Source organism: Hippopotamus amphibius, chromosome 3 (genome assembly GCF_030028045.1).
Source record: "Hippopotamus amphibius kiboko isolate mHipAmp2 chromosome 3, mHipAmp2.hap2, whole genome shotgun sequence".
NCBI classification, from domain to species: domain Eukaryota; kingdom Metazoa; phylum Chordata; class Mammalia; order Artiodactyla; family Hippopotamidae; genus Hippopotamus; species Hippopotamus amphibius.
Window position 1 is genome coordinate 83,742,835 of NC_080188.1, and position 230,241 is coordinate 83,973,075.

General features: G+C 44.5%; 2 protein-coding genes across 4 annotated transcripts; one reads left to right on the top strand and one right to left on the bottom strand.

Annotated features, from left to right (window-relative positions):
• Positions 1-29,328: 29,328 nt before the first annotated feature.
• LOC130850294 (ATP synthase subunit d, mitochondrial-like) lies at positions 29,329-29,805 on the bottom strand. Of its 2 annotated transcripts, XM_057729735.1 has the most exons (2): positions 29,592-29,805; positions 29,329-29,525 (listed from the first exon to the last, which is right to left on the bottom strand). In XM_057729735.1, exons 1-2 carry the CDS (start codon positions 29,803-29,805, stop codon positions 29,329-29,331), a joined length of 411 nt encoding a protein of 136 aa, XP_057585718.1. The 2 variants fall into 2 exon arrangements, with proteins under 2 accessions (XP_057585718.1, XP_057585717.1); XM_057729734.1 differs by having other exon boundaries at positions 29,329-29,805.
• Positions 29,806-45,533: 15,728 nt separating this feature from the next.
• On the top strand, positions 45,534-199,417 carry TMEM131L (transmembrane 131 like). 2 transcript variants are annotated; one of them, XM_057727266.1, is made up of 35 exons: positions 45,534-45,721; positions 46,430-46,500; positions 55,194-55,237; positions 116,151-116,219; positions 120,187-120,310; positions 121,741-121,857; positions 122,686-122,796; positions 143,182-143,259; positions 143,459-143,612; positions 144,917-144,975; positions 145,269-145,377; positions 147,062-147,152; positions 147,659-147,812; positions 148,378-148,548; positions 149,838-149,907; positions 151,018-151,135; positions 152,840-152,981; positions 154,139-154,248; positions 154,979-155,051; positions 157,537-157,664; positions 159,561-159,703; positions 161,698-161,884; positions 162,092-162,277; positions 162,984-163,133; positions 163,465-164,081; positions 173,024-173,172; positions 181,107-181,231; positions 183,731-183,897; positions 185,047-185,232; positions 188,519-188,597; positions 189,484-189,566; positions 194,786-194,906; positions 196,408-196,499; positions 197,524-197,663; positions 198,357-199,417. In XM_057727266.1, the coding sequence occupies exons 1-35, from the start codon at positions 45,598-45,600 to the stop codon at positions 198,627-198,629; spliced, it is 4,815 nt and encodes a 1,604-aa protein (XP_057583249.1). In that variant the 5' UTR covers positions 45,534-45,597; the 3' UTR covers positions 198,630-199,417. The 2 variants fall into 2 exon arrangements, with proteins under 2 accessions (XP_057583249.1, XP_057583250.1); XM_057727267.1 differs by lacking the exon at positions 162,984-163,133.
• Positions 199,418-230,241: the final 30,824 nt, after the last annotated feature.

Here is a 230,241-nt window from a genome sequence, read left to right on the forward strand (position 1 = left end):
GCCGTGACCAAAGCAGTCCCTAAGGATGAATTGGTTATGACTTTCTCTCTGATGTTTGCCACATCATTAGTCTAATAGGATTATACAGTTTTTAGCCTGTCTCAGAAATAGATGCTATTATCCTAAACTTTATCAAACATGATTCTAAGGGACTAGAAAAGGAAATGAGTACAGCTGGCAGCCAAAAAGCAAGAACCACCCTAATCATTCTTGAGCATAGAGATCTAAATTGTAAACCCAATAATACTGGGGGTTTTTTGGCTTGGTTTGGTTTGGGTTTTTTTGTTTGTTTTTTTGTTTTGTTTTGCTTTTTGAGAACATGATTGGAGTAAAATAGAAAGCATTTTCCAGCTAATATGGTATCATTTGTAAGAGCAGTTACAGTGTGACAGATGGTGGGAAGGTATCTTAAAATTATACATAAACTCCCTTTCAGGATGTGCTTCCTGAATATTGTCTATATGACAGGAGGAAAGTATGTTGCATTATGAAATGGCCCATTCAGTGAATTTATATTTATCCCAGCTTGATTTTTTTTTTTTTTTTTTTTTATTATTTTATTTTATTTTTTTTGGGGGTACACCAGGTTCAATCAATTGTTTTTTTTACACATATCCCCATATTCCCTCCCTTCCTTGACGCCCCCCCCTCGATTCCCCCCCACCCTCCCTGCCCCAGTCCTCTAAGGCATCTTCCATCCTCGAGTTGGACTCCCTTTGTTATACAACAACTTCCCACTGACTATTTTACAGTTGGTAGTATATATATGTCTGTACTACTCTCCCGCTTCTTCTCAGTTTCCCCTTCACCCCCCGCCCCCTCCCATACCTCGAGTTCTCCAGTCCATTCTCTGTATCTGCTTCCCTGTTCTTGTCACTGAGTTCATCAGTACCATTTTTATATTCCGTATATGTGAGTTAGCATACAATATTTGTCTTTCTCTTTCTGACTTACTTCACTCTGTATGACAGATTGTAGTTCTATCCACCTCATTACATATAGCTCCATCTCATCCCTTTTTATAGCTGAGTAATATTCCATTGTATATATATGCCACATCTTCTGTATCCATTCATTTGTTGATGGGCATTTAGGTTGCTTCCATGTCCTGGCTATTGTAAAGAGTGCTGCAATAAACATGATGGTACAAGTTTCTTTTGGGATTATGGTTTTCTTTGGGTATATGCCCAGGAGTGGGATGACTGGATCATATGGTAGTTCTATTTGTAGTTTTTTAAGGAACCTCCAAATTGTTTTCCATAGTGGCTGTACCAACTTACAGTCCCACCAACAGTGCAGGAGAGTTCCCTTTTCTCCACACCCTCTCCAACATTTGTTGTTTCCAGACTTTGTGATGATGGCCATTCTGATTGGTGTGAGGTGATACCTCATTGTGGCTTTGACTTGCATTTCTCTGATGATGAGTGATGTTGAGCATCTTTTCATGTGTTTGTTGGCCATCTGTATGTCTTCTTTGGAGAAATGTCTATTTAGGTCTTCTGCCCATTTGTGGATTGGGTTATTTGCTTTTTTGGTATGAAGCTGCATGAGCTGCTTGTATATTTTGGAGGTTAATCCTTTGTCCGTTGTTTCATAGGCAATTATTTTTTCCCATTCTGAGGGTTGCCTTTTAGTCTTGTTTATGGTTTCTTTTGCTGTGCAAAAGCTTTTAAGTTTCATGAGGTCCCATTCGTTTATTCTTGATTTTATTTCCATGATTCTAGGAGGTGGGTCAAAAAGGATGTTGCTTTGATGTATGTCAAAGAGTGTTCTGCCTATGTTTTCCTCTAGGAGTTTGATAGTGTCTGGCCTTACATGTAGGTCTTTAATCCATTTGGAGTTTATTTTTGTGTATGGTGTTAGGAAGTGTTCTAATTTCATTCTTTTACATGTTGCTGTCCAATTTTCCCAGCACCACTTATTGAAGAGGCTGTCTTTTTTCCATTGTATACTCGTGCCTCCTTTGTCAAAGATAAGGTGCCCATATGTGTTTGGGCTTACTTCTGAGTTCTCTATTCTGTTCCATTGATCTTCCTTTCTATTTTTGTGCCAGTACCATACTGTCTTGATCACTATGGCCTTGTAGTATAGTTTGAAGTCAGGAAGCCTGATTCCACCAACTCCATTTTTCCTTCTCAAGATTGCTTTGGCTATTCGGGGTCTTTTGCGTTTCCATACAAATCGTAAGATTTCTTGCTCTAGTTCTGTGAAAAATGCCATTGGTAATCTGATCGGGATTGCATTAAATCTGTAAATTGCTTTGGGTAGTACAGTCATTTTCACGATGTTGATTCTTCCAATCCAGGAACATGGTATATCCCTCCATCTGTTTATGTCATCTTTGATTTCTTTCATCAATGTCTTAAAGTTTTCTGCATACAGATCTTTTGCCTCCTTAGGCAGGTTTATTCCTAGGTATTTTATTCTTTTGGTTGCAATGGTGAATGGGAGAGTTTCCTTAATTTCTCTTTCTGCTCTTCCGTTGTTCGTGTATAGGAATGCAAGAGATTTCTGTGCATTAATTTTGTATCCTGCTACTTTACTAAACTCATCAATGAGTGCTAGCAGTTTTCTGGTAGAGTCTTTAGGGTTTTCTATATATAGTATCATGTCATCTGCAAAGAGTGATAATTTTACTTCTTCTTTTCCAATTTGGATTCCTTTAATTTCTTTTTCTTCTCTGATTGCTGTGGCTAACACTTCCAAAACTATGTTGAATAACAGTGGTGAGAGTGGACACCCTTGTCTTGTTCCTGTTCTTAGAGGGAATTCTTCCAGTTTTTCTCCATTGAGAACAATGTTGGCTTTTGGTTTGTCATATATGGCTTTTATGATGTTGAGGTAATTTCCTTCTATGCCCATTTTCTGGAGAGCTTTTATCATAAATGGATGTTGAACTTTGTCAAAAGCTTTTTCTGCATCTATTGAAATGATCATATGGTTTTTATCCTTCAATTTGTTGATATGATGTATCACGTTGATTGATTTGCGTATATTGAAGAATCCTTGCATCCCAGGGATAAACCCCACTTGATCGTGGTGTATGATTTTTTTAATGTGCTGTTGCAGTCTGTTAGCTAGTATTTTGTTGAGGATTTTTGCATCTATATTCATCAGTGATATTGGTCTGTAGTTTTCTTTTTTTGTGACATCTTTGCCTGGTTTTGGTATCAGGGTGATGGTAGCCTCATAGAATGAGTTTGGGAGTGCTCCGCCTTCTGCAATATTTTGGAAGAGTTTGAGAAGGATAGGTGTTAACTCTTCTCGAAATGTTTGATAGAATTCGCCTGTGAATCCATCTGGTCCTGGGCTTTTGTGTGTTGGGAGATTTTTAATCACTGCCTCAATTTCTGTACTTGTGATTGGTCTGTTCATGGTTTCTATTTCTTCCTGGTTCAGTCTTGGAAGATTGTATTTTTCTAAGAATGTATCCATTTCTTCCAGGTTATCCAATTGATTGGCATATAGTTGCTTGTAGTAGTCTCTCATGATGTTTTGTATTTCTGAGGTGTCCGTTGTGACTTCTCCTTTTTCATTTCTAATTCTGTTGATTTGCATCTTCTCCCTTTTTTTCTTGATGAGTCTGGCTAATGGTTTATCAATTTTGTTAATCTTCTCAAAGAACCAGCTTTTAGTTTTATTTATTTTTCTTATGGTTTCTTTCCTTTCTTTTTCATTTATTTCTGCTCTGATCTTTATGATTTCTTTCCTTCTGCTCATTTTGGGGTTTCTTTGTTCTTCTTTCTCTAGTTGTTTGAGGTGTAAGGTTAGGTTGTTTATTCGATCATTTTCTTGTTTCTTAAGGTAGGACTGTATTGCTATAAACTTCCCTCTTAGAACTGCTTTTGCTGCGTCCCATAGGTTTTGGGTTGTTGTGTTTTCGTTGTCATTTGTTTCTAGATACTTTTTGATTTCCTCTTTGATTTCTGTAGTGATTCCTTGGTTGTTTAATAGTGAATTGTTTAGCCTCCATGTGTTTGTATTTTTTGCAGTTTTTTTCCTGTAATTGATATCTAGTCTCATGGCATTGTGGTCTGAGAAGATGCTTGATATGATTTCAATTTTCTTGAATTTGCTGAGGTTTGATTTGTGACCCAGGATGTGATCTATCCTGGAAAATGTTCCGTGTGCACTTGAGAAGAAAGTGTAGTCTGTCGTTTTTGGATGGAATGTCCTATAAATATCAATTAAGTCGAGATGGTCTAATGTGTCATTTAAAGCTTGTGTGTCTTTATTTATTTTCTGTTTGGATGATCTGTCCATTGATGTAAGTGGGGTGTTCAAGTCTCCCACTATAATTGTGTTACTGTCGATGTCCCCTTTTATAGCTGTTAGCATTTGCCTTATGTATTGAGGTGCTCCTATATTGGGGGCATAGATATTTACCATTGTGATATGTTCTTCTTGGATGGATCCCTTGATCATTATGTAGTGCCCTTCCTTGTCTCTTTTAATAGTCTTTACTTTCAAGTCTAATTTGTCTGATATGAGTATTGCTACTCCAGCTTTCTTTTGACTTCCATTTGCATGGAATATCTTTTTCCATCCCTTCACTTTCAGTCTATATGTATCCCTTGGTCTGAAGTGGGTTTCTTGTAGGCAGCATATAGAAGGGTCTTGTTTTTGTATCCATTCAGCCAGTCTGTGTCTTTTGGTTGGAGCATTTAATCCATTTACATTTAAAGTGATTATTGACATGTGTGTTCCAATTACCATTTTCTTAATTGTTTTGGGTTTGTATTTGTAGGTGTTTTCCTTTTCTTGTGTTTCCTACTTAGAGAAGTTCCTTTAGCACTTGTTGTAAGGCTGGTTTGGTGGTGCTGAATTCTCTTAACTTTTGCTTGTCTGGAAAGCTTTTGATTTCTCCCTCAAATCTGAATGAGATTCTTGCTGGGTAAAGTATTCTTGGCTGTAGGTTTCTCTCTTTCAGGACTTTCAGTATATCCTGCCATTCCCTTCTGGCCTGCAGAGTTTCTGTAGAAAGGTCAGCTGTTATCCTGATGGGTTTTCCCTTATATGTTGTTTGTTGCTTTTCTCTTGCTGCTTTTAATATTTTTTCTTTGTGTTGAATTGTCGTTAGTTTGATTAATATGTGTCTTGGTGTATTTCTCCTTGGGTTTATTCTGTATGGGACTCTCTGTGCTTCTTGGACTTGGTGAATTATTTCCTTTCCCATGTTGGGGAAGTTTTCCACTAGAACCTCTTCAAATATTTTCACAGACCCTTTCTTGTTTTCTTCTTCTTCTGGGATGCCTATAATTCGAATGTTGGTACGTTTAAGGTTATCACTGAGGTCTCTGAGGCTGTCTTCTAGTCTTTTTATTTTTTTATCTTTTTCCTGCTCTGTGGCGTTTATTTCTTCCATTCTATCTTCCAACTCACTTATTCGTTCTTCTGCCTCAGTCATTCTGCTGGTTAGAGCATCTAGAGTATTTTTAATTTCAGTTATTTTGTTATCCATTGCTGTTTGTTTTTCTGAGTTCTTATGAACTGTTTCTTGTACTTTCTCTAATTTGTTATCGAGATTTTGTATCATTTTTACTATCATTACTCTAAATTCTTTTTCAGGCATTTTTCCTATTTCCTCCTCATTTATTTGGTCTTGTGGGTTTTTTTCCTGCTCCTTTGCCTGCATGGTGTTTCTTTGTTTCCTCATGGTTGTCCAAGCTTTTGGGGTTGCTTGTCCTGGTGATAGAGGTGTTTATAGAAGACTGTCCAAGCCTCAGACTAATGTCCAAGTATTGGATTAGACGAATATTCAGTCGGCTATGTCAGGTTCTCCGCAGCCCTTTCCGGTGTCCGAGGCCGTCTGCTGGTGTTCAGCTGGTTCTCTGTGGGAATGACTGCCTCCTTCCGTGCATTCCCAATGCATCTGTGGAGAGGGATGCACTCCACGTCTCTCTACTTCGCCGCCATCTTTTTCTCCTCCCCAGCTTGATTTTTTAAAAACGATTTGTGAGAGACAGAGGTCAGGTAATGTGGCTATCTTTAGAAGTATTCATTGAATCTCAAAGCTAATGATTTCTATTAACCAAGAATGGCAAACTACCACACTGAGAGCCAAAGCCAAGGCCTCTTTTTTACAGCCCTTGAGCTAAGAATGCCTTTTTAATGATGTAAAAATAGGAATATGCAACAGAGGCTGTATATAGCCTACAAAGCCTGAAATATTTACCATCTGACCCTTTACAGAAAAAGTTTGCCAATTTCCAAAAGATCAAAAACCGGCAGCCTGTAGTCTAGATATGACCTGTGGGGTATATTTTATTTTGCCTACCCTGTATTTTATTTTTAATTTAAATTAGTTGTCAACATATTCACATATAAAATGTCACATGCAAATTGAGATTTCCAGCTTCTTTTGGAAACTGATGATTCAGCAACCCACACGGCAGCAAACCTGCTAGAGGTGAATAGGACTGGCTCAGTGGTGGCGAGTTCATTTCTGAAAGGAATACCAAATACAGCTTTCTTCCTTAAGTCACAGTTTTGCTCCAAGTTGATAACTGACTTGAGATCAAACTTTAGTTTCAACTTTTCAAGTTCCAGAAAAAAATGCTGGTGCTATTTTTTTTTTATTGAGACTGTATTAAAATTTTGAATTAACGTAGAACTGATATCTTGATGATGAAACATTCTATTCAAGAACAAGGGATGTCTTGGGACTTCCCTGATGGTGCAATGATTAAGTATCCGCCTGCCAATGCAGAGGACACAGTCTCGATCCCTGGTCCAGGAAGATACCACATGCTGTGGAGCAACTAAGCCTGTGTGCCACAACTACGGAGCCTGCGCTCTAGAGCCCGAGAGCCACAATTACTGAAGCCCATGCGCCTAGACCCCATGCTCCACAGCAAGAGAAGCCACGGCAGTGAGAAGCCCGATCACCACAACTAGAGAAAGCGCACGCAGCAAAGAAGACCCAATGCAGCCATAAATAAATAAATAAATAAACCATAAAAAGTTACTAAAAAATTATTTTAAAAAAAGAACAAAGGATCTTTCCATTTGCTCAAACATTCTTCTGTGTTTTTCCAGTAGTTCCTATTTTAAATGGCGTTTTCTCTTCCATCTTATTTTCTAACTGGTTATTATTTATGTATCTGAAGGCTATTGGTTTTTGCATATTAGTTTTACATCCAGCTATCTTGCTAAATTCTTTTTTGTTTGAGTTTTTTATAATTAATTCTTTGAAGTTTTCCAAGATCATAGAAACATAATTCTTATGTTTCTAATTGTTTTATCTAATTGCATTGACTAATACCACTCATAAAACTGTAATGAAGATAGAGAACATCTGTCTTGGTTTTTTAATATGTATATCTTTTAAATTAATTAAGTTATTTATTGGGTCTTGGTTGCTGCATGCAGGCTTTCTCTAGTTGCAGCGAGCAGAGGGCTACTCTTCCTTGTGGTGTGCTGGCTTCCCATTGCGGTGGCTTCTCTTATTGTGGAGCACGGACTCTAGGGCACATGGGCTTCAGTAGTTGTGGCACTGGGGCTCAGTCGTTGTGACTCGTGGGCTCTAGAGCTCAGGCTCAGTAGTTGTGGTGCACAGGCTTAGTTGCTCTGCGGCATGTGGGATCTTCCCAGACCAGGGATCGAAAACCCATGTCCCCTGCATTGGCAGGTGGATTCTTAAACACTGCGCCACCAGGGAAGTCCCTCTGTCTTGTTTCTAACCTTAGTAGGAATGCCTTCATAATTCTGCATTAAGTAAAATGCTGGCCTTTTATAATATATAACTGGTAATGTTAAGGAAGTATTAATCTAGTCCTTTTTTCTCAAGAATTTGTAAAAGGAATGCTTGTTGATTTGTGAGAGTTTTCACCATCTGTGGAGATAAACATATGATCTTTCAGTGAATGATATTAAAATATTTCCCAACACTCAACTATCCATACATACATTCCTGGCATAAAACCTACTTGTCATGGTGAATTATTTTCCTAATGTGACATTAGAGATTATTAATAGTTTATTTAGAACGTTTACATCAATAATTCATAAGTGATACTGGTCTATCATTTTTTATGTGCTGTCTCTACAGATGTGTATCAGTGTTATAACTGCTTCATAAAAAAAGACTTGGAAGTTTTCTTTCATTTCATCTGTTCTGAAACTATGTATTGATAACACCAGGACCACCTGGCCTCTAAAGAACATTTCCAAACATCTGTTTGCACATTTATGAGAGTCCCGAAGATGAATTCCTTGACAAAAGAAAAAAGAAAAGAGTCCCTATTCGTGAAGAACTGATCCTCTAAAAAGAATATAAGAAACATAAGATAGAGCTGAATTTTATGTAAAAGAAGTGGAAGGGTAATGGCCTTGAGGACTTTTTAAGTTGCTCTTTCCATGGATTTTCAGAAATGAATCCTAAATAATTTTTGATTAAAAAGATTTGTAAAAAACTGAGCTGGGAATCTTTTATCAAAAACAGATTTGTAAAAATTACTGCCTTTTAGCTGGAATTTATTAATGAAAAAGAAAGTTTGTAATTAATGTGCAGGTGTCTTCAGGTTAAAGATTAGGTTTTAAAAGTTGAGTCCCAAATGCTTTCTGAAAAACGTCTCTAGAATGTTCCTTACCAGTTCGGAGACTGGATTCAGTGCAGAAAGGGCATGTTGTTGTACAGGCCGGAACTTGGAAGGCATCGTGTTTCTCATAACATTTTGAAAAGTAACTATGGGAACTTTTTACACGTTTAAATTGAACAGATGTGTGATTTTTTTCTGTCCAGTTGTGGTTGTTACCATGTTTAAGTAAACGTACTTCTTGCTTACATGTGTTTCCTGTGCTGTGTGAGCTCAAGGGACCCACACCTGACTGAGTTTAACTTGCTTCTTAGCAAGTTTCCATCCGAGCAGATTTGGTTTGATTCTGAGGTCAACTGGAACAATATTTTGCCTTAAAGGACCTAATAAAATCAGTTTGCATTTACAGGGACTGAAACGGCCTGTTTGTTTGTTTTTAACACATAAAAATATACTTCTAATGACAACAATTTCCTTAATGGGTCCGGAAAGATAACTTCCTTTTTAGAAGGGTGTCAGCATTTGACAGAGCACAGCTTGAGGGAATAAAGTACCTGGATATCGAAAGTATTTTGCATAACCATAACTGAAAGTATCTAAGAGGTTGTTTAACTTTTCTTATGTATGGATAGACTATTTAGAAGCAGTGATAGCCATATTATATTGCAATGTTAACTGTGTTATGACCATTTAAAGAGCAAGGTGGTAGTGTTGGAACTAAATACATTTTGAAGATACTCTTCTCCCTACTAAAGGCTCCTTGAGGGCACGTTGATTTTCCATCTCTGCAGGCCCAGAGCACCTCACATAGTATTTGACACAAAAGAATTGCAACTCCTGCCTCAAATAGACCCTCAGCGTTGCTTATCAACGCTTTTACTTAAAGCTATGACTGGCCTTATTCCAGAAAGGCTATAAAGCAGCTGTTGCTTTCAATCAGCTTTTCCTCTCAGTCCCTAAAACTATTTCAGACATTTGCCACCCAGGCCTCTCTACTCAACTCTACTTTCCTCAGTTTTCTCTATTAAAAAAAAAAAAAATTAAAATTTGAGCTCTTCAAGCGTAATCTCAACTCCGTAATCCCCCCCGCCCCCCAATTATTTTAACACCCATACTTCTGCTTGGACCAACATCTCCACTGTTGCCCATGACCCAACTCCCTCCCGGTTGCTCCAAGACCTTGCTTTGCTTCATTTTCCTCCTCTTTTCCTCCCCCAGTATCTTCACTCTTCCTCTCTACTGCCTGACCTTTCTTAACATGCCTCCACAGGGTTGCATCAGACCGCATTACCAGATAGGATAAAATACCATTTCTTCTCCTTATATTCTAATATCCTAGGGTTCAGCTAAATTGTTTAAGTCATTTTTTTTAAATTTATTTATTTATTTATGTATTTATTGGCTGTGTTGGGTCTTTGTTGCTGCACATGGGCTTTCTCTAGTTATGGTGAGCGGGAGCTACTCTTTGTTGTGGTGTGCAGGCTCCTCATTGCTGTGGCTTCTCTTGCTGTGGAGCACGGGCTCTAGGCGCTTGGGCTTCAGTAGTTGTGGCATGTGGGCTCAATAGTTGTGGCTCACGGGCTCCAAAGCACAGGCTCAATAGTTGTGGCACACAGGCTTAGTTGCTCTGTGGCATGTGGGATCTTCCCGGAGCAGGGATCGAACCCGTGTCACCTGCATTGGCAGGTGGATTCTTAACCACTGCGCCACCTAGGAAGCCCTGTTTAAGTCATTTTTGCAGGTTACTCAGAGTCACTTTTTCTCCATGTATGAAATCACTTGATCATTCATTTAACACTCTCATATTGGCCAGACATTATATTAGATGTTGATGATACAAAGATAAATGAGTTCTGTAGTCCTTGCATCAAAGGATCCCAATTAAGTGAATGAGGCAGAAACACAAGCAGGGAATTACCAGACTGAAGAAAGCCAAGGCGAGGAGTGTCCAGGAGTTAGGGTGATGTGGAAGAGGAGCACCGCCTCACCAGCCTACACCCACACTTCCTGGGATTTAGTTCCATAGATATAACCTTGACCCTGGTTGGGTCCATCTCTGGCAATTACTGCTCCTATTCTGGCCCCCAGTTCTTGATATCTGTTTAAGGAATCCACAGCGGGAAACACTTATATTTTAATAAGTAAACAATCATTTTAAATAGTAAAAAATATATATACAAAGGTAAATTACTGCTATCCAAAATTTCATATTGCTACAGATCATATTGCTACCTTTTAATAAAGGGGGAAAATAATACATGTAATTGCTTCTGTGTACACACACACACAAAACCCTGAAAGGATGCACAGGAAACTTAATAATGGTTATCTGTGTGAAAGCAGGGGATTTTTTTCCTCTGTTCCTTTTTATAAATTTTATTTTTGAATGTATGTTACTTGTTCCAAAAGTTGAATTACAACAAAGAAATCCTAGAGGTCTCTGTACCACCTGGCCCCAACTTTTCAATCTTATTTTCCACTTCTTTGCAACATGAAACTAATCAAGGGACTTCCCTAGTGGTCCAGTGGTTAAGAATCTGCCTTCCAATGCAGGGGATGTGGGTTCGACCCCTGGTCGGAGGACTAAGATCCCACATTCTGCGGGGCAACTAAGCCCAAGTGCCGCAACTACTGAGCCCATGCGCCACAACTAGAGAGAGACGCCCTCGAGCTGCAACGAAAAATCCCGCATGTCGCACCGAAGATCTGTTGCAGCCAAGAATAAAATTCAAAAAAGAAAAGAAAAATCAAGCTAGGGGCTTTCTAGGTGGCGCAGTGGTTAAGAATCCGCCTGCCAATGCAGGGGACACAGGTTCGATCCCTGCTCCAGGAAGATCCCACATGCCACGGAGCAACTAAGCCCATGTGCCAAAAAAACAAAAACAAAAACAAAACAAAACAAAAAAATCAAGCTAGTCTTGTCTCTTAGTCAAAATTATTAGCATGCAAGTTTCGCTCATCTGAGCCCTTCATCAGGCATGTCCTCTATCTAAACCCTATTTCTCTAAGGAGCAGCTCAAGTCCAGCATCCTTCCTGAGGCCTTCTGTGATAACGCCAGCTCACAGTAACCCCCCGTAAGCCATCACTCTATATAACAGTGTCCACCCATATGACACTGGTCATCTCTGTAATGTTACCTAAAGGAAGTTCGTGTTTGGATGTCTTATATCCCCTAGATTCCCAGCTCTTACCTCCTTGCATCATCCACATATAAATAAAGCACGTAATATTTCTTGAATCAATTAATCCAATCCATTTGCTAAGGGGGTTAGTTACTGCCTTAATGAAAACCATCGAATGAAAATAAACAATAGGCTGTTGGAAGTGTTCCCTAAGTCCCTGGAAAACAGTATGGATTTGGATCAAACAAGCTTGAGTCCAAGTGCTGGCTTTCCCTGTGAATTTAGGCAAGTTACTTAATACCCCTACACCTTCCCAGCCCTGTTTTTTTTTGTTTAAATTTTTGTATAACTTTTAAAGGTTACTTGGCATTTACAGTCATTACAAAATATTGGCTGTATCCCCCAGGTTGTACTGTAGGCTTGAGCCTATCCTCCCCCCAATAGTTTGTGCCTCCCACTCCCCCACCCGTATATCGCCCCTCCCACCCTGCCCCATTTCTTAAATCCAAGATAAAACAACCGGCTTCAAAGATCTTGAGTTTGTTTGGAGAATTAAGTGAAATGATGTAGACACAGCAATTAACACTGTGCTCGGGCTTCCTAGGTGGTGCAGTGGTGAAGAATCCGCCTGCCAATGCAGAGGACACGGGTTCCATCCCTGCTCCAGGAAGATCCCACGTGCCGCAGAGCAACTAAGCCCTTGCGCCACAGCTATTGATTGAGCCTGCGCTTTAGAGCCCGTGAGCCACAGCTATTGAGCCCATGTGCTGCAACTACTGAAGCCCACGTGCCTAGAGCCCCTGCTCCACAACAAGAGAAGCCATGGCAATGAGGAGCCTGCGCACCACAATGAAGTGTAGCCCCCACTCATCGCAACTAAAGAAAGCCCGAGCACAGCAAAAAAAAAAGACCCAATACAGCCAATAAAATAAATAAATAAATTAATTAATTAATTAATTAAAAAAAAGAAAACACTGTGCTGTAGCACAGAGCATATGCTCAGCAGAAGGCACTTATATCATCCTGAACATTTAAGAAGTTCTTGCCAGAAGAAAATAAAATATTGCACTTACAGTGCTGGAGGTTCCTTTCACAGGTGCACTGCCTTCCAGGGCCTGGGCACCACCAGACCTCACTCTCACCTTGGAGCCCTTGCTCTTGCTGTGGAAGAGCCTACTCTCCCCTGCATCGCCCCCAGCCCCAGCCCCAGCCTTCACCATCCCCACCCCACCCCCACCCCGCGGCCAGCCTCTGCGCGCAGGGCATCCTCCACTCCTGCCAGGACAAGGGAAGATGCTACAGGAATCCCAACGTAGAAGTCAGGAAACCTTTTCTTACAGAAAAGCATTGTTATACATGGTGGTCAGGGTCTTTAGTAAAATTAGGTTAATGGGCTTCTTTGGCCATATCTGGCCATCTGAACCACCACATCTAAAATTGTTTCCATGGGAAACTATGTTCCAGCCTAACAACTGACTTAGAAATGAGCTATTGGAATGCAGCTTGTTTGGGGATTGTCTGTAGGTCAACATTCATAACTCATTGTCAGTGAAAAAGGAAATGACATTTCTCCCGCTGAAACATACTGTGCATACCTTTTTACAACTGTTTCTTGGTGCCACCAAGTATCTAAAGTTATTTAAAATAGCTACATAAGCCCATCAGAGTGAATCGATTTTCTGGGTCTAATTATATTTGAGTTTCTATGTCAGCAACTCAAATGAGCTTGTTAGGTGTCTTTGAGACATTTTTAGAATTTAATGTTTTTAAACAAGGCAGAGGAAGCTTTTCCCTTTGCAGCGCTCCCCTTGCGGTTACGTAAGGCTGTGCTGCAGCGGCGCCCCTCCCCCACCCCTCCTGGAAGCCTTTCTGCCCTTGTATGGTAACTGTTCCACCACAGTTCGTGGTACTGAAGCAAGCAAGTCGAACCCTTATTAGGATCCAAGCTTAAAAGTTAAACAGCTCAGGGGCTAAGATTAAGGATCTCCTGTGTGTAGAATCTGGTAGATACTGCACGAATCAACTACATTGGGTTTGGGACCAAGCTGTTAGATATGAACATAGGTGATCTGTATGAGGCTGGTGTCCTAACACAAAAACAATCACTTGTTCTGTTTTACATTCATCCTAAGTCCCAAGAAAGCATTTTTCTAATACTTTGATGTTTCCATGTTGTGTAATTACCACAAGGAGCATCAGGAATGTCTTTTCTTTCCTTTTTCCTTCTCTTTCTTACGTCCTTGTGGATGTGGGCAAAAAGCAACCTGCACATACTCTCTGCTAGTTATTCCACATTTAAGCTTAGTCCCCTGAGTCACCCTCTCTTTTAAGTTAGTTTCTCTAAGAGGGAGAAGAAAAAAGCAGAAGCAGGCAGACTGTTGATTCTCTCGTTCCACTCCCTCAACAAAGCCAGTTCTCAAGAAGGGTAGGCTATGAGCATTTCATATATCAAAATGAGCTTATAAAGATACCCCACCCAGAATGGAAACTGGTGCAGCCATTATGCAAAACAAGATGAAGGCTCCTCAAAGAATTAAGAATAGAGTTACCATACGATCCAGCAGTCCCACTCCTGAGCATACACCCAGACAAAACTTTAATTCAAAAAGATACAGTCACCCCTGTGTTCATAGCAGCACTATTTATGATAGCTAAGGCATGGAAACAGCTTAAACGTCCAACAACAGATGAATGGATAAAGAAGATGTGGTATCTTTGTATGGTGGAATATTACTCATTTATAAAAAGGAATGAAATAATGCCATTTGCAGCGACATGGATAGACTGAGAGCTTTTACTGAGCGAAATAAATCAGAGAAAGACGAATACCATATGCTATCGCTTACATGTGGAATCTAAAATAAGACACAAATGAACATATCTACAAAACAGAAACAGACTCGTGGACCTAGAGAACAGGGTGGGTGGGGAAGGGATGGACTGGGAGTTTGGGATTAGCAGATGCAAACTATTATATACAGGGTAAATAAACAACAAGTTCCGACTGTACAACACAGGGAACTATGTTCAATACCCTGGGATAAACCATAATGGAAAAGAATATGAAAAAGAATGTATATCTATGTATAACTGAATCACTTTGTTGTACAGCTGAAATTAATAAAACGTTGTAAATCAACTCTACTTCAATAAAATTTTTTAAAAATGGAGATACCCCAACCCGTGCATTTGCCGCATTCTAAGGGATAGTTTTAACTTCTTGAGAATTCTGGAAATTAAACAACCTGAAATATGTTTTTTATAAATTTATTTATTATTTATTTATTTTATTGGCTGTGTTGGGTCTGTTTTGCTGTGCACGGGCTTTCTTTTTAGTTGCGGTGAGCGGGGGCTCCTCTTCGTGGCGGCACATGGGCTCCGCATTGCCGTGGCCTTCTCTGCTGTGGAGCACGGGCTCCAGGCGCGTGGGCTTCAGTAGTTGCAGCACGCGGGCTCAATAGCTGTGGCTCACAGGCTTTAAATCGCAGGCTCAGTAGTTGTGGCACAAGGGCCCAGCCGCTCCGTGGCATATGGGATCCTTCCGGAGCAGGGATCGAACCCGTGTCCCCTTCACTGGCAGGCGGATTCTTCACCACTGAGCCACCTAGGAAGCCCAAACATTGTTTTTTTTTAACAAAAGAACTTGCAACACCAGAAATCTCCAGTCACTTGTGAAATGCCTCCTTTACACCTCTCCCAAAGATGAACGATAAGCTCCAAGTCCTGAAGAAAATCAGTCTTGGTGCAGAAACAGAAGTGGAACGGGATACTTACATATCATTAAGTGCTGTGATAAAGCCTTTCAGAGGGTGCTGGGGAGGGATTGTTCAGGCGCCTCTCAAAAGTCCTCATAGTGGGCTTCCTAGGTGGTGCAGTGGTTGAGAAGCCGCTTGCCAATGCAGGGGACACGGGTTCAATCCCTGCTCCAGGAAGACCCCATATGCCACGGAGCAACTAAGCCCGTGCGCCACAACTGTGGAGCCTGTGCTTTAGAGCCTGTGAGCCACAACTATTGAGCCCATGTGCTGCAACTACTGAAGCCCACGCGCCTAAAGCCCATGCTCCGCAACAAGAGAAGCCACGACAATGAGGAGCCCGTGCACCACCACGAAGAGTAGCCCCCACCCACTGCAACTAAAAAGAAAGCCCACGCACAGCAACAAAGATCCAACACAGCAATAAAATTAATTAATTAATTAATTAATTTAAAAAACGTCCTCATAGAGAAACAGATGGTTCATTGGGGCCCAGTCTTAAGGTGTTCTGAAGCAGGGCAGGTGAACTCCGGAAAGGCCAGACATTCCCTGAGGTGATGCTCTGAGGACACTGCTGGGCTCCCTAACTCTTGGGAAGGGTGAGGGTGGGAGCTGGCACTTGAATTTATTCTTTTGTTCATCAAAATTTATTGTGCCCTTATTAGGTGCTGGGAGTTACAGTGGTAAACAGGTTCTCATGAAGACGATGGCCTAGTGTGGAAGGCATTGAACAAACAGCTAAACATGTGTAATAGCAACTCTGCTAAGTCCTGTGATGGAAGATGCAGGGCACTAAGAGAGTTGAACCCAGGGACCTTTTGGATTGGAGAGAGATGGTGTGAGGAGCAGGGGGTGTCAGGGAAGAAAACAACATTAACTCCGAGACCTAAAGCTTCGTGGAGGCAGAGGGAAGGGCGTGCGTGATTTCCGGTGGGGAAAAACCTGGCTTCAGAGGAGGAGCGGAGAGCCCGGGGGTCAGAGCCCCATGCCCAGGATGGGGAGGAGGTTGCGGGGCGATCCTTCAGGGTGTGTAGGAACTGTCACAGATGTTGGATTGTGGATGATGGGAAGCCATTGAATGATTTAAGCTAAAGGATTAACACGACCAGATCTGTTTTCTAAAAATCATTCTGACGCTGTATGGAGTAGTGGCCATCAAACTTTTTAAACAGTGTACCTCTATCGATAAAACATGTAAAACCCGCACGCATATTTGTATACACATCGTGTTATGTGCATTATAAAACACAGAAGAATAGTCATTTTAAAGGATGAGATAGGGCTTCCCTGGTGGCACAGTGGTTATGAATCTGCCTGCTAGTGCAGGGGACATGGGTTCAAGCCCTGGTCGGGGAAGATCCCATGTGCCGCAGAGCAACTAAGCCCGTGGGCCACAACTACTGAGCCTGTGCTCTAGAGCCCACGAGTCACAACTACTGAGCCCATGTGCCACAACTACTGAAGCCTGCGCACCTAGAGCCTGTGCTCCACAACCAGAGAAGCCACCGCAGTGAGAAGCCTGTGCACCACAATGAAGAGTCGCCCCTGCTCTCTGCAACTACAGAAAGCCCATGCGCAGCAATGAAGACCCAATGCATCCAATAAATAAATAAATTTATAAAGGATGAGGTAAGTTGAAGTGCTAAGCTTTTCCTCCCGTAGCCTATTGGCTGGTCCAGCATGCTCAGTAGAGGTAGGTCCATTTGGGAGGCTCCCGGTGTGCAGCGTGGACAGAGAGCAAGACCGGCAGAGGGGAGACAGGTTCTGTGATGATCTGGGTCAGAAGTGGTGGAGGCTTGGATTAGGGAGAGGAGGGAGAAGTCGACAGACCTTAAACATATTTTTCAGGTTGAGCAGAGAGGACTGAATGGCTGGTTGACTGGAATGGGGAGGGGCAGGTAGGATGGGGTGGGGGTGAGGGATGTTAAAGTTGACTCTCAGCTTCTGCTTGGAGTAACTTCTCAAATGATGGTGTCAACTTACTCTTGAAATACAGTCGAATAAAAGAAGTCTGCCACTTATATTTTGGAGGAAAAAAAAGAAATGAAGAACTCTTCCAGCTGTTTTTAGCAGTGTGTTGTGTGTGTGAATGTTTATTTTTGTGAGAAGGATTACCTGTAGCCTTCATGTTTTCTGTTCTTACCTTTTATGTCTCTAAGGGGAGGAAGTTCCAAAATTTAGAAATCTTAGAATGCCAAGATTTCTAAGGTCCCACCTTTCTCTCTTGCTATCTCCCTCTCCCTCTCTCTCTGGTACTGAATACCTTCTGGGTTGTAAAACTTACAGGAATACTTTTATTATTTGCAATTTTGATTGTGATAATATATTTAAAATATGTATATAAGTTACATTAAAAATTATATATATATATACATTAAAACTCTTCCTTTTTCCCACTGATTCATTTTATAACCCTTTTCTTAGTACATTTTCAGAACCGCTTGAGTATTTCGGTATGTAGTGTACTCAAAGTCATGCTATTCACAGATTTCCACAAAAATAGCAAAAATGGGAGGAGTTCTGGTTATTCTAACATGTAGAAGGCAGGCTTCTTGGGCACATCCCCAGAGAACTGGCTGGGAATCCCCTCTTTAAGTAAGCCCTTGCCTCAGTACTTATCTGTAGGCAAATGTCAGCTGCAGATGCTATTTTAAAAGTCCTTTAAAAACCCACATCTACTTATAGTGATGACAAGGGGCCAAAAGACAGTGAACACAGAGCATTCTGTAAGCTGTAGGTTCACGTGCGAAGGTCCATTATTAATATCTGAGAAGGTCCATTATTAATATCTCGAAAACAAAATTATTTTAAAGTGCTCCTGAAGTAGCTCCTTGTACGGAAACTGAATAAATCAATAAATGAAATGGGAAACACTGTCATGGCCATAGCCCTGGGCTGTAATTAAAAGTCTGCTGAATGATGCCGAGTTTGGAATGATGTTTAGGATGGAAGCAGGCTGATTCTCCTGGATGCACACTGGGAGAAAATAGATTTTCTATACCTTGTTGGATGTTTATAATTACTTTTCACTTTCTTAATTATAAAAATTAGTGAGCAAGCCAGAGGTGTGGGCCTGTTCAGTGGTCCTAATGTATAGGAGAAATATTACTCATAAACGTAGAAATGCCTTGCTAATTTTCTCCAGGGAAGAGAGTTTGAATGACTCATGAACTAATTTTTGAGAAATGCAACTTTTTACTATATACACATTTATATAAAGTCTAGACAACTTCTTTGGAGGGAAGAGTGTTCTTTAATCAGTTAGAGATCTAAAAATCTTTGATTGGGGTTAGCAGCTGTAAGCTTTTATATAGAGAATGGATAAACAACAAGGTCCTACTGTATAGCACAGAGAACTATATTCAGTATCCTGTAATAAACCATATGGAAAAGCATATTAAAAAATAATATATATATGTATATCTGAATCACTTTGCTGTACAGCAGAAATTAACACAACATTGTAAATCAACTATACTGCAATAGAAAAGATTGATACAAAAAAAATTCCTAGAAAATGGGGGTGATTATACATTTTTGTATGCCTATGAGTGTGTGCTCTTAGTAGGCCCTCAAGAAATATTTTTAATCACCCCCAAATAAATAAAGTAAAATCCTTTGTAACGATCACATTCAGTGCTTGTGTTCAAAAACTCCTGCTGAAAGTGTGACCTGAAGTGAGAGTTAGGGTCCCCTTTACTGTTCAGCTGTGGCCTCATGCTTGCTTTGTAGGGGGCTGCCCTGGAAAGCAGAAATCCCGGCTTTGTTTTTTTCTCAAAGGCTTGAGCCCTAGAGAGGGTAGTGGGTTCCTGGTTAGAGGTAAACTGTTGGTTTAAAGGCGAGGGGGATAGGATTAGAGGGCGTAGTCAAAGCATCTCGGCCAGGAACATGAAGGGAAGACTGTCCGGCTGTTAGAAATTCCTCCTGGCTGGGAGGAAGGGGAAGGAAAGGGAAAATTGGGGGCCCTGAGAGTTGAGGGGACCTGGGTGCTGCTTCTTAGGTGCACCGCTAAGGAGAAGAAGGGCAAGGAAGCCCACGTCCCTGACAGGGCACTGCAGTAGTAAAGAGCTGCCAGACTTGAGGGCACATCTTTGCGGCAGGGAACTTTTACAAGCAGAGGACCAGCTGCACGAGCTCCTGATACAAGGTGAGATCCCAGGCCTGTGGCACAATCTTGGGAAACAGGGAGGGGAGAGCCTCAGAAAGGGCTGAGGTTAAGTCTCCCATCCTGCAGGATGGGGCTTGAAGCAGGAAAGAAATTGAGGTAGAAAATAAAATTGTATTTCTTGCAAAAATGAGTTTGTGGACTGATATTTATAATCACTACAAAGGGCAAACTGTTTTTTTTTTTTTTTTTTTTTTTTTTTTTTTTTTTTTGGTATAGAGTGCAGAAATAAAGCTCCCTGAATAGTAGGATATGAATGAATGAGGCTTAACCACGCCAGCATCCTAAAATGAAAAGGTGCAGAAAGCGTTCTGAACACTTAAACAGCGTCAGCTGAGATGGAATTTAGACGCTTGTACAGGATTGGAATTTCTGACAGGTAACAAAAGCCCTGATGAGATTTTAGTCTTCAGAGGCAGCTTACCCAAGACGACATCATATCATTTCTCCTGTTCCAAAGGGCACCATTGCGGTGAAATGGGGACCTGTAGCTTCAAGAAACAGTGGGCGGTAAAGGATTCCCTAACATCTCTCTCTGACTCGCCAGGGAGCAGCAGGGAATTGCACACACGTTCTCTCCCTTTCACCCCAGATGGCTGGTGGTAGCCGGCAAGTGACAGCAGCCAGAAGGCACCCCCTGCTCCTTCCCCCAGTGTCCGCAGTGTGAAAAAACGCCAGGAAGAGGCAACTGGGATTGCACATGGGAAGGGTGCTCTTGAAAGAAGAGCGTTGTGTTTGGTATTGGTACCGCCTGCCAATACTTGAGGGAAATGGAACTCAAGATGTGAAGGCAGAGAACCAATAGCAGTAGCGGAACCATGGGGACCAGCCCGGAGGAGGGGTCAGGGAAGACACGAAAGGGAAATGACAGGGAAAGGAGAGGAGAAATCGTTACCACCGCAGGGGGTTTCTGATGGTAGGGGAAGTGAAAACTGCAGAAATAGAAAGAGGAAGTCGGGGACCAGAGGGCTTTATTTCCCAGTGTACTCCCCGCCCACCTCCCCAGAGAAGCAGCCACACGGGGGGGGAAAGACACGCAGGAAGCGTCCTTTGAACTTTAGACCCTGATTTGGTGATGGATAAGATGCCAGCTCTTTAAAAGGTGACTGCCTAGGTTGGAGAGGAATCAGAGATATTCCCGGACTGGAACGCGGGCAGTTTGCATTCTGGAAAGAATGTTCTCATCCAAGTTTGATGCTAATACTTTAAAAAGAAGGGGGGAAAAATTACAAACTGTCACTTTTTATGTGCTGTTCATGAAGGAAGGAAGGAGAGAAAGAGGATGGGAAAGTAGGAGGAAAGCAACAAATTCCAAGAAGTTATTTTATCAAGTGTTCTATCAACTCTCTCTCAAGGCGAAGTGTAAAAATAAGCTGTGCACCTCCACCGGGGGCAGGCAGCTCGAGGACGGCAGGTGTGATTTCAGAGAGTCACTGTCAAGTTCCCAGTTGTGATTCAAAAGACATTTCCTAAGAGCTAAACCGAATTTATGAGCATGAATCATTTGACCTTATGAGTTTTTAATGCAGTATTAATGTAACATTTCTATACTCATATACGGTGTTTAAACTTAATTAACAGGCTCCTTAAATACATCACAAGAATTTAACAAGCAAACCTTTTTTCCAGTTTTACTGAGATACAATGGATAGATAACATTGTATAAGTTTAGGGTGTACAACACAATGATTTGATATCTGTATATACTGTGAATTGATCACCACCATAAGACTAGGTAACATTGGTCACCTCACATGGTTAGATTTTTTTTTTCTTGTGGTGAGAACTTTTAAGATCTACTCTCTTGGCAACATTCAACTATACAAATTTTTTTTTTAAGATATTTACCAAGGGATAAACCAAATGTATGAGTCTTGCATTATGTTTTGGGGACCAGCCATAGATGACACCGTGTTAAAATAGCTAGAAAAGAGAACTGTCACAAGATGAGGGCCTACACTTAAAAAAATAAGTTTATGTTGCAGTAAATTATACATAATATCAAATTTACCATTGTAAACATTTTTAAGTGTACAGTTCTGTGCTATTAAGTTTACTTACATTGTCGTGCAACCACCACCACCAGTTATTTCCAGAATTTTTTCATCTTCCCAAACTGAGACTCCGTACTTTTTAAACAAGTCCCATCCTCCCTCCCCCAGCCCCTGGCAACCACACGATTCTACTCCCTGCATCTTTGTGTTGACTATTCTAGGTCCTTCACGTTAAGTGGAATCAGTGTTCGTTCATGCCTGGCTTATTTAATTCAGCATACTGTACATTCATGTTGCAGTGTGTATCAAAATTGCCTTCCATTTTAAAGCTGAATGGGCCTATACTTTTCCACTAGGAGGCATGGTGCAAAGTCTTCTTTTTCTTTAAAAAAAAAGGGGGGTGTATCTCCATATCACTTTTTTAAAACTGCTATAGCAGCAAATACATGTTTTAGCATTTATTTGGTTGCAAAAGAGGCTGGGGCTGGACTTCAAGGGCCTTGTTCAAGGGCCTCTTAGTTCCTGGGATGGGTTCTTTTTAATCTCACAGATTAAAAAGAGATTAGTGGATGAAACTGAGGCCCAAGCTAACCCTCATCTCCTTGATTCCTGCCCCCTCCTTCTCTCCCTGACCCCTGATCCCACATAAGAGTTTTCTGGGTAGAACATACGGGAGCAAAAAAGAAAAAAAAAAAGGAAGAGGCATGCCTCTCCTCTTTCAAGTAGAATTCCTGACACAGGAATACCTTTCCTGGATCCACATTTTGAACCCTTTGAGTTTTGAGCTGGGTTCTGGTTTTTAGATCGAATGAATTAAAGAAATTCATAATTTTCTCCTCTCAGCTCAAACCTTAATTTCAAAAATCTATGCCTTTGACTGAAATAAGACTCCCCTTATCAGCTTGAAAATGGCTTTAGGGGTGACTTTTGACCTTATTCCCCCCAAATCAAAAAGTCCTTTTCCTTTTTTTAAAATTTTATTTATGTATTTATTTTTCCAGATCTTTATCAGAGTATAATTGCTTTACACTGTTGTGCTGGTTTCCACTGTTCAACAAAGTGAATCAGCTGTGTTTATACATACAACCCCATATCCCCTCCCTCTGAGCCTCCCTCCCACCCTCCCTACCCCACCCCTCTAGGTCCTCACCACTCATCGAGTTGATCTCCCTGTGTTATGCAGTTGCTTCCCACTAGCCATAATTCAAAAAGTCCTTTTTCTTTAATTCACTGCAGGGCCCCTGCAGTAATGGTGGATGGGAAGTCACGCTGAATCTCACCTTGTGTTTTGAAATGACTGGCTGGCCCTGAAAATTAGCTCCCCAACTCAGTAGGCTCTGACGTCTGTGTTGGTAAACTCAGTACCAGGGCTTGTCAGTAACCCACTGGCCCATCTTGTCAGGTCAGGAGCCTAAGAAAACACGGGCGTTTACCTCAGACATGGTCCCCATGGAAAGAACTCCAAGGGACTACAGCAGGGGGATGGGAGACACTAGAGTTTTTAGACCTTTTAAAGATTTTTAGACATAGATATACTTACATTAATAACATTAATAATTAATCTATTTAGATGGGTTTTTAAAGATTTTTTTCTTTCGAGGGAACCCTTTCGTGTTTCTTACAAGCCATCCAGAGCTATTTTAATCTAAAATTATTCTCTGGAAGGTGATTGAAACTAGAGAAGGTCTCTAAAAGAACAGATACATGTACACATATAACTGAATCACTTCGCTGTACACCTGAAACTATCACTACATGGTTAATCAACTCTACTCCAATATAAAATTAACAGGTTAAAAAAAAAAAAGGTCTCTATTTTCAAACAGGACAAGAAAGTCTTCTCATCAAGACAACTGGGAGAGAACACTCTGTGGCCCCTGTAGTTTCAGTTTACAAGTTAGACCACTGATTGTTCCACGAACCAGGTGGAAGGAAGTTCTAACTTCGGGAGTGGAGGAAAGAGGATCTGGAAGGGGAAAATTCAAGAACGAAAAAGGCCCAAGAATTCGTATTTCTCTGCTCACTTCTTAGACATGTTTGCCTGATGTAAAAACTATTGTCCCACCCACCAACCTCATGGGTATGCCGTGGCCCAGCCTTGGCTGAAATTCTGCACACAGGCGTCTAGCAGACAACGCTTGGTCATCCGCTATACCCAATCGCTCCAGATTCAAGTCAGAAGACTATGTGCTAACTGTCTGCATTTCTCCTTTTTTAAGAGTCCTTTACTTTTGCAGGAAAACTGAGGCTATTACAAGAGTCTTAGAAAAATATGGGAGTTGGTAGATTTTGGGGGCTGTGAAATAATTTTCCTAAAAGTGACAGTGTTTAGCAATTGGGAACATGTTAGCTCTAGCCTTCGTTTGCGGATATTTGTGTGTGCATGTCTTTAAAGCATATGTAATGTAAAATTTACCATTTTGACCATTTTTCAGTGTATGTTCAGTGGCATTAGGAATATTTTATGGCTCTTTTAAAAATCCTTTACCACTCTGAATGCAGAGACTCCTTCCTACTTTTTGTATAAACCACACCCTGCGCATAGGATTCAGGGATCCTTCATTTTGCAACCTCAGTGTAACAAAATTGAGTACTTCTACCACCCCTTTCTAAACACAGAGATTCTAAAATGGAGTGGCTGGAAGACTGTGTCTTTTTCCTACTGGTCTATTGCACTTCTGCAGTCTTTTATCCACTGAAGATCGTGATTGAGTTTATCCTAAACCTGCTGTTCCCCCAAGCTAAGCGATTTCCATTTCTTTGTCTATTAATAGACACCTTTGCCCACACTTTAGCCCTGGGTGGTTCTTCTCACCGGGGTTCTTCTCTGAACCCTGTCCAAAGTTATTTATACACCTGGAGTTTTGAAATCTGGTAGCAGTGTCTATGAAATCTATTTAAAATGAAACAGAACAAAACTTAACAAGAGTTTCCCAGACTAGGTTTCTGAACTACCATCACGAGAGGGAGAAACAGCTAGCGTGCCAGTGGGGCTGTTCTCTTTCTCACTCTCATCCCCACTGTCCTGTGCCACCAGGCTCTAGTCTCACCCAAAACTCCAGTCCAGGGGAAGAAAAATGCGTCTTTCCTTAGGTCCTTACAGTGGAGACAGTATGGCCGTATGGACAGAAAGGAGGATGTTAATTACACTTTCCAGAGCAGACTGGATTTCAAATATCCTGAGCTGTCATCATACCTCATGACAGGTGTGTGACTTGCTTTTTGTTCAGAAAATACTGGCTAAGCTATTAATGAAGACTTAATGGAGGAAAAAGCATCCAAACAAGAACAAGGTTGGTGTGAAGACCAGCGTGGTGTTCACCGGTGCTCGTGGCCCCTCCCAGCCTCGTCCTGTACACATGCATCCTCTGTGAATGTTTGTTGACTGAATAAATGAATGAGGGATGAGTATGTCTTAGGTAACATTCTAGCTCCTGGTAAGCAGAAGCATCCAAAAGTGGAAGCAGGGGCAGGTGCGGCAAGTTAGAGGGAGAGTAACTTGTGACCTAGGGTGAGGATGTGGTTCAAGTGTGGAAGATGAAGGTCTGAACGGGTTTGAATTTGGCCGTATCATTCAGGCTGTGCCCACCCCAAATGATCTACACATGGTTTGCAAAGAAGGTATGTCATCAAAATCCTAAACAAAAATTAATTAATTACAAGGAAAGAAATAATTCATTCATTAATTTTCCTGCATTTTCCATGCCTGTCACCCTTCACGAGCACAATCCCAATTGTTCAGTGTCCTCTGAGTGCCCTGGCCCTACACGCCAACACAGCCACACCCACAACAAGCCCATCTTCTTCAAACTACGCTTTATCCTAAAATTATCCCTTTTAAAAATGCCCTTCAAGTAAAGCTTCCAATTCTTCATAACTGGAAAACCATCAGACCACCTTGTCATATGCATAGGTGGGCCATGGTCACCAAGCACTTAGCAGTCAATGTATTTTGAAATTACTTGGTTGAGATACTGTGCTCTAAGTCTGGACGACAGATAGACACACGTGTGTCTCAGAAGAGGCGCTCATTAACCTCAGCGAATATAATGGATGGGATGAATCGGGGCCCTTCTGTGCCAGTTCTGGGCAACATTCTTCTCTCCCCACCATCAGGGTGGACATGGCGGAATCGGCAACACGGTACCCCAGTTACAGTCCCGTTATCAGCCGTGGGAGGTCGCTGTAGCTTCTGTAGGAAACAGGTGTGATGAAAAAGTGCTAGAGATTCTAAAAGAAATGTTTTAGGAAGTTTGCTAGGGACATGGTGCTTATTCGAGACCTAGATGAGGGCTCTGGGGGCTGATGTCTACGGCTGCTGTCCCAGGTGCTCCTGGCCATTTGGACTGAATCCACTGGAGGACACGGGTGGCTCTGGGTAGTATTCCTGAGGACGCTGCCCCCTGGTTCTGAAACACGTGCAGAAGAGGTACCAGGGGCTGGGGTACAAAGACCCGTAAGATTAAGAAAGGGTGATCAAATTTACTTGAGGGAAACACAGAAGAGAGCGTGAGCAGCTCTGCCTCCACAGGCAAGAGGGGTGCCAGCCCTCCTGAGAGAGTGGAGAAGGAACCCCCAGGCGACGGCACTGATCATCTTGTGTCGTTACAAAATCCACTGTCCACCCATCTGGCTGGACCACTCTGCTGCTCCTTGAGGGCAGGGGTGCCTGTTACAGACTTTAGGGTAGATTCCTGCCCTTCTTGGCACAGGTTGACCATTGCTATAATTATTTTTGAAAGACTACATTGACCTCTTTTTGTCTTGAAAGGTGAGTAGAAATGCAAAGGAAAGAAAGGGGTCAGGTACTGTGCGTGGAGAGAGCACAGCATAGCAAAAGCATGGAACTGGGAAATTCAGTGAGACTTTTAGGAAATGCAATCAGTTCACTTCTGGAGCGTGGGGTGACTGGGGGAGGGGAGGGAGTAAAGAAATGCTGGAAGTGTGGCCAGAAGTCAGAGAGGATGGCCTCACAGTCTCCGCTAAGAACGTGGACTTTATCCCATAGGCAAGAGGAACCCATTCAAAGTTTTAAAGCAGGAAAATCATCAGATCTGTGTTTTAGACAGATCTCTGGCAGATGAAAATGGGCTGGAGTAAAGGGTCATTCGAGGTAACACCCATTTGTCCTTTTGTGAGTGAGGAGGGCCAGACATTTATGAGAAAATTCAGAGTAGCACTACTAGTATTAAGAGACTAGAGTTGAAGATGACATTGAGTTTCCAGTTTAGTTTGACACTGAGCAAGAAACCAACAGAGGTAATCAAAGAAGAGAAGCAGGCAGGGGAAGAAGAGATTATTCATTCGATTCTGAATACTAGGAGTTTGAGAGGCCTACACACTTCCAGGGAGAGCCATCTGTGGGTTTATGGTCAGTAACATGACGCCCAGAAGAGAAGTGGGGGCCAGAGACAAGACTTCGGGGGTGTGGCAGTTGGAAGCATGTGATTGGATGAGAAGCCCAGAACCTTCACTTGGAGGGAGAAGAGAAACAGTGAGCCTGAGAAATGGAGATTCCCTTCCCCCTTTTAAAGTTCACTGCCTTTCTCTCTGTTACACAAATGTCGAAACAACAGGACAAGTAGGTGGAAATGACACCAACATTTTTTCCCAGAAGTTCTTTAACTTCTGGTCCTGTGACAGGTGAGCTGGCCCTTTCCGATTCTGGGTGCTTCTCTGAGAGCGGAGTGCTGTGTGCGATTAGGCAAGACCTTCTGTGTTTGAAATGAGAGCCCTCACTTTCAAACAGCCCTGGAAACCTCTGTGCCCCGAGCACCCGGGGCAGGAGCATCAAGTCAGCAGGGCTTTCAAACTGTCTTGAAACGTCTGAAGATATCGTGATGACAAGCAGTTCCAGGGGTTTCTGGTGGTGACCAAAGGAGGAGACACCCCCAGCCAGGTTGAACGTGGTCGGGCTTGAGGGCACAGCCCAGGCCTGGAACTCGATAGTGACAGGGTCCGTGGTAACTCAGATCAGGGCCGTCCCTGTGGAGTGAACTCTCAGTGAGGAAGATGAGTGAAAGAACGAGAAGTTGAAGAATGGACAGAGGAAAATTGGTGGCTGCCAGAGGCTCGGGGGTGGGCAGTGGGTGAAATGGATGAAGAGGGTCACAAGGTAGAAACTTCCAGCCATAAGATGAATAAGTCCTGGGAATGTCATGTACAGCATGGTGACTAGAGTTAATGATACTATATTGCATATTTGAAAGTTGCTAAGAGAATAGATCTTCAAGGTTCTCATCACAAGAAAACAAAATTGTAACTATGCGAGGTGATGGATGTTAGCTAAACTTATTGTGGCAATCATTTCACAATATATACATATAGGAAATCATTATGTAATGCTCCTAAAACTAGTCCCTACAGTACAGTCCCTGGTGGCGCAGTGGTTAAGAATCCTCTTGCCAATGCAGGGGACACAGGTTCAATCTCTGGTCTGGGAAGATCCCACATGCCAGGGAGCAACTAATCCCGTGAGCCACAACTGCTGAGCCTGCGTGCTGCAACTACGGAAGCCTGCGTTCCTAGAGCCCATGCTTGGAAACAAGAGAAGCCATCGCACTGAGAAGCCTATGCACTGCAACAAAAGCTAGCCCCCACTCGCCACAACTAGAGAAAGCCCGCACACAGCAACAAAGACCCAAAGCAGCCCCAAAAAACCCTCCAAAACCCCCCCAAAACTAAAAAAAAACCCTAATACTACAGTATATGTCAATTATATCTCAATAAAACTGGAAAAAAAGAAGTAGAAGACTGTAAAAACTTAAGGAAAAATAGCTATTGAGGGAACGAACTCAACAGGGAACCCATAAATAATAATACATGATAATAAAATAAATCATTACAGATAGGACAGTGAAGACAACAGCAGAAGTATTTTGCTGGGGGTGTGGTCTGCTAGGCTTTCTCCAGGATGTGGAACTTGAACTAGCCCTTTAGTGATGGACAGAGAGAGAGGGGAGGTGGGTTATCACAGGCAGGGAGAATGGCGTGAGCAAAAGAACAAGCTTGTGTATAAATTGCAGTGATAATTGGAAAGACACAGTGGCTATTTTAGCAACCTGACTATTGTCTAAAACAAGGGATAATACAGATTTGTGGAGGAGTTCGAAGTTTCATTTTATCACCATCTCAGGTGATGGCGACTCTACCTTTTGGGTTGGTTAGAGTCATTCTTGGCTTAGTTTTTAAAATTCACACCCCACAAACAATCTAAGTCAGGAAATCTTCTTGACTCTTCTTTCAAAATAGATCTGGAATCTGACTACTTCCGAGTCTCTCCCCTGCTCACACTTGCTCCAAGTCTCTATAATCTCTAGACTAGGTGACCAGCTTAGCCCCCAAACTGGTTGTTGCATCCTTGCCCATCCTTGTCTACTCTCAACACTGCAGCCAGAGGGATCCCCCCGAAATGTCCATCAGATCAGGTCACTGTGCTGAAAGCTCTTCCTGACTTCTCATCTTTCTGAAAAGTAATAAAAGTACGTTTCAAAGCCTTGACAATGGCCCAGGGGGCGTGGCTCACTCTGCCTGACACTTTGCCCTTTGCTCTCACCTTCCAAACTCTCCCTCTCACATCGCTTCCTGCAGGCACACTCCTGCCACAGGGTGTACTCTGCCTAGAATGCTCTTCCCCTAGACAGTTGCAACGTTAATTCTTGCTCAAATGTCATCTTTTTGTTTTCCCCTACATAATTATTTTTAATGTCCAGAATTTATCATTTGAGGGCCAAAGTTTTCTCCCAGACTCAAGTTTATAAATGCTCAATTGGCTCGTGAGGCCAGTAGGGATATTTCTTGTTTAATTTGGTTTCTGGGAAGACGTCATTCAGGTCCTCAATGGTCATCTGATCAAATGGAATTACGTTCTTCACCTTCTCCAGCTCTTTCTCGTATTCCTCAATCCTGGTCTTCGAGAGAGACAAAAACTCAGCACAGCTTCTCACATCTTCTTTTTCTTCAGCATCCACCAGGGCAGTATACTTATCCTCCAGCATAGGAAGCTTCAGGGCATTAATCTCGAAGTCATCCACCAAGCCCACCTTTGCCATGCTGGCCTTAGAGTAAGCCCAGTGGATGGCAGGTGGCCTCTCAGGCAGAGCAGCCAACCTGGAGGTCAGGGTCTCATTCCAGGACTTCAGGGAGTTGGCAGTGGCATTCTGATGTTGGGGTATGATCTCCCCAAAAGCTACCCAGTCAATGGCTTTTCGAGCAAGTTTCCATCCAGCCATTTGAGATCCTTCACCAACCCCGGCGGCCCACAGTCCACAGCACTAAGGAATGGAAGTCAAATGTCATCTTTTTAAGGAGGCCTACTTGACCTCCCTATTGAAAATTTTCTGTTCCTGTTTGACACTGCACCATCATCAACCATCTCCTCTTTCCAGTTATACAGGAGAAAGTTCTCCAGCCCTTTTACAAATGGTTCTTACATATTCTCATCCCTCAACCAACTAGGGTAGATCTCCTCCCTTCCAGAGAGCTCCAACATCCTGGGTTGGGATCCAGGTCAACGAATCCAAGTACTTATAGTCAGAGGCTTTTATAGCAGAATGCTGACCATGATACCTGTTGTAAAGACATAAACATAGGAGAGCATTCCTCCAGAAGGACTTTTAATATATAGACTTACTCTTGGTACTTAAGAAGAATCCACTTTTGTTGCCGTAGACTTTTATTTTTATTTTTTTAATTTTTTTAAGTTAATTAATTTATTTGGTTGTACCAGGTCTTATTTGAGGCAGGCGGTCTCCTTATTTGAGGCAGGCGGTCTCCTTAGTTGCAGCATGCAAACTCTCAGTTTCGGCATGAACGTGGGATCTTGTTCCCTGCCCAGGGATTGAATCCGGGTCCCTTGCATTGGGAGCGTGGAGTTTTAACCACTGCACCACCAGGGAAGTCCCCTTTGCCATAGACTTTAAATCTAGTTTTATAGACATGGTTCATAATTTGACTTTTCGGGAAATGAAAACACCTATTACACTTGAACAGACTTGAATCATTCTTTCCTATTATAATCTTATATATTGCCTCTCCTAAACAGACGTAATTACACTGTTAAAAAATTGTATATTAAGGTTTGAGTTCCTTTATTTTGAGAATATACACTCCTCCAAACATTCTTGTTTTCATATCTTAAAGTTTTGAAATTAGCAAGATCAAACAAATCAACCTAGAAATGTACAGTAAAATCTTTAATCTCAGAGAAGAAAAGACTGATAAGGAAAAGGATCATTGGACTTGAGACCTAGGAGAGAGCTTCAGGGTACAACACAAGCCCAATCCCTCCATCTTGCTGTTAAAGAACCAGAGCACTCGACAAGATATGGAAGCAACCTAAATGTCCATCGACAGATGAATGGATAAAGAAGATGTGGTACATATATACAATGGAATATTGCTCAGGCATAAGAAAGAATGAAATAATACCATTTGCAGCAACATGGATGGACTTAGAGATTATCATACTAAGTGAGGTAAGTCAGAGAAAGACAAATATCATATGATATCACTTACATGTGGAATCTAAAAAAAAATGATACATATGAATTTATTTACAAAACAGAAACAGACTCACAGACTTCAAAAACAAACTTCTGGTTACCAAAAGGGAAAGGTGGGGGAGGAATAAATTAAGAGTTTGGGATTAACATATACACACAGCCATACAGATAAACAACAAGGACCTACTGTACAGCACAGGGAATTCTCTCAATATTCTGTAATAACCTACACGGGAAAAGAATCTGAAAAAAAATGGATATATGTATATGTATAACTGAATCACTTTTGAGGTACACCTGAAACTAAAACAACCTAGTAAATCAATTAACTATACTCTAATATAAAATAAAAATTAAATTAAAAAAAACTCGAGAGTGTGAGTGGAAATCACTCAGCTGGTGGACCATAAGCTGGTCCTGAAAGCCAGGCCTCCCGAAGGCTAGCGGAGAAATGTCTTCATTATGCCAGACCAACCTGAAAATCAACTGGGGTAATTATGGAGCCAGCCAGATTTTATTTATTAGTTAACGCTAGCTGATACATGTGGGGAAATACCAAGCCATGTCGCCATGACACCACTACTCTTCCATATACGATGAGATTCAATTCAAAAATATGCAGAACTCACGTCTATAAAGTTTGAGTACTTTTCTGGAAATCCATCCTCTGGCATTAACCCATTTGTCACAAAGTATTAACTCCCTGTACTCGTGTGCATGTGTGGCTGTTTCTTAGGATCTAATGAGGAAGACTTGGATCAAAGAAGAGTGGGATGAGCTACTGTTCAGGAGTGATGACACAATGGAGACCTTGTCAGGTGCAATTATGGGGTGGAATGGTATCACCATGGTAACCAAGTTGGGACTCAGAACTTCCGAGGAGATCAACCAGCCGCCCTGCTTATCCCCAGGATGTTTCCAATGCCAAGTTCCTAGGTGACACTTACTCTTTTCCCACCTCCCACTCTTCAGTCCTCAAGAGTCACACAAATGAAGAGAGGTTTTAGCGATATTTGTTTGATAATCTGCACAATTATTCTGAACAAAAAATAAATTGACAGTAGCTCAGGTCATCAATACGGGATAGCACAGGACTGAAAGGAGATGTTTATTCCTTACATTGCCATCTGGGCTAGGAGTTCATTTCCAGAGTGATTGCAGAGACTCTGCAACTGTTTATATACCATTTGAAATCCTAGACCTCTGCTCCCGGGAGACCATCACAGTCAGACTGTTTGTGTCTCTCACCAGTTGAATGAGAGTCACTTTATTATCTTAAATGTGAGCTCCCCTCCGTCTTGCCCTATTTCCTGTTAACCACCCGTCACCAAGAGATCGGAAGTGACATTAACAATTGGGGGACGGGTGGGGGGGACTGGGGACTTTCAGGAGAAAGTCTATTGTCACTAAGGTATAGAGATTTTGTGGGCTGTTCTATGTTTCCAGAAAAAAACACATGTTCTAAGAATCAAATATATTTAGCAAACTTACTCATGCTTACATCAAATTAAAGAAGGAAGCATGGCATATTTCTATTTTACAACTAGCTGTCCCTGGGCCTTAGGTATTTGGAATGCAGACTGTGCCCTGTTGGCAGGGATTCGGAATCAATTTACAGTGTGTGATATGATAACACATGTTCTGGATCAGTGGCAGGGGAATGTTTAGAGCAGTAATTCTGTCTCCCTATTAGCTGGAAGGCTTGCTAAACTCAAAGCTGGAGAAGTGCCTAAAAAGAACTAGGCTCTTTGTGTGTGTGTGTGTGTGTGTGTGTGTGTTTATAAAGGCAACACAAAACCCAGCCCCCAGGATACATGCTAAATTAAGGCCATCAAAAATAAAACGATAATTTCATCACAAGGATAAACCGGTATCAAGTCAAGATGACTACCTTTCTCAGCTAGAAGTGCTGCTCGATCCCTTCAGACAACTGGGCTTAATAACACAGGTGATGTTTAACAACAGTAGGAAAAAAAAAAACCAGCCCTAGACCCAGTAGTCCAGAGAAGAAAATCAAAAGAAAGTGTTCATTTTAATAAGGCACAGAAGGTGGGTGGGTTGGGGGGAAGTATAGAAGATGGAAACAGCGGGAGTTGAAACGTGATATCTCTGAGGCATGAAGTAGAAGCTGAGTCTTTCCCCTGGTGAGGCAAACATTAAGGAAACATGTAAGTGCATGTAAGTGCAAACACATAGCGAACGTAATTCAGCGGGCTTCGTGAAGCCACAGGATAAGCTTAGGCAAGAAAGAGCAAATGTTGTTCTTTGCAAAGATATGTTCTTTTACTCATTTCGATCAGCAAAAAGGACAATTTGTATAACGTATCCCTGCTTTCGTATTTCTCTTTTCCTTAAGTCTATAGTGTTCTGTAACTTCCTATTGCCTTATACTTTGCCCTGCTTACACAGACAGACTGACCCGGATGAATGAAGGAATGAATGAGTGGTCATGTGATTTAAAGTCTTCAGAATATAGGGACTTCCCTGGTGGTCCAGTGGTTAGAACTTCGCCTTCCACTGCAGGGGTCATGGGTTCCATCCTTGGTTGAGGAGCTAAGATCCCACATGCCTTTCGGCCGAAGAGCCAAAACAAAACAGAAGCAATATGGTAACAAATTCAATAAAGACTTTTAAAACAACTGTTCACATAAAAGATTCAGAATCCGAGCATCGTGGAGCCAATCACGGTTGATTTGGTGGTGTAGACTATTTCTCTAATTCATTATCAGTCTAATTATGGCTAGCTTAGAGATCACCAGGAATCTCTTGAAAAGAGTCAATCTGGTTAAATGGTTAAGACACAAGCATATCATTTTACCACTACTTGTTCAAAACTAGAACTGTAAGAATTTATAAAGTCACCTATTGATTTAGGATTAGAGTTAAGAACATACCAGCTAACTTTGCTGCCTTTTTCACAGAGTGAAGCCCTAGTCTTCAGAGCATGTCTTTATAAGGTATTTCTCAGTTGCCACAGTGTTTCTACACATATTATTTCATCCAATCCTCTTGACCTCTTACCTTTTTCTTTTAAGCTACCACCTAGGCTTTTTTTTTTTTTTTTTTGCAGACATGTTAGGTCTTAATAATTGAGCAACATTTTCCCAGAGTCCTGTCTTCATCACGTCAACTTCCTTTGACAACTAGAAAGACAGTCTTAGCCATTTCCTGTTCAGAGCCCTGCTGCCTCTAAGCCACGGACCTGCATACCGAGAAAAAAGTACACATGGACCTGTGTACTTTTTTCTCTGTACAGTATTTTAAAAACCTTTTATATATTTGTCATCATACTGAATGGTTTTTGACCAAATCTACCATAGTTATCCTTGCTTCCAGCTTCTGAGATGCCTTTGATTATCTGCATACTGGAGGGGCAGAGAGAGGTCTGACCACTGACCCTCTTACCCACTAAGGTAACCAACTTCACCCCTCACCCACCTCCTCTCCTACAGTCTTCCAGGTGTTTATGACCATGGTCTCCCGAGTTTTCAGGTCTTGGTTTGTGTTTAAATCCACACGCCTCGTCCTTGTTGATTCTGGCCCTCACACCTTCCAGGCAGAGCTGCATCTCTCTGCCCCCTTCACAAACCCCACATTCTGCCCAAATGAAGCACCGTCCTCCACCCTTTCCCAGCTTTATTGCCTAGAAGTCCCTTTCGCTCCAACCTCGCGTGTGTGTACCTTTTTCTCTGTACACAGCATTTTAAAAACCTTTTATATATTTGTCATCGTACTGAATGGTTTTTGACCAAATCTACCATAGTTATCCTTGCTATTTCCATGTTAGTGGATTTATTGTGAGTATTTCCAGTTTGGAGCTAGTACAAATAACATTGCCATAAATATCTTGTAAAATATTTGTCTTTTAAAGCGATTTTCTCAAAATAAATTTCCAAGAATACTACTGTGTCAAAAGACACGGTCACGTTCACAGCTCTTATTCTGTATTCAGGTTGCCTTCAAGAAAAAGCAACAACTTGTCCTGTCCTTGGCATTGTTAAGAGTGGGCTTCTTTGAAGATTTCCCAACACTGGGTTTTATACTAATTTACTTTTCTGTTGCCGTCATTAATTTAATCATTATGAAATAATACTGAAGAGTTATCTTAATTTGCACTTCTAAGTGAGGCTGATCTAACAATAAAAAAAATTCTGGACTGAAATGATCTTTAACACAGAGCAAAAATAATTTCCAAGGGAGCGGAAGGGGGGCGTTTCTTCAAATCTATTGGGCTGGCTGGGAAGAATTTGCTTACACACTAGCGGGAAAAACTCTTGATTGCCTTTAGCAAAATTGCTACTACTGCTATAGCCTAGATCCTTCTTTCCTCACACACAGGTGACTGCCAAAGTCAACCAATTCACCAACCTCCACTCTCCAAGTCATTTACCCGCAGCTCAGGGTTTAAAGCGCTCACAGAGGAAACAGGGCCGCGGGAGGGGCCAAGGGCATCAGCCCCCTGAGACTGAACCTGGCTCCCGAGTCCTAGCCGGTGTGCTTTCTCCATCGTGCGCCTCTCACTACTTGCTGGGAATCCAGACGTCTCCGAAGAGCTGCCGGCTGATGTTGGAGGCTTTTCTTGCAGCCCTTTGGCAGCAGGAGCTGCAGCTCACCCCCCCGCCCCCCGCCTCCCCCCGCTGTGTGTGATTCTGCCCTTGGCCTGGTGCTGGCCTCAGAGCTGCGCCCCAGTTAGGGATGCTCCCGGCCGGCTTGCTCAGGTTGCGTGCCCTGCCTTTTGTTTGCCTGCCCTGGTTTCTAGGGCCTGCTCCTCTGCGCTGCCAGGCGGCCAGGGTACCGCGGGGGAGGCGAGGTGCGGGGAACTGATTCTGCGCGCAGTGGAGGCCCCCGGATTGCGTGTGTGCAGCTGCTTTCCTGAAAGAGGTGTGTGGGAAGCCTGAGTTTAGCAGGATGTGGAGTCGTTGTGCCCTGTAAGCGTGTATTGTTCCATAATCCAGATCAGATCTTACTTGAGATGTTCCTTTCCCAAGGGCTGGGCAGTTTTATTTTGCAGTTGGAGGAAAAATAAGGAAGCCCTATATTGCCTTGGGCGCCTGGGAAGTGAAACACGTGTCTAAATAAAAGAACTGAAGGGGGGGCCTTTTCATAACATGAGGGCATTCAGTTCACAGGAGCCTGACTCTGTAGAAGTATCTTCTGGGCCATCACCTGAGCTTCTCTCCTGCTGTGATCCTACAAACTCTTCCGGAGGACCACCTCAAGTTCTCATTTTGTTTTTCTTAACACAGGAAACGACAACAACGAAACAACATGTGCCGGGCACCCTTCTACAGCCATATACATATGATCTCATTTTTCTGCCGCAACTTAGGTAGACGATTATTTTCTCCATTTTAGGTGAGAGAGGTTAGGTAACTTGCCCAGGCCCTCCAGACAGGACCTAGATTCTACTGACCGTCCTCTTAGCCAGTGGCCCGAGCCTGGCAGTCCAGGTCTGAAGCTATGGAAGGAACAATCCCCATTATCACATCAGAACCATCACATCTGGCTCCCTGCTGCTGACCTGGCAGCTTTTTATTTGAACTTTAAGTGCCAAACTTAACATGATTGTAATCTGAAAGCACGCAGATTCAGGAAGCTGTGAAGCTGCTCTACTCAGTGGATTTTGGAAGAGTAAGAAATGATGCATTAAAAAAATGCAGGCTTCCTGCACTCAAGCCATCAGGTCTGGACAGAGAATCATTGAACGTTGGACATGGAAAATACCTTAGAGGTCCCGTCATTTTATACTCAAGAGGAAAGGCCCAGGGAGGTGAAGTGCCTTATTCAAGGTCATGAAACACATTTTCCAAAATTGCGGTTAAATTGTTTAGATGAGTAAGTCCGATAAGTGTTGCTGAAATGCTGCTATTAGAATCCTGTCTAGTTATGGAACTAGATAGATGGTATTAGTTTGGGGAGCTTCTACAGCAACATGGTTCGTATGACTTAATTCAAGGTTACCTCACCTAGACAGACCCATTTCCAACCCTAAGCACGCCATTTTTTCTGGAACCATGACACATTCAATGGCCAGAAGTTGGTTGTACAGTACTGACATCCTCTTAAAGACAATTTGTTAGTTTTCTTGGTGCCATGATGGCCTTTGTTCAGTGTTCCCAATTCCCATGTGCTTTGTGTATGTTTCTTTCTTTTTTTTAAATTTATTTATTGGCTGTGTTGGGTCTTTATTGCTGCACACGGGCTTTCTCTAGCTGCGGCAAGCAGGGGCTACTCTTTGTTGTGGTGTGCAGGCTTCTCATTGCAGTGGCTTCTCTTGCTGCACAGCACGGGCTCTAGGCATGCAGGCTTCGGTAGTTGTGGCACACAGGCTCAATAGTTGTGGTTCATGGGCTCTAGAGTGCAGGCTCAGTAGTTGTGGCACGTGGGCTTAGTTGCTCCATGGCATGTGGGATCTTCCTGGGGCAGGGATTGAACCCTGTGTCCCCTACTTTGGCAGGCAGATTCTTAACCATTGCACCACCTAGGAAGTCCTGTGTACGTTTCTAATGATCACCATTACATCACTGGCCATTCACACGAGAGTAAAGGCGGTATTGCTCTGGTGGTGAAGAATGTCAACCCCAGAGACAGACAGCCTGGGTTTGAATTTCAGCTCTGCACCTTATTGCTTTATGACATTGGGCAGTTATACCTTACCCATCGGTGCCTCAATTTCTCCATCTGTAAATTCGGGATAATAATACTACCTACACCCCATAGGGTTGCTGGAAGGATTAAATGACTTAATGTAAGCAAAGCTCTTAGGATAGGGCTTGACATGACATAAGCAATATATGAAGGTTATCATTATTTCTAGAAGAGGAAGCTGAATTACAATGGAATCACTTTAGACTGTTAAATGGAGCTGAAAAAGTACTTACTATTTCTGCTTCCCAGACTAAGACTGGGCCTTGTTTTATAGCTTAAGTGGGACCTTAAAAAAACAGTTTTTCCAAGATCATCTACCCAGACACTGACTCAATTTACAGAACTGCAATTCTTGCCAATCTTCTGAATGAAGTCCACTTCTATATCTTTTCCAATAACAAATAAGAAAGAAAGAAATGAAGGAAGAGAAAAATAAATTCTACTCTTTGGTCTACATTTTGAATTCCCAAGTAGAACATTTTAATAGCAAGTATAAACAAATAAGTTAATGCAATCTCTATTTTAGAGGTTTACACAAATAACTTTCTCAAATAGACTGCACACTAGTATGTACAAAAGTCAGTATAGAGACAAGATCTGTATGTCCAACAGTGTGAAGACTCAAAAGAAAAATGACAGATTTTACTGAATTTCATATTGACCTTAATTTATTACCTGGGGCATATTTTGTAGCTATATGTACAATAGTAACTTATTCTTAATGACTATAGCTGGACCTTCATAGGCTTTTCTAACCTTTTAATAAGCATCCTAAAATAAACAGAATTAAAACATGGAAAAAAATAGAAGTTTCCAAGTGAGTTCTTGCTTTTTTTCTTTGGAGACAGTATGGTGCAGTAGAATTAGAGCCCAATTTTAACTCCAGATTAACAATTTACCCTGTCAGTTTCAGTTTCTAACATGTAAAATAGGGACAATAAGGCTAATCCTGTTGGGTTTTTGCCAGGTTTATGTAAGACACAAATGTAAAGTGAGTGCCCAGTGACAGTTCTCACTTCTCTTTAGACATAAGAAATATTTTGTGCTGCAGAGGGTGTGGAGAAAAGGGAACCCTCCTACACTGTTGGTGGGAATGTAAGTTGGTGTGGCCATTGTGGAGAACAGTATGGAGGTTCCTCAGAAAACTAAAAATAGAGTTACCATATGATCGAGCAATCCCACTCCTGGGTATATATCCAGACACAACTATAATTCAAAAAGATACATGCATCCCTATGTTCACAGCAGCACTATTCACAATAGCCAAGACATACAAACAACCTAAATGGCCATTGACAGATGAATGGATAAAGAAGATGTGGTACATATAGACAATGCAATACTACACAGCAATAAAAAAGGATGAAATAATGCCATTTGCAGCAACATGGATGGACCTAGAGATTAGCATACCAAGTGAAATAAATCAAAGACAAATATCACATGATATCACTTATATGTGAAATCTAAAATATGAGACAAATGAACTTAACTACGAAACAGAAACGGACTCACAAGACATAGAGAACAGACTTGTGGTTACCAAGGGGGAGGTGGGGGAAGGATGGAGTAGGAGTTTGGGATTAGCAAATGCAAATTATTATACATAGAATGGATAAACAACAAGGTCCTACTGCACAACACAGGGAACTATATTCAATATCTTGTGATAAACCATAATGGAAAAGAATATGAAAAGGAATGTAATACATGTGTATAACCGAATCACTTTGCTGTACAGCAGAAATTAACACAACATTGTAAATCAACTATATTTCAATTTCAAAAAAAAAGAAAGAATGGGACTTCCCTGGTGCCTGCCAGCGCAGAGAACACAGGTTCGAGCCCTAGGCAGGGAAGATCCCACATGCCGAGGAGCAAGTAAGTCCATGTGCCACAACTACTGAGCCCATGCACTGCATCTACTGAAGCCCACGCACCTAGAGCCCATGCTCCACAACAAGAGAAGCCACCACAACGAGAGGCCTGCGCACCACCACAAAGAGTAGCCCCTGCTTGCTGCAACTAGAGAACGTCTGAGCAATGAAGACCCAACACAGCCAATAGATAGATAGATAAAGAAAAAAAGAAAAAATAAATAAAATTAAATTTAAAAAATGAAAGAATATTTTGATTAGAAAAAGCTACCCCACGTGGGAGGACAGAGCGTCACGGGCATGTGGTTTGGCCTGTCAGTGCCCTTGCGGAATCAGGAGGCGGCTCGTCTCACCGCAGGCAGCCTGGAGCCAGGGCTGCTCTGTGCAGCAGGACTGGGTTCAGGCCCCTCTCTTCCGGTGCTCCAGGCATGAGCAGACATGGTAAGTGATGAGAAGGAGCCTGACGGGCTCATCAGAACAGAGAGCTTTCCAGGAAGAGAAAACAGCAAGTGCAACAGCCCTAAGATGGGGGTCAAGCCTGGTGAGCTTGGGAGACACAAAGGTCCCTGGGCTGAAGAGCAGTTATCAAGGGAAAAGCTGCGGAAGATGAGGTCAGAAAGGTGAGCAGGGCCAGATGGTGCAGTTCCTTGCAGGACGAGAATAGGAGTTTGGATTTTATTCTAATTGTATGGGAAACCACCGGAGGGTTTTATACAAGATATGAATTCTATGTTAAAATGACCATTTTGGCTATTGCACAGCCGACATGTAAGTGATGAGTGTGGAAGCAGAGAGGCCAGAAGAGGGCAACTGCAGGAGTCTACGTGAGCGACGGGGCGCTGGCAGGGTAGTGGTCAAGAAAGAAAAGACATGTATGGGAAATACTCTGGAGGTGAGCGTCTCAGGACTTGCTGAGAGATGTAAAGGCTGTAAAGGAAAGAAGAAGTAAATGTGACTCCTCAGCTTTTGGCTTGAGCAACTGGATAGATGGTGCTGCCAAGGATTGGAGGTTAGGGAGAGTGGGGATGTAACAGGTTTGGATGGGCGGAATCAAGAGTTTGGACATGCTAGGTGTGAGGTGCTTATTAGCCATTCAAGCAGAGATGGCAAGCAGACAGTTGGATATATAGGTGTGGAACTTTAGGTTTGGGCCACAATTCTAAACTTGAAACTCAGAAGCTTGTAGATAATATTTAAAGATATAGGGCTGGATGAATTCATCCAGAGAGAGAGAGAATCCAGGACCAAGCCCCAGGGTCCCCATACTTTCAAAGTTTGGGCATAGGAGGAAAAGCTGCAAAGCAGATTGAGGAGGTAGGGACAGTCTCATCAATGGTAGAAAGAGTTTGTCTGCCACTCGTGATGGGAATGCCAGTCACACAGACTTACAGTGATGGCCCTGGGGAGAGCAGACTGCCCTTTGGAGAATAAACTAGTTTACTAAGTGCTAAACATTGTTTCTCTGTGGCCATCTAATCAGTATTTACTTTTGGTTGCTTTTATTTTGCTAACTTAGTTGATATAAAATGATACATGATAGTTCTTTTAATTTGCACTTGTAAAACAAACCAAGTATTACTTTGCTATGCCCTCTTGTTATATGAACATTCTGTTAATATCTTTGAGCCTGGTTATTGTTAATGATTACGGTTCACTTTCATTTTTGTATTGGTTGAGTTTTTTCTTTCTCTCACTTGGGATTGTTTTTGACTGGAAGTAACAGAAAACTTGATTACAATAAGAAGGGGTTACTTTTGCTTACAAAACAAGATGTTGAAAGGTAGACAACCTAGCAATTCTATAATTCCTCTAGGATCAAGACTTTTGCCTTTCCCATGCACCATCCTCAGCAGGTAGTTTGCTTCCTCAGGCTTGTCTGAAGGCTGCCAAACCTCTGGGCATCACATCTATATTCCAGCAGGAATGAGAACATAGAGCAGAACTCTTGTACTAGCTGAGTCTATTCATCTTCATCAGAAAAACCGTAGCTTTCCTTGAAGCCATGTCAGTAGAAGTCAGCTTACATCACACTGCCCAGAAGTCAGCCAAAGAGCCACGCTAAGTTGCAAAGGAGGCTGGGAAGGTGACTATTTTTTTTTCATTCATGTATCATTCATTTCATTATAATTAAACATGCAGCAGGATGACACTCAAGACAGCCTGTGTAAATCACATTCTAGCCTCTCTTTAAAGATTTTGTCTTTAATTTTTTAAAAAGCTATCTAATAATTTAGTTTAATCAATTTAATTAACTTTTACAGAGTAAAATTTACCCTTTTTATTGTACAGTTTTATGAGTTTAAGAAAAACATGGAGAAAGATGATTATTTTTAACTGTGAATATAGCTGCTCCCCCAAATTGCTTGATATTTCCACAGTGGAAAAGAACAATTGTTTAGGACCACAACAGAATAGGACCTCCCTGGTGGTCCAGTGGTTAAGACTCCATGCTTCCACTGCAGGGGGCATGGGTTTGATCCCTGATCAGGGAACTAAGATCTAAGATTTCCCATACTGCATGGCTTGGCCGAAAAAAAAAAAAAACAAAAAAAAAAACTGTAAAAAACAAGAAAAAACCCACCAAACAAAAAAACACAAAAGAGTAGTTTGAGAAAGGTTTGAATACTTAATTGATGCTTCCTGAGATGACATAAAATGGAAGAAAAAGTAGGAAGGGTCCTCTTGAGTCAAGGGGGCGGTTTGCATCTCAAGAGTACCTGACCATAATCCCTAGGTTCTGCCAAACTCAAGAACCATCCCTTCTGGGCATTTCCTCCCAGGCGAGAATGAGGCTTGCGTCCCAGCAATGATGGTGGTGACGATTTGATAAAAGACTTCGTTTTGTTGTCTCCACTGGGGTGAGGCCTGAAACGTATGAACAGATGAGCTAGAAAACAGCTGTTAAATGTACATTTTCATGACTTATTCCCATTGCCAGCATGTCTGTGATAAGAGATGACACTGAATGGCAATGAATAGGTAATTAAAGTAACTGAACATCAGTATCAAATTTACCATATTCATGAAAGTCTGGCACGTCCCCACAACGTGGACACATGGTAATACCATTACTGGAGTTTATCCAGCCCCTACATGCTTACCCTACAGTGTCTCATTTAATCTTCACAACCACCTTGTGACCTGGTGTGTTGAATCTTCTCTGGATTAGAGATAAGTGATTTGGGCTTGACCTTTCCCTGTCAATTTTATGTAGGATGCGTCAAGATATAACTCACATTTATACACTCGTTTGGTTTTCATCTGTATTCATTAAGAAAAAAAGAACAAGGGTAAAGTAAGTCAAAAAGCATGGTCAATGTCTTTCATGTTTAAAATAAGTATGGATTTGGTTGATTTTAGGTGTGGTTTAAAAAAAACATTTAAACTTACATGGATCTAATTTAAAACTGATATACTCTAGTAAAATATCTCCTGTCTCTTCCACGCTTTAATCTTCTGTATGTAATCTGCATATTAAGTTAATTCATGTTTACATTAAATTTTTTTCCAGTTAACGTTATTTCATTCATACTTCTCCATAACTCTGCCACTATAACTTGGATATTTCACATCCTTTCTGGGCTTCTGTTTCTTCTGTAAAATGAAGCAGTTAGGCTATTATTTAAGAGCCAAAGTTTTTCCAGCTCTAATAGATTACCTATTATCCACAGGGGAATAATGTAAATATAGCACAAATGACACAGGAGTCTTCTTTGGAGAACAAGTTTACTTCAAAACATGGATGCTACTTAACGGGCCATAACTTTCCTGTTGTTCATGAATCAGCATGAAAAATACCTCCAGAGAAGGCTAAGTAGGTCAGATTTATCTAAGAAGACAGCTGTGTAATCCTGAATCCCTCACCAAGCCCATGGCATTGCAGATACATGCTTCTGGCTTTTTGAACAACAGTCAAATAGCATTACCAACTTTGGAAAGCCCACAAGACCACAACTTGAAAAATTAAGCTGGCCTTTAAAAGGTTTCAGTAGAAGGAAAAATAGAGCTGTATTTATATACGGTCCATAGCAATTTTCTTCTACCTTTTAAGCCATTTCCATTGATTCTGAGATGCTGGTTGGTGTAAGAAAAACTTTTAGTAAAAATTAAAATAATTTAAAAACTAGTAAAAAAAGTTTTGGGCTGTGACTGTTTATTAAATCTGTTTAATAAAACCTGTTAAGCTGTTGATGTTTGCTTGCTTTCCTTTCTAAGTAGTATAGTCATAAGAGGACTTAAAAATACATGCTGCAAATAAATAGGCCAATGAGAGGACTTTCATGTAAAAACACTCTCTGAAGGCGCAGTTACTGCCTAAGTGGGCTGGGCAAGTATTCTTGTCATAAGAGGCCCCCTTGACACAGTGGAAGAAAGATCTTCAGAGCCTAAGGGGCAAACGCAAATCTAGAGAAATGAAGAGAAAAGAGGGACGCATTGGGATGGGACTGGAGATCCTTGCTAAGGAAAGGTAGTTGCTGGCAGGCAACACAGAAAAAAGGCGAGGGACAGAGAAAATACTGGAGAAGGGATAATGCAAAGTGCCTTTTTTTTTTTCTTTCACATCGAGGTTTCACATTCATGCTAATCTTAAATATTAAGTTCTGGCCAAGCAATTAGGCTATTTAACCTTGTTAAGAGTTATGCCCAGACAGTGCGAGACTGGATTCACAGTACTGTACTATGTCCTTGGGAGAGAGAGGATCCATAATTGACTTAGTCCTTCTCCGCATCTGTCCTGCTATTCGACCACCACTTCGCTATTGTCTAGACTGTAAGGCACCAGAAGCAATTAAGTAGAGGATCGATGTAAGCAGACAGGTGTGCCACGGTCGCTTCCCCTCTTCATTCCGCACGGCTCATATTCTCTGAATTTCATACGCGCTACTCTGGAAGCAGCAAATTAACTAAAGCTATCTTAAGATCGCCAGTACTTCCAGGTCGTGCAAATAGATTCCTGAATAAACCCTTGCTCATGATATCGTTGGCAAAGGCATGATATTAACTTAAAATAGTTCTCAGATCCTAGACGTACTTTTCGGTCATAGGCACCAAAAAAAAAATGTGTTTCCGAGTATCACTTATATTATCACCCAGTGAATGTCAGAGAGAGCAACTGACCACGTCCCCGATCCCAACCAGGTTTCAGAAGAGGCTGGCTAAATTTTGCAGCAGGAATCCGAAGGGGAGTGTGTGCAGGGTCTTTAAAGCTATGAATCCCCTACGAAGAGGCTTCCCCACCTGTCACCAACTGGACCGTCTCCACGGAGGGTGCCGGGCGCACCACCGCCACGCGGCGCTGAGGTCAGCCTCTCGGGTCTTGGGAGAGCTTTTTTATTCTAAATTACAGACTTTGGAGCCACCGGATATCCTCGCCGCAGAAGTGGCAGTAGCCATGTGGCTGCACTCGCCTTTCCTGACAACCGCTGCATTATTTCCACTAATATCCCGTCCAGGGCCTCTCGCCGGGCGACTCCTCACTCCCGCCGCCCCCCGCCGCCCCTGCCCCCGCGGGTCAGACCCCGATCGCGGCCCGCGCGCCCGCACCAAGTGGACACCGCCGCAACGTGCTCGGCGACGGCGGCCCGGGAGCCCCTCCCGCCGGGGCTCGGCGCCCCCTGTCACGGCCGCGGAGTGCGCCGGGGCCCCGCAGCCTCGGGGAGGCCGCCGCCGGGCGCCGCGGGGCGGGCCCGCAGCCATGTGCTCCGCGCCGGGCGGGGCGGCGGCGGCCGCGGCGTTCGCATTGTCCGCGTTCCCCGCGCCCCGCTGTGTTCCGCGCCTGCCTATCTGCGGCGCACACGCGCGGGGCGGGCGGCGCGCCCGAGGCGGGCCCGCGGCGGCTGGGGGGCGGGGGCGGCGGCGGCAGGGGGGCGGGGGCGGGGCGGCGCGGGGCGGGGCGGGGCGGGCGGCGCAGGGGCGGGCCCGGGGCGAGGAGGCCCGGGCGCCAGCGAGCGAGAGGCGAGCGCGGCGAGCCGCCGAGAGGAGCGCGAGCAGCAGCATGGCGGGGCTCCGACGCCCGCAGCCGGGCTGCTACTGCCGCACCGCCGCGGCCGTGAACCTCCTGCTGGGCGTCTTCCAGGTCCTCCTGCCCTGCTGTCGCCCGGGAGGGGCTCAGGGACAAGGTCAGCCTGGCGCCGCTGCGCTGCCTTCCCTCTCCACCCCGCCCCCCACCCCCCCTTTCTCTTTCTTTTGGGGGCACTGCTGAAATCTAGCGGAGGGCTCGGGGAGGTGCGGGAAAGGAGGAAGGAAAGCGGCTGCAATTCCGGGCTGGTACCCTCCGCTCGGCGTGGCGTCCCCTCCCGCGCCCCCCGCCCCCCCCGAAGGCTGGGAAGTCGCGGGGCTCGGGGACCGCTAGCCGCGCGCGCCCCGGAGCCTTTGTGCGCCGGCCCCGGGAGCCCCGGGCGCAGCCCCCGCTTTGTGTGGCGCGCGCTGGGGCCCCGCCGCGGCCCGGCTTCCTGCAGCTTTGTTCCTCGAGCCGGGCCGCGCGGGCCGCGTCCCGCACACGCCGGTCGCGGCTGCCGCGGGATGCGGGGCGCAGGGTCCCGCGGGCTGGCCTCCCCTTCTCCGTCCCCTTCGCCCCCCACCCCAGCGCGAGAGCTCCCGGGCCCGCGCGCCCTCGCCTCTCCGTCGGAGGGGCCGGCGGCTCGCCCCCGGTCCATTGTGTTCCGACCCTCGGCTCACTCCTCGGGTGGCCTGCGCTCCTAGCAGGGAAGGGAGGCTTGTTTTGGTGAGGCGGGTGCACGGGGTGGGGGGGGGGGAACGATCGGGAAACAGGAAGCGTTTCTTTTCCGTGCATTAACAACGCGGCGTGTTTTTTGGTGTCGGTGCAGCGATCGAGCCCTTGCCGAACGTGGTGGAGCTGTGGCAGGCGGAGGAAGGGGAACTCCTGCTGCCCACTCAGGTGAGGATGGCCGGGTGACAGGGCGGCTGCGGGGCTGCTAGGGAGGAGGGGCCTGGAGGCCGCCGGCCCCCCCGGCGGCACGGGCGCGCGGGCCACTTTGCAAGGCAAATAAACGGTCGGGCCGAGCCTGAACACCTGGCCACGGTGGCCTGCCCGGCCTCCTCCCGCGCCATGTGACAGGGCGTGAGTCACGCCGGCCCCAAGTTCAGGAGGTGGAAGCCGAGGCCACCTCAGCAGGGCCCCGGGCGGCGGCGGTGCCGAGGGGAAGGGCGGGCCCCTGGGCCGCCAGTGGTCCGGGTGGGCCAGGGACCCGTGCTCTGATCGCTCCGTGAGCCGTGCTGTGTGCCTGGGGACCACAGGAGGATGGAATATTGATCTCAGAAATGTTAGTGAGTGGTCCTTGCCATTGGCGTTAAGCAGCTTAGGGATGAAGATGCGACTTTAAAGGATTGTGGTCTTGGATTTTTTCCAAGTGCCTTTAATTTGTGTTAGAGTACACCCTCTTGTTAAGAACTTGTATGTCAGGTTTATGCCCCCCCCCCCCCCCCCGTGTGATATAATGATTGCCTGCGGAAAAATCATTACTAACGATTTGTTGGGAATCTGGCAGCATCCAGGGTTTACCGCTGCAGTAGACAGAGGACTGCCAAGCCTTTGTGTCTAAGGTTTAACTTTTAGGAGAAATTCTCATTGACTGCATATGTACACATTTAAATATGATATTGTGGATTGTTTTTCAGCAGCGACCGTAGAGACCGCAAATGCATGTTTTGGGTGGGTGGGGGAGTGGCTTGAATTGTAAGGGAGCAGTCGACTTGCGTGCCGGTAATTTTAAGATGTTCATTACTTCCCGCATTGGTGGCAGCACTTAATTCTATGTTGTCTCTCGTGGCTGTTTAGAAAACAGGACGTGTAGCTATAACTTCACTGGTGAGGCTGTGCAGCTTTACATTTCAGTGTTCTTCCTCCTGTGTGAAGCATTTAGAGTGCTGGTTTTGAGATATTTGGAATACTTATTTTAACCAGGGCTAATGAATAACAGCTTCAAGGTGGAGAGGTGATTTTTTTTTAGAGGAAAAATTTACAGGACCTTCCCTGAAGGCCGGCAGGCTGAATGAGACCAGTCCTTGGAGAAAAAGCCCCATCAGGATGGGGAGCAAATAGTCTGTCCTTCTCTTAAAGGTTTATTCCTAAATGGATTTCCCCCTTGATTGTAGATGGCAGATGTGTAGTGTTAAAAAATGCAGAAAGATGAAAAGAACAAAAGAGGAATCATTCAACTCCTGCTGAGAGGACCACGCTTAACATTTGATATATTGACTTTTAACAAATACAGTATAGTCATATGTGTGTAGATCAGAGTTTTCTACAGAGGCGTTAGTGACATTTTGGGCTGGAGAATTCTTTATTGTGGGGGGCTGTCCTGGGAGCATCTCTGCCTCCACCCACTAGATGCCAGTGGCACTCACTCCTCCCTCCCACCCCCTTCAAGCCCCCCCACCTCGTGTGGCAGCTAAAAATGTCTCCAGACCTTGCCAGATGTCCCTGGGGAGCAGAATTGCCCAGGTTGAGAAGCACTGGTGTATATCTATACATATTTGCATTTCTACTCAGTTGTACGCTCTACCTCTTACTGGTTCGTGTAGGAAGCCAACCCAGACTGAAAGGAAAGTAAATTATAGACTTTCATTTGTTACAGCAGTAGTTGAAGGCTCAGTCCCTGTGCTCAGATATGGAAATGTCCAAGCTTCAGATATGATGAATGATGTTATGTATAGGCTCAAAAGTGATTTTATGTAATTCTTAATTTCTGGTTTTGTTTACGTGTACAATACAGTTTGTTTTGGTAAAAATGTTATAATTTTAGAAGCTGTTTTTCTGGAGTACTCACTATAGAAGCATTTATACCTAAGCTATTTTAATCAAAGCTATAATGAAAGTGAAACTGATATTCAAAATCATTTTCTAAATACTTCATCTCCCTCTATATGTGTATTTTTTAAAGACTGTTTTACCCTGCATGTACCTAGGTGGGGGTGAGGATAGATAGGGGTCTGTCTATATTTATCTATCTAAGCTGCCTATCTGTCTGAACTGCCCGTGTGTGTGTGTGTGTGTGTGTGTGTGTGTGTGTGTGTGTGTATAAACTGCAGAGAGTTCTGAAGAGAGTTATTTTTAGGGAATTTTTTTCAAGGTACTTTGAATTTTTCAAAAAAACTTCCCTCATGTGGGTCATGGAGTCTGTTGAAAAGAGAATATTTATGTGTTATTTAAATTTGAGGGTTTTCTGCCTAATTAATTTGTAAGTTGGATTCCTTTCAGAAACACTTAAAGATGGCTTCAGAGCTAAAATTTGTCAATGATCGGTGAAATAGGAGTGTCTGAAGATGTGGCATTAAAAAGTTGAATACTAACATTTGCCAACACTCATTGTTTATACAGTTGTCTACTTTGGAAATGTTTTATGTGGACTGGGCCTTTTTTTTTTCTTTTTTCTTTTTTTAATGGGTCTCTTAAGTGACTATGACCTTGAATAATGCATCATTAGTAAAACCAGATAAAATAATTGAATTGTTATAAACTGCCAGGCTTATAAATGCCTTGGACTGGGCTTCCAGGATTTGACTCAGGGCTCCATCCCTTTCCACCTTTCTGTTCTCAGTTTCTTCATCTGTAGAATGGGGTTAATAGTGGTGCCAATCTCAGAGGATTAAGTGCCTTGAACTTAGTAAGTGCTTAATACAGGTTACGTGTTTTTTTGGCAGTATCTCATCTGACCCCTAGATTTGGTCACTGGAATACATGGAACAGCTTTCTTGCTTTGAAAGGGCTGAACCAGTGCAGATAACTCAGTACTATCACATGCCCAACAGTTGCATAGATAAGTTGTATTTTATCTTTTTGTTCGATATTCTTTTATGTTGTAAAATATTTTGGTCTAGGAGCATTAGAATTTGATCCATGTTGATAATGAAAAGAAGGAAGAAAAAAACATGTGATTTTTATTCTTAGATTTACAGAATTTTTGTTCTCTGATTATATCATCCATGTTTCACCACATTGACTCCAGAATGGTGATGTGATGTTATAGAAGCCAAACAAATGTTTTCATCAGATGTTTTATTGTCAAGATGTGATTGCTTGTGTGCCAGATACTGTTTTGTGCACCTTCTTACTCTACCTTCAAGGTCAGAAACTTCTGTGACTGCCTGTGAGCCACTTGACCTGCTCTGGCCCTTGGAGCCTTTTGCAGTCTGACCTTGTCTGCAGCACTGCTCAGGCCTCGGGGACTCTCTCCTGCCCCTTGGCCACGCAGGCCCAACGTGGATCTGTTGAACGAAAGCATGAATGCTATCTCCTGACGTCTGTCCAAGACCAGTCTTTCCCAACCCCTAGCTTGGCAGTGGCACTGTCTCCATTTCTTTTCCCCCTTTGAGTTTCTTGAGTGTCTGGATTTTTTCCTTTGTCTCATGTGCACCGTGTTGCCCTAACTGGGTTCCGCTTAAGAGGGTTTGGGTGTCTGTGCTTGGTGGCCGCATTGTGGCCACAATCTTGTGCGTACAGGAGGCGTTTAGGCGTTCTTCCTGGCGGAGGAGAGGCAGTGCTCAGTGTCTTGTCCAGTTCCCCTGTTTCTGAGGTTAGCCTCTCCAGAGGATGGCAGGCCGAGTGCCTTAGGCGTTGAGTTCCTGTTACTGTTTAATAATCACATTTCTGTATCAGTTCTAGGAGCAAGAAGGGCAGTTTACAGTTTGTTCATTTAGTCCATCAGCTTTGCTGTGGTGAGAAGCCTCAGTCCTAAGGGCGGTGGTTGGGTTTGGGATGTGGACATTGGTGCCGAGTAGGAGCAGCTGTTACCTGATCCAGAAGCACGTTGCTCTGGGATGGGAAGGGGAGGCCACGCTCTCCTGGCCTTGTTTGTTCATCAAGCAAACAGCGGGCCCGGGCCTGGCCCAGTTAGGCCCCTGCGATGCAGTGATGAATGAGAACGTTTCTGCCTTTAAACATCCCATGTGTTGTTTATTTTGCCCACTTAAGCCTGAGCGTGTAGATAACGGAAATCGGTAGGAAGGAAACAGGAAGTGGCACAGTGAGTATCTCAGGTACTGTGTTAGGTGGTAGCCTCTTGCCCCAGGCCGGGACACATTGACTAGTATTTGGAAATCTTTTTGTCATAGAGATTTATTTTTGGTTGAATCAAATTGCACTGTTAACGTAGAAAAATAATACCATGGGATGAATACTACTGGCATTGTTTAACACTTTGTATTAACTCATGTTAAGATCCTAGAAGCTATGAAGTATTTTTTTTATAAATTTATTTATTTATTTATTTATTTATTTATTTATTTATTTATTTATTTATTTAATTGGCTGTGTTGGGTCTTCGTTGCTGCACACGGGCTTTCTCTAGTTGCGGAGAGTTGGGGCTACTTTTCGTTGTGGTGCGCAGGCTTCTCATTGTGATGGCCTCTCCTGTTGCAGAGCACAGGCTTTAGGCACGTGGGCTTCAGTAGTTGCAGCACATGGGCTCAATAGGTGTGGCTCACAGGCTCTAGAGCGCAGGCTCAGTAGTTGTGGTGCATGGGCTTAGTTGCTCCACGGCGTGTGGGATCTTCCTGGGGCAGGGATGGAACCCGTGTCCCCTGCATGGGCAGGCGGATTCTTACCCACTGTGCCACCTAGGAAGTCCAGCTGTGAAGTATTGTGAGCTGATTTCAGCTGAGGAAATCGAGGCACACAGTGGGCAAAGAACTTGCCCAAGGCGGCAAGAAGGTGGCAGTGGTGGGATTTGAACCCAGGAGGTGTTTAGTACCAGAGCCCAAGCTTTTGGCCAGTTTGCTATGTATGTGTTTTAGCGCAGTCTGACCAGAAAAGTAGTATGGGGGTGATAAAGTGCCTGTGTCTGAGAGAAATAATTGAATGGTCTGTTTTGAATTCGAAAAATGCTGCTTAATGAAGTTTTAAAAAAAGTTCTGTCTGCTGGTATTAACATTTTTGTACTGGAAAAATTTTTTAGTGAGGTATAATTGACATATAGTGTTCTATTAATTTCAGGTATACACCATTGTGATTCTATATTTGGAGATAGAGCAAAATGATCACCGCAATACCATACATAGTTACAAAATTTTTTTTTCTTGTGGTGAGAGCTTTTAAGATTTACTCCCTTGCACATTTCAGACATGCAGTATAGTGTTATTAGCTGTAGTCACCATGCTGTACATTACATCCCATGACTTACTTATTTTGTAAACAGAAGTTTGTACCTTCGTCTGCTTTGCCCATCCCCCACCCCCGGCCTCTGGGAACCACCAGTCTGTTCTCTGTATCTGTGAACTTGGTGTTCTGTTCTGTTTTGTTTAAGATTCCACAAATAAGTGAGATTATATGGTATTTGTCTTTCTCTGACTTATTTCACTCAGCACAGTGCCCTCAAATTCTGTTCATGTTGTTACACATGGCAAGATTTCATTCTTTTTTTTTATAGCTGAGTAATATTCCAGTATATATACATACCACATCTTCTTTATCCAGTCATCTCTCAGTGGACACTTAGGTTGCTTCTGTGTGTTGTCTATTATAAATAATGCTGCAATGAACATAGGCGTGTGTATATATATATACATATATATATATGTATATATATATAACTTTTCAAGGTACTATTTTAGTTTTCTTTGGATAAATACCTAGAAGTGGAATTGCTGGATCATATGGTAGTTCTATTTTTAATTTTTTTGAGGAACCTCCTTACTGTCTTCCATAGTGGCTGTACCAAATTACAATCCCACCAGCAGTGCCCGAGGGTTCCCTTTTCTCCACATCCTCACCGACCCTTGTTATCTTTGCCTTTTTGATAGTACCCATCTGACAGGTGTGGGGCGATACCCACTAGTATTTAAGAAACAGCTAGACGGTGCTTAGCCCTGCAGACATTTATGGAGCATGTACTGTGGGCTGTGCACTGTTTGAGGTGCTGGGGATGTCACAGGGAACGTAAAAAGAAAACCACTGCCCTCGTGGAGCTGGTGGTTTAATGAAGGCAGTATGGATAATAAATGAGAAATAGAGTAAATTGTAAGTTGTGTAGTGTGTCAGAAAGGTATCCGTGCTATATGGTGTCAGACTGGAGGAAGATTTGGGTGACAGGAGTTGCAGTCTTAATTCAAGAGCTCAAGGTGAGGTCTCTTTGAGGTGGCTTGTGTTTGATACTTGAGCCAGCCCCTGAAAGCTATGAGAGAGTTAGAGTAGCTAGCAAGGGCCTCGAGGCACTGCAAAGAGGGAGTGGGGAGAGATTACAGGGTTTGGTCCCTGCCCTTTGAGAGCTCCCTGTTGTTGAGGAGATAAGGCTGGATCCAAGTGCTGACATGTAGGTACGGAGAGAGGAGAGAGGAGCAGTGTGTGTTGGATGGTCTGTTAAGGCTTGGGGAGGGAGGGGCCTCTTAGAGACCTGCATTAGCCCAGAGCCTCACGAGGGTGGCGTGTCTTATGCTCATGTTTTGAATGGGAGTCAGAGCCCTACCGAAGTGTGGCTGTAGAGATTGGGATGGGTGTGTCAAGGTCAAGTGACAGTTGCTCAGTTCCAGGTTCAGCAGCTTAGGGGTAGGTTTTGAGCAGAGATTAACAACAGCTGCTGGGTCCATAAGTGATGCCTGATGTTGAGGAAGACTGGTCTCACAGTGGCACCTAGGATGGGTTGAAGGCAACAGTCTTTTTTTAATTTTTTTTATTGAGTTATAATTGATGTACAATATTAGATAAATTCGGGTGTACAACCTAGTGATTGACAATTTTTAAAGGTTGTACTCCATTTACGGTTATTATAGAATATTGGCTCTATTCCCTGTGCTGTACAATATGTCCCGGGAGCTTATTTATTTTATACACAGCAGTTTGTGTCTCACAGCCCCCTGCCCCTATCTCGCCCCTCCCCACTGGTGACTACTAGTTTGTTTTGTACATAGGTGAGTCTGTTTCTTTTTTGCTGTATACACTAGTGGTATTTTTTTAAGATTCCACATGTAAGTGATATCATAGTATTTGTCTTTCTCTGTCTGACTTATTTAGTTAAGCATAATAACCTCCAAGTCTCTCCATGTTGTTGCAAATGGCAAAATTTCATTCTTTTTATGGCTGAGTAGTATTCCATTGTGTGTGCCAGTGCACATGTGTGTGTGTGTGTGTGTGTGTGTGTATTACATCTTCTTTATCCATTCATCTGTCGATGGGTGCTTGGGCTGCGTCCATATCTTGGCTACTGGGAATAGTGCTGATATGAACATTGGGGTGGATGTATGTTTTCAAATTAGTGTTTTTTTGGTTTTTTTTTTGGATATGTACCCAGGAGGGGAGTTGCTTAGTCATATGGTAGTTTTATTGTTAGTTTTTTGAGAAACCTTCATACTGTTTTCCACAGTGCCTGCACCAGTTTACATTCCCACCAGCAGTGTATGGGGGTTCCCTTTTCTCCACGTCCTGGAGGAGCAGCAGTCTTAAACAGAGTGAAAAGCCAGTTGGCAGTGGTAGTGCAGGCCTGGGGCGCTGATGGCTTGGGCCGATTTGCTGGCAGAAGGGATGGAGAAGGACAGGTCTGAACTGTATTCCTGATGAGTGGGTAGATCTTCATGCTTGGAGGTGATGGGAGGAGACCAGCGTGTGATGACCCTCAGGTCAGCCCTTGGCAGGGACCCCTGACATTGAGAAGTCTGGTGTCATTGTTTCTGGGGGAGAAAGTGCATAGACCCTGGAGGTAGGTGTCTGGCGGTGGGGCTGCAGCCGTGAGTTAACGGGTCCTGCATGTTCTGCGGGGTCTGACCTAATCTGCCCGAGCCTTGGCTCTTGTGGGAAGGTCGGTGTTTATCTCCATGTGTGATGGAGTGAGAAGTTGGGGCTGCAGATAGGGATTTGGGCCCTGTGGCTCCAAGAGAGGGTGAACTGTCGGAGGGTGTTAGTGAAGTGGGGTTTGGACCCAGGAGAATGGGAGGCAGTGGGACCAGCGTCTCAGGCTGGGGGAGCTGGAGGAGCAGGCAGGGTGGGTGTTCGTGCAGCTAGTGGTGCAGCTTTGGGAGAGGGGAGACCCAGGCCAAGAGCACGTGTGCCAGGCGGGCACTGATGCAGCATTTATTTGGATCTGCCCCTTTGTTTCTGTTGCAAGGGCCTTCTCTTTTTACCCTCCTGGTGTGTGGCTTCTGGTCACAGTGTGGCATAGTAGGTCTCGGAGAGGATTTTGGAAGCGCGTTTGAGTGAGATATTTATGCCATTTATAACACGATCAGCCTTTTTATGTTGAAATCAAAATATATCAGGTGCTCATTTAGGGGATTCTGAGCTAAACAGTAATTTTTTTATGTTTGAGTATCTTGTGCGATTAAACTTAAACATCAAAAAAAGGCTCTTGGACAGAGGAGTATGATGTCAAACCAATTTTGAGACTGTGTTTTGGTGGCAGTTTTAAACAGGCTGTACTGACTTACAGTGAACACCCAAGGAATCACTTGGCAGTTTCTGGCTTTCAGCGGCGCCGTTCTAGTGTCATTCTTTTTTTCACTAAGTATTTATTGAGTGCTTGCTGTGTGCCAGGCACTGTTACAGACAAGTTCGTCACCCCTGTGGGATTGGAAGAACTGTTTTTGTTTTGGGGAAGATTTTGTATTTCTTTGACACAGCTGTTAAAGCATGTTCTTTCTCAATAGGGTGATTCTGAAGAAGATATGGAGGAAGAGGCTCAAGAACAGAGGTAAGGAAAAATATGGGAGCAAATCCGTGCTGAATTTCCCCGCCCACTTGGGATGCTGTCTGAAGTCTTGGGAAGTGTCTGTGTTTATTTATTTAATATTATCTGTAATATACCTCTTTCTCTTTGGCATTTGAGGTATCTGTACTCTCTAATAATTAATATGATTCTCTTTTAAAATGGGGTTGCACAGAAAGCTGTTAAAATGCCCCCACCAACTTCACTTTCCCCTCATGTGCTTACACCCTCCATATGTTTACAGACGTCTGTTGAGCATCAGGTGCTGTGCTGGGTCCTGGACGTAAAACATTGAACAAGGCCTGTTTGTGTGTGGTAGGGAAGTCAGACATCACTGTAAACAAAACAAAATAGTTATGCTTATGATAAGTACTGTCAAGAACGTGAGCTGTGGAAGAGAATAATGGGGTGGGTCGTGTAGTCGGGTGGTTGGAGGTGACATCTGAGCTGAAGTCTGGAGGATGTGTGGGAGCAGCCATGTGGCCGGCGGAGGGAATGGCAGGTGCAAAGGCCCTGGGCAGGGAGGCACTGACCGCGATCCACAGACGTGGAGAAGGCTAGTGTGGTTTTGTAGGATAATGAGTGAGATAGGATGTTAGAGACCATAGTGAGGAAGTTCGGTTTTAATTTTTTTTAAGTGCGGGATGAGTTCTTAGAAGATTTTAAGCAGGGGCCAGCGAAGCAAAAGATGGAAGTTACATTTTTAAGGCAATGCATTGGTCATGGGGCGCTCTTGGTTGTTGGGATATCTCGTCCCTTGGAGGTACCCAAGGACTCTACATGGTACCTGGGCATGAGGTAGCTTTCAGAGAACCAGCTTCTAGATCCCCAACATCCATATATTCTCCTAAAACTCATCTGTCTGAGGTCGCAAGTTATCCTTTTCCACCTCTTCTTTCACAGTCTCCCTTCTCCACTTTGCCAAAGAAAGGCAGACTTCTCACCCACCCCGATCCTGCGTTGTGCTTCATCTTGGGCAAAGGGACAATTTGAAATATTGGTGTTGGTTAGGAGAAAGTGACTTAACTCTGGATGACAAATGCATTCGTAACTCCGGTGGTTTTCAAACCTTTCTGTAAAATTTTCAAAACTTTCTATAAAACTGAAGGAGGACCAAATCAAGTTGGCAGTTGTTAGACCATCAAAAGTTCTTTGTGATAATAGATAAATCAAGTGATTTTTGGATAAAATGCTGAGGGAGTGTAGAGCATATGAGGTCAGTGCTGTAACACAGTTCCATTCACATCTATTTATGTGAACAAGCTTTTTCAGTGTTTACATTAAAAAAAGGAACAAAGAAAACAAGATTAAATTGATGCTAATTAACCCTGTTTCATTCTAGCAGTAATAGTCAAATGAACCAGTTGGCGGGGGGGGGGGGGGCATAAATTTCATTAAAGGATGCATTTTCAATATAATTTGAATTCTTATGTTTAATTACCTATCAAAATTTGTAAAATTTGTTAGTTTGATCAGTTGTGTGCTAATAAAAATTATGGTAATTCAGAAGAAAAAAAATTTAACCCTTAGACCCTATGGTCATAGGAAATTTTAAAAACCCTGAAATCGCGATTTATACTCATAGTTTCGTTGAAAAAGGCTTTGAACGCAAAGCTATATTAGGTTACAATTCTTTGAGGAAATATCCAGTGATACAGGAAAGCCTATCTGTGTATTTTAAAAAATCAATAATGATGGATATCATTGCATGGTATTTAAATTCCTTTGAATATATTTTAAAAAGCGAATTTTATTAAAAATGCCAGTATTTATATGCCAGAAACTACATTCTTTGCAAACATTCATAGTATAACCGTAAAAATTATTTTCTCCTTGACTTATGTGTATATTTTTTAAATTTATTTTTTTAATTGACGTATAGTCGATTTACAGTGCATTCATTTCTGCTGTACAGCAAAGTGATTCAGTAGTATATCATTTTAAATGTTGGGATTACTTAAATATACGGGACAGAGTTCAGAGTTTGTCACAGTCCTATTTGAGTGTCCGGGAGCAGGAAGAGCGAGAAATGCTGATGGTGATTCCTGCTGAAGGTGGTGGGGATGGAGGGATGTGGAAAGTTCTGAGATGAATTTTGGGTGACTCAGTTGTGAAGAGTGAGAGGAAGAGAAACCTCGGAGGGCTGTTTGGATTTGGTTGGAGCATCTGGGGCGGTGATGGGAAAGGTCTAGCCAGAGGGCCATGGGAACTCTGCTTGGGTTGTTCTAGGAATCTCAGGCTTGATGGGACACGCCCCGTCCCGGGGAGATGCAGGTAGGCAGTTGAGGTGAGTGTGGAGCCAGGAAGGCTGGGCTGCATCTCCAGGGCCCTTGTCCTGTGTGCCTTTGCATTGGTTTTCCTCTTTCAGAGATGTAGTTCTCTTCCTTCTTATGAATTAGAACGAGTTTCTTTTCACCAGTTTCCTGTCACACTTAAAGGTGTGAAGTAGATTTTATCTTTTGTGCTCTTTTGACAGAGGTGATCAGAGTGAGGGGTGTAGGGGTGAGGGGGATGGAATCAGTGGCTTTCAAACTTTTGGACAGTGACTCATAGTGAAAGACACATTCTACACCGTGATTACTTACTACCAGCATTCAGTATATGTGGTTGTGTGAATATGTACACGTGCTTGCTTATTTGTCTATAAAATAGCGCTTATCCTTGCTATCTGTGGTGTACCCTATCTTCTGTTTCATTTTTGAAAAATTGTGGCAAAATAGACATAACATCTACTATTTTCACCACTTTTAAGCATGCGGTTCTGTGGCACTAAGTACATTCACGTTGTTGTGCCCCTGTCGCCGCCACGGAATTTTTCTATTTCGTTTTCTTTCATTAAAAAAATACTGGCTGCCACTGTGGCATTAATTTCAAAACTCACAGTTTGGTCAACCCTGATTTATATATTTTTATCTTCTCAATGTCAAATATCCCAGGGTTTCGCTGTTATTTTATCCCTAGATGCTTTCCTTTTAGCTGGACTTCCAAGCCTTTTGGGTTTGTCGTCGTTGTTGTTGTTGTTGTTGAGTTTTTTCCCTTTTGTGTAAAGGCAAGATCATGACAAAGGTTAGATGGTGCAGCCAGAAAACCTTCTTTGTGTCCGTTTTCTGAAAATGTAGCTTCTGGTGTTCTTTCCATGAATTCTGAGTCTAATGTCCTGCGATGGGTCAGTCAGTCACCTGTGTACTTACTGTTCATTTCCCTTCTACTGTGCATTTGGGATTTTTAAAAAATGAAGATTTTCATACCTCCAAGCTCATAGAATCTCTTACTGCTTTTAAATTAGGCCTTTTGCTTTAGCATAGATTTCGATTTACGGGGAAGCTATAAAGATGGTACCGAGAATTCCCACCTCCCCGTCGCACAGTTTACCCCAGTCTTAACGCCTTATATTACTGTGGTACATTGGTCACAACTAAGAAACCAATATGGGTACATTCCCGTGACCTGAACTCCACACTGTATTGGGATTTCCCTGGTTTTCCCCTAATGTTCTCTGTCCCAGGATCCTACCTAGGAGACCACCTTTAGTTGTCACGTCTCAGGAGCCTCTTGGTTGTGACAGTTTGTCAGACTTCCCTTGTTTTTGAAACCGTGGCAGTTTTGAGGAGTTCATCCGTCAGTTTGGGGCTGTCTGAGGTTTTTCCTTGTGGTTAGATCGAGGTTACGAGTTTTGGGGAGGAAGACCACGGTTATGAGTTGCCATTCTCCTCATATATCAAGGGTATCGACGGATCCCCAGCGTGACTTATCACTTCGAGGCTGACCTTGACCACCTGGCTCAGGTACTGTTAGTGAGCTCTCGCCACTGGAAGTTGGTCTTTTCTTACCTCTTGCCGTACCGCGCTCTTTGGAGGCAAGTAACCAAGTGGGATAAGCTCCACCTACGTAAATTATTTCGAATCCCTCTGTATGGGAGATTTGTCTGTTCTCTCTCATTTGTTGATGTATTCAGTTACTTATTTGTGTCATGGATATTTCTTGTGTACGTCGGGTTATAGTCTGATACTATGCTTGCCCTGCTATTTTAATACCCTTTACTCTTAACCTGTTTATGAAGTCATTCGTATTTCCTTACACATTTTTCAAACATTTGTGCGATTTTCATTTTAATTACCACCCTGCTACGCTAACCTTAATGACGTTAAGGTGAACTTGAGGTCGGTAGAGGCAGCGCGCTTGAATTCCGCAAAATGAATGCCCTGTCTCTGAGAGAACCCAGGTAGGGAAACAGCTGCGAACTTGGGAAATGGATTTGACCATAAAACAGAGTCTCAGTACACCCTGGGAAAAGTGTTGGTGGCACTGACCTCTGTCACTGGAGAGAGTCTGGGCGGTGAAGGGGACTGTGTGTTTCCCTCCAGACAGGCCAAGGCAGGGTCCTGGCCTGACCACTGTAGATTCTGGGGCACAGGGTTCTAGAGCAGCTAGCCTGTGATCTCGGAGTTTGGGACAGCTTTTAGGGTAACTGGCCTCATTGAAGATTTTGTTTATGTTATCTCAACTTCATCTTCCGTGAATGCTTTGTAATTGCACTTGGTTGAAAGCCAGAAAAGCAATATTTGAAAAACTTTCTCCCCTCTCTCCTCTCCATCCCCATTTTTCTCCTGGGTGTTCTCAAATGTCAGCAGTAATCTGTTCCTCTGCTGAGAAAGAAAGATTGCTGGTGGGGATTCAGTGACGGGAGCAAAGGGGAGCGAGGTGACTTCAGCCCTTCCTAGAACCGACCCTCTCTGCGAAGTGGGTCGGTTCTCTGGACGCATCTCCGAAAAGCCTTTTTGGGGTGTATTTGTTAGAATGTGAGAAGTTTAAGCGTTGGCAAAGTATGACTAGTATATTAATTCCACTTTTAAAATGGTTATGTAAAAATCATAAATATTGACAGGCTGGGGGTGGCTGTGGGAGCTTTCTTTCTTTCTTTCTTTTTTTCCGTTAAATATACTTTTATCTTACTGGTAGCAGCAGCAGCAACATGTGTTCTCCTGAAACCGTTCTCATCAGTTAGAGGCCGATTCTAAGAGTCAAAACATGACGAAAATCCCATTAACCTTTCAGCAACATGCTGAAAGATGTAATTGTAGACAGAAACGACTTAATCTTCAGGGAAGCTTCCTTCTGGCAGTGAATTATCTCAGAGCCCCCATGGGTCAGGGAACTATTTTCCACTTTTGTTTTCCTTCAGAAATGGAAAGCTGTGTTTTTAGCCCAGCCCTGAAGTTCCTTACCTGTTGATAGGATCAGGCGTTTTTTACCTGACTTTGTCTCCCCAGGGCTCCTTCTTGGATGCTCCTCTCTTCCCATCTGTCATTTCCCTGGGTGGTGGCACCTGCTCTCTTGGGTTTGTAAAGAAAGAGAAGGAACTTGAACGCGACAGGACCTTCTGCCCAGGGGTGGCACCTGTGCGGCTGCCCGCAGAGTTCTCCTCTGCCTTCCGGTGCCGCCCAGTCAGTGGGCCCTGAGCTGAGCTCCTGGGCTCAGTCCCCTCGGCTTCCTGGCCTCCCCCACCTCCCCCACGGCTGCTCTCCTGGCGTAGCCCTGCCCCCTGTGCTGACCGGTGCCCTCTGCATTCATTTGCATAAGTCAGAAATCAGGATGCCCCTCTCCTCCTCTCATATTCCTCGTCCCCTGTGGGTCACCAGGTCTGGCTGCTCCCACGTCACATGGTCTTCTGCCTCAGTTTTACAGCTCCCCCAGTCTGTTCTCCACGTTCCTACCCAAGGGATGTATCTGAAGCGAGTGCATCCTTGCCTGTCATTCCTCCAACACGCAGCCTCTTGTGGACGCCTCATCTTCTGAGCAGGGCACAGCGGCCTTTTGTGATGTAGGTGCCGCTCACCTCTCCAGCCTTCCTCCCCCTGCTTCCTGCTTCCCCTCATGCACATGGCCTCTCCCTCTCTCTTTGCCCAGACGCTCTTTCTCTTCCCGGGCAAACCTCTCACCCGACTGACTCCATCCGTCCTGCTCCACAGGCACCGTGGCACTTCCGCCAGCCTGGGCATTTACTCCTGTGTTTAACGTTGCCTATCTCAGGATGCCCACCTGCCTGGCTGAGTCTCGGTCAGCGCATTCCCCGGCACCTAACCCAGTACCTAACCCCTGGGAGAGGAGCTGCTGAATGAAGGGATGCCCCCTCCTGTTTTTAAGTCTCTTAAATTGATGGCTTGCCATGCTTCGTGAGCTCTTCGTATCCAAGCACACAAACCGTATTTGCCATTGAAACTGCAGTGCTGGTATTTGTATTAGGGGCTGTGGTTTTTAAATTGGGTTCCTGCAGGTGGCCTGTTTTTCATGAGAGTAGGTTATCAGCTCTGTCTCTGTGTGCCCCGTGGAACGTTCTACAGTGCTGTGTGGTCTCAAGAGGGGTGCAGTGAATGCATTCAGTCGTGGTCTTCATGGTGCTGACAGTGTGAAGTGGATTTCCTTTGACTGTGCTAGGGCTCGTCATTTAGGTGTTGGCCTTAGAATACAAGCTTTTAAACAGGGTTCTTGGTATATATTAAATTTGTGAAGCCACAAAACCCCTTTCAGTTTTTGTTTTTTAGGTTGCGAAATTTCTAGCAAAGCTTTTGACCTTATATAATTATTTAGCCCTCAGTTGAAATCCATTAGAAAAATCGTATAATAGGATCAGAATCTTAATTCTGATTTTCACTAAAATTTTTACTTTTCCTGGATATATTTTTTTTACATGTTTGTATCTTTATATGGGAAAGTGACATTTGAACCAATTTTCAGAATTCCTGGTGTATTTTGGAGGGTTAATTGAGAACAAAAACAGGCCAAACACTTCATTAATGTTGATATTCCCGAAACGCAAATGGGGAATTGAGGTCTGCAGAGCCTGTGTGTGTGCCGTACATGTGGTGGTCCAGCGCCAGGACCTCGGGGTTGATTATGTTCGACTTAGGGACGCCTTGAGGAGAAGGGGCTAAATCAGCACTGAAGGTGCGACCCTCAGCGGGTGTCCTTACACAGGCCACTCACTCCGTGGCCTGGCTGGTTACTTAGTACCTGTCACCGCGTTTAACAACGAAGTAACTCTGGAACCCATGCAGGCAGGTGGGTGCTCCGAAGAAAGAGTGAGGCAGATTCAGCAGCCCAGGAGGTCTTGCCCGTGGAAATTACCACGTGGTTAAAAAGTATGTAAAAAACGTGGAGAAGCTTATTTCAGACAAGAGTGAAGGGAACTGCTGTGAGCAAGAGGGAGACTTGGGTGTTTTGTCGCTGGGAACCCAACTTAGGTCTTGAGAGATGGGCTGACACATTGGCCATTTGGCCCATCTTTATTGTGCTTTGGGTCGACGAGAAACAAAGGTACCCCAGGTGGAGCCCAGGGTATTGGTAGCAGTGTTGGTTAGTTCTGTAAAGGTGTTCGAGCTGTGTTGTGACACCAAGCTTCTTTTTGCTTAAGAAGGTGGCAGAGCCTGGGATTTCAAGGATCAGAGGAGAATTATAATTTCCCAAGGCAGTATTTTCTGTCTAGGAACATCAATAATGAGATAATGGGGTCTCCTGGGAGCTTGTTAGTCTCATTTTAAATGAATTGTCATCAAATTATTAGTTTGTTGTTAGAGTCTTGCACATAGGAAATAGGACTCCAGAGTAATAGTGATCCCCCCCCCAAATCTAACAAAAGAATACTATCTCTTTACAAATAATTACCTGGTAGCCTGGACAGTATTTCACAGATATTGTGCTCAGTAAAGATGTTTTTGGAACCACTGCTTTAGGGTTTGCCGTTGCATCAGCTTTGTAAATGGCGCAAGAAAAGGTCTCGTTTGCTCCTTGTAGACCTTCCCAACGTTCCCCCCAAAGTAGTGGGGATGGAGTTTTGAGGTGTCTGCTGTGAGCATGGACATTCTTTGAGATTCAAAAAAAAATAAAAAATTTATTGAGCATTTTCAGTCTTTTAAAAATTACTCGCCGCTTATTCCTTTTTTTTTTTTCCCCTTCAGAAATCTTGTAATAAAATTCATGTTTCAGGAAGATGCCCGTGTTTACCCCCTGGCATTATCTTCTCTTTTGTACACCTACTTATCCTAGTCTGAGAAACACGGATTTAGTGCCATCCCTGCTTTTTCCCTCACTCCAAGTCCTGTTGTTTCTACCCAGTTGGTTGACGTAAACATGGCTCTGAAGCACATGTGGCTGTTGGGCTGAAACTGAACTTCTCCAGTAAGAAAGGTGATTTGCCACCTGTGCTGCATCTGAAGGGAGTTCCCAGGCAACAGCTCTGTAAGAGCAAAGACACAGTGTGTGACCTCTGAGTTGACCTTTCACCTTTGTGAAAACGTGCACAGTAACTAATTCACGGTTGATGTCATGCCTTGTACAGTGGTGACTGTCAGGGTGGTGGTACCCTGTGGATGTTGGTTCCTTTAGCTGCCACTCAATTATTGATCATTGGTGAAGTCCAGTTTGAATAACATGCAACAGTGTTCCAGTTGATGGTTACGGCAGGTGTGTGTACGTACTGTGAATTTTTGACGAAGTAATTCTTCTGGGAACATGATTAATCTTTCTCTCTTAAAATCAGGCCATGTTAATTAATTAATCCATTAGAATTGGATTTAAGTCATTATCCTTGTACTTTATGGTTTACAGAGTCCTTTCACATGCACTGTCCTTAGAAAACCAGGTGCATTATGTGCTGGTATTCCCATTTTATAGATAAGGAACAAGTTCATAAAGGCAAAACAGTTTAAGATCATAGAGCTATGTGGTGGCAGGACAGGCACATAAGCGGAGGTGTCCTCTTTCTAGATATGCTTGTCTACCTTGTCTCTAAAGTGGAATAGGTTAGAGGACCATTTTCACACTTACGTGTACTGGTACTTGCTTTCCGCAGAAGGAGACTGACTGATGGGTGAAGAAATTGAATTCTCTAGTGAGCTTTAGTAGTGTGGGGTTCCTGGGAGACCCCTGAAAAAAATAAGCGTGGCTCTTCTGAGACAGACCCAGAGCTGGATCTTCAGGAACCCTTTCTGGGGTGCTAGATGGCTTCTTCAGTTTCCAGTACTTCTTGATGTTGCTCACCCGCTGACTGTCAGCTGCATAGCTTTTGGAATCGTCTGGAAGGTTCAAATCTGGAATTTTAGGGTAACTTTGTGGAACACACGCCACCGTCATGCGTGCTGAGAGGTTGCCCTCTGTCCTGGACAGACGTGCTATCCTGTTCGCTTGCTTTGCTTAGTGATTAGATATTTTCAGCTTCAAGTAACAGAAAACCCTGACTCAACCAGCTCAAACAATGACGAATGTGTTATGTCACCTAACAAGAAGCAGGGTGGTGCTGGCTCGGTTTGCTGAGCAGGTGGCAGCAGCACCGGGCAGCCGGGTCCTTCCCACCTGTCTGTGCTGCTGACTTCCTGTCCCGCCCAGCCCCACCCCCTCCCGGGGTAGCGGGGAGCCTCGCAGCCTCCGGCCTCCAGCTCGAACATCCATGAGCAGCCTAGGAGAACCTTCGTCCTGTGACTCTTTCTCAGGAGCACCCCTCAGCGACTTCCCCTTACGCCTCACATGTGAAAATGGGTCCTGAACCCCTCCCCAGCCTAGGGCGTTGGGGGGGCCGCTGGGTTTGGCAGGGTTTACCCCAGCCCCCGGGAGCGGTGCTCCCTGCGCACCGCAGGCTGTGCCGGTGGAGAGGCGGAGGTTGGGGCGGGCCGGCTGCGGCGGTGCCGCCAGCGGTCGCCTGTGCCCAGTGCAGAGTGAAAGGGCTCGGGCCGCCTTTCTCAAAGCGTAGTTCTGGAACCAGCAGGATCAGCACCACCTGGGAACCTGTTAGGCCGGTTCCCAGACCCCACCCCAGGCCCAGCTTCTGAGTCGGAAGCTGCAGGGGAGGGGCCTGTGCGCTGTTTTCGCAGGCCCTCCAGATGACTCTGACGGGCTCAGGTCGGGGAGCCGTGGAAGCACATTTTAAAATCCACTTGTGGTTGAGGGTGGAAGAGTGAGAGGCAGAAATGGTCTTGGAGGTGAAGTGGTGGGTTGCAGCTGGGGGACAGGCTGGCCCGGGCGTTGAGCCGCCCTAGGATACCTGTGTTCCTTTCATGGTACCAGCCTTCCGCGGCTGATCCCACTGTCCTGAACGAGTTCTGTCCTGGTTACGGGGCAGGGGTGAGTTGCCCCTGTCGGGGTCCCCCGTGGCCCAGCAGGCCATCGAGGTCAGCTTCCTGGGAGAACTGAGGAACTTTCTCAGGGATCATTCATTCATTATAAGGGAAGTGAGTCTGGCAGGAAACCTTGGCCTGGGAACAGAAACTCTCAGTTATGGGATGGGAGCGGCCAGTGGCAGTACAGGGTGTGTGTGTGCTCAGATCTGCCTCCTGGCCCAGCTCCCTCTGGGCACGTGGCTGTGTGTGTGTGTGTGAGAGAGAGAGAGAGTCTGTTGGGGGCTTGCTGGGGCAGGAGGAAGGATGTTACTTAAATAAAAACTGAAAGAAATGTTCTAAAAGTTCTGCGAGGAGCTGGGGTGGGTGGGAGCAGCACAGGCACCGCCCACACCGAAGGGCATTTGCACATCCTGCTTGACCTTCCCCGCCCCTTACCCCCCCCTCATCCTGGGTCAGGGGTGCTGGCCTGGCTGCAGGAGCAGGGATGGTGCCCAGGGGTGGGTGGGAACTGGAGAGAAGGGGTACAGTTGGGGCCAGGGCCTGGGGTGGCTGAGGCTGTCCTGTGGCACTTAGGGGAGGCAGGCCTCCCCAGCCAGACCACTGACCTGGATTGCCTGGGGCTCTTTCCTGGTGCAGTGGAGCAGTTGCCAGCAGAGGGGGTGGGACCGAGGAGGGCAGGAGGAAGAAGCCCAAGTTCAAGTGTGCTGCGTTAGTTTCCTAGGGCTGCCATAACAAAGTACCACAAACTGGGTGGCTTAAAACAACAGAAATTTATTCTCTGAGTTCCAGAGGCCAAGAGTGTGAAAGCAAGGTGTTGGCAGGGCCGCCCTCCCTCTGAAACCCATAGGGGATCCCTCCTGCCTCCTCTTTGCTTCTGCTGCTTTACCGGGGACCTCCATCCTCCTGGGCTTCCAGCTGCATCCCCCTGTCTCGCCTTTGCCACACACGGCGTTCTCCCTGTGTGTCTCCGTGTCTTCACGTGGCTGTCTTCTTAGAAGGACACCAGTTGTATTGTGTCAGGGGCCCGCCCTACCCTAGTATGGCCTGATCTTAACTAATGATGTCTGCAGCGTCACATTCCAAGTCAGGTCACATTCTGAGGTCCTGGGGGTTAGGACTTCAACATGTCATCTTAGAGGGACACGATTCAACCTGTTACATACAGAGACTCATTTGTGAGCCCTCTGAGGGTCCGCTCATCTGCTTCCCCTGCCCTCCCCCAAATCTGGGGCTCCTGGAAAGTAACTTTGGGTGTTGGACTGCCTGCACATTTCATTCTCAGAGCTGCACAGGGGTCATGCAGCTTTGGGTTCCCAGGGCGCCAGGGGCAGCTACAGGCCCCACGGGTTTTCTTACCAACTCACTGAACCTGGCCTTTTGGTTGAATGGGTTTTATTTCTAAGTTATTTCTTTGTGTATCTGTAAGAGCATATCCATAGGAATTCTTCATTTACACAAACTTGTGGGTGCCAGGGACAAGTTTTTTTTTTTTTTTTTTTTTTTAATATTCTTTACTAGCTTTTTTTTTTTTTTAAGATTTATTATTTTATTTATTTATTTGGCTGCATTGGGTCTTCGTTGCTTTGCATGGGGTTTTTCTAGTTGCGGAGAGCGGGGGCTACTCTTTATTGTGGTGCACAGGCTTCTCATTGTGGTGGCTTTTCTTGTTTTGGAGCACGGGCTTTAGGCGTGCAGGCTTCAGTAGTTGTGGCTCATGGACTTAGTTGCACCACGGCATGTGGGATCTTCCTGGCCCAGGGCTCGAACCTGTGTCCCCTGCATTGGCAGGCGGATTCTTAACCACTGTGCCACCAGGGAAGTCCTGGGGACAAGCATTTTTTTATTTTTTACTTGTGGGAAATAAGTGGGAAGGTTGAAGACTATTTCGGTACACACTGAAGCTTAACAGGTAGGCAAAGCCTTGAAATGAAGCAACAGTCCTTTGATTAGAATTCAGAAAAATACAACTACTGAAACCGCTGCCAGGCCGTGTGTGCTGTGTTGGGGCTGCATGTGGAAGTATCTTAAACTTGTTTCGTTCCCAGTTTAAGCCCAGCAAGCGCATCCGCGTGGGTTGACGCGCCTGCTGAAGCATATCCCTGCGAGCCATTCATCGGTTTAGGGGGAAAATCCTTTTCTTCTTCCCTGGAAGTGCTTGAATCAAGATGAGTCTGGTTCTGCCTCTGTATGTTTGGGCTGCGGTGATCTAGGTGTCTGACAGTGCCAACTGTAAGGCATAGCTGCTTACTGTGGGTTTTAATACTTCGTCTATCAGCCTCCTTTCAAGTGGATGGATGTCCCATCCAAATTGCCTGTTGGTTTGACTTCCATGTAACTTTAATTAGCAGATTCATGTTTTGGGAACATCTGATCTGTGATCTTGAACTTGGTTACGGTTGGCGTAATTCGTGGCTAATTAGGCGCCTTTGCAGCGACTCCTCCAGTCATTAGAGGGCTGGGGTAATTTGAGGTTGAAATGTGAGAGTGGGGTGGAGAAAGTCCTTGCGCTCTAGCCCTTAATCTTTTAATCCATTTAACCTGGGTTGTAAATTCAGGCTTCGTTTTAATTTGAAATGTGTTTAGGTAGTTGGGAAGGGGTTTCATTAATTCACCACATTTAGACTGTAATTAAGGGAGGAAGGTTATTCCGAATTGCCTAAACTCCTTAAAGTTACTGTGGGTACAGTAAGAATCCATTAAAAGTGTGTTGCTCCCCGTTGGAAACCGAAATTCCAGGTTGAGAAAGTGAGCTGACAACCAAAGGAACAAGCACGACAAAAACAAAACCCGGTTCAGAGGTGTGTCGTGGCATTGTTTTTGTAAGTTTGGAAGTATGTTTGTGGCCCGTGGAGTAGGTTTGTGGATGCACAGCTACCACATAACCTGCTCTCTTGCTGAGTTTAAGGGCTGTCTCTCAGTCCTTAAATGCACACTATTTACATTTTCTTTTCTTTTTATTTCTGCTTTTGAATTGGGGCTAAAAGGGGAAACTGGAGGAGAGAGATGCTTCATAAGACCTGCACTAGTAAAAGGAGAGAAGGGGAGAAGTAAGTGAAACAGGAAACTGGGACAAGAAAAAAAGACAGCTAGAGGGTCTGGATTGCGTGCATTTTTTGGTCTATTCTCCCCTCACCCCCAACTTTGGGATTTTGATCAGGTAGATGGTGATTAGAGGTGTTAATAGTATGAAATTAAACCTCCAGTCTTTTGTATTGTTTTCTCAGTGATCCTTGTCCATTTTCTATCCCTCTATGAGTAAAATCCTTCAGGTGGTTGGTAAAAATCACTTTTATTCCTGTAAGTCTGTTTAGAAACAACTTTAAATATTTTGTTGCATTTGTCATTTTATTTCAATTTGTATGGTCTGTGCTTTTTTTTTTTTTTTTTTAACATGGTAAAAGCCCTCCACACACATTTAGTGTAGTTAATCTCTGTGTTACTTTCTAGCAGTACAGATAGTCTCTGACTTACGATAATTCAACTTTTAATTTTTCAACTTTACGATGGTGCAAAAGTGGTGCTCATTCAGTAGCAATCGTACTTGAAGTTTTGAATTTGCATCTTTCCCCGAACGCGTGATGAGAGGTGTGATCCACTCTTGTGATGCTGGGCAGGGCAGCCGCAGCCCCCACCAGCCCCACCATCGCAAGGGGCGACCGTCCATACACTGACAGCCATTCTGCACCCAGACACCTGTCCTGCGCCCCACCTTCAGCACCGTATTCCATCAGTTACATGAGATACTCAATACTTTATCATAAAATAGGCTTTGTGTGAGATGGTTTTGCTCAACTGTAGGCGACGGTAAGTGTTCTGAGCACATTTAAGGTAGGCTGGGCTAGGCTGTCTGTAATAGTCTGTGAGTTAGGTGTATTAAATGCATTTTCCACTTATGATGTTTTCCACTTATGATGGTTTTGTCTGGGTGTAACCCCATGGTAAGTGGAACATCTGTACTTTTGTGGAGTACTACCTTTTTGTAGAGTACTTTCTTTTTTAAGGTTTCTTTTGGTTTCCCAAATAAGGACTTTTTGTACCTTAGAATTATTTAAGCTATTATAGTATGTGAGTTTTCTAAACTTTTTTAGCTTTTGGAGGCTGTCGTGGCCAGAGCTGTGGAGTAAGATGTGCGACTCGGGCGGAGATGGGAAGGATAACAGAGGGAGGCAGGGCATTTTCCCCATCCTCAATGTAGGTAATAGCCCAGTGGCTGAAAGATGTGCTTGGAGCCAGACCTTCTGGGTTGGAACCTGATTTCCTACTTATTAGCAAGTTCCCAAAACTCTCTGTGCCTCAGTTTCTCCTCTAAATGTGGGTATTATGAAGAGTACCTGCTGCAGTTTGTTGTAAGAATTGAGTAAATAACATGTAAGGCATTTAGAGCAGCACCGCACTTGCGAGCGCTTCAGTACTACCTGCCGCGAGATCGAGAAGGTCGTTTTCGTTGTGGATGCTCTGGCCTGCACCTGTCCCGCACCTGTCCCATCTCCAGGGGAGAATCCTATTTTTAGGACTTGTGGCATTTGAGAAGCCATCACTAGTGTGGCCAAGGCCGAGGGCTCAGAGTCTGAGCCCTGTCTGTGTGGCTTTGAATTTGCATCTCTACCAGCTGTGTGATCTTGAGCCTCAGTTTTCTCATCAGTAAAATTGGAACAATAATACTGCATCCTTCACAGTCACAGGATTGTGTGAGGATTAAAAAGGTTACATGGAAAAGAAGCTCTTCTGAGTGGAATATGCAGCACACATCGAAGTGTGTGTGTGCTTTAAAGAAGTTATACTCTGTGTCTTCCAGAAACAGCAGGCCCAGTTTACAAAGACATACTTAAAATGCTGTCCATCCATCTCTGGTGGGGAAGAATTAGAAACAACCTAATTTATAGTGGGAAAGAATTAGAAGCAGCCTATGTGTCCAACAGTACATCTGTAGAGATGATGTCTTAGTGAAATGTTTGTGAGAGAAAGAGGTTCACGGTATTGAATTTTTAATAGAAAAAAATTACAGATGTTAACTAGACGTAGTGTGGTGCTCATTTTGCAATATATACAGGTATCAAATCAGTATGTCGTACGCTTGAAACTAATGTGATGTTGTATGTCAGTTGCATGTAAATGGAGTCATTTATCGGAAAGGGTGATGTTGACTCAGTGGGTCTGTGCCAGGTCCTGTGATAGGCTGTCTTACTTTGCTTTGTTCTTGTGACAGCTCCCAGGGATCCTGTCCCAAACATTTCACTGCCTGTGTGGTGCTGCACATCACTTGTGCAGTCTGGAAGAATACACTTGAAGGTGTTCAGTGTTTTCGTTTGGTAGCGAAATGTTATTTTTATTTTTGCTTATTATGCCATAAGGGACATTAAAAAATAAGACATCTTGGCTTAGGGAAACTCACAATAAAGAGGGGAAACAGACTGAGAGTAGCTAACCAGGGTCCCTGGTGGCATCAGAGCATGGCAGCCAGCGGCAGCCAGGGAGAGCCCCTTCGCTGAGGCAGTTTGCATCCTGTGGTCCACCTGGCTTGAGGCTGTCTCACCTGGAGAGTGGGAACTTGTCTTCTTGCAAAGAAGGATTATGAGGGCTTGGGAAAGGGAAAATGGTGCAGAGCTATTTAGTTACCAGGAGCTGTGGGTCGGAGGGGCTGGGAGAGAGTTGACGGCCTCAGGCGGGTGAGGTGATGCTCTGATGGGAGCGGTGGGCGTTGGGGGCCCTGCTCTGCCCCGTGTCTGCCCTTTACTCGTTCCATCCTGGGGAGATGTGAGGGGGTCCCGGGGGAGGGGTAGCAGCTCTTTACCCAGCAAGTGTGAACTGCTTCAGCCTGTTAAAAGGATGTGGCTGTGCCTCGGTTTAGGGCGTGGATGCCAGCCTTAGCCAGAGAAGAAGGCTGAAGACAGATTTCTTGAGGGCCAGCAAGGCCTGTGTTGCCAGGCCAGCTGTGCTCCAGGAGTCAGAAAGTGGTTGGTTTGGAGTCAGGGTGTCGACATAGATCAGCTATGGATTTAATAGGCAAAAATTCTCTAGAAAGGTATCAAATAGTACTTGCCTAGAAGCTGGGCCTAAACTACAGTTTCAAAAAATAAAACATTTAAAATCACTGAATGCTCTTTTTTAAGCAGAATTTCCTGTAGACGCCTGGAATACAAATGATAACCGCAGGCTGCTCTGTTACACTGGGGATGGGGCGGCCCACTGAGGCAAAGGGATATTTGCCTTTCAAGAACCTCCCCACCCTCTTTAACAGGGAAGGCCACCCCTCCCCCAGCTCCAGAGGCTGCTCGCTGTCAGTCTGAGTCAGCCCCCCTGCACAGCCGTGTGTGTGGAGTGACCACGACAGTGTCATGGTGGTTCCCTCGCTTTTGTCCGTGACCAGTTTAGGATTGGATGCTATGAGGACAGTTTTTTGTTTTCCTGACTGTGTTGGGTGTTGGTTGCTGTGCATGGGCTTTCTCCAGTTGTGGCGAACAGGGGACTACTCTTTGTTGTCCTTTGCAGGCTTCTCAGTGCGGTGGCTTCTTTTGTTATGGAGCACGGGCTCTGGGCACGTGGACTTCAGTAGTTGTGGCATGTGGGCTCAGTAGTTGTGGCTCGCGGGCTCTGGGGCACGCAGGTTTCAGTAGTTGTGGCACGTGGGCTCTGTAGTTGTGCCTCACGGGCTCTAGAGCACAGGCTCAGTAGTTGTGGCGCATGGGCTTAGTTGCTCTGCGGCATGTGGGATCTTCCTGGACCAGGGATCGAACCCATGTCCCCTGCATTGACAGGCGGATTCTCAGCCACTGCGTCACCAGAGAAGTCCACGAGGACTGTTTTGAAGGGAATGTTGTTTGAGGACTTTGGGGAAAGCTTTCCTCCCGTCTCCGGAACAGCAGTGAGGCCGTGATGCTGGGGGATGGCAAGGTGGGAAGATTCCACGAGTTCGGCGATGTCACTGAGCTGCTGAATCAGCCTGCCTGGGGCCATCTGCTCCAGGACGTTGGGGCCTGTGAGTCATGTGAGAGAAATACTCCTGTTTACGTTGTTCCGAGTTAGGCCTCGTGCTGCTCGAAGCTGAAAACATCCTGTTACACCTGTGTTTTAGGCGCCTCTCCTGCGGCCCCTGAGATAAACCAGTCACAAATCCGTGAGTCTGTCACCCAATTTGAAACTTTTTGCTCCACAGAATCATCTACCTAGAGAGTTAATTTGTTGAAATTAGGTCTTATATTGTATGCTTTTCATATTTTCAAAGATGTATTTTTGAAGCCTGCCTCTCAGATAAAACCTTTTCCATGCTACCATTGAATCACCTCTGTTGGTGCTGCTGTAGGAAAGAAAGGTAACTTGGGCGCTGAACTCACAGCCTTGAAATTCGAACGTGGTGACAAACACTAGTGCCTGCCTCTTTATCACACACTGTGCTCTTTTCTACTTTTTACCGTTTCATCTGTGTTCGCAAAGATGCCTCTCAAAGTGCAGAAATACTTAAATATTTTTTTCTTTTTCTGATGAAACATTTCAAACATAAAGAAATCTTGAGAGCAGTGTAGAATGCACGTCCAGAGCCACGTCTCCTAGATTCAGCTTCTTTTGGCATCCTTTTCGCTTTCCATAGCGGAGGCCAGTGTTTAAGCATTTTGAAGTTTCCGGCTAGATTCAGAAAAATGCTGTGTTGCCTTCCCTGCTTTTTTACATTGCTACATTTAAGGCAGGGCTCCTCTTTCGTCCGCCTGGTCCGCCTGACGTTCTCCAAGCTTGTGTAAGTTTGAAGAGGCGGGTAGGAGAGGAGGGTGGAGGCCAGAGAGAGAGCATCTCACTTTATCCATACACACTGCTCAGTGCGTCCTGGACAGAGACAGGGGATCCCCAGGGGGCCTGTGCAGGAAGCCCTTTTCCTCTAGCCCTTTATGTGCTTTTGCCTCCCAAGAGGATGAGGAGACTGTGAGGGGCCCTCCCCGGCTAGGAACTGTTCCTCAAAGTCCACTCTGAGCAGAGAAGCAGGGTTGCAGCCGCAGAGCCAAGGGGGCGGAGGCCAGCTCTCCCGGCTCTCCCACTCATTTCCGGCTCACTGCTTAATTTGAAATCCTGGAACATGTGTTTTAGTGAATTGGTTCATAAAAATGTTTTTTGCAGGATTCTGGAATAGAGGCTGCACCTTCTTTAGTGCAGTGTACGTGGGTAATTGCACTATGTGAGAGAGAGAGAGTGCGTGTAGTGTGTATTTTTGGAGGTGGGTAGGGAGGTAGAGGGTGAATACAGTTCTTTTAAATGCTGTCTTCACAGGATGCAAATTGTTTCCTACCTTAGTATTTATGTAGAGTGCGAACAAGGACGAGTTGATCCCCTAGTCCTCTGGGACCCTGGGATCTTCTCACTCGGCCCTCTGGACAAGGCTGGGCCTCCCACTTGCCTTCATTTTTTTCTCTTTCAATCACTTTGGAAACTAGTGGTTAGAAACTGGAAGTCGAGAAGTTGCCATTTAAAAATTTATACGACACATGCAAGAGAGAGTCTTTTCCAAAGTTTGTAGTTGTGTCAGCTTGGAGCTTTTGCCAGCCCTTCTTGGAAAAAACAAAAACAAACAAACAAACCCCCCCCCAAAACCCCTCTGGGGTTCAGAGAAACCTCCACGTCCTGCACAGCAGGGCCAGTGCTGCATCGTAGTGTAGAAGTGCATAGCGTGTAAGCCCGCACTGTTTTTGTTGTCTTTCTCTTGGAACGCAGGCTTACGTAGAGAACTTGGGCTGCCTCTGATTTCCCAAAACCTTTATCTAGCTTATCCTGGGCACTTTTTCTTTCTTCTGTTCTCATTTAGGGCTGAGTCAGGCCTGAACTCACTGTTTCACGGCTCTGAGACCGCGCCTCATGCCTTGTGAGTGCTGGTCGTGGGCAGTCCCTTTCCCACAGTAAGTGATGCTGAGATCTCAGGCCCCAGGCGGTGTGGAAGCTGCCCAGCACCCGCCCGCCCAGCAGCTCGCTAGGGCCAGGCTGCGGCACGTCCTCTGGAGGCTCAGGCCTGATGGAGTTGTTTGACTCTGCCCGTGAAGAAATCAGTCCCTTTATGGTGTCCTCTGCACTTGATTGGTTAGTCAGCCTTGGCTTGAATGCGTCAGGTGACGGGGAGCTCACCTTCTGTGACACTGACTTCCATCGTTGAGCGTCTTGTAGCTGAGCTGCCCTGTGGTGGGATTCCTGCCTGCTCTCTTGGCCTCCACCAGCTGCTTCCAGTCCACTCTCTGAAGTGAGCAAGGCCACTCTCTCTGCGGGAGGACAGATAGTTCTTCACAGATTTGGAGATGGTTATCAAATCTCACCTCTTGGTTGATTTTACCTAATTATTTTTGAACATCTCCAGGCTAAATTATTCCTCATTTTTTTTCAGCTCTAACATTAACTGGTCAGAACTTTTGTTTAGCTTAAATGTGGCCCATAGTGGATGCAGGGATGCAGTTGAGATCCCAGTGGTGCCGTATGGAGTGAATTCATTTCTTTTGCTGTCTGGACTTTCCTGTGTTAATGAGAAGGCTAAGACTTCATTAGCACGTCTGCACGGTCCCTTCCCACTTAGAACATGTTGATTTCATGGCCGAATGAAAACAGGAACAAATGCAAAACAAAACAAAAAACTCTCATCCTTTTTCTTTATTTAAAAAATTTATTCGTTTATTTTTGCCTGCATTGGGTCTCTGTTGTTGCATGCGGGCTTTCTCTGGTTGCGAGGAGCGGGGGCTACGCTTCCTTGCGGTGTGTGGGCCTCTCTCTGCAGTGGCTTCTCTTGTTGCCGAGCACGAGCTCTAGGTGCGCAGGCTTCAGTACTTGTGGCAGACAGGCTTAGATGCTCTGTGGCATGTGGGATCTTCCCGGACTAGGGACTGCACCTGTGTCCCCTGTATTGGCAGGCGGATTCTTAACCACTGTGCTGCCAGGGAAGTCTCTCTTATCCTTTTTCTTATCTCTTATCCTTTTTCTTCTTTTTACCAGTTCTCTTTTTCCATATATACTTAGGTAGTTAATGGCCTTCTTTAAAAAAAAGCACTTTAAGTGTATGTACTTACATTTGGTCTTGTTAAGGTTTCATCCTGTTAATTTGGACCTGTGTTAGCCTGTTGAGCCCAAAGAAAAATACACACACACACACACACACACACACACACACACACACACAGAAGCACTTTTTCCCCCTAGTTGTTAAGATTGAACCCCAAGTGACCGTGTGACTTAGTCTCCTGTTTCTCCCAAGACCTCATTTAATATGACAGGATAGAAATTTGAAAGGTAGAAACAGCCCATAGTAAACAGGTGTTTGGGAGAGGAGTTATCAGTTGATAAGAAATTTCCAAAAAATCCTGGAAGATTGAAAATAGATGAAGATGGTAGCTAATGAGGAGACAGAGGAAGGCCTACAACATGACGATGAGGGGGTCTACCAAGCGTGCTGTGGACTTTCAGGAGAAAGGAACGGTTCTTGAAGGTTTTTCTTGGGAGGCAGTGGGGATTGGTGGGGAACAGGTCAGGTCGCTGATGAAGACACCACAGGGGGACGTCTGATTGACCACGCAGGATGCCCAATGAGGACATGGGGCTTAGAATGCCCACTTCACAAGGTTGTTGTAAGTCTTAGATAAGGTGTGCAAAGCATCCACTGTATTTCCTGGCACGTGATAAAGAGCTGTCCGAGTGTGTGTGCAGGTGTTACTGCTCTTCTTACTAGCACGGCATCTGCTGTGCTGGGGAAGCAGCGTATCAGGACCAGGATCAGCTTTATGAGACAGACAACTCATGGCGTAAACGAGATAGGATTGGGGTTAGCAAGACAGACGTTTGCCTTTAGACGGCTTATCTGCGAGTGCAGAGGACAGCCCAGGGCTGATGTGATGATTCCATGCTCACCAAGGTTGTGGCTCCTCTATCTCTTGATCTACAGTGACTGCTCACCCTGCAGGGTCACGTTCCTGTCCTCTCCAGGGAGGAGGAGGGAGCTGCAGTATCATTTGGCTACCTGCCCCCACCCCCCTCAAGGTCACTTCCTGGAGGTAGTCCCCAAATTTCAGTATACATCTCATGTCCAGAACCTCGTCACGTGATTGCATCTCCGCTGCAAGATAGGCTGGGGAAAGGAGTCTGTCCTGTAGCCACGTGCCTAGTTAAGCATTTCTTTTAAAGAGGGGGGAGAACCAGCTCTTGGGATTGGTAGCTAGCATTCTTTTTGTCACAGTAAGCTTTAATCATCAGGACGCCAGATTCCAGACTTCTGGAATATAAGATTTGTTTCAGTTCTCTGGAACTTAACCCAACGGTCCATTGACATATTAACTTATACGTTGGTTAACTTAAGAAGTATGGGTTCAACTAGGCATTAAACCACAGAGGCTTTTAATATGGCTGAACTTCATTTAAATGAGCTCCACTGAAAAAGTTCAGCGTAACATGACTTTCGAAAAGATCTGCCGATAAGGAGAGAACTGGAAATTACTGAGGCTGTCTTGTGAGGCTGGTATTAGTCATACAGTATCCTTTTGGTATGGAGACAATTTGCGCAGATTGCTTTGACTATTAGAGGACACTTAGAGCATTTGGTGTTTATAACTTCTTGTTATTTGATCTCTCTGCCCTGGGAGTGCTCTAACTCTCTATCGTCACTCCTGGGAAATCTGCATCTTAGATTTTTCACATTATTCCCGTCCGTTAGGAGGATAACCGTGGGGTCCATGACCTTGTTCCTAGAGATGAAATTTCTAGAAAGCCAGTTACTACAAAGTCTCATCTTGCAGGATGATTTTTTTTTTTAGTCTTCCTGACTATGTTTATTTCTCTTGACTCAAATACTGGAGATTTATTTTTAGTTGGAAAAACTCAGAGATGCCTAAAGGTTAATCTTAAACTCTATAAACTGTATGCTAAAACAAAGACTTCATTTCAGTTTCTCACACTTAACTTGGAGAGTACTTTTTCACTTAGGAAATTTCTCAAGAACTTAATTAACATGTAGCTAATGTTCGTGTGATGTTTTCCATTGCTGTAACTTTCTTGTTCAATTCATTTTTTCCCTTTTCCCTTTTTAGAATGCAAGGGAATTTTCACATTTCAGGGATTTGGTTATTATTCCTTCGTGCCCTTGGAGCATAACATAGCTTTTAAACATAAACCGGGACAGGATTAACCATATTAGGTAGGATAGAATGGAGTAGGCTAAGTGGCACAAAATGTACAGCTATTTAAAAATGTAGCAAAATGAGTAGATTCTGTCTCAGTGACTGTTGTTTTCATATTCAGTCATTATTTATACTAAATTCTATTTAAAGCAAGTACTAGGATAAAGCTTTGAAAGATCTGTTAGGATATATGTGGGATAAACCAAAATATTAAATAGTTAAGAAAATATGTCAGATGTATGTTAAATTCATGCCTTAATTCAGTTTCATGGCCGGAGCTAGGGCAAGGAGTCAGGGAACCTAGATCCTGCAGTTTGCTAGTGATGTGATTTGGGGCAAGTCATTTGACTGCTGAGTTTATTTCACCACAAACAAATTAAGACTAATGTCTATCTTGCCAGCCTCACTGCAAGAATTTAATCCTATACTGGTTATGGAAGTGCTTTGAAAAGGATTGAGGGTCGTGAGTGTAAAGTTATGTTATGGAAGAAAATCACAACTGAGACTAGAAGCAAATCTTTAATGAGGAAAGGAAAAACAAAACTCACCGCTTTTCAATAAATATTGTTTTCAGATATATTGAAGTCTTTGCTTTAAAATGAATAATGAAGGCTAAATGTGTTGATTCCTTGATTTTTATCTGAAACAAGAGGAAAATTGGCTTGTTAGAATGATAATTATTTTGTGGCTTGGTTAGTCTTGAGTTGTAATACAAATTTTCTTATGTGATTTTTTTTTTAAATTTATTCCATAGAACTAGCAAAACGTTGTGATTCTTTTCATGAGGTTATCAGGTTTTCTTCTACCAAACGGCTTTTGCTGTAAACTAGTGACATTTAGGGTATATGAGAAACAGAACCCCTGACTCTTTGCCGCTTTGTCCCTTTACGCTGACAGCATGCCTTTGTCAAGGATGGATGTACTCAGTTGCATCTCAGCTTGTTTTCCAGCGTGAGCAGCCTTACTGAGCAGTGACAGAGGCTAGAGTTCCAGGGGGCCTGTGGGAGGGGAGGTTAGGGCTGGCTAGGCACACACCACAGGGTGTAGAGCAAGTGTCAGGGGACCTTGTGGGGAGGATGAAGACAGCGTATATGTATTTTTGTCCGTAAATAGTTGCTGTGTAGTACGTGCCTGTAATGAACTCCAAAACTGTAAACTCATTCTTTAATTATAATGTGAGTGTACACAGGTTTGTATATCACTTGAATTGGAACTTGAGAGCACGTTATGTACTGAAGAGGAAAAGAAAATGTGAAGTTCTCAGGATTCAGGCTCTCATTCTGTTTGGAAAATGAGTTGTAAACCCATGACACATCAATGGTATGAGAGAGTACTAAAATTTTATTGCCTGGCTAATATGTCTCATACCACTGAAATGAAGTGGGTAATAAAATAATAAGGATTTGGAAAAATGGAGGTAACTTGGAGTCAGAATGGTAAGAGAGAGACTCATGAAATAAGCAGGAGAGGACTTGAGAGGAGTGAGGGGCAGCATAATGGAAGTGAGACCCAGGATTGTGCCAGGGCACTGCTGGCAAGAGCAGAGGGTTTTTTTGTTTTTGTTTGTTTATTTTGTTTTGTTTTTGGTGTGGCAAACATAAATCTCATGGATGTGTTATACCAGATTTTGATAGCTTGAACTCTGGTGTCAGGAATTAAAATTTTTCCATGAAGCAAAAGGGATCAGAGAGAAAGTGGAGTAGAAGATGATAGCAAAGAAACAACTGATGTATAATTGGACTGCAAAGAAGAAAAAGTTGTGTGGTGGTACTAGTATTTAAAGTCCAGGAAAACTTTCCGAAAATAAAAGAAGACTCAGATCTATAAATTAGAAGAGCCTGTCAAGTACCTGGGGAAATTAACCCAGAAAGATCAGTGTGGAGATATATTCTAGAAGAAGCATTAGACGTCAAAGAAAAGAAAAAAAAAATTCTTGAGGACTGCTTGCAAGAAGATCGAATAACGTACAAGGGCAACAAAGATTTGCTCCTTACCACATTTCTCAAAATGACATATAAAGCAAGGCCATAGTGGAGCAGCATTTGCAAAAGATCTTAGAGTGACAACCATGGATTTATATCCAGACAAGTTGTCTTTCAAGTATCAAAGCTAGAAAAACAGTTTTAAAGATGCACAACCTTTTCTGCACCTTTGAGCCCTTGTGCAAGCGTTTGTGAGAGAATGAACTTCATTTAACCAAGAAGTGACTGGAGAAGATTCAGCAAGATGATAGCGGGTGAGCGTTGCATATTTCATTTGCAGATCTAAGACTGAAATGGAGGAAGAGACAAGGATGGGAGAGTAAAAACCATGACCATAACTAATTGGAAGCTCTTGGAGGTGTTTTTCTGTCTCTGTGTGGGTTCCTTAGAAGCCGATGCTGAGCTGGAGTTTGGTGTGCAGGATATTTGTGAAGGATGAATGCCTGTGGGAGGGGTGGGGGCAGAGGCAGGATGGGGCAGAGGGAGGAGTCAGCTGCTGTGTGGGCCTGCAGAGCCCCCGTGGGCACCACAGGGAGCTTCTGAGTATTTGCGGCCCATCAGAGCTGTCCAGTCTTGGGCTGGAATAACTGGGCTCTTGCGCTCTGTCTTCATCAATCACTGGGTGTGAACTGCTCTTTGAAGGGCATGTTTTTGGGTGAGTGGCCAAGGCAGACTCCCAAGGAGCTGGAGGCTGTCTACCCACAGCACATCTCCATGGCCACCACACTTTTTCTTTCGTAGAAGACTATGGTCAAAGTGATAATTTAGAAAGATGAAGTTCTCATTGGCCGTAGACCTCTGTTCTTTTGTGGTTCCCCAGAATGCTTTGAACGTCCTCTCCCTATTTGGGTAGCCTCTGTTATTGTGAATCCTGACTTTCCACAGAGAACATACAACAAAACCCCAAAACATAAGAACCCGTCACACTGTGTTACCAGCCTCTCTTGCTGTTAGGGTGCAGACGTTTGACTCAAGTGCTGCCAGTTGGAGTGTGATCTCCTAGCAACACTTGGATTTGGAACTGAAATGTGAGAAAAACAGGCAAGTCTGGAAATACCCATTTTGTTGCTGGTGTGGCTTCAGAGGTGGCTTTCTAATCACAGTAGAGCTGGGAGATTCTGGCACTGGTAGCTGCTCCCTTGCAAGACCAGTTCTGTAATGTGATTCAGCCTAGATCCTAGGCCTAGGTGACAACCTAGTCCCCTGCTGCAGTACATGCCTATACAACATGCAGAAGGGGTTCTGTGACTGGCAACTAAGAACCTGACACAGGCATAGAATGGATTGTGGGGAAACCTGCCTGGGGGCAGGGAGATCAGCTAAAAGACACTGAGCATAGTCCAGGGCGGGGAGCTGGTACAAGCCTGACCTAGGATGGACTTAGTAGAACTTGAGTGGATTTAAGGGAGACTGCGAAGGAAGCAATGAATCACACGTAATGATGGTTAGAATAAAGAACCGATGGGAAAAAATCAGACAGCATTCAGCACTATCTCTGGGGAATGGATTTAGGTGTGATGGGGATGTTTGGATGTATGTGAATGACAGGGTGGCAGACATAGTTTTCAGTATTTACCCTACTGTGTGTTGTGTTGATTGTATGCTTACAGTATTTTCATGATTTTAACAAAGATAGCTCTGAGGTTTGATCCAGGAGGCTTAGAAAAATTGGAGTGTCCAAGTATCCAGTTTTGGTTGTGTATTTTACCTGTGTTTGAACATGTCATTTTTTTTTTTTAGTCTGAGAAGTCACAATAAGTCAAATGAAAGAAGGCAGTGAAGACTGGACTTGTGCAGTTAGAAAATTATATAGATGTTCCATTTGAATACTAAGTTCAGAACTTGTAAAGCACAGTTACTGAGTTTCCTCTATATACCAAATGTTGTACTAAGTTCTGTAAATGTTTTCTCATTTTACTTTCTTCTCACCTGTTTATTGTAGATAATATCCACTAAATAAATTCTCAGCACACATTGATTAAAGATATCTCATAGGTTTCCTTGAATTGAGGGATGTGATTTAATGTTTACTTTAGATGGCCTCTTTTAAATAACTTAAAAAGATGGTACATTTTTGTCTGTATAGAACTCTGTCACTATAATGCTTGTTAAGTTATTAATAAGCCATCATTAAATTAAAATAGTTTAACCTAGGGTTAATTGACAAATCAGGAATATATGCCACCTCTCTGCAATTAACCACAAATTTTAATATTTAGTTATTAATTAGTTCCGTGGCTCTTAATCCTGGCCACACTTTAGAATCACCTGGGGAGTTTAAAAACAAACAAACAAAAACAACACTGAGGGCCTCCTAGGTGGCGCAGTGGTTAAGAATTTGCCTGCCAAGGCAGGGGACACGGGTTCGATCCCTGCTGCAGGAAGATCCCACATTCCGCAGAGCAACTAAGCCCATGCGCCAAGGCTATTGACCCTGCACTTTAGAGCCCGTGAGCCACAACTATTGAGCCCATGTGCTTCAACTACTGAAGCCCACGCGCCTAGAGCCCGTGCTTTGCAATAAGAGAAGCCATGGCCATGAGGAGCCCGCGCACCACAATGAAGAGTAGCCCCCACTCACCACAAGTAAAAAGAAAGCTCGCGCACAGCAAAAAAGACCCAACACAGCCAATAAAATAAATAAATAAATTTATATAAAAAAAATAACAACACTGATGCTCCTGGCCCCACCCTAAAGTAATTGAATCAGAATATGGGCAGCCAGAGTTGAAACTGCTGCATCAGGATTGCTTTTGTAATAGGCCGGCGGCTGCTTTTATGGTGCCCTTGTTTTGATCTTGCTAACTGGAATATGATCTGTCGGGAAAGGGACGGCAGTGTTTATCTTGTGGAAGGCTAAATTTTCATTTTAAAGTGAAGGCATGTCTGATGATGTGAGAGGGTATGAAAACAGTCATTCTTACATTATAATTTTGGTACCCGACTCTCCTTTGTCAAAGAATATGTGTATGAAACAGCCCCAATTAGACTCAGATTTTGGATAGTTTTCTCTTAATCTCTATCCTGTGCATCTTTGTCATCCCTGTCTGCTTTTGAATTTGAGGTCTATCCATGCAGGCGTCTTGGAGCGTCTGCCTTCAGAGCCAAGAGGATGCACACCTGGCGGGTACTTCGAAGCCTGTTCAAGGGATATGCTGGCACCTATCATTTAAAGGGAGTCAGTTTCAGATTCTTTGATCTTGAGTGTCATCAGCCTTAAAATGGACCTGCCTGAGGGAACGCTTGTGGCCCACGTGGCCTGCCGGTTCCCCTTTCACACCTCTCTTTTCATAATTACCACTCTCACCTGCAGGCAGGCACACCTCTCACCTTGTCCCCTACCCCTCGCCATCAGGGTGCTGAGCAGAGGGGTGATTAAGAAACTGGTGTGGCTGCTGCGAGAGTGAATGACTCTGAGCACTGGGTAAACGAGCCTCTGCAAATACATTTCCCATTCTTTACTTTCAGTACAATTGAAGGAAGACTTAATTGAGTGGTCAGCCGAGAGATGCATATTATTTTTCTTTACTAGAAAAGTCTTTTACCATTTCCATCTACCTGTTTGAGCTCATTTTCTCAGTGTCTGCATCTGTAAGAACTAAACACAATCCTGCATTGCATGTGGCATCTTGTCTTATTCTAGTAATAAGTAATAATCTTCTACAAAGAATAAACTAATGGGAGGGACGGTACCATCTGTGCCATTAAGATGTACATTTCCAGTAAAATCTTACTTAGAATAATTTGTAATATTTCTTTGGTCAGTTTTGTCCTCATAATACTAATTGTATTTACTTCAATTTAGAAGATTTGTATGGTTAAACATAAATCTCAGTTTATTTACAGGGTTTTAAGGTGTGATGGACTTTCAAGCGTAAAAGTATATTAGGATGGAATAAGCTGGGGAGAGTGGATGGAAAGATGAGATCAAGGAGAAGGGGAAATTATGTACAATTTCCAACTCTTACAGGGTCAGTTCATTTTTTTTTTTTTTTTTTTGGCACACGGGCTTAGTTGCTCCGCGGCATGTGGGATCTTCCTGGAGCTGGGATCGAACCCGTGACCTCTGCATTGGCAGGCGGATTCTTAACCACTGCGCCACCTAGGAAGCCCATTTTTATTTTTTTTAAATGTATGTTGGTATGTGGGAGATGGTGTTGGAATTTAGACTGGAAGAGATACGTTTAAAAGTGATGTAGTAATAGTTTTATTTAAAACTCAGTATTTACAATCTGCCAGAAATCATCTTCCTTGCTACCATTTAAAATTACAGTGTGAGATGTTGAATGTTAAGTTCAAAATGTGTGGAGTACGTGGTTTTTCCAAATCCGTTTTGGGATTATGCAAACAAAAATGTGAAGGCCCGTCATGGGGACAAGGATGAGGAGGAAGACAGGTGTCATTTATTTATTTATTTTTCTTGAGTTAAAATACCTGGAAAGATGACATAATTCAGTATTTTTAAGCCTGTTAGCAATATGTTAACAAAAAAAGATAGTTACCAACTTTTAATATGGTGTCCATTTTATGCATGCTCTGTTTTTTGTTTTTTTTTTTTTTTAAGAAAAAAAAATGGGCCTTAACTTTTCCAGGCCCATTCTTCTCTGAGCCTTTGTTGATAACATTCCTGACATCTTGTCTTCTGCCTTCCTCCTGCTCAAAGAATGTCTTCCAGTTTAGATATGCAGGTCCTTTGCATTTATCAGTAGATGTTAGAGAGGTTTTAACTCACCAGTTTGTCACGCTCAGGTATGCCTTTATCTTTTGCTGATTTTCATTTTTATCTGTGGGTTTTAGTTACCAAGGAGTCTGGAGAGACGGAATGCCTGAAGAAGTAGTAGATGAAACCCTGGAGAAAGTCAGGATGCTCTGTGGTCTCCTGCCCCAAGCTGTTTGCATTTATAGATACTTTATGTCATGTACCCAGAGGGGGGAATTTCGTGATGCCTTTACCTGAGCACTTGTGTACTCATTAGAAAAAATTGTGAGATTTGACCATGAAAAGCTTATTTCTGTTGGTTCTGGGTCTTGAGTAGGTAGGATAGGCCCTCTATCATTTATGATAATTTTGAAAAGATATAATATACTTATCAAATGAGTAAATTGGAGGTTGAAAAAAGGGCAGAGGATGTTCAGTTTAGTTACATTTTGTGGGCAGATTAAGTATTGGGAAAACAGTATAGGTATTCTTGTTTTCTTGCTTATTCTCTTTCACGAGGTTTCATAGTATTGCAGAAACTGTCATAATATAAAAATATTTAATTATAAATGTAACATGTGTATGGGAAAAGTGGGGAGGGTTGGGGGGGAATGAATTTGGAGATTGGGATTGCCATATATACATTACTAATAAGAAAAAAAATACCAAATCGTACACTCTAAATATATGCAGTTTATTGTATGTTAAAAAAAAATCTAATACATCATTAAAAAGACATGCGAATAAAAGAAACAAATATTATTGAGAAAAAAAAAAAAAAAACATGTAACACTTGTAAACCTGGTCTCCATTCAAACATGCCTTCCTGCTTAATACGAGCTTCTATTTCACCTATTTCCCATCTGGTGGATAGCCAGTGTCTTTGTGTTGGCAACTGAAGAAGAGAAAAATGGATACAGATGATGTATTTGATGCTTCGAAAGAGGGTGGTTTAAATGTCAAAACATTGAGGCATACCTTTGTGAAAATTAATATAGCCCTTAAATATTTTAGTAAAAATTAGCTCTGTGTCATATCATGCTACTGTTTGTCGGGAATTATGCTAAAAATTCTCAACTCTTGACTCAGTTTTTGTTTCTACTGAGATTTAGGGCATGGTTGGGATTATACCAAAATTTATTAAATATAAAACACTTATTTTCGTAACTGAGTTTTATTTTTTAAGGAGTGAAGTCCCAGATAAATGTCTCTCCCTCCGTCCTCCCACACCTCTCTACCTCTCTTTGTTTTCCTTCTCTGACTACTGTGGACTTTCCCTGGATTCTTTTGAGCAGCCTTCCGCGCCCCCCACCCCCCCGCCCCCCGATACTGGTTCTCCCTTGGATGTGGCAAAGCATAGGCTTTGGAACCGTACACTTGGGTTTGAATCCTGGTTCAGCCCCTTGCTCTGGGCAGCCTTGGTCAGATAAATCCCTGCAGGCTTTGATTTCCTCCTCTGTAAAAAGGGACTAATTTGTACCTTTCCCAGAGTGTGCTGAGCAGGTTTAATGCGTAGAGTGTACACAAAGCTCTCCTAGTGTGGGGTCTGCTCAACAGCAGATGCTGCCTGAGAGGGCCAGGGGCTGTCGTTAAATAAGCGCCATGTTACTCTTGCACCTCCGTTTCTTTGCACTTGGCATGTGTCTCAGCTAACGTGAGAACTGCTTCTTAAACGATGAGAAGCAAGTCAAGACTGTGTAGTGACGTCCGCAGGAAGACATGTTTCTGTTTTCAAAATGGAAATTGTTTTTTTAGTTTTAAAGGTTATAATCGTAATAGCTAATTTTTAAGTGCTTGCTTTATGTTAGAACTTTAAAGCCCTTTACAATTGGAATCTCATTTACCTTCGGAAAAACCTATGAGCTAGATGCTGTTAAAATGGATACTACTACTACCTCTGTTTAATAATAGGAAACCACACAAAAGTTAGTGCTCTCTCAAACATGCCCAGCTGGTAAGTGGAATGCCTGTTAATTTTTTCTTGGAAAATACTATAAAATATAAAGAAAAGTAAAGCCACTGTAAAGTAAGGAAATAACTACTGTGTTTTCGAAAATAGCGGCTTTAAACATGTATATATATCTGTTATCTGTATCACTTTGCAGTACACCAGAAACTAACACAACAGCGTAAATCAACTCCAAGTGGGGAGTGAGGGGAGAGGGTTGGATTGGGAGTTTGGGATTAGCAGATGCAAACTGGTAGATATGCAAACTTGGGTAAACAACAAGCTCCAACTATACAGCACAGGGAACTATATTCAATATCCTGTGATAAAACCATAATGGAAAAGAATATGAAAAAAAATGTATGTATATGTGTAACTGAATCACTTTGCTGTACAGCAGAAGTTAACACAACATTGTAATTCGGCTATCCTTCAATACAAAATAAATTAAAAAATAAAAACATTAAAAAATAGGAGCCTTATTGAGATATAATTCATAATTGACACAATCTCACGTAAATGCACCCTGTTAAGTTGTACAGTTCAGTGGTTTTTAGAATATTAGCAGTTGTGCAGTCATGACCACTATCTAATTTTAGAACATTTTCATCACCTCAGAATGAAACCTCACAGCCTTTTGCTGTCACTTCCCATCCCTCCACTCCAGTCCTTGGCAACCGCTAATCTACTTTCTGTCTCTATAGACTTGTCTATTCTGAATATTTCTTATAAATGGAATAGGGTAATATGTGGTCAGTCTTTTGTGACTGGCTTCTTTCATTTAGCACGATGTTCTCCAGCTTTACCACATCGTAGCATACGTCAGTACGTATTTGCTTTGTGTTACCAAATAGCATGCCATTGTATGGATGTGTCACCTTTTGTCTCTTCATTCATCAGTTGATGTGCATTTGGATATTTCCAGCTTTTGACTGTTATGAATAACGCTGCTGCGAACATCGGTGCACAGGTTTTTGTGTGGACATATGTTTTTAGTTCCGTTGAGTATATATCCAAGAGTGGATTTGCTGGTTCCTATGGTAACTCTGTATGTAACATTTTGAGGAACTGCTAAGCTGTTTTCCAAAGCGTCTTTGCCATTTTACATTCCTTCCTGCAGTGAATGAGGGTTCTGATTTCTCTACATCTCTCCAGCACTTATAAGGTGACTTTTTGATTATAGCTGTGCTAGTGGGTATGAAGCCGCATCTCATTGTGGTTTGAATTTGCATTTCTTTAAAGACTAGTCATGTTGAGCATCTTTTCATGTGCTTATTGGCCATTTGTTTATATTCTTTGGAGAAATGCCTATTCAAACCCTTTGCCTGTTTTTTTAATTGGATTCATTGTATCTCTGTTGTTGAGTTGTGTACTGTAAGGTTTTAATTATCGTGCCAGGACTTTTTTCCTGTTAATAAAGTATATTATTTTCACTATATATTTTTAAATGGGATTGTTTGACACATAATTTTGTAACTTGATTCCCCCCCTTTTTCTAGTTTTATTGAGATATCATTGATATACATCACTGTATCAGTTTAAGGTGTGCCGCATAGGGCTTTGATTTACATGTATTGTGAAATGATTACTGCAGTACATTTAGTTTCATATTCATCATTTCATGTAAGTACAATAAGGAGAAAAAGCAAAAAAGAAAAAAAAATTTTTTTCTTGTGATGAGAACTCTTAGGATTTACTCTCTGGACTTGTTGCCTGAGCCTGGAGATTTCCTTGTGTACCTCTTCCAGGTCAATATGTGTCTGACATCCCATCTAGGAAGCGTTTCCTGCTCCTCCCCCCCACTGCACAAACACACTCTTTCATTCTCGATGGGAGGGAGCCTAGGAATGTGTTCCCATGGTTATGTTTTTTATTAAATTTTCAAAAGTGAAAACATATGTATTTTTTTTTTTCCCTTAAACAATACCCTTCCCGACGCCGCAAGCAGTAAGTGTCAAGCCCCACAAAAGTGGATCTGCCCCTGCCTGGGACGTGTTGGGTATTCAGTAGAAAGGGAAATTGAATGGAATCCATCCATTCACTAGCTTTTCCAGCGTTTAGGTGAGGCACCTTTTGTTCATCTGAGGCTCGGTTCTTAGTAGGCCTGTGAAAAATAAGGTAGCAGTGAAAGAAACACTCTACGAAGGTTTTTAACAGTTAAGATAATCCTTTTGCAGTATGTGCGTTTGTGCAGTTGTGTGTTCCCAAACTTTGTTAGCTGCAAGTTGAAAATCTATTTTGGTACGTTGCTGATTTCCTGTGATAACCCAGTCAAATTACTCAGTGCCCCTAGAGCCTCTTTTTTAACTCCCTCTGTGAGTCACCACTTTAAAAGTCACTTTAAAAGCCTTTGTATGGAGTAAGAGGCTTTTGGAACTCTATTTTTATGTCTTGAGATTTGCCCAACTTGAAAGTTGGGGTCTCAGAGGTGACTTGTTTATCACTGGTTTTCCATATTTCCCAAACTTACTGTGAGTGTGTGTTTCTTAACGGGGCAGAAAGAACCCACTAAGCTTTTTCTTGAGCAGAACGTTGCTGACTGGCTTTCAGTGAGTGCTGAGACCTGCCTGGAGAACGGGGTGCGCACGCAGGGCAGTCATTTGACCCCAGCCAGGTCCGGGTTTAGAACTGAGGCTGGTCAGCAGGTGTTTGGCTTCTTACCATTTCCCCCGGACACGTGCTCTGTGCTGCGATTGTGGAATTGAGCACTTAACCATAAAAATGCCTCCTCATCTCCTGAGCACCTTTGGAGAGCACTGCTGGATGCGGCTGTTTCGAAAGGCGGTGTTTTTGGTGTAAGAGAAAGCCCTGGCAGCCAGGGCCAAGGCAGGACATCACAGGGCAGATCCAGAGAGAAAATAGAATCAGAAGGGGCTGAGCCCAGTGTCCAGGTCTCTGAAAAGAAGAAGCAGACGTAATTAGCTGAGAAACTGTTAATGGCACAGAAAAGCTTGAAAACATAGTAAAGAACTTAGCTTTTGTCTCAGCATGAGCTCACCCTGGAGAGAAGGTCTGTGTATGTGTGTGATGGTACAGGGCAAGGGGATAGACTGGTGAGACTCTAGCATGACGTGTGCAAAGGGAGAATTGGGTAAGTTGTTGAGAAATTTCCTGTTGATTAAAATCATGTGCGACAGTTTCAGAAAGTAATGACAGGCTTTGGTATATGTTAGTATATGTTTACTATAAAACCCAATAGCTTAACTTGGCGCCCAGGCTCTATTTGCAGTATCCCCAGGATGTATCAGAGTTGGTTTTCAGCTTTTTGATGGAATCTGTGCCTCCGGGGGACACACGTGCCGATCGTTCAGCTGCTTACTGATGGGGCCTCTTTTCTCTTTGCCCCCACGTCAGGGCAGGCACCTGGGCATCCTGGTTGCTGGGGCCGAACAGACATTGGGAGACTTGAGCCTGTGGTTAATTTGCTGTATTTTAAACTTTTGAGCACCTTTCTTACATGTCCTGTGATCAGTGTATAGCCTTTACGTGTGATACTTTTTGCCCTCCCTCCTGGGGGGTGGGGAGGGGAGAAATGCTGTGTGTGAGGGCCTTGTTACATGGTGGTGAGATCCAGCAGCCTTGCGAGAGGTGAGAAGTAGCTGTGGGTGTCCTGAGGGTGCTTATCCTCTGGAGAGATGGGGGCAGTCGTGTGCAATACTTTTTGTTCTTTGCTTAGAGATTTGACGGAGAAAGTTCTCTGGGATTTCGACACCACCTGTTCTGACGTCATGTGTAAATATTGTCTTTTTTAGTTGCTTGCTTGGGGCCAAGCTTTCAGTGAAAGTTGCTGACGTGACAAAAGCTGTGATAGAAAATTAGGTGGTTGGCCAGCATACTTATTTTTGAAGTTGAAGACTTTGTACCCAAATCCAATCACTTTTTACTCTTGCCACAGCGACTGTGAAGTTTTACTTAAACGTCAGGTGACGTTAACACCATAGAAGGAGAAAAGCTGGGATGAAAGCAGGGAGACACTTTAAATTGCTGTGGAAGGAGTTTGGCCATCTTTCCCTGTCTATTAGCCAACACCTTTAGAATATGAAGAATGAGCAGTTTGAAACTTCAGTTCTTGGGTTTGCACAGGAGAGAAACAACAGGCAAATTTAGTTTTAAACAGATGCATGAATTTAGTGCAGATATGACTTGGCCAGTTTCAGCAGCAGGGGCAAAGGGACAGTGCAGTGGCCCTCCCAGCCGCTGGATGAGTTGGCGCCATCCTCCTTGGTCCCCATCAGAGCTGACCAGCTTGTCAGGCTTTGAGACAGAAATTCACTGAGTCTCTAGGAAGGTGGCCTGTTGGTGCTGATCATACTCTCCTTTTACACAAAGCCTCTCTGAAGAACCTGCTCTACCAAGTGTCTGTTATGTGTAGGAAACAGGATTCGATGCCTTGGATGAATAGGGAAGTTTGACAGCCCTTGACCATAGGGAGTTTACGTGGATGCCTGTGAAAACGGAAGTCCCCGCGTGCATAAAGGCCACATGAGTGATGCAGGCAGCAGCACTGGCCCAGGGGTTCCTGTCGGGCCGGGGAGGGGGGACCTCCCTGGGCTGGACAGCTGGACCTGCTTCCTCCTCTGGGCTGACTCTCTTTGGAGGCTTTGAATATCACCTGTGGTCCATCTTTCTTGGTGCCCATTTTATTTAAGATTTAGAAGGGAGATTTTTTTATCTTAAAATAAACCCCAAAGATAGAGTGCTCAGTTTGTACCCATCTTAAAAATAGACAGCTAGCCTGTAGTTATTTTTCACATTTTAGGCAGGAGACTGGGGAGGCCCCAGGTCTCTGCAGTAGTTCATTGTCCTCTGTCAGGGAGCTGAGGGGAGGCTGGAGAAGTACTGATATGAGCTGGGGAAAGGCCAGCCCCACGCAGACCTCTCCTTTCCCTTCTCTTTGGAGTTAATTGGAAGGCCTGCAGAACCTTCTAGGGGGTGGTTGTAGCTTCTGCTTTTTTCTGTTGAAGTCTTTGTATCCAGCACGTTCATGATGCCCTGAAGTTGTAGAGCAGGGGTCCAGTGTGGATGGAATGGGTGGGTGGAGAGACTTGAAATTCACCCTGGGAAGCCACTTCTGTGTGTGTGTGTGTGTGTGTGTGTGTCTTGGGGAATGAGGGGAACGGGGGTCCACACTGGGAAGCAGCCTGGCCCCAGGTAGGCGATGCCCAAGCTGTAGCCGCTTTCAGATGTGTCATCTCAGGCGTCGTTTCTTCTCATGTAGACTGGGCACCATACCTAATCTTCTAGGGTGCTGGTGGGCGTGGAGAGAAGGTGTAGCAAGTACGTATGTGTTGGGGATACAGCTAATGGTGGCGGTGGCCGTGTCGAGGGTAATGGTGTTGGTATCCTTGGAAGGGAAGGGGCTGACTGCTTCTCCGGGGAAAATTCTGGGCCGTGGCCTTCCAGGCAGGACTCTCTCGGTATGCATGTCCCTCCTCCATGATCTGGTTAGCAGTCCGGTAGTCTCTGCTGTAATTGCTAGAAACATTGTGTATTACTTGAGAAAAAGTAGATGTTAAATACAGATGGACCCTAGTTTAGATACAATAAATTCCTGAAGATTGTTCCTTTTAAAAATTTATTTATTTTAATTCAATACTACATACAGTATAAAATTTACCATTTTAATCATTAAGTGGCATGAAGTCCGTTCACATTGTTGAGCAGTCATCACCACTGTCCATCCACAGGACTCTTTTCTTCTTGCAAAACTGCAGCTCTGTGCTTTTCACACCCTAGCTCCCCATTCCCCGTCCCCCAACGCTGATAACCACCCTTCTGCTGTCTGTCGCTGTGTGTGTGACCACCTAATAGGCACCTTGTGAAAGTGGAAGCATCAATGTTTGTCCTTTAGCAACTGGCTTCCCTCAGCATCGTGTCCGCAGGGTTCCTCCGTGTGGTAGCCTGTGTGCTTTGTTTTGCTGTTGGTCTTCTTCTGTTCTTTATTTCTTATTCTTGTTACAGAAGAAATGCACGTTTATTTCACAGTCTTTCAACAATACGGAGAAGAAGAAAAGCATTCTCTAACTTTCCTGCCCAACGTGAGTCTTGCTGCGTTGGTGTCTGTGCTTCTGCTGAGGCTGCATCTCAGAGCAGAGTGGCTTAGAGTTGCAAGTGCACGCCCCGGGGTCTCCGGCCCCCTCTTCGGATGTGAGGGAGGTGAGGGAACGTGGAACGTAAGTCGTGAGGGCCGTGAGGACTCCAGTGTGTGTGTCGGCTGCGGGGAGGGTGCCGGGGGAGAGCGTGGAGCAGAGGGGTGGGAACCCTTCACCGCCTCGTGTGAAATGGGACATTCTCACCTTTGAAGCGTCAGCTTGTGGGTTTTGAGTTCCTGTTTTGTGCCCTTTAATTTCAACTTTCTAAGTTCATGAGTTGGTGGTAGATAGGTGTGCTGGCTTTCACTATGTGCAAGCGTCAGGAGGCCTCAGAAGAGGGGAGGGCTGGGAGGGAGGCCGTGTGCTGTACAGCAGGGAAGGAAGGGACCTGGGGTGAAGGAAGCAGTGGTGGATGCGGTGCCAGGCGGGCTCCTCTCTGGGTCCCCAGGGTGTCCCTTTCAGGAAGCCGGCTCCTTCCCCCCCGGCTGCCGGCTCCTTCCGCCAGAGCATTCTGCCTCCGACCTGCCTCACTCTCTAGTCTCTGCTTGTCTCCCCCCGGTGAAGCGAGATGAAGTTCTCTAAGAGCAAGATCCTTGCGTTACTTCTACATTTTCGTATCCCCAGCACTTCTCTGAGCGCCTTTAATAGATCCTTGTGGCCCGCTTCCGTTCCTCCATCCTCTACTCTCACTCTGTTCCTTACGCCCCCACCCCCGGGGCCTCCCCTCCTCCCACTCTCGCCTCCCGCGGACCACTTTCTGCTCTGGGTTTGCCTGAAGCCCTGCCTGTAGCTGCCTTTGGTGATTTAGAAAAGTCAGAGGAAATCCCCGCGGCCTCTGCCAGGGCTGCCGGGCTCCTGGGTTTTCCCTTAGCCCACTCTGATGTACTCGGTGGTTAGACTTTACAGGACTTAAGGACTGAGTAGGTTTTTGTGGCTTTATCTCTTCACTTAACTGTTGTGTAATAGTTCTATGGTACCGTGTTTTCTTTGGTCTAAAAAAAAATTGAAGACCACGTGACTGTAAGAGTACCTGTGTTTTTTGCCTTGGACAGGTGTTGTGTCTTTAGCATTTCTTGTCAGAATAAGACCTGAAACAGAGTTTCCTGTGAATGTAATTCCCAGAGATTATGTCAGGCATTGGCAAACCACGTTAATTAAAACTGCCAGAATGATGTTGCTGTTTAAGTGGAAGTATTTGTGAAATTTAGGGATTTCCTGAAGTTTATCTCCATTGCTGTCTGTTGAATGGGATTCCTTCTTTTTTTAAAATAATTATTTTTGGGGGGCTGCGATGGGTCTTCGTTGCTGCGTGCGGGCTTTCTCTAGTTGCGGTGAGCGGGGGCTCCTCTTTGTTGTGGTGTGTGGGCCTCTCAGTGTGGTGGCTTCTTGTGGCGGAGCACGGGTTCTAGGCGTGCGGGCTTCAGTAGTTGCGGCACATGGGCTCTGTAGTTGTGGCTCACAGGCTTCGTTGCTCTGAGGCATGTGGGAGTGTCCCAGACCAGGGATCAAACCCGTGTCCCTTGCACTGGCAGGTGGATTCTTTACCAGTGCACCACCAGGGAAGTCCCTGGGTTTCCTTTTATGAGACGCGAGGTTAGGCGGTTTGCCTGAGGCTGGAGGAGGGCACAGTTATCTCAAGAATGAGATGGAAAGGGGAGGGAGGCATAATGGTAAGCAAAAAATTAAAAATTTGAAGGAAAACATCTCACTGCATTGTGTAGGAGGAAACCAGACCTGATGCAAGTCGGAAGGTAAGACTTGGGGTGAAAAGAAGGGGGAAGTCTTTGAGGAAGAGGAACTGAGGTGTCGAAATGCAGAGGCTGACCTTTGCGGAGCAGGCTGGTTAGCTGTTTTGAAGGGTGCTCTGAGGAGAGCCGTCAGAAAGGAGGTGGCAGGCTTCCAGTTACCCTCAAGTTTTATAGTTGAACTGTCCCGTGATCATTAGTTGACGTATTATCATCAATAGGATTGTGGGAAAAGGTCTGCAGTTAGCTGGTGTTACAATTAAAATTTATGTCCGAGTCGGGGCCACACGCAGAGGAGAAGCTACCACCCTCACCCCGCAGTCCGCCTCGGAGATGATGTGGAAAGTTTTGTTTGTTTTTGACCCGCACTCAGGGTGATAGCCAGTCAGAAGAGGCCTGAGGCAGTCAGGAAGGAGTTCATCCTGCTGGAGTATCAGCCTCGCCCTTCCTTATGACAGAATTCCCTCACTACATTTCTCGTTACAAAAGTCACGTTTGTTGTAGCAAGATTAGGTGATTCGGTACAGAACCACGAGGATGGAGATCGTCCTTATCCCACTCTCCTGAGACTGTTGGACCAGCGCACCTCACTTTAGGAGGGAGGGGGAGCTGTCTCTCTCTACTGTGTTTCACTTCTGTCTGACGTTTTCAGTCTCTCCTCCAGGAAGTCTGGTGTGGAGTTTGGCCCCTGGCTGTGCTAGTTGCCCCTTCTCAAAGCTTCCCACCCTGAGAATTCCCTTCTGATGTGCATGGACTGGAGAAGGGCTCTGATGGACCTCACTTGGGTCACATGCAGGTCCTGGTGGCCAGAGAGGCCAGGCCTCTAACTGGAAGGAGAGGATGGCCAGAAGCCAGGGCTGCTCCAGATGGGGAATCCAGGCCTTCTTTTGTTTTTTTTTTGGCTCACGGGCTTAGTTGCTCCCGCGGCATGTGGGATCTTCCTGGAGCAGGGATCGAACCCGTGTCCCCTGCATTGGCAAGCAGATTCTTAACCACTGCGCCACCTAGGAAGCCCCCCAGGCCTTCTCCCAGTACTTTGTAACTTTTAAATACGTCGAAAAGAAAAACAGTAGCTAAAACAAGCATGTAGATATGTAATTTTTAATGGCTGACATTGTTGGCAGGTGAAATGTGTTATATGGGAGTTTTGTTTTTATTGATGTATGTCTTGTTTTGGAGAGAGCATATATGTATAATATTGTATGTTTTTTGCCTGTTTCCAGGAACTTGTGTGAAGAAGGTATGTAGTAGCACATGATTGGTTGATAGGAGGCCTGGGTTTGTTTCTCAGTTGGCTTCTAACCTGATCCCTGGCGGTGGGCAAGTGGTCTTCTGGCTTTCCATTTCCTGGCCTGGCGGAGGAGAGATTCAGACCCTGTGGTCTCTAAGGTCACTTGTAACACGAAATTTCAGTGTTTGGGCTTGATTTTTATCACTGTCTGTTAATTATTTAGAGGGTTTGTAGCTGTGTCAAAGATTTTGTGCAGTATTGTCATTGGTGTTTATTTGGTGCCTGTGACCGGGATGTAACCCTTTGATTGTACGATTTTAATGTTTAGTTCCTATGGGAAGATGTGACTGGCTTTACATTCCTCTCAGTTTCTAGGATCTGCTGTGGCGGGGAGGCGGGGACTGTCTGTGTGAGGACGGCCCCTTTTAAGACCAGCTTCTGGAAGATGCCCCGTCCTCCATGGTGCTGCGTGTGCGACTCCACCCAGGCATTGGTGGGCCTCCCGCCACTGTCCCTGTGTTAGCTTCTCCTGCCTTAGAGAACTGTCTTGCGTTTGTTTCCCTCTAGTGTCATCTCTTTGGTTCCATATTTTTGCAATTTGAGAGGCTTCTCTGATTTCTGGTCCTGTGTGTTTTGAGTGTCGGCTGTACCAGCCGTGCGAGCAGCTGCTCTGTCCTGTGGTCTGTTCTGAGTTTCCTTGGCCCGCAGAGGCCACTGCCTGCCCTGCCCCAGACAGGCCCTCACACGAGATCTGTCTGTGTGACGTGGACAGCAGTGTGGATATGTGTGGACTTTTAGAAATGGGGGTGAAATAGCATAGCCTCTGCTTACTTTCAGATTTTGGCATTAGATAATATAAAACAGGTTACAGCTTGCCTCTTCAAAGAGCAGGCTATTTAGTTGTAAAAATGGAAATTTATTGATAGGGAGAACCTAGGCTATGAAAACAGAACTGAGAGTAAGGCCATACTTGAGCTCCTAGCACTTGGCGTTGGTAGATTTGTGTGGGATGAAAAACCTAAGTTTTATATTTAGTGTATCCTTTTCCAGTGACTGAGAAAACCCTGTCACATATTTTAAAATATTGAAAAAAGAGGACTGGTTTTAAAAGTAGAATGTGCAGCCTGGTTGAGCAATGCAGAAAAACCATCCACCAGTGAAAATGTAGGGGAACCTTTAGGTTTAAAAACAATAAGACAATTAAAAACAGAACAAGTGTCAGTTTAAAAGCAGGTCGAGGAGGGAAAGCCCGACTTTAGAACTTGGGGACATACCTTTCTCGTGTCCGTTTTTCTCCGCTGTTTCACCTCTTACTTTCTCGGAAATACTGGTCTTGTCTGTTGGAGGCTCCCCTTCTAGGCCTGTCTCATAAAGTGTTTGTATCAAAGTTGCGGTGCAGTAAGCAAGGCAGTTACAACACATGCCTCAGTTGTAGAGTTTCCGAGACTCATAGAAAGAGCACTGGGAGAAAAGGGCTTGCTTGAGGTGGGGTGGCGGGGAGAGCCGGCCCCTCTCTGGGAGACTGTGGGCTCGAGACAGGCTAGACTCTGGAGAAGCAGCAGCATGGTTTCTTATCTGGCGTGGGGTCACATGAGGTGCTGCAGTTTTGCTCCCTTTCTCTGGTGAAGCTTTGTGTGTAGTGTGGTCTGGGAGGGTGGCATCCTCTGGATTAGGGAGGAAGGGTCCCAGGAGGTGAGGAAGAACCTTCCATTGCTTTTACCCGCACCGTCCACAGGACGCGGCCCACCATCGTTGTCTGTTCCGTGACCATTGGTGATTTCCAGGATATTTTGTGATTAATTTTATCTTGGTGCTTATGAGAAATTACACTGAATTCAATGTCTGTGAAGTTTGACTTTCATCTGTACAAAATGGAAATGTTCCATCCCACATAGAGGTGATTGTACTTGCAGTAGTAAAAGAAATGATTGATTACTTTGAATTTTCTATTTAAGGAAATTGCGTACAGTGATTCTAAAAGTGTGGTAGATGGGATGGAATCCTTTTGCAAAAGAAATGAACGTAAAATTTCCACTTAAAATAAATTAGCAAACGTCTGTGGGTGTGTGTCTTCCACCTCTTCAATCATACCTTGAAGACAACTCACTGGGTGTATATGTTTCCACTTACCGGAAATAAGTATGTAAAGTTAAGAGACCTGTGTGGACTCCTTATTTAGAAACAGACGCTGCTGCTTTGGAAAGAGTGGGTTGAAAGAGGTGAAAAACCAATGAGAAGAGAAGACTGAATCCTCCGGGGTGGGGGGGGGGGGATGTCTTAATGTGGGTAAAAATATGATACCAAATTAATTTTATTCGTAAGAGAAGACACATTAAGAAATTAACGCACACATGTTCTGTGGCCCGCTCCCTGGCTTAGGAGTGATTTCATTTGCTTGAAAGACCTCCCTTCCCTCCCCACCCCATCCAGGTAACTGTGGGAGAGTTTTCGAATTTGACACATGCCCATGTTTTGCAGTCACACAGCGTATTGAATTAAGTAAGATCTGATTGCAAAAATGGACTCTGTGGGCTGTTACACAAGATGTTACCATATGTTCATTTCACGAGACCATGCTTTAAGAAAAGAACCACGGTCATTTCAAATCTGAGCAGTTCAAGGTTCATACTGGTGTCAGGTGTTCTGTTTGCAGCACCTAAAATTCTTGCTGTTTCTTCTGTTCTTTTTTCTTAAGTCTCTGCTACTCCTCTGAGAATAGCAGCTTCTTGTTTGCCGTCAGGGGCATTTGTAGCATCTCATGCTGTGTCAGACGTATAGTCCAGAAAATACCGTGTAAAAAATGCTGGTTGAATATGGACACCAAGTGGGGAAAGCGGGGGTGGGTGGGTGGGTGGGATGAACTGGAAGATTGGGATTGCCATATATACATTACTAACAAGAAAAAAAAATGTTAAATTGTACACTTTAAACACATGCAGTTTATTGTATGTCAGTTGTATCTCAATAAAAGTTCTGAAAGAAAAAAATGCTGGTTGAATTTGGTCAGATCTTGATAACGGGATTATTAGAATTTTCCAGTGAAGGTGGTATTAGTATATTTTAAAAATTAATCCTATCTGTTCCGTTCAAGTATCGTTAATTTGGATTTGGGGGCAAAGAGTCAACTTATTGGATGATAAAAATCAGGATAAAATGATGATAAAAATCTACCCTAAAAGATGTAGATTGGCTGCATTATGAGCTAAATCCAAGAAGAAGAAATTCAAAAGCTATCCTTAGGTACAGTCGTGGGATCTCAGTGAGGCTTGTCCCCACAGGAAGGAGAAATGGAGAGGAGAGGGGCCTGAGGAGGCGAGGAGGTCACGTGGGGGAGGGAGACCTGAGGGCTCAGAGGCTGCTCCGAGGCCGCTGTTGCGCTGGTGTGTGTTCGAGGTGAGGGCCTCTGCTCAGCGTAGGCTGGCCCATTGGACTCAGTTCTGTTCACCACTGTTCCGTGCAGTCGCATCGAAGCGCTTGCAGCTCACGTAAGTTCAGTCTCCGGAGCATCAGAGTGAGTGATTCTTCCCACCCTCCGCTCCGCGGATACCTGGCGAAGGACAGCCGGTGGTGGCAGAGGCAGTGTTTTCAGGTCCTGGGACGATCCCGACGCATTGGTTCCAAGGCAGCCTCCCGAGGGGCTCCACCTTCCCCATGTGACGCGACAGAGGCCAGCACCCGTGGCGGGGCACTTCCCTGTTGCTCTGGGGCTCCTTCCTGAAGGCCCAACCTAGAGCCTGTTCCCTTGAACCTTTCAGTGATCTCATAAGCACTTAACTCCCTATATTAAAATCCCTTCTGCTTAGGACAGCTAGCGTGTTTCCTGCAATCTGACTCTTGCTGAGACTGAAGCGTTTTATACACGGGAATGAGCTGCAGTGGACACAGACGTATCACTGGATGGATCTCAGAATGGGCCGCAGATGGATGGATGAATGGCTCTGTGGTTCCCAAATGCACCTATTCCTGCTTTCCAAGTGGGTGCAAGGGCGGTAGGATCGCTTGGGGGCGATATTCCCAAAACAGATTGCCAGGCTATGTCCCCGGAGATTCTGATTCAGGAGGAACTGGTGGATTCCTGGATTCCATATTTTTAAAAAGCTGCTTCTGGTTATCCTGAGAGGTGGCCACATTGAATTCCAGCGGACGAAATAATTTCTAAATTGCTTATGATGATTCTTTTTAGAAGGGGGGGGATAATGTTTAGGAGCTACATGTTTTAAAATTCCACCGCAGGGGATTTACCTTTTCTTGGATTTAAAGGGATTAATTCTGTAACTACGGTCAGAATGTGGCAGTATTTCTAGTGTGGCGTATACAGGATTTCCTTGTCTGTTATTAAGAGAGGAAAGATATTTTGAAAAGAGTGTTACTGAATTCGGAGTAAAAATTGAGTTGTTTGTAATGAGAGTTAAACATTTAACTGAATACTTTATATGCAGCGTAGTTATTGGAGTAACTATGACATGTCACAGTATAATTCCCTGATTCACTGTATAAAGTACTGTCAGTGTATTTTCTTATCTCTGTTTATAGTTAAAGGAAAACCACAATGGAGGCTGTTTGAAATACGGAAATGCCTCCTCAGAAGAGAGGTCAAAGGATTATTTGGAGAACTGGCAAATTCAGAGTCATTGAGTAGCACTGGAGTTCATTGAGCTCTGGAGGCCTGGCGGTTTAAGGATCAGGGCTCACAGGTCCATGAAGATGAGTATGGGGATGGGCACGGCAGGGGGAGGACATTTCTTGCTCTAAGCACTTGTTCTGCTCTTATTTGATTTCTTCGCTGCCTCCCCTTCCCCTGCCAAGAAAACAAAAACCAAAAGAGCCAACAACAAAAAAACAAAACCCACCAAAACCAAAAAACCCCAAACCACCAGTCCTGATTTCTGCCCTTCTCCTGTCTTCTCACACTGGCATTTGGAAGGTACATGCTAACGGATGAAGTCTAAGAGTGCCTGCTTGATTGAAATTGATTAGCCCTAGACGATTGGGGTCCTTGTAGCAGCAGGGTTTATGTGTCAAATGGGCCTCCACTGAAGGGCAAGACTGTTCTTCCCCTGCAGCTGCCAGGCTGCTTGAAATTAGGCAGAATGATTTTGCACTTGGATAATAGGCAGGCATTAACCACAGCTTGTTACAAAGTGCTGCATAATAATGGGGAGCGTGGACGCAGTAATCAAATGCATCTGCATATGGCATTTTCATCATGTATAAGAGGCCTTGGTGGGTGTGCAGAGAGAGGAACTGAGCTTGTGGGGGCTTCCGCGGGTACGCGTTTGAGAAGATGCATCTGTAGAAATGGCCTCCTGGTTCCCTTCCTACGTTGAATCCTGACAGGATGATTGAGTTAGGAGGCTGGCATGTGTACTTGCTTTTTTTTTGGGAAACAGCTTTATTGAAATATAATACACATGGCATACAACTCACCCGTCCTAAAGTGTGCAGGTCAGAGTCTTTTATCATATCTGCAGGGTTGGATAGCTGTCACCACGGTCTAATTTTAGAACGTTTCTGTCCCAAGAGAAGCTGTGGTTCTTTTATAAAGAAAATATAGTTTGTACTTTTTAAGGGACACTTTTTTTTTTGATGGGGATGCAGAGTATTAGGCCTTTTTTTTTCTTTTTTTGTAGAATCACCCTGTTTCTTGGAAAGCATTTTTTTTCCCATAAATAGTCATAAAATGTATTTTAATGTTCCAGAGGTTGCCTGCATTCCTAGCTTTTGGGCCCAATTTCATGAATTAGGTTTCAGTTACTGGGTTCATCTAATGATTAGTGGGAACCTTTCCAGCCTCGTGTGACAGATACCAATTAAAAGGAATTTATTCGTTCTTATAACCTGGAAGAAGAAGGGCTGTTGGCTTCGGGAATAAGCAGAGTCAGGGACTCTCTCTCCATCCCTCAGATCTTTTGTCCCCACGTTGGCTCCCATGATAGCCAGGGGACTGCATGTGGGCGTGGGGATACATCTGCCCACGGAGGCTTGAACCCAGGATGCAGCTGAGGGAGCAGAAGTGAGGCTGAGGATCAGGTGCCGGGCCTCACCTCAGCTTGCCTCTCTTTTTGAGTGCCTGCTGTTTATAAATAACTGTAGGTTTTGATATATTTCTTCATTCTGGGATTATGAATCCATTCATTCAAGCGATGGAACCAAAACAGCCGTCTCAGGCATGTTACTGCGTCGGATGTTAGAGGATTGGAACAGGTCCAGGCCTAGGATGCTGCTTCCCAAAGATGCTCCCCGAGCCAGGGGATAACAGACAGGGTCTCTTCGTATGGTCATATCTGTAGCTTAATCTCTCTGTGGTTCAGGGCCTCATTCAAGGCCTTATTTTTCTCAGTAGACTCCATATACTCTTTGTTTTTTAATTTCTTAGTTGTCTCAGCATTTTATTAAAAATTATAGCATTTGTAACTTAGTAAGTCACTCTAATCTGTATACCCTTGGTGTGACTAGACCTGACTTTTTAAAGTGAATAAAAAATATAACTTACCTGGCATTGGTTTTGAAAACTATTCTCTCCATAGTTTGTTTCTCCTTTTTGGTCAAGGTGTATTTTGAAATTTGGGAAACCTTTTTTCATGACACTTCCTGAGGTTTCTAATGTCTTTTGGTGAGGCTAACTTTATACTGGATAATTAAGAAAGATATTCTGAGGGCTGGATTGTGATTTTAAAAATCCGTGACACCAGTTGAAAACTTTTTCTCCTGTGCAGCAAATGCTTTTGAGCAACTGTTCTCTAAATGCTTGGGACTCATTCTGCACAAAACAGACCAAAGTCCGTGTCCTGGTGGCGCTTGCAGTCTAACAGGGTGTGGGAAAGACAGCCAACCTGAGTATAAGAAACAACTGAATTGTATGGATGTTCCAAGGTGATGCGTAGTGTGGAGGATGTTGAAAAACAGGGCAAAAAAGAGAGGTTGAGGATTGCGGGATGGGGGCTGTCCATTATAAGTGGGGTGTTTGGGTTTATTAAAAGGGTGAGATATTACAAAGATTTGGAGGAGGTAAGGGAATTCACCATGAGGCTACCTGGGAAAAGAATGTTCCAGACACAGTGGCCGGTGCAGAGGCCTTTAAGGTGGGAATTTGTGCCTGGAGTTGTCACCGAGCAGCCAAAAGACCTTGAGCTACAGCACAGTGTACTGAGGAGGGAGGGAGGGTGTTGAACGTGAGTCATGGCAAGAGCGTGCAGTGCAGTTACTTCAGGAGACCCGTGAGATGGGCGGTCACTGGGGGCTTTGAGCAGAGCGGCGAGACCACCCGCATTGGGTTCAAAAAGGCTGTCCTGGCTGGTGTTGTCCTACACTGTGCGGAGGCTACTTGAGGCCACTTGATTGCCGTCCGCGCTCAAGAGATCAAGAGAGGGTGGTGTCCGGAGCAGGGTGGAGGTGGGGAAGGTGGTGAGGTTCTGGATCTGTTTTGCAAGCAGAGCTCCCTGGCTTCCCAATAGATTGATGTGAGGTGTAAGGCAGAGAGCAGTCTAGGATGATTCCAAGATTGTTGGCTGGGACAGCTGAGCCAGCCCGGCTGTCGGTGCAGAGGTGAAGAGTTTTGTTTTAGACTTTATTTTTTAAATATCTTTTAGAGATCCCAGTCGACCTGTGGGTGGGCAGCAGGAGTGCTGGGATTGGAGAGAGGGCTGGGCCCCAGATGTAAATTGCAGGTGACAGAGCCTGAAGACCAGGTCCCATCCGCCAGTGAGTGGTGGTAGGTGTGGAAGAAGGGGGTGGGCGGAACCTGGGCGGGGCTCTCTGTTGAAAGAGGTGGTGGAGGAGGAGGAGCCCAGAGAGTCAGGGAAGTGGAGTAGAATAACGAGAGGCGTTTGGGTTGAAACTTGTTAGCTTTTAAATAACCTGTAAATGTGAAAATGTGTTTCTTGAATCCATAAAAAGAAATAATTACAAGTTGTATTTAAGAAGAATGTATCTTCCTATTGCTCTTGAGTTTTCTAAAAGCACTTAACCGAAAACTGTTAATATTCTCAAAGGCATCGAACCGTGTAATAAATTTGGAAAATCGGAGGAGTGTTACCCATCCTAACATGGCCAGCTACTATTTTGGTAATTACCTTTTCATTTTCCTCTGTATGTTTTTAGTTGCAGTCATGTTGCGCAGGACAGTTTTGTTTCCTTTTATTTACTTGTTGGCAGCTGGTTTTTTGTTTTTCTTTTTTCTTTTTTTTTAAAATTAATTTATTTGTTGGGTCTTCGTTGCTGCACACAGGCTTTCTCTAGTTGCTGTGAGCGGGGGGCTACTCTTCATTGTGATGCACAGGCTCCTCATTGTAGTGGTTTCTCTTGTGGAGCACGGGCTCTAGGCGCGTGGGCTTCAAAAGTTGCGGCACATGGGCTCAGTAGTTGTGGCTCACGGGCTCTAGAGCACTGGCTCAGTAGTTGTGGCCCACAGGCTTCGTTGCTCCATGGCATGTGGAATCTTCCCAGAGCAGGGCTCGAACCCATGTCCCCTGCATTGGCAGGTGGATTCTTAACCACTGCGCCACGTAGGAAATCCTTGTTTGTTTTTCATGTTTTTACTGGAGCACTCTATTTCTTCTGTAGTTGGTGCTCATTGATAGAAGGATAGAATGGCTGAAGCTGACCCTCGCTTTCCCCCCCTGCTCCGCTGGGCTCTGGAACCCGAGCGAGATTCACACTGTGCTTTGTCTGGGCTGGAGAGTGCTGGAAGGAGAGGGGAAGGTGTTAGAGCAGAGAGCCGGGAGCAAGACGCTGCAGGCCCAGCCAGAGGGAGGGTGCCCAGCAGGCAGGGCCGCACAAAGGGAGAGGGCGGGCCCGTGCCCAGGGGCTTCTCTCCCGGGCCCAGTGACCTCAGGGCTGTTCTTTCTTCTGTAACGTCTCCAGCAGGAACACTTCAGTGCCTCAAGGGTTTGAAAGAAAAATTACAATTTCAAAGGAAAACCCTTCACGCACTATTTGCATGTGAGTGGCGTCTGTATAATTAAGAACAAAGAAGTCCCCTGGGCTGAATGGAAAGGGAGGCTCCTGCTTCTTTGCCGTGGGCCCGGCGGAGAGCAGCCGGGAGCTGTCAGCTCCTTGGAACTGTTGGAGGCGGTTCAGCAACCCCCCCTCCCCCAGCTCACGTCGCCCCCCTCCTCAGTACATGAAATTCTGGAACAGTTTTTGATCTTGTCCTGATTTGCTTCTGAAGAGTCCATGAAAATCAGAACGTGAATCTTTGCCATTTTGCTTTTCTGCTGCCCTTGGAGCTGACACCCCCCCTCCCCCACCATCCTAGGCACTTCGCAAAGCTCTCTACATACAGATTTCATTTAATCTTCACAGAGGGTCTAGGGGTGTTATATTAATTTTATAGTAGTGGAAACTGAAATTCTGGTCACACGAATGTTAGATGATCTCTTGTACTCATCTCGCCGGTTGATTCCACCTTTGTGGGTCGGTCTCTGCTGGGGAGCCAGTGACTCTAGGCCCTGGGAATTCAGCAGATTTCTTTCTTTCACCGCTGTAACCTTTTTTGGACTCCTTTCTCTCAAGACTGACTAGTAAACAGGACACAGTCTGGCCCCGATGTTCCAGTTCTGGTTTTGCAAGAGCTCTCCACGTTGTCACAGTGGTGAAGGACTTTGGGTAGGGCAGAAAGGTGTTTCTTTCCCATTGTGGGGTTCCTGCAGCCACCCCGGGGAAGGAAGTCACGTGTATGAATGACTGAGGGAGTTGCAAGCAGTCTTTCAAGAGCAGAGTAATTTGAATTGCCTGCCCTCCCTGCAGTGTGTTTGGTGTTGGGCTCTGATTGGCGGGGCCTCTTCCTGTGCTTTATTCCTGGAAGGCCAGGTGGGGACATCACCTGTGTGTTCCTTCCAGCACCTCTTTTATTTCTGCTGTGGTCACATGGGTCTGGGTTCCCTGAAGTGTCTGACAGAGGTCCTGACAGGTCCCTGTGTGGGACTTATCCCTACATGTGCAGTTACGAGGCAGAATGGTAGGTTCTAAACTGGAAGGTCGTTTCAGTGTTCCCGGTCTTGAGGGCGGTTCCTAGTACAGGCGTTTCTCGGTTGGCACCCGTGTGTGACCAAAGCCACCATAGGCCACCACCATAGTCAGTGGCTTTTCCCAGTGTGGGGCAGCAGGAGCTATCCTTTCTTTGCTTAGAATTTTCTTTGTTTTGCTGTCATGTTTCTTTTATTGCTGTAGCGTTTAGCCTTCTGATGTATCGGGGAGCTCTGGTTCTGGACCCCATGAAAGGCTGGCACTGCTGGCCCCACCTCCCCAGGGCAAGCAGAGGCTGGGAGGATGCCGTGGCTGGGAAGATGCAGAGGCTGGGAGGATGCCGTGGCTGGGAAGATGCAGAGGCTGGGAGGATGCCGTGGCTGGGAAGATGCAGAGGCTGGGAGGATGGGGCTCTTGGATGGAGTTAGTTCTGTCAAGCAGTGGGCATTGGCAGTTCTGGTGTTTGGCAAGGGTGAGAGCTGTTTCAATTAGACGTAAGTTTTGAGGTGACAGAGTTACAATACCAGGGGTTTAAAATATGCTTTACCCTACTTCTGCCTACAGCCGTCTTCAGGGACCCCCACCCCCTCCAGATCCCTGAATTCCTCCCCCTAGGGTACCAGCCTGGTACTCGGTGCGAGGTGGTGGCATCGTGTTCATGGCAGCAGATGGGAGGAAGGAAGGGTGGAGGGAGGCCAGAGGGTTCCTGGCAGCCACCATAGGAACCTACATCCCGTTTTCTGGAACCTGGTCCTGTGGCCATTCCCAGCTGCAAAGGAGCCTGGGAAATGTACCCAGCCAAAAATGATGTGAAAGAAGGAGAGGGGATACTGAGAGCCAAAGAACAGTCTTTGTCACAGAACCCTGGGGAAGAAACCATGAAACCATGACCATTATTTCTCAAGGGCAAAATGCTTTTGACATTTTTAAGTTACCAGCCCCAGAGAAAACGCCAGTCTCTCAGGCTTGTGTTAAGGAGTCCTTGTTTTTCTGGGCGCACGCGGGATGGTGTCTGCAGGGTCAGTAAGTCTTGGCGTTCACATGAGAACAGTCAGGGTTTAAGCCATTCTGACGGTGGGATTCTATCGTAGAAGCTGTGAGCTTCGTCGCAGTGAGTTGTGCTCTGTGGGCACATGTGGGGTCTGTGTTCGTGTGTTAAGTGGACAGCCTGGTAGGCCTATCAAAAGAATGTAAGTTTTCAAAAAAAAAAACGCTTACATTCAGAGGGTAGATTTTGTTTTTCTCTTTCAGCGGGAGGGGACTTGAGCTTGTTGAATGGTGATATGTTGTGCAGCACGCACGAATCCTTGCTCTTCTCAGTGCCCTGATGGGCTGTGGCCAAGAGGGCTGGCCCTTCCAGGGACAGTTAAAATGCTTAGGCATTTTTCATTAGATTTTTTTCTGGCACTATTGCTAATATTCTTTGTCATTGCCTGGAATTGTTTTGATATATTTGCTCACATTGGGATTTGAGAAGATCAATCAGTTCATGGTATTTGATTTAAGATGTTGTTCTGGACGGTGAAGTTATATAGGATTATTCTTTCATCCCACCAAGAGACTGTAAGAAAACACCTTAGGTACTTCCGCTTTTGTGTTACCCACCTTCCTGAGGTCTGTGTGCCTTCATTGGTGTCTTTCCCCATGTTGGAACTCCTTCCTCCATGTTCACGTGAACACAGCATACCCAGCCTTCTCGGCCCTGCTCAGACGCCGCCTCTTCCAGAAAGCTTTTCCGAACCTGCTGCAGAGCACCTTTCCCTCTTGTGGACTGTGCTCCATCCAGCTTGTGTGATACGTGAGGTGGTAAGCGCGTGAAGTTAGGCAGCCTCTTATTCTTCTTTGGATTCTTGGGTCAAACTGCCTTGGCTGCAGCAGGGTCTAATGCAGGTAGATTGAAGGAGTTAGTGTTGGTGGATTTTGATGTTGCTGCTTTTTTTTCTGGGGATGGTGGTTCCATCACTAGAAAAATGAAGGAAATTCCTCTGCAGTACAAGCTGGTATTGCTGCATCCTATTCGTCTGAAAGCATTAGATGCAAAAGTAGTAGCTTTTCCAAGCGTTCAATTTATAGAACTAATCTAATTAATCAAATTCTACTGTGACCAATCCAGTACATTCCTACCGTTATCCACCCAAAGGCATTTTTCATATCAACTGAGATTACATTTAGTTCTCACTTAAATATCAAGGCGGTTGTAGTTTGGCAGTCGTCTATGAATAAATGTGCAAGATAAATACATCTTGGATATATATGTTTGCCATGTGTTAGGAAATAAAATTATTGTGTTGAGAAAAAGTCATGTTTATGCACCGAGTTCTGTAAAGGGTCATAGATGAGCCTTAAAAAATAGCTCATTCTCTATGTCTGTGAATCTGTTTCTGTTACCAAAGGGGAAAGGACAGGGGATAATTTAGGAGTATGGGATTAACAGATACACACTACTATATATAAAATAGATAAACAATAAGGATTTACTGTATAGCACAGGGAACTATATTCAATATCTTGTAATAACCTATTACGGAAAAGAATCTGAAGAAGAATGTATATATGAGAATCACGTCACTGTACACCTAAAGCTAACAATATAGTAAGTCAACAATAGTTCAGTTTAAAAAAAAAACAGCTTGTTCATGTTCAGAGAACTAATATCTAAATTTATGATGGGCATGTTGAGAACTCAGAGTTGGTTTTCTAAAAATAACTACAGTATTGCACAAGCATGCATTGTTTACCTATGATTGAGGAGGAGGAAAAGGCCTGCCTTCTCAGTCTACCCATTCACTCATCATCTGTGTGAATTTCTGTGTGGCTTCCTCTTCACCATGTGTAGCATCTGGCCAAGACTGTTACTGCTGGAGACGCGTAGTACTGAATTACTTTTTCACGCTAACTTGTCTTAGCGCTCTAAGGTAGTTTTGTGTTTTGCAGGTTTAAAAATCATATTTAATTATTTTAACATATAGTAGCGTCTAGGAAAACATGTTAAGTCTTTAAACCATAGATGAGAAGCCATGCTTGCAGGGAAGAGAAAGTTGGACTGGGAGTAGGAAACATGAGCTTAATTACTGGCCTTTTCTTTTATAGGTTTTTGCAAAGTTATTTAACCACTTACCTAAAGGAGTTCTTTATAGCATGTGGACTGTGGTGTGATTAAATGTGTAAATGCAATAATATATTTAAAAATTCTTTAACGTGCTGATGTAACGCCTTCTGAATGTAAGGTCCTGCGAGTGAAACTAGAAGGAGGGGATGGCTTTGTGTAGAGGTAGTGTGTCAGTCCCAGAACAGCCCTTCGCGTTGGCTGCATGTGGAGTTAAGAAAGGTAGAGGAGTCTCGGCAGGGCTTCTGTCTGGGCAGTCACTCACCAGGAGGGGCAGACAGTGCTGTGAACCACTGGAGAGACCAAGGAACATGCCAAGCTCCATCTTGGATTGCGGTGGGGGAGGGGAGAGCGGCGTGGGCGGGGAGCCATCTGCGGGACAGCGTCCGCTTCGGGTGGAAACACAAGTCAGAAGCTCAGCGGAGGAGTCCAGGGCGCAGATGCACAGGCTTGGGAAGTGAATCAGTCCAGCCACAGAAACCGACTCTGGCTGATTTAAGCAGAGAAGGAATTTATTGAAAAGAGGTTGGACAGCTTACAGAATCTCGAGGAAGACTTAAGCACCAGCCTCAGAACACAAACAAGCAAAAAGGAGACTTAACAGCTAGAACCACAGCCGAAGCGTTGCTGGAAGGAGACTGCTGAGGACACCCCCACCCCTGCTGCTCACCTGCGGTGGTTATTACCCCAGAACCGCCCCCACCGCCTGCCTCCCTGGTGGCATCAGCTCCTGCAGCCCTGCCACGGGCAGGTGAATCCGGCCAAGTCTAGGTCATATGCTAGCCCCGCTGGATGCAAGCAGGGCCACTAAAACTGGGACTTTTGACCCTTGAACAAGTCGGATCTGAGCTATGCAGGTGAACTTAAACGTGCTTTCTTTCTCTAAATACAGACTACACGATCCGCGGTTGATTGAATCCGTGGATGCAGAACCACACATATGGGGTGGATCCCAAGGGCTAACCGTAGTAAAGTCATGCAGACTTTCGACTTTGTGGGGGCGGAGCCCCTGAACCCCAGTGTTTTTCAAGGGTCACCTTGTAATTGGCCCTTTCACAACCCAGAAAGAGTGACAGTGGGAAATCTGTGACTGTGGTAAGGAAGCTTAGATGCTGGACAGCCAGAAAAATCCAGATGTCTATATAGGAAGCATCACCGTCTTGGTGATGGGTGAATCTAGGGGGTGAGTGTGATTGGCCAGAAAGAGTGAGAATTGAGGAACGGCCGAGGAAACGGTGACCTGGGAGAGGTGAGCAGGGGGAGAGGACCTGGAGTGGGGCTGAGCAGGAGCAGCTCCCGGGGTGAGAGGAAGACTGGGTGAGACTTCCTAGAAACCAAGGGAGGGCGCTTCAGGAGAGGGTAGCCAGCGAGAGAGTAAGTCCGCTCATCACAGCTTGTTATCCGTGGAGAGCTCAGCAAGAGCTGTGTCCGTGAGGGAGGGGCAGGATGCCAGAGAGAAGTGGGGTGGGAGGCATTGGGAGGAGGGGCTCAGAGCACGCGTTCACGGTCCCCTTCAGCCACCAGCCACTACGTGGGCTTAGTGGACTTTGGCAAGTCCTTTAAACACTCAACGCATCTATTTCCCTGTGTGTGGAAATGGGATAATAATAGTACCCACAGGGCATGTGGGATCACACGGGATAATCAGGTGCTTGGCACAGCATCCTGTGTATTGTAAGTGCTCAATAAATGTGCTTGCTGTCATTGTTCTTTCACCCGCAGCTTGGCTGCGGAGGGCAGAGGAGGGCTTGGAGCAGGTGGGGAGCACCAGGGCATCGTCTCACGTGAAGGGGTGTGAGTTTCATGTGTGTAAGTAGAGGAGGAAGACGATGCGGGTAAGGAGATGGTGAAGATCCTGGGCAGGGCAGGATGGGGCTGGGATGCCCTGGGCTCAGCCCAGGACCCATGCAGAAAGGCGAGGTAGGGGTTGTCTTTGAGAGAAGGAACACCCCTCTGTGGATGGAGAAGGTCATCAGCCGCTCAGGGGACAGACTGGTGTGGACGACTTCTGTCCTGGCCTTGGAGGGCTTGGCCATCAATGCATCAGGTGGCTTGAAATCCCAGATCTCTTGTCAGTGAGAGCGCCCTCCAACAGACCACTGTTGGCATTGCTCCAAGGACTTTCCTCAGCTGTGATCTTGAAGCCCAGGCCTTCTACAGCGGAAGAAACTAGGAAAACCATGTCCCTACCAAATGACTTTTCCCCCATTCTGGGAATTTAATGGGGAAGAATACAGGTTTCTGCCTACATCTCCCCCGCCCCTGCCTTGGTGCTTGCAGGATCTTAGTTCCCTGACCAGGGACTGAATCTGCTCGCTCGGCCGTGGAAGCGTGCAGTGCTAACCCCTGAACCACCAGGGAACTCCCTCTGCTCCATTTTTAAACGGTTCTTTGCAAGTAGTTAATTTACCAGGAAGAATGACATTTCTAACTTAAGTAGACAAGCCTGTGTATTTCTTATTTTTTCCTTTCAGTAAACTTCTGGGGAGAAGTATTTTTTAATTAAAAGTAAAGCAGAACACAACTTGTACGACCAAAATTATGATGTAGAATTTTATAACTCATGTAGTTACAGAACTCATTTCATAAATCATGTGACCAGGCCATTTGTTTTTTTTTTTTTAATTGGAATAGAATTGCTTTACATTCTTGTACCAGTTTTTGAGGTACACCAAAGTCAATCAGCTGTATTTATACACATATCCCCGTATCGGGCCATTTGTTTTTCAGCTGAAGGCCCTAGAGCTGCATCCGAGGAGGGCTCAGGGCAACTTCAGTGCCACTGGTGGGAGCTGTGCAGGCCTTGCCCTGCGGTGGCCAGCCTCACCGTGGGCAAGATTCACAGGGCTGCTCCAGGCCGGGGCTTCTTGTATCTGTACAGGGGTGGGTTCCAGGTCCACTGCATAAGGGGAAAGTACTGAATTTCTCCGAGGTCCCTGGAATAGCAGCTGAGTCCTAGAAATACCTGTTTCCTCCTGAAGGTCCCAGGGCATTAACATTGCAGTGGCCTTGTCATTGGCCGTGTGGTCTCGGGGCTGCCCTCCTGTCTGTGCTCTCCTTCCTCCCTGCTCACTCCCCCTCCTTGGTTTTGTGCTCCCCGCGCTGCCTCCGGGAGCCACCGGGTGCTCAGACGGTGCTCCCCAAAGTGGCGTGTGGTTCCCCAAGCCGTTCGCTTGGCAGGAGGTGCCTGGGTTCGGCTTCCATCCAGGTAGCTGTCTGTGGAGCCTCAGTCCTCAAAGCCTCTCCTGACTCTTTCAGTAAGTGTCTCTTCCCCCCCTCTTTGAACTCTCTTGATCTTTGAGTTTTGCCTTGTTGACACTCACGTGTGGCCCGGCCTCCTGGGTCACGATCTCGAGGGGAGACTCTTCTGAGCTGGCCACCGGCCCCCCTGCAGCCGGGCCACACCGAATTCAGACAAGGGCTGTGAGGCTGGGCCTGAGCTCCTGGGCCCTGGTGCTCACTCCCCAAGAAGGGGAGCGTTGCGTCTGAAATGATGTGTTTGAGTCGAATAACATTTATGAATGGCCAGAACTGTTGGTTATACTTAAGTTCACTTTTATATCTAAGTTCCTGGGCTGAATTTTTTTGAAGGGTGTGCCTGATATTGGCAGATTGATTTAATCTTCCTAGGAAGGAGGACTGGGCAACCGAGCGCTTTTCTCAGGATCTCAGACGTCATCCAGCCCAGCCGCCTCCATTTGCCGAAGAGGAGACCAAGCCTTGTGTCACGTGGGAGCTCCTGGCTGGGACCTGAACCAGGTCTTCTAATTTCCAGTGAAATTTCTTTCCTCTTGTACTAGCCACTTTTTTGAACTGCATTTCTTTGTTTTATATACAGAGAAAAAGATGGCCAAAGTTAAAAAAAAAAAAGTGAGAGAGAGAGGGAGAGAAAAGATAAAGTCAGGTAATATTAGGCAAAGATATTCTTTCAGAAAAGCATGTGTGGAATTCCTTGTCCACATGTCACGCAGCTGGGGGAAGGAGAAGGGGGCATCTTCAGAACCAGTGGGCGTTGGACGGCGTCCGTGTAACAGGAGTGCCTCACCTCAGTTTGCCGTCACTTTTATGTTTTATCCCTGTGCCTCGTTCCTGCTGTAGAAGCAGAATGGCCTCTCTCTTATTTTTCTCTTTCAATAAAGGGCTTTTCCTTATAAGTATCTTGCAGATGGGGAAAGGGTGGGTGTTAGAAATATGTGGCATGAATTTACAATTTATTGTTAGAAGATGCATGCATTTATTTTATGGCAGATGTGGGCACTCCTGAGTGCAAGAGGCCAGGTGGACCTCGACATGAAAGAATCATCCGTATTGTTAAGGGTACACAAATGTGAAGAGCTTCATACTGACTTTTGAGAGGAAGAGGAAAGGGAAGACAGTGTATCTTTTCTTTCTGTAGCTCTTGGGGCTTAAGTTATTTCTTTGATGTTTGGAGGCGTAAGTTATTTCTTTGACGTTCTCGATTTAGAAATGAAATCTCTGGCATCTTTAAACACAGGATAATTTCCTAGCTAGCACTGATATTTGAGGATAATTGTTGAGGTCCATAGTTGACTCAGTTTTGGCAATTGGCGGCTTTTTTCCCCCTTCAGTCTATAACAAATACTTGAGTTCATGTGTCTGTGCGTGAGATCTCTCCGATCAGTACCTGTGTCTAAAATGGTTTTATCTATGGGAACTAACTTTTTAACTCATATAGTGATGTTAAGTCTCCTTATATAACTTGATCTGGTTTCCAGATTGTAAAGTCAAGTGAGCTGGAACTGACCAAATGAGAAAGATGAATCTGTTCTGTGACTTTTAGGAAAAAATACTGATATGGTTTTATTTCTCCATTGTGAGGTCCAAAAACAGTTTCTTTGAAGTTTCTACCATATTGCTTTAGGTTGAAACTTAAAATTCATTGGGTATGAAAAACTTCCTGATTGTGGGATTTAGAAAACTCTGTTATGGTATGAGACAGCCCAGGTTTATATTTCACTTGTTCTATTCAGAGATAATTACTACTACCCCATTTGGGACTTTTAAATCCCAAGGTCAGCTCTGACTCCAGGCTGCATTGACCTCTCCATCTGTTCTCATTGTTTTTCCTGTTAGGTGAGAGTCATCCTCTTAGTAACACGATCTAATATTTATTGCACTTAACTATGTGCCAGGCATGAAGCAAAGGCATTATTATTTCATTTCAACCTCTTGATAAATGTAAGGTGGATGCTGTTGTTATTTTCATGTTACAGGTACGAAGGCTGGGGAAGTTAAGTGATGGCTTTGGGCCTCAGCTCTGAAGCCCTGTCCCTCTCCTGGCAGGCGAGACTGCCTTGGTTCTTTGGGTAGGTCATGTGAACTTGGATGGACTTGAACTCCATGCAGGGTTCAGGTTTCTGACCTGGACAGATCTGCATCGGAAGTTTGGTTCTGCCTCTCAGTAGCTAGGTGATCTTGGGTGAATTACTTAAATCCTCCAAACCTCATCTTCACTCAGAAGTTGCGTGTGAAATCTGACAATAAATCCATTTTCAGTACACAAGGCAGGAAAAAGACTGTCATTAATTATTTTACTTTTTACTAATACAGTAGGCTGACTTTTCTAAGATAATTTTTGGCATGTGAAGTTGCCTGTTTTCTTTTCCTTCTGGAATGCTGAGCCCTGGCCAGCTCGGTCTGGAGTGGGGGTGACTGTGATACGTCTGATGTTGGCAACTCTTTATGTTGCCTCCTGCGGCTCTTCAAAACATTTCTGGAGGCAGCTGGGAGTGTTAGTGACCTTTTTTGCAAGCAAGTCATGGAGTTAGTCCTGGCCTTTAGGGGTTTGACACCAGAGCCCAGTAAATAGCATCCCTCTTACCTGCCCGAGCTGGACAGGAGGGAGGAGGTTGGCAGATGGAGACTGAGATGTCACCTTTATTATTAATACAGTTGATGCTGAAAGCATAAAGTAGAATAAAGGAGATATAGATAACAGAGAAAGGATTCTTAGGAGAGGGGTTGGAAGAAGGGAAGCTTAGAAAGAGGCAGAAAAGTGGAGGGAGGAAGAAGAGATTGCAGCCAGGATTCTTCCTATGAGATGAGGATTTTGGAAGGGGTTCTCTGTACCGTTTGCACCTTCAAGAAAAATGGGAGAGGGGCTTGCTGAAGGTCACAGCACTTCTATGGGCTGGCAGGTTTGAAGCTCAGATGTCTGATCCTGGACTAGCCTCCGGACTGCGCTCAGAGGGGCTACTTTGTGGGAGGAGAAAATGGAAAGATTGTATTTTGGAAAACTTACTTGAGTCTTTGGAAACAGTTATGCATGCTACATTTAGGAGCTTCTCCTGTTAAGTATTTTTGGAGTGCATGGCTTTTATTTTATGTATGTGTGTATGTATTGGCTGCGTTGGGTCTTCGTTTCTGCTTGTGGACTTTGTCTAATTGCGGCGAGCAGGGGCTACTCCTCATTGCGGTTCTTGGGCTTCCCAGTGCGATGGCTTCTGTTGCGGAGCACGGGCTTTAGGCGCGCGGGCTTCAGTAGTTGCAGCACACGGGCTGAATAGTTGTGGCTTGCAGGCTTAGTTGCTCTGCGGCATGTAGGGTCTGCCCCGACCAAGGCTCAAACCCGTGTCCCCTGCATTGGCAAGCGGATTCTTAACCACTGCGCCACCAGGGAAGTCCCGTACATGGCCTTTAAAATGTATGACACTAAGTGAAGTAAGTCAGACAGAGAAAGACAAATATGATATGGGGAATGTTAAAAAAAATTGATGCAAATGAACTTATTTACAAAACAGAAACAGACTCATAGACTTAAAGAATGAACTTACAGTTACCAGGAGGGAAGGGTGGGGAGGGAGGGTTAGACTGGGAGTTTGGGATTGACATATAAGCACTACTGTATTTAAAATAGATTACCAACAAGGACCGACTGCTAAAAAAAAAAAAAAAGAATTCCTTAAAAAAAGGCATATGCCAGTTAATACTTTCTTGATACACACATGAATATATATTTTATATATATTAAATATTTACATATATTTGGTATTTTATGTCTTTAAGTATGTATATATATTGTTATAGCTTATTTTTTAACGTCTCTTTATGTGTTTTTGGTGTATTAATTTCTGGGTTTTGGTTCTGAAGGAAAATGAAATCATAATAATGATTAACAACTGCTGAAAATATGACCTGCCGTGTCAGATTTTATTTGATTGTTAATCTTAGAAATACAGACCTGGTGATGGTTTCTACCTTTGGGAGCCTGGCTCCCAACCCTGGCTGTGTGCCCGATCCTTTCCCTGTTAGAGCTTGTTTAACGAATGTAGAAGCCGAAGCTCCCTCCCTCTCCAACCCCCTACCCTCAACCCCTGTCCTTGTGTGTCTTTTCTTGATTTGGGGTTTGTGAAAATAGGTATGATTCCTGACTTCATCCAGAAATGAAGCCTATGAAAAATTAAATCTGATTTGAATCTGAGATAACTTACTTATTGTGTATCTTGTAACCTTAGACAATTGACTTAGCTTTACTTAACCTTTCTAAATCTTAGTTTTCTCATCTGTTTAGTGGAGATAATAATGTCTGCTTTGTAGAGTTATTGTGAAAATTATAATAAAATAATTTGTGCTTTCTAAAAAAAAACTAAACCTATCTCCATTTTTTATCTGAATGTTTATAGAATCTATATATTTGGTATGAAGTTACATATTACTAACCATAATCTGAGTATCTTAAAGTTTTGCAGCTGTAGAATTATATTAGACTTTGAATAATTCAACTTTACCATTTAAAATCTAGTTCAGACTCATCTATAAGGGAGTAAAATTATATCTCATGAGAGCTGTCAGTCTAAGTATATCCTTTGAACTCAGCATTCAGATTTTAAAAGTACAACAAAAATTGATGTCTTTTTTTTTTTTTTTTTTTTTTTTAGCTTCTCAGACAAACTATTTAGTGGAAAAGGTTTACATTTTCAGCCGTCAGTTCTAGATTTTGGAGTTCAGTAAGTATTTTGTCTTCATAATTTTTAATACTTTATTATTTACAATATTTGCTTTCAGGATATCTTTTAATATGTATGTATGATGTTAAATATATTTTAAATATTTAGATAATATCAAGAGAGATTGATCCTAGAACTTGTTAAAGGGAACATTTTTGTGAAAAGAAGAGTGTAAGAATTGTTTTAGCCATTTCTTTAATTTTTAATAAATGTACCTTATAATTTAAGTGAGTAGTAAGTCCTCGTTTTTCTGAAACGAAGCAGGTTATTTTATAATGAAAAACTCTACATATCGATGTTTCCGAATTTTTGATATTAGATTCACTTATTCACATGGTTTTTACTGCTCCCCATGCTTTGGGATTCAAAATTGTACATACATTAGTGACTATGATTGAGGCTTTGGAAACAAATTAAGTGGAGAAGACAGCATGGAGCTGTAATTCCTTACAGTACATCTTGTTGAGAACCACGAGATGAAGGGGATGTGATCTGAGTGTCGGTTGAAGGACTGATCTGGGAACTCAGAGAAGTTAAGGAAGAGAAGGCTGAAGCTGTGCTCAGGAGGGAGCTTCAGGACTCATGTTGGCTGTGATGAAGTTTAAGAAGTGAAGTGGTAACTCCCTGGATGCAGAATTTTGTTGCACTGAATAGATATAATATCATGTTAGTAGAGTTTCACAGTGGAAGTAAAAGAGTGTTCCAGGATTAAAAACTCTGCTTGTTTTAGCAGCCTGGAACATCACTTCAATTTTATGAAGAACTTTTTTGAGTTACAAGAAAAGTTATGTGAGTGCAATAACCACGGTGCTAGGAGAGCATCTGGGGTGAGTTAGTGGTGGTCTCCTGGTGTGCTCGCCTTTATTCATCTGGTTTCCTTCTTTCCATTTCTTTCTGATCATCAGAAGATCAGAGCTGCCGTGAAGAATGATGAATTCTAAATCTAAAAGTACATTGTTTTTTAAGCTTTTTAAGGAGCGTCTGTAAAAGGAAGAAGTGATAAAAGTGTGAAGGGAGCTTGCTGATTTTACAAGAGTCAAGGTGTCTACTTCTCTGTTTTTAAATTTTTATATTTTTATTCTTAGGTAGAGAATGAGGTTTTATAATCACACCTCATTGATTTCAAATTCTAAGAGATCACTTTGCTTTTGTCAAAAGTATTGTAAAAAGAAATTTTAATGCAGGACCTACTTTAAAGTCTTTGTTACAGATTGGTAGATAGAATATGATGGATGGTTGTACATACAATTAGATTAGGATAACAGTTCCAGTTCATGGGACACTGGCTGTCTATAGCATATTTACTTTTCAGTAATATAAAAATCCTGCAATAAGTGCACATGATTGGATATGTGTATTTCCTGTGTATGTTAATTAGCTCTGCACATCAGTTTCTGGTTCTCATAGCTGGAAGCATGTTGAAAAGAAGTGTTTAAAGTCCTTAATTTGAAAAGGTTACTAAGTTTTAGACTTGAATCACCTCTGGTTAATTCAGTTCTGTTTATGTAGTAGTTTACAGTTCTTAAAGTACAATCTTGTCTCTTGTGCGTTGAATCTTACAGCAATCCTGAAAGGATAGTGGAGGTAGGTGTTATCTGAGAGAGAGAGAGTCATTTCCAGATATCTCTGTATTTGAGCGTGTACTGCAGATGCTCATATATTTGTTGCTGAGAAGTAATGCATTTTTCCCAAGGTCATTTTGCTGAAGCGAGAGAGTAAATCTTTTGATTTCTAAGCTAGCACACACCATGCTATTTTTCTCATAATTGAGATCCAGGATATGGTTATGGGAATAAATTATTTTTGCTGATGTTAAGAAAAAAATCTCAATAATAAAACATAACCTAAATCAGAACACTTTTTAAAACTTGGCCAAGTTTTACCTTGCATCTAACCTATGGTGTAATCTACAGGCATTAGATACACACTTTAACCAGAGAGTTCTCCTCATCTCTTCACCGCCCTATGTCAGATTTTGCTATTGTTTATTTTGGCGTTGCCCTTGAGCAAACTTCATCCCTTCTCATAGCTCCGGTTTCCCTCTAGGATGCGGAATCAGCATCATGTTATTCAGTTGCCCTCTGCCTACTTCTTAGGGTTTATTTTAAGGGTTAATGTTCTGCTGGTCCTGAGATTAAAAGTGCTAATCACTCATAAGAAATTTTAATCATTCTTTTGTATTAAATTAATAGAGTAAAAAAATTAATTAATTAATTGAGTATCTTCCAGTTGTCACTCGTGAGGAAATTCTTATCCTCATAACGCTTTTAAAAATAGAATTAAAAAAAAAAAGGATAAAAATAGTCCTGGGGTAACTAGGTTTCAGCCAGCATTCTCTGTTAGGTCTGGTGAGGTTTCTGGTGGATGCAGCCACTGGGCTCTGTAACATTGCAGTTTTGTGGTCTTATTTTTTAAGGTGTTTCTCAGGGAGACATGTGTATCCTTTGAAGCTCAAAATCTTGTATTCCAACTATGCGACTGAGATAAAAACTTTGAGGATAAGTATTAATATACTTTGCTGACTGATTCATGTTATTCAGTTAAAACCTAAAATCATGGAAGTTCTTATTTATTTAAGTGAGGGAAGAGACAGATGTGAGCCTAGTACTCCTGAGAGTAGGGCTTTCTGAGGTGACCCTTTATGCTTATGATAGTATAAAAGTTTTATAGTTGTTTTATTTAAGAACACGCTAAAAAAATCAAAGTTATAATCACACTTATTGTATTTTATTTGTAACCGGCTGTTAAGGGCTTTTAAAATACATATTGGATATATTAAGCCTTCAGTTAAGACTTGTGATTAAAAGTAGGAGGAAAAGCTGAAAAAAAAATTCCAAGGATTTGATGGCACTGATACAGTATTTTGGAAATCCCATCGTATGTAAGAGAAACAGCATGCATTTAATTTTTCCTGAAGCACACATTTTTAATATGAGAAATTGGAACAAAATCAGAGAGACACAAACATAATGTAGATGATTTTTTTTCCTGTATTTAGAATATAGTTGTAATTCTAGGCCATACTGAAGAGAACTGTTTATTTCGGTCTCTGCCACTGAGGGTAAGACTGGAGAGATGACTTCAGTGAACGTTTCACTGGCTCTCTATTTATCACAACACGGTTGAACTAGAGCGGATTTGTTATTGGGTGGTAGCAATCGGAATCAATTCAAGGGAACATTCCTCTTGCAGTTCATTTGTTAGAGCCCACCTTGTAGATGGAGAGCCCTGCTGAACAGATTCAACATCAGGGTTTGCATCAGTTAGGGCATTGGCTGAAGAGCAGAGATTCTTAACTCTGAGAGTCATGGAAAGTTTTGAAAGTATGTATAAAACTTTTGTGTGCATATTTGTGGACGGAGGAGCCAAAGCTTTCATTAGAGTTTTCTGAAAGACTCATGATTTAAATGGATAAGAGCCAAAGCTAGAAAGAGCTGTAGAGTTTTCATTTTTCTCAGAAGAATGGTGTTTAGCAGTAAAGTTTCTTTTTATAAGACTTAATAAAGTCTCTTTGCCAGCTGAAATACATTCTCCCCAAAAGTCTCTTTAAATTTATTACTCAGAAAACAAACCCTAAGCAGATTGGATTTTTCTATGAGTACAGTGTCTTACCTAAATGTATTTTCATTTGAATTAGAGACCCACATCAGACAGGTACCCAGTTCCCATTAGGTGTTTTTCTGCAAGCACTAAATGGCCTAGATGGGTTGAATTCTTCTAATTCAAAAATCAGTGGGGTGCTTCTGTGGGTTGGCTGAGTGTCTTGTAAAAGAAAGGATTAAAAGAGTTTTTTTGACTGTCATGGATAGAATGTTTTATTAACAATAGGATTGTTGCTTTTAACTCCATAATGGAGATCAACAGCTTTCTGGGTTTAGAGTGTATATAGGTAGGTATGTGTGGATGGCTGGATGATTTTATTTATAACCATACAATCCCTTGCCTTTTCTCCTTGTTCCCCTCCTAGGTTTCTGGGACACCCTGCAGCAAAGATTCTCTATGCATATAACCCTAGCAGGGAGAGTGAGGTCGTGGTGAATTCCGTGTTTACAGCTGCGGGACATTTCCATGTGCCTCCCGTTCACTGCAGGGTGAGTGTGGACGGGCTTTTGGAAGCTGCGCTGTGGCAGGCTGCCAGCTTTTCTTGCTTTCTTTGGCCTGCAGTTTTTTCACTTTCTGCTCCCTGTCTCCCCTTTTTCTGCTACCCAGACTCTTTCCTTCTGTGTGTTTGCTTTAACATTTATTTTTTTCAGCTGTTCAGATTCATAATTTTGGTAGCTCTTGATTATCTACATGGAAAAAAAAGTTCAAAGAATTTAAACTGGGTATTAATGCATGCATATTCAATATGACTTTTTCATAGTTAAAGAAACTTAATATTGCTTGTCTCATACTTGCTGCCAATGCTGAAACATGTAGTAACTAGTACAAGTTTATAGTGGTGATGTTGTCACCTGTGAGCCTACTAGGATGGTTAGGACTCTTCTTTTTCTTTCTTTTTTTTTCCCAATAAATAAATAAATAAATTTATTTATTTATTAATTGGCTGCATTGGGTCTTTGTTGCTGCTTATGGGCTTTCTCTAGTTGCGGGAGCGGGGGCTACTCTTCCTTGTGGTGTATGGCCTTCTCATTGCGGTGGCTTCTCTTGTTGCGCAGCACAGGCTCTAGGTGTGCAGGCTTCAGTAGTTGTGGCCCATGGGCTCAGTAGTTGTGGCCCACGGGCTTAGTTGCTGTGCGGCATGTGGGATCTTCCCAGACCAGGGCTCAAACCTGTGTCCTGTGCATTGGCAGGCAGATTCTTAACCACTGCACCACCAGGGAAGTCCCAGGACTCTTTTCTAAATATAGGACTAAGGGGGGGGTGAGTGGTTCCTTATGAAGCTAGTTTGCACCATAAGGCAACGCTCAAAACCCTGATCTTCTAATAGTTTTAGTAATTCAATTTAGCTTTAACTTTAAACTTTTAAAAGGGCTTTAACTTTTAAGGAAGATCCAAATTACTAGTAGAATTTATTATTTTCCTTACTCTGTCTACCTGATACCCCCCCCCCTTTTTTTTTAAATACTGGGACTCAGGAAGTGGTTGTAAGGGGGAGCCCACTATTTTGTTCGTGACAGTCTGTCCAGATAAACGCTGTCCCTGACTTTCATGAAGTAGCAACTTGTCTGTACCTCGCTGGTTCTCTTTAGTCAAGTGGAGGTGGAACCGTGTCAGACACAGGCCCTTGAACACATGGGGGAGGAAGAGCAGGGAAAATGCAGAGACACCAGGCATGTGACTCCAATCTGGGATGAAAGCTGTCTTGCCCCAAGTCCACGGTGTGCTCTCTGATATTTCCCCTTAGATTATTGGATGTTGATCTGCTTGCACATTCTCAGGGATTCACCATCTGCGTGCATCAAGGGTGCAAGATTACGGCAGATATCTCTTAGCAGGAATTGTTAAGAAGAAAGTCTGTGAAAGACAGTTTGTCAGAGAGGGGCCATTGCCAGTGGCTAATGAGGTGGCTTGCTTTCAGGTAATCCCAGCAATGGGGAAGACGTCCTTCAGAGTTATTTTCTTACCCACGGAGGAAGGAAGCGTTGAAAGTTCCTTCTTTATTAACACCTCCACACACGGAATCCTTTCTTATCATGTAAGTAGCTTTTTCCTTTGGTCGTATAATTTGGCCGTTGACTTAATGAAGGAGGTTGGGTGTTAGAGAAAAGCCTTTTGGAAATGTTGCCACCTGGCTTATGTCATTCAGATATAAGGCCGCTTAGCTGATATTCAGCTCACCAGTCTTCCTTCTGCCTCTGCCTCTCGGGCCAGGTGGCCGTCTTCCGTGCAGAGCGCAGGGCTGGAACGCACCTTGGATCTTGAAAGGGCGTTGGAACAACACAGAGAGATCTATCGTATAGGTTCCTAGGATAAAATACAGTAGGGTTTCAAAACTCACGACCCTCACCTCAAGCAGTCCAGGGGTAGGGAGCTTGTGAGGGCAGCCTGTGGGGATTTTGCTTCCTCCTCTCCCAGGCTCAGGACTGTTTCTGCTCTGGGGACACGGACTGCGTGCTTGGGGGCCAGTCCTCAGGGAGCTCCCTATCCTAGCAGAGCACTGAGGAGTCTTCTTGTTGTTGCTCGCAGAAATAGTCAGGAATCTGTGTCTTAAGTGATGTCTGTGACATCTTTCATTGAAGTGCCAAGATCTATCATTTTTGTGGCTAATTCTTACTGGATTCCATTAAACTCATGGTCCCATATTAGAAAAGTTGTCTATTTCTGAAAAGATTTGCTGCCGCGAGGAACATTCAGCTTAAATACAGTGACTTTTGTTGCATATTTTTGGAGGACAAAGAGAAATACAATAACTGGATTAACAATCTTGACGGCCAAGTTGATGAACACAGATTTCCTTTGGAAAGGTATTTCAGCGCTCTATCACATGTGTTTCAAAACTAACAGATTTTTTTTTTCCCTGCAGGTATCTGGAATCGGCACTCGCAGAATCTCTGCAGAAGGGTCTGTCAAGCAGCTTCCGAATGCTTACTTTCTGCTTCCGCAAGTCCAGAGCGTTCAGCTTCCACAAACACAGGTGATTTTAGTAGGACATTTATTTTGAATGCTGATAAACACCAAACTGTGTAGCCTCTACATTTATGTGTCTTATGCAGAGTACAGCCAGACCTTTTTACACAGTCAGCCCTGGGATTGTTAACATGTTCCGCTTTTGGAAAAAATCCTGGTACATATGGAAATAAGACAGGCATGTAACGTGTCAGTGGACTCCATGTACTTCTTTTCAATGGCTGCGTAGTCCACAGTGTTGATGTTTCATAGTTTGCTTAGTGCTGCTGTTGTTGGTCATTTACAGTGTGTCCGGTTTTTCATTATTATTACTCTTAAGCTGTGTACATATTCTACACGTTTCTTTATTTCTCTTTTGGACTGCCGGTTTCCTTGGGGTGTATTGCTTAAAGAGGATTCTGTAGTTAAAGACTATGAGCTGTTTTATAGGGCTTGTTAATCTTGCCAGGGTGCTTTTCTAGAAGCCAGACCCTCCCTAGTCACTGGTAATGACATTCCTGCAAGTGTCTCTTTCCTCCGTGCCCCCCCCCCCCCCCCCCCCGGCCTGGGTGTGGCTCAGGGGAAAGAAATGTTTTTGATGTCTCAGTGGGTATATAATGGTACCTTAAAATTCTTTTGATGCGTATTTCATTACTAGCTTATAGGGTGGGCCGTTTTTCGCCTTTGATTATTTCTGTTTCCTTGCAACTGTGGGTAACTGTTGAAATTCTAAAAGCTCTTGACTCAGCATATTATGAAGCTTACCACCTTAGTACATCCCCTTTCTTTCTGATGAGTAACTAAAGCCCACTGCTCGGACTTCCTGTCGGTTGTGGTACCCGGGCTTTCCTTCACCATCAGTCTCACTGCGCCTCTGCTGTGGGCCAGGCACGGGTCCTGCACCTCTGTCTCCATGGAGCTCTCATTCCAGTGGGGAGAGAGACAAGCAGAATCAATTTACCTGTAATGTAATGTCTGGGTGCTTTGCCATCAAGTAGGTCGTTCTTAGGGATTTAACATACTATTGCCATTTTTTTAAAATAAAATGGAATAGCCCTTCCTCAGGTTTTAAAGGAAGATTTCTTTTAATTGGCAAATTTGGATTTGGTGTAAGTCCTAAAACCAGTGGGCCTGTATTGAAAGGTTTTAGGCCGGAGACTGCTGTGATCTGACTTGCATTTGGTAAGGGCTCGGAAGGCCTAGAGAGAGTTTAATTTGCAGGTGCCGACAGCGAGGGCTTTTCCTTTGAGTACTTTCAGCCTTATCTCAGGGGTCCTTGGGCGTGGGGGCAGCTGGGAATGGCCAGGTTCCTCTGGTGACTGAGAGCTTTGAGTGCCTGGTGCCATGTTAGTGGTGATAAAAGCACTGAAACCGAGGCAGGTGCTCAGATTACCTTAGTTATTTAATGCGGTTAATTTAAGGATACGTGGAATTAAGGGCCTCAGAGAGAGGCCTTGGTGTGATGAGAGCGTGCCTGTCATCCACTCTGCCTGGCAGGACCTGTCCTTGCCGTGGTGCCTTCTGCCTTGTCCCACATCCAGGCCATCCTCCTCCGGGCCACTGTAGCAGTCCCTTACCTGGTCTGCCAGTGTCTGCTATGGCCCTTTCAGGTCCTCGTACCAAAAATGCAAGTTGGACTGCGTTGGTCACCTGCTTGCTACCTTCCTGTGTGTTCCTGTAGGTTTTAGGACTTAAATGGAACCCTTCGTGTGGCTGGAAGGCCTTGCGTGGTCTGGCGCTGTCCCTCCTCTGGCTGCCATGAGCCACCCTCCTCCCTCTGCTCGCACTGCCTCTCCGCCTCCTGCCCCAGGTTCCCTGTGCCTGCCCTTTCCCCAGACGCCCCTCCCCCAGCTTTTCTCGTGGTGAACCCTCGCTTCATCCAGCCTTCTCACCTGGAATTCTCCAGGGCTCTTGCTGTCTCTCCCATTCTAGTTCAGACCTCGGTTGGACCGCAGTACAACCGTCTTCCTTCCCCCTTAGGACTCGTATCCCGTGAGATAATCCCACACCCACGTAATGTGGTTACTTAGCCACTCTCTCCATCACTCTGTGGAATTTAGGACCCGTGAAAGCGGGGACCACCCGACTGGCTTTCCACATTTTCCCAGCCCAGCCCAGGGCCTGCCACTGGAGGGGCCCATGAACTTGGGCTGGGGGAAGTTTTGGCTGGAGGAGTCTGCAGCTCCCCCAACCATGGCGGTGACTTGGCTTTTCGTGATCTTTGTTTCTGCTTTAGCTGGTACGAGACTCTGTTTTGTTTCTTTTTTCCTTTTGCATTTTTATTTGTATTTAACAGCTTTATTGAGATATAATTCACATACCACAAAATTCCCCCACTTGAAGTGTACCCCCAGTGGTGGTTAGTATACTCACAGAGCTGTGCAGCCATCACCACCATCTCACAATCTAATTGTAGAACATTTTTTTTTGCCTTAGTCCCTGGCAACCACTACGCTATCTTCCATCTCTATAGATTTGCCTGTTTTGCACGTTTCATGTAAGTGATTTGTGTGGTCTTTTGTGATTGGCTTCTTACACTTAGCATAAAGTTTTCAAGTTTCATCCATGTTATCAGTCTTTCCTTTCTTTTTATTGCCAAATGACATATTGTATAGACATATACCACATTCCGTTTAAGCATTTATCAGTTGGTTTTTTTTTTTTAATTTGTTTTTGGTTTTTTGGCTATTATGAATAATGTCGTTGTGAACATTCATGGACATGTTTCTATTCTCTTGGGTGTATATGTAAGGGTAGAATTTTGCTGACTCATATGGTAATTCTGTGTCTAATTTTGAGGAATTGTCAAAATGTTTTCTAAAGTGGTTGCATCATTTTACAGTGTCACCAGCAGTGAGTGAGGATTCCAGTTTCTCTACAACTTTGCCAAGGCTTGTTTTTTGTTGTTTTTTATAGCCATCCTTGTGAGTGTGAAGTGATATCTAATGTGGTTTTTATTTGCATTTCCTTAATGACTAATGATGTTGAGCATCTTTTCGTGTGCTTTTTGGTAATTTGTATATCTTCTTTGAAGAAATGTCTATTCAGATCCTTTGCCCATTTTTTAATTGGGTTATTTGTCTTTTTATTGTTGAGATGTAAGAGTTCTTTATATACTCTAGACACTAGACTTTCATGAGGTGTGTAATTTGTATCTGTCTTCTCCCATTCTGTAGGTTGTCTTTTTATTTTTAATTTTGATGAAGTCCAGTTTCCCTATTTTTTATTTGATCACTTATGTGTTTAGTGTCATATCTAAGTCCCAAGGTTGTGAAGATTTACTCCTGTGTTTTCTCATAAGAGGTTTATAGTTCATCTCTTGCAGTGAGGTCTGTGACCCATTTTGACTTCTTTTTAGTGTATAGTGTGAGCTCGGGGTCAAGTTCATTCTTCTCATGTGCATCTCCAGTGGTCCCAGCACCATTTGTTGAAAAGACAGTTCCTCCCCCATCAGGTTGTCTTGGCATCCTTCTTGACTTTCTCAGCTTCGACTCCATTCCCGATGGTAGATTCTCTCTGTTTTCATTTATACTGGGATCTATGCGTTTAGTCAGGTCACTGTCGAGTTAGCAGTTAGTTATGAGATATCATTTCTCGAACGTTCCAGGAAATGACAAGGGCGGTGAACACAGCACAGTGTTCCTGCTCTTGTGTTGTGACAGTGTAGAAGACATTTCAGTGTGCAGATAAAACTCACTTTTTTTGGCTGATCTTTTGTTAGAACCCAGTGTCGAGAGCTCTAAATATCAAAAAATATTTCTTAAAAGATAGTTATTTAAATTTCTCTCGTTTTTACAGTGATTCAGAAAAAGAAACCTTTAAAGTCTTTTTTCAAGGCTTACTACACCGAGAAACAAAACCAAAAACCCAGAAAATTTAGATTTAAGAAATAATTATGGCATTCGTTAGAGAAAATCCTGACTATAATATTTTCGCATTTAAACTGCGTACATAAAATGTGTTCGTGTTGTGTTTTAAGTGGCTGTAAGGTTGCCAGCTGTCCTTTCTCAGAAAGGAGTGTCTTTATTTTGATATTGTTTCTGTCCCGTGTGTCTGTCTACTTTCTGCCTGTGGTCCAGAGCCCATCATCTGGGGTAGGTGCCGAGTTCAGGAGGTCACTTCTCTCAAAGGGGAGGGAGGGTGCGGGAGGGAGTGCTCGTGGCAGAATCTTCTCCAGAACAGATCTGGAAAGCGCATCTGGTGGAAAGCTACAGAGCGAGAGGTTTAGGCAGAAATGAATGTCATCAGTCTTTCGGATACAGAGATCGTACTGGCCTCTGCTCACACTTGCTTAAAGTTACTTCCTAAGGTAGCAACTAGAAATTTATGTAATCAGAACACTTCTGGTCACTTATCCTTGCAGCTTACCACACGTCACCTCACGTAGAGGGACTGTGACAGCACTTGGTCTTGTCTCCCATGCTGCTGAAAGATTGAGTTAACTGTGACAAAATCAAGTTTAAATAATGCTTTTCAAAAAATCATGGATTTATTTTCGGCATACAGCCTGGAGGAAAAATTGACTACTTCCATGACGTCAAAAGCCGATTTCCTCCCTTAGTCTGTCTGTTTCCAAGCCTGTGCTCTTTCCATGGAGCTCACTGCCTCTCGTTGGTTCATTACATGACCACCTGTAAAGTCCCAGGACAGAGCCCAACCCCAGATCACAGAGTATAACCTTTACTAAAGCACCCTGAAAAGGGCGTTTTGATATTTTGTCCTCCTTTTCTAGAAGAGCGTAATATTTAGGGAAGATGGTCAGATGAAATATGTCCATTTTATTTGATCTTATTTCTATGAATGGGGGAAAACGGTGTGAATATTTATAATGTCATATAGATTGTAATTGGTTCTGCCCTCCTACTATGAATCCTGGGTTTAAGATCTCCATTTGTTTTTGTAAATTTATTTATTTATTTGTTGACTGTGTTGGGTCTTCGTTGCTGCACGCGGGCTTTCTCTAGTTGTGGCAAGTGGGGGCTACTCTTCATTGTGGTGCACGGCCTCCTCATTGTGGTGGCTTCTCTTGTTGTGGAGCATGGGCTCTAGGTGTGCGGGCTTCAGTAGTTGCGGCACATGGGCTCAGTCGTTGTGGCTCACAGGCTCTATAGCGCGGGCTCAGTAGTTGTGGTGCATGGGCTTAGTTGCTCCATGGCATGTGGGATCTTTCTGGGGCAGGGATTGAACCCATGTCCCCTGCATTGGCAGGTGGGTTCTTAACCACTGCGCCACCTAGGAAGTCCCTCTCCATTTGTTTTTTGGAGTAAGAAAAAAAAGGTGTCCATCTTGTGAAAGAAACTAGAGTGCCCGTGAAAAATTGTTAGGTTATCTCAGTTTTTTTGGTAGGATGAGCTCATTCCAATCTTTTTTGTGTGTCCATTCATATCTGACTTTTGCATTTTTCCTGCTCTGTCGAATTGGATTAAATGGCTCACTCTGTTCTGCTGAAGCCAAGACTGTTTGTGTGATTCGTCTTCTGTCTGAATTCGTGCTGGCCAGCTGTTCTCTAGCAGTGGCTGAGTTCAGTGAGAGGAGGGGGTGCATTGCATCCTCTCTGCGCACATGCGTGTCTGCTCTGGGGAAGAAAGTAGGTAGACACGAGGAATTAAGTTGCCTTGTCATCTAGTCCTTCCTTTTTATTTGTTTGACATTATGGAGAGAGCGTTCCTAGCAGACAAGACATCACCATGACAGTGGGTTTAAGTGAGAATCCGAGGTCCTCTGCTTTTGTTGCAGTCCTGTCATCATTTGGCACCTGGGTTACTCCTCAGTCAGGCTTTCTCCCCTCCTGTGCACCTGCCGCACGTGCTGGTGATGTCTTCTTAAACAAAATGAGTCCACATTTCCCTGGTCACTGCACTGCTGGGTCCCCGTTGTTTGCAAGATCCAGCCCAAGTGCCTTAGCTTGATCTACAAGGTCCTTCATCACGTGGGGCCAACTTCTTCTCCAGCATTGGGGGTACCACCCCGCTCTTCTCAGTTCTGGCCTCACAGACCTGTTCTCACTGCCAGCCCATGCCATCCCTTTTTACAGACTGTCTCCCATTCATAAGCTTCCCCCATTCTGACTCTAATTCTCCTTCTAATTCCATCCTTTGAGACCCAGTTCAGATATCCCCTCCTCTGCAGGTTCCCGGGCCAGTCTCTGTTCTGATCCCAAGGCACTCGGTTCAAACCTGCTTTAACATTTAGTGTCCCGGACTGTCTCCCTCTCTTGCTCTTCTGCGAGGCTCTCTGGGCCCGGGCCTGTTTCTTTTTCATTTTCGTAGTCTCAGCATCAACTTAGTGTTTAGTACATTAAGGGCAGCCCCCAGAGTTTTTAATAGGTAGATGAGTCAGTGGGCATCTGAGCTAAGAGCCCCAAATAGCATATCTCCCCGTCGTAATATCTAAGATTTGTGTAACTTCACCTTTTCACCACATCAACCAGATGACCTTCAACAGATTTACTACCAGGGCAGGTGGTATCATTCTTATTTTAGAAGTTGTAGAATGGTCTTAGAGTTTAGGTTACTTGGTGGAGGTTGAGGACAGAGCCAGGATTGGACGTCCCGGCTCAGTATGGTTTAAATATTTCCCCAGGTAATGATTTTCATATTGTTAACTTTGTAATTCATGTTGCAGGAAAGATAAATGCAAAATTTTTTTTTTTTGCAGCATGTTTATAATGGCAAAAACAGAAGAAAGAGCTTAAAGGCTCAACAGTGGAAAAAGGATTTGATAAATTTAAGCATATCAACACAGCAGAATATTAAGTAGTTCTTCCAAGTTACAGTTATGATGCTTATGTAGAAATGTCTGACAAACGAATAGTAGAATATAAGCTAGACCGTACTCTATGATTGTAACTGTAAAGTATATGGTGGGATGTAATATGTAAATAGAGTTGTGTTAGGCTCATGAAAAAGCCGATTTCATTTTTTCACGTTTTCTGTAGTGTTGTTTTGGATCCAAGCCATTGAGATTTGAGGAATGCTTCAGTGATTTATTTGGGTAAAACAGAATATTTAAAATTGGCATTCTCTCAGAATCTGGCATATAGGGTCATATAGAGTAACCTTGTCTCTGAGAGTTAAAATTGTTATTATTGGAATCACTGTAAAATAATATTTATTGTGAAAAGTGGAGCTTGTAAGGCAATATGGGAGACACAGAGAAGCTCTAAGTGAGAGGAAAGTCGATGACACACAGTTCCCACCAAGTACCAGTGGGTTTGTGTATGTGTCCCAGCGTGGTCTCATAGTACTGAATTCTCTCAAAAGGAGGTGGTGGTAAGAAATTACAATGTAATTATAAGAAAACACAGGAAACCAGAGACGTGAAAAATTAGAAATAAGCCTCAAGACCATAGTCACACTCAGCAAAGGTGACCAGGAAGACTACTTTGTCACCTCCTTTCTGAACTTTTCTGAGTGTGTGTGTGAGCGGTTCTCCTCCCTGCCACGGTGTCCTGTTACTGGATTGTGTAAAGGAGAGATTATTTCTGGGTATTCTGTGTGACATCTAATCCACTTCGGACCAGGAGTTCCTACCCTTTTAAGACTGGCACAGCCTGGCTTTGGCGTGCTGCTGTCAGGCCCTGTGCCCGCCCGCCTGGGACAGGTGCTGGGGAGGGGCCGCGGTGCCAGCCTGCGTGGAGCCCTTGCTCTCCTGCGACGCGCCACCTAGGTGCTGATCCCTGTCGAGTAAGTGTGGCGGTCTGGAAGGCAAGCTGTCAAATCAGTGTGGGGAGGAGGACAAGGCACGTTTCCAGTCGCAGTTCAGCAGAGGAGAGATGGAAAGGGGCAGGTTTCTCACTAGCAGAGAAGTTGCAAAAGTCTGAACGAGGATCTGGAGATGGAACGGGAAAACAGGGCAAGGTTAAAGGCCACTGCAGCTGCCCTGTTTTCCTGATGTCTTACATAATAAGGTACATGAAATACACAGAGTTTCTGGGTGGGATAGCTACGGATTCCTACAAGTCTGGGTGGACTTACAATGCAGTTAATAGCATTTATTTGCCTGATAAAAGTTACATTTTTTTACATAAAAATGTTAGGCTGTCAGACCCTGAGAGTTATTACTGTATATTAGGAAAATAAATGCCGTTACCTACCTGCCTACCTCTGAATAGAGCTTTTAAAGCAAGGAAATTGCTTAAATTTAAAAATTGTTCCTTTTTTCATTGGCGCCTCCAGTGAGAATGGTTCTGTGGAATGGGAATTTGGGAAGAGGTGGAGGGTTGGTGAGCGGGAGACGGGAAGGAAGCCTGGGGAAGCCTGGAGGAGGACCCCCGCCCCCCGCCCCCGCCGCCGAGGTGTGGGTGTCGCTGGGATGTTTCCCTTTCCGCAGCTTCCCCAGCCCTCCAGCCCCCCAGCCCGCGGAGTCTCCTCCCCCCGTCAGCCTCCTCTGCTTCTCTGAACTCTCTGCTCTCGGCAGGACAGAACAGTGTTCTTGGAGAGAACAGTTTCCTCATCCCTCTTTTGAACTCAGCACTTGCCTAATCCCTTTGCCTCCTGGAGAACCGACTCGTTCTTGACTGAAAACCCTGAGCGACCCCCATCTTAACACAAATAATATGCAAAAGCTTTTGTTTTGGTGTATGTGTTTTCCTCTACCAAGATTATAAGCTCCTTAAGAGAAGGAATCCTGTCCTAACTGGTATTTGTTTTCTTATCACCTGTCGCCACATAACACGTAGTAAATAAATGCTAGAGAATGGAATAAATGACCTTAAAAAGCAAGAAATGATCATTTCAGCTATTTACGAAGTTGAGACATGACTTTTTTTTGATGACCTGCCAACATTCACTATGTTAGAATATTCTAGAAACTTTTGTTAGAAGACTTGAATATGCCCAGTAAATAAATAGCACCTCTCTTCCTCAGATTCTGAACGGGTGGATGTATACGAATCAGAAGCTAGAAAACTAAAATGCCTTCTTTATATTACTGACGAGCCACTGTCTCCTGTGTCAGCTGGTGTGAGAGAGGCAGAGCTGCTGACTCCCTATCCCCTGGGTAGACTGTGGTGTGGTCCCACTGGAAGCGACTGTTTTTCTAGTCGAAGTATAGTTGATGTACAATATCATGTAAGTTACAGGTGTACAATATAGTGATTGACAATTTTCAAAGGTTATACTCCATTTATAGTTATTATATAATATTGGCTATATCCCCTGTGTTGTGTAGTATATCCTTGTGGCTTTTTTTTTATACCTGATAGTTTATGCCTCTGTCTTGCCCCTCCCCTCTCCCCTCTCCCCTCTCCCCACTGGTAACCACCAGCTTGTTCTCTTAATCTGTGAGTCTGCTTCTTTTTTGTTTTATTCACTAGCTTTGTTTTTCAGATTCTACATGTAAGTGAAATCATACAGGATTTGTCTTTCTCTGTCTGACTTGCTTCACTTAGCAGAACACTCTCTAAGTCCATCCATATTGTTGCAGATGGCAAAATTTCATCCTTTTTCATGGCTGAGTAGTATTCCATTGTATGTATATACACACACCACATCTTCTTTATCTCTTCATCTGTTGTCGGACACACAGGTCACTTCCATATCTTGACAATTGTAAATAATGCTGCTATGAACATTGGCGTGCACGTATCTATTCGAATTAGTGTTTTTGTGTTCTTCAGATATATACCCAGGAGGGGAATTGCTGGGTCATATGGTAGTTCTATTTTTAGTTTTTTGAGAAACCTCCATACTGTTTTCCACAGTGGCTGCACCAGTTTACAGTCCCACCAACAGTGTACGAGGGTTCCCTTTTCTCCACATCCTCACCGTTTGTTAATGTGGTCTTTTTGAGGATAGCCGTTCTGACAGGTGTGAGGTGATAGCTCATTGTGGTTTTGCTTTGCATTTCCCTGACGATTAGTAATCATCTTTTCATGTGTCTGTTGACCGTCTGCATTTCCTCTTATGGAAGGAATGTTTGAATCAAGGACAAAACACCCTTACCCAGGGTGTAGAGAGAAGGAGAAAAGAAACCAACTCCCTCCAATAGCCGCTGGCCTGTCACCCTGCCTACAGTACAGGGTCATTGTCTGTGTCCCACTAATAGGCAACTGCCTCTACCTTGAAGGGAGAGGAAGGCTTGGGGCAAAGCGGCCGGAGTATCAGGAGTATTGTAGTGTTTAGTGTTTGCTTTCCTTTTGCCATTGCTCGGTTTTGTATTTCTGACCCTTTGGACTTACCTGTTGTTAAGCCCACGGCCCTCCCTCTCTGCACGGAGATGAGCAGATGGAAGTCTGCTGTGCTCCTGCCTGCCTGAGCCTGTTCCTTCTCCCGCTGTACCCACCCCACCCCCCACTTTGTTGATCCTCTGTGGACCGCTGGGGTGCATGGCTGAGTTTGCCCCTGGAAAGCTCTGAGATTCATTATGATAATTCATTGATAATCTTCTCCAAAGCCACACTGTGTCCCAGGTCTGAAGTTCATGTCCTCATCTGTTTCCCATCCCAGATTCTTTTCAAGTATCCAATAAAGCTTACCAGAGCTTTGAAAGGGCATCAAATAACAGAATTAAGATGCTCAAAAAAACAAAACAACAACAAAAAACCCCAAAACCCCAGCCTTCTAATGATGCCCCATCATATAACTGTATAGTGAAGTGAATAAGAAAGTGAATTCTAAAACCAGGCCACCTGGGTAAAAGTCTTGGGCCTGAGTGATCTTGGCCAGGTTACCTAACCTTTTTATGTCTCAGTTTATCTATAAAACAGACACTGGTGCTACCTCGTAGGAGTGCTATAGCTGTTGAATAAATTAACATATGTAAAAAGCTTAGAACCTAGTATCTGGCACATAGCTAAAATGCATTTGTCACTTAACTTAAAAAAGTTTTTGTATGTAAACCCTCTTCTATTATGAAACTCTCAGGGAGAAATTTAAAATTCAGATATGTAATCCCTGGCAAGACATGAAAGTTCAAGGCTCTAGTCCATATCAAATTTTGTTGGCCTGTGAGTTAACATGCAGAGAATTTGAAGTCCTTTCTAATTCCTTATTATTTTTTTTTTGTCTTAGCCAGAGAGGTTCTCCATGCCTGTGTGCAGCTGGGGAAGCGCCAACAGCCGCAGCCGGGCCCTCCCCCCCGCCCCCCATCCCCCACTAGGATGTGGGTGGCTTCCCCAGGGCTTCAGAAGTTACAGTAGTTCAATACTGAGTTTCTCTGAAGTCTAGAATCTCAACAAGACACATAGGAATATTAGATTATCAACCTTACATCCACTAGATTTGGAAAACATGTCCCCCAGCCCTCAAGGCACTAATTCTGAGAATTGTTCCCAGTATTTTGTCTTTGCCAAAGAGAGGGTTGGAGGGCTGAAACCATCACCTTGGTTTCAGCTTCAGCCCATGCCAGTTGTTCTGAGGCCAAGATCTGAGCCCTTAAACTCGATGGGCAGAGGTTGCCTGTCTGGAGGTGAATTTGGGGAGAAGAGAGCTGTGCCTGCCACCTCCTCTCTTGGGAAGGGACACCGAGATGCCCAGATGCTCGGGTCTGTGTTCAGAGTCAGAGCCGTGCAGTTTCGGCAGTCCAGTCACCAGGTGTGTCTGTCCTCTGCTTTCTGCAGGGAGCCCTTGTTCGGGCACTGCTGTGCTGAGAGGTGTCCCTGCTCTGTGCAGGGATAGAACATCTGTGGGTGGAGACTTCGAAACCTGCCTGCAGTGTGGTTTCCGTTGCCTCTTACCAGGAGCTCACGGAGGCTTCTGGAACCCGCTTCTTCGGCAAGGTTTTTCCCTTTTCATCCTGCTTGTTTCAAGTGGAGCTTGTTTGCAGCAGATTCCTGGGGGGGAGCTGAACGCTGTTGACACTCAGGGAGCTTGGGGCTCAGCGGGAAGTAGCACCTGGGCCCCGAGCCCCGCGCTGTCTCCTCCAGCTTGTGCGTGGGCCTTTCTTTGTCTGCAGGCTGTGCTCTGCCTCCAGATGTGCTGGTCTCTTCCTGTCCCTTCTTCCTGTCAGGGAGGCTCAGATGAGTTTCTAGCTATTTAACCAGCTGCTTTTGCTGGTCTCTTTTTCCCTAACACTTGTAAGCTACTGCTGTTTGCTGAAATTGGTGCATTCTTTTTCTTTCTTTCCTTCCTTCCTTCCTTCCTTCCTTCCTTCCTTCCTTTCTTTCTCTTTCTTCCTTCCTTCCTTTCTTTCTCTTTCTTTCTTTCTTTCTTTCTTCCTTCCTTCCTTCCTTCCTTCCTTCCTTCCTTTTTCTCTTCCTTCCTTCCTTCCTTTTCTTTCTTTCTCTTTCTATCTTTCTTTCTTTCTTTTTCTTTCTTTCTTTCTCTCTCTCTTCCTTCCTTCCTTCCTTTCTTCCTTTCTTTCTTTCTTTCTTTCTTTCTTTCTTTCTTTCTTTCTTTCTTTTTCTTTTTCTTTCTTTTCTTTTTCTTCCTTCCTTCCTTCCTTCCTTCCTTCCTTCCTTCCTTCCTTTCTTTCTTTCCTTTCTTTCTTTCTCTCCCTTCCTTCCTTCCTTCCTTCCTTCCTTTCTTTCTTCCTTCTTTCCTTCCTTCCTTCCTTCCTTCCTTCCTTCCTTCCTTCCTTCCACCTTTTTCTTTCCTTTTTGGTCTAGATCTGTTTTTTCCTCTAGGTGTTCCTCTAGATATTTTCTTGTGAGTTCTCCCAAAGCAGGAGAGGTACAGTGGCTAAGTTCTGGGTCTGGTGAATCTTCTCTTCCCTGAGTTGGGTGCTCTTACGTCAGAGACACTCTCCCAGTAGACCAGAATCCAGTTTAGGGCTGGGGTCAGTCTGTCTTGTTCTCCCTGGTTCCCCTTTAATGGGTTTCCTTGCTGCTGTGCCTTCTCTTAGACTGAGTCCTAATTCCATAAACTTTGCAAGTGTGTTCCCTCCAGCCACAGGCAGTGAGCGTACCTCTACCTGCTGTACTCCAAGTATCTTCCTCCGATCTCTCCCCCACTCCACCCCAGGCTGTCCAGAGTTTGTGTAACCCTTGGTAGAGCTGTGTCAATCTTTGGAGATGCAGGCAGGTCCTCAGTTGCTCTCACTGTGGGTTCTGTACCTGGCTTTTAGAAGTGTATTTCTCCATAGTTCCTAGAACTAAATCCTGGTTCCTTTTGGAGAAGCAACTCCAGTCCTCTGAGATCTTGCTTGTCTTGCTTTATTACAGTTTTTTTTTTTTCTTTTTAAAATCTCCAACAAGCACAAAGACATCTCTCCCTCACTTGAGTTAGACTCCAGGCTGTCTGTGTCTGTTGAGCTGGGTGTCAAGGTCTCTTTTTCTGTTGCACTTCTTATTCCCCAAGATGTCAGCCTTTCTCCAAAGGGTGGCCCTCTCTCCCTCCTGCTTCATCAATCTGCCTTCCTTTTTTTGTTTGTTTTGTTTTTGTACCTCATGTCCTGATAGGAAGACGAGAGAGTGTTTCTCTAAGCTTCTAGCACCTCTCCGATTTCCGGAACGAGCCTGATTGTTCCAAGGACAGCCCTTAGTGGTTGCCTTATTCGTGCAGGCAGTAATTCTGTCAAATTGCTTCTCTGACTCAACCCAAGATGACAGTGTATCTCTTTAATACGATTCCCCTTGTTGCTTCTTTATTTATAAACTCTGCCACCGTGTATGTCTCTTCCTCTTTGGATCTTAAAAATATGAAGCGGCGGTTAGCACTTAGGTGATTGATAGCTGCAGGGCCAGTGAGTTGGAGAGGAGCTCTTGAGTCTGTGGACCAGCCACGTGAATTTGGACCAAACCCTTTCACAGATCCTCCCAGCTGTAAAGATAATGCATAAAAAGGAGCAGAATTTGGAACAGCCTGTCTATACCACCTGCCTGCAGTTGGGCCCAACACAATTTCTTCAAGATTTGACCGTAGAAGCCGCAGATAACATTCTGGAAGCTCTCTGTATTTTGAGGAGAGCCCTGACTGGGACACCTTTTTGTTTTTGTTTTGTTTCCCCCCACCCCCCCCCCCCACTCCCCCACTTTCCTTTTCTTTTCTTGTGGTAAAATATGAGTAACACAAAATTTACCATTTTAACCATTTTAAAGCGTGCAGTTCAGTGGCATTAATTACACTCACGCTGCCATGCAGCCGTCACCACCATCCACTTCCAGAACTTTGTCGTCTGCCCAGACTGAAACTCTGTCCCCATTAAGCGATGACTCCTCGTGACCCCCTCCTCTCAGCCGCTAGTAAACCGTATTCTACTTTCTGCCCTTGAATTTGGCTATTCGCGATCCCCTCCTACGTGGACTCACACAGGATTTGTCCTTTTGTGACTGACGTATTTCACTTCGCACAGTGTCTTCAGGGTGCATCGGTGTTGTAGCAGGTGCCAGAATTCCCTTCCCTCTTAAGGCGGAAGCAATATTCCACTGTATGTATATCCCGTGTTTTGTTTATTCTTTCATCCATCAGTGGATTTTGCGTTGTTTCGATTTGGCTGCTGTGATTATAGGTGTGCAGATACCTATTCGAGCTCCTCCTATCCCTTTTGGGTGTAAACCCAGAAGCAGAACTGCTGGATCTTCGAGGAACCACCGTCCTGTTTTCCACCGCGACACCCTTTCTTTCATAGCGTCCTCCGGGCCATGCCTGCTTAGGTCAAAGCCGTGCTGTGCTGCTCAAGGACAAGCCTGAGCAGCCTGCATCACAGCGCCTGAACTTGTGCCGAGACTGGGCCCAGGCTCAAGAGCTGAGCCAGGCCTTCAGGACTCGCTTGCCATTTGCTTAAGGCCCGGCACCAGCCAGTTGTATGAAAATAGCTGCTTGCCTTTGGATCGAGCCTCCGTACGCTGCGTGACCTACCAGGGTGGAAATCCTACATGGCTGTCCTGGAGCTGCCAGCCCAGGTTGTGGCAGTTAAGAGCCGGCTGCCCAAGTGTGAAAGCCAGGGAATTGCACAGCGCAGGCCACTGCCACTTGGTCTGACCAGACGTCTTCATATCTCAGTGGTACCTTGTTCTCCACATTGCGTTTTGAAGGGGAAGATGGTGTGTAGTGAAGCGACCCTTCTCTCTTTTCTTGGGTTCTGAACCAATTATGAAATAAGGACAAGAAAAATTTGAAGCGTTTAAGGAAAAAAAAAATCTCTTCTCTTGGAAACTAGAGGATTGGGGAAGAGGAGTTTCCATTCAAACAGCTTTATGTGGGGAAAATGCTTCCTAGAAGCATTTAAATGATTTGTTGTGGAATTTTACTAATTGAATGCCTGAGTTGTGAACGAATAAGCAAATGCTCCCTTTTGAGGGCCTGCTTCTGCACTGTGATTGGCATAAGTATCTTATTTAATGCTGCTAACATGGCTGTGAGTCCATCACCTCTGTTTTACACAAGAGGAAGCTGAGTCTTGGAAAAGGTAGGGATTATCCCCAAGGTTTCCTCTTGAGTCTGTGTTGACTGCAAAGTCACTTGGCCACACTGCCTTTTCTAAAAAGATGTGGATAAGGAAAAATGTGATACATGTGTGTGCTTTAACCCTTTTTCCCTTAAAACAAATAAAAACAACCTATTTCAGCCACTTCTTTGGGTTTTACAAATATTTGAGTGAGTGGGTCTCTCAACATAGGTAGATTTTGTTTCAGTGGTTACATGTCTGAGAACCAGAAGTTTAGTGGACTGAAACACAATTGCTGGTTAATATTAGGGTGAAGTAACTGAACGCAGCTGAGCCTGTGTGTTACGCAGGAGACACTAATTTAGCAGTTTGGTTAAAGAGTGTGAGTGTTGTATAGACGGGACCCAGGAAAGCACTCATTTTATACAAAATTATTTGTTATATAGAATGTATTGTACGTAGCACCGTATGTGTGGGCCGCTGGCTGGAGTGGTCACATATCTTATGTGGACTCTGTGTGTTCCTGAGACACACGTGGGCATAAGAGACTTACCTTTTGTAAGGACCTCTACAATGTAGCATTCACTGTTGTGTAAGGAAAGGAAAATGTCTGAGAAGGCGAAATCTCAGGTTGGGATATATCTAAGAAATTCTTTAGTATTTCATATGTTGTGTTCCTGAAGTGAAAGGTTTTCATATGTGGTCAGTACTGGAAACATCATAATTTCAAGTCTGTTATTCATTCTGTCTGCATGAATGTGTTATAGACTCTCATATACTCTTGTCAGAGAATATGGTTTTCTCTTGTTAATGAAAATCATCTCAAATGACCTAGAACTTTTAAGTCTATCATTTTCCTTCCTGTTTAATTGCACTCAGCCCCTCAGAATCCCACTCTGCCCCTGGCCTGGAACACAAAGACCAGTTTTTTTAGCAAGTGGGGGAAGGTGATTTTTTTTCTCTTTTATCCCATTCCCTAAATTCATTCCCCTTCTCCACAAAACCATGGAAATGCATGCCATACAAAAGGAGTCTTAACAGGGCTGTTTTCTTGACTGTTACTTTCTCTTGGTATGGTTTTCTAAGACATGTTTTCATGTTGAAGAATTTTTAGGTTTTTAAGTACCTGGGAGAAATAGACCTGGCCTGTTCAGATTCACTTGGAGAAAGTACTGATGACTTATGGTAAAAGACCTGCTATTTTTTTTTTTTTTTTTTTCTGTTTTTCCGCTGAGTGACCTTCGGACCTTTGATAAGTCATTTAACCCTTCCAAACCACATCTTTCCCCATTTTCTGAAAGGGAATAGTATCATACACTTACGTGAAAACTACCAAGGGGACTTCGCGGGTGCTCCAGTGGTTGAGACTTGTGCCTTCCAATGCAGGGGGTGTGGGTTCCTTCCCTGGTTGGGAAGCCAGGATCCCACATGCCTCTCGGTCAAAGGACCAAAACGTGGAACAGAAGCAATATTGTAACAAATTCAGTAAAGACTTTAAAAATGGTTTGCACCAAAAAAAAAAAAAATCTTTAAAAAAAAAACTACTGATGAATTTCTTTTAGCTTTCAAATTTATGAACTAATTTGTTAAAATAATGGCGGAGGTTTCAAAACTAAAGAAGTAGGTTTTTGTTTTGTTGTTTTATAATCTGCCCAGGCGCACTTCTGGGTAAGGGGTCAAAACAAATGTGCTCAGCTGGGGTCCTTTCAGAGAGAATTTCTAATCCCAGTGTGCCTGTGGTTGCCCCAAGAGGCTCTTATTTTGGTTATGGTTTCTCTTTTTAAGTCAAGATTGCAATACGTTTGTTCTTTTGGGAGAGAAAGACATGAACATTAAAATTTCTCTTGGAGGCAAATCAGCAAGCTTCAAGGGCATTTTGAGGATGCTGGAACTCCCCCTTGTGGGGTTCTGAAATATGTCCTACAGCAAATGAAACAATGTGGCAGTTTATTTTTGTTATGTTTCCAGCTAATAGAAGAATCTTACTTAACAAGGTAAATTATAAATTCATGCATCCCGAAATCTACCAAGAATAACAAAATATTGGGCTTTAAGTCACATCAGATCACTGGGCAGATAGGATTTTTAATCATGTTCAAAGTAATAATTTTGAACTTTTAACGTTATTTCAACATGTGAAGAAATACTTTAGGCAAGAAAATTGCCTTGTCAGGTTAAGACCTATAGTTAAATTGTTGTAGATTAGTTAAGCAAAACCCAACTTAATTATAAACGTGTATGTTGAAAGTGTGTTGACATGGGTTTTGCTTTAAGCTTTTTTGGGGGAGCGTTTCAGATCAGAAGCACATGCCAGATACCAGGTGTTGATACCTGCTTTTATTTTAGAGCCATTGTTTATGTTTAGCTTCTTGCCCCTTTCAGGCTTGCACCTTTCAAGCGAGCCTCTGTGACCCAGTGCCCACTTCTCTTCTGTCATCAGCTGTCTGTTGAGTGCCAGTTAAATGGTAGGCATCGTGGTGAGAGCATGAGACAGGGCGCTTGCAGTCTGCTGGGGCAGGCAGGCAGGCCTTGAACAAGTCGCTGCAGCGTGATGAGGGGTGTCATGGAAGGTCAGGTAGAAGGTGGTGTGGGTGTGAGTAACGGCACTTACCCCGTGGCGGTGTGAAGGTCGCCCTCCCTGGGGGTTGTATTTAAGCTGGGACATGAAGGATGAATCAGGTTGAGTTAGGTGGAGGGGAGGGGGGGTTGGGGATGTACGTTCAAGGCAAAGGAGCAGCACCCTTAGAGGTTGAAGGCAAAATGGAACAGAAGGTAGACCAGCGAGGCTGAGCGTAAACAGGGAGGTAGAGACGAGGCAGGTGCCCGAGGTTTACGGCTGTAGGAAAGGACCTGGGACTTGGGCCGAGCAGGAAGTCTGTGAAGGGTTCTGAGCAGGCAGTGGCATGATGTGATTTGCTTATTTGTAAAGTCATTCCCGATGCGGTGTAGACAGTGGAGAGGAGAGGGCAGAGGTAGACACGGGGAGACTAGGAGGAGTGACTGTGCCAGCCTCCCTGCCTTCCTCGCCCTCCCTCCCACTAGGGCAGGGCTCCATCGGCTTCTTCTGTAAAGGCCCCGAGAGTGGTTAGTTCTGGTTTCACAGGCCATCCTCAGCTCTGCTGTCCTAGCATGAGGGCAGCCATAGGCAGTTTGTGGAAAAAAAGAGCGTGTCTGTGTTCCAGCAAGACTTTATATCTACCAACACAGGCCGCGGGCTGGACGTGGCCCACAGGCAGGCGTAGTGAGCTGACCCCTGATCCTTATGGTGTTTATTAGGAATGAAGGGAAGTGAGCGGATCGAGGGGCTGCTAAGGAGGTCCAGTCAGTGTGCCTGGGGTCTGGGTTTGTTTGAAGAGGCCGAGCGAGAAGGCCAAGTGAAGTTGGTTTCCCGGTTTCTGGCTTAAGCCGCTTGATGAGTAAAGGCACTAAGACGAGGCCCGCAGCAGGGTGGGTGTCTCGGCGTGTGAGGATTCACAGGGCCGCCCAGTCACTGGGTGCACACGTGGGTGTGCAGAGAGGCCTGCGCTGCTGAGATAAACGTGGGCAGCTTCAGCGTGTCACAGCCCCACCCCGGGAGAGAGGGAAGGGGGCAGAGACGGAATCTGGAGCAGCTAACATCTGGTGCCCGAGGAGGGAGAGCCAGCAAAGGAGGAGCCAAAGAGGACAGAGAGACACCGAGAGAAGGCGAAGTGCGGGAGGAGGGTCGGCAAAAGAGAGCTTGCTCTTGGGTTTGGATGTGAGGGGGTCACTTATAACTTTGATTAACGCAGTTTCAGGGAGTAGTGGGCTTTTCTTTGTTTATGTCTTTGATGTGGAACTTGCTCACAGAAAGACAGCTTCAGGAATCTAGCTTTCCCTGAAGATCTGAGGTTCAGTTTACAGATGGTGTTACTCTGTTTAAGTCTAGCTGATACTAGACTAGCGATTACTTTTTAAAAGAGCTTTTGGTTAATGTTTGGTCCCATTTACAAGCTTGGTTCAACCCCCTAACTATGTTTACTGCACTTTAAAATGTAACATGCTGTGGTCCCTAGGCATCTGTGGGGGAATGGGATCCAGGACCCCCCTCGGATACCACACTCCAAGGATGCTCAGGTTCCTTCCAGTCTGCATCCACAGAACTGAGGATCACCTGTATTTTATTCGTTCCGTACATTAATCGCTGAATGACAATTGAAGTGGTTAAAAATGTGTTTTTATATAATGTACTTAGGTAGTTCTTATACATCTAACAAATTAAACTTAATTGTGGTGACTCTACTTAAAATGAAAGTCAGTCCAGGGTTTGGGGAATGCCTTCTTACCTTGCTGAGATTTTCTGGTGTTCCAACTTTGAGTGCCAAACCAAGTGCCTTTTTTTTTTATCATCGCTATGCCAGACACGTCACGCTGAACAAAAGAAGAAATCTCTCAGCCTAGATCCTTTAGATTCTGCACTGCCTGACTTTTCTGTGTATTTGCCGTCTGCTGCCCCCACTCTCGCACCCAAACGGCTGTATTCCTGGATTGACGTTGCATTTCTTTGTCTTCAGAATATGTTGATATCGTCCCATGTGGCTGTTAAGATCTTTGAGCTTTATGAAACTCTGCAGATTTTCATACACTTTTGTCTCTTGCATCCACATCCCTTCCACATATTAAAGATGATAGCCAGTTGAATGTTGGATGTCTTCTACGGTTTTGTCATAGTGTCTAAGCTTACTCTGCTGATGGGAGGCAGACATGACAGCTGTTAATTGGTTCTTACTGGGTGAACCTACTTTAAAAGAAAAGCAGACTCCTGTGTTGGAACACAGTGTTCAAAAAGTATAAGAAATACCAAACTTCAGTGTTCCTGTGTATATTTAGAACATATTTATCTGCTGATTGCCATAACAGGAATTTTCATGTTGCCCAAGGGAGAGCTTATGATTTCCATTCGATGTAAGCTCAGTGACAGAGGAGATTTTTCTCTGTTGATTATTGTATTTCCAGTAAATAGAATTTTACTTGGCATCTAGCGGACACTCAAATATGTGTTGAATGAATAAAATTGAAGCACTGAAGAAATGTCATTTCTGAATAAATGATAGATTGTTTACTATTGGTAGTAGGTGGAGCCTTTTGCTTCCTTTTAATTTCTTTCCCCCCTTTTTTCTTCTTTTAGGCAGAAACCACTAATACTAGCCTCTTGCAGGTGCAACTGGAATGCAGTTTACATAATAAAGTGTGTCAGCAACTAAAGGTAAAATTGAAAATTGAGTGTTTTCTTCCCATCTTCTTTCTTGCCGCTCTGCTTAGGAATAAAAAATAAAATAGCATGTTCTGTTCTCAGAAATGCACATCCCTTGACCTTATGTGCTTTTTACCCCTAAAATTCAAAATAGAAAAATTCAGATGACTTTTTTGAGGTCTTCCCTTTTTTCCCATCCGTCTGATCTCAGAGATGTTATGTGGAATCGGATGCCGTCTTACGGCTGCAGATGAGCATAATTGTAGCAATGGAAAACTCCTCGAAAGAATCGGAAGAAAATACGCAAGATTTGTTAGATCATCTCTCTATTATTTATGTAGCTACGGATAAATCTGAGGCCTCAGGTAAGGTGGAATCCTTAAACTTTTCTGTTACAATGTATTTTGATTAAGCTGCCTCATCATTCTGTGTCACTTGCTTAGAGCTTGTATCATTGCGACCCAAGACAAAGAGCCTTTGCTTTCCTTGTTAACTCAGTGCAGTAGTAATTGCTTCTCAGTCTGCGTCTCCCAGTAAGGCTGTGTTATTTTGGAGTAAACTAAGTGGCAACGGCAAACCATTCTGCATTTCCCGGGAATAATTTTTCTTGGCGTTCTGAAGATAGTAAACAAACTAAAGGGGCCTGACAATCTAATATAAATATTCACGAAGTATTTGAAGTCTCGTGTCTCTTGTTTCTGTTTTACTGATTGGTAGAAGCTCAGTTGACCAAATCATGCCGTTGGTATTTTTAATAGTTGGTTGTATGCTGCTTATTCCTAGATGCCTGACAAATTAGAGTAGTGTGAGTTTGTGTTCATTTGTATGAATTTTATCTTTGAAATTGTGTGTCCTGCTTACCAAAAGGAACCTAGTTTATCAGTTTGTTTCTAAGAGATTTTGTAGGAGACACATATCATATGATCCACAAGATTTATCCTGTAGGGTTTGCTCCTATCCATTGGTTATCAAGACTGTTCTGGTAAGTGAGAGAGAGTGTGTGTGTGTACACACATATACACAATTCAGTGAAAGAAATGGTACCAAAGAATAATTTTGAATTGGCGGTCTTAATTGTTGGCCAAACACTGTTTACTTTCCAGTCCTCAGAACTGGTTATAGTAGTCATGAGTCAGCAGGAGAGCTTTCCTGTCCTTGGGTTCATAGTTTCTGGTGATGCCCAGAATGGCCAGGTGGACATCAGTGTAGAGAAGGCTCCTGTTGCATGGGGAGCACTTCTGTTGGTGAGAATTAAAGGGAGGCCTGCGTTTTGAGATCCTGAGTTTTATTTTTCCCAAGTGTGGTTGTCAGATAAGGAAAGGAGGGGCTGTTCAATCATCAGGAGACCTTAGCTTTATTTGAAGCTGTCCAGTTGGTTCATTTCATCCAGGGCGGTAGTAGTATGACCCTAAACTCGGACTTTTTCTGTTGGTGGTTCATCATTGAGAGAGCCTGTGTTGATGGATCAGTCTTTTTGCCAGGGTCCTTTTTGTTGTGACTTAAAAGAATACCCAACAGAAAATAGCTCCTCATTTCACTTTTCGTGTTGAACCGTGACTTACATTTTTTATAGAAATGTGTAATGTTATGATATTTTAACTACTATATTAAGGTTTGAGAGTGAGATGGCCCCTTCTTCTAATCTCACTGCTCTGATTCTTTTGGACAGATGACTCAGCAGTGAATATGTATATATTGCATTCAGGAAACAGCCCTATATGGATACAGGTAATTGGAAATACTCACGCAAAGTACCGTTTAAACTTGCAAGTGTGTATGTAATTGTCGAACATGAGGACTGTCTCTGTTATCTTCTGCTGTCATGTAAACCCATTTTCCCGTGCTTGAGCCCATGTTTGGATGGAGGTTGTCAGCACCCCTTCGTACTGTTCCAGACACACCTGCTCAGCAGTTGTTCTGTATGCCAGTCTGAGCTGCTTAGTCCTTTTAACAGGGTTGATTCAAACCGGATCCGTCTGCGCCCAGCTAAGAGCAGTACTGTGGATTGTTTTCTGTTACAGGATGTACATCATTTCTCACAGAGAGATGCTCTGTCTCTGCAGTTTGAACCAGTACTCCTACCTACTTCCACAACAAACTTTACAAAAATTGCCTCTTTTACTTGCAAAGGTACAGATTTTTAACATATTGGAGATTGTCTTTTTATTTTCGTTATCTAGTTGTTAACGCTGGCAGTTCTTTCTGTGAAATGACTCACGACTACAACGTAGGCAAGCCTTTAGAAAGTGAATGGGCTCGGTTTCAATTCCACAGCCTTAATAGTTACAAGAGGTAGCACAATGGAAGAAGTGATGGCAGTGCTGCTTTTATTCTGCTACATGTGTAGGATTTTGAGTTCATAGATTGTAATTCAGTTGGTGATTTGAAGGACCAGGTTGTAAATGTGTCTGATGGACGTACTGCTTTCACAGAGAGGTTGAGCTGCCCTAGGTTTGTTTCTTTGTGTAGAAATCAGTGCAGAATGTCTGGTGAGTATAAGCCCAATCCAATCTTCAGGATCTTACTTATAGTTCAAAAGATTTCTGTAAAGAACTGCAAACAGATTTTAAACATATGAAAACAAGCCCCACCTCACTTATGTTGAAAGGAATGTTCATTTAAAGCAATAAGTGAGATGTAATTTATGACTTAGATCTATGAAGATCAAACAAATGGTTAATATTCTGTGTTGGTAATGATTAGGAAGAAAAAAAACACTCATATTTTTGCATGGGTGTAAAATGACACAGGCTTTTTGGGAGGGAAAATTGGCAATCTCTGTGAAAATTTAAGATGTACATATATACTCTCTGATCCTTAACATTACTTCTAGGAGGTTATCTAGAGACACACTCGCATATATTCAAAACTAATACAGAAACATGCATCGTTTGTGGCAGCAGAGCAGTGTAAGCCTCCACTGACCGGAGACTTGTAGTCCATCTCCCGGGGCAGGGGGCGGGCGGGGGGCTGTGCTCTGCAGGTACGCTCTGCGCACACAGGGGGGCAGTGTCTGCGGTGTGGCTCTCCTAAGGGTGTCTGTGTACTTGTGTATGCTAGAACACCTGGAAGGCTGCTCGGGAGTCTGCGGGTAGTGGTTTCCTTTGTCTAAGGTAATGGGGACGTCAGGGGAAAGGTAGACTTATTTTCACATCTTTTTGTTAGCGTTTGAATTTGGGGGGAAACATATATATACATAGCTTAAAAAAAAAAAGAGTGGGGTATTAGTATCAGAGTTAGGAATTCAGTACAGTGTTTTGATGTTCTGATGTAGCTCAAGGAGTGCTTACAAGTGATTTAATACGTCACAGGGGTTTGCAGCGTCGTGTCACTTTGGCCGTGAGGCTCCTCTGTGCTCTCAGATTGAACTGTTCCTTTCTTTCTCACACCTCCACATGCACCTCTTCACCGTTCCTCGGTGGGCTTGCCTGTTCACTGTTGTCATCTCTACAGACCTGAGGACTTGCCTCTTACTTAAGATCTGTGTAAAAGGAGAGCCACAAAGCTTTGCCTCTCTCTGCCTCCCCCCTCACTGCACACAGAGAAGAAATGAGAGGTTGGTTTAGAAAAGAGGGGTGAGTAGGTAGACACCATTTTCTGGGTAACTTCCTGGGCAACTTGCCAGGAAGGCCCAAGGATAGGGTGCAAGAAAGGATTTTAGCATTTGTTTATCTCTCAAGTATGATTTTAATGGAGATGGAAGTAGTGAAGTAATTAAAACATTATAAATGAAACATGTGTCTGGTTTTCGTTTGGGCGTAATGAAAGAAAAGATACTGATACTTCACATTTATTTCCTTCTACCTCAAAACAGCTCCATCCTGTGACAGTGGGATGAGAGAAGACAGGAAGAAAAAAAACACTCCGACACTAAAAGCATGCCTTTCCTCTCCTGTGGCTCAAGGGTGGGTGAATTCTGCATTCCCTGGAATCGTATGGTTCCCCCCGCGCCTGCCCGATGATTTAAAAATGTAACTGAGACTTGCATGACTGTCTCTCTGGACTTGCCTACCCTGCATCAGCACTGCTAGGAGGCAGTGAAAGGGTGGTTTGCAGGATGGGAGGGACGAAGCTGAATGATGGAGGTCATGGGTCATATGCAGGCCAGGTGGCCCTGTGCGGGAGAAGGAAGAAATACTCCTGCAGCATTTCTGAGTTACGTTAGGGTCCTGGTTTTGCCTGGAGGCCTCTGTGAGCCGTCCTGGTCCTGACCTCATTGCACCCTCTGGCCTTGAGATGCTGCACTCGTGGGCAGGAAGGCGGAAGAAGGTGATCCGTCCGGTCCTTGCCAGCGCCAACACTGGTTCTCTGACATTTTATGTGGCTATGATTTTTGCAGTTAGAGGCTCATTCGCACGCTGGTGGTAGTTGTACACACGGGGCTGATGGCATGCGCGTCCTGTGTTCACAGGTATTTTCGAATGGACTCTTCTGCAACCCAGTTTCACATACAGACTCACGAGAACACATCAGGGCTTTGGTCAGTGTGGTACCTCAACCATTTTGACCGTGGTGTTGTATTGAATGATGGGTTTGTTTCCAAGGAGACCAAACACATTTTAAAGGTACGCATGGTATTTTTATCCAAGTTTTGGCCTATGTTAAGCTTTGTTTAAAGTCAAATACTATGAAATTAGTATTTACAAAATCTAACTTTCACTTATGAATTTTAAAGTAAGTATGTTTCTTTTAATGTTTTCAGAATTACTTTTAGGCTCTCTCTATTTTTTTTTCAAACTATTGTTCAAGGAGCTCAAAGGGACTAGGATATATCCTTCAGAGATACTTGCTATTACCATTATTTAAAAATATTATAAATTATAATTAATTCTGGAAAGATTATGTGTAGTAAAAAAGAAGCCTGGTTCATGATAAAATACTAGGTTTTTGTAAAATACCACCTTTGAGCATTTCAAGATTACTTTTGTGAAATCTAAAAACAGTTGTGTGTTAAATATTAAGTGAGACCTATCATTTATGTAAAAATATTTCAGTGTTTGACCTGGACATAATTGAGTAAAATTATATTTCTGGAGGTATACAAGAACTTTCATATCGCACGTTATAATGATTTAAATCATAATTAGCATTAGTTAGGAAAGTAATTTCTCTTACTTCTTTTCTTTTTAGATTCTGAATTTCACTGGCCCTTTATTTCTACCTCCAGGCTGTTGGAAAATATTTTCTTTGAAACTTGCTGTTAAAGACATTGCCGTAAATCTGTTCACCCATGTATTTTTGACTACAAACATAGGTGCTGTTTTTGCAATACCTCTACAGATTTACTCGGCGCCGGCCAAGGTATTGTTTACACACTGCATATGTGTTATAATTTTTGCAATAATTACTGTTTCTTTTTTATTAACTTACGGTGTTTGGATTTTGTTGACCGAATTGAGCTCATGTTTTTGAAGGCTGTCTATGAAATTGAAGGATATTACCAGGCCAATCTTAGATGATAAATTGTTTAGATACAGAAATCTTTATTTGAAAAGAGTTTCTATTTCTCATAAAGTAATTTGAGGTAATTTTCAAATGAAGTAAGGCATTATGAGTCGATAGATCTCATTTTCACTTACTTTCAAAATGTATAGAGCAAGAAACATGTGCTTGCTGTAGCAGACACAGTTGAGCTTTTAGTACCTACTTGCAATGAGTTCAAATAAACTAAATCATTAAATGCTTTATTTAAACCTCTGGTAAGTGACTCTCAGCTGCTCATAACCCTTGAATTTCCTTAGCGGGCCAAATCCAAAGTCTGAAAGGGTTCACAATTAAGAAAATGCTTTCTAAAGTCTGGGTGTGTTGTATTTAATTTAGATCTTAAACATGTCTCATTTTTTCTTAATGTTTATTTCTTTTCATTTAGTTACTGTTACTGCTTCTTTTTGATCCAAGCTCGTCTGTATAATGCTGGGTTCTAATTTTTCACTATGAGACATTCATGCAACCATCTTTATGATTTTTCTCACTTATTAGCGTTGGTGTTTCATAGATGGAAGTGCCTCATGTTTAGCTGAAAGCTTAAAGATAGGGCTTCTAAAATTATGCTAAACAAAATGTAAGGTGAATTTCATTCATCCATATTTTGAGCAGAGGAGGTTTCTTAGAAGTTTCCTTTTCCCATCAAGGGATGCACACAAGAAGCGTGACTGGGAGGGAGCAGGCAGGCTGCAGGAACGTGTGCAAGTAGCAGTTCTGTGCTTTCCCAGCCTAGGAAGGGGGACATGCATTTAAGTGTCCTGATTAGCTTAGGAGGTACTATGGATTAGAGGACAGTTTTTAAAAAACCCTACTAAGAACGTCCTGAGACTAATTTAATCTTGAATCCAGAAGGCAGCCTGGTGTCTGTCACTGTGGGCATTGATGATTGCACAGAATCCACTGTAGTGGCCCTGCGTGTGAGAGCCAGTTAGAGCTCTCATTCAAGGAGAAAGGAAGCCAAGAAACCCCTTTAGTTGTTTGGCTTCTGGTTAAAGGGAAGTGATGAGTGTAGGTGGAGGCCCACGTCTGCTATGCATTTGAGTGCATTAGGATTTTTGTGTTTAGTGTTGTGTTGTAAGTTATTCATATATTACTTTTCAATCTAGGAAGGGAGTCTGGGTTTTGAAGTGATAGCACATTGTGGCTTGCATTATTTCATGGGAAAATCAAAAGCGGGTAAGTATTTTGCCCTGAGGCTTTCCGTAGAACTCTAGCGTGGGGTTGGGTGGGGCGTAAGTGAGGAAGATTGCATTTGTGGATGGAATAATCAGTCCTGTTAACGTCATTGCATCATATTCTATTCTTTAAGAGCATGGTCATGAACAGAATGACTTGAAATTGTCAAGAATCCTCCAGAAACATCCGAGGTGCTTGTGTAATTAACGCCCCCTTAAGTCTTAGCCTGTACTTTCGTAAGGATTTTTTCCAAACTTGTTATTTGATCATCACAGCAACCTTGTCGCCAGGAACAGTTGGAAGATTCTGGTTCTTTTATAAAAAGGCTGAGTAGAAGTTAGTAAAAAAAAAAATAATAATTTGGAATTGCGTTTGAAGAGTCTAGTACAGGAGCATAAACGTCTCATAGGGAGCGCTAGTTGTTGTATGAGACTCAGGGCCGGGGTGTTGATAGAGAAAGCTGTTCCTGGTTTTCTCCCTGCCTTTGACTTATTAAAATATGTTATCTAAGGAGAGTGTTAGAGCACAGAGATTTCTTTTGACAGATTCCCCCTTTTCCACCCTGATACACTCTTTAGCACAGACAAGACAGAACAGATAAGTAGAAAGGGCGAGGTGAGCAGGAGACCAGCTCAGAAATGTAACCATGCACCTGCTGCAGGCTGAGCCCTGCTCGGGGCCCTCTTCTGAGGGTTGCTGTTTGCCCATCAGCTTTCTGCCTAGTAACCTTTCTGCTTAGTTGATGACCAGCACTTACGTGCAAGCGGCTTAGCCTTTTAGATTCAAAGCTGTTCAACATGGTCTGAGTGTAATTTTTAACCTGTTACAGACTGTATTCATGAGCCATGTGTCTTTTATGTTATTACCTTCACATAATTCGATTTAGTTCTGTTTCATACATGTTTCTTTGATTTGGTATATCATTTGCCATTGAGTTAGAGGGACTTTTAGTAAACAATCAGAGGACGGGGGAGGGGGAGGGGGGCGGCATTGATTACTTTACCGTCCTTGAGAAGTTTGAGAGAGTTTTAACCCTCAGCCCTTGGCATTATTTACTAAGTGAATTGAGTTTTCTGTACATCTAAATAGTAAATCTGATCTAACTTGTAGAAAATCCCAACTGGGAAGGGAGCCTTTCTCTGGATCGATCAACCTGGGATGTGGATTCCAAACTTGCAAATACATTGTATGAAAGATGGAAGAAATTAAAAAATGGTGACGTCTGCAAGTATGTTTTTCACCTTTCTTTGTTTCTTTTATTTAGCTCTGAGAGACACTTTAACATAATACTTCATTGAAATTTCAGTACTGAATTTTGAGTATCTAGCCTTTTATTTTGATGAATTTCAAACCATAGAAGAGTTGGAAAAGTATAGTATGGTGAATACTCACACATTCCTAACCCAGACTCACCAGTTGTTTACATTTTACCACTTTCACTTTTTTCCTCTCTCTACATCTGTATCTATGTGCACACACACACATTTTCTTTTTGCTGAGTCATTTGAAAATAAGCTGTAGATATCATGATACTTCAACTTGCAGTACTTTATTAGGAAAGCTTTCTTTCCTAAGGAGAACATTCTCCTATATATAACTACACTGCCATTACATACGCAGCAAACTTAATACTGATGCAACTACATGAGAATTACACAGTCCAGGTTCACGTTTCCCTAGTTGGCCCCAGATATCCATTATAGCTGTCTTTTTCTTTTTTCTTTTTTAAAATCCAGGATCCATTCCAGAACCAGGCATTGCATTTGGCTGTCATGTTCCCTTAATTTTCTTTAGACTAGTGTCCCCACCTTTCTTTGTCTTTCGTAGCGTCAGTGTTTTAACGCGTCCTAGCCAGTTGTCTTAGAGAACATTCAACACTCTGGATTTTTTTTTTTTAGGTTGATTCTTCAAGTTTACATTCCCATTCAACATACTTTTCGGGAAAGAGTACTAATTACTTGGTTGGTCTTGCGTCCTTAGCATTGCATCACCTGATGAGGGACATAAATGTCAATTTGTCCCATTAGTGACATTGATCGGTGGAATCATTTGACTCTTTCCATTGTAGATAATTTTCCTTTTGTGATTTATAAGTAATATGTGCTATGATGATTTTTTTAAAAATTTATTTATCTTATTAGCTATGTTGGGTCTATTTTGCTGTGTGTGGGCTTTCTCTAGTTGCGGTGAGTGGGGACTACTCTTTGTTGTGGTGTGCAGGCTCCTCATTGCCATGGCTTCTCTTGTTGCAGAGCATGGGCTCTAGGCGTGTGGGCTTCAGTAGTTGCAGCACGTGGGCTCAATAGTTGTGGCTCATGGGCTCTAAAGCGCAGGCTCAATAGTTGTGGCACACGGGCTTAGTTCCTCCACAGCATGTGGGATCTTCCTGGAGCAGGGGTCGAACCCATGTCGCCTGCATTGGCAGGTGGATTCTTAACCACTGCGCCACCTAGGAAACCCTGTGCTATGATGATTTGCGACCACATACATTTCCTGTTCCCTAAGAGTGTTTCACCTCATAATTTTAGCACCCATGGATAATCCTTGCCTGGGATCAGTTGTTGAACTGATGACTGCAGAAATGGTGTTTCTAATTATTTTGTTCATTCTACACTCTGTTTGATCATTGCTGTGGATTCTTTGGTCATTACCACCATTATTATTGTTGATGCTAACTTGTCCCAAATTTGGCTGATGGGAGCCCTTTGAGGCTGGCTTGTGGTCCCTTTGGCAAGTGCCTACCATTCTTTGAGCACGTCCTTGCTTTCTAGTAAAACAGGATGTTCCAGGATCATCTTGTACTTTGTGTCCCCCAGACCCCGAAAAAGCCATTTTTCTCCCCTTGTTCCTTTTAGTGGAAGTGATACTTAGTGGTTTCCTTTCTTTATGTCAAAATTATTTTTCATCATTTCTTTCTTTATGAATTACACAGGAGGAACGTTTTAGGAATGACTCGGTTTGCCCACGTGAAGAAATCCAAGGAGTCAGAACCCTTTGCTCTCTTCCTGCCCCGTTTGATTCCGGAGCCTGGCCTCGTGCTGAACTTCAGTGCCACTGCCCTGAGGAACAACGTGGTGAGGGTCCTGCTTCTTTTCATCTCTTTGTTTCACCCCAGCTCTTGGCTTTTGACGTTATCAGAGTATTTCCACCATGAGATACTGTTGCAGAACCAAAAGTAGTTGAAATTTAAGTGACACACATGTGCCATTCAGCGCTTTTATTTTTGTTTTTTTCCTTTATTTTTTAAGTTTATTTATTTATTTATTGGCTGTGTTGGGTCCTCGTTGCTGCGTGCAGGCTTTCTCTAGTTGCAGAGAGCGAGGCTACTCTTCGTTGCGGTTCACAGCCTTCTCAGTGCGGTGGCTTCTCTTGTTGTGGAGCACGGGCTCTAGGCACTTGGGCTTCAGTGGTTGCGGCACACGGGCTTGGTATTTGTGGCTCACAGGCTCTAGAGCGCAGGTTCGGTAGTCGTGGTGCACGGGCTTAGTTGCTCTGTAGCATGTAGAGTCTTCCCAGCCCAGGGATCGAACCCATGTCCCCTGCATTGGCAGGTGAATTCTTAACCACTGCGCCACCAGGGAGGTCCCCATGCGGCGCTTTTAGGAGGGAGGTGTCAGAACAACAAAATAAGGAATAAAACTCGTGGCTAGACTGAAGGTCCTTAAAACAAACACATTTTATGAAGTCTGTATTCAGTTCAGAGTCTACCAACTAAGAAAGTATTCAACTGCAACCACAGAGAAGATCCTAACACAGGCTTCAGTAGGAGTGAGTAAGTTTGAAGCTCAGAGGGGAGAGGGCCGCAGCCGGCATCATGCCCCTGACCTCTAACTACTTCCATGTGAATTTCCTAAGAACAAGAACATTTTCTTACATATCAGAGTATAATGATCAAAATCAGAAGATGCAAACATTAATCATAATAAGGTTATCTAATCTGCAGCCTACATTCAAGTCTGTCCAGTTATCCCACTCATATACTTCATAGCATCCAACCCAGGGTCTCATCTTGACCGGCGAGGTGGCCTTCATGTCCTTCCATCTTCTGCAGCCTCTCTGCCTTTTGTAGCATAGCTATTGTGAAGTACACAGGCCATTTATTCTCTAAACTGCCCCTGGAATTGACTGGTACGATGGATTGAGGTTGGGCGCAGGTGATGCCCTTTTGCAGGGGTGTCTCAGGAGTGGTGCTGCCCTCCTTGGGGTCTGACTCTCCTCTCCGCACATCTAGGTGAAGTACTTTGTGGTGAAGAACCCCTCCTCGTGGCCGGTCTCCTTGCAGCTCCTGCCTATCTCCTCGTACCCGAAGCCCGAGGCGGCCGCGCGCCTGCTACACAAATGGTAACGCCCAGCCGGTGAAGACCTCTCATAGCTGGGGAGTGGGGGGGGGTGGGAGGTCCTGTTAAGACCCGAAATTATTGAATATCCTTCACGTTTTCCTCCGGTACCTGCGTGTGGGTGTGCACCGGATCAGCCGTGACCTCGGCCCCCAGCGTCTCTGTGCAGACCCCCGATGGCACTTCTCAGGGTTACTGTGTCAAGTCCAGGGCCCAGCAGAATATTCTTTTCCTGTCAGGGAACCTTTACAATCATGATTTTTCACATACACTCCTAAAATTTAGAATTGAAATCACAGTGACCCCCTGGGCAACACAAAAAATGAGTTTAGCAGTTTAGTGCATCTTAACCTTGGGTTGTTACGTAAAGTAGGCTCATAGCTCATGCCTGTTACATCTTATTTTTGCACCACAAGCACGGTTTCACTTAGAACGTTTCCTCTTCCAGCTTAGTGGCACCTGCCCTCGTCCCCGGGTCTCAGCATCAGCACTGCTGACGTTTTGGACCACAGGGGTCCCCGTTTGAGGTGGGGGGCGGGGTGCTCTGTGCTTTGAAGGACGTTTAGCAGCGTCTGTGGCTTCCACCCGGTAGATGCTGGTAGGACCTTCCGAGCCGTGGCAACCGAAAGCATCTCCAGATAGGGCCGAATGTCCACTGGGAGATAGAATGGTCCGTGGCTGAGAATCAGGTTCCATCGCTGGGAATGCTATTTTAAACATTTTTTTCTTTATAGGTTTGGCACCGATATGCAGATGATTAATTTCACAACTAGTGAATTCCAGCTCACCAAAGCTTGCCCTTACCAGGTAGGATGTCATCTGTAAACAGAAAAAAGAATTCTGATGAACTAGACGCGTAGCATATGGGCCGCACTGATTTATGTCTCAATTGTGTTTACGTGATACATGTGGCTCTCTAATTTTATATTCTAGGAGTTAAGTACACGCAGCAGCTTTTCCCAGTTAACTAATGCAGCATGAGCCCATGGCTCTGTGAGCCTGTAAATCATTTTAATTTGATTATTTAGATTCACGTGAGTGAGGAAGTAACCGTTGAATCAGAGCTATGTAGAAAACCATAAAACTCGAGACCTCAGAATTTATAATTCTCTTAAGATTCCTTGGCCCCATCAGATTCTTTTAAGAGCAAGATAACATAAAAGGAAATATGTTAAAAAAAATCTTCTCTTACTAAACTGGCTTCATGTTTTTAGCAGATCATACAATTTCTGTGATATTTACCTCATCTATAAAAAAAGATTTCTCTGGAATTCTTAAGCCCTCATGAGGTCTTGCATAAATACTCGGGAGGGAGTAAGCATGTCATGTGGCAAGGATGTTGCTTGACTGGGAACTTGGCAGGCTGGTTTCTGAGTTTTCACGCATTTGTTCTGTGGGTCATCGGTATTCTGTGGTTGAGATGAATTAAAAAATGAGGCATCTCTTAAAAAAATACACAAATACACATGTAGACACACATATGCTTATCACTGTAGTTCTAATACACACACGTATTTAAATGCCGTGGGTATTTTCTTCGTTCTCTACCCATACCCCTCCAAAGATACACTGTTGGCTCTGACTTGAAAGAGGGAGGCCACAGTAACCTCCAGCTGTGAGTTAAAACAGAAGGAATCAAACCAGGCTTTTAAGTGGGTTTTTAACAGTTATTTACAATAAGAAACACACAAGCAGTTGCATTCCTTTCCCTCTGTCAGTAGTGTAGGCAGCAGGGTCTTGTGTTAGCGAGCCGGTCCAGCCCTGTCCCTCTCATTCTTCTCTCCACCAGGCAGTCTCCCAGGACTGTTGGGAGGTAGAGGAGTCCAATTGCTAACAGGTATTTTGCCCCTCATGACTATTTAATCATATGTAATTTGAAATTCCAAAAAATCATGCCAGTTTCTTTTCCATGTTTTATTCAGATTTAAACAAATGGTGCAACTCACTTGGAAGAAGTTTTTAATCTGTAATTGAAGATTTTCCCCGAGAATATTACACCTTCTGTGAGAAAGGAAATTATTACCATTATTAATTTATTGTCAGTATCAATGTCTTTGAGACACTTACAAATTTAACTTACAATTCTTATTAGAATTCTTTGCCGTGTAAGAAAGGCCTACATTTTTGTTTTGTTGGTTTGTTTTTAGGAATGTAGTTCCTTTGGTTAAGAGCATAGAATTAGATAGTCAAGTTTCCAAATCCAGGCTCCTTTGTGTGGTCCTGGGCAAATTACATTATTTAATCTCTCCAGGTCTCCTCTTTCCCACTCATAATAATATTTGAAGAGTCCATAGGTTTATAGAAAGCTTAGCATTTTGTATGCCTAATTATATTCCAGAGCCTGGCATATAAAAACTATTTTATTTAATAGTTGGTGCTGTTATTGTACTTTTAATACCCTAAATTGGCAGCTTTTTCTTCAATATTCATTAATGTGTGTAAAGCAGAATTCCTGCCTTCATGAAGTTTATAATTTTAATGAAAATGAATCAAATACCATCACTATTTCTTCTTTCAAATAGTATGGGAAATGCTACAAGAACTGAGGGATAAAACACTTAAAAACTAAAAATATAGAAAAGAGAAATACTATGCAGACTGGTTATAGTTCTAAAAAATTAATAAAGTTATTTTTAGTGAGAAGGAGCTAGAAAAAACATTGGAGAGAGGGAAAGTCTGCCACAATGATGAACAACTAAATCTTGAATATTAAATTTAGAATACAAAATTTATTCAGAGAGAGTTATCTTGGGAGGAATAAAGGAGGATGTGAGTAAATGAAGATCTTTCTCCTAAATGGAGAGACTAAATATAATAAAGGTGGTTTCTTTATAAACTTAATATTAAAGAGAATGTAGGGCTGTCCAGCAGTGGGTGGCTGCTTTGATCAGATCCCTGTAGCATTCAAGCAGAGGCTATTGCTCTGTTTTCTTGGTTTTGTTTTATATCCAACGTATCTTTGCATCAAAGGCCTGTAGCCCCAGCTCCCATCTGCTCCAGGAGGCAGGTCCCCTTTCCAGCATCTGCGTCAGGTTGTCTTGCAGCCTCTGCCTCTGCTTCTCAGCTGGGCTCAGAATTGTTGATGAATGTGGTAAATGTGATAAATGTGGTAAATGTGATAAATGTGGTAAATTGTTGATTGCGGTAAATGTAAATGTGAACTCTCGCGGTAAACAAGTTCCACAGGTTGATTTGGGTGGTCAGATCCAGACGTTAAAGAAACAGCAGTCATGTTTATGCATTTAATGAAGATGGAATCCAGGAGTTAATTGCACTTATTAATAACTTACAGGGTGTGCGTTCTGAGGAATCCAGGTTTGGTGTCCTCCACTTACATCTGCAGCCTTTGGAAAGGAAAAGGGTTGGTGTAGTTTTCACGCCAGCTGACTATGGAAAAGTCACCTCCCTCATCCTAATGCGGTAGGTGTGTCCCTGTCTGCTGCTTTCTCCTTGGCTGGCTGACTCTTTCTCTCAAGAAGACGTAATCCCTTTAGCTAAGAGCTGACATTCCCTCAGGCCCTCAGTGATGAGCTGTGTCAAAGGGTAGGAGAGGCTGCGGCTGAGGAGAGCGGCTCCCTGAGGCTCCACACTTAATCCCCATGTGCGTCAGGTTCCTGCCTTGTGCCGTGGGGAGCGTGTGCCCACCTCTCTGAGGACGGTGGTACCCTTCCCTGGGCATCCCATCAGTCATCCCAGAGGACAGAGCGCGCGCGCACACACACGCATACACACACGCCCATACTGAACTTTTCTCTCCTCAGCTCAGAAGAATAATTGAAACACTGCTGTTTTCATTCCGCAGCGTTTGGACTTATACCAGTCTCATACCTGTCTTGCTTCTGGAATTCTCTGTAGCCCCAGAGGACCATGGAAAAGTGCTTAGTTGAGCCCACTGGCTCTTTTTACTTCTATTCCTTCCTTTTAAAGGAACAGCTATTGCCAACTGATTTAAGCAGCTGAATGTTTTTCAGTCTCAAAATTTTTTCCTCTTTAGTCTTCATGGACTAAACTTTGCCGTAAATACAGTAAATTTTATAGTAAATTTCAAAAATTTACAGTAAATACAGATCTGTGTTGAAGCTGTCTGCATTGGTGAGTCTTAACACAAATTTAATTTTTCATTAATGACATTTTAGTTATTTTTCTTAAAACTTTGCTAGTGTCAGATCATGTGGCAAAGACTCTTATTCTGGACTTCCTTTAGTGTATCATGTGAGTTTGTTCTTCTCCAGGAGAATGCTACTAAAAGGAAAAAGCACTAAAAGTTCTTAAAAGTGGCTTTTACTAAGCATTTTAACTAAGCCCTACTAGAATAAACTAATGACTAATGTTCTGCTGACAGTGTGTTTCATTTTAAACCCATTCTCTGTTGAAGAATTAAGGTCATAGAACGTGTGGAGATAAGCTTTACCTTGTCTTAGCTTCAACTATGCCAGACTTGAAAAGGAAGTCTCAGTTTTTTATAGTAGTTAATTTATTTTTGGTAGTTTCTGTATTGAGAGACACAGTATTTTTCTGTCAACAACATCAGTCATCTAACCTCACTTAAGTGGCTTTTAAGTGGTCCAGTAAAGGTTTTAGTCCTTTAGATGGAGATGTAAAGATATCTCAGTGTATTTTGCATAACTAGGAATGAATCCTCTCTGCTTCTAGTGTTTACATTAATGATGACTGGCGTTCAGTGCAGTGCACATCATTTAAACAACATTTCCACTTTTTCATCCTAGGAATCACGATTTCAGTTAAGGAAAAGGCAAAAGCTAGTCTAAATTACTGTGTGACTAATAGAACTTGAGTAGATAATATGCTATTGTAGCATGCTCTTTGGTCCCAAAGATAGGGTAGGATTTCATTTCTCAAATTATCCCTAAGGAAGAATTTCTTATAGTCAGAATTGCTGTGAAAACTCCTTCTTAATTCACCCTGTAAACAATTTTTATCAATTTGTCCAATTTTGTTAGTGTTTCTCTGTGGCCCCCAGTTTATTTTTTCACTTTTGTCTCTTGGAGGTGAGACCGGTGATCTCCAACCTGGTGTCTGGTTAGAAAAATATGGGCTTCCATTCTGGGGCAGAGATTGGAGAGCAGTCATGACCATTTGCTGGTTCCTGCCCTGTGAGCTTGCCGCGACTCTGCCGGGCCTGGCAGCTTCCAGGCTCTGAGATGGCGGGAGATGCCACACTATTTAAATTGATTTTTTTTCCTTAAAACTTTAAAAACGATTTTTTGCTAATTAGGAATATTTAAATTCAAGTGCATTGTATCTTGTGACAAGTCTGTTGCAGTGCGTTTTTATTTGCATCTGTTTTCTCTGTAGGAATAACTTGACTGTTATCGATATGGTTGGTGTGGAAGGATTTGGAGCAAGAGAGCTACTGAAAGTGGGTGGAAGACTTCCTGGCGCTGGAGGTTCCCTGCGCTTTAAGGTGCCCGAGTCCACGCTGATGGACTGCCGGCGACGTGAGTCCGTGCGCGTGGTCTGTGTACGTGGCACTTGGACAGGGCAGACTTGGTGCCAAAGCCAAGAGCAAAAGGAGATATGAGAAGATTCTTTTAAAATTTTACAGTCAAATTCATTGTATTGATGCAAATAATGAAATCAGGTGAACATTTGAGCATATATAGGCTGGTACCACTTGATTAGAAACAATAGCCTTAGATATTTAACCCAACTTAAATAATAGATATGGGAGAAAAAGTACAATATAAAGTTACCAGTAGAGTGTCAGATATTTAAGATAAATAGTAAGAAACCGTTAAATTTGGTTATCAGTTACCTAATCATAGAAAATCACACCAAAATGATAAGTGGAGAGAAGGCTGAAGGTAAGGTAACCAATAGTACTTTTTGCAGTAATGGAAATGCTCTATGTCTGTGTCGTCCGGTACTGCAGCCACTCACCACATGTGGGTGATTGCTTAAAATATAGCTCATGTGACTGAGAAACTATTTTTAAATTTGTTTAAATTTTCTTTCTTTTTTTCTTTAACTTTTTTAAGATCTCATTTTGTTTTTTAAATTATTTATTTTATTTTTGGCTGCATTGGGTCTTTGTTGCTGCGCGGGGCTTTCTCTAGTTGTGGCGAGCGGGGGCTACCCTTTGTTGTAGTGCTCGGGTTTCTCATTGCAGTGGCTTCTCTTGTTGTGGAGCATGGGCTCTAGATGCACACGGGCTTCAGTAGTTATGGAGCATGGGCTCAGCAGTTGTGGTGCACAGGCTTAGTTGCTCTGTGGCATGTGGTATCTTCCTGGACCAGGGATCAAACCTGTGTCCCCTGCGTTGGCAGGCAGACTCTCAACCACTGCGTCACCAGGGAAGCCCTGTTTAAATTTAAGTAGCCGTATGTGTCTAGTGGCTACTGTATCAGACAGTGCAGATTTAGAAATTTATTTAAGTGTTCCATTAGAAAATTCTAAATTTTGCATATGTTTAAATCAAGTGCTTTTAAACTACTTATATTAATTAGTTTGAAGAACTTTGTTAGGAACTAAGACAGAAATCAAACAATAGATGTAAAATGTTTTTGGTAAATTCTGTCCTGTTTTCCTATTATTATTTTTAATTTCAAGAACACACTGAACTCATTTTAGTGTAACAATATGTTTCCTATGGAGAAAACTGACTGGTGAAACCATTGGATAATTTGTAGAGCTATTTTGATGCCTGATTGGAATTTTTTTTTTTTTTAAGAAAACTATGCTAAATGAGCACTGCATTTGAAAAGATTGGCTGTTTTGCATTCAAAATCTGCATCAGAATGTTCATTTTTTTCATTCATTTATTCAGTAGTTTAGAGTTGACCTTGAAAGTTAGAATTAAGGAGGAGTATAAACTGTAGAACCAGATAAAATGTTAGTCCTAATATGCAATAAATTGTGAGTTATAAATTTATAGGAATATTTAAAAAATTGATCTTTTCCTTTTTTAAACTCCCAATATGAAATGTGCTCTCATTATTTGCATGGATTTAACTGTTTACTCCTTCTTAATGTCACGAAAGTTTGAACTGCGTTTCTAGCGTCCATGATGGGTTTACACAGAAGCACACACACCCTCTTCCCTGGTCCTGTTGGACCCTGGGCACAGGGTACATGGTGGCTCTGGTAAATCCAAACTATTAGGCTTCTGAGAAGAATAAACTTTTCACCTTAATCTTTAATAAGTAAAAGAACAAAGAAGAGATTTTGGTTACTTTTGGTACCCAGGCAGATCATTTAATTGTAGAAAAACTCTGACTAGTTAAGTATTTTTATCATATTCTGGTAGTATAACAGAATCTAGAACTTTTGTAGAATTTAGCTAGGAATCATGCTTTGAGCTTATATTGAATATTTTTACATTTTAATCATGTAGATCATGGGTTTGTGGATTCAGTAAATGTTGCTTCAGTAAATTATTTTACATAAATTTTGCCGTTCACCTGTCCTAATTATCACTGTTCATCTTCACTAGAACTGAAAGACAGCAAGCAAATTTTATCAATTACAAAGAACTTTAAGGTCGAGAATATCGGACCACTTCCTATAACCGTGACATCTCTGAAAATTAATGGGTATAATTGCCAAGGTTATGGATTCGAAGTGCTAGACTGTCATCAGTTTTCCTTGGACCCCAACACGTCCCGGGACATCAGCATTGTGTGAGTATTGGGCTTTAACCTCATTTCAGTTTGGGGATGCATTTACTATATTGTGAGGAAAACCTTTTTTCATTGGTAAGATGTCTTGAGTTGTTTTCATGTGGACGTGTTTATCTTAGAGAAGAAATTTTGCTGCCATTACAGTTATTTTGTTTCGTGGCTAAAATTAAAACCGTCAGAGTTCCTAAAGATGCCTCTTGTTGTCAGGTTTACTCCAGACTTCACCTCGTCCTGGGTCATCCGCGAGCTGACTCTGGTCACGGCGGCAGACCTGGAGTTCCGCTTCACTCTCAACGTGACCCTCCCTCATCACCTGCTGCCTCTGTGTGCGGACGTGGTTCCAGGACCCAGCTGGGAGGAGTCCTTTTGGAGGCTCACCGTCTTCTTTGTCAGGTAGGCCGCCACCTTCTCCACTGCTCCTCCCTCACGGAGTGGAGATGCCATCCAGGCAAGTTGCATGGAAATGTGTGTCTTGGGATCAAAGCCTATGACTTGAATAGGATTTACATTGCTTTCAGAACCCTGACGTTCATGAAGTAGACAGAGTAGTTCCTGGTGAGCTTGAAGAGAATACTAAACGAATCGTAGGCGAGTCATAGGACCTAGGAGTGTAATGGACAGTTGTGTCCCGTATGTGTTCGTTGACAGTCCCGGTGGAAGATGTAAATGTTACATGTAACATTTAAGATATATAATCATCATCTTCAATGTATGATGTGTTATTAGCTCAGTACAGTGGCAGTTTGAGATTAGAAGACTAGAATGACCCTTTAAAATGTGATTTTATCCTGGAAGAGTCTTTTAAAATTGAATTGGAACGTTAGCATTATAAACAGTCACATTTTCAGACACTTCGTTTTTTGAATCTTTAAGAGATGTCAGAAATTATGAAGTCATACATCTTATGGAATCTTAATAGCGTGTCTTTAGCATTTCCCCTCAATTGATTCACTGCTCTTGTGTAGAGCCAGTCTTTTGTGGGTTTTTTTGTTTTTTTTTAATTGGAGTGTAGTTGATTTACACTGTTGTGTTAGTGAGCTAGTCTTTTTAATGCCAGTCAGAACCAGGCAGTAATGAACCTTGTTGCTTTCATCCTCAGTTTGTCCCTGTTGGGTGTGATTTTAATAGCCTTCCAACAAGCACAGTACATTTTAATGGAGTTCATGAAAACGAGACAGAGGCAAAATGCCAGCTCCTCTTCACAGCAAAGCAATAGTCCGATGGATGTAATCAGCTCCCATTCTCACAAGTAAGGATTCTTGCAGTGTGTGTGGGAGGGTTCTCACCTTTAATATTACTCATTTTTGATTTTCTTTGAAGGTAATATACACTTTGATTCCAAATTTGTTTCAGTACAGTTTCCTTTAAGTCACTGTGTGACAGCTGTGCCTTCCTTTCATTGTAAGGTAGACGTCACGTAAGGACTTAGTTTATTAAATTCCCAGAGCTTTAGGGGAGTGAAAGGTGAGAACTCCTTGGTATACCCCATACTGCTCCTTCTTCCTCCTGGAGTCAGAAACAGAGAGGGAGAGGTTTCCTCTGTTGGCCTTTATGTTAAATGTTTTTCTTCTTAAATTCAGAAGCAATTGCAAGAACTTTCTCGATACCTACGGCCCCTCCGATAAAGGTCGAGGGAAAAGCTGCCTTCCGGTTAACACCCCGCAGAGCAGGATCCAGAACGCAACGAAGAGGAGCCCGGCCACCTATGGCCATTCCCAGAAGAAGCACAAGTGCTCGGTCTACTACGGGAAACACAAAGCCGGCGCGGCCGGAGCCAGCGGTGCCAACACCCCCGCGGAGGACAAGCAGGGCGGCTCCCCGGTGGCCGCTGCTAAGGAGGACGGGTGCCCCGCCGGGCTGGGTGAGACGTGGATGGCCCTCAAGTACCCGGGTGGCCTAAATGTCAACCTGCAGAAGAATCTAACTCTTCCCAAAAACTTACTGAGCAAAGAAGAAAACACACTGAAAAACACAATTGCTCTCAATAACGCTCCTTCCGAATGTCACGTGAAGGAGGGAGTACAGACATGTATGTTTCCTAAGGAAACGGACCTTCAGATTTCAGAAAACATAGCTGAGCTCAAGGAGCGAGAGGTCTGTCCTCTGAAGACCCCTAAGAAACTACCTGAAAATCACTTGCCGAGAAATTCACCTCAGTGCCAGTCAGACTTGCCAGAAATTCCCAGGAAAACTAATGGTAATTTTTCCATCCTCCTTGGTGATTCTTCTCTCCTGTTTGTCTCCAGTCTGTTCTTAGTGGAATTTGTTCCCACCTATGACTTCAGTTGGAATTGTGGCCGTTGAAGTTTTAGTTCATGCACAGAGTTTTATTAGCAAAGGTATAAATACTGAAATACCATTTGTACGATGGGACGTTTAGGATGGGGCACCAAGTTTTTAGAGCGTTTTGGTTAAGACGTTTACTTTTTTTAGCAGATTGATTAGAATGATGCAGATATCATTGTATTGTTGGAATTTATGGACACCTATTCCTAAGTATCTTTTATCTTGGCTTTTCAGACTGTTTGCAAAAATCAGTGAGCCTGTGACATGTTTCTGATGGAACAAAACTTACCAACTTTCTGTATGTAACAGCTGCCACCATCGCGTGCTCTTCGTCCCTGGTTCTTCTCGAACTGTGTCTCTTGGTTAAAAGAAGACAGATGTTCTCTCAGAGCAAATGCAGTTAATAAAAATGCAAGCGAAACTAGACTAGGAAGCCTGCCCACACGTACATTGGTCATTAAATCTTTAACTGATCCCTCTGGCTTCTGGCATAAGAGCCTGTGCTTATTTTTGTGTGTCCTTCCTGGCCATTTCAATAATAAGCCCATTAAGAGTTAGATTTTGGACACTTGTTAATCTGGAAGAATCAGTTACTTTTGATCTTATTTGAAACATCTAAATATAAATAACATTTTTCACTCCTTGACATTGTAGAGATGATGTTACTAGATTGGCTGATTCTAATGAGCTTTGTGCATTTACGTAGGGAAAATACCAAACTGAATTTTAAATGTCCCATCAAAGGACATTTCTAATTTAAAGGGAAGCCAGGGTCCTCTGAGTAGAACATGGTTTGGGCAACGGTGCATCCTTCCCGGGGCTCCTTGTTCCACCCTGTTGGTGCTGTTTCCCTGGCAGCAGTGCACGTGCTTGAAGAGGACTCCTGTTTTCAGGCTCAGCTGTCCCACGGCCTCTCCCCGGGCGTGTGAGTACGCCCCCTGGGGAAAGCCCTTGACCAGCTCTCCATAAAGTCATAGCATTCCTTGGGTGAGGGTGTTGATGGTGGGGCAGTGGGGCTTCTGTTCCTCCATTTCTATTCCGGACACTCTTTAGGGCCCAGACCACAATACTCTTGTGAAAGGGCAAAATTGTGGAGTGAGTCTAGCTGGGTTTTTCTTGTTTCTTTTGTCATATAGACTGAGGACAGTATTTGACATAGACTGACTTTACACAGACGTAAAATCAGACTTGAGGAAATTGTTCCTCCAGAAGTGCTTCTTCTGTGGTCCATTGCATCCATCAGACGTCTGGGTAAATGCGCCTGCAGGATGCAAGGGCTGTGATCCTGCAGGCGGATGGGTAGGAAGGCCTTCTGCTGCACCAGAGCTCTTTGCAGGGTGTCGGCCAGCGACGTAGTGCCAGGGTGGGTCGAGGGATTCAGATGTGTGCTTTTGTATCCTCCTGTCCAGTACTTGCCATTTAATGCCTGTGGTTGAGCTTAGATGACCATCTAATATCTAATAACACTTCAGCAAGTGTGAGTAAATTTAATAAGGGAGCCCACAGACATAGGGTTTGCTTGTATCATTGTAGATGGCAGACTCACCCCGAACCTTTCCGCCCTGAGCAGATGACGGGTATGCTTATGATGCTTTAACTGGAAGCAAGTCTCTCGCTTCAAGATTTTTTTTAAAACTTTGCCTGGCTTGTCAGCCTGTTTAGCAGTATCGGGGTGATTGCTGGTCAGATCAGATAAGAGTCGATGAAAGAACTTTGGCTTTCCACCATGTTCATACCAGCGATTTCAGAGGTGCTAATTCACAGGCCTGTATTTCTCTCCAGAATTAATCTGGAGGTTCCTCACAGGGAAATCCATTCAGTGACATGTACTTGGTTCTGTGTTCTGTTTACATTACTATTCTAAGAAAATATCAAAGAGGTGAAAAAGTAAACAAATAGCCTGCCATCAGTTTACAATTTGAACATTTTAAAGAATTGAGAATTTTAAAAATAAGAAAGAACTGAGAGATCTAGGGAAAGGAAGTTGTAGTTTGAAAGTAGGATATGGAGTTTTTTGGTCATATTGAGGGTTCAGGGTTCTTTAGTAAGATTTTGAAGGAAAGCATTGTAATAAGCTCGCGGATGGTGACAGGTAGGGGGTTACAGTGTGCAAAGAACACTCAAGAATGAGAAAACCAAAAATGTAAGAACCTTCTGAGTTTTCACTTCCAACTTTGAGCATCACTTCTTTTCTTATTTTGAAAAAGATTTCACTTTGTGTTTCCATCTTAAGATCCTTTCTACGAAGTTGAGTCAAGAATTATCCACACTCTGGTTATGTTAAAACTTCTATAAATTCTACAGCCAGAGTGTGGATAATTTTTAACTCACCCTGATAGAATCTGAAGAAAACAGCTTCAGTCTTGCGAGCTGAACTGGTGACCCCTTGGGAACTTCCACTTACTCAGCTGAAACCAGTCAGTATCTGTGCCACATTCCTGCCGTTTCTCTCAAAGTAGGCAGATATTTGTAGAAACAAGTCTAGTGACAAGACTACCTTTGGGAAAGGGGACCGGGGAGGTGGCCTTTCTCCCGAGAGTATCTGAAATGACGTCCTGAGCCCGCCAGAACTCCTGGAGGCACCTGAAGCATTGTGCCTTCTTTTATTCGGAAGCAGTTTTTTTTTTTTTTTCTGAGTGTAACTTCTTGTGTGAGAACAAAATCTTCCAAGCTATATATTAACGGCTCTGACTGTGTGCTCACATTGTGGTTGTGGAGAAACAGAATGTTTTCTGAATAACCAAAGATGTGTCATCCCTTCCCTGCTCTTTCTCCTGCCTCCTTCTGAGAGGCCTGTAGTAAATCATCAGTTAAAATTCCCGATGGAAATGCAGTCTGTTGACAGATTCTTCAGGGCTCTGTTTCGCACACTTGTTTTTTGGCATCAGCCTGTCAAACAGCTGTGAAGAAGTGACACCTTCCAAGCACGTGTTACACGGTCCAGGCTCTCTTGATGCTCTGACCAGAGCAGGGCTTTATGTGTCATGTAAATGACCTTTTGAAATATGTCCCTTTTCAGATGTTTATAACTAGTATTCTTTTCATTATGTGATCAAAATATCATAGACTTAGAACTAAGGCTAGAGACAAATTGCTTTTGGCTTCAGGCATGATGAAAGAAGAATAGTTAGTGAAATTTTCATTGTTTTTGCTTATGGTAATATAACGGATAACGAACTTTGAAATTTAATAATACGCTAAAGCCTTAAAATTAACAGTACATGAAAATGTTCACTGAATTAGATACCTTCGAAATTTCAGAAATACCAGTATTTGCAGAAATTCAAAAACTAGTCTCATTTGCTACAGATACTAATAAGCGGAAATGAAGATCTAGTGGTTTACTCAAAATGTATCACATGGTTAGATTGATACAGTAAAAATCCGAGCAGGATTCTGGCCCCTTCACTTGTTCCTGTTCTTCTGTTTGTTTTTTTTAGCTCTTTATTGGAATATAATTGCTTTACACCGTTGTGCAGTTTTTGAGGTACACCAAAGTGAATCAGCTGTATATATACATATATCCCCATATCCCCTCCCTCCCCGCCACTCCCTCCCACCCTCCCTATCCCAGCCCTCTGTCATCACCCATCATCGAATTGATCTCCCTATGTTATGCAGCAACTTCCCACTAGCTATTTTACATTTGGTAGTGTATATATGTCAATGCTACTCTCTCACTTCATCCCAGCTTCCCCTTCGCCGCCCCCCCAGTGGTGTCCTCAAGTCCGTTCTCTACATCTGCATCTTTGTTCTTGCCCTGTCACTGGGTTCATCAGTACCATTTTTTTTTTTAGATTCCATATTTATGAGTTAGCATACGGTATTTGTTTTTTTCTTTCTGGCTTATTTTGCTCTTCTGTATGACAGTCTCTAGGTCCCTCCACCTCACTACAAATAACTCAACTTCATTCCTTTTTATGGATGAGTAATATTCCATTGTATATATGTGCCACATCTTCTTCATCCATTCATCTGTTGACGGGCGTTTCGGTTGCTTCCATGTTCTGGCTATTGTAAATAGTGCTGCAGTGAACATTGTGGTACATGTTTCTTTTGGGATTATGGTTTTCTCTGGATATATGCCCAGTAGTGGGATTGCTGGGTCATATGGTAGTTCAATTTTTAGTCTTTTAAGGAACCTCCATACTGTTTTCCATAGTGGCTGTACCAGCTTACCTTCCAATCAACAGTGCAGGAGGGTTCCCTTTTCTCCACACCCTCTCCAGCATTTATGTTTCTAGATTTTTTGATGATGGCCATCTGACTGGTGTGAGGTGATACCTCATTGTGGCTTTGACTTGCATTTCTCTAATGATGAGTGATATTGAGCATCTTTTCATGTGTTTGTTGGCCATCTGCATGTCTTCTTTGGAGAAATGTCTATTTAGGTCTTCTGCCCATTTGTGAATTGGGTTATCTGTTTTTTTGGTATTAAGCTGCATGAACTGCTTGTATATCTTGGAGATTCATCCTTTGTCCATTGCTTCATTGGTGAGTATTTTCTCCCATTCTGAGGGTTGTCTTCTTGCCTTATTTATGGTTTCTTTTGCTGTGCAAAAGCTTTTAAGTTTCATGAGGTCCCATTTGTTTATTCTTGGTTTTATTTCCATGATTCTAGGAGGTGGGTCAAAAAGGATCTTGCTTTGATGGATGTCATAGAGTGTTCTGCCTATGTTTTCCTCTAGGAGTTTTATGGTGTCTGGCCTTACATTTAGGTCTTTAATCCATTTGGAGTTTATTTTTGTGTATGGTGTTAGGAAGTGTTCTAATTTCATTCTTTTACATGTAGCTGTCCAATTTTCCCAGCACCACTTATTGAAGAGGCTGTCTTTTTTCCATTGTCTATTCTTGCCTCCTTTGTCAAAGATAAGGTGCCCATATGTGCTTGGGTTTGTCTCTGGGCTCTCTATTGTGTTCCATTGATCTATATTTCTGTTTTTGTGCCATTACCATACTGTCTTGATCATTGTAGCCTTGTAGTGTAGTTTGAAGTCAGGAAGCCTGATTCCACCAAGTCCATCCTTCCTTCTCAAGATTGCTTTGGCTATTTGGGATCTTTTGCATTTCCATACAAATCAAATCATAAGATTTCTTGTTCTAGTTCTGTGAAAAATGCTGTTGGTAATTTGATAGGGATTGTGTTGAATCTGTAAATTGCTTTGGGTAAGATAGTCATTTTCACAATATTGATTCTTCCAATCCAAGAACATGGTATGTCCCTCCATCTGTTTGTATCGTCTTTGATTTCTTTCATCAGTGTCTTATAGTTTTCTGCATACAGGTCTTTTGCCTCCTTAGGTAGGTTTATTCTTAGGTATTTTACTCTTTTTGTTGCAATGATAAATGGGAGTGTTTTCTTAATTTCTTTCTGCTCTTTTGTTGTTAGTGTATAGGAATGCAAGAGATTTCGGTGCATTGATTTTGTATCCTGCTACTTTACTAAATTCATTGATTAGTGCTAGCAGTTTTTTGGTAGCATCTTTAGGGTTTTCTATGTATGATATCATGTCATCTGCAAAGAGTGACAATTGTACTTCTTCTTTTCCAGTTTGGATTCCTTTTATTTCACTTTCTTCTCTGATTGCTGTGGCTAACACTTCCAAAACTATATTGAATAGTAGTGGTGAGAGTGGGCACCCTTGTCTTGTTCCTGTTCTTAGAGGTAATGCTTTCAGTTTTTCACCATTTAGAACGATGTTGGCTGTTGGTTTGTCATATATGGCTTTTATTATGTTGCGGTGATTTCCTTTTATGCCCATTTTCTGGACAGTTTTTATCATAAATGGATGTTGAATTTTGTCAAAAGCTTTTTTTGCATCTGTTGAGATGATCATATGGTGTTTATCCTTCAGTTTGTTAATATGATCTTCTATTTGTTTTTTACCTTTGTGGCTCAGTTACTCCTACTGTGTGAGATAAATGGCAGAAAAGCGTGTAATGCTGTGAGTCAGCACGCTTAGTAGAATGCCATGGGGTGGCTCCATTTTTTAATTTTTATTTTATTTTATTTATTTTTAAGATTTATTTTATTGTTTATTTATTTATTTAATTTTATTTTGGGCTGCATTGGGTATTCATTGCTGCATGTGGGCTTTCCCTGGTTGTGGTGAGTGGGGGCTACTCTTTGTTGTGATGCACGGGTTTCTCATTGTGGTGGCTTCTCCTATTGTGCAGCACAGGCTCTAGGCGAGCAGGCTTCAGTAGTTGCAGTGCATGGGCTCAGTAGTTGTGACTCGAGGGCTCTAGAGTGCAGGCTCAGTAGTTGTGGCACACGGGCTTAGTTGCTCCGCGGCACGTGGGATCTTCCCGGACCAGGGATTGAACTCGTGTCCCCGGCATTGGCGGGCGGATTCTTAACCACTGCACCACCAGGGAAGCCCTCCATTTTTTAAATGAAGTGTTTGCTCATGATATTTTTAAACTCTTGAATATTGTCATGTTAGAATTTCTCGAAGACTGAATTTGAATTCATTTTATTGTTGGTCTTGATTCTTGGCCCCAACAACAGGCATTAGTGATTTTCTGAGAGTCTGTACTTTATCCCTTTTTAGGGGTGGTTTAGTGTTGGATATTAAATTTGGATGCTTCCTAAGAAACTTTGATGACGAATACTTTTAGTGCTGTTCTTGGCCTGAAGAAAACTCAAAAAAAACCATTTTCTCATGAATGAGGGCTCCAGGAGAGTCATGGCACATTTTTGGAGGAGAATATCTGTATTCCGTTCATTCCGGTGGCTTCCAGAATCCAAAGTGATGTCTTTGTTTGTGATGTCTTTTCTGTTTGGACCCTGTCTCCCTTGCTCTTGGCTCTTTCCTGGCTCCTTCGTGGTGCTGGATGTTTTCTTCTGTGGATATCTCACACGCAGTCAGTGTTGCAGAGGAATTCATGCTTCCCTGGCATTTTTGTAGCTACCTAATATTTACATAATTTTCCGTAAACGAAAGAAAAGAAGGCTTACCTTATAAGTGTTATTGTTAAAATGTATGCATCTTGCTTTGAGTGGAGCTTGATTTGTAGTTTCAGGATTGCAGGATTTGAGTTGAGAGCCTCGAGAAGCCCCGGGCCCCTCAGCAGAGCCGGATGGGAGCCTCTGCCAAGGCATGCAGCCTGTTCTGCTGTGATGTATTTGCACTGCAGGCATCTACACTTTCTCAGATAGCCAATGTGTCATGAGGGATTCGCAGTTAAAGAAAAAAGGTGAAGGTATTGAAATCCTGTCTGATTCATATTAGAACACTGAGCCCAGTTATGGTGGGGTTGAGGTTGATTTGACTGTATTCTGAAGTCAGGGATAGAAGAAGAAATACACTTGGGAATGAAGTCACTTGAAAGAACAATGGAAAGGTCACGTTTCAGACACGGTTCCCGCCAGTGCCGACCTTGCGGTGTGATTGTCTAGAGCTTGGTTCTCACGCCGCAGGCGCTATTTCCCAGGGCAGGTAGGTGCTTCCTGCAGAAGGCCCTGCCCTCCAGCTGTTCGTGTGTCTACTGGTGGTGACGCTTTATATTTCTGTCTGTTCTGGTTGCATCTTTATAACAGTCAGGCAGGGTAGGCAGAGAAGGTGGTATTTTTGTTTCACAAATAAGAAAACTGGAGCTCAGGCAGCTTAAAAGACTTACTTTGGATCGTAAAACTAATGTGTCTGAGTTATGACCAGAACCCAAGATCTTACCTCCTTCTCTCCCTCCCCCAACTTAAAAAAATTGTGGTAAAATATACAGAACCTGAAAGTTACCATTTCAGATTATAAAACATAGTGGCATTAAGTACGTTCACATCATTGTACCACCATCACCATCATTCATTTCCAGAACTTTTTCATCATCCCAAACAGAAACTCTGTACCCATTAAGCAATAATTACCTGTACTCTGTCCTCCTACCCTGGTAGCCATTGTGCTACTTTTAATCTTTTAATTTTTAATTAATGTGTTTATTTTATTTATTCACTGCATTGGGTCTTCATTGCTGCACATGGGCTTTCTGTAGTTGCGGAGAGTGGGAACTACTCTTCATTGCAGTGCACAGGCTTCTTATTGCAGTGGCTTCTCTTGTGGAGCTCAGGCTCTAGGCACGAGGGCTTCAGTAGTTGTGGTGTGTGGGCTCAATAGTTATGGCTCACGGGCTCTAGAGCACAGGCTCAGTAGTTGTGGTGGCGCACGGGCTTAGTTGCTCCGCGGCATTGGGATCTTCCTGGAGCAAGGATGGAACCCGTGTCCCCTGCATTGGCAGGCAGATTCTTAACCACTGCGCCACCAGGGAAGCCCCATCGTGCTACTTTTTATCTCAATGAAGTTGACAATTCTAGGTCCCTCAAACAGGTAGGATCACACAATATTTGTCTTGTGACTGGCTTATTTCACTCAGCATAATATCTTCAAGGTTCGTCCATGTTGTGTCATGTGCCAGAACTTCACTCCGTTTTTCCTCATCTTAACCATTTTTGTGTGTACAGTTCAGTAATGCTAATTATATTCACATTGTAGCACAGTGAATCATTTTTTAAGTGTTCATACAATGATGTTCTGTGATATGTACCGTGTTGTGTGTATCCATCCATTCATCCATGTTTCTTCCTTTTGACTTTCATGAATAATGCTACCATGGATGACGGCGTGCCCCTACTCTGTCTTCCCAGGACCTCTTTTAGTGACTGTTTGTAAAACTCTTAATATAGTACATTCTCACCTGTAAACAAAATAAATTTCTAGAGCGTTGTGGATGTCAAAAACAGTCCTTAAGTCTAAATCTCATTAAATCAAATGAGATTGATATAGGAAGAAGATTTAACTGTGGGGAACGTGAATGGAAATAATTAGCTAGAAATTGAATCATTTTTATTTATTCAAGGGAATAACCAGCAAGTGCCTGTCAAGAATGAAGTAGACAGTTGTGAAACTTTGAAAAAGGTTGACACAAAGTCTTCTTCAGAAAAGAAGATTCACAAAGCATCTAAAGAAGACATATGTTCTGAGAAACAGGACATACCTTCAGTTGAGGTCTGTACTCCTTTTTTTCTTGCCTATTAGAACAAAACCCAATTTTAGGACTTAGAGTGCAAATATCTGTGTAATAACTGTACATCTGTATTTCATACTTTTCAATGAGGATAATTACGTATTTGAATCCACATTGATAATTTGTGAGGTTGACGTGTTCAGAAAGTTTATTTTCTAATTATGCAGGAGATATTAAAACAATTTATGGTGACATCAGGTAGCTTTTATTCTCAAGAGAAACTGTTCTTAAGCAAATGGGTTAACTCTCGACTATAGATGGTGGAGTAGATCACATATCTTGACTCTCCAGTTGTTACCCAGCATCCATTTTCAGAGCAGAATCTTGCTGAGTTAGAAGCGTTGTTCAGCATTCACAGGAGGGAATGCCTTTCTAGCTTCAGTGCGTGGGCCCTGGTATGACAGATTCCCAGAAGAGAGAGCAAAGCTTTTGCGCTGACCCCGTCAGCTCTTCTGCTTCCCACCGCGTAGGCCACTGCAAAGTGTCTAGAACGCACAACCCAGCCCTGTATCACCTAGGAACTGAAGTTCCCAGAGAAAGAGGGGAAAGGGATTTAGGAGAATTTGTCTACTTTACATCAGGACAGACCTATCTGTGTATTAGCACAAGCACAGTGAAAAAAATAGCATTGCAGCTATTCAAATATACCATAGTGAAAAATGAAGGAAAGGCATAGAACGTACAGAAGGCAGACCAAGATCCCAATCTAGACGAAAACATATCCAGAGACCTGAAGGGTCTACAGTCTTCACACTGTAGACTGTGAATTCAATAACATTTGAGCTTTTAAAGGCAAATTAATATACTAGGATGAGTTTGGAAGAGGTATTATAAAGCTAAGTCAATAAATGTGGACATCACATCACATATTCAGTGGCCGAAAATTGACTTATTGACCTGAAGGAAAGGCTTTGAGATTATCAGAGTGAATGTGGAGGAAAAATTATGAAATTGAAGCTTTTGGAGAAAAGATGATGCTAGATATGGGGACAAAGACAGAAACAGTCTGACGTAAGAATAATGATTGTCTCAGAAAATGGTGCATCGATGGATCAGAAAAGTATTCAGAGGTGTAATAGAAGAAAATGTCCCGATGTGAGGGAGAAACTGAATTGAAAGATCCAAAGGCACACTGTGTACACCAGGAAACTCTGATGCATGGTCATGGACTTAGGCACCTCCTGGTTAAGATGTTGAAATTAAAGCGTAAAGAATTGTGCAGAAACGGCAGGGAAATCAAGAAACACGCACCTAGGCTTGCCTCAGACTTTGTAGAAACATCTAATATCTGAGAATAGTGGAGCAATATCCTCGAGACAATGAAAATATGAACACAAACATTATGTGCAGTGAACCTGGCACTTGGGCACCAAGGCAACAAACATGCATCCGTAAACTCAAATGAACTTGGGAGCCTTCCTTGAAAAATGAAGTTAGTGAAATTTAGCCAGCCAAGACAGAAGTAAAGATAAAGACCCAGAATCAAGGAAGCTGTGTTAAAGGTCTTTTGAGGTTTCTGTCCATTTTAAATCCAGAACTAAGGCCAAAGAGTTGGCCGTTGTGGTTGCAGAACAGATTGCAAATATTAAAACTTTAACAAAATGGAAAATAGTAGCAAAATCTGCAAAAACAGGAGGTGGGATGGAAAGGTAAGTGAAAGTAAGTTTTAATTGTATCTTTCTCGGTAGTGAGCCAATACTGTACAAAACTGAAGCGTGTAGTTTTAAAAGGGTGAAAACCTATGAAAATATCTTTCACCATCTTTTTCTTAACCTTAGAGATCCTTAGGGAATTAATACATCATGTGGGGAAGAAACAGTTATCGAAAGTTGGCATTCTTTTGTTCTACTTCATTTGCTTCTGTTTAGTTCAAATAAAATTGAGCCTTAAATTTTTATTTAAAAAGAATGTGTTGGTCTGGTGTTCTGAATTACTCTAGTCATCTTATGTATGTTTAGGTTCTTAAAAAGTCATGTTAAAAAATGAGATCTGCTCAGTAATCAGTGGGAGAACCTGGTTATTTCTGAGTGGTGGGATTTTGCGTGATTTCTTTTTTCCTTCTTTATGCTACCTTTTTTTTTGTTGTTGTTTAAACTTTACAAAAAAGCATGAATTTTTCATTTAAGTAAATCAAGTGAGAGTGATACCGAATAAGAATATCACTGGCATTCCAAACCAGGAATTTGTGGTCTGTCACGAAAGAAGATATTTCCATGTAGTCAAGTGTTAAAGTCAGTGCATAGTAGAGGGGATTGCAGAGATGGGAATGTCAGCTTAGCCTGCGGGGACCATGGGAAGCCCCGAGGAGGAAGGAACTCGGGCAGGGGGTGTGTGGAGAGGCAGAGGAGGAGAGGTGGACAGCCGGCACCACGAGGCTTCGTGACGTGGTTGGGAGCAGTGAGGGACCGAGTCAGTGACTGAGAAGGAGCTCAGTCAGGGTGGGGAAGAAAGGAGGGGCAGAGTCAGAGTCCTACCAGCTTCCACGGCCCTCGCGTGCCAACTCAGAGTTTGACTTTAGTCTCTGGATCTCAGTTGGAGACACAGTGAAGTAAGTGAGCACAGGCGCTAGGAAGGGGTGGTTGCCTGCTCAGGAATTTCAGGATCAAATTTTTAAAAGCATGTTGATCTGAACAAAAAGTCTTTTGGGAGGATTTGGCCTGAGGGTGGCCAGTTTGGGGACCCTGCTGCAAATCACTGAGTCCTGTTGAAGGGTTCTGACCCAGGGTGGCGGGGGGCGGGGCGGGGGCTGGATGAGGGCAGATAACAAATGGAAAACAACCTGCGGGCTGCAACCTTCTTGCAGTCGTCACAGAGTATCTTTCAGTTTCCTGGGTGCTTGTTAAAGTGAGCTAGTGTGCTGGTTGGTTTAGCGAGTGCTTGAATGAATATGTGAATAATGCATTTCTGCAGGATCAGGCCAAGTGTTTTGGAGACTGGGTTGGGGAGGGCAGAAATGGATACCAGCTCTCTTCTCACCGGGAGGCTGTTCCTCTGCTGGGAGGTGTGATGTAATCAAGACTTGCTTAAGCAGGAGCAGGGGTGAAGGATGGAAAGAGAGGGTAAGAGACAGTGTAGAAGAAAGAGCAGCAGGACTTCTTAGCATCTGATTGCATGAAGGATAGGAGCCAGCTTTGCTTGCAGAGCCATTTGCAAAGACAACTACAAAGTTTTAAGTCTGGGTAACTAGAAGGTGGGGGATTGGGGCTTACGTGACGAGTTAGTTTTTATGTCTGTCAGGGCAGTGTTACCTAATGGTTAACAGCATGGGCTTTGCAGCTGGTGTGAACCCAGCTGGACACTTACTCCATAACACTGCAGTTTCCTCATCTGGAAAATGAGAGTAATAATAGTATCCTTCCCTCATAGGGTCGTGAGGGTTGGAGGAGTGCATCTAATAAGTGCTTAGAATAGCAGCGCTTGCGAAGCACTGCCCGGTAGTGAGAACCAGGAAGGTGACAGGTGTGACTGTGATCATTGCCGACGGACGGGGGTGGCTGGACTTGGACGTGGCAGAGGCCGGCAGGTGGGAGATAGGGAGCCAGAGCTGCCATGGTGCTGCAGGCCCGGACCTGGGACTTGGGACTTGTCCCCACGGAGGTTAGAACGGAAGGGTGGCGTCAGTTCTCTGACGTGTGCACCGAGACCAGTGGCCTGAGTCTGCTTGATGGGGTGGGTGTAGCAGATGGACAGCAGGCACACTGGCCGGGCCGTGGAGACAGGGCACGTGCTCGGGAGCAGAATCGAGTCATTGGATCTGGGAGAGGAGGGACTGGACGCAGGTGGGAGCGGGGCCGTGTGTGCTGCCCTGCAGTAAAGCGGAAGCCGAAGCCGAGGGGTGCTGACTCCTCCCAGGTGTGTCCTGCGAGGAGAGGTGGGAACTGATTACTGCAGGGCCCTCGGGGCAGGGCTGTCTGGAGGCGACCCTGAGGTCAGGCTGGGGATGCGGGACCACTTCCCGCGTGTGGAGGTACTGTGCCCCACCTCGCACGCCCCCTAGCCCCGAAGTCGCCTCTTGTCTTGATCCCTGTCCGTGGAGCTCAGACACTTCTTGGCCTCGGTCCCAGGGCTTGTGTAAGCACCTCCTTCCCGTTCTGCTCTGTGATCCTGGATGGGACAGATGTCTGTGCCGGCTGCAGGCAGTGGGCTCGGTGGGGAGGCTGCAGCGGGGCCGAGGGACCGGGGGCTCGGGCTGTGCTTGGGGGTCCGGGGTCCGAGGCTCCTCGTAGTCACCGGGTGGATCTCCTGGGCAGACCAGGGGGCTGAGGACGGTCCTCTCTCTGCTGGCTCTGGGGGCCACTCAGTTTTGTAGGCTCTTCTTTAAAACCCCTTGAGTGTACTTTCCATTTCATTCTTCATTTGGAGAAAATCATTCTCAATAAACACATTCCCAAGTGCAGTGCTCAGTGTTTGTTTTTCTTGTACATTCTTGGGGCCTAACTTTGCAGCTTAGAAAATTGTATAAATCTGTCTATAGCACATGGGGAACATTCCTCCAGATTTATTGGCAAAGGAGGTTGAAGCCCAGATTTGGGAGCCGCAAACTAAATTTTAATCCCAGCCCTGGCTGTTTATTTTCTTACAAGCAGATCTTTTTTCCCCCCTTAGAAAAGGAATTCATGATTATTATAGAAGCATAAAGAAGGGAGGAAGAGATCTATCCAGAATGGACCACTGCGCATTTTTCTGTATTCTCTTCCTTGTCTGTGCAAGCGTTTAAAGACTCAGGATAATCATTATTGTGTATATAGAGCTTTGATATAATGTCCTAATTCTGAATTTTCTCGTGTTAGAAATTAATGGGGAACTTGGTTTTCAGTGGTTACGTAACATGCCATCATCTAACTGTGTGGTAGTCCAAACCATTCCCCTGCAGTTGGACATTTAAGTTTGCAGCTTTTATTTTCATAAGTAGCAGTATGATGAACTAAGTCTGGCCGTGTACCTGGTATATCCTTGCTGTGGATTTCTAGAAATAGAATGAAAGAGTATCAGCTGTCAGGGCCCCTGGTGTGGGCTGCCAGCTTGCTCTCCAGAAAGACTGTGCCTGTTTGCCCTCGTGCACGGTGCATGACAACTCGTGCCACTCCGGTCTCAGCAGCACCATTTATTGGCAAAATCTTGGTCAGTGGGATAGGTAAACGATTGTGTTTTGTTTTTCATCTCAGTTTGCGTCTCTTACTAGGGATAAGTGAGCATTTTTCTTTGTTTTTTGTAGAAATCTGAAAAACATGAGCAAAAAATCATTCATCCAAGATCCTGCCACTGACATTTTAAAAAAATATATATTTTTTCTAAGTTAGGAAGTGAACGTCTAACCGAGTCTCACGCCCTGCTGAGAGGCACACGGTGTCAGTGCCCACGGCCTCCCCAGGCTGTGCTCGTGTTAGAGGCATAAACACGCAGTGTAAACACACTTATGTTTTTAAAGCCAGAATGGAAAGATGAGCTACAAGCTGGTCTATACTTTGTCTTTCCTAAAAACATACTTTATTATTAAATATTTTGGAGGAACTCTTCATGTTTTTGGCCTTCTCTGTTTCTTTTGTGAATTTGCATTTCATGTCCTTTGCCCACTTTTCTGTTGAATGTCAGTGTTTTTATTTCTCTTGTTTTCTACGAGAACATAGGCCAAGGTATTAACTCTTTGTCTATCAAACAGTATCACAGATTTTTCTTAGTGTGTCCTTTCCATCTTATTGTTATTTGCTTTGACGTATGTACAGTGGCTTTAAGAATGCCTTTGTGCAGTCAGTCTGTGATTTCTCTTTGATTTCTTCCTTTGCTTTTATTATTAAAGCTCAGGAAATCTTATTTCCCCATCCCGCGGTCAGTTAAATTGTCCCTTATTCAGGGAGATCAGAGAACTTACTTCAAATAATTCAACAATGGTGATGATAACAGCTGAGTCTTAAGTTATTAACTGCTTATGACGTGTCAGATACTTTAATCCTCACAACAGACTTTTGGAAGACTCAAGACTGAGGCAGAGAGAAGCTAAGCCAGTTCCCCAAGATGACTCAGCTTGTCACACGGACTGAGGTTCAGACCAGGCGGTTTGGCCTCCAAGACGGGTCTTAATTTCAGGACTGCGTGGACCCTTTCAGATCCTGGCTAGTCCTGCCTCCTGGCATGTGGCACCTCCCCACCAGAAAACAAAGAGCCGATTGTCCCCGTCTTCGCCCTCCCATTTCCCGACAAGTCTGTTGCTTTGGTTCTCGGGTTTGCTCTCCCCTCCGCTCCACCTGCGGCGTCCACTGCGGGCCTGTGCTCCCCCAGCTGACTCTGGCCGGGTTCCTCTGCACTGCCGGTGCTTCTCTCTGTCACACATGTGCGCGCGCACACACACACACCCCCCTTCTTTCCCCGCCTCCTGTGTGTGCCTTGGAGCCTGCTTCTCCATCACCTCATCCACACCTCCTCGTCCAGCATCTCCCCTGCTCTCTTGAAACTCATGTTCCTGATACTCCCAGAGGGGGCGACGATTCTGACCCCCGAGCCCCCCAGGTGTAGCCCTCCAGAGCCTCCCCTCCTGTGGCCTGTGATGCTGTACTGTCCAGGTTGCATTGAGAAGGCAGCCACGTGGCAGAGTGACTCCTGCCCAGTGCACCCTTCCTGGCTCCACTTAGAGGCTGGTCCTTTATTTGTGGGTGACCCTGGAGGGACAGAAAGGCTCAGGTACTGGCTGTGTTGAAAAACCTTTCTTGGCCCGTAAGTGGACAGAGTGAGGTAGGGGAGGGGAAAATTTCCCCTTAAGTTGGAAATACACAGAGATCAATACTTGAATAAATGTGGTTTGTATTTAATTGTTTAACATTGGGTCATTTCTGGTCATACGTCTTTGATGTGTCTATTTAGCATCAAACAATTAGCATATGGTCCTGTAGGATAGGACTTTGTATGTTTAATTTGTCATGTTTTTAAAAATACCTTTAGAATCAGAAAAAAGGTAGTACATACTGGGGGAAAAATATAAAAGGAGTATAAAGAAGAAAGCAAAAATACCGTCATCCCACCATATTTACACTTAAAATATCATTTTCTTTCTAATGTTTGTTTATCGTAGTGAGCATATTGCCTTGATAGAAACATGAGGCTTTCAATACCTCAGACATGTAATGTGCAGGCATCTAAAACCTTTTGTTTTTCTTCTTCTGCTTTAAAGGGGCAGCGTAGGGGAAGGAAGAAAAGGAGAAAGTATTAGAAGGCATTAGAGATGGGAACTACTTAAAAGGGGAATCCTCCTCCCCTTGGGCCTGTTAGTAGACCATGTCTAACATTTAAAAGAGGAAAAAAACCCAATTTTAAAATTTATATATATATGTATGCATATGTATTATATATATTTATGTCTCACGCTAAATTAAGTTTTTCAGAACCACGTTAAAAAAAATCACACATAATCTTGGCCTTATTTACTTGAAAAGCTTAAACTAGTTTGGAGCATTCTCTGGAGTTTGGGCTGTTCTCCTAAAGTTCATCTATAAACAAATAGAAACATAAATACACACGTTACTCCTAAGTTGCGTTTTTACACGATTTTTCTTCAGTAGTAATTCATGTGAATTGCACATACCAAATAAACAGGTGAAGGTCGGAGGATTTATTGCTGCTGAGGTTAACAGCGAGCTGACCATAAATTGCTAGCAGATGTTTTTCCTTTTTAGCCCCTTAGAAATTTTATAGGCAACAGTTTTTTTTTTTTTTTTCTTTTTGCAGAGGTTGAGGGAGGTAGAGAAAGAAGGGAAATGAAAACAAACTAGAGTTTGAGAAATGTATGTCTCAGTTTTCACTAGTGCTGGAATGTTCTGAATTCAGATGGAGTTGGTCTTCAAAAGTTAAAAAAAAAATTGTAAGAGGTTTTTATGTGTATTAGTAAGTTGAAACCCGTACTAAAAGTTTTCTTTTTTCTCTTTAGCAAGAAGATCCTTATAGGAAGAAGAAGCTTCAGGAGAAAAAGGAAGGAAACTTACAAAATTTAAATTGGAATAAAAATCGAACGTGTAGAAAAAACAAGAAAAGGGGTGCTGCCCAGGCCTTGAGGTGCGTAATATTTGCAGTCCCTTTAAAATTTTCATCTCTTACTTACTCTGTCATTTTACATTTAACTGTTATGTTTCCATCTTATTTTTGTTATGTTGGATACAGGTAATATGAGAGTGTAGATACATGTTTTGAGATAAAAATATATTCTTAAAATTAATATTCTTAAGATTAACATATCTGCTGGTTATGTTTTTATTTATTTTGTTGAAAACCCCTTAAAATGAACAAAATTTTAAAATTTTACTTAATAAAGTGCAGAAAGCTATGGGAGATTTTAGGGAAAAAGCATAGCCATCCTGCCATGCCAGGACCTTTGTTCTGCCTGTGAGACGCAGGGGCGTTGGTGGAGCAGGTGGTAGAGAAAACCCGGGGCACAGGCAGGCCCGCGGTCCCAGCTTGACCCTGACCCGTCTGGGCTGTCTGGGGTCCTGATAATGACCGAGAACAGTCCCCACGTGTAAAATCTTCGCTGCAACCAGTCCTGCAGGAGGTAGGTTCTGCTGCCGCGGGAAGGGAGGTGCAGATACTGTGTAGTGTGCCTGAAGCCCCTGAGCTGGTCATGGGCAGAGCCAGACGTGGCCCCAGGCAGTCGGGCCCCCTCCTTGGGAAACCTTGCTTCTTCTCTGTGAAATGAAGGTGCTGACAGGGTTTGCGTGGATCCCGTATGTCTGGGTTTGCAGACGTAGCTCTCTACATCTACTTTTATGTAAATTCCGCAGCTTGAGGACGTCTTGCACCAGGTCAGTAGTGTGTCCGTTCTGACTTCACGGGTGGAGTGCCTTGGGCCCCCCGCCTCCCGGCGTCCTCCACCCTGGTCCTCAGGGAGCCGGGCAGGGGGTCCTGGCACAGAGGAGCTTCCTGGCTCCTGTGCCAAGTGGGCGTGGGAGCCTGTGTCCTCCCACGCTGCTCCTCTGCCCCGACCGCTCTGGCTTTTCTTCCTTTGAGCTCTGGCATCTGGGGATTTCTCTTTCTTGTGAGCTCTGCTAGGTACTTAATTCTGTCAAATAGTTCTCCAGGAGCTGCAGATTTGCGTGGGGAAGGGGGGCCACCTTGCTGTAGTGGTTGCTCTTGTGGTTGGCGGGGAGCTCTGGCAGAACATCCCGCGTGGTGGCCAGGACCCCTGGATGGGGGCCCATAACACGCCGCTTGCAGTGTCTGCCCCCTTTGTGATCGAGAGCTCGGACCCCGGGATTTAGCCCGGTAATCCCCCCAGCCTCTCTGCCCTCCGCACGTGTCCTGCTCTGTGAGAGGAGGGGCCAGGTGACCCCAGGGGGCCCTCAAGCTCTAGTTCTGTGCCCTGCAATCAGCAAAATGCAAATAGGAAAAAAAGAAAGATACCCATTGTTAGATTATTGATGGATCATTATTAAATTATTAAATACTAATTACTGAGGGGTAATTATTCTTATTTAGGCTAAGTTATTTGAAAGCTGCAATGCGGTCTCCTATAGAAAGGAAAGTCACACCTTGTATTCTCATAAAAATTTGATGGACTTACGTGGTCACTTTAAAGTGGCATATTTTCCTGATATGGACCTAAAGAAAGATATAAAATTAGGGTGGAATTTCGCCAGTTAAATGCTATGATATATTTTATAAAGCAGATTTCCTACATTCTAAAGAAACAAATTACGTTGTTAAAGAATAACTTCCAAGTAGCGTGTAGGTAACAACGATGTTTTGAGGACATGATGTTTACGTAGGTGGTGGTTGTTGGGTTGTCTGTTGCCTTGGCTCTGGCTTCTGTCTCTATACCTTTTACCCTGAGTGGTCAGAAACCAGTGAGACCATCAGCTCCATCTCACACCTGTCCTCCTACAAACCTGACGTGAGGTACGGACGTTGGACTGTGTGAAATAATCACCTAGGTCTTCATGTAGCATTCTCTTAACACATTTCTGGGTCTCCCTTTACAGAACTGTGTTACAGGTTTCCCCTCAAGTTCACGGTCTAGAGAGATATGTGTCGGACTGTGCACAACTTGGGGGAAGAACTCTAAGCAGATGCTGCACCTTTCCTAACAATACATGGCTCGTGGTCATCACGCCACAAATGTTTGCTAAATGAACGAACGAGAAAAGATTTCAGTGAACGCCCAGACCTTGCCTCAGACACTAAGGAGCAGGTTGATCTAGTGAGAGTCATGGTTTATGCTCCAACCAAGGAAGACATGCCGAAAGTCATGGGTTCTGGTCCTGCATCTGCCACTTACCAGTTGACCTTGGGTGACTCGTTTAACCTGTGGAGTTTTACTCCTCTCACTGCAGAATATGAAGAGATTCAACGAGCTTCAACTTAATTCTGGTTCTCAAACAGCAAAATCTTGTCCTTTGTAATCTCTCTCCCTTACTCATCAGCTTCTCCCTGCAGACCCAGAGAGAAGAGGGCTCGAGTTGTCCCACATTCACATTTTCACCTCCGCTGAGTCTCAAGGAAAGCAGTTATGTGTGTGTGCACGATCAAATGCAGCCATGATTTTTTTTGTGGCTCTTCCAGGCCTTCGGAACAGAGTGAATTAAAGCTGGTGTGCAGGGAATTTGAAAGGCCTGAGCTGAGCAGCGACAGCGACGTACGGAGCTGGTGTATCCAGGAAAACCCTGGGGAAGCGCGTAAAACAGATGCCAGCATGGGAAGCAGCTCACCTGCCATGCAGGGAGAGACAGGTATGAGACTGCAGGGAGCTGCCAGCGGTGCTTCTGTGGGGATGGTTGTTTCCTCGGGGGAGTGAGAGGGTATCACTCCACTCAAGCCTGAAGGGAAAGCTGTCCGGATGAGACAGGAGGCTGAGGGTCTTCGAGCCTGGGCAGGGCCCCTCGTGTTGCCCCTCCTCCCTCCCACTCTCCTAAAATCTGGCCGTTCTCGACTGTGTCACGCAGGCGGCTGAGGGAACGGTGGGTGCCTGCTCGAGACAGGACTCCCTTGGTGAAAGAGCGGGGTAGGGGAACGCCAGGTGGGAACCGTGGCTGTTCTCACACCCCTGCGGCAGGTGGTTCCTGCAGGGCCGGGCTGCTGCCCCCGCGGAGGACTGCCGGGCGGTGACCTGGGAGTGGGCAGTGGAGGGCACCAGGTCTGGGTCCAGGGTGCGGCGGAGGATGGCGGGAGAGGAAAGGGCCGCTGATGGTACCCCGGGGTGGGTGGTGTGGAGGTTGTGGTGCTCCCACCGACACCCACATTCCCAGACACGTGCCCACCTCGGTGCACCCAGGACGCAGAGGTTTCTCATTCATTTCCTGGACACGTGCGTGTCGCTTCATGGCCTTCCTGGAGGTTCTTCCCACCCACGCATACATAATACTCTGACCCTCTTGGTTGGACATCTTTTAAAACATTTTTATTAGAGTATAGTTGATTTACAGTGGTGAGTTAGTTGCAGGTGTGCAGCAAAGTGATTCATTTTATATGTATATATGTATGTGTGTATATATATGGACATTTTAATAAAATAGAAATGACCTACACATCTTCAGTCTGAGAGAGAGTGGCCTTGATTTTCTCGAGAGAAGCACGTGTTATTTCCAGAACCACTTTTAGGTTGAGATGATCACTGGTGCTGACTGTCTTAGCCCAGACGGCGTTCATCGCAGCGGAGTCGGTGGGGCACGTGGCTCACCCGCGTGGCTCACCCCCGTGGCTTCCCCGGGGCCCGTGGTCAGTTTCAGGGAGCGTCTGCCTCCTCTCTGGATGCACGGAGGGAGCAGATGCTGAAGCGGAGCCTTGCCGTCTTCTTAACTTGGCCTCTCTCCTTTGATTGGAAGTGGCATCAGGTTGAGAGTCATGTAAGCGAAACACGCCTCCTCTCTCACTTCCCGCAGAAGGTTACTTCCGGAAGCCGGGGAAGAAGGGCGCGGAGAAAGCCTGCTCGGACTCCAGCTCGGACTGTGGCAGCTCCTCGGGCAGCGTGCGCGCCAGCCGGGGCAGCTGGGGCAGCTGGAGCAGCGCGAGCAGCTCCGACGGGGACAAGAAGCCCGCGCTGGGCCCGCAGCACTTCCTGCCGCCTGGTGAGTCCGGGGCTGAGGCCTCCCGGCCCTCCTGCCCCCGCGCCCAGGGCAGGGGCCTGATCTGCCTTCCGGCGCTGCGCGAGCACAGAGGGCTGTGCATTGCAGTGTTTGCTTGGCTTGGGATTTTATCCACCTTCTTCTTCTTGCATCCTTCCTTCCTCCTGCCGTTATTATTATTATTATTATTATTATTATTATTATTATTTTTAAGTCTGTATCTTGGAAACAGTTTGAAGAACTTCCACATTTATTTTTTTCACGTGTACATTTTTTTATTATGGTAAAATATGCATAACACAGAACTTACCATTGTAGCTGTTTTTAAGTGCACAGTTCAGTGGCATTAAATACATCCACATTGCTGTGCAGTCATCACCACCATCCACCTTTCGGCCTTCTCCTCGTCCCAAACAGAAACTCAGTACCTATTAAACCATAGCTCTCCCTTCCCCACCCGCTGCAGCTGTGTGAACCTCTGTTCTACTTTCTGTCTATGAATTTGAATACTCTCGTACCTGATAAGTGAAGTCATACAGTCCTTGTCCTTTGGTGACTGGCTTATTTCACTTAGCATGATGTCTTCAAGGTTCATCCATGCTGTGACATGTCAGGATTTCCTTCCTTCTTAAGGCTGAATAATAAATCCTCTGTTGTGTGTGTATAGACTGCATTTTATTTATCTGTTCATCTGTTGATGGACCCTTGGGTTTTTCTACCTTTTGAGTCTTATGAATAATGTTGCTATGAAGAGTGGTCCTCCCTTAGTTTTTTTTTTAAATAAATTTATTTGTTTATTTATTGGCTGCATTGGGTTTTTGTTGCTGCGTGTGGCATTTCTCTAGTTGTAGTGAGCTGGGGCTACTCTTCTTTGAGGTTTCCGGGCTTCTCATTGCAGTGACTTCTGTTCTTGTGGAGCACAGGCTCTAGGCACGCAGGCTTCAGTAGTTGTGGCACGTGGGCTCAGTAGTTGTGGGCTCTAGAGCACAGGCTCAGTAGTTGTGGCACACGGGCTTATGCTTCGCGGCACATGGGATCTTCCCAGACTAGGGATTGAACCTGTGTTCCCTGCATTGGCAGGGAGATTCTTAACCACTGCACCACCTGGGAAGTCCCAGCCTCCCTTAGTTTTGAAAAATTTAAAGATATAGGAAAAGTCAAAGAAGCATCTCTATTTCTGTCACCTAGAATTAATAACTTAATTTTGTCATATTTGCCCACATTTTTTTTTAGAAAGTAATATTTTATAGTCTGTTCCACTTCCTCCTGCTTGAGAAACTCACTGTCCACTGTCATGGGCTTGCTGTGTGTTCTTTTAGTCCACACTTTATTTTACATTCATACATCCACCAACAAAATAGAGAATTGTTTATTTATTTGTTTATTTATTGGCTGTGTTGGGTGGGTCTTCATTGCTGTACACGGGCTTTGTATAGTTGCAGTGAGCGGGGGCTACTCGTCTCTGTGGTGCGCAGGCTCCTCATTGCTGTGGTTTCTCTTGTTGCAGAGCACAGGCTCTAGGTGCGTGGGCTTCAGTAGTTGAGGCACACAGGCTCAATAGTTGTGGCTCATGGGCTCTAGAGCACAGGCTCAATAGTTGTGGCGCACGGGCTTAGTTGTTCCACGGCATGTGGGATCTTCCTAGTGCAGGGATCGAACCCATGTCCCCTGCATTTGTAGGCAGATTCTTAACCACTGCACCACCAGGGAAGTTTCTTTTTTTTTTATATATGTTTATTTCATTTATTTACTTATTATTTTCGGCCAGATTGGGCCTTAGTTGCAGGCTCTCTAGTTGTGGTGCGCAGGCTTCTCTCTAGTTGTGGCATGCGGGTTTTCTCTCTCTAGTTGTGGCACACAGGCTCCAGGGTGCGTGGGCTCTGTGACTGTGGTTCGCGGGTTCCAGAGTGCGTGGGCTCTGTAGTTTGCGGCATGCAGGCTCTCTAGTTGAGGCGTGAGAGCTCAGTAGTTGTGTTGCGTGGTTGTTTCCTGACAGGGAACAAACCTGCGTCCCCTGCCTTGGAAGGCGGATTGCTTATCACTGGACCACCAGGGAAGTCCCCAATAGAGAATTGTTTTTAACTTACATAAAGGAGATCATGCTTCATTTTAAGCTGTGTCTTGCTTTTTCACGCAGCGCTGTTTGTTTATAACTCTGTGTCTACGTACATATTAAATTCACTCCTTTTCACTGTCATAGCCCACACAGTACAGGTTCAGCTTTGTTGTCAGGACAGGCGGGGAGACGGGGTTCCGTCACCGGTGTCACTGTGGCGTCCACAGGGCGCTCACTCTACGCAGAGCCGTGGGGGGGGGGGGCCCTGTGCCTCCAGGGACCTGGGCTTAGAGGGGTCACGTGGCTTGTTGGACGCCCTGGAACCCGTGACTCCCCCAGAGCCCAGCCCACCTTCCACCAGGCCCTGCTCCTCACAGCGGCCTCTGCTCTGTCTCCTGCCAGCAGTGATACCTGTGAGGACGCTCTTGCCTGGGAGACCAGGGCCCTGGTACCAAAAAACCTAGACAAGCGCCCACGTGTGATGTCAGTCCGTTTCTCATCCTTTTTCTCATTGTCAGCCCCTCCTGCAGGTGCCTTTTTAGGCACTGTTTGCGTAATGACCTCCCCCCCCGCCCCCATAAAATTTCAGCACTACGGACATCCACGTACATCTGTTTATTACTGTGTACTGTGCCGTACACAGAAATGATACACAATGCCCCAGCCCCACAGTGAGCAGGGACAGTGCCGCCCACGTGGAGGACGCGTGCGGGCTTGGATGCAGGGCGGCTTGTGGTGTTCTGTTTGGTGGGGAGGATGTTTTCCTTGGCCACTGAAGACAGTTTGCCTGAAGATGCTAATGCGAGAGTTTTTAAAATCGGTGCTTAACGTCAACAAAACATAGACGTGCAGCTCTTGCTGGGGGGGTTAAGGCCAACAGTAGGAGAACGAGAAAGGAGATTGATGGCCTTGCTGTTACACAGGACGTAAAACGCAGTCTGGCGGCCTTTGGAGGTTGTATGATGACTATCGTGAAAATGTCCCCAGTATAATTAATTGTGTAAAAGACCAGAAACACAATGTATTTTTGAAGCATGACCCTAATTTTATACATATTCAGACGTAAACTTTTTTTAATTAAAAAATTGACAGAATATGTGAATATCAGTTAAAAGTGAAAAATAACTCACAAGGGTTAACCATATGAGTGATCTGTATACAGAGAAGAGTATATACAGTCGAGTATGTGCTTATAAAAACTTGTGATCATGTCTTTTTTTTTTTTTTATGCAGGAGACAGTGTTTCACAAAGTGACTTTCCTTCTGAAGCTCCCATCTCTTTGAATCTTTCTCATAACATCTGCAATCCCACGTAAGTGTTTCGTTTTCCAGCCTTTACAGTATGTTTTAGGTACTGCTTTTTCTCTCATTCCAGGTGTTTCTTCTTTGTACTTGGTTCTGCAGGCTAAAATAGGAAAACCTTTTAAGGATGTGAGAAAGTAAAATCTGATTTTATTAATAATTCAGAGAATACAACCCTTCCAAGATGACACGCTCGTGTGGGAGCATCTCTGGTGTTGCTGGTCCTTTCAGCGATATGGCCCCATTAGAGAAGATGTCACTCCTGAAAGCAGGAAGAACAGTAGTTATACTAAGGATGGGAACCAGCTCCTCTTTGCTAGGACTTGGAGTAAAACTGAGCATTGATGATTCAGAGAAGTTTGCAAGAACCTAGTAGATACTCACGCGTTTACAGTTTTGCTATGTAATGATTTCTGCAGCATCGGATAAAAAAACAAGCACCATTTACTGCGAGGGAGAGGAGGAGGGTACATTAGAAGGAGAGGGTTTCAGAATGAGGAGTGTGATTAGGTTTTTAGGCAGTATGAGAGGACGGGGATGTCATGAAAATGGACTTGCACGAGGAAAGCTCTGTGGGAGCTCTTTCTATTAGGGGTACAGAGTAAACCAGAGGTGGGGGGTTGCTGCCAGCTGCTGGGAGCAGGTTGGAAGCTGCAGACTACCTTAGCTGCCTTAGTTAAAATTGTGCTGTTGGTGTTTATTAAAATGACTTCACTGGATCTTAGGAATTTAATATCCTCCATTCCTTTTTTTTGGTGTATGCCTTTATGTCTCTAGCATCTTTATGGTTTTGAGGGGAAGAATTAATGTAAAAATGTAATCAGACTTGGTTGCAGAAATTCAGTATTTCCTTGGACAGAGGGAGTCAGTGGCTCTTCTTCTTGCTCTCCCCCCAGAGACGTGAGTAGCCTCTCCCCACACGCGGACGCCCCCTGTCCCAGCCTTCCTGCCGGGCCTGCAGCTGTTGAAGAAGATAAAGGTGAGGCGTGTTGTTCTCGCCCAGATGCCGGCCAGGTGTCCGTGTCGCACTGCTGGGCGGTGAGCTTGAGGGCAGACAGAGGTGGCCGGGGGCAGGGCTGGTGCCCCGCGTCTCTGGGCTCTTGAGCATTGGGAAGGCCCCTGCCCTCTGCCCCAACATCCTCGGGGCCCCTGGCCTCGGCCGCCCTTTCTGCATGCACCCTCAGCTCCCTCGTGGGGCACAGGCCCCGGAGCAAGGTGGGGCCCCTTTACAGGCGCCGCCACTGCCTTTGGCTCCCTTTCCGGTCTGTGATGGTGGAAAAGCAGGGAGCAGACTGAGTGCCGGCACCTCCGTTAGCCGACTTCTACCTTGCCTGCATCTCTGCCTGGCTCCCCCTCCCGCCTCGTCTCAGAAGCCTGTCCCCTGGTCCAGCCTCCCTCCTGCACGGATGCCAAGCACTGAGCCTCTGCGGCCTCAGCCAGGCGGGGACGGCGGCCCAGGAGCCTGCACACAGGGCCAGTGGGAGGGGAGCCCACTCCGCCCTGGTGTCTGTCCCGGAGGTTACCTCCAGGCCCCCTCCCGTCCCTTCTCCCTTCTCCTTGCCTTCGTCTCTCTCGCCCTCGTGTCGTGTTCGTGTCTCCTGTTTTCTCCTCGGGCCTCCTTCCTGCCTGACCAGGCTCGGGACTTGCGGCAGGACAAGCTGGGTGTCACCCTCTGTGGCATGTCTGGCTCTTGCTTTTGCTCGTGTAAATGGTGCTGGATTAAAGCCTGCCCCGCGCAGTGGAGTGCTTGTACCTTGAAGGTGTGAGGCTCCTGTGCTGCTCTGTGGCTGCAGGGAGATTATCAACAGAAATGAATTATTTGTGAGTTGGATCTAATCATTAGTCCAATAAAAATAAGTGTTTTCGATGAAAAAATACTTCTAAATTCAGGAACTTGCTGAGGCAAGGTTTGGGGGCGTTTAGAAGGTACCACCTTTTTTCTTTGAGGTAGTACAGTGGGGACAGGATTTAGTTAGTGGGGAGGAAGAAAAAAACCTGTGTCAAAACAGGAACACCTGGCATGTTCTCCTGTCTTTGTTTTTGTTGTCAGTTGGAGAATTGTGATGTCATCTTGTGTCTTACCCGTGTTGCGTGTATGTGTTTCAAGTGCCTTTTTACCTCGTCTTCATGAGTAACCTGCAGTTACTTGTTGATGACCCGTTACAATCCCTGTTTAGGCCCTGACGTCACTACAGAAACGGCCCTTGGTCACCGTCACTGTCCACAGGGCCTGGTCCCGTCCCTTGCGCTGCCCCCACCTCCTTGGCGCGCCCCGCTGTTCCATCACCTCCGGGCCTCCTCGCCCTGTGCCGCACTCTCCTTGTGAAGCCACGGGTGTGCTTTTGCCCAGCTCTCCAGCCTCTCTGCCAGGTGCCGTGCAGATGGGCGCGGCCAGAGGGCAGCGCACACGCAGCCGACTGGCTGACGGCCTCCTGGGCGGCTGCGGACCCCCCACCCCTCCCGGTGCCTCTGCCTCGTGCTCCTAGCTGATGCTTCCTGTTTCCCGGGGCAGAGAGAGGCTCCCCCGCCCGCCAGCCGCCGCCCTGGCGCTGTGGCCCGTGGTTGGCAGGCTGGCCTCCTCTGCAGCCGTCCCGCTCCCGGTGCCGGCGTCGGCTTTCCTCTAGCGGGTGGTCCCCGCCAGCACACAAGTACCCCGTGAGACCTCCTATGCCGTCCGCCGCGCAGCAGCAGCCAGACCCTCTCCCTTGCCCGGCGGCCTCTGGGCCCCCCTCTCTGGGGGAGCTGCGTGGGGGGCCGTCTGGCTGCTGGTGAGCTTCCTTTCCCTGCCGCCCTCCCCGAGGCCGCCGTGGCTGCTGTGCTGCGCGACCCCCGCGCAGCGTCTGCGGGGCCCCGGCCGCCTCCGCGTCTGGGAGCCTCGCACCCCAGCCCCCGGTCCCGGCCTCCACGTCAACCCGGGACCTCCTGCTCGGGCGGTGGCCTCGGGGGTTCCGGCGCAGTCCCCCTCGCCGCCCCCAGCTCTCGGGCTCGTCCAGGCCACGCTCCCCTGGGGGGTCCGCCCACCTCCAGCCCCCCGACAGCTCCCGCCTCTGCGCCGTCGGCCTGGGCCCCGCACCGCCAGCGCCAGCGCCAGCGCCAGCGCCGTCTGTCCTCGGGGCCGCGCGGGTGTCCCGGCCTGGGCGCGCAGCTCCTCAGCCCTGCTCCTCACACAGCCTCCCCCTCGGGCTTCCCTGTTGCTCAGGCGGAAGTCTGGGCGGCATCCTGGACGCTCTCCCTCGTCCCCACGTGGGGTCTGTCGTCTCACTCTCGCAGCCTCTGCCTTCCAAGTAGACCCCGATCGCTTCTCCCCACGGCTGCCGTTATTTCTCACCACGGCCTCCCAACAGGTCTCTCTGCTTCTGCTGTCACCTCACCTCACTCTCTAGCTGTTTTGTTTTGTCCTTTATTTTTGGCTGCGTTGGGTCTTCATTGCTGCATGCAGGTTTTCTCTAGTTGTGGCGAGCAGAGGCTACTCTTCATTGTGGTGCACGGGCTTCTCATTGCCGTGGCTTCTCTTGTTGCAGAGCACGGGCTCTAGGTGCGCGGGCTTCAGTAGTTGTGGCGCACGGGCTTAATTGCTTCTCGGCACGTGGCATCTTCCCGGACCAGGAATCGAACCCATGTCCCCTGTATTGGCAGGCGGATTCCTAACCACTGTGCCACCAGGGAAGTCCTGTCTAGTTGTTTATTTTCTTTTTTTTGAGATATAATTGATAAATAACGTCATTTTAGTTTCAGGCGTATAACTACTGTAACGATTCAGCATGTGTGCATATTGGAAAACGATCACCACAGTGCGTCTGGGTAGCATCCGCCACCACCTTACCATCTGTTTTTAGCTTTAGCACAGCAGCCAGAGGGGTGGTGTTGCATATGAGTCAGAGCACGTCACTGTCAAGAATGGGGAGGGGTCTGAGGTGTTTATCCTATGTACGGGCTAACAAGTTAGCCTGCCATGATTTTGTAGATGCTGCCAGAGAACAAGAGACTACTGGGTCGGAGAATAGGACACGTAGCACAGCAGGCAGCCTGAGCATCTTGTAAGAACACCTTGGCCAGGGCCCCAGTCTCTAGGGGGCGATGCAGGGGCGTCTGCACCTGCGGTGGTCAGTGGTTGCGTTACAGGAAAGGAGCCATGAGCTTAGGGAGCCTACTGTTTTTTGTTTTGTTTTGTTTTGAATAATAGGCAGGAGATGTTATCTTTATTATGTTGGATGAAGCAGAGTTGCTCTAGAGGACCCTGTCTCCATCTTCTGAGGCTTAGTTTAGCAAATATCCTTGGAAAGATAGGTCAGAATGTGGGCAACCAGAGCATCTGCTCCAGAAAGTAAAGAAACGTGAGACCCACAGATTGTCTCACAGAAATATACACCCCTCTCATTTCTGTATGGTCTTGGCTTCTGATCCATTTACTCCATGAGTACGTGACTCTAGAGACTGTTCTTGGTGGGTCTGACAGAAGCAGGGACCAGATCTCTTAATCGGCTCCTCCAGCCTCTGGTTCCAGTGGCTCTCAACAGGACTCACACGGCAGGATGCCCCGCCCTGCGGGACTGACCCATAGAAGCCCTCTCCAGCCGCTGAGTGAGGCTCTGAAACACCAGAGCGGCCTTAGGAGGCGGGCCTCGTCCTTGGAAGACCCTCACAGCTATGACAGCTGCATGGGCTCCAGTGGTATTTCTTTAAACGCTCGAGGGTCTCTCTGACCACAGTGAGCGGCACGTCTCCGCATCTGTAGGAGGGTGGTTATCGCTGGCTCCCACATTGGGGTGCAGCCCTGGGGATGCGCATGCTGCCTGGAAAGCGAGTGCTGTGCCCACATATTCCACCCCCCACGTGGACCTGCCTCATGAGGGGCACAGGCAGGTAGTGTCCCCAGTGTGGCCTGCCTGGCTGTAAACCTTTGGGTTCCCAGTGCATTTTGAATAGTTGAGTCTAGTCTTTCTTTGTGGAGGCCCTACCTGTGTGCAGATGGTCAGCCTGTCCCTTTAATCCATGCCACCAACCAGTGGCATCCATCCTTCCATACACCCATCCCTCCCTTCATCCATCCATGCACCCATCCCTCCCTCCCTCCTTCCATCCATCCATCCATGCACCCATCCCTCCATCCATGCACCCATCCCTGCATCCATCCCTCCCTCCCTCCATCCCTCCATCCATCCATCCCTCCCTCCATCCATCCATCCATCCATGCATCCATCCATCCATCCCTCCATCCATGCATCCATCCATCCATCCATCCATCCCTCCCTCCCTCCCTTCCTCCATCCATCCATGCATCCATCCATCCATGCATCCATGCATCCATCCATCCATCCATCCATGCATCCATCCCTCCCTCCCTCCCTCCCTCCCTCCATCCATCCATGCATCCATCCCTCCCTCCCTCCCTTCCTCCATCCATCCATCCCTCCCTCCATCTATCCCTCCATCCCTCCATGCATCCCACGAATGAACAATGGCTTTGATGGTGAAGGCAGGAAACAAGCAGAGGTGCTGACAGGTGTTTGCTGGGAGGAGCAGGTGTTGGGCGTCCCCTGAAATGGTTTAGGGGGACAGTGCTTAAACTGAGTTTAGGACTGTATGGCCATGTTGGCTGACCCAGCCGGCAGGCAGGCAGGTGCTTCCACGGCTTGGGAATGCCAAGCTGGGACAGGTCCCTCCCGAGGAAGGCTCAGGGGCGGTTCTAGAAAACTGGACTCACTCATGTCACTCCACACCCTGTACCTCTGGGGTCCAGGGTGTTCCCTCCCCTGGTGCTGAGGTTGGTTCCCCCTCTGTTGCCGCAGAATCCTTGTGTCTCAGCCCCGGGGCTGTAATGGCACCGTTTTCCCAGCTTCTTACTTCTTTTGTTTGTTGTTTTGTCTCCGCTCACTTGAACGTCAACGTGTTCACTGCTGTGTCCTGGGAATCCTGACGGGGCTTTGCAGGAAGCAGGCAGGCCCTCCAGTGCTTGTTGAGTCACTGCCATGATCTTGTAATCCAGGCCAGGAGACAGTTGTGTCCCGTCTGAAGTGCAGGTCAAAGCAGTGCGCTGTCCTTGTACTTTACACGCCAAAGGGCGTTAGCAGTGGGGAAGCCTGAGTTGATGTTGGGGGCGCTTCCCAGAGGGAGGAGGAGTGGAGTTGGTCCTGCAGGAAGGGTGGCTGAGGGCTGCATGAGAAGGAGGGGGCCTGAGAGACCTGTTTTCTTCCACAGGTCTCTACCCTCCAGGGGACCTGTGGCCCGCCCAGCCCGTGTGTGTGACCAGCAGCTTTGGCTGCGCCCTGGAGAGCAACGGGCCGGCCGTGCTGCCTGCCCCCGCCCCTGTGCACAGCAGGTACGTGCTCTGTCCCGACAGTGGCCGCCTCTTGGGGCCCAGGGTGCAGGGGCTGGATGTCCTTACAACAGCCAGGCCTGGGCTTCCTTCCCCAGCACCTGAGCTCAGTGTTGCCATCTGCCTTTTGGAGTTGAGTTGTGATGTCTGAAAAATTACAAGCCAGGAATTGAGAGAAACACAGAAGGAAAAAAGTAATACAGCCAGTGACCTTGTCATGCTTTCCTTTTTAAATTGAAAAGATGAGCTCTTCCTATATTAGAGGCAAAATTGAGAAAAAAAAAAAAAAAAACCAGTTCCTCATAATTCTTATCTGCTCACAGAACAAAATTTTCCATTTTTCCATGGCTTTAATCCTGAGCACACTTAACCTTTTTAAAGATCAAATAACTTGAGTTTTGACAAATAGTTCCACAGTGGCAGCTTCTTAGACTTGCCATTGGGTTCATCATTCGATTATGAAAACTTGAGAAAATGTTAATATCTGTGCTTAATCAGAGTCCATTAGAAGCTTTTTAGGGGTTTCAGCTTGTTACAGAGGTTGTTACTTTCTTATTTCTATAGTGAAAATCCAGATTGCAATTGGGATCAAAGCATCTGCCGTGAATCATAGCCTGTACTGCTGTGATTTGCATGAGACGAGCGTTGGCCTTGCCCTGGGTGGGAGGTGGCCGTTAGTAGCAGGTGTGTTTGAGCCCCGCGGGTGGGTGCTGGGACCCTCGGCGGCTTCCAGTCCTCCGCGTGCTGACGAAGCCACAGCCAGGGGTTCTGCCTCTGGTTAGACAGCAGAAGTGGATGGGGCTTTTAGGGTGTTTTGCTTGTTTGTTTGAGAATACACTTTCTTTTAGTTAAAAGTGAGAGCAATTTTCTCTTTCACATATTGATCCTGCTTACGTGGTCTCACCTAACCATGGGTGGGAGTTTTTTACGGTTGAAGTGTATGTACATCTCTGGCAAACTGAAAGCCAGGTTTTGATCCATTTTGCTTATCCATGCATATTTAGTTGCACTTTTTGTCTCATTTAAAGAAAAGCTCCCTTGCTCGCCTTTTACCCGAGTACTCGCCATACGCAGCAGATCAAACTCCATCTCCGACTTTCTTTGGAATTATAATTGACATACAGTATTGTGTTAGTTTCAGGTATACGACATAGTGATTTGATATTTTTATACATTAAAAAATGATCACCACGTTAAGTCTAGTCACCATCTCTCACCACATAGAGTATTACAGTGTGATTACCTGTATTCCCTGCATTAATTACATCCGCATTTAAAGGAAGTAGGCATCCAGTCTGAGCCGTGCGTCCTGCGGTGCTATGTCATTGGTGATGAGCGTTGAGTTAGTAAGTCTTTGGTTCTGTGACCATAAAGTACTTTTTTTGTTTTCCAAAATTGAGGAATTAGCAGTGATGAGGATGCTGGGCGGTAAAATCGTTCTCCCCTTTCTTTCCTTGATCTGTTGACATCGTGTTTCTCACACTAGACCCCTTGTTTTTTCTAGTAGTTTCATTGATTGGAATGCAACGTGTGAAGGCCAGTTTCCCAGTGTGTACTGCCCCCTGGAATTGAACGACTACAATGCCTTTCCAGAAGGTAAAGCTATTTGGGCAATCCCAGTGCCATTCTTTGATTCTCAGAAAGTCAGAGTAGGAAGGGTGTGGACCTAAGGCCTTAACTGCAAAGAATGTGCCTTTGAGAATGCTCTTCCAGGAGGCCTCTGAGTCCTTCACGTGGTCCGGCACGGCTGCCATGTGTACTTTTAAATGGCCTCGAAAAGCCCTCTAAACCCAGTTGTCTGGGGACTTGCACAGATAACCCTCATCTATTTAGTCCTACAAAGTAGTCCTTCAAATTAGTCCTGGGGTCATTTGGATCTTTGTGGACCTAACATTGTGGATTATCCACTGGGAGGCTGGGACTTTTGTTGTTAGTTACTCTTTTTAGGCAGACAAGTCCCAGGCGAGGTAGAGTCATTTACGTGCTTGCTCCTCAGCATGTCCTGACTCTTTTGCCCCTGAATGGTGCTGCAGAAGTCAGGCAAGGGGCTTGGAGGGGAAATTGTGAAAAATTGCAGATGCCTGAGCTCGGATATAAGTACAGATGCTTGTACTTATCTGGGTTTTGATATATGCAGTGCTCTATGGTAACCGCAAGGGGGTGCTGTGGTAACTTTCTCCCTGCCTGTGAGGCTGTGTATATATCTTCTGACGGCTCTCTGAGAAGTGCTTGGTCTCCTATTGCTTTTATCAATGCATATGGTGTATATGCAGACGGCCGACACTGGCATGACAGGCAGTAAAAGAAAAATTTAAGGACTGGTAAAAATCCTTGACACTATTCAAATCTATGGTAGTATTTACTACTATAAAGTACAGCAGTATTTTAGTATATTCTGTGTATTAGAAAGAGTCCCATCAAATTATCAAATACAGAAAATCAAGCCCAGAGGAAGAACTTCCTGAGGGCTCCCCAGGTGTGATGTGTCTCATGGAGTAATTCTTTTATGTCTGTCTTTAACTTAATATAGTAAGGCCTTGAAAGCTTTTTGTCTGAGAGCGAGAATTCCATTCTCTCCAGAAAAATGTTCATCTCTGTTGATGTCTCCCATTCTTTGTAGAAAACATGAACTACCCCAATGGCTTCCCCTGTCCTGCCGACGTTCAGACAGACTTTATTGACCACAGCTCCCAGTCTGCCTGGAACAGCCCCCCCAACGTGCCAACTGCCTGGGGACACGCCGGTCTCATCAGCTCTCCGGTCAGTGCTGCCCGGCCCTGCTGTGGCCTGGGTTCTTCCCAGTGCCTCCCTCATCCTGGTCTCTCTGTAGCTTTAGGGTTGGGTTTAGATCTGCCAGAGCCTGGCTTGTTCCCCTTAGGTCACCAGCCACCCTCCGCAGGCACATCACACATAGTCAGATGGGCAGGGGCTTGCAGACACTGACAGCTAAGATGCCCCAAACAACACCGAGGAGAGATGGTTATCGATAACATTGAACTTGGGCCAGGAAGCCCTCTGGGATGCAGCTGTGTTCCTGTGGCCCCTCTGACCCTTCATCGGTGGGGAAGATGAGATGAACCTTCCAGGAAGGTCAGGCAGTGTCAGCGACGGGTCCAGAGGGCTTCCTGCCTGTGGACACCTTCTGGGCCTCTCTGACACCCACTCCGCCACTTTTTTACAGATAGAGGGCATTCGACCTGTGGGTCCTTCCTTGGGTTGAAATAAGTTTATCTAGTTTGATGGAAATTTCACGACCTTCTGTTTGAGAAAAATGGAATTAAAGCCACCCAGGTGGTTGAGAATAGTGTAGTGACGTCCAGGTAGCTTGGGTTGATTCCACCGTGGTAGCCCCTGGTATATAGTCAACCTTGACCTCGCTCTTCTACGGCTTCTTTATTTTTTAAACATGTCTTTCGTGTCGTTTTGGTTTTTTCCTCCTCATGTACCCTTCAGCCCTACCTCACAAGCACCCGAAGCTTGTCTCCGATGTCTGGACTTTTTGGTTCCATCTGGGCCCCGCAGAGCGACATGTATGAGAACTGCTGCCCCATCAGTCCCACCACGGAGCACTCGACTCACATGGAAAACCAGGCGGTCCTGTGCAAGGAGTACTACCCCGGGTTTAACCCGTTCCGCGCCTACATGGACCTGGACATATGGACTAGGGCGAACAGGAACGCAAACTTCCCGCTGTCTAGAGACTCGAGCTACTGTGGGAACGTGTGAACAAGATTCGAGTTTTGAACAATGTGAATAAAAAGGCTTGTGTTTTGATTACTAGCGTAAACTGGTTGTTGACATAGATTGACGTTGGTGGATATTTTGGCACTTTTATATGAAAATAAATTTTTTTATGAAATCTGGGTGCTCTGTTTTTTTTAAGCCTTCATAAATCAGTGATAGAAACGAAGCATCCATGTGTGGTAACTTCATAACTCGAGACGCGTGTCTGACATGCCAAATGTTCAAATCAGAACCGGGGCAGCTTATAAGAAGGTAAGGATTGAGAAAGAAAAAGCTGCAGTGGTTCCGCCCGCTCCGTGGGCATCAGACTCCCAGGGAGCTTGCAGAAAGCAGCCTTGATCAGCTGGCATTCCCAAGGATGCTGCTGTAATGGGCCCGTGACTCAGGCAGCCAGGATTTTGTTTAAAGCGCGCGGTTGATTGGAATGAGCCTCCAGTGTTGGGAACCCAGCCGCCAGTCACTTGCCTGGATGGACTGGTCCTGGTGGGCACAGCCGCTGGGGTAGAGCAGAGAGCCTGGTGCTTTTCTTCCCGACCATGTGGCAGGGATGTTCCCTCCCCTCTGTGTGTCTAGTCACGGCACGACAGCAGCAGGGACATGCTGGTAAGTGTCGGGTTTCCCTCCGAGTGACCCGGCTGAGTCCAAATACAAGTACTCAGCCAATTAGGAAGCTGGTGTGTGTTTGCCAGGCCGGTTTGTATCTGCTTGTCAGTGAGTTCAGAAATCCACGTGATGGAATTATCTGTCTGCATGTATAAACTTTGAAAACACTTCAGCTTTTAATAAAAATGTCTTATTTTTACATTTTGTTTTGTCTTTATTGGAAATGGAGTGGGGGAGATTTTTGAGTGGAATGCAGGTTCACTTGCTTTATCTTTCCCTTTGCCATGGTTGTGTGGGGACTGGACGAGGAGGATGAGTGTACTCTAATCCCGGACTGCCCTCCTGCAAGGAGCACCTCGGAGCACGCATGGCTACCGGAAACCCTTTAGGTTACCAGCTTGGAATGCCCCATCCCCAATACTGAGTAATGCTGAAAAGCAATTTGGGTTCTAGGTATATACCCAAAAGGATTGAAACAAGTATTTGTGCACCGTGTTCACTGAAGCGCTATGCACAGTAGCCAAAAGGTGGGAACAACCTAAGCGTCCACTGATGGAAGAAAAGCAAAACGCGATCTATACAGACCGTGGGATACTACTCAGCCTTAGAAGGGGAGGAAATTCTGACACGTGCTACATCGTGGATTGAACCTTGAAAACATGCTGAGTGAAGAAGCCAGTCACAAAAGGGCAAGTGTTGTTATGATTCCACTTATATGAGGTACCTAGTGTGGTCAAATTGGAAGTCAGAATGTAGAACAGAGGTGACCAGCGGTTGGCGGGGGAGGGGAAGGGGAGTCAGTGCTTAATGCGTTTGGAATCTCAGTTTGAGGAGATGAAGATGTCCTGGAGGTGGATGGTGGTGATGGTTACATAACCATATATGTACTTTACGCCACTAGACTGTACTTGTAAAAATGGTTAAAATGGTAAGTTTTGTGTTATGTATATTTATTTTACCAAAATAAAATAGGTTGATGGAAAAAGCCCCAAAGCATTTTCAATATCAAATTCAAAACTTTCCCACTGAGGAGAGCCTGAGAACTTGGATACACATTCTTCTCTCTGATCAGACTGTTGATCTAATTTATTTTCCTTTGTTCATTGATCCCTCAATTCCCCATCAGGAAAAGAGGGGAAACCCAACCAAGTTTTTATTCCACTCTATACAAAAGGCAGTAAAAAATCTTCACTTTAGCTGGACTATTATCTTCAACCATAAAATTAAAATCAGAGATGGGAGAGCTGGAAATTTTTATTCATTTAAAAATATTTACTGAGCACCTCCAGGAGCGGGGACCTGTCCCGGGGCTGTGGGCGGAGCAGAGGACAGTACAGACAAGGTCGTGCAGGGATGAAGCAAGCAAGGGGGTCAAGGAGTATTTCAGGTCTTGACATGCTGTGAGGGCAGCAAAGAGGTGGCGTGACCAGCAGGGGAGGTGGCTGGGGTACCTGGGGGCTCAGGGGAAGTTTCCCCAAGGAGGTCCATCTGAGGAACAACCTGGGTGACCAGAAAGCTGGCTGCGCCCAGGTCAGCAGGCAGAGCCTCCAGCAGAGGAAAGAGCAAGGGCAAAGCCTCCTGGGTGGGAGGCCACTGCACCTAGGGCCCTGCGAGCCAGGGCAACAGGGACAGGGGAGCTGTAGAGGCCACAGGGCAGAGGCTGCCTCCCTGAGGCTTTGTAGGTCTCCGAGGATAGGGTGGGAAGGGCAGTGGGTACCAATGGGGTGTCTTAAGGGAGAGGGAACATCATCTGACTTGAATGTCAGAGACACAGGGCTGGATGGAGAGCGGTCCAGGGTGGGGCGGCGGGCGGGAGTCCCGGCAGTCAGTCCCCTGCAGCGGCAGATGCCCAAGAGGATGGTGTGAGCAGGTAGAGGCTGAGGGGCATAGGGAGGCCAGCACCCAAGCTGGCCCTTGAGAGCTGGGCCCTGCTGATGCCCTTGACCAAGAGGAAGAGCCCTGGGGTGGGGGGAGGGTCTGGTTGGGAGCAGGGGGCCCAGAGGTCCTCGGTGGACTGTTTCAGTGTGGGAGGCCTCGTACCCAAGTGCAGATGGCACGGGGGCTGTGGCCCCGACACATCTGAAGGTTGGTGGAGTGTAGGGCTGGAGATCTGTGGGGACGTCCATCCTCAACCTCTGGATGATTCTAGAGCAATGGGAGTGCCCGGGGCCTCCTGGGTGGAAAAGGGTCCTGAGCACTGAGCCGGGGCCTCACGTTTAGAAGAGGAGGCAGCTGCAGAGAAGCCTGAGGGGGAATTGCTGAGGAGGTTGGAGGCCCAGGGGGAGGCAGTGGCTGTGATCGGGTCAAAGGCTGGGGGCCTGGTCAGACGGGGGAGCCCGAGGGCTGGATCCAGCAGTGTCCTCAGCCGTTCCAGCTGCAGTCTGTCGACACAGGAGACGAGGTGGCCGTGGAGAAGGCCTGCTGTGGGGAGCCCGACGCGGGCAGTAGCGGGGGATGCAAAGCTGAGGTGGGAGAGCGCTGGGCCTGCTGTGTGCCGGGCGCCAGGCTGAGTGCCACCTGCAGGCGCCTGAGCCTGGACGGACAGGTGGAGGGAGGGGTGGCAGAGACCTGAGCAGAACAGGTCTGGGTGTGAGAGACGTGACAGGACGCCCAGGTGTGGGTTGCACATCACGGCCTGTGGCCTGCTTTTGTGGATGAAGCCGTGCTGGAACGCAGCCACTGCGCATCCTCTACCGAACGGGGGGCACAGCTGAGAATGTTTACTCCAGTCCTTTACAGAAAACGCTCGCGATCTTTGCTCTAGGGCAGGGGTCCCCAGCCCCTGGGCTGCAGACCCTACTGGTCCAAGGCCTGTTAGGAAGCGGGTAGCACAGCAGAAGGTGAGCGGCGTGTGAGCGAAGCTGCGTCTGCTGCTACCCGTCGCTCCCCGTGGTTCACGTCACCACCCGAACCATCTCTCCCCGCTGCCCCCCAACCCCCATGGAAAAGTTGCCTTCCATGAAACGGGTCCCTGGTGCCAAGAAGGTGGGGGACCGCTGCTCAAGGGATCAGAACGACGAGAGAGCCGGAGCCTGGGCCTCCGACACCACAGAGGCGCCTGCCCTCACAGCCCTGGGCTCCCACCGCACTGAGAAGGGACACGTAAGTTGCGTCTTGTTTGGCTACTGCCGCGTGGGGTGTGTGTTACAGCAGCGGAGCGAATACAGCCCTTCCCTTCTGCCTGGTTCAGTGTTGTCTCCGGCACCTCGTGTTGTCTCTGGCACCTCGCGTAGTGTCTGATACACAGGAGCGTGTGTGAGCACAGCTATCTGGCAGCTGGAGAGGTGAGTCTTAATGGTTACAGAATACTTCAATTATTCTGTGGCTGACCACAAGCAAAGGCAGGAGAATGACAACACTTCTTTACATACTAAACACACACACACATACATGTTTCACATACGTACATATGAACTTATAAATGTTTTACATACCAATCTCCATGTACAGAGCTCTTCGTGACAACTGTTACTACTTTGGATTTTGCTACCACCGGGGAAAACCTGAGGCTCACTAGAGTAAGCAAGGTGGGAGAGGTAGAGGAGGCCGACCCTGCCTTTAGGAGCTTTGATTTTATGGGAAGACTCATCAACGAACATCCCCTTTGGGGCCAGACTTCATGGGGTCTAACTCCAGCTTTAGCACATCCTTAACTTTTCCATGCCTCAGTTTCCTCTTTCTGTAAAATGGGGGGTAATTTTGGTAACATACCTCATAGAGTTGTTGTGAGGATTCAGTGAGTGAGTGTTTACATAGTGCTTGGCACATAGTAAACCCTCAATTGGCTACTATTGAGGCTACTAGTATTTGGTATAATTACTATCATCAATTTAAATGAAAGAACATGAAACAACAGGACACATAGGAACTTAAGTCTCAGGGTGGGTGGGGGCAAGTGAGGTGGGCCTTTATAGATTGCTGATGAGATGGTAGATTGGTTGGCAATGTGTATTAGGTACCTTGAAAACTCTTCTAGGAGCTGACTCCAAAGGAAAACTAAAAAAATGGTGCACAAAAATCAGGTATCAGTTTTCTATTGCTGCTGTAATAAGTTCCCACAAACTTAGTGGGTTAAAACCACACAAATGTATTATCTCACAGTTTTGTAAGTCAGAAATCCAACATGAGTCTCGCTGGGCTAAAATCAAGGTGTTGGCAAGGCTGTGCTCCTTTGCAGGGGCTCTAGGGGAGAATCTTTTCCTTTCTCGACTTCCCCAGCTTCCAGAGGATGGGGTGCTTACATTCCTTGGCTTACAGCTCCCTTCCTGCATCTTCAAAGCCAGCAACATGGCATGTCTCTGACCCTGTTTCTGTTGTCACATCTTTTTCTCTGAGCACAGCCAGGAAAGGTTGTCTTCTTTCAAGAACCCATGTGATTAGATTAGGTCCACCTAGGTTATCTCCCCATCTCGAGGTTCTTAATCACAACTTCAAAGTGACATATTTTTGCTACATAGTCACATATTCATAGGTTCCAGGAGTTAGGACATGGGCATCTTTGGAGCAGGGCTGTCATTCTGCCTACGATGTACAAGCAGATTCAATACAACGTTTACAACACTGATGAGTTGCAAATAAATGTTCTGTAATAGAAGTATTTTTAAATTACAGTACATATAGGGACTTCCTAGGTGGTGCAGTGGTTAAGAATTTGCCTGCCAATGCAGGGAACATGGGTTTGATCCCTGCTCCAGGAAGATCCCACATGCTGCGGAGAAACTAAGCCCGTGCACCACAACTATTGAGCCTGCACTCTAGAGCCCATGAGCCACAACTATTTTTTTTTTATAAATTTATTTATTTTATTTATTTATTGGCTGCATTGGGTCTTTGTTGCTGCACACAGACTTTCTCTAGTTGCTGCGAGTCGGGGCTACTCTTCATTGTGGTGCACGGGCTCCTCATTGTAGTGGCTTCTCTTGTTGTGGAGCACGGGCCCTAGGCACGTGGGCTTCCATAGTTGCGGCACATGGGCTCAGTAGTTGTGGCCCATGGGCTCTAGAGCACAGGCTCAATAGTTGTGGCGCACGGGCTTAGTTGCTCCGTGGCATGTGGAATCTTCCCAGGGCAGGGCTCGAACCCGTGTCCCCTGCATTGTCAGGCAGATTCTTTACCATTGCGCCACCTAAGAAGTCCGAGCCACAACTATTGAGCCCATGTGCCACAACTACTGAAGCCCACGTGCCTAGAGCCCGTGCTCCACAACAAGAGAAGCCACCACAATGAGGAGCCCGTGCACCACAATGAAGAGTAGCCCCCACTTGCTGCAACTAGAGAAAGCCTGTGTGCAGCAACAAAGACCCAACACAGCCAATAAATAAATAAATAAATAACATAAATAAAATTTATTAAAAAAAGAAAATGATAGTATTTAAAAAAAATTACAGTACATACAGATGTTGGAACATGAGGAAGCCTCTAAAAATCGTTGTAAGAGAATGACATAGACAATGAAAGAGGTAGGATACAGTTTATATGCAGTGTGAGCCCATGCTGAACATGGGGGAGGGGGAAGGATGCATGGTGGGTGGGATTGTGAGTGATTTTCATTTTTGTGTGTGTGTCTTTTCTTTTTGGTACTGTCTATTATAAGCATATATTACTATCACTCCACCTCCTCCCCAAACTTTTAATTAAATCTTAAGGGAAAGTGTATTTCATTTAACAATGGTGAAGGTAAGTATGTTAAAAACAAATGCTCCAGTTCTAATAAAATTTACACTGCACTATGAAAGGACATAATTTAAAGGCAAAGGCAAAGTGAAACTTTCACTAAGCATTCCCTAATAAAAACCCTGTAAAATGAGGTATGTAGTCATTACTTGGGCTAGGATTAAAGGCACATAAGAACGTCTTTAAACACTTGTTCAGCCAACATACAAAATGCAACACAGTCTAATTATAATTAGTTAAAATATGGGGCAAGTATCATACAAATCACCTTTTAAATACAACTTAAAATGTATATATAATATTTATGCAAACTCAAATGAACATTTCAAAATAATTATTTCCGTGTGACCCACACATTTGAACAATTTAATACTCCCATACAGAGAAGATGTAAGTAAAATAGAATTAGTTATTATTTGTGTATGCATAATGTATGTAGTATTTATAAAGGAAAAGTCTTACTTTAGAAAATGGAAACAAACAAAAACTTCACCCAGTGTCATTTCACCTGGATGGATGTTTATTCCAACATTGAATCATTCACTGTAGATGTAGAACTCATTTACAATTTTTGAAAAATGGAGCAACAGAAACAAACAAACAAAAATGTAAGGAACAGACCAAGCGCCCTGACCTCAGGTCTGTGTGGACTGCAGCACTGGCACCAAACATGACCGCTCAGTCTATGTCAATCTGGAAAGCAATTCCTGCTACAAAAGGAGCAAGCGGGGCGACATTAGGCCACGTCCCCCAATCCATCAAGTATTCCAGAACCACAGTGCTACCAAAAAGAAACCAACCACTTGTTTGCCTTCCTTCTTTAATTAAAAAAGTTCATTAAATCAGAATAATGCATCAAAATGCAGGACTGATTGCATATTAGTTGTAATAGGCTAGGTTACGCTGCAGAAACGGATCCCCAAACAGGCCCTAATGACACTCCAGGGCAGCGGTCCTCTGGTGGGACTCGGTGTCCAGGCCACTGTGCTCTTGTGACTTGGCCATCACCCCATGTGGTGCCCGGTTTACATCCACAGGAGGGGCGGGCAGGACTCTGCCGGCTCTTCCGGGCTTCGCCTGCAGGGACATATGATTCGCCCACTACGTCACTTCCTCCCACAGTTGGTTGGAGGGAACTGGTCACGTGGCCCCACTCGAGGGGAGATAAGAGGCTTCCACGTGTCTGAGCAAAGCGGTGCGGCTGAGCCGTCTTAATGTGCAATGACGCTCTACGGTCCTGGAGACGGTTTCTTTATTTCTGCCCTGGTTGGACAGGTTTATGGTGTCTAAACCCCAGGCAGTCAACAGGGCCTAGGTCTTCTTGCGGGGAGGAGGCCCTGCAGTGCCAGCAGAAGTGTGACTTGCGTTGGCGCCATCCCGGGAGTTCCTCCAAGTCGAGCGCCGGCTCCCTGTGGTCCCTGGCCGGCACCCGCGCCAACTGGCTTCCACATCCTGGGGGAGCTGGATGCAGCCCGGAGCCCCTTCGGTCTGGGTCTGCACTAGGACACAGTGTGTGCTCTCTGTGTTGCCACTACTTCAAAAAAATAAGATTTAAGGTCACAGGCACCAGTATATGCCAATTACTGAATAGCTATTCAAAAACAGTCGGCCAGAGTAACTAGTAGGCCCGAAACCCAGGTAGCCATGAAAGGGGTCATTGCTGGAGTAATTCTGAAACCGAACTTGGAAAAATAGGTAGTGATTTTACTGGAGGTAACATGTTGGTTTGCTATGTTTCACTTCCTAATGGGAAGTGAAAGTCTGGTCAAGTTCAATTGGGGAGGAGATGAAGTCTGAAGCAGTCTTAAACTCAAGATTTCATGCACCAGCTACAACGAGGAGGACTGATCAAAACGATTGTGGGGTATTATTCTAGCTGTCGAATGTGAGACAGCCTCCAGGGCTGGGAGAAGCTGGTTGCCAGTAGGAGGTACTAGATGTGCAAGTGTGAGGAAAAGAAAGGCTAGGCAGGTGTGGTGGCCAGAAATGGATTTAAAAGGCAGGTCTAAGATGTGTTTCAGGGCAGCGGGGGGGGGTGGGGTGCCATCAGGGCAGGCAGAGGGAGCTTGGCTGCAGAGGAGGTGGCCGTGCTGCTGATGGTCAGCACCAAATGCTTCTCTGACCAGATCAGAAATCTTTTTTACGAATGCCTGGGGTTTTGCCGGCAGCAACGATAGTCCTCTCTCCTCCCTCTCGTTGGGTTACTTCTCCATCTGGGTAATGACCTCTTATACGGTCTGACTTAAATCCATTGTGGGCTCTTTCTCCTCGTTTTAAGAATATGTGGAAATACCTTTATTATTTGTTCTGTCTGTTGTAGAAAACATGGATAAGCCAAGGGGGAAAAAAAAGAAAAGAAAAGAAAAAGAAAAAGAAAACCATTGTAATCCTACCAAGCAGCACTTAACATTTCAATATGTTTCCTTCCAGACTTGTGTGTGTGTGTGTTTACAAAAATAGGATATACACACTATTCTGTCAATTGCCTCTCGCTTAATGTTCTGTGAGAAGCTGGATTTATTTCTAAAAGCCTATTAGCCATTTTACTGGTATTTCTCACTCAATGTGTCAACACCAAACTTATCACTTCTAATCTATCCCTAACTTAAATCTATGCCTGAATTTGTTCATTTACTGATTCATTAACCATCTTCTGAGTCCACCGTAGGGGCCTCGATGCTTGACAGTTACAGGTAAGTCAGCCCAGACACTCTCTCTTCCCAACCCTCCTCATGTTTATTTGGTCACTAAATCACTCATTCATTCAACAAATATTTGTTTCATTTGTCCTAACGTGCCTTTAGGCAGCCTGTATCCTTACGATGTGCTCATTCCATAAAATCGAGCAGCTATTATGTGCCAGACTTTGTTTTGTGCTCTGGACATACCACAGTAAACAAGACAGGTGTGCTTCCTTCTAGCAGGGCACTAATAATCTAGAGGGGGAAAGAAACAATACATCACTGAGTTAGAGCCTGATACTGCATAACAAATAACCCCCAACTTAGTGACTTAAAATAACAACAGTTATGTCACAGTTTCTGTGGGTCAGGAATCAGAGCTGGCTCAGCTTGGGGTCTTCTGCCTCAGAGTTCCTCCCACAGCTGCAGTTGGGGTGTCAGTCAGGGCTGCAGTCACCTCAAGGCTTAACTGGGGGAGGATTTTTTTCCAAGTTCATTCACGTGGTTGTTGGCTGCAGGCTGCCCTCAGTGTCTGGCCACATGTACCTCCCCATTAGAGCAGCTCACTTCATCAGAACAAGCAAGTGGGGGTGTGTGGGGAGGATAGGGGCGGTCAGAGATTGAGAGAGAGATTGGAGGAGAAAGGGAAGACAGAAGTCATGCCTTTAGGACATAATCTCAGAAGCGACATGCCGTCACTTTGCCATATTCTCTTTGTTAGAAGCAAGTCCCTAGGTCCTGCCCCCACTCAAGGGGAGGAGATGAGTAGCAGGAAGTGGGGGTCTTGGGAGGGCCCTTTTAGAAGGTTGCCTGCCCCCTTCAGAAATAGACAAGGCAATTCTAGCTCATGTTCACCACTCGGAAGGAAATGAAATGGGGAGACAATGAAGAGTGCCTGGGAGTGCTGGGGAAGGGGCTCCTGAGTGAGCGGGCAGGGGTGGCCTCGTGAGGAAGGAACAGCTAAGTGGGCACCCGAATGACAAGAAGGGGCCTGTCTGGAGATACCCAGGCCTCCCTGACAGCAGAACAAGAAGTGCACAGGGGAGAGGGAGCTTCATGTGTTTGGGGAAGAGAACAGAGGCCAGTAACGTGGAAGAAAGTGAGTGATGGGGTTGCGGTGCCTGGTAAGGGGAGAACCTTATAACAGACCTTATGACAAATCGCACGGGGTAAATATTATCTCGGTTTTTAAATGACAAGTAGCTTCCCTAAGATCCCACAGCTTGGAAGTGACATAGCACACGCAAGGATTTGAACTGGGGTCTACCTGATGCTAAAATCCTTGTATTTGCCACGCCAACACCCTGCAGTTCATTGCAGAATCCACTAGAAGGGATGACTTGCAAAGGAAACCATAAACAACACAAAAAGACCGCCCTCAGAATGGGAGAAAATATTTCCAAGTGAAGCAACTGATAAGGCATTAATCTCCAAAATATACAAACAGCTCATGCAGCTCAATATCAAAAACACAAACAACCCAATCAAAAAATGGGCAGAAAATTGAAATAGACATTTCTCCAAAGAAGACATACAGTTGGCCAAAAAGCACATGAAAAGTTGCTCAACATCACTAATTATTAGAGAAATGCAAAGCAAAACTACAATGAGGTATCCCCTCACACCAGTCAGATGGCCATCATCAAAAAGTCTACAAACAGTAAATGCTGGAGAGGGTGTGGAGAAAAGGGAACCCTCCTACACTGTTGGTGGGAGTGTAAATTGGTGCAGCCACTATGGAGAACAGCATAGAGGTTCCTTAAAAAACTAAAAATAGAACTATCATATGATCCAGCAATCCCATTCCTTGGCATGTATCCAGAAAAAACCATAATTTGAAGTGATACATGGACCCCAATGTTCAGAGCAGCACTATTTACAATAGCCAAGATGTGGAAGCAACCTAAATGTCCATCAGCAGATGAGTGGATGAGGAAGATGTGGTACATATATACAATGGGATATTACTCAGCCATAAAAAGAATGAAACAATGCCATTTGCAGGAACATGGATGGACCTAGAGATTGTCATACTGAGTGAAGTAAGTCAGACAGAGACAAATATCATATGATATCGCTTATATGTGGAATCTTAAAAAATGATACAAATGAACTTATTTACAAAATAGAAAACAGATTCACAGACTTAGAAAACAAACTTATGGTTACGGGGGAGGGGGGCGGGGAAGAAGGAGGAGGGATAAATTGGGAGACTGGGATTGACATACACACACTACTCTATATAAAATAGATAACTAATAAGGACCTACTGGATAGCACAGGGAACTCTACCCAACACTCTGTGATGACCTATACGGGAAAAGAATCTAAAAAAGAGGGTGTATATATATATATATATATATATATATATATATGTATAACAGATTCACTTTGTTGTACACCTGAAACTAACACAATATTGTAAATCAACTATATTCCAATAAAAAAATTAAAAATAAAGACAAATTAAAAAAAAAAAAAGTTGAGTTGAGTGATCAGCCACCCCGGCCCGGGATGGAGGAGTTGCCTAGGACGTGAGACTTCCATGGGTAAAACCAGGACAGCCTGCAGGGAACCAGGACAGTTGATCACCCCAAAGTGAAAACATGATCCCCAGGCTCTTTGATGTGATATTAAGCCCAGGCCAAGCCAGCAGCCATGAGTCAGCCCAGGGAAGACGCAGCTGTGTGTTTTGTTGCCAAAGGAATAAACTGTGAAATAGCCCCACCTTGTCAGTAAAACACAGTGTTTAAACACTGCCGTTTTGTTGTTTGTTTTTCTCAGGTCATTCCTGTGAGAAAAGCTGGCCTAACACAGAGGCGTGGTCCTGGAACCTTAGGGCTGGGAAAGACCGAGACTGGTCCCCTCTCAGCCTCAGCCACTGAGCAGGACGTAAGGCACAGGGTAGGGCTTCCTGTCCCTCAGACATCTTCCCACTGGGCATCCTGCTTTCTACATAGGTACTGATTCAATGCCCGGTGTCCCTTCCTGAATCCCCTCCCCCTCTGCAGTGTGACGCCTGGCCCCTGGAAGGTGCTACACGGCAGTCCAACGAATGACGATGACCTGTGACAGCAAAGTGTGATTTGGCTGAAAAGGCCACATCAGCGAAGGCTGGAGGCTGGGCTTCAAACGTTGCTTGGCTTTGCTCACTTTACCATATCCCAGTGACTTGAAGCGGGAGGTCAGTGGCTTGAAGATAGCCCTGGTGGGATTGGCCATCTCTCATCGAGGCAACTGATTCTTCACTTCCTGCAGACCAGCTTTCCTTTGTGAACCTCTCCTATGGCAAACTCTGTGACCCAGAGCTTCTCCTCTGCTCCTCTTCTAACTCCTTTCCTGGACTCACTCTTCCTCGGAGAGCGAGTGACTCAGTGACTGGGCTCTCAGCCACCTTCTCCCCCACCTTAGAGAGTCCCACGCTCAGCTGGAACCTGCGCCTCTGAGCTGAAGACCTCCTAAGAGATCTCAGACCAGATTGACTTGATTTAGAGACGGTGGTAGATCATATCCATCCTCTCTCTCTGCTCAGCATCCCCTGTGGGTGGAATGTATTCCATGCCCCTTTGTCAGGCTTGGCCTGATGTCTTGCTTTGGCCATGGAATGTGGGCAGAGTGACAATGTGCTAATTTCCAAGAGAAGCTTTAACAGGCACCGCGTGGTCCTCTATGTCATACTTTTTCCTTCTGTCACCGAATGCCATGCTCAAATATAGGTTTCTCTTTCAGCCTGGGATTCAGAAAGAGACAACCAAATACCTGCTCTCTCTGTTTTCCACAGAACATCCAAAGCCGATGGGATCATGAAAAGTACATCATTGAAAGGTGATTATTCGCAAATGGGATCGGATCTCTAAGAATGACTGGATAGGCAGTTTCTGCCCAGTAATTGTTCAAGGTGAAATGGAGAATTGATACATTCTGCAAGAGTATATAAAATAATGCTGAGATTCAATGCTCACAGACCAATTAAAAGTAAACTCTGAGAGAGGCAAGCTTTAAGAGAGCTCCGCTTGCCCCACCTAACCAAGGTTGGATTACGGAGTGTGGAGGCTTTGGGTTTGAAAGACAAGGTGTTGAGATCGTCCGTTCTTAACAGAGCAACCAGAAACAGTCCTTCAATATGTCAGCCTGTGCCACACTTCCACTCCATACCCACTCGTGGCTTCCCGTGACACACGAGAGCCATAACACCCCCCCCGCCCCCGCTGCTTGACTTCCACCACCTCATCTCCTATGCTGCCTTTCTTTCTCACTTTCCTGTAACCACACTGGCCTCCTTGCCATCTCTCACAGCCACCAAGAAAGCTCCTGCCTCCAAGGCTTTGCACTTGCTGTTCTCACCACTCAAAGCACTCCCTAGATGTCCCTGTGACACTCCCTCTCTCCCTTTAGGTTTCTATCCAAATACCACCTTACCACCCACATGGTGTGGGTACTTCCTTGTACTTCCTTGCCCATTGCTGCTTTGGTTAAAATCAAAGACAGACAGAGACCAGACTTGAAAATTTCCTGAGTGATCATACAAGCAACGTTTAGTTTAACTTAGTTTATCTTAGTTTTGCAAGACAAGTGAGATTACTTCTGTATTTTATGAACTTTTGAAGCTTTGGACAATAAGTTTGAACACAAATCACATCACTCCTGGGTTGAAGCCCTTCAGCATCAATGTATAATATTGACATTTGCTCTCTTCTGCAGCAAAGGGCAGACCACATGTTCCAGATGATTTGACCACAGGTTGGTGCAGCCTGCATTAGCCTGAATTGCTGCGTCACTACCTAGAGCAAAATGCCCCTGGAGACTTGTCTGGACCTTCAGTGGACTCTGTCTATTTGTTACAGCAGCAAAACCTAAGCTCTCCTGATTGATGCCCATTCCCACATGCCATCAGTCCCTCTCCCCTTACGTGACTTTATTTTCTCCACAGTATTTATTATCACCTGACATGTTGTATATTTACATGTTTGTTTGTGGAGGTCATTAATTCCGCTCACCAAATATTTCCGTCTCTCCACCTTCCGGACGTGTAGGATGGTGGTTAGGTGGGGCCATGTTCCAGAGTTTCCCGTGTGCACAACAACTGGCCCCTTTGGACTCATCCTGGGTCCCAGTGTGGCAGACACACCCTAGGCTGGACCCCATGATCCCTAAATCCTGGTGTTCCTGCCCTTGTATAATATTCTCCTCTTGAGTATGGGCAAGACCTGTGACTTACTTCTCACCAATAGAATGTGGTAAAGGTGATGGGGTGTCAGTCCCATAATCATGTCATGCTGTGTAAGACCCCTGTCTTGCTAGCAGACTCTCTGTCTGTGCAGCCAGCTTTGAAGAAGCAGCTGTCACAAAGTAAATGATCATATTGGAGATGCTCACATGGCCCCTAGGAGCCAACAGTTGGCCCCAAGCAAGAAACAAATCCTCAACCCACAGTTTCGGGAAATGAATTCAGCCAAATACCTGAGAAATATTAGAAGTGACTCTTTTCCTGGTTTAGGCTGTGGTGAGAGCCCCAGTCGGTATCTGCACTTCAGCCTGATGAGACCCTAGCAGAGAACCCAGTGAAGCTGCCATGTTGGCCTCCCTGCCCACCTGACAAGAATTAGGGCAGAAATGGTTTTGTTCCCTTCTATTTCTCCGGTGTCGCTTGGCACATAACGGGCACTCAATAAGTATTTATCGGATAAATGAATAAATGGAAAAGAACTTTGTTTTGTTCAACCTAACAGAGAGATACCTGTAATAAATTCATTAATATATGTGAAATGTAACATGTTCTGAAAAGTCTAAAGCAATGAAAACTCTGTCCTAAGCTTATTACTGAGTTCCAATTCTCATTATGTACAAGATGATATGATTTGATCCATGGGAGAACTAAATTTATGCTAAAGCAAAAACTAGGATAATATAAAATGAATGTTTCTTAATCCAGATACATACAACAAAACTTCCATTGGTCTTAACTGTGTCATGAGAAATTGACTATTAATATTTTTGCCAAGCTTGGAGAGTATGTATGGTTTATATCACAGGCTACATAATGAAGTCACATAGTAGAATCCGGTTGTCAAAGAAGAGCCTCAAAATGAAAGCCATGAGGACAGGTCTCAGTTGACAGTAGAGCCATTCCTCACATAGGGAACTTCATAAACATCCTAGGATTTATTACACAGTGGTGGTTACAATTGTTCTGGGCAATACAGGAAACTGAGACCACGAGCCTCGAATATGTGGATATTTTGTGGCCATGTTATATTGCAAAGTGGCTTCCCTTTGTCAACTGTCACACTTCTGGATTCCTTTCCTGTCACTTGTGATAGGCACAGTAATGGCCTCCCAAAGACGTCCACATTTTAAACCCCGGACTCTATGAATATGTTATGTTACATGGCAAGGAGGAATTAAAGCTGCAGATGGAATTAAGGTGCTAATCAGCTGGTTTTGAAATGTGGAGATTATCCTGGATTCTCTGGGCGGGCCCAGTGTAATCATTAAGTGTGCTTATACGTGAAAGAAGGAGGCCGGAGCGTCAGTGTTAAGGTCATTCCTTGACTGGTTAGCTTGCAATTGGGGTAAAATCTCAGATATGATCTCTTCTGGACAGTGCTGTATTAGTTTCCTATTGCTGCTTTAGCAAATTACTGCAAATTTAGTGTATTAAAACAACAATGTTTTTTGATCTTATAGTTTTGGAGGTTGGATACCAAAAATGGGTCTCACGGAGCTGAAATCTGTACTGGAGAAAACTCCATTTCCTTGCCTTTTCCACCTTCCAAAGGCAAGCTAACCAGTTGGCTTGTCACAGTCCCATGGATTCTGGCAGAACACAGGAGACCAGTGACAAAGGACAATTTCCTACTCACAGCAATGGCAGCAGCTAGAGTATCAGCCTTTTGCATGGTTCACTGAGCCCAGATTCCCGCGGTGCAGTGTGACGAGGGCCACGTGACACCTGCACACGCAGTGGGGTGTATGACAGTGGAGGACCCCTGAGCTTGGGGAACTCGCATCTTTCCAACTGGGCAGTAAGCACACCTGCCCTTTGCTCCCAAGGCAGGTACTGTGTCTTCCAAGGCTGAAAATTAGTAGTAAGGATGATAAACATGGGAATAGGGCTTTTAATTTATAAACTACTTTTCACCTCCACCATCTAAATTAATCTGCTTAACAACTCTGTAAAAAAGTAACGCTCCCAAGAAACTGACACCCAGAAACACTGACTGACACATACGAGACCACCCACCATTTCCTGTTGCTTTGCATTCTGCTGTGCTTGGCAAATCCGTCTACTGGTGCATCTCTTCACCCTGGAAAGGTATGAAACTCAAAGAGTTTTTCAAGCTCTCACCCTGGTCACATGCATATGGTAGAGACTAAGTCAGCTGATAGAAAGAACATGGGCTACGGAATTAGGTGTCTGGAGGTCAGATCCTGACTGCGCTTCTTGCTAGCTTCTTTGATCTCTAAGAGCCTCGGTTTGCCCATCTGCAAAATGGGGTTCATCATTCTTTCACAGGGGTGCTGAGAGACTTCTGCCTCACGTGTGACATTCATGTCATCCCTCTTGGAATTACTTGCACAATTTATCTCTTCCCCATAAGACTGTGAGTTTTTGTTCTCAGTCAAAGTATAGTTGATGTCCAATATTACATTGGTTTCAGGTGTAGAACATAGTGGTTTGTTATTTTTATAGATTGTACTCCAGGTAAAGTTCTTACAGAATATTGGCTATGTTCCCTGTGCAGTACATGACATCCTTGTATCTTATCTATTTTCTTCCTAGGAGTGTGTACCCCTTAATCCCCCTCACTCAGCTTGCCTCTCCGCCCCACCTCTCTCCTCTGGCAACCACCAGTCTGGTGTCTGTATCTGTAAGTCTGTTTCAGTTTTGTTATATTTGTTTGTTTTTTAAAACTGTGAGCTTCTCAAGGGCAGGGGCCCTGAGTTTGGGCTGCTCACCCCAGCAACTAATTCCACGCCTGACAAAAGGACAAGCTGAGTACACGTCGTTGCCAGAAACCAAACGTTTGGCCGCTCATGCTCATGGGAGCCTGACAGTCCTGCTCTGTCGCCAGCCTCCCTTTGCAGCAGCATTCCCCCCCCACCCGCCCCGGGTTGGCTTTCTGCACGCCAGCTTGTGCCAGGCATGGGGTAGTTTCAAAAGGAAGTTCAGGTCCTCTGGAACACTCACTTTCATTTCCTAAAACTGAAATTTCTGGAAATGTGATGCAAGAGTGGAATCTTAATGCAGTCACTCCCTGGACAGCCTGCAGTAAGACAGAGTGGTCCTGCACCACTTCCTGGCGGAGCTGGGGCTGGCCCCATTGCACAAGTTTCTGAGACTTCAAGCAGAACAGCCCTTCCTGGGGGTCCCTGATGCCAGGGAAGACTTCCTCAGCAGAGTCGGCTGGGCTGTGGTCTTGGAAAGGAGAGCAGCGGCCTTCCCCTCCCACTGAGGCCCAGGTCTCTCTCCTCCCACAGGGACAGTGCGCTATTGTTGGGCCTGCGGCTTTGGCCTGGAGCCCTCCCTCCTGTGACGAGGAGGAAAAACCGGTCCTCACATGAGCTTTTCCTGGTGTGGGTTTCTCCCCACCTCCTTTCTCTGTCCCTCCTCTTCCCTGGATCCTGTTCTCTGCTTCTGAGGGGGTCCCCCCACTTGCCTAATACTTTGCCTTGTCTTCTTCCTACTGGACCTGCCCGAGGCCACACCCTCTGCTCGCAAATTGCACCTCCAGGTGTGTCATCAAGCCCCTCCTTTTCTGAGAGACGCTGAGCTCGTCCAGTTGGTAAGAGGAAAACAATATTCATCTTAAAGTCAAAAGCCCCATAATATTTACCTCCCTTGCTGTGTTTACCTTTTATCTAAAGGGCTTATTCATCCAAGTGTACGCTTTCCACGGCAGCATTTTCACAGAGAATTTCCTTCCAGTCCGTCCTTCCCAGGTCCCTCAAGGAATAATTCTTTCTCGGTAACGCCTGCTTCTTTGCGAGTGGCACAGGGGGAGGGTTGGTGACTTTATATGTGGTCGACATTGGATAAAGTCCTTCCTCACCTATTGGGTCTTCTGCCGTCAGGGGACCAGAAAGGTAGGTTTGGGATCTGATTATCTGAGCAGCAACTGCGATCTGGTAATTTTCCTGGCAGTCAGCTTTAAGACTAGAAACAAATGCTTTTTAGGAAAGAGTGGGGGAGAAAATCTACCCAGATGTCCACACCCATTCACAATGTTTAATTTTCTCTCTGTGTTTTTACTCTCCGCCAACACAGCTTTGCGCTCTGCAGTTTCATGGGTCTAAGAGTTCCTCAGTCAATAGACCTAGGATCCGCTTTCTCTTCTCCTTCACCCCATCACTGTGTGCTTTTGTCACCTATCACTATTATTCACATGCTGAATGTTTGTGCACATATGTGGACAGGCAGCTTCATTTCTCCAATTGATTTTCCATGAAATAAATACATTTATTCCTTTGGCTCTACTGACAAACAACTTTTAGCCCTCCCACAGGCCAGGTACTACTTGTGCTTTGCAGAAAGCATTTGGCCTAATCTTCATGACAGCCCTATTAAGTTAATTTTACACAGATGATAAGTGATGAGGGTCATGCAGTTAGCAAGAGGGCCCACAGCCTCTATCTGTCACTGCCTCCCTACTGTACTTTCATGGTAGGAATGCTTTTACATCACTTTGAAATATTATTTGCCGCAATAAACAAGAGTCATAGCATCCTAACTTTCTAAAAGTCAATCTGGACCGTCCGACAGATGGACAGTTAAGGGAGGATCAGACCCCACTGTACCCATAACAGGTTTAGGGTTGGCAAGGTGATATTCCTGTTGTTCCCTAGTACCCTGTTCCCCCAGATTCTGGGGGTTAGGTGTAAAGGGACTTGAATCAGGAAATAGAATTGCGGCCGTGGGCAGAGTAAGTGACTGTGTGAGGTTTCCTTTCCCCAGGACAAATTTTCTCATTATTTTTCTCCTGATTCATCAACAGTCTGATTAGACTGGCTGACCTACAGCAAACTAGAGCAAGAACCAAGTTCCCACAGTTTATTTTTATTTTTTTTTATTTTTTATTTTTTATTTTTTATTTTTTGGGGGGGTACACCAGGTTCAATCATCCGTTTTTATACACATATCCCCATCTTCCCTCCCTTCCTTGACGCCCCCCCCCAAGCCCCCCCCACCCTCCCCGCCCCAGTCCTCAAAGGCATCTTCCATCCTCGAGTTGGACTCCTTTTGTTATACAACAACTTCCCACTGACTATTTTACAGTTGGTAGTATATATATGTCTGTGTTACTCTCTCGCTTCGTCTCAGTTTCCCCTTCACATCCCACCCCCTCCCATACCTCGAGTTCTCCAGTCCATTCTCTGTATCTGCATCCTTGTTCTGGTCACTGAGTCCAACAGTACCATTTTTAGATTCCGTATATGTGAGTTAGCATACAATATTTGTCCTTCTCTTTCTGATTTACTTCACTCTGTATGACAGACTGTAGTTCTATCCACCTGATTACATATAGCTCCATCTCATCCCTTTTTATAGCTGAGTAATATTCCATTGTATATATATGCCACATCTTCTTGATCCATTCATTTGTTGATGGGCATTTAGGTTGCTTCCATGTCCTGGCTATTGTAAATAGTGCTGCAATAAACATTATGGTACAAGTTTCTTTTGGGATTATGGTTTTCTTTGGGTATATGCCCAGTAGTGGGATTACTGGATCATATGGTAGTTCTATTTGTAGTTTTTTAAGGAACCTCCAAATTGTTTTCCATAGTGGCTGTACCAATTTACAGTCCCACCAACAGTGCAGGAGAGTTCCCTTTTCTCCACACCCTCTCCAACATTTGTTGTTTCCAGACTTTGTGATGATGGCCATTCTGACTGGTGTGAGGTGATACCTCATTGTGGCTTTGACTTGCATTTCTCTGATGATTAGTGATGTGGAGCATCTTTTCATGTGTTTGTTGGCCATCTGTATGTCTTCTTTGGAGAAATGTCTATTTAGGTCTTCTGCCCATTTGTGGATTGGGTTATTTGCTTTTTTGGTATTAAGCTTCATGAGCTGCTTGTATATTTTGGAGGTTAATCCTTTGTCCGTTGTTTCATAGGCAATTATTTTTTCCCACTCTGAGGGTTGCCTTTTAGTCTTGTTTATGGTTTCTTTTGCTGTGCAAAAGCTTTTAAGTTTCATGAGGTCCCATTCATTTATTCTTGATTTTATTTCCATGGTTCTAGGAGGTGGGTCAAAAAGGATGGCGCTTTGATGGATGTCATATAGTGTTCTGCCTATGTTTTCCTCTAGGAGTTTGATAGTGTCTGGCCTTACATGTAGGTCTTTAATCCATTTGGAGTTTACTTTTGTGTATGGTGTTAGGAAGTGTTCTAATTTCATTCTTTTGCATGTTGCTGCCCAGTTCTCCCAGCACCACTTATGGAAGAGGCTGTCTTTTTTCCATTGTATATTCTTGCCTCCTTTGTCAAAGATAAGGTGCCCATATGTGTTTGGGCTTACTTCTGAGTTCTCTATTCTATTCCATTGATCTTCCTTTCTATTTTTGTGCCAGTACCATACTGTCTTGATCACTATGGCCTTGTAGTATAGTTTGAAGTCAGGAAGCCTGATTCCACCAACTCCATTTTTCCTTCTCAAGATTGCTTTGGCTATTCGGGGTCTTTTGCGTTTCCATACAAATCGTAAGATTTCTTGCTCTAGTTCTGTGAAAAATGCCATTGGTAATTTGATCGGGATTGCATTGAATCTGTAAATTGCTTTGGGTAGTACAGACATTTTCACGATGTTGATTCTTCCAATCCAGGAACATGGTATGTCCCTCCATCTGTTTGTGTCGTCTTTGATTTCTTTCATCAATGTCTTAAAGTTTTCTGCATACAGATCTTTTGCCTCCTTAGGCAGGTTTATTCCTAGGTATTTGATTCTTTTGGTTGCAATGGTGAATGGGAGAGTTTCCTTAATTTCTCTTTCTGCTCTTCCGTTGTTAGTGTATAGGAATGCAAGAGATTTCTGTGCATTAATTTTGTATCCTGCTACTTTACTAAACTCATCAATTAGTGCTAGCAGTTTTCTGGTAGAGTCTTTAGGGTTTTCTATATATAATATCATGTCATCTGCAAAGAGTGACAATTTTACTTCTTCTTTTCCAATTTGGATTCCTTTGATTTCTTTTTCTTCTCTGATTGCTGTGGCTAAAACTTCCAAAACTATGTTGAATAATAGTGGTGAGAGTGGACACCCTTGTCTTGTTCCTGTTTTTAGGGGGAATTCTTCCAGTTTTTCTCCATTGAGAACAATGTTGGCTTTTGGTTTTGCATATATGGCTTTTATTATGTTGAGGTAATTTCCTTCTATGCCCATTTTCTGGAGAGCTTTTATCATAAATGGATGTTGAACTTTGTCAAAAGCTTTTTCTGCATCTATTGAAATGATCATATGGTTTTTATCCTTCAATTTGTTGATATGATGTATCGCATTGATTGATTTGCGTATATTGAAGAATCCTTGCATCCCAGGGATAAACCCCACTTGATCATGGTGTATGATTTTTTTAATGCGCTGTTGCAGTCTGTTAGCTAGTATTTTGTTGAGGATTTTTGCATCTATATTCATCAGTGATATTGGTCTATAGTTTTCTTTTTTTGTGACATCTTTGCCTGGTTTTGGTATCAGGGTGATGGTAGCCTCGTAGAATGAGTTTGGGAGTGCTCCGCCTTCTGCAATATTTTGGAAGAGTTTGAGAAGGATAGGTGTTAACTCTTCTCGAAATGTTTGATAGAATTCGCCTGTGAGCCCATCTGGTCCTGGGCTTTTGTGTGTTGGGAGATTTTTAATCACTGCCTCAATTTCCGTACTTGTGATTGGTCTGTTCATGGTTTCTATTTCTTCCTGGTTCAGTCTTGGAAGATTGTATTTTTCTAAGAATGTATCCATTTCTTCCAGGTTATCCAATTGATTGGCATATAGTTGCTTGTAGTAGTCTCTCATGATGTTTTGTATTTCTGAGGTGTCTGTTGTGACTTCTCCTTTTTCATTTCTAATTCTGTTGATTTGCATCTTCTCCCTTTTTTTCTTGATGAGTCTGGCTAATGGTTTATCAATTTTGTTAATCTTCTCAAAGAACCAGCTTTTAGTTTTATTTATTTTTCTTATGGTTTCTTTCCTTTCTTTTTCATTTATTTCTGCTCTGATCTTTATGATTTCTTTTCTTCTGCTCACTTTAGGGTTTCTTTGTTCTTCTTTCTCTAGTTGTTTTAGGTGTAAGGTTAGGTTGTTTATTCGATCATTTTCTTGTTTCTTAAGGTAGGACTGTATTGCTATAAACTTCCCCCTTAGAACTGCTTTTGCTGCATCCCATAGGTTTTGGGTTGTTGTGTTTTCGTTGTCATTTGTTTCTAGATATTTTTTGATTTCCTCTTTGATTTCTGTAGTGATTCCTTGGTTGTTTAAGAGTGAATTGTTTAGCCTCCATGTGTTTGTCTTTTTTGCCGTTTTTTTCCTGTAATTGATATCTAGTCTCATGGCGTTGTGGTCTGAGAAGATGCTTGATATGATTTCAATTTTCTTGAATTTGCTGAGGTTTGATTTGTGACCCAAGATGTGATCTATCCTGGAAAATGTTCCGTGTGCACTTGAGAAGAACGTGTATTCTGTCGTTTTTGGATGGAATGTCCTATAAATATCAATGAAGTCGAGATGGTCTAATGTGTCATTTAAAGCTTGTGTGTCTTTATTTATTTTCTGTTTGGATGATCTGTCCATTGATGTAAGTGGGGTGTTCAAGTCTCCCACTATTATTGTGTTCCTGTCGATGTCCCCTTTTATAGCTGTTAGCATTTGCCTTATGTATTGAGGTGCTCCTATATTGGGGGCATAGATATTTACCATTGTGATATGTTCTTCTTGGATGGATCCCTTGATCATTATGTAGTGTCCTTCCTTGTCTCTTGTAATAGTCTTTACTTTCAAGTCTAATTTGTCTGATATGAGTATTGCTACTCCAGCTTTCTTTTGACTTCCATTTGCATGGAATATCTTTTTCCATCCCTTTACTTTCAGTCTATATGTATCCCTTGGTCTGAAGTGGGTTTCTTGTAGGCAGCATATAGAAGGGTCTTGTTTTTGTATCCATTCACCAGTCTGTGTCTTTTGGTTGGAGCATTTAATCCATTTACATTTAAGGTGATTATTGACATGTGTGTTCCAATTACCATTTTCTTAATTGTTTTGAGTTTGTATTTGTAGGTGTTTTCCTTTTCTTGTGTGTCCTACTTAGAGAAGTTCCTTTAGCACTTGTTGTAAGGCTGGTTTGGTGGTGCTGAATTCTCTTAACTTTTGCTTGTCTGGAAAGCTTTTGATTTCTCTGTCGAATCTGAATGAGATTCTTGCTGGGTAGAGTATTCTTGGCTGTAGGTTTCTCTCTTTCAGGACTTTCAGGATATCCTGCCATTCCCTTCTGGCCTGCAGAGTTTCTGTGGAAAGGTCAGCTGTTATCCTGATGGGTTTTCCCTTATATGTTGTTTGCTGCTTTTCTCTTGCTGCTTTTAATATTTTTTCTTTGTGTTTAGTTGTCGTTAGTTTGATTAATATGTGTCTCGGTGTATTTCTCCTTGGGTTTATTCTGTATGGGACTCTCTGTGCTTCTTGGACTTGGTTCATTATTTCCTTTCCCATGTTGGGAAAGTTTTCCACTATAACCTCTTCAAATACTTTCTCAGACCCTTTCTTGTTTTCTTCTTCTTCTGGGATGCCTATAATTCGAATGTTGGTATGCTTGATGTTATCAGTGAGGTCTCTGAGACTGTCTTCTAATCTTTTTATTATTTTTTCTTTTTCCTGCTCTGTGGCAGTTATTTCCCCCATTCTATCTTCCAACTCACTTATTCGTTCTTCTGCCTCCGTCATTCTGCTGGTTATAGCATCTAGAGTGTTTTTAATTTCAGTTATTTTGTTATCCATTGCTGTTTGTTTTTCTGAGTTCTTATGAACTGTTTCTTGTACTTTCTCTATTTTGTTATTGAGATTTTGTATCATTTTTACTATCATTACTCTAAATTCCTTTTCAGGCATTTTTCCTATTTCCTCCTCATTTATTTGTTCTTGTGGGTTTTTTTCTTGCTCCTTTGCCTGCATGGTGTTTCTTTGTTTCCTCATGGTTGTCCAAACTTTTGGGGTTGCTTGTCCTTGGGTTTTTTTGCGTTATTCTGTGACCAGCAGAGGTTCCTTTATTGTTCGTCTGTAAGTGTCGGTGTGTGGGGAGGGAGAGGGTACAACAGTGGCTCCTTCTCCTGGGAGGGAGTGAGCAGTGGCGCACTGATGTCTCAGTCAGGCTTGGAGGTGCCTGTTGCAGAGGGCGCCGGTGGCTCAGGCGTAAACAGAAAGTCTTAGAGTTGGGCCTCTCTCGGGGGTTTTTTTCTTTTCTTTCTTTTTTTTTTTTTCTCTCGGCAGCCTCCCTGCTGCTGACGTTGCAAGGGGTTTTAATCTAGCCCCACCCGAGTGCCTGAGGGTACTTGTTATCCCTGAGCGCCTTAGGTGGCCCGCAGGGCGTCTCTCCACTGCCTGTTGCAGAGGCGCGGAAAGAGAGAGAGAGGCTATGCGCGCGGCTCCTCCCAGCCGCCAGTGAGCCTGCAGCCTCCAGCCGCCATCATGGCCGGGCAGCTCTCAGGAACGGGCACTCCTCTCCGCGGGCCTCCTCCCTCCTGTCCTCTCGGTCCGTCACCCTACCGGCAACAATGTTTCCCACACTGAACCAGCTCTGCTGCTCCCACACTCCCGCTCCTGGACCCTCCGTTCAGCCGCGGATCGATGTCTCGGTCCGGGAACACTGAGCTGCGCTGCGGACCCTCCGAATGTTTCTCACTCCCTCCCGTCTGCCACAGCTCTGCCGCTTCACCCTCTTTGAGCCCTCGTAGATGCCTCCCTACCGGCTCTGTCGGGCTCCCCGCAGTCCCATCCGGTGTCCGAGGCCGTCTCCCTTTTCCTCTTTAGTCTCCAGCCACTGCCCTAGGTCAGGCTTTTATAATTTCCCACTTGGACTTTTGCTTTCATTTCTTAAGTGTCCCACAGTTTAAATGCTAGGGCCTTTCTTAAAAATAACTAACACTGAGCATTTACCAGGTTCTGGGTGTCGTATCCTGGCTAAGAATTATCAACCCCCTTGAAAAGATGTGAAAACTGAGTCTTGTGATCTGCTCAGTCATGAAGCTAGTATGTGGAAGCGGCGAGATCTGAACCCGACCCTCTCTGACGAAAAGCTCTTGCCCTTACGGGCCAAGCTCCATGGTCCCTGTAACGCCGTGGAGGAAGGGGTGTGACTCTGTTATGCTGCGCCCTGGAAGCCGGTCGGTTCGCCTTTGGATCTGTATTCCGTGGTGCCCGGGCCGCGGCTGGCGGCTATACTGATTCAGTCCAGAAGCCGATTTATGGCAACAATTCACGTGCGTGGTGTAGAGCCAGAATAGCATATTTTTATGAACCTGTATTTTAGGATGCAGGAAATAAGTGAAGAGCTGTTATCAGCCAGGAAGGATAAGGAAAAGGATAATAACAATATCAGCTAACAGTTATTGACCTCTTTGTACACCAAGCTTTCTGTTAAGCATATTATATGCATAAACTCACTTAAATAGGAAGGAAAATCAACTGGTATTGAGAGGGTCCCGTAAATCATCATTTAACCTCCTTCTCGAAATAGTAAATGGTATCATTTCAGACATAGTTTGTTTTGCTTGAGTGTCTCATATGAGGCAATCTCACTTGGATTGTGCAATGCGTTTGGGCAACAAGTATATGAAGAAACCTTGCAACAAAATAGGGGCACGTACATACACACTATAAAAAATCTAGCCTGTTCTATTATTTGAGTGTTCAGTCACATTCTCTTTGAATCATATTATTCTCACTGAGTAAGACTAGCAAGATTATGAGGCATAGGAAGTTGTCTCTGGAGATGTAGGGAAACACATGACGTGAGGGCTTTGAAATCAGACAGGTTGAGGTTCCAATCCTCACTATGTCCCTTCGCAAGTCCTGAACCCTTCTGAGACTCTTGAAATTTAAAATGCAGATAATACCCGCCTCAGAGACCTGTTAAAGCATGAAACAAACACAAACTACAAGCTGAGATATTAACACAAAATCAGGTCTCAACATAAATACCTCCCACTCCTCCATCCCCACTTTGGAGTCTACCTGATGAACTTGACAGTGCTCCCTGACTTCTCCTCTGTTCTTCAAGCTCTATTCTGTGCCCCATTTTATGGTTCTTTGTTTTCTGAAATCTTGATTTATTCATCTGTTTATTCAAAAGTTTTTATCGAACACATACTATATACAAGTTACTGGGTAAGCATCGAGAATACAATAGTGAGCTAAAAAATCCTTTTTATGGCCTCATAAGAGAAACAGGCATTAATCACACACGTGGGAGGGTACACATAAACCAAGCTAAATGCTGTGAAGGAAAGGAACACATTTTTAGGCTGAAGAGTAAGGGAAGTGAAGGTGAGTGGAGACCTGAAGGAGAAGTGAGAGTCACCTTCATGGCAGGTGGTGCTGGTGCTGGTGCTGGTGCTGGTGCTAGTGGAGGAGGTGGTGATGGTGCTGGTGGAGGTGGTGGTGTTGGTGCTGGTGGAGGTGGTGGTGATGGTGCTGGGAGAGGTGGTGGTGAGGGTGGTGGTGGAGGAGGTGGTGATGGTGGTGGTAGAGGTGGTGGTGCTGGTGGAGGAGGTGGTGCTGGTGCTTGTGGAAGTGGTGGTGATGGTGCTGGTGGAAGTGGTGGTGATGGTGCTGGTGGAAGTGGTGGTGATGGTGCTGGGAGAGGTGGTGGTGAGGGTGCTGGTGGAGGAGGTGGTGCTGGTGCTGGTGGAGGAGGTGGTGCTGGTGCTGGTGGAGGTGCTGGTGCTGGTGAAGTGGGGGTGCTGGTGCTAATGGAGGAGACGATGTTGGTGGTGGAGGTGGTGGTGCTGGTGGAGGGGATGGTAGTAGAGGATGGCATTCCAAGCAGAGGGAACAGCATATGCAAAGGGTCGGTGGTGTGTGGAAACCTCAAGTATCTGGAAATCTGGAAGTCTGATGTGACTGCTGTGGCAGCACACAGACGGCGAGGGTGAGAAGAGGCAGAGAATGGAAGTTGAAGCACAAGCCACACCACAGACCCTGCAGGAACCTGTAGCCTATGTTAAATACCTCGATCCTAATCCTAAGAACAATTTGGAAGCCACAGAAGAATTTTAAACTCGAGGTGGGGTGAAATGATCAGATTTGTGTTGTTGAAAGATCATTCTAGATCTCTACTGTGCAATAATGGTAGCTACACATGGGTATTGAACACTTGAAATGTTGCTGGTCTTAGTTGGGATGTGCTGTGAATGTAAAATACACGCTGGATTTCAAAGACAGCATAAAAAAGGAAAGGAAAGTATCTCATTCATTTTTTCATAATCTTTACCTATGGGAATGATAATATTGGGGGTTAAATAAAATGTAATTAAAATCCATTTTACCTGTTTCTTGCTTACCTTTCCAAATGTAGCTACTAGGACATTTAAAATTGTGGGGGGGGGGGAGTTGAGGGAGGGAGGGAATATGGGGATATGTGTATAAAAGCAGATGATTGAACTTGGTGAACCCCCCAAAAAATAAAAAAAAAATAAAAAAAATTACATAAACAGCTTGCATTTGCAACGCCCACGCTATTTTCATTAGACAGCTGCTCTAGACGCAGCGTGAAGGAGCTACAGAGGAGGCGAAAAAGGTGAGACCATCAGGTGGCTGTTTTCGTAGTCCAGGGAGGAGGTGAGGGGATCTTGAACTAAGATGATGAAATTGAGAGTAAAAAGAGTTGGATGGATTCGAGGTAAAATCAGCAGAACAAGATCTTGTAGCAGATGCTTCTGGATACATGGTTTGGCATATGTTGAAATGAAAAACACTAAGAAAGGACCAGCCTTGGCGAGAAGTATCATGAGCTCAGATTTGGACATGCTGGGTGGACAGGTGCTGGGGCATCCATGTGGACACATGTCTCAAGAAGGCAGCTGCCCATTTAGGTCTGCAGCTCGGATGAGATGTCTGCAAGGGAGACTTAAATTTGAGAGGTGTTGGCGTAGAGATGAGCGAGCATAAATGAGACTCCTCAGGAAGAAAGCAACCAGTGAGGAGTCGCCTAGGACCTAGCCTTGGGAAACAGGGTAGGGAAGGATAAGCCTGAAAAGGAGCATCGAAAAGGAAAACTAAGAATGTGGGGTCATGAGAGCAAAGGGAGAAGCAAAGAAGGAAGGAGATCTGTTCTGACATGTTACACAACAGGAAGCATACAGCGTGTCGGGGAGTTGGCGGTCATCGATGAGCTTTGCTAGTGCCTTTTGGAGGGATAGGGGTGGAAGCCAGCTTGGAGTAGAGTGACGACTGCGCAAGAGGTGAGGAAGTACAGACCGGAAGTGTAAAGAGCTCTTTCTGGAAGTTGGTCTGTGGAGGAAAAGAAAGAGAGAAGCTTGAGGGAGCTGAGAAGTTGTTTTTGTGTATTTGAAATAAATATGGAAGAGACCTGAGCATGTGTAAACATTGGCAGGAATGATCTGGCTGAGATGGAGCAGTGGAAAATACGGCAGATAGAATGAATGATAAGAAGAGCGAGGTTCCAGAGGGGCAGGGATTAGACAAGGGGGGGTGGGGGGTGGTGGCGTTCTGGAGGGAGCCCTCTCCTACCGCAGCAGGAGGGGGAGGCTGGGTGTGGGTAGCAGCTCGGCAGCGGGAAATGGAGGAGATCATCCCCGAGAGGATGTCGGGAGGCAGAAACAGCCAGTGGCTGGAGGAGTGTGGAGGGTGAGGTGAGTTGGCTAGAAAAGTGGAATAAAAGTGCCTGGTCTCCTCTAAGTCCATCATGGGCACCTTTCAGGTTTGGGATTTTGTCACCTAAGGCAAATAGGAACATAAGGAAAAGAGAGTGGGTGGCTTTAGAATTTCTATTTAGAAGTGGTGATCTGACTCAGGGGTGAGAGGGCTTGAAGCTTTTTGTTTAATATTTTCCACTACATGATAGTGAGAAAACACTAGTTGTTCATATGGAAGGGCAGGGAAGGCTTCTGGAGACTGGGAGGAGGGAAAGCCCTCTCCTTCAACCCCGTGTTGGGTGACACCACTGGCAAGAGAGTCTGTGGGGGTGGTAAGGGTGTTTCAGAGATTCTGAAGTAAGAAGGGCTGCATCATCCCAACTTCCTCAAGGCCTTCTGCTGCCACCCCAGCGCCCCTGTGCAGGGGGCATGCGTATTCAGACCGTCTGGTGGCCACACCCAGGCTGGTATCTTCCCTGTGAAAAAGGGGGAAGAACCCAAAAAACCAGAAATTTGGGACCAAGTATGACTCCACAGAATGTTTAGAGGATGGGGTGTGCTGACCCTTCCACCTGGGAGCTCCAGCTTGCCTGAATCTACACTAAATAAGAAAGAAAGAGAAGGCAGGAGACGACAAATGGGTTGGGGGAAGAGGACAGACCAATGAACTCGGAGCAAGATGCAGGAGGCCGAGCTATTTATTTATAAATTTTTATTTTAATTTATTTTATTTTTTATTTGTTTTGGCTGCGTTGGGTCTTCATTGCTGCACGTGGGCTCTCTCTAGCTGCAGCGAGTAGGGGCTACTCTTCGTTGCGGTGCGTGGGCTTCTTATTGCAGTGCCTTCTCTTGTGCAGCACGGGCTCTCGGTGCGAGGGCTTCAGTAGTTGTGGTCCTCGGGCTCTCGAGCAGAGGCTGTGGTTGTGGCACAAGGGCTTAGTTGCTCCGTGGCATGTGGGATCTTCCCGGACCAAGGATCGAACCCATGAGTTATTTTGAACTTGGACAAGTGTTGGTAATGCCTGAGTCCAGGGAGTGACCAAGGTAGTTCAGGGGAGGAGATCTGGGGGACGAGGGGGTATAGCTACTGAGAGGTGTCGGGTGGGTCATCTTTGTGAATAGTGAAGCAGCTGGGCTCCTGGAAGATCTTAAGAAGTCTGTGAGCAGATGCCAAAGTCTTTGACAAGTGAGAGGAAGGGAGTAGGTCAGCAGACGGCAAGAGACAGAGGAGGGCATGAGGGCAAATGGTGTATATGAGCCCAGAGCCTCAGAGGAACTGGTTTTCTCACAAAAAGTTGGGGAGATAAGAGTCAATGACTCTCACATTTGATTAGGGAGTGGAGTTCCTGGATCTGATGATGCCTTACCCGAACCTAACCCTAACCATGGATTTAATCCCATAGATTTAATCCCATCATATAAACTGACATTTAGTACAAATCATCTCTTGGTAATCTAAGGGGGCTGGAACTGATACATGGTGAATAACGTATACACAGTTGAATCCGTTCCAGTGACTGACAGCTCAAGGAAGCCACAGAGGGAAAGGCAGAAGGACACTGGCAGGACACCCAGGGAGCACACTGGAAGACGAGGCTGTAACTGACTCAGGCCAGAGGAAGCTGTGGCCACAGGCAGCAGAAGAGGAAGGACATGGAATATTTTTTCTTTGGTGACTCAAATTTAATTTTGCCAACATTGCCTTTTTTTAAAAAAAAAAAAGTCCTCCATTTTTTTGTGTGCAGAAGAGATAATTCAGGAATTTGCTTTGGTTTTATGATTTAATATCTAAATTACTAAATTTGCCAAGTTAAAAACCTTGTCCTTCCTTAAGCTTTTAGGTTTGGCTAACTGTTCATAAATCTACTGAATTTAAACATCACTTTAAAAGGAACTTTGGCTTTTGTTTGGTCCTGTTTACAAACTTCGCTAATTAAACTTTTAAATAATTTTAGTGGCATTTATAACTGTGATATATATGATGTTCTTTTTAAGCGTCTTAGTTGTTTGACTTAGGAAAACGTTCCTGAGTACTTAAACAATTCTTATATAATTAATACAATTATAAATATGGTAAACTTTAAGTTCTCTTAAATGTTTCAATATATAACAAATGTTTCAATATGTGTTTCTACAAACAATGAAAAATTTCAACTAAAAATAACAAGTGTAAATGAAGTATACATTTTGTGTGTGTGTTTAAGCTCTTTATTGGAATATAATTGCTTTACACTCTTGTACCAGCTTTTGAGGTACACCAAAATGAATCAGCTGTATCTATATGTATATCCCCATATCCCCTCCCTCCCGCCACTCCCTCCCGCTCTCCCTGTCCTGGCCCTCTAAGGCATCACCCATCATCGAGCTGATCTCCCTTTGCTATACAGCAACTTCCCACTAGCTATCTATTTTACAGTTGGTAGTGTATATATGTCTATGCTACTCTCTCACTTCGTCCTAGCTTCCCCTTTGCCCCACGCCCCTGCCCCCCCCAACCCTGTGTCCTCCAGTCCATTCTCTGCATCTGCATCCTTATTCTTGCCCTGTCACTGGGTTCATCAGTACCATTATTTTTTTTAGATTCCGTATATATGAGTTAGCATACAGTATTTGTTTTTCTCTTTCTGGCTTACTTCACTCTGTATGACAGACTCTAGGTCTATCCACCTCATTACATATAGCTCCATTTCATTCCTTTTTATGGCTGAGTAATATTCCATTGTATATATGTGCCACATCTTCTTTATCCATTCATCTGTTGATGAGCATTTAGGTTGCT

Coding starts and splice junctions, on each gene's coding strand:
- LOC130850294 (XM_057729734.1), bottom strand. CDS start 29,805: ATGGCTGGATGGAAACTTGCTCGAAAAGCCATTGACTGGGTAGCTTTT.
- TMEM131L (XM_057727266.1), top strand. CDS start 45,598: ATGGCGGGGCTCCGACGCCCGCAGCCGGGCTGCTACTGCCGCACCGCC. Junction 143,260..143,458: donor AAGTGTGTCAGCAACTAAAG/GTAAAATTGAAA, acceptor GTCTGATCTCAG/AGATGTTATGTGGAATCGGA. Junction 155,052..157,536: donor CCAAAGCTTGCCCTTACCAG/GTAGGATGTCAT, acceptor AATAACTTACAG/GGTGTGCGTTCTGAGGAATC.